Source organism: Hyperoodon ampullatus (assembly GCF_949752795.1).
Source record: "Hyperoodon ampullatus genome assembly, chromosome: 2".
Taxonomy (NCBI): domain Eukaryota; kingdom Metazoa; phylum Chordata; class Mammalia; order Artiodactyla; family Ziphiidae; genus Hyperoodon; species Hyperoodon ampullatus.
This window is the reverse complement of record NC_136915.1, coordinates 20,991,560-21,277,559: the sequence shown is the minus strand read 5'-3', so window position 1 is coordinate 21,277,559 and position 286,000 is coordinate 20,991,560. Positions and strand designations below refer to the sequence as shown.

General features: G+C 49.1%; 7 protein-coding genes across 10 annotated transcripts; 3 read left to right on the top strand and 4 right to left on the bottom strand.

Moving 5' to 3' along the window:
• Nucleotides 1–19,066: 19,066 nt before the first annotated feature.
• Nucleotides 19,067–24,521, top strand: STMN1 (stathmin 1). The gene is made up of 5 exons (XM_079697484.1): nucleotides 19,067–19,087; nucleotides 20,670–20,742; nucleotides 21,247–21,419; nucleotides 23,374–23,565; nucleotides 24,010–24,521. The coding sequence occupies exons 2-5, from the start codon at nucleotides 20,730–20,732 to the stop codon at nucleotides 24,079–24,081; spliced, it is 450 nt and encodes a 149-aa protein (XP_079553610.1). The 5' UTR covers nucleotides 19,067–19,087; nucleotides 20,670–20,729; the 3' UTR covers nucleotides 24,082–24,521.
• A 17,906-nt stretch (nucleotides 24,522–42,427) lies between these two features.
• Nucleotides 42,428–42,673, bottom strand: LOC307047927 (V-type proton ATPase subunit e 1-like; the record flags this gene model as incomplete). Its single annotated transcript, XM_079696678.1, has 1 exon — nucleotides 42,428–42,673. The coding sequence occupies one exon, from the start codon at nucleotides 42,671–42,673 to the stop codon at nucleotides 42,428–42,430; it is 246 nt and encodes an 81-aa protein (XP_079552804.1).
• A 17,848-nt stretch (nucleotides 42,674–60,521) lies between these two features.
• On the top strand, nucleotides 60,522–61,574 carry PAQR7 (progestin and adipoQ receptor family member 7; the record flags this gene model as incomplete). The annotated part of the gene is made up of 1 exon (XM_079698459.1): nucleotides 60,522–61,574. The coding sequence occupies one exon, from the start codon at nucleotides 60,522–60,524 to the stop codon at nucleotides 61,572–61,574; it is 1,053 nt and encodes a 350-aa protein (XP_079554585.1).
• Nucleotides 61,575–63,843: 2,269 nt separating this feature from the next.
• Nucleotides 63,844–95,661, top strand: AUNIP (aurora kinase A and ninein interacting protein; the record flags this gene model as incomplete). The annotated part of the gene is made up of 3 exons (XM_079698013.1): nucleotides 63,844–63,924; nucleotides 93,137–93,278; nucleotides 94,811–95,661. 3 exons carry the CDS (start codon nucleotides 63,844–63,846, stop codon nucleotides 95,659–95,661), a joined length of 1,074 nt encoding a protein of 357 aa, XP_079554139.1.
• Nucleotides 93,070–105,359, bottom strand: MTFR1L (mitochondrial fission regulator 1 like; the record flags this gene model as incomplete). Its single annotated transcript, XM_079698014.1, has 8 exons — nucleotides 93,070–93,302; nucleotides 96,942–97,031; nucleotides 97,516–97,835; nucleotides 99,917–100,238; nucleotides 101,455–101,666; nucleotides 101,882–101,991; nucleotides 104,808–104,912; nucleotides 105,336–105,359. 6 exons carry the CDS (start codon nucleotides 105,357–105,359, stop codon nucleotides 97,730–97,732), a joined length of 879 nt encoding a protein of 292 aa, XP_079554140.1. The 3' UTR covers nucleotides 93,070–93,302; nucleotides 96,942–97,031; nucleotides 97,516–97,729.
• A 7,090-nt stretch (nucleotides 105,360–112,449) lies between these two features.
• On the bottom strand, nucleotides 112,450–126,788 carry SELENON (selenoprotein N; the record flags this gene model as incomplete). Of its 2 annotated transcripts, none has more annotated exons than XM_079697614.1 (12): nucleotides 112,450–112,686; nucleotides 114,162–114,263; nucleotides 114,357–114,469; nucleotides 115,560–115,665; nucleotides 116,044–116,232; nucleotides 116,651–116,732; nucleotides 118,313–118,450; nucleotides 119,014–119,138; nucleotides 119,355–119,567; nucleotides 122,315–122,547; nucleotides 125,809–125,926; nucleotides 126,606–126,788. In XM_079697614.1, 12 exons carry the CDS (start codon nucleotides 126,786–126,788, stop codon nucleotides 112,516–112,518), a joined length of 1,773 nt encoding a protein of 590 aa, XP_079553740.1. In that variant the 3' UTR covers nucleotides 112,450–112,515. The 2 variants fall into 2 exon arrangements, with proteins under 2 accessions (XP_079553740.1, XP_079553741.1); XM_079697615.1 differs by having other exon boundaries at nucleotides 122,315–122,448.
• Nucleotides 126,789–142,204: 15,416 nt separating this feature from the next.
• MAN1C1 (mannosidase alpha class 1C member 1) lies at nucleotides 142,205–275,341 on the bottom strand (the record flags this gene model as incomplete). 3 transcript variants are annotated; one of them, XM_079697258.1, is made up of 12 exons in its annotated part: nucleotides 142,205–142,747; nucleotides 143,723–143,838; nucleotides 144,970–145,142; nucleotides 147,668–147,887; nucleotides 153,450–153,565; nucleotides 158,539–158,697; nucleotides 161,605–161,777; nucleotides 168,094–168,188; nucleotides 173,289–173,369; nucleotides 175,760–175,875; nucleotides 221,610–221,706; nucleotides 274,802–275,341. In XM_079697258.1, 12 exons carry the CDS (start codon nucleotides 275,339–275,341, stop codon nucleotides 142,627–142,629), a joined length of 2,007 nt encoding a protein of 668 aa, XP_079553384.1. In that variant the 3' UTR covers nucleotides 142,205–142,626. The 3 variants fall into 3 exon arrangements, with proteins under 3 accessions (XP_079553384.1, XP_079553385.1, XP_079553386.1); XM_079697259.1 differs by having other exon boundaries at nucleotides 158,539–158,632; nucleotides 161,651–161,777; XM_079697260.1 differs by lacking the exons at nucleotides 158,539–158,697; nucleotides 161,605–161,777; nucleotides 168,094–168,188; nucleotides 173,289–173,369; nucleotides 175,760–175,875.
• Nucleotides 275,342–286,000: the final 10,659 nt, after the last annotated feature.

Below are 286,000 nucleotides of genomic sequence, written 5' to 3'. Positions count from 1 at the left end.
GATGATTGTTCCATATGTAAAATAGAGAACTGCCTTATTTTCTAGAAATACTACATAGAATTTCCTTAAATGGAAATGGTTAATCAATTGGTACATTGGTACATTTTTAGGTTGTTTCCCATCTGTTGCTATTCAAGCAGTGCAGTAATGAATGTCCTTCCATATATACCATGTTCTCCATGTGTTAGTGCATCCATCTGTAGCATAGATTCCTTTAAACGGAATTGCTGGGTCCTAGGGAATATGCATTTTACATATTGAAAGCTATTGCTATCTCTGCAGAGGGTGACCATTTCCTCATTAAAGGGTGTGGACAGTTTTTTAAGCTCTTGATTCAAATGGCCAAACTGCTTTCCAGAAAAGTGTTACCTATTTACACTCTCACCAGCAATACAGTGTCCTGTTCACTCCTCCCACTGAGTTAAAATAGTATGGTGATGTTTGCAGTGTTATTGTTTCAAAAGGATTACCAAAAGTAAGCGAATAGTTACTTTTTAATACTTTTTTAAATAAAATAAATAAAAAGACAGGATCTGGGAGAAATTCCTAATCCCAGATTTGCCACTGTGTGCGTGACCCTGGGAAATTACTCAACCTCTCCGAACCTGTAACGTCTTAGAGTTGTCATGAGGAGGAAATGAGGTAATACACCTAGTACAGTGCTTGGCACATAGCAAGGGCTCAAAACGTGGTAGCTAAGAAGAAAATTTTGTTAAGGAAAATTAATAAAAAATTCCAGCCCTCCCAGTAATCCCGACTGTGAGGGGAAGGGAGCCTCCCAGGCGCTTTAAGTGGCCTGGGCGGGGCCAGCTTTGTTCTTTCCCTCAGATTATCCCACTGATCTTTCCTGCCTTGGGGAGGAAAAAGGAAATCTGGCCACCAGCTCCTGGGGAGAAACACCTCACGCCAGGACTGGCTCTTAAGAGGGGCTGGGGTCCGGGACCTCACCCAGCTTCACCGGATGCCTCTCGGAGGAGCCCAAGCAGAATTTAGTCGTCGCCCTCCCTGGAGGTCCCTTTCGCGGAGCTGACACCCTGATCCGAGGCTGGGGAGAGAGAAGTGCCGGCCCAGCCTTCCATTGCTCCCTCAAAGCGAACGGCAGACGGCCGCTGCCCGTGCTTCGGTGGGCGCGGCTGGGAGGTCCCGGTGAAATCTCCTCTGTGCCGTTCTCTGCGGCTCTCGCCCCCTTCCAGCCCCTCGGCCGCCGGCTGCAGGCCCCGCCAGAGGCAGCCCACCCTCTCCGAGGTGCTGCAAGTGGCAGGGAGGTGTCGCCAGGGCTTGGTGCTGGATGTTGCGGTCCGGCTTGGCGAGGCACTGCCCGGATTCAGGGCGGCCACTGTGGGCTCCACAAGCCCAGCGAGGCTTGGCCGCCCCCTCCTCCCAGAGGAGCTGCTGCCCTGAAAAAACAGGCTGCTGGAGACGCCATTTCTGGTCCCACCCTGTGTCGGCCGAGGAAGAGCCAATCACCATCCTTGTGTGCAGCTCTGAAAACTGCAGGTAGAAACTGCCTCGGGTGGGAGAAAAGATCTGCGGGGCGAAGCCATTTTCTGGGAGGATTTGCAATCATTACTACTCACAGTATAATCACCATGCTGGAGAATTTTAGCCATGCCGTCCCCGCCCACCCCCCTTACACTGGAGTCTTTCCTGGATTTTCCAGGGAGAGCTAACAGGGGCAATACGGCGTGGTGCAAAATTGTGCCTCGGGTACCAGCTGAGGAGGGGTCTAGCTTTGACCCTGAACTTAACCTGTTCTGTGACTGAGAAAGAAGTACAGCCCCAGGCCTCATTCGTCTCATTTAAAAAAATGTAGGGAAGGAATAATATCAGACCATGGCAAGGATTGGTGAGGTTGTGGGGAAATGGATTCTCTCGATTTGTCCTTACCTAGTAAAACCGAAAATATTCATACCCTGTGCCCTGACAATTCTCTTTCTTGGTTTCTACCCTGGAGAAATACTTGCACATGTATTCAAGAAGGCTGTCCATTGCACACCCATATCTAATAACAAACCCTTGAAAACAGCTCACTGGCCATGAATAGGGAAAGTATAAATAAAATAAGGCCCGTATTCATAATGAGTCACTATATTGCTGTTAGAAGGAATAAGTTAGATCTATATGTGCAGAGACGTGCGTAGAGTTCAAAATCTATTAAGTAAAAACAGTTGTAGAATAATGCGTACAACATAATACGGTTTTTGCAACATATCAAACAGAACTGTGGATTTTCTGTATCTTCAAACATATGTAATAAAAGACTTTTTTTTTTTAAATGAAAGGACTGAAAAGTGGCTTTCTCTAGGGAGAGGGGCAGGGAGTTGGGATAGTGAGTGGAGGTGAACAGGAACCTCAGCCTTCTTTGTAAATTCTAATTTTTTTCTTTAAAAAAATGACTGCATTCCTATATTAAGGAATTTTAATTTTTATTTATTTATGGCTGTGTTGGGTCCTCGTTTCTGTGCGAGGGCCTTCTCTAGTTGTGGCAAGCGGGGGCCACTCCTCATCGCGGTGCGCGGGCCTCTCACTATCGCGGCCTCTCTTGTTGCGGAGCACAGGCTCCAGACGCGCAGGCTCAGTAATTGTGGCTCACGGGCCCAGTTGCTCCACGGCACGTGGGATCCTCCCAGACCAGGGCTCGAACCCGTGTCCGCTGCACTGGCAGGCAGACTCTCAACCACTGTGCCACCATGGAAGCCGTATATTAAGGAATTTTAAACTGCATATTCATGAAGAAGACACTGGAAACAAATGTCAAAATGTAAACAATGGTTTATTCCAGGTGATGGGAAATATGTGTTATTTTCTTCTTTGTACTTTTTGGGGTTTGTTTGAGTTTTTAAAAATGCAGGGGTAGGGCTTCCCTGGTGGCACAGTGGTTAAGAATCCGCCTGCCAATGCAGGGGACACGGCTTCGAGCCCTGGTCCGGGAAGATCCCACATGCCGTGGAGCAACGAAGCCCATGCACCACAACTGCTGAGCCTGCGCTCTAGAGCCCGCGAGCCACAACTACTGAAGCCTGCGCGCCTAGAGCCAGTGCTCCGCAACAAGAGAAGCCACCGCAGTGAGAAGCCAGAGCACGTCAAGGAAGCGTAGCCCCCACTCCCAACAACTAGAGAAAGCCAGTGTGTAGCAACAATGACCCAATGCAGCCAAAAATAAGTAAATAAAATAAATTTTTAAAAAAGAGAGAGAGAGATCTAATGCTATTTTATAAGGAAAAAGAATGCAGGGATATTTGTACACCAGTGTTCATAACATCATTATTCACAATAGCCAAAAGGTGGAAACAACCCAAGTGTCCAATCGAAGGACTAATGGATAAACAAAATGTTGTGATAGAATATTAGCCTTAAAAAGGAAATAAACTCTGACATATGCTACAACATGGATGAACTTTGAGGGCATTATGCTAAGTGAAATCATCCAGCCACAAAAAAACAAATACTGTATGATTTTGCTTATATGAGGTACTGAGTAGTCAAAATCATAGAGACAGAAAGTAGAATGGTTGCCAGGGATTGGGGAGAGAGGAGAGGGGGAGTTATTGTTTAATAGGGATAGAGTTTCAGATCTACAAGAGTTATGGGAATGGATGGTGGTGATGGCTGCACAAGAATGTACGTGTATTTATTTATTTATTTATTTATTTATTTATTTATTTATGGCTGTGCCGCGTGGCTTGAGGGATCTTAGTTCCTAGGCTAGGTATCGAACCCATGCTCCCTGCATTGGGAGCGTGGAGTCTTAACCACTGGACCACCAGGGAAATCCCTATGTGTACTTTAACAGAATAAAAAAAAATTTGTAAAAAAAATTCAGTAGAAGACATAGCTATTTAACAAAATCCTGCTATCAGCCATTCCATCAATCTAGTAGAATACATCATCAAATCTAAGATGTTGTCAACTATAGAATGCACCATTATTTCATGTAATACCAAGAAAGAAAAACTAGTACCTGTTAAACTCTGATATCAACCAATTAAAAGACATTCTATTCCAAAGATGGTAATTTTTTTATTTTTTTATTTTTTGCGTACATGGGCCTCTCACTGTTGTGGCCTCTCCCGTTGCGGAGCACAGGCTCCGGACGCTCAGGCTCAGCGGCCATGGCTCGTGGGCCTAGCCACTCCGCAGCATGTGGGATCCTCCCGGACCAGGGCACGAGCCCGTGTCCCCTGCATCGGCAGGCAGACTCTCAACCACTGCGCCACCAGGGAAGCCCAAAGATGGTAATTTTTTAAGTGCATCTTAGATTCAGTAGAATATGGTAAGCAGTTTATACAATAAATGATCACCTTTTAAAATTCACCTGCAAAGTTCAGACTGGTTTTTAACTGTCCTTTGTTTTTTGAACAGATTGTGTTTGCAAACCATCTCTGAAAAATAAATGGTGACTTGTCTACCTAAAAAAAAAAAAGGCAGGGAAGGGGTTCAGGAGTGACTGTGTGACCCATCAAATCCCTCAGCTCAAGAGCCTGCGATCCTGTGATTCTAGTCATCATCCTTAAAGTCCTCGCCCTACCCTGAAGGGCTTTCAAGGGCCCTGGTGCTCCAGCCTCCACCCACTCCGCAGTCTTGGGTGCAGTCTCACCAGTTGAAGCTGGAGGGCTCCAGCCAGGGCAGGCCTCTAGCAGTTCACAACTGTGCTAGGCTCACTCTCTCTTCTGGGCACTTATTTGTGCTCTTTCCTCTTCCTGGCACCCTGTTCCCTTCCTCTCAGCCTGCAGACTTCCTTCAGGTCTCCCTAGCTGAGCTGCCCCTTTCCCTAGCAGGCCTTCCCTGCTGTCCCTCCCCTGCCTAGGTTAGCCGCTGCTCCCTGTACCCTCTCAGTACTCTGAGCTGATTGCCATTTACTGTGAGCTCTTGGGACCAGGGACTTGCCTTCCTCATTACTGTACTCCCAGGGCCTAGTGCAGGGCTGCCACCTGGTAAATGAATGTCCAATTAGGATCAAAAGCAGCAAACTCTTCTCGGGCTGTTTCCTGGTATTCATTCTAGAGACTCTGAAACTCTGGGGGTTCCACTTGCATAAGATAAAGGGCAGAATGGGCTTCCCTGGTGGCACAGTGGTTGAGAGTCCGCCTGCCGATACAGGGGACACGGGTTCGTGCCCTGGTCTGGGAAGATCCCACATGCTGCGGAGCGGCTGGGCCCATGGCCATGGCCGCTGAGCCTGTGTGTCCAGAGCCTGTGCTCTGCAATGGGAGAGGCCACAACAGTGAGAGGCCCGCGTACTGCAAAAAAAAAAAAAAAAGGGCAGAACCAGTATTTGAACCCAGACTATGGCCCCAGAGCCCACACTCTTAACCACTATGCTTTAAGCCCCTGATGCCTCAATTTGTTCATGAACCAAATACGTACTGAGAGCCTACTATGTGTCAGGCACTGTTCTATAGTAATAATGAAAACGTAATAATGTAAAACACAGCCCCGATTCTCATGGATCTTACATTCAAGTTGGTGGTGGGGAAGAGACAGAAATAAATAAGTATATAATTTGCCTATTTGTGATAAGAGGGAGGGAATATACAGGACAATGGGAGGAACAGGTTGGAGGGTGAGGGAAGATCAGGAGTTCAGTTCTGGACACACTTAGTTTGAAATACCTAAGAGACAACCAAGTGAAGATACAGAGTAGGAGTTGGATAAATGTCTAGAGCCCAGGGTGTAAGCTTAGGCTAGATAATACAAATTTGGAAATCAGCAGCATAGGTGGTATTTAAAACCATAGGACTGGGACTTCCCTCGTGGTCCAGTGGCTAAGACTCTGCACTGCCAATGCAGGGGGCCCAGGTTCAATCCCTGGTCGGGGAACTAGATCCCACATGCTGCAACTTATTATCCCATGTGCTGCAACTAAGACCCGCCACAGCCAAATAAGTAAATAAATAAATAATTAAAAAAATAAATAAATGAAAATAAAACCATAGGACTGGCTGAGATTGCTAGGGATGTGATTGCGTGTAGAGAAGAGGTCCAAGTACTCAGTCCTGCTATACTTAGAGGTGAAAGAAATGAAGAGAATTAGCAAAGGAGACTAACAGGGAACAGCCAGGGAGGTAAGAGGAAAACTAAAAGAGTGTAGTACCCTGTAAGCCAGGGAATAAAGTGACTCAAGGTCAACAGCGGCAAGGATGAGGTGAACATGGAGTCGGCCATTGGGTGTGGTAACGTAGATGTCATTGGTGATCTTGACAAGCAGTGTCTGTAGACAAAGGTGCAGCACACATCTGTATGAGGAGGGTTTAAAGAGAAAAGGCAGAGAGGAGTCGGAGACAACAAAAAAGACGGCCCTTTTGGAGAATGTCGTTATAAAGGCTGAGCAGGGAAATGGGGGACTCGGGAAGGAATTGTCGGTAGGTTTAAGGCGGAATGAATAGCAGCCTGGAAACATGCTGATGCAGGGAAGACTGATGCAGGAGAGGGATGTGAGACAAGTATGGGTCCTAGGTCCTCCTTTTCATACTTCTACCCCTCCTCTTTCTCCAGCTTTGTTTCCCTGGGTTTTCTCCTGCTTTCTTCTCCTTGCCCCACTCTCTCTTCTTGTCATGAGCCACCATAGTCAACTTTATCTCTGCGAGCATGCAGTGCAGCAATTCGCTCTTTCTGGAAAGTTAGCCAGGTTTTATCTTGACCTTTCTTCCTAAAAAGCAGTGCTCCATGAGACCACTAAAACAGGATCTTTTCTGTCCCACATGAGGATGACCACCAGAGGCCCCTGGAGCCTCTCCTTCTGCCTGTTGTCATATACCACCAGTATGATTTGCTTTTTCTTTGGTGTGTATCTTGTGAACCCAGCTGAACTGTAAGGACCTTAAGGACAGGGACTCCACATGATGCTTCTTTGGGTCCCTCATGATACCTAATTGGGTGTTGTGCAGAGTATTCATTTACTCAACATTTATTGAGTACCTGCCGTGTGCTGGGATCTGTGCTAGGTGATCCAGATCAACAGTCCCTATCCTCAGAGAGCTTGTGGTCCAGACAGGAGGCAGACGTGTAATCAAATAATAGCAAATAAAATGTTGTGTGCTGTACTAGGGAAATGTAGGGTGCAGTGGAGGCTTAGAGAAGGAAGAGGTTAACTACATGGGGGATGGACAGGGAAGACTTCAGGGGGTCTTCTCTGGGGGTGGCAATGAGAAAGCACTTGAAAGATGGCCAGGAGTTTCCTGATCGACTGGAGGAGAGAGGGCATCAGGCAGAGGGAGAGTGCAAAGTCACAGAGGTGTAGAACAGCACGGCATGTTTGGAAAAGGACAGGTCTTTTGATATGATGGTATGGTGGGGAGGGGCACTGCAGGAACAGTGGTGGGAAAGGATCCTGGAGAGACAGAAAAGAATTGGATTGTGGAGGGCTGTGTGTGCCAGGCTAAGGAACTTGGCCTTCATCCCATAAAAGGGAAGGATGGGATCAGACTTTTAGAGAGAACCCCATGGTGACCGTGGAGTAGAGGTTGACTTGCTTTTGGCAGTCATGGTATTAGAAACAGTTTACTTATTATCTGATTAGATGCCGATATTTAAAAATCAGGCAGTTTCACAAGAAATCCTAAATTCCAGCTTCTCTAGCCACACATTGTTCTACGATAGCCATCAGCCAAAGCTAGGTGGGAGCCTTCTGTTATGGATTGAACTGTGCCCCCCTGAAGATGTTGAAGTCCTACCTGTAACCTTGAAAGTGACCTTGTTTGTAAATTGGGTCTGTGCAGATAGATGATCAAGTGAAGATGAGGTCACCAGGATAGACCTTAATCCAGTATAACTGGTGTCCTTATATAAAGGGGAAATTTGGACACAGACAGATGCACGTAGAGGGAGACAATGTGAGGACGCAGGGAGGATGCCATCTATAAGTCAAGGAACAGCTGGGACTGCTAGAAGCTAGAGGAGAGCACAGCGCATTCTCCCTCCCAGCCCTCAGGAGGAACCTGCTGTCATCTTGATTTTGGACTTCTGGCTCCCAGAACCGTGAGATGATAAATTTCTGTTGTTTAAGCCACCCAGTTTGTGGCACTTTGTTAAGGCAGCCCCAAGAAAGTAATGCTCTCGCTTAGATGGGGCCCGCACTCTCCAGTGATTTGAGTTGGTAAATGCCTATGCTGGGAATGGATTCGAGGAAGGGGACGGACTGAAGACTATTTAGTAGGTGGTTTGTGGTGATCCAGTAAAATGGTGGGGAAGGGGGAGCGGTCTGTGAGAGCTCCGCAGTGCTAGTGCTTACTGATGGATGTAGGGCTTAGCAATAAGCCCAGAAGGTCTGTAAACCAGCTCTGAGTTCCAGAGCCGCATCATCTGCTTTTCTTTCCCTCGTGTGTTTTCTCTTCCACAGTATCCCACCCTTCTCCACCTGACGCCTCAGCCACCTCCACCTTCCGGGCTTGAATTCTACTCAGTGTATAACTTTCACCCTGCCTCGGAATGGGTGTGATTTCAGCAGCCTTGGTTTCAACTTCCTGTGACAGCTGTAACCTCAGTTCTCACTGAATTACTAAGACTGCTGATAAATGCCAACTGCTTGGAAGTTTTTATAAGTAACTAGGAACGTGTTTTGTGCCAGGCCATGGGAAAATGGGCTATGGAATGGCCCAGAAATTTAATGAATTAAAAGTGACAAGTCAGGAATTCCTTGACAGTCCAGTGGTTAGGACTCAGGGCTTCCACTGTGGGAGGCCCGGATTCCAACCCTGGTCAGAGAACTAAGATCCCGCAAGCTGCGCAGAGCGGCCAAAAAAAGTAACTCCCTGCTGTTTTTAGGCCCATATGTGTCCATTCAAGAAAAAGACTAGATCTAAGATGAAAATCATCCTCCCAGCCCCATGTGGGAAGAACGGTTCATTTCCCTGTTCAAAGTCCCAACAGCCCAGCAGAGGGTGAGTGCTTCTACGTCACCATCCCCATGCCATCGCCATCTTTCGTGTCATATTTTGATTATTTGGAAAAGGTTGATTGGAAGGAACAATAGAAAGTGACCTGCCTACCCCTCCACCCCCCACCCCCCGCCAAGCCTCCCCACTAAAAGAAATGTCACTGGCTAAGGAAACAGGATGCTACCTGCGAGGCGGTATCCTGAATAGGATCCTGGAACACAGAAAGGACCCCAATGGAAAAATGGGGAATCCAGTTAAAGCTGGCCATTTGGTTAATAGTGTTGTACCAGTGTTAATGTTTTAGTTTGGATAAATGGACCATGATTATGTAAGATGTTAACATAGCGGGGAGCTGGCTGAAGGGTCTATGGGAACTCTGTTGACTACCTTTGCAACTCTCTGGAAATCTAAAATGATTTCAAAATTAAAAGTTTAAAAACAAGTTAAATATATATATATTTAAATGTCTCTGCGATAATACTGGTCCAGAATATACCCTTAGTTATGCTGTCTGACCCTCAGCCCTAAGTGTTGTTTAATGGCCAAAAAGACATCAGCCAGATGATTTGACATTTGCCAACTGTCTATTCATGGCACTGTAAGGATACCAAGACAAAACCATATAGAACCCTGCTCTGAAGGAGTTTACTCTCTAGTGAGGGTGACAAACATATGTATAAATAGCTACAATACCAGGAGAGTGTGTGGGGATCGGAGAGATTGATCAAGACCTTGAAGGTGGAGAGAATTTCAATAGAGACAAAAGCCAAGGACTCAAGGCTGGGGGTTGGTGTCAGCAAAACGTATAGGTGTGTGATTTTCCAGGGAGATGGGAAGAGTCCAGTAAAGCTGAAACTCGGAGGCGTGGGGGGAAGTGGGGACAGAGGTCTTAGAGACGTAGAAGGACCTAAGCTCAGTGAGGAGGACAAAACTCCTTTCTATTTTTAATATATAATCGTTTTATCATTAATAAAAGGAATATATGTTCACTTCAAGAATGTTGGAAAATCCAGACTAGTACAAAGAAGAAAACTAAACTCAACTGTTGTTTTGCCCTCCCAGAACAAATATTTTGGTGCATTTCCTTCATTATATTTTGCTCCTTGTAGTTGAGCTCATATTGTACACACAGTTCACACAGTACACACAGCCTTTGTTCATTTGTTTCATTTAGCTTAATATCACGAGCCTTTCCCCATCTCATTTAAAAAGAATCTTAAAGCACGAAGGGAGGTCACTTTCCCTTAATGCAAGAATCCTTCTTCACCATCTTGGTGGCTGGCTGACAAATCTTTGTCTGGACACCTCTCCTAGCCAGAATCTCATTCATTCTTTAAGACATCCATTCTATTGTTAGCTAAGTCCAGTGACCACAGAGTTCTTCCATGCATCTTAATTGTGCTTCCCTACAACTAACCCTTTTTGAGATGACAGATCAAGAATCAAAGAATCAAAGAATTTCAGGGTTTAACTGATCTTGACGTAGGTTGCAGTTACCTCAAATGCCATGCCAAGGACCCTTGGACTATAATCTAAGGGAGTCATCAATTTTTTTTTTAGGTTTCAGGAATTTTAATTTTTCTCATATAATGTGCCCCAAAGTTTAATTCATCAAATGTTTTCAAGCAGAAAATTCGTGTGGTCAGAGCTTTGCTTGATGATAGCTGTCACTTATTGAAGGTTTATTAGGCATCAGACATAATGCTAGGTACTTTACACATATTATTTCATTTAGTCCTGACAACAACCCTATGAAGTAGGGGAATCCTCCCCATTTCAGAGATGATGAAACGCAGGCCCCAAAAGAGGACGTTACGCGCCCAAGCTCACACAGTAGTAACTGAACAGTACCTACAGCATCATTTAAAGCACAGATTCAAATTCCTGCTTGTGTGACCTTGGACAAATGTCTAAAGTTCTCTGGGCTTTCCTCCCCCCATTCATAAAATAATAGGGTTAGGCTGGTAAAACAGTTTACAGTGACAGCTAAAAACACAGACTTGGAACCTGACTGCAAAACGTCTGTGCTTCTCTGTGTGTGGACTAGTTGGTTAAGTGACAATCTCTTTGCAGGCCTGCTGCTAACATTTGCCAGACCCAAGTCAGGAGTATAAAAGGGAAGCCCACATACCTTACGTCTAAGCATTTAAGAGTTACAAATCAAGCTAACAAACCATTTTCTAAAAATATATGCTTTACCCTTGTACTTTGACAAGTATACCTCCAAAGTAACTTAGAAAGCCAGGTTTTGAGTTGAGAATTCTTGGGTTCCTTGGAGTTCCAGGTCAGACTGTGGCCGAGCTAGATCCCTTCTCTTCCTATTTCTGGCTCCTGTGTGCACCCCCTATCCCCCAGCCCCCACACCCCTTACGAGCAGCAAGCCTACAGGGGTGTACTCATTGGCAGGGAAGTTTGCCTTTGGGAGGATAGACCCAGGGAAGGGGCTGGTGCAGTTGCTGAAAGTGGACTCTGGCCATTTGGACAGGGGATTCTGGAGTCCCGGTTCCCAGAGTATGGTCTAGAAGGGTGCCCAGGCTCAGGGTGGGCAGGGCTCCTTGGCCCCAGGGGACTCCTCACCTATGAAAATGGGTACAGCTGGAGGAGGGTCAGAGTGAAGCCCTTTAAAGTTCAGAGCCTAGGACAAGGACCCTGTTGACAAGTCTAGGAAGATACTGTCTCTTTGTGCCTCAGTTTCCTTTAGAGTGACCAACTCATCAGGGTTTGCCTCGAGCTTTCACGGTTGTAGCACTGAAAGCCCTGAATCCCAGGAAAAACCCTTAGTCCCAGGCAAACCGGGACAGTTGGCCACCCTCACTTCCTCATCTTTACAATTAGGTTAATAAATCTCATAAGATTGTTCTGGAGATTACCATGAGTTAACAAACATGGAGTGTTTAGACCAGTGCCTGCCCTGTGGTAAGCAGTCTATAAGTATGTTGGCTATTATCATTTTTTTTTCAAATTTCTTTATTGTAGTAAAATATATATAACATAAAATGTACCATCATAACCATTTTAAAGTATACAGTTCAGTGATATTAAGTACATTCATAATGTTATGCAACCATCACCACCATCTATCTCCATAACTCCTTTCATCTTATAAAACTGAAACTCTATCCCCACTAAACAATAGCTCCCTATTCCCCCTCCCCCCACCAGCTCCTGGCAACCACACTTCTACTTTCTAGCTCTAAGATTTTGCCTACTCTAAGTATTTCATAAAAGTGGAATTAGGGACTTCCCTGGCAGTCCAGTGGTTAAGACTCCACACTTCCACTGCAGGGGGCACGGGTTCGATCCCTGGTCGGGGAACTAAGATCTCACCGCCGCAAAATGTGGCCAAAAAAAAAAAAAAAAAAAGAATAAAAAGAAAGTGGAATCAAACAGTATTTATCTTTTTTTGACTGGCTTATTTCACTTAGCATAATATCCTCAAGGTTCATCCATGTTGTAGCATATTTTAAAATTTCCTTCCTTTTAAGGCTGAATTATGTTCCATTGTATGTCTACACCACATTTTGTTTATCTATTCATCTGTCAATGGATATTTGAATTGCTTCCATGTTTTAGCTACTGTGAATAATGCTGCTATGAACATGGATGTACGAATATCTGTTCAAGACCCTGCTTTCAATTATTCGGTGTGTATACCCAGAACTGTACTTGCTGGATCATATGATAGTTCTATTTTCAATATTATGATGAACCTCCATACTGTTTTCCACAGTGACTGTACCATCTTACATTCTCACCAACAGTGCACAGGTTTCCAATTTCTCCACATCCTCATCAACACTTATTATTTTCTGTTTTTTTGATAATAGCCATCCTAATGGGTATGAGGTGATGTCTCATTGTGGTTTTGATTTGCATTTACCTCATGATTAGTGATGTTGCTTATTTGCCATTTGTACAGCTTTTCTGGAGGAATGTCTATTCAAGTACTTTGCCCATTTTCTTTCTTTTTGAAAAAACTTTTCATTGAGGTATAATTGACATATAACATTATGTTAATTTCAGGTATACAACATCATGATTTGATATTTGTAGTAGCAAAATTATTACCATAGTAATATCTAATTAACATCTGTCACCATACATGTTACAAAAAATTTTCTTCTTGTAATGAGGACTTTTTAAGATATACTTTCTTTGCAACTTTCAAATATGCAATGCATATTACTAACTATAGGCACCATGCTGTACATTACATCCCCATGACTTATTTATTTTATAACCGGAAGTTTATACCTTTTGACCTCCTTCACCCATTTCACCCTCCACTCTGGCAATCACCAAGCTTTTCTCTGTATCTGTGAGCTTGTTTTGTTTTGTTTTGTTTTAGATTCTACATATAAGTGAGATCATACAGAATTTGTCTTTCTTTGTCTGACTCATTTCACTTAGCATAATGCCCTCCAGGTCCATCCCTTGGCACATTTCAAATCAGGTTGTTTTGTTTTGAGTTACAGGATATTAATCCCTTGTAAGATATATAATTTGCAAATATTTTCTCACTTTCTGTGGGTTGCCTTTTTACTCTGTTGATATTGTCTTTTGATGCACAAAATTTTTAATTCTCCTGAAGTCTAATTTTTCTTTTGTTGCCTGGTGTCACACTAAGAAATCATTGCCAAATCCAACATCATGAAGCTTTTGCCCTATGTTTTCTTCTAAGAGTTTTATAGTTTTAGGTCTTCTAATTCGATCTTTGATTCATTTTGAGTTAATTTTTGTATATGGTGTGAGGTAAGAGTCCAACTTCATTTCTTTGCATGTGGCTATCCAGTTGTCCCAGCACTACTTATTGAAAAGACTATCCTTTCCCCCATTGAATGGGTCTTAGCACCCTTGTCAAAAATCATTCAACCGTATATGCAAGAGTTTATTTCTAGGCTCTCTATTCTATTCCATTAGTCTATATATCTGTCTTTATGCCAGTACCACACTGTTTTGACTCCTGTAACTTTGTAGCAAGTTTCTAAATCAAGAAGTGTGAGTCCTCCAGCTTTGTTCTTGTAGCTACTATCATTTTAAAGGTTCCATTCTATTAGAAAATGCTAAGTTTCTATAAGTGGAAGCTTGAGTGAGAAAGAGGGAAGAGTTGGGTTTGACTGAAGTTTTAGATCTGGAGGGCAAGAGTCTAGCAAAGCCTCTAGCAGAATGGGGAATTGAGATATGGTTGGTGGGAAGATGTTAGTTCAATGTGGGTCATACAGAATTCGAGGACCTTATGGGGCAGCCATGAGGAGATGTCCTTTAGGCAGCTGGAAATGTTTTTTTGTTTTTTTTTTTTTTTTTTTGCAGTATGCGGGCCTCTCACTGTTGTGGCCTCTCCCGTTGCGGAGCACAGGCTCCGGACGCGCAGGCTCAGCGGCCATGGCTCACGGGCCCAGCCGCTCCGCGGCATATGGGATCCTCCCAGACCGGGGCACGAACCCGTATCCCCTGCATCGGCAGGCGGACTCTCAACCACTGCGCCACCAGGGAGGCCCTGGAAATGTTTTTTAAAGTTCAGGGGAGAGATGGAAGCTCAAGAAGGCAAATAGGGAGTCATCCCCATAAAAGGAATTGTTGGAGGAAGGCATGGAGGTAGATAAGAGGGATGAAGGTTAGAACATAGAGTGAGAAGATGGCAGGGGCAATGACATCTAGGCCCCGTTCCACTCACACATTTAATATATGTGCATTTTACCATATTTTGTTGACTCACATATGCCATTTATTTTTAAGATAGCATTATTTTATATGCCACTAAGAAAATATGCTGTCAGCAATTATGACACGGTACTTATGGACTATGAGCACACTGATTTCAAAGATACACAAATGTGGGGGAAAATACATCTTAGAATGGATTAAATAAAATATATGCCAGCCACTGTGTCAGGCATCATGGAGAGGGGAGTGGGATCCAGCTATGAAGAAGACCCTGCCTTCAATAATCTTCCAATCTCATGGTGACACCTGCAGATACTTCTACCACAAGACTGATTGAGACAGTGATACAGTGCAGGCACCAGAGCCGTTCTGAGATCAGCTGCTACTTTTCAAGTATTGAGAGGAGTTATTAATATAGACAGAACTGACAGCCATGTCTTTCTTGGGATTTCTAGTCCTCCCCCTCCTTTTCCCTAATGCCTGAAATTTCTAGGGACAAAGCCGTTCCATCCATTTTTTAATGAACTGAGATAATGAATTAAAACACCATTGTTTTGTGGTGGGTGTTGAATTGGTACAACTCCTATGAAAGGCAATTTGGAACTATCCAAATTACAAATGTATTTGCCCTTTGACCTAGCAATACCACACTTTCAGATATACTTACCCACATGGAAAATGCCATATATACTAGCTTGTTTATTACAGCATTGTTTGAAATAGCAAATAATTGGGAATAACCTAAGAGCCATGGAAGGGGGCACTGGTTAACTAGATTATGGAACATTCATACATTGGATCCCAGATCCAGGAAATGCTTGATGTATGAACAGGGAAAAGATCACTGATATGTACTGTAAACTGAAAAAATGCTAAGTGCAGAACAGTTACAGCAGACTACCATTTTATTACGAAGTGGGGAATAAGAATACATAGCTAAAAAATTTGCTTATGTACGCATGGAGAAACCCTAGGATACATAGGAAACTGACAACAATGGTTAAGGTGGGGGAGGGTAAGTAGAGAATTTGGCAGATGGGGATAGAGAAGGGAGGAGGACTTTCTATACTTTATTTCTAAACTACGTGAATGTGTTGATCTATTCAAAATGTTAAATTAATTGAATTTTTAAAAATACCCCATAGGAAGAGTTAAGCCAGTGACAATGATTCCCACCAAAAGGAGAAAGTCTACTAGTCATCATTCATTCATTTATTCAGTAACCTATAGTAATCAAGAAACTTCTCTAGCAATAATGGTTAACAAGTCTCAGCACTGAGATGTGCCAGGCATTGTGCTAAGCACTTTCACATACATTACCTCATTTAATCCTCACCACCTCTATCTGGTGGAGGTGTCCAGCACCAGAAGAGGAAGCTGAAGATGAGAGAAGTGGTTGTTGCCTAAAGTCAACTGCAAACATCCAGGCCCCACCATCCGGGGCCAGGCTCAGTTCTGGGCAGTCACTAAGGATACCGAGACAAGGACACAACCCCTGCCCTCTTGGACTTAGTTGTCTGGTGAGGGAGACAGACAAGTAAAATAGCAGATTCACAGACAGGTTTTGAACAGGACAAGGAGTGTTAGAGCACGATGCCTAAGGATTAGGGGACAAAGGGAACAGCGAGGCTGGGGACAAGGAGAAAACCTCTCCCACGACACCCTTTTGCCAAGGACAGGCCCTGTAAGCAGCAGTGGAACCTGGAGGCGCCTCTGTGGCAGACAACCCTGCAGCCTCAAAACCAACAATGAACAAAGGCTGCCGGTTCTCTGTAAGAACAGAGCAGATCTGACAGCAGTCCAGCTTGTTTGATCAGTATAGACATCCCTTCTGCACTTTGAAGCCTGAAGCGCTCTCCTTTAGCTGTCTACACAGATCAAATAAGTTGGATGGCTGCCATATCTCTACTTCACTTTGTGTTAATCCATAGTCCCAGCCAGCTCCACAGCAATTCGACCAAACCATCTGAGCAGAGGCAAAAATAATTCTCATGGGCAAAGACAGACAATTCCAAGATGTGGACATTAACTCCTTGCTGCCACTTCAGGAGGGAGTGGATTTTGAAGTTGGTTTTAGGAAGCTTCCAAGAAGTGAGCTTCTGCCCCTCTCCAAAGTGAAATGGCAAAGCTGTTTCCTCTCCTTACATCTGAAGCCCTTCCTATTCCAAGGCTCATACATGAACACTCATAAGAGTTGACAATTGGGACTTCCCTGGTAGTCCTGTGGTTAAGACTCCGAGCTTCCACAGCAGGGGACATGGGTTTGATCCCTGGTGGGGGAACTAAGATCCCGCCTGCAATGCGATGTGGCCAAAAAAAAAAAAAAAAAAAAAGAGTTGACAATAAATAGCTGTGGTCTAGCTCTTTGAAAAGCAGCCCCATCCTAAAGAATAGGATCATCCCACCGGACACATTTTTATTCACAGGATCATTCTGGGGGAAACATTACTCCAGCCCCCTCAAGTCCTCAAGCAGCAGTGGGGATCTCAGGAAATCCTTGTCATAGAGACTGGCAGGGCGAGGCTTCTATCAACAAACCCAGGAGCCAAGTGGCATCGTTAAAAAAAGATTAAAAATCTACATGAGTTCTAACATCTTCATTCCTAGCTGTGGTTTCCATGGAAATAGACAGCTGCTCCAGGGAGAAAGAAAAGGTGGGGGGAAGCGGTATAAGTGTTTTAAAATAATCAGTGTTTTGAAAGATTTATTTTTTTTTCTGTCAAAACATTAATAGTCAGAAATGTGAGATTTTTGTGGCAATTTCTTGTATTAAAAAAAAGTGTATCAAATGGGTGGGACCTTCCTCTGCAAACCTCCAGATCAAGTACAAAGACTTCAAGATAAAGGCTGGTTCAGGGGATAACAGACCTCTTGGCCTTGGGTTTCTTGCTCATGTGTGTTGCCTGCCAATCTGTCACTTTTCAGCGAGCTCTTATCCCCACTCCTCTTCCTAACGATTTCTGAGATTTTGCTCAGAAAATCTGAAAGATGGAAACACCTGGCTGTTTGGTGGCTAAGTTTGGTCTGAGAGGGAGAAGGCTCTCAGGGCTCAGAATCTGAATTATTCTTGGTCCTGCTCACATGCTAAGGGAAAACCACTTAGATCATGGGCGGGGGAGAGGCCGACCCCACACAAGGACGATTGTTGGAGAAAATGCTGCAACAAGCATATTTCAGGCATCAGTGCATTGCTAATTGTTTGCTTTGTGCGGTGTGTCTGCTGCCTGTATGATCCAGTTTTCCTTGTCTCAGGCACTCTGAATTGTATTTAACTCCAGCATATCCCTAGTGACTAGCTGGACATGGGGAGTCTTTAAATTAGGACTTCTGTTTCAGCAAACTGGGTCATGTTTGTTTTTTGGTTTGGGGAGGCGGAGCAATAAAATGAAGGTGTCCTTTTGCCTAGTCAGGACCTCAAAGCAGGTGCTTTGGTGGAATGACCACCACCGAGGACAGAGCCTTGGTCAGGGGAATGGGAGAAGGGGCTCGGGAACCATGTTCATTTTATTTATTTTTCCTCTGGCTTTTCTGTGGTAAGAATGAGGCTAGTCGTTCTAAGATAGCCAGGGTCAGACCAATTTCCTTTGTGTATCTGCTGTGCTTCTCATCTATCCAGGGCAGGGGGAACCGTGACCTTGTGGCTTCTTTTGATTCTTTAAAAGCGCCCCCACTGATCAGGGAGCACGTGCTTCAAGAACAAAAGCAACACTCAACTGCAGTCTGTGTAGTAGTCTAGAACTGCTATTGCGCTTCCTTCCCTATCATCCGGCAAAAGGCTTGGCAGAGCAGATGGGAGTCTGCATTTAAGCCGAGTGACTTTGTTAGACCAAAGGAGATCAAATTCCAGAGCCTCTTGCTTTGCCCCCACAGGTCTCTGGTCGCCAGCTCAGGGACCCTAATGTGGTAGCGAGAACTCACACAGTGAGTTAAGGGCCACGCCCGTGCCCTGTTAGGGCTGAGTGGGTTAGAGATTATGATGATGTCACAATACAGGTGACAGATGGGGGCGTCGAGTGGCATTGTCCTGTCACAAGGGCTTGGGCGTCTTAGGTGGCGGTACAGGGTGGGGCACCGAAGGGGCAATGCGCTGTCCGAGTGCTGCCCTTGGGGCGACGTGGGGCAAGTGGCTCAACAGACGCGGAGTCCAGGCGGCCACCGTCTGAGAGGTAGAAAGGGACCCTGCCCCGCCCTTTTCCTAAGGATGGGAGAACTGGTTCAGACCCAGGCAGGGTCACCGCATCACCCTCTTCCGCGGCCAGACGACCGTCCTAGCCCCCGGCTCACACCTGGAGACACCGCCAAGAAGCCCTCACCCCTCGCATTGTCCTTCTGTCCCGCCAGCCTGAACTACACTTCCCGAGGTGCTCCGGGGTCCCCAGGGGCGGGGCCCACTTGGGCTGTGGCGGGGTGGGGAGGGGCCGGCACGTGCCGCCTCTCTCAGCCAATGCGGAGCCCTGCGGGGAGGTCACGTGCCGCTGTTTGGCGCTTTTGTGCGCGCCCGGGTCCGTGGGTGCTCAGAGTGTGGCCAGGCGGCTCGGACCGAGCAGGTGGGTGAGGGGTTCCAGGAGGAGGTGGCGGTGGCGGTTGCAGGTTGGGGGCAGCGAGAGGGACGCGGCCGGAGGGAGGGGCAGGGTCTTGGCAGCGACCCCTTGCTGGAGGGCGGCGGGCGGGGCCGCGGGCCCCAGAGGGGCTGGCAGGCGGGGATCGCTCCGCTTTGTGTGTGGCTCGGGCGGAGCCTCGGCTTTGTCCCCGCTCCCCGGGGGCGCGGCTGTGGTGGGGAGGGGGCGCGGCCTGCTGGGCGAGCTCGGTGCGTTAGCCCCGGGAGGTCGTCGAGGAGACAATAGGGGGCGTAGGCCCTCGTTTGGCCCCCACCTTCCTCCTGCAGGCGCGGCCCCGCTGGGGTCCCCATTGTCTGAAGGGGCGGGGCGGCGCCCCCAGGGAGCAGCGCCCGAGAGGCTGACACCCCATGAGAGCGCTCCAGTCCTCGCGGCGTGGGGCGCGGACCGCTTGGGTGGCGGCAGATTGGAAGTGAAGGAAAGAGGTGGCGAGCCGATGGTGGGGTACCCCACGGTTTCTTTCCGGGGACTGCCCCACCCGCCCAGCTGCGGCGAGGGTGGGGGCCGCCGCAAGGTGTTTTTGGCGGCAGTTGGGGGGGGGCGTCTGCACGGGGCGAGCCCGGGAAGGGCGGAGTTACCCGGATAGGACCGTTAGCCCCGCCTATCCCGCCCCTTCCCACGCGCGCGGGCTCCGGGGTGTTGTGAGTTCGGGGAGATTCGAAAAGGCGCGGGGAGGAAGGGGGCGGGGCCAGGGACCGGAGTGTAGGGCGTGCTCTGATTGGCCGGGGGCGGCCTGCCGCTTTTCCTCGCTTGGGCCAGGGCCACGCCCACCCTGAATCTGGTGCTGAGTCTAATGCTCCGCCGGGTTAGACCGTGTTGCTGACTCGGATTTTAAGTTCCAGGTGTTGAGACCCTGTATTCCTACGGTTTTGGTACTAGTCTGGGGTCTACAAGAATCATGACCTTTAAAAAAAATCAAGGGATGTAGAATTTTTCATGAAAAAATTCTACACAAGGCAGCAACTATTGTAACCTAAAACCTAGAGGTTCATAAAACTAATGTTACCAGCTGTTGGACAAGGAGCTTAAACCGCAGGAACAATGGGAGTTCGACATTATTGGTTAATATTAGCTTGGGCGTTTTGTTTTCCACATGGCAGACACAGACAAAGCAGGGGTGGGTATTTCATTTGCACAATGAGTTGTAGGCAGTGTTAAGATGGCTCCGGTATCACTAGGCGTTGAACCTGGAATATCTTCTCACCAGGAGGAAAATATGGGGGAGGAAAAAATCTTGTGACTTAAACTCCGTCTAATTTTAAAAATATAAGTATTTTTTGAACAGGCAAGCTCAGTTAACTTCATCTTCTGCAACCAGCGTTCTATTCAATTCAGATTTTCCAGTGTTTGAGTATTTTATGGATTTTTATAATTTTCTAGTTGATGTCTTATTTAATTCCACAGTAGTGATTTTTCTGACATTGATTTATATGGGTGTGATTTGAGGTCCCTTTGAATCTATGGCATGGAAATGCAAAGAAATTGATCGCATGCTTTTGAAAATCGTTTCCAGGGTTTTCCTTGCTAGTGGATTGTGTAGAATACACTGCCAGTCTCTTGTCTTCTGTTCACCATGGCTTCTTCTGGTAGGTAATCTATTTGGAAAATCCGAAATTGTGATGGGCTTCTAATTTTAGAATAGGAGATGGCTCAATTCTTAAGCTTATAATTTGGCACTTGTGTTTTGGTCTTACCAAAAAAAAATCTATTTTATAAATCAGAATAATTAAAGAAGAAAAAATTATTATTACTTGAATGTATTGAGAGCTCATAATTAATTGTTTCATTATTAGATGATTTGGCTTGGTGTAAAGCAAAATGTGGAGTTTTGCATAAGTCTTTGTTTTGTTCAGGGAAATGATTGTCAAATACTGATATCTTAGAATGGTATTTATTAATCCAAAAATGTTGAGCTTTGTTTTTCTGGGAGGTGGTATTTAGATAATAATTTCTTGCCTGTAAACACAGCTGCTTCATTAGCCCTAATTCTATTCATTAAATTGATTTGGTTTTTAGAAAATGGTAGAACAGTTTATTAGAATAGGAAAACTCCATTTTTCTGAATATATTATAAATATGATCAAATCCAGATATCCAGGTGAAGGAACTGGAGAAGCGTGCCTCAGGCCAGGCTTTTGAGCTGATTCTCAGCCCTCGATCAAAAGAATCTGTCCCAGAATTCCCCCTTTCCCCTCCAAAGAAGAAGGATCTTTCCCTGGAGGAAATTCAGAAGAAACTAGAAGCTGCAGAAGAAAGACGCAAGGTAAACATCAATTCACAGAAAATAGGATATTTATTAATGTAATATGGCAAATCTGTTTTATTTTTATAAGAGGAGGAAAACAGAATTGTAGCCAGATGGTGATTATAACTGTGAAAATTACATATGCCAGTGGTGGGAACAAAATACCAGCCATCATTTATTGAGCTCCTATTGTGTACCATCTCCTTTACTTATATTCTCCTTTTCTACAGTGACCCTAGAGGGTAGGTGTTGTCTGAGATACTAGATTAGAAAATGGTCTCAGGAATGTTGTCATTTTTCTGAGTCATATAGCTAATGAGTATTGGAGCCAGAATTCAAGCCCAGGTCTGCCTGAAACCAGTTCATGCTTCTCATGCTTTCTTTTTGAAAAATAGATTTGTTGGTGGATGATTCTTTTTTTGTCTCTTAAGGTTTTGGGTTTTTTTGTTTTGTTTTGTTTTTTGGGTTTCTGTGTATGTCTGTGTGGTTTTTTTGTTTGTTTTGTTTTTTGAGAGCTGTACAATAAAAACATTTTAAATTGCTAGTTATGTGATTGTGTTGCTCAGCTGGCATACTGGTAGTGTGGCAGCTATTATCTAAGTACTTCTATTATAAAGTAGCTATCTTTAAAAAGAACTAGTCAGAAAAGTCAACAAATATTAATATGCTTGTTATAGAAAAATTGAGAACCGCAGAAGTTTATAAGTAGGAAATTAAAAGTATCCATTATCCTACTTCGCAGAAATAACTATTGTTAACATTTTGGTGTATTTCCCTCTATTCAACGTTTCATTAAGAATTTTACATAAATTCTCATTTAGTCCCCCTTTCCAACAACCTTGTTTGGGGTAAGTGGGTTTAATTTTAAAATTAGAGAAATAAAGGCACAAAAAGGTGAAGTAGTAGCCTGCCTACGACCAACACAGTTAGTGTTTTGAAGTCTGGTACATATAACCACACACAAACACTTTGGGCCCCTTTTTAAGCTGCTGTAGCATGTGCTGTGCACCTTTTGGTGCCGCATGTTTTATGCATGTGTGCTGACCCACTGTCAACATGGAATTATTTCCCCAGGAAGAGTGGCTGTGTTTGCAATGGTGTTTCATCTCCCACCTGCTCTTCTATTTAGCCTGAGTTGATGGAGTTTGATGGAGTTCACGTAGTTTGAGTTCATGGAAGAGATGCAGCCGAAGGCTGGACGGAGACTTTTTTTAGGAATCAGTGCTGGCCCTGTAGTCATTAGTCTGCGCTTTACATAGTAACTGGCTAAATATAGTGAAACTCTTATCACGACTGGGATTTTGAAGAAGAGAATTAACAGAACCAGTGGCAGATGCTCTGAAGTTTTCCTGCAAGTTGATGCTTCCAAACACATTGGAATCTGTTTGGCAATAAGCTATTCTGAGTCTGTTGAAGGAGGCATACCGTGGTAACAGAGCTCCAGTGGTCTGGAATTTAATGCAGCTTCCACAGAAAAAAGCTAATAAGCCTTTCCTTGAAACAAATCCTCTGACTTAAATAGTAATCTGGAGGCTTAGTCTTAAATTTTCTATCATTGCCATGTATTTTCTTTTTATCAATATGGTTACATTTTTCATAATGACCTAATTTTCTTTAGGTAGCCTTTGAAGTTAAAAAACCAAAATTCTTTACAATAAAGTGCCATTCCTAAGTGTATGTCACTCCAGTCATCTTGATACCATTAAGCAGTAAATCTTACGAATATTTCCTTAAGGAATAATTGGGCAAGAATCTCTGAACAAATATGGGCAGTCTTCCAAAGTAAATACAAACACTAGAAAAAGAATATCATTTTCACGGTATTTTGATATGGATAATTCAGGTCCTGACTTCAGTATTATTTAAAGAGATCTAATTTTCTATCTTCAGTCCTCAATTAATATTTCTTTTGTGATTGTTAACTATGCTAAATAACATTTCAGAGAGCCTAGCCTGTTGAATTTTTTTCCAGTCCCATGAAGCTGAGGTCTTGAAGCAGCTTGCTGAGAAACGAGAGCATGAGAAGGAAGTGCTTCAAAAAGCGATAGAGGAGAACAACAACTTCAGTAAAATGGCAGAAGAGAAGCTGACCCACAAAATGGAAGCCAACAAAGAGAACCGAGAGGCGCAAATGGCTGCCAAACTGGAGCGTTTGCGAGAGAAGGTTGGTGTATCTTCCTGGCTTTGAGGGGCTTAAGAGCTTGAGGTTTGATACACCAATGAAGTGGCTTGAACTCTCTGCCTTGATCACATGTGCTTGGTGTCTTTGTCATCAATTTTGGGGTTAACATGTTAAATCAGAGGCATCTTATTTTAAATAAGGAGGAATATTCACCAATTTCCAGCATAATTGCACATTCTTTGGAAGAGCAGTAGAAGGCTGAATCATTAGGTTCCATGAGTGACCCAGGAAGTTCAAAGATGATGTCTTAGAACTCTAATTATGTGATTCCCATAATATATAATTATATAATAATAGTATATTATTATACTATATGGGGTTATATATGTTATATAACATACGTACTGATGCTGATTTGGGCCTCTTGGGGGTGTGACCTGGCAGGCTTTTTTTACTTGACTGATGATATATACTGTTTCTTTACAGGACAAGCACATTGAAGAAGTGCGGAAGAACAAAGAATCCAAAGATCCTGCTGATGAGACTGAAGCTGACTAATTTGTTCTGAGAACTGACTTTCTCCCCCTCCCCTTCCTAAATATCCAAAGACTGTACTGGCCAGTGTCATTTTATTTTTGCCCTCCTGACAAATATTCTAGAAGCTGATGTAGGACTGTATAGGTAGATCCAGACTGTATGATGTTGTTTTAGGGGCTAAAGGGGAGAAACTAAAAGTGTTTTACTCTTTTTCTAAAGCGTTGAAGTCTTTCTAATGTAGCTATTTTTCTTGTTGCATCTTTTCTACTTCAGTACACTTGGTGTGCTGGGTTAATGGCTAGTACTGTATTGGCTCTGTGAAAACATGTTTGTGAAAAGAATATGTAGTGGCTTCTTTCAAACTGTTAGATGCTGAATATCTGTTCACTTTTAAATCCCAATTCTGTCCCGATCTTAACAGATGCTACTGTACTTGAATGGTTAATAAAACTGCACAGTGCTGTTGGTGGCAGTGACTTCTTTCTGTCCAGGTAATAAATTGTCCAGTGATAGAGACCCTCCTAGTTTATATTTGTTCCAGATGGGGCCTTTAGGCTGGCGGAAATACCCAGTACACACATCACTATGAGTTCTCTGCCCTGGAGTTTCTCGCTCCAGAGTTGTATGCATTGTCTTCTTCCACAATCGTCACTTTGTTGTGATGCCTCGGCTCCGATCAGCTGTTATGATAGTGTTTCAGATGTTTATTGGCAAACAAGCATTTTTTGTTTCTGTGCCCCCATTAAAAAGGCAAATGGCGTTTCTAGAGAACAGTTTAGAGAAGTCTTAAGATCCTAGTTAGATATATTTGATGGTTTATTTGCTTTATGTTACAGCTGGGGGTGGCGTGAATCCTAATGCTTTCCTGCCATAGGAGCCATTTCTCAAGAATCAAAAGAGTAGTAAAACCTTGTGTACCACTGTAACAACCCTTATGAACTGATAAAGGGAACCTTATTTTCTGGAGCAGCATTGACTTGGGTGGTGAAGGTTGGCAGTTGCTTCATCTTGTATCCAGAGGCTACAGTGTTCACAGTTGTCAAGGATTGCCTCTCAATTCCGGGAAAGCCTTTGGCAGCTTTCCTAGGCTATTTGGGAAATAGCCTTAATTATGTATGATTATTTGCTTCTCAGACATCTGTGGAAAAGCTCTTGGAAGCCACGCTCCTTGAAAGTTTCCAGGATGACTGCTAATACTGCAGTGGGGTCTGCATATTGCCATGCTTAGGCCTCTGCAGCTCTTGATTTGGGTTTTACCAAACTTATAATAATAGCCCACTAACCTTTCTTCTATGTTGTTAGGATTAAGTGAGTGTGTGTGTGTGTGTGTGTAGAGAGCACACTTAGAACTGTATTTAGTATATATTTAGCACTATATATAAATAACTTTTTAACCAGAGGCTAGTGAGTGAGCTAAGTGTATACTCTTGAGGTAGAAATGACTATGAAGCTTTTGTATGCCTTGAATTGACTTATAAATTTACTAGGTGATCAATTGTAGGGGTTCTGAAAGAAGGCTGAATTTAAAGAGTCATGACCATGTAGGGCAAACAGGAAAAGGATCAAGTGTAGTTCAGTTAATGATGGCAATACCTGAACACGTAGGCAAAGGTGAGGCTTGTGTGCATATAGTAGGTATTAGAGGTTTACATGGGTGAGATGGTGCCTCTGGGAGTCTTTAAAGCACCAGTTCTGAGTAGTTGGGATATAAAGATGGCGTGAAGATAGAAATTTGGAGTAATGATACTAGATGTCCTACAGTTAGCCAGTAAGTTTTTGTTTATATGGGACATGTAGGCTAGGGAACAGAGATCTGGAAAAAGCAAGAAGAGGGTCAAGATGGGCTTGAGAGATCCCCCAGTTAGTTACAGCCAACCCCACAGTGGCCCTGACATAGTATCAAAAAGTGGTCCTGAGCTCCCACCTTGTGACAATTGTCAACAGGGAACTGAAGAGGATGCATCTTACCCACAAAATCAGAAGCCCTGGCTTTTCTATTTTACCTCTGACCTTTGGAGAGGTACTAGTCCTGGGCCTCAGTTTTCTCCAGGATGAAATGAAAGGGTTGAACTAGGTTAAGTAATTTCCACTCAAGTCTTTGCCTATAATTTGGAGAGAAGGAGGAGTGGGTGTCCAGGAGCTTCTGGGGAGCGTCTGTCTGTGCTTTCCTGGGCCCGGGGACTCTCTGTCCTGTCCTTAGAGTGAGTAGGGCCAGCCTCTCCTGGCAGGACTTCTGTCATAGGTTGGGCTTGTAAGGCCAGAGTGGTTTGACTGCAGTCTGGGGGCTGTCATCATGGAGCACACTCTGTTTCCTTTGACTTGAGTGGAAAGTGAGGTGCGTCCCTTCTTCCTGAGGCTTTTGTGCTTGGACGTGGTGATTGAGTGGCCTCAGCAGAAGAGAGAGGTTTGAGGGATGAAGAAAGCCCTTAAATCCACCTTTAACAAGCTGCTAGAGTGTGCCCCACACTGAGCTATGTGCTAGCGATGAAAAGATGAGATGGGGTCCCAGCGCACCTTGTGCTTATGCGTGAAGCGGGCAGGAGGGCTGTGGAACACTTTGCTGAGAATACGGTCTCGACCACATGCTTGTACTTAGCCAAGTGTGTTTTGGTGGTTTGGTGGAGAGTGTAACCACAGGCGTCGGTGGTCTGGAAAGCTTAACAGAGGAGGGAAGACTTGAGCCAGTACTTTGAGAAGTCAGATGTTGACCCAAGCATGCACTGATGAGCACGCACTTTTTGAGAACCTGCCATGATTACTGGCTCGTGGCAGGCTCTCATTCCCTTTATCCTAAGCTGTGGGGCTTTAGAACACAGGAATGGTAGTGTTCAGTGAACAGAGCCATTCTGAGGGAGAGAAAATGGAGGCAGGGGCAGGATGAATTGGAGAGAAGGCAATGGAGACCACAGCAGGAGCCTGTCTCAGCAGCACGGGGATGAAGTGATGAGTGTCTGAGCTGGAGGGGGCCACCCCATATAACTCTGTCCACCCAGGTAATGGTTTGGCCACCTTACTGTTAGTTTGGCTTCTGAATCACTGTTGAAAGTGATTTGTTTGGGGACAACAAGAAGATAAGGCCAGGCTCCTTATAGAGGAGATTCCCCCTTTGGATGGGAGGCTGGACTAGGTGCCCTGGAAATTCCCTTCCACATTCAAGACTAGTTGCAGATCTTCTCTACCTGGTTAGATCGGGGACCAACCACATCTTGGCCATTGAGGATCCCTCCACTGAGCTGAACTTCAAGGCCCCAGAAACATTGCTGGCACTTAAGCCTCTTGCCGTCTGCCTCCCCCCTCTTTGCCCAGGTCAAATAGAAGGTCCACAGTGTCCCCCTGCCAGTGGAAGCTGGTGTTCTGCACGTCAGCGGCACCAGGAAGGTTTTCTGACTTGTTTTACACAGGCACTCAGATTTGTAAAACTTAGTTGCAGGGTTTGATAAGCTCTGAAATGCAGCAACCTCAGTGGAGGGGCTCTGGCCCATAGTGGGAAATGCCCAGCTTTCTCCCAGTGTTGTCAAGAGCAGTACCTTCCCTGTCCTTGGGCACCAATCCTACTAGGGGCCAGTGGGCTGTGAAACTGATCCAAGGGGAGAAGAAACAGGTGGGAGATTGGCCAGATGCCCGTGGCCACTACAGCAGAATGGTGGGTACAAGGAGGGCTGAGCTCTGGGGGTGCAGCAGTCCCTGGGCCTTGCTGGGAACAACAAGAAGATAAGGCCAGGCTCCTTATAGAGGAGATTCCCCCACTGGACGGGAGGCTGGAGGCCTGTGGCCTCCCACTCCCCTCTCTGGGGAGAAGCTCCAGTATCGTTGGGATTGGAGGGCCTTGGTGGGATTCTCTGCGAAGCCTAGGCTCCCTCTTACGTGGTCTCACAGCTCTCTATACTTCATGGCAGCGGCTAATAATTATTTGCATTATCTCAATGGATCCCCAGAACAACCCTATGACATTATCATGCCCATTTCACAGGCAAGAAACGAGGCAACTGAGACAGGTTAAGGTATTTGCCCAAAGTGACATAACTGGCTAGGTGTGGAGTCAGGAATCTAACCCGAACTTTTTTTTTTTTTTTGAGGTACGTGGGCCTCTCACTGCCGCGGCCTCCCCGCTGCGGGGCACAGGCTCCGGACACGCAGGCCCAGCGGCCATGGCTCACGGGCCCAGCCGCTCCGTGGCACGCGGGATCCTCCCGGACTGGGGCACGAACCTGCGCCCCCTGCATCGGCAGGCAGACCCCCAACCACTGCGCCACCAGGGAAGCCCTAACCCGAACTTTTAACCCCCATGCTATGCTGCAGCTCCTCATGTTTCACAAATGAATTCATTATCATGCAATTATTTATTTCAAGTGTGTCTCTCTAGTTAAAAGGAAGCGTCCCCCAGAGCAGGAGCTGTGCCTGTCACATCACTGGATCTCCAGCACTGAGCCTGGCACATGGTGGGAGGTTAATATGTACTGAATTATGAGTGGGTGGTGACTCCTCTCGGCACCTGCTTTGTTCTTGTCCTGTGTGGACCCCGTGGGGAGTCAATCCGATTTTCTAGAAGCAAAGACTGGCTCTGTCCTGGCTTTGCAGACTGGCCTTGGAGGTGCCCAATCCTAAACAGAATCCTCCTAGATCCAAAGGCGCCAACTGGTGGCCTGCAGCCAGAGTCGGTCAGCAGGCATGTTGTCTTCACTCCATGCTGTGCTTTAAATTTTTGAATTAGTTGACAATTAATTACACTTGGAAATATGATTTCAGGCTTATCTTGAAAAACCAGAAGATCTGGCCACCCTGGGCTCACAGTCCCACCGAGCAAGCTCTGGGCAACTGCTGCCCCCTTGAGGTGGGATGTGTGCTCTATAGCTCTCCATTCCTCTGACTCACCCACTTCTGTCCTTAAGGACCGCAGCCCACAGGCCTAGAGTTTGCAGTTCCTCACATAGATGACAGCCACTTCATCAGTCAGTCAGCCACACATTTTTTTAAGGTCAAAGTCCAATCAGTACAAAAGGATATATAAAAGTGCCACTCCTTCCCAACGTCCCCCAGCTCCCGTCCTGGAGGTCCCCGAGTCTCCTTCCACAGACATGCTGCACCACTATGACCACAGTCACCAACCACTCGAGGGCACCTCTTATGGGCCAGACACCAGCTGGGCATCAGAGTCACATGGCAATTTTTCAAAATACAGAGATTCAGGACCCTCAACAGACCTTTGGAGGTAGACTTTCTGAAATTGGAGCCCAGGTGTCTAGATCTTTCAAAAGCCCACAGTATTTTCTGCTGCTCAGCCAAGCAGAGACCACTGTACTCAGATGCAATATCCCAAACATGGGCCCCTCTCTGGAGTACCCCACAGCCTGGTGGAGATGGGCCCGGAACCCCAATCATCAGTGCAGTTGCTCAGAGTTGTGCAGATAATACCCTGCGCAAGAACGCCTAGCCAACGCCTGAAATCTGGCCAGACCCGCAAACCAAGGCCTACCGCACCCCAGAAGAGTAGGCACCACTTTCAAATTTTCCACGTCAGCCATTCAATGAAAATACAGGGAGATGTGAGCAGGGGGAGCTGGGGGCTCCTCAGTTCCACTGTGGGCCCAGGATGACTTCCTGTAGGAGGTGATGCTTGGGCCAAGTTTGCTATAGGGGTTAGATCACAAAGAAGATCACAGTTCTACCCTGTACTTCTCTCTCTCCCAGTTCACCCCACTCCATCCCCTACCTCATAATTCCCTATGCTTATCGGGGCCACAAACGGGGACACGTTATTAATAATGCACATCAAGAAGACCCTGGGAGACAGACTAGGGTGGAAGAAGGGGTCCAGGCATAATTCAGATCAGTGTGCCTGGCCTGGGGCTGCTTGGGGTTGACTGGCTTGGTATCCAGAGGTATCTGCCTGGGGAGCAGAAACCTTGTTCCTTCTGGAAGGTCTCCTGAGAGGCTCTGCAAAGCCAGAGTCCACCTCTCAGCACCCTGAATCAGTACTATCAAAGAGCAGTCCTGGGGCTTCCCTGGTGGTGCAGTGGTTGAGAGTACGCCTGCTGATGCAGGGGACACGGGTTCGTGCCCCAGTCCGGGAGGATCCCACATGCCGCGGAGCGGCTGGGCCCGGAGCCATGGCCGCTGGGCCTGTGCGTCCGGAGCCTGTGCTCCGCAACGGGAGAGGTCACAACAGTGAGAGGCCCGCGTACCGCAAAAAAAAAAAAAAAAAAAAAAAAAGAGCAGTCCTGGGGCCGCTGTCAGTCCACAAAATATTACTGGTCTGCAATGAGATAAGTACAGAAATGTAAAGTAAGCATCTAGAAACCCTCATAACAATCTTACAAGGTCTGTTGAAGACTATTAAAGTTGAGGCTAGCATTTTGCATCTTTTTTTTTCATTTCATCAAAAATTTTTTTATTGTAAAATATACATAGCATAAAATGTACTGTATTAATCACTTCTAAGTGTACAATGCAGTGGCATTAAGAACATTCATAATATGTAACCGTTACCACTATCTAGTGTATTTAATTTTACAAAAGTCTAAGTTCTTAGCAGATTAAAAACCAATTTTTTTTTTTTAGTTTGAGAAGCACTGACCGAAATCTTGACCTGTGGGCTCCCCAAAGCCTTGAAGATTTGGGGGGAAATAGGCTCCTGATTGAAGGGCTTGATTCATTGTTTTAGTTTCATTTCCCCAAACTGCTGAGCTGAGATTTGCCCCAGAAAGTGGGGGATGCTGAGGCCCAGGCTCCCTGGGCTAGAGGCATGGAGGGATGGGTACCACCCTGGAAGGGAGGGGAGCAGGCATCGTGCTGCCCGGGGCTGGGGCAGGACGAGGGGCTCTCCCTGGGCAGGGCTGCCCTGTGCTCCCGGGACAAGAAGGCCGCATGATAGGCTGTGGGGTATCTGGCAGGCCTTTCTCCTGACTCAGCCGGGGGAGGCTTTTGTTTAGAATTCTAAGAATGTCAGCTCCAGCTGGAAGGGCCCTCAGTGACCAGTGTCTACCTTCCTTGTTTAGAGGAAGAGCTTGAGGCCAGAGAGAAAGGATTGCCCAAGGTTACAGCCAGTTAGTGTTGGTCCCAAATCCAGGCCTTTCAATTCCCAGGCAGAAGCGGGGCAGGGCTTTTTGGAGTCACACAGACTGAGGTTGAAGTTCTAGCTCTGTTAGCTCTTCAGGGGCGTTGGGCACCTGTGCCCTCACCTGTGAAATGGGGATAATCCTTCTCAGGCTGGATGAGTACTGAGTCTGTGCTGGGTTTAAGGAAGTGCCTCCTAGCACAGGGCCTAGGCAGGATGAGTCGGTCCCCTGCCCCTCCCTGCCCCTCCCTGTCCCTTCCTGCCCAGTGATCCTCTTCTCAGTCTGCTGTGATCTGAGGGGTCACTGTGGCCGAGGGGACAGGAAGGCAGACCCTCTCCCTCTGCACTGCGGAGAACAGGAAACGTAAGCCAGGGCACCGGCCCGTCTTTGCAGCTCCCTCCCCAGCTGGCCATCATCCCTCCGCACTTGGCTCCTCTGCCAGCCCTCTGGGCATCTCAGAGACATTTTTGTTCTTTCTGGGACTCAGAACCTTTATAAAATGAGGGTGTTGAACCAGAAGAACTCAAGTCCATTTTGGGGAGTGGGTGCTAAAGTTTGGATGCTTTACCTTTCTATATCTTTTGTGGGAGAGTCAAACTTCCAGCGGGTCAGACTGGGCTGCCCCTGGGTTACCAGCCATCTGCCTGTCTCTGTCGTTGCCTCTTTGCACTTTCTGATTCTCTCCTGTCTCCCTTTCCTCCTTATGGCTAAGGTGTTTTGAGCACTTACTATTTGCCGCACACCATATAAGTGTTTTACATATTCTGTCTTAATGAATCCTTAAAACTTTCCTGTGAATTAAATATTATTCTTATTCCAGGAGAGGAAACTGAGGTTCACAGAGGTTACAGTACTGACCCCACAGCTTGTCAGTGGCCAAGCCAGCAGGGGGCGCTCTCAACATTAGTCCCCAGATGTTGGTCGGAATAGAGCAGGCTCATGTGGTGCCTTGCCTGTGCTCACCTCCTCCCTCCTTTTTCCCCAGATGGGCTCTCACTTCCACCCCAGAGGCACTCTGCCTGGTAGGATCACTTGGGCAGTGAGGGAGGAGGGTTTGGATTGTCGGTGGAAAGTTGGTCACTTGTTGGTTTCAGTTTCTGACTTATATCTCAGGTATCATGTTCCCTACCCGCAATCTCCTCCCTCTCCTTTCTCTTTAGATGTCCAAGAGCTGGAAGTTTCCCTAAGGGAACACCCCAAGCAAGCCTCTCCATTCATTCATTTATTCACTGAATAAATACTGAATTCTCCTACATGTCCGGCACAGTTTTAGACCCTGGGGATACGGCTGTGCACAAGGCAGACATGGTCCCTGCCCGCATGAGCTTACATCCTGGTGGAGGAGAAAGACAGTAGAAAAGCTTATGAGGAGTACATGGAGAACATGAAAGGGGTGATGTGGTGCAATAATAGGCAGTGACCATGGCAGGGAGTGAGGGGTCTCCACAGATAGCCGGGCAGGGGGCAGTGTGTTCCCGCCAGAGGAAAGAGCTAGCGCAAAGACCCAAAGGCAGGAGCCAGCGGGTGTGAGGAAGGGGCACATACAAGGCCTGCTTAGCTGGATGAGGTGAGCAAGGAGGTCTGGGGCAAGGGAGGCTGTCAGGGCCCAGCCACGCAGGCCTGTGGGCCGGGCGGGGTTGCATTATATTCTGTGTGATATGAAGCCTCTAGGGGCTCTAGGGAGTGATGTGATGGGGTTACGTTTGTAAAGGATCCTTCGGCCACTGTGAGGAGGATGGATGTAAAGTGAGCAGAAGTGCAGGAGGGAGAGATGAGGGTAGTTTGGACTAAGGTGGGGTCAACAGGATGGAGAGACAGGGTTGGATTCAGGATCTATGTCACAGTGGAGCCAACAGGATGCTGATGGGCTGGATGTGGGCTGTGGGGTGAGGGCTGACCCCTGGGTTCTTCACATGGGCAACTGAGTGGAGGGGTCATCTACTCCTATGACGAAGTCTGGGGACGGAACAGACGTGGCGGCTGCGGGCTGGGGAGAAGCAATGACTCCATTTAGCCATCATGGCAGACGTTGCTGGCTGCCCTCCCCATATCAACTCTCTCCTTCCTTGTAACAGAAGCCTGGCAGGCTTTTCTTTAAGTATTGAGCTTTTGCCCTTTTCCCATCCTCCTCCTTCCTTCCTGGAATGGAGCCATGTTACTAGAGGTACAGCATCCACCTTGTGACCATGAAGATAAAAGCCACATGATAAGATGGCTGGAGCAGGAAGGTAGATGGAGCCTGAGTCCTTGGTTATACCAATGAGCTGACATACCAGTCTTGGACTGCCTGCCCCCAAGTTCTTGTTACGGGGAGCAAGTTTTTCCTTTTACTTCTTTAAGCCACCATTTTGTGGCTTTTCATTGTATGCTGCTGAATGCAATTATAGCTAATGGAATCATGCTGAGTTTGAGATTTGGGGAGGGGGAGCCAGAATTCAGTCATTCATTCAAGAAATGTTTATTGAGGACCTATTATGTACCAGACACCCTTCTAGGCGCTGAGAATTCAGCAGTGAATAAAACAGGCAAAAATACGTGCCCTCAAGGAGTTTACACTCTGGTGTAATCTGGAAGCCAGACCTGAGTTCTGGGCTGTACATTCTCATTTGATCCAAAGGTAGTAAGGTTTGAAGTACAGACAGGTGACGGGGCTAGAGCGTGGCACATCTGTTCTCACAACCTTCCTCACCCACCCACTATGTTCGTAAATCAAAATGGTCAACATATTTCTCTAGTGTTTTCTATGAGCCGAACACGGGGCTGCATTCTCTATGAGGCAGATGTTTTATTATCAACCCCATCTCGCAGGAATTTCAAGAAATCAGCCCCCTGGGACTTCCCTGGTGGCGCAGTGGTTAAGAATCCGCCTGCCAACGCAGGGCACATGGGTTCTATCCCTGGCCCGGGAAGATCCCACATGCCGCGGAGCATCTAAGCCCGTGCGCCACAACTACTGAAGCCCAAGAGCAAGAGAGAAGCCCGTGCAACGAGAAGCCACCACAGTGAGAAGCCCATGTACCGAAACGAAGAGTAGCCCCCGCTCGCGGCAACTCAAGAAAGCCTGCGTGCATCAACGAAGACCCAACGCAGCCAAAAATAAATTTAAAAAAAAGAAATCAACCCCAGTCACACAGCTAATAAGCGGCTGTGCTGGGCTTTGAACCCAGGACTTTCTGACTTCAGAAACTCCGCTGCACTCACTGCCCCCCTGGGCAACCTTGTGACCCCTTTTCCCTACACCCCTTTTGGTCATTGTTTGACAAACCATTTCCTGATTTCCCCTTTCTCCTTGCTTTGGGCGGGGACTGTGTCTCTTGGTCGTCTGTCTAGTCCAGGCACCCTTCATTCATTCGTCCCATTTTTCAAGAGGATTTCTTTGCAGTGAGTGCTAGGAATGCAAGACAAGTCACAGAACAACACACACAGCCCAGGAAGAGGACAGGCAATTAATAGGAGTCAGTGTACTGGGTGTTGGTATCAGAAGAGTCAACAAAAGCACAGAAAAGGGCAACCAAGTCAGATCGAGATAGTGGCAACCAATCAGGGAGGACTTCTTGGAAGAGTTCACACCTGAGCTGAGTCCCAGAGGAGAAGCAGGAGTTGAGCAGGTGAAAAAAAACAGCGGTGGGTGTTTCAGACAAAGGGAGCATCACGTGGAGGGCTGAGAGAGGTGAGGTGGCAACACGTGGGGGTGACAGAGGTGACTGGACTGTGGATGGAGGGGCAGTAGGGAGGCACGAGGCTGGGAGGCCACGCAAGGCGTTGTCAGCTAGGACAAGGAGTTTGGACTTGATTTGGTAGCCACTGGGGAGCCACTGATGGGTGGTGAGCAGGGTGGGTCCAGGTCAGATTGTCTGGACAACCCATAAACACTTGTTGCTGGAATGAACCCATGGAAGAAGGAATGATAACTATGGGGCTCCGTGCAGGGAGGGGACGGTTGAATGAGCTGACAGTGGAAGGACAAGCCAGGCAGCCACCTGGATGCTGGACACCACTTCTCTCACCTCCTCCTCCATGACTCCCATGACTGGACCAGCACCATCACTCTCTGGGATCTTTACGGGAGCCTCCACACTAGCCCCCCCCAAATGCTGCCCCGGCCCCTCTACAGTGTGTTCTCGAAGGCAGCCCCATGACGCTCTGGAGTCAAGTTCTCTACCCCAGCGCTCTGCCCAAGGCCTTTGCTACCTCGGCTACATCAACATGGAAGCAGCAACTGCCATGCTCATCCAGCCCTTCACCCTCAACGACTCTGGCATGTGCAAAGCTGGCTTTAGTGGGAATGACGCCCCCAGAGTGTCATGGGAAACATAGGGCAGGACAGATATGTGAGCGATGAACTCAGAGCAAGAACGGCATCCTGACCCTGAAGGGCCCCCTCCACCTTGACCTGGGCTGACAAGGAGGAAGACCCGGCATCATGCCCTGTCCCACGGCTTCATGTTGCCCCGAGGAATCCCCTGTTCCCTTCACCAAAGCTTCACCAAACTCTAAGACCAAGAGAGAGGATGACCCAGGTGGGGTGTGAGACGTCCAGTCCCCCCTGCCCCCCGCCCCACGTGTGCTGCTGCCCAGGTGGTGCCCTCCCGGGAGCCTCTGTTCATGCTACCAGGATGGTTGTGGACTCAGGAGCAGTGTCACCCACACGGTGCCCAATAGTGAGGGCTAGCCCTGCCCCTCACCAGCATCTGGGCTTGACCAACAGTGATTTGAGAGACGACCTCATAGAGATCCTGACAGAAAGAGGTTATGGCTTCACTACCACAGCTGGGAGGGAAATGGTGCTTGACGTTGGGGGGGACGCAGTGCTACGTCACCCTGGACCTGGAGCAGGAGACGGCCCTGCTGTGTCCTCCTCCTCCTTCCCCTAGAAGGGCCATGAGCTTCTGATGGTCAGGAGGTCGCGCCTGGCAAAGAGAGGTCCTGATGCCTGGCAGGAAACTCTCTGATCCCATCACCTTCTTCTCTTCCCCTGCTGTCCTCAGCAGGCCAGCCAAGGCCCTGCTTCAGGGCTTTTGTACAGCAGTCCCGCCTTATCCGTGGGGGATATGTTTCAAAACCCCGGGTGGATGCCTGAAGCTGCAGATAGTACTGAGCCCTATCTACATATGTGATGTTTTTTCCTTTATCCTATGTATAGATACATACCTATGATAAAGTTTAATTTATAAGTTAGGCACAGTAAGAGATTAACAACTATAATAATAAAATAGAACAATTATAACAATATACTGTAATAAGTTATGTGAATGTGGTCTCTCTGTGGCTCTCTCTCAAAATTTCTTATTGTACGAATTTAATGCCTTTTCCATCTTAACTAAGCATTCACTGTGCACAGTGGCCGTAACTTTTGTAATTTGAAGCGTGACGGCAAAACTAGCTCGAATTTCTTTACCTTCTTCACAATTTCATGGATAGACGATTCAGTCAACCTCAGCATAGAATTTTTTTTCTTTCCTTGTTAAGTCCACAACTCTCACCCTTTCACTTAAAGAAAAACTTTACTCTTCTCTTTGGCATATCCGAATTGCCAGCATCACTGCTCTTGTGCTTTGGGGCCATTATTTAGTAAAATAACGGTTGCTTGAACACAAACCCTGCGACTCCTGACAGGCGTTCTGATAACCCAGCTGGTTACTGAGTGAGTAGCGGGTGGGATGCACTGGACAAAGGGATGATTCTCGGCCTAGGCAGGACAGAGCTGGACCACACGAGATTTCATCACGTGACTCAGAATTGTTTACTTTTGTAAATTTCCAATTAATATTTTCTGGCTGTGGTTGTGGTGGGTAACTGAAACTGAGGTAAGGGAAACCGCAGATAACCGGGAACTATAGTACTTGCTGTTCCCCTGATAATCACACAAATGTCGCCTTATCCACAGCAAGGCCTTCTTTGGTCACCTCCCGACCCTGCCCCCAGCATCACAGCCTTTTCCTTACCCTGCCTCATTGTATTCACAGTATCTATGTATATTCTCTTTCCTTCATGAGGAGACAGGTGTCTGTCCAGTCCTGAGTCTGTCCTGTCCTGAGTTCCTGGCACCTGGAATAGGGCCCAGCACACAGTAGGTGAGGTGCTCCATAACTACTTGTTGAAGGAAGATGCCTGGGCCACTGACAAAGCCTGTGTGGCCTATAACCAGGTGTTTGTCCCCCATCACCGCTGCTGTGACCTCTCTGTGTCTCCAGCTCCAAGGCACTGTGTCTCCCACCAGCTGTCAGAGGGATAGTGGAAACTTCCATTAGAAATTGGAACAATAGCCACGTTCCCTGAGCTTGGCTAGAGGGGCTGAGAGGAAATTTCCACGAACCATGTCTGGCAGCCTGACGGAGTGGCCCAGGAGCCCAGGGAGGGGCCAGGGGAGGACCAGTCTCATGAACCTCTAAACCTGCCTCAGCCCAGACTGGTGTGCAGCATCCTTTACAGATCTGCAGATCTGGAACTCCATCTGGGCGTATCTCACACTAGGCCCAGCCTGCTGGGGCCTTGGGTGTCCTCCAACCCTGGAGCCAGAGGGACCTTTAGCCATCATCAAGTTCAATCCCCTCCTTTTCAAGATGGAGAAACTGAGGCCCAGAGAAGGGAAGCAATTTGTCCCAGGTCACACAGAAAGTTAGTGACAGACAATGGACTCAAACTCACCGCTCTGCCTGGGTTTTTGCTTCTTTTCTCTTCCATCCTTTCCCTCCCTCCCTCCTGCCCTTCCCTCCCAAGGTCCTCCAGCTAATCTTTCCCAAAGGCCACTTCCGGCCAGCCCAGTGCCCTGGGCCCTGCTCCACCCTGGAACCTCAGGCCTTGAGGTTATGTCATTGCCACTTCCTCCTATGAGACCTCCAGTGCTCCCTGCCCCTCCACTCTACACCCTGTCCCTGCCACCAACTTTGCAGCACATTGAAAAATCCTGATGCCCTGGTTGCTCCCCATATCAATTAGATTAGAACGTCTGGGGGTGGGGTCCAGTCTTCAGTATTTTTTTAAAGATCCCTGGGTGATTCCATTGCAGCAAAGTTTGGAAGCCACGGTTTTGGCCTTGATTAATATCACCTCCACCTCCTGTCCCTTGGCCCCTAGGTTGAAGATTAGCTGGATACAGTATGTATATATTTTTTCTTCCAGATCTACTTTCTGTTGTATGGGCCTGGGCCTCAAGCCCGACCTCAGCTGAGCAAACCTCTCTCCCACCTGCTCCTGCCCTTTGCCCAACTCTGGGCTTCCAGTCTGACTAGACTGTGTGGTCTGACCTGCCTCACCAGCACCAGGTGATCATTAAATATTTGCTATTAGTGATAGCGATGACCTCAGTCCGGCCAAGAGGATCTTTGACATGGAAGAAAGAAAATGACTTTGGTGTCAGGCAAACCTGAATTCTAATTCTAGCCAGTTCTATTTGCTGTTTCTGGGTCTTAGTTTACTCAGCTATGAAGGGAGGTTGAGTGAGGGGTGAAAATGCCTACCTTATAGTTTGCTGTAAAGCTCAAATATACTACCTAATGTCGTGGTCCAAGCACGGGTTGGAAAAGGATTTCCAGACACAAGGCAGAATGTAAGGAAGATAGAGTTTATTAAAGTGAAAGGGTCGCTGCAAGAACAGCGGGCCGACTTCCTGGTAGCCAGGGAAAGTCGATAATGAGCCTGGGTTGCTTATCTGTTTTTTTTTTTTTTTTTTTTTTTTTCGGTATGTGGGCCTCGCGCTGTTGTGGCCTCTCCCGTTGCGGAGCACAGGCTCCGGACACGCAGGCTCAACGGCCATGGCTCACGGGTCCAGCCGCTCCGCGGCATGTGGGATCTTCCCGGACCGGGGCACGAACCCGTGTCCCCTGCATCGGCAGGCGGACTCTCAACCACTGCGCCACCAGGGAAGCCCCTGCTTATCTGTTTTTATAGCCAGGGAACCTGTTAAGTCATCTGCTGACTGGGCAGAGTATGTATACTTTCAGTGTGCTGAGCGGGAGAAAAACAGGGCAAATGTCTTTCCTTATATGGATGGGAAAGGGACAGGGCATGCTGCTTGGGAGGGCTCTGGGACATTGCAATGGTCACATTGTGACCAAGTGATAGGAGTCCTGTAGGTCTTTGTCCCGGCAATATTGGCCCTTTGAGTTTACCTTGTTTTTTGTCCTTGGAGCACACCACACCCAATACATGTAGAGGGCCCAGCAGCTCCCCATCCAGTTCCTGTGGGAACAGGCTGCTCTTGCCCAGATGGTGGGCAACTGTGACTGTTTCTGTGGGTGGGAGAAGTGGAGCCTTAGGAAGGAAGGTGGCTGTGACCCTGCCCAAGGGGGCTTCCTCCCAGGGCAAGGTACCTGCAGTGGAGAGGTGCATGGGGAAGGCAGAAGTGGAGGGGTGGGGGTCAGAAGGGGTCAGCTGGAGAGTGCCACCACCCTGCCTGGGATGCAGCATGAAGTCCTCGGTGGGGCTTTCTCTTGGGAACCCACAAAAGCATCCCATGAGGACAGAATCTGCATGTGGGTACCTGCCATGCCCAGAAGCACCAAAGTCCAACATCAACCATTCCAGACAAAGAATACCTCTCCTACTTCTATCTCTTCCTCCGAGGTGTCAGAGAGGGGAAGCTTTAGACCGAATAGAACCTGAAATTTTAATGGAAAACAGGACTGGACTTTTTGTAACCCAGAAAATGAGACTGTGCTTGTACACCCAAGAGGGAAAGGGTACAGGAGCATCTTGAGCAGGAACAAGGGTCTTCAGAGAAATTAAAGGGGCGCTGGCAGGAACGAACCACGGGACTGCCAGTGCCAGGCCGAGTCCAGCTTGATCAGCGACTGGTTGCCCCTGTGTTTGTATTATGAAGCCAGTCTGTGCTGGGCACTGATGGAGCTGTTGCAAATTCCTGTGCTGCCTTGGCAAGGCCCTTTATTTCTCTGAGCCTCAGTTTCTCTAGCTGTGAAATGCCTCTGTTTTTAAATGGCCCTGCCAGACTTTGCCAGTCTGTAAAAACACCTGAGGTCTCGCAGTTTTAAGCAGGAAAATTAAGTGTGTCCTAAGCCCAAAGTCTGAAACAAACTCAGGTGAGCCTCAGGAAGCCAGGCAGCAAGCTGAAAAATGATCTCCTCTGATAGTGAGGAAATAAAACAGTTTTTTAATTTGTTGTTTAGAGATTAATTACAATGTTACTTTAAACAGTTTTATTGAGACAAAATTTACATACCATAAAATTTACCTCTGTGAAGGGTATAATTCAATGACTTTTAGTGAGTTTATAGAGGGGTACAACCATCACCACAATCTAATTTTAGGACATTCGATCATCCTAAAGAGATCTCTCATGCCTATTCCCACCCCCAGCCCTGGAAACCACTAATCTGTTTTCTGTCTTACAGATTTGCCTTTTCTGGACATTTCATATAAATGGAATCGTGCAGTATGTGTTTTTTGCATCTGGCTTCTTTCACTGAGTGCAGTGTTTCTGAGGTTCATCCATGTTGTACCGTGTATCAGTACTTCATTCTTTTTTATGGCCAAGCATTATTCAATTGTATGGATATAGTACATTTTATTTATCTTTTCATCATCGATAGATGTTTGGGTTGTTTCCACTTTTGGAAAATGCTTCCTTGAACATTTTTGTATACGTTTTTTTTTTCTTCTTCTTCTTTTGGCCATGCCATGCAGCTTGCAGGATCTTAGTTCCCCGACCAGGGATTGAACCCGCCCTCTCAGCAGTGAAGGTGTCAAGTCCTAACCACTGGACTGCCAGGGAATTCCCATTTGTCTTTGGAAATTCCCATTTCCACATAAGTCTTTGTGTAGACATATGTTTTCAATTGTCTTGGATAGACTCCTAGGAATGAAATTGCTGGGTCATATGATAGATAACTCTATGTGTAACTCTTTGAGGAACTGCACATTGTTTTCCAAAGTGGCTGTATCATTTTTATATTCCCATCAGCAGTGTATGAACAGTGTTCCAATTTCTTCACATCCTGACACTTGTTGTTTCCTTTCTTTTGAATTATAGCCATTCCAGTAGGCGTGAAGTGGTAACTCCTTGTGGTTTGGATTTGCATTCCTACAGTGACTAAAGATCCTAAGCATCTTCTCATGTGCTTATTCGCCATTCATAAATCCTCTATGGTGAAATATCTATTCAAATTCTTTGCCCATTTAAAAGTTGAATTATTTATCTTTTTTATTTAGTTGTAAGAGTTCTTTGTATATCCTAGATACAAGTTCATTAGCAGATATGTGATGTTTAGGAATATTTTTCTCCCAGTCTGACTTATCTTTTTTTTTAGTTAATTTATCATAAATGTAAAGGTTTATTTCTGGACTCTCAATGTTATTCCATTGATCTCTATATCTATTCTTATGCCAGTGCTACAGTGTTTTGTTTATGTGGTTTGATAGTATAGTTTGAAATCTATTCTTATGCCAGTACCACAGTGTTTTGGTTAAGTGGTTTGATAGTATATTTTGAAATCATGAAGTATAAATCCTCCACTTTATTCTTCTTTTTCAGAATTGTTTTGCTTATTTTGTGTCCAATGCATTTTCATATTTTAGGATCAGCTTTGGAGGCTGGATCAGGACCAGCTTGCCAATTTCTGCAAAAAAAAAATGTCTGCTGTGAGTTTGATAGGGATTGAAGTGAATATATAGATCAATTTGGGGAGAACTGCTGTCTTAACAATACTGAATCTTCCATTCCATGAACATAGTTTGTCTGTCCATATATTTATATATTCTGAAATTTCTTTCAGCAATATTTTGTAGATTTCATTGTACAAGTCTTTTTTTTTTTTTTTTTTTTTTTTTTAGAGAGCAGAAAAATAATTTTTTCCAAAGGAGGGCAGAAATAAGAAACTCATCCCGAAAATATATTTTGGTATAATTCTGGTGGGACAGATTTTCCCTCTGAACATGTTCTCCTACTGACTGCCCCACTGGAGTCTTACTGTTATGTAATAGTTTTTAAACACTTCGCTGATTCTCATGTTGTGAGCAGGCAGGAGCCATCTTCAAATCCACAGTTTCCCAGGAGAGAGTAATGTTATTTCTCAGAAGAACAGCACTTTCTATCTCCGAACAGTACATAAACATTTTATAGAGATAGAATAGTTTAGATTCAATAGGCACATCATTCATCAAAGTGTAAAAAAGGTGACAGGAAAAAATACTGCATTGTAGAATAAGATATTCAAATGTGGTGGGAACGTTTAAGGCAGCTGACAGCCAAAGTGGGCGAGTCAAGGAAGGTGGTCTGGGTATGAAGGTGATTTTGCATCTAGAGGAGTTCTCTTCGTGACCTCAATGACTGAGCACTGGCGAGCAGGTCTTCTTACTCAAGGCCAATGATGCTTGAGGTACCAGATGGTTTCATTTTTCAACTGCGATCCAAAGAGAGGGTTGAGTTGGGCCAGAATTGCAATCAGCCAAAAGAGATAGCAGCAAACGGAACAGGTCACCAACATGGTGATGATAACTCCCCGGTTGGGACCCTTAGGGATGAACCAGGGCACCAGGAAGCCAACGAAGCCCCAGAACACGCTCATCACGATGAGAGGCACGGTGAGACCGGTATACGCCATGGTTGCTGCGGGAGGTGCCAGCCCCTGCCCCGCCGCCTCGCTGTGGTCCCACCCGGAAGTGTCCCATTGTACAAGTCTTGCACTATTTTTATTCCTCAGTGTTTACTTCCTTTTGATGTGATTATGTGCAATGTTATTTTATTTTATTTATATTTATTTATATATTATATTGAGGTATAATTGACATCTAACATTATATTAGTTTCAGGCATACAACATAATGATTCAATATTTGCATATATTTCAAACTGATTACCATAAGTCTACTCAACATCTTTCACCATACGTACCTAGGTACAAAATTTTTTTCTTATGATGAGAACTTTTTAAGATTTATTCTCTTGGCAACTTTCAAATAGGCAATACGTTATTATTAACTATAGTCACCATGCTATACATTACATCCCCCTGACTTATTTATTTTATACCTGAACATTTGTACCTTTTGACCTGCTTCACCCATTTCATCCATCCCCTACCCCCCACCTCTGGCAACCACCAATCTGTCCTCTGTATCAATGAGCTCGGTTTTTTTGGTTGCTGTTGTTGTCTTAGATTACACATAAGTGAGGTCATACAGTATGTGTCTTTCTCTGTCTGACTTATTTTACTTAGCATAACACCCTCGAGGTCCATCCATGTTGTCGCAAATGGCAAGATTTCATTCTTTATTATGGCTAAATAATATTCCATTGTATATGTGTGTGTGTGTGTGTGTGTGTGTGTGTGTGTGTATGCCACATTTTCTTTATCTATTCATCCACTGATAAATGCTTAGGTTGTTTCCATGTGCAATGTTATTTTAATGCTGAAAGAAAAAGAGAAAGCAAGGAAAATAAAAATATCCTGAGTAGGCTTTTGATAAATGATTGAGCAAATGATTGTCTGTTCTACTGATGGGATATTCAGGGATTATTAAAAGTGGTTGTTATGTGTTTCCCCCAGAAGGATCATTCTGACCATGGAGAATGTAGAGGGTAGGGACAACAATGAATTCATCTCCCTTTTCCTGGGACTGAGCAGACAGCCAGACTCAGACTAGACACTCTGTGTGGTAGCCACTCATGCCGGCCACCAAATATTTGTTTCTTCTCCTGTTGCACTTCCCCACTCCTTGAAGTTAATTGTGGCCCTGTGACTTGCTTTAACCAATGAAATGGGAAAGGATGTGCTATATGTCACTCCTGAGCAGAAACTTTAAGAGCCAGTGTGCAACTTACCATTCTTTAACCTCTGCAGAGGTGGCCGAATGCACCTCAAGGCTACTCCATCAGCCTGGCCCTGGAATGAGGATAAGGAGTAGAGACACTGCCAATGGACATGTAGAGTAAACAAGAAATACAACCTGCTTTACGCTGCTGAGATATTGTTGTTGTTACTGTGGCATAACCTAGCTTATCCTGACTAGTATATGGATAAATGTTTGTTGAAAAAGATGAATGAAACTAAAGGGTAGAACATTAAATTCTGTCTTCTCTAAAACTATGAAAAACAATGTCTGAAAATGGGCTGTAAACTTAGGGAAATTAAAGTCAGCTAGAGTGTTAGAGGAGGGGATTTGGGGTGAACCGTTTCTCCTTTAAATGTGTTTTTTGGATTCCTGGACCTGATTCCAATGTCTGAGCTGGGGGCGGGGGGAACTTCCCACACAATTCTCAGACCCAGCAGGGCTTCTGAGAATTCAACTCAATTTTGACACTTTCTACCCAGAGACAATGTGAGATTCCGAAGGTTTAAGAGCTCAGTCCCACAAGACTAACCCCTTCCCCCACTTCAGATGCCAGTTGCAAACTCAGGTTATCACCTGTGCTTCTTTTTTTTTTTTTTTTTTTTTTTTTTCTGTACGTGGGCCTCTCACTGCTGTGGCCTCTTCCGTTGCGGAGCACAGGCTCCGGACACACACAGGCTCCGCGGCCATGGCTCGCGGGCCCAGCCGCTCCGCGGCATGTGGGATCCTCCGGGATCGGGGCACGAACCCGTGTCCCCTGCATCGGCAGGCGGACTCTCAACCACTGCGCCACCAGGGAAGCCCATCACCTGTGCTTCTGACCCCCTCCTTGGATCTGATTAATTTGCTAGGGTGGATCACAGAACTCAGGGAAATACTTACTGACATTTACCAGTTTATTAAAGGATATGATAAAGGATACAGATGAACAGCTAGATGAAGAGATACACAGAGTGAAAACTGAAAATTCTAAGCTTCTAATCATTGTTTGGTTTTTCTGGCTACAAGCCCCCATCCAGGAGCCATCCAGGAGCCCACCCAGAGTCACCTTAATAGAACAAAAGGTGCTCCTAGGGCTCTTATCACTTAGGAATTTATGAGGGTTTTAGGGGCCCTGTGTCAGGAACAGGGTCAAAGACAAATATTACAACAAGAGATGCTATTAGTGTTCTTATAACATAGGAAATTACAAGGGTTTCAGGAGCTCGGTGCCAGAAACGGGGCCAAAGACCAAACATATATTTCTTAAAATAAATCACAACATCACAATGTTTTGTTTTGTTTTGTTTTGTTTTTGTGGTATGCCACCAGGTCTCCTATATTTCAGGCCTAGAACCTGATTCTTTAAACTTACCCCACCACTCACACCTCTGCACCTTTGCACATGCTGTTCCCTCTGCTTGGAAAGTTCTCTCCCCTCCTCATGGCTTGGTGAACTCCTCCTCATCCTCTAAGACTCACCCCAAGTGACAGTGAATCTCTGTAGGAAATCAGTCCCTCCTGCATTGCACTCCCAATGCACCAGGCATGGTTGAGATTGTGGTCTTGAGTCAGATTCCCTGGGTTTGAATTCTGGCTTCACTATGTGTATGAGTCAGGAATTGCTTCAATGATGCTGTGTAACAAACCATCTCAAAATTTGGGGGCTTACCACAAGCCTTTATTTTCCTCACCTATTGGCAAAGGGAGGGAGTAAAGAGTTGAAATTGAGTGATAGTTGGCATTTATCAAGCAGTCATTCTATGCCAGGCTCTGTGAGCATGTCACATGTATTATTTCATTTACTCCTTATACCAACCCTATATGATGGGTATTATTAACCTGTTTTAGAGTGGAGGAGATAGATGTCCAGAGAGGTTACATAACTTGCTGGTAAGTGGTAGAACTAAGATGTGAACCCAGGCAAAATACACTCATGTGTCTCACTGCTTTGCTGCCTCCAGTGAATGGAAGCACTTGTTTTGGGGAAAAGACAAGACTGTGTTCCAGACAGCTCAGGCACCCCCATTCATTCTTTCTCTTACTTTGAGTCTGCTGAAGCCCTTCCTGATGGTCTCCCAGCTCAGAGCCTGACTTCTGAGGCCTTTGGCTCCTTAGGCCTGCCCAGGAATCCAGTCTCCCTGTTCCTTCAAGGGTTGAGCCTGGCACCTGGGAGGGCAGATGGATGATGCACAGTTTACCGGATAGGTTCCCCTTTCCAGGGACTGGACTCAAAGTCTTATAGGGCTCTGGGATCCTGGAACAGTGGAGTCACTGGGCCTCAGCCAGGTGGGCTGAGCTGCGGGAGGGCAGGGAAGGAAAGTGACCGTGGCTGTCCTGGGGCTGCTCTCACCCTCCCTGGGCTGGAAGGAGTTGGAGCGGAGCAGGGCAGGGAATGAAGTGTCCTAGCCCCATAGCTTCGTTCTTTGATACCAGTACTGTGTAGGAGATAAGAACTGGCCTTTGATTAAGGTCTAACACTAGACAGCTGTGTGGCCTTGGACAAGTAGGATCCTCCTGAGCCTGTTTCCTCATCCACAAACAGAGATAATGACAGAACCCTATTATGGCATACAGTGTATGTAATGGACTTTGCACATGGCAAGTGCTCTATGATGGATCACTGTTCTTACTTTTTTTATTTTTATCATTCAGCTCTCAAGTATCCACAACCAAGTTTCATGGTTAAGTGGCTTTTCTCCCCCAAGCACACCTCCAGGTTCATCTCCCAGAGCCTGGATACATTGGGAGCTTCATGACCGGGAATATGTCATTTCCCTTCACTCAGCTTCAGGTTTTCTATCCATAAAATGGGGACCAACACACTCAACATGCAGGAATGCATGAGGCCAAGTGAGATTTTTTTTTTTGCGATTTAAAAAATATATATTTATTTTATTTATTTAGGCTGCGCCGGGTCTTAGTTGCCGCATGCGGGATCTTCCTTGTGGCATGTGGGCTTCTTAGCTGTGGCATGCAGACTCTGTTGTGGCATGCATGCGGGATTTAGCTCCCTGACCAGGGATTGAACCCAGGCTCCCTGCATTGGGAGTGCAGAATCTGACCCATTGGACCACCAGGGAAGTCCCAAATGAGATAATTTAACAGTGCTGTGTCCCCTTGCTGAGCCTCAGTTTCCCAATTTGTAAAGGGTTAATAGGGTTATCTGGATCAAAGGAGGTAGTCATGGCAACTGTTTAGCACATGGCTCTGCAAGAGCTTAATAAACTAGAGCTTTAAAAACAAGTCTAGGACAGAGCATGTGTTTCAAAAATGGAAGCTGAATCCAAGACACCTTTCAAGTTTTTATTCACTATGATAGGATATATTTCATTACGTAGAATATAATCTCCATATTATCCTTACTTGTTTTCATTTCCTAGAGCTTACCTGTTCTAAATGATTGGATTTTCTATGCCACTTTTCCTAAGCATAAGGGTAATGGGGATTTACGTAATTCTTGTATGTTTGTCTGAACATGTTGAAGTAAAGACCTGTTTCATCCTATTACATTATGATTATATACATTTTGTTATAATATAATAAAGAAATGTATGTTCCTCTAGTACATTGCAGTTGACAAACAACCTTCATATCCACTGTTTTATTTACTTCTCCTAACACCTCTGTCAGGTTGGTATTATTATCTCCATCTTACAGGTAAAAAAAACTCAGGCCCAGACAGCAGAAGCAAGAAGAACTACAATTCTGGAACCTGTGGAAGGAAAACCACATTCACAGAAAGATAGACAAAATGAAAAGGCAGAGGACTTTGTACCAGATGAAGGAACAAGATAAAACCCCAGAAAAACAACTAAATGAAGTGGAGATAGGCAACATTCCAGAAAAAGAATTCAGAATAATGATAGTGAAGATGATCCAGGACCTCGGAAAAAGAATAGAGGCAAAGATCAAGAAGATGCAAGACGGCTTCCCTGGTGGCGGAGTGGTTGAGAATCTGCCTGCCAATGCAAGGGACATGGGTTCGAGCCCTGGTCTGGGAGGATCCCACATGCTGTGGAGCAACTGGGCCCGTAAGCCACAACTACTGAGCCTGCGCGTCTGGAGCCTGTGCTCCGCAAAAAGAGAGGCCGCGATAGTGAGAGGCCCGCACACCGCAATGAAGAGTGGCCCCTGCTTGCCGCAACTAGAGAAAGCCCTTGCACAGAAATGAAGACCCAACACAGCAAAAAAAATAAATAAATAAATAACAACAACAACAAAAAGATGCAAGAAATGTTTAAAAAAGACCTAGAAGAATTAAAGAACAAACAAACAGAGATGAACAATACAATAACTGAAATGAAAAATACACTAGAAGAAATCAATAGCAGAATAACTGAGGCAGAAGACGGATAAGTGACCTGGAAGACAGAATGGTGGAATTCACTGCCATGGAAAAGAATAAAGAAAAAAGAATGAAAAGAAATGAAGACAGCCTAAGAGACCTCTGGGACAACATTAAATGCACCAACATTCATATTATAGGGGTCCCAGAAGGAGAAGAGAGAGAGAAGGGACCTGAAAAAATATTTGAAGAGATTATAGTCGAAAACTTCCCTAACATGGGAAAGGAAATAGCCACCCAAGTCCAGGAAGCGCAGAGAGTCCCAGGCAGGATAAACCCAAGGAGAAACATGCCAAGACACATAGTAATCAAATTGACAAAATTAAAGACAAAGAAAAATTATTGAAAGCAACAGGGAAAAATGACAAATAATATACAAGGGAACTCCCATAAGGTTAACAGCTGATTTCTCAGCAGAAACTCTACAAGCCAGAAGGGAGTGACACAATATATTTAAAGTGATGAAAGGGCAGAACCTACAACCAAGATTACTCTACCTGACAAGGATCTCATTCAGATTCAATGGAGAAATCAAAAGATTTACAGACAAGCAAAAGCTAAGAGGGCTTCCCTGGTGGCACAGTGGTTGATAGTCCACCTGCCGATGCAGGGGACATGGGTTTGTGCCCCGGTCTGGGAGGATCCCACATGCTGCGGAGCAGTTGGGCCCGTGAGCCATGGCCGCTGAGCCTGCGTGTCCAGATCCTGTGCTCTGCAACGGGAGAGGCCACAACAATGAGAGGCCTGCGTGCCGCAAAAAACAAACAAACAAACAAACAAAAAAACCCATATGATCCCTCAGTAGATGCAGAAAAAGCTTTTGACAAAATTCAACACCCATTTATGATAAAAACTCTCCAGAAAGTGGGCACAGAGGGAACCTACCTTAACATAATAAAGGCCATATATGACAAACCCACAGCAAACATCCTTCTCAATGTTGAAAAACCTGAAACCATTTCCTCTAAGATCAGGAACAAGACTAGGATGTCCACTCTGACCACTATTATTCAACATAGTTTTGGAAGTCCTAGCCACGGCAATCAGAGAAGAAAAAGAAATAAAAGGAATACAAATTGGAAAACAAGAAGTAAAACTGTCACTGTTTGCAGATGACATGATACTATACATAGTGAAACCTAAAGATGCCACCAGAAAATTGCTAGAGCTAATCAATGAATTTGGTAAAGTTGCAGGATGCAAAATTAATGCACAGAAATCTCTTGCATTCCTATACACTAACAACAAAAGATCAGAAAGAGAAATTAAGGAAACAATCCCATTCACCATTGCAACAAAAAGAATAAAATACCTAGGAATAAACCTACCTAAGGACACAAAAGACCTGTATGCAGAAAACTATAATACACTGATGAAAGAAATCAAAGATGATACAAACAGATGGAGAGATATACCATGTTCTTGGATTGGAAGAATCAATATTGTGAAAATGACTACACTACCCAAAGCAATCTACAGATTCAGTGCAATCCCTATCAAATTACCAGTGGCATTTTTTACAGAACTAGAACAAAATATCTTAAAATTTGTATGGAAACACAAAAGACCCCGAATAGCCAAAGCAGTCTTGAGGGAAAAAATGGAGCTGGAGGAATCAGACTCCCTGACTTCAGACTATACTACAAAGCTACAGTAATCAAGACAATATGGTACTGGCGCAAAACAGAAATATAGATCAATGGAACAGGATAGAAAGCCCAGAGATAAACCCATGCACCTGTGGTCAACTAATCTATGACAAAGGAGGCAAGGATATACAATGGAGAAAAGAGAGTCTCTTCAATAAGTGGTGCTGGGAAAACTGGACAGGTACATGTAAAAGAACACTCCCTAACACCATACACAAAAATAAACTCAAAACGGATTAGAGACCTAAATGTAAGACTGGACACTATAAAACTCTTAGAGGAAAACATAGGAAGAACACTCTTTGATATAAATCACAGCAAGATCTTTTTTGATCCACCTCCTAGAGTAATGGAAATAAAAACAAAAATAAACAAATGGGACCTAACGAAACTTAAAAACTTTTGCAAAGCAAAGGAAACTACAAACAAGACGAAAAGACAACCCTCAGAATGGGAGAAGATATTTGCAAACGAATCAACAGACAAAGGATTAATCTCCAAAATATATAAACAGCTCATGCAGCTCAATATTAAAAAAACAATTCAATCCAAAAATGGGCAGAAGACCTAAATAGACATTTCTCCAAAGAAGACTTACAGATAGCCAAGAAACACATGAAAAGGTGCTCAACATCACTAATTATTAGGGAAATGCAAATCAAAACTACAATGAGGTATCACCTCACACCAGTTAGAATGGGCATCATCAGAAAATCTACAAACAACAAATGCTGGAGAGGGTGTGGAGAAAAGGGAACCCTCTTGCACTGTTGGTGGCAATGTAAATTGATACAGCCACTATGGAGAACAGTATGGAGGTTCCTTAAAAAACTAAAAATAGAATTACCATATGACCCAGCAATCCCACTACTGGGCATATACCCAGAAAAACCATAATTCAAAAAGACTCATGGACCCCAGTGTTCATTGCAGCACTATTTACAATATCCAGGTCATGGAAGCACCCTAAATGCCCATCGACAGACGAATGGATACAGAAGATGTGGTACATATATACAATGGAATATTACTCAGCCATAAAAAGGAACGGAACTGGGTCATTTGTAGAGACGTGGATGGATCTTGAGACTGTCATACAGAGTGAAGTAAGTCAGAAAGAGAAAAACAAATATCGTATATTAACGCATATATGTGGAACCTAGAAAAATGGTACAGAAGAACCGGTTTGCAGGGCAGAAATAGAGACACAGATGTAGAGAACAAACGTACTGACACCAAGGGGGGAAACTGGCGGGGGTGGTGGTGTGATGAATTGGGAGATTGGGATTGACATATATACACTAATATGTATAAAATAGATAGCTAATAAGAACGTGCTGTATAAAAAAATAAATAAAATTAAATTTAAAAATAAAAAATAAAAGAAAAATAAAAAATAAAAAGGAAAAACCCCCCAAAATTGAGGCCCAGAGAGAACAAGGAGGAGCCTTGCCCAAAGTCACATGGTGAGTTGGGGTAACACCACCAGGACTTGGATCCTGTCATCAGGCCTGTGCCCCACAGCTGTCTCTCTGAATGGGCTCAGAGCTCCCTGAGGGCAAAGGGGTGTCCCTCCTAGACTGTCTTCTCTCAGCGGTCCATCCATCAGGCTGATGCTTCCAAGAAGGGTTGGGGTGTCTCCCCACTCTGCCTGGTACAGGTCTTTGCACACCTGAGGAGCTGACAACCCCTACCATTGTTGGTCCAATATTTACTGAGGGCCTACTATGTGCAGGGATTCCTCACCCTTCAGCTGCTCCCATTCCTGCAGGGAGATGTTACACTAGGAGTAGAAAGGTGTTTCAACAGAAGTCCTAACTATGTGCCTTGGGCTGGGCATATCAGGCGAAGCTCCCCGAAGAAAGGGCTTTCGGTGGGAACTTAAATAAGTTAGGGGAGTAGAGGTGGGGTGGAGCTCCCCAGGCAGAGAGATGAAGATGGGGAAGGTCAGGTGTGTCCCGACCAGAAGCATCCTAGAGAGGTGGGCTGTGTGGGTTTAAGTGCCTTCAGGGTTGGGCCGCACGCTCTCGCTGGGAAACTCGGGTGCTCCTGCTACAACTTGCCCTCTCCGTCTCAGGTCAGCCAGTTCCAGACTGCGAAGGTTGTGGCTCAAGGCGGCCGGAAGTGGAAACCGCTCAGCTGGAGCGCCTGCTGAGCAAAGACTTCTGCTCTCTGGGCCTCGGAGTTCCCATCAGCACGGAAACCACAGGAACTCCCAAGACTGTCGTCACCGGTGTGGGTGACCACTCTCGGCTCCGCGTGCAACACGTGGACGCCATTGGGTAGAGGCTGCTGGCGCCCGGCCAGGCGGGCGCGGTGGGCGGGCGGCGGCCTAGTCCTGGGCCCGAAGCCCCGAGCGAAGGCCCGCTGCTGCCCGCTGCTGCCCGCCGCCGCCGCCCCGCCCTCCCTCGGCTCGGGGCGGAGCCTCCGCCTGGCCGTCCCTTTATCTGCCCGCTTGCCGCCGGGATGCAGAGGGCCGCCGAGGGCCGCCGGATCGCAGTCGGGTCTCCTTTTACAACTCGGTTCGGTCGCAGGTACGGCTGGGGGAAGAGTGGGAGGGGCGGGCGGCGGGCAGAGGGGGCGCTCCCCGCGGGGCGGAGAGCGGGGAGCTGTGTGCAGCCGAAACTCGGGGCTAGGTGAGTTGGGGGCACGTGGGGAGGGAGTGGGAGGCTGACAGCGGGGATCAGCTGGAGTGGGGTGCCACTGAGGAGGGACTGGAGCTGGAAGGAGCGGAGCTGGAGGCGGAGAGTCTCAGGGAGGAGTGGGAGGAGACTGGGGGAGAGGGGCCATCAGAGCCGGAGGGAAGCGCATCTGTGAGGGAGCGAGCAGAGGCGCGAGCTGGCCTGGGAGTGCCGTGGTGTCTAGGAAGAGAATAGGCACGGAGCACGCTCCTTCCACTGAAGGAGGAATCTAGTGAGATTCCGGGGGCAAAAAGGGGCGTGAGTACCTGGAACTGGGAGCTGTGAGGGGCTCCCAGTTGGGAAACCGGAAACCGTGGAAAGAGCGCTGCTGGGGCTCAGAGGGGCTCTTGCTCCAAAGCAGCTTAGGTCCCGTGGGAGGGGGAAGTCTCCTTTGGGGTCGGGAGAGCATGAGGTTTCCTCCCACTCAGTGAGGGAAGTACTTGCCTCCAGACTATAGGCTTTGAGGACCTCTAGAGGTTTCCCTGGGGCATGCCACCGCCCCCCCCCCGCCACTCCGCCCCAAGCCTGGCGGGAGTGAGAGGTCAGGTCAGGCCAAGGCTGGGGAGTTTAAGAGTTAGGTGTATTCTCAGGGCCTGGCTGGGTGCTCCTAGGTGGATATCCCATTAGAGACGGACTCAGCCTCCCAGCATGTGGTTTGTGCCACCGCTGAGCCCCTTAGTAGAGGCTGCTTTTCCCCAGCCTCAGTTTCCCTGCCAAGAGGTCAGTGGTGAAACTGGTCAGTGGTAAAACCCAGGCCCCTTTTCTGTCCCCCTGGGCTGGAAACTGTAGCTAGCTCACCCACCCTCTCTGGGCCTGCTTTCCTCCACTAGGTGCTTCCTTTTCCTCAGAGCAGTTCTGAGTCTGAGATCGTAGGAATTCCTTTAAGAGTGATTTATTTCATGCTGATCACACTTTTCAGTACAAATGGAAGCCCAAAGTGCAGTTACAAAAACAAAAGCGTTTTCTGTTCGGTTTTGGAAGACATGGAGGAACTTTTTCTTTAAACACGTTGGGCAGAACTGGGGAATTGGTTTGCATTGAGGGAGGTGACCCAGTTGCTGAGATATCAAGAAGCCAGCCAGGGATGAAAATTTTGCTTGTACAGTCTGTGGCCACCCACTGGGTGCCTGGGAGTTGACCACAGCAGGTGAAGGGCAAGAGCACTGGTTTCGGAGTAAGATGTGCTCTGCCATCCTGCCTCAGTCTGGGGCTGTGACAACAGCTTAGCCACAGGTTCCAAGAGTTGCTCAGAGGGAGAGGTGAAATGCGTGTAAAAGTTCTTTGTAAACAGCAAGCCACTGTAAATTATTAATGTTAGTGCCTAGTCTTTTTTTTTTTTGCGGTACCCGTGCCTCTCACTGTTGTGGCCTCTCCTGCTGCGGAGCACAGGCTCCGGATGCGCAGGCTCAGCGGCCATGGCTCACGGGCCTCGCCGCTCCGCGGCATGTGGGATCCTCCCGGACCGGGACACGAACCCGTGTCCCCTGCATCAGCAGGCGGACCCTCAACCACTGCGCCACCAGGGAAGCCCAGTGCCTAGTCTTATTAATAATATTTCAGGCTCTGCCATATTGTGTCATCCTTGTCAGGACCCCTCAAAAGGGTTTACCTCTGACAGCCCCATTGTTAACACTGGTCTGGCTTTTTTGTTATTTTTATCTAATGAGGCTAAACTTTGCCTTTCATGGCAAGATAAAGTTGTCTTTAAGGGAGTTGCTGAAACATCAGGGCCCAGAGAAGCAACAATGAATATTTTGCATGCCAGGAAGGAGGCAAAAGAGGAAGTAGAATTATAATCATATGATACTTAAAAGAGTTAGGTGCTATTTAGTTAGGTTATTAAGCTTCAAATGAGCAGGGTATTAATACCCTTAGGGGTTACCCTTAGCTGTTAATTAGCTGGACTATTAGTTCTATGAGGGCGGTGTCTTAACTGCTTTGTTCACTGCGGGAAGCTTCAGATCTTGACACACAGTAAGCCTAAAACAAATATTGCTGGAATGTCTCAGGGACTGAAGGGCCCTTTGAAATCACTGGTGAATTTACAATGGCCTTTGACATTTGGAGAAACAGGGCCAAGAGCGGAAGGGACTTGTCCAGGGTCACACTGGGATTGAGTGGCTGAGTCAGGACTAGAATCCAACAAAGATAGTGGAGCCCATGCTGTGCCAGAGCCAACACCTAGCTAGCATCTGTGACTTTGTTTTGCTTGAGGTAGCTATTATTATCCTCCGATTTCAAATGAAGAAACAGGCCCAGAGAGGTAAAGGAACTTTAGCAAAGTCACACAGCTGGTAAGTTCCAGACCTGAAATCCCATCCTCACATAAAAATGGGGACCTGGGTTCTCTTGAAATATCTGCCCGAGGTGAGTGGTAGGTGCCCTCCCTGGGGGGAGCAGCTCTCTCCAGTTCTCCATGGTTACCATCAGGGTGGCGTCTCGCTGGGCTGGATTTTCCTGGGCCCAAGGGCATTTCATTTGTGTGGGTGAGCCCTGTCAGGGCAGGGAGCCTGTCTGCCTCGTTCACCATGTGCCCCAGCCTTGTGCCTGGCATATGGTAAGCACTGAGTAAAATCTGTGGGATGGGTATAACCCAGGGCTCTCCCACTCCAAAGCCTATTCACTACCCCATCCCCACAACTTGGTCTGCTGTTTTGCTCCCAGAGGTATCAGGGAGAGACCAGGAGGAACTAGGGGTGGCAAGCCTTGGTTGAGGAAGGAGGTGAGGAGGTTGACCTTGAGTTTAGAAAAGGGGAATGTGAATTGGGAGGGCTGGGGAGGTAGGAGAGGAGAAGAAGAAGGTGCTGCTCAGATTGACAGAAGAATTCCCACCTGGGCCCTGGAGATCCCAGTTCTGAAGTTCAGCCAACCCAGGAGCTGCCCAAACCTGCAAGACATGCCCCAACCAGGCCACAGTCCTTTTGCATTACCTGCTAGCACGGTCTACCCCCACTACCCTCCTGCTCCAGGATGGGGCTCCTGGGGCTGCTGAACTTGAGGCCCTTTTCTCTGGGGATTTCACTTCCCAGCCACTTCTCTTGGGTCAGTGGGCAAGTGCAAATCTTCAGAGCCCTGTGAATCCAGAGAGGTTACTCTGAATGGTCTTTGTTGAGCACACTTTAATTATTATTATTATTTATTATTTTTTTATTAGTTTCTGCTTTATTACACTTTAATTATTAAACTCCAACCAAATTCCCCTGGTCCCTAAATGCATCCTCAGAGAAAGGTAAAGATTTAAAGAGACAGTTAACTTTCTAAGGCCTCCAAACCCAGTGGAACCAGCTATCAAGGGCTAAAAGAGGACCGAGTTTTTTAGAGAACCCCAAGTAAATTTTTCAAGCTGGGAATATTTTGAATACTAATACTCAGGCTGGGGATATTTCAAATACTACTACTCTTAATAATAATAATTACTACTACTATTAGTAATTAATACTAATAATAGGAATCATTTATTGAATCCCTAAACAGTGCTAAAACTGTTCTCATAAATTTAATCTTTATAGCAGTCTATGAGGTAGGTATAATTCTTATGTGGGAGCTGAGGATCAGAGAAGGTGAGACACTTGTCTTAGGTCACACAGTTAGGCAGGAGTCAAACCTGGTTTGTCCAAATCTGAAGTCCATCTCCTTCACGAGCCTTTATAGTGTCTCTTTTCTCCTTGGTTCCTAACTTCCTTTCATTGTGATTCCCACTGAGTAGAGGACAGAAGCCAGTCAACTTTGCCTCACATCCATGAACCAGGCCCTGGACACCTGGTCTCAGCCCAGCTTTGCCCGCCTTGCTGTGTGATCTTGGGTAAGTCACAACATTTCAGCTAGCCCTCGGTTTCCCCAACTGTTTCATGCCACAAGCTTAACCACAAGCTTCCTTCTGCAGCTGAGGCCTGGCTAGGGATGCAGAGTTTAGCCTGGATTTGACCAATGTGGGAGTGGTGATCGGGGAAGGGGAGAGGGTGGAGGTTGTGTTTAGCCCCATCCTCTGGTGACATCACACCCTCTGGTGACATCACACAAGACCCCTACAGTCCCTGGAAGCCCCATCCCTAGTGACCCTCACCTGTGGAAGTGCCAGCCAGTGCTTGGCATCTGGCAAATTTGCCCTGTTCCACAGCAGAAGTCATCAGCCCCTGGGTTCAAGAGAAATCCTTAGGTAACCAGTGCAATTAGGGAGACTTGGAGGGGGGCCATGGAGGTGTACTGGATTGGGGTGGGATGCCTGGAACAGCCAGATTCTGGCAGCCTGGTAGGTAGACTACTCAAAGGATGCCCTGAGGGTGCCCTCTGAATACTCACCCTCATCCTTCTGGCTCTTGCTAGACTCCTGCCCCTGCTTCTTTCCCCTGGATCCAGTGCCCCTTTCCATGGAGCCAGGAGATGGGAACTAACTCTGAAAACAGAGCTATTCAAATGGAATGGGGCCACTGGTCTAAAGGTCTAAAGGAAATAGGGCAACTTGACCTCTGTCATCCCAGTATGCAGCCTCTGGGTTCTGTGCTTAGGGCCCACTGTGTCTGGAGGAGGGGAAGGGCTGCGAGTGAGCTATTGCCCACCCGAGGAGGTAGCTGTGAGCCAGGGCTTCATTGGTGCAGAGAGAGTGGGTAGCTGGTAACTGGGTGAGTCTGAGGTCCCTGGATGCAAGTCAGTTGCTAGAAGCCTAAGGAAATAATTTATGGGAAAGGACCTGGTTGCCTGCTTTAGACCAGTGTTTTCCAAAGTAGTTCTTTGGGATGCAGTTAGGTGTGACAAGAAGCAGGGCAGCAGGAGTGGCTGAGAGTATCTGTGCTATGCAGTCGGGGAGCTGGGTTCAGATCCTGGCTCCATCTCTCTCTCTCCCTCTCTCTCCCTCTCTCTGTATGGCCTTGGCTAAGGAGCTCCCAACCTCTCTGAATTTCACTCAACAACAAAATGGGCATAGTAATACCTACCTCACAGGCTAGTTATGAGAATTAATTGCAAAAAGGCTATGAAGAGTGAGCATATAGTAAACACTTCCAACATTTCAGCAGCTTTATAATATAATCATTACTGGGAAAGGAATCCTTGGTCATGTAAGCTTGGCAAATGTAGGTTCAACAAAGTGAAGCAGGCTTCTTTGGTGCAGACCTTCTCTGAGCCTTTAATATGCTGTTATTACTTGGGAAGTTCTAAGAGTGGGATGTGGAGCATCGGACTGGACTTAACAGATCACAGGGACTCAGGAACTAAGGCACCATCGAATGTCATCATTCCCTGGTCTTTGCCTTCATGGTGGAATGGAAACGTGGCTGGATTGGGCAACTCTGGGGAAGGTCTTGCTGTCTCTGGGCTCTTGTTTTCTCAATGTAAAACAAAAGAGCTGCGAGATGCTTTCAGAGGCCTTTTCTGGTCCCCTGAGGTTCTTAGTTGGGAAGACAAAGTTGTAGACAAGGGTAGAGGCCAGACTGTTGAGGCTAAAGTCCTGTCTCTTGGGGAGGAGAAGAAATCCAGTGCTGGCTCCTCAACCAGCAAGTGGGCCAAGGGAGTTCTTGTGCTCTGGACAGAAGTGGCCCCACTAATTAGTTTATCAGCAAGGTCTGCTTCCTAAACCTGCCAGGCTGTCTGGGAATAGAAAGTAGTGCTGTAATGACATTTAATTCTTTCCTCCCTACCAGACAAGGAAAGGCCAGAGACCAGAGCTGACTCCAGAATGTAATGCAGGAGGAGCTCAGGGATGCAAATCAGGCTGGGGCGTGGAGGAGTGTGGGCTGGGGGCTTGTCTTGATGTCGCCTTTGCATAGCAAGCACATTGCATTTACTTGGACCATGTGCGAATTATTGGGTGGCTTTGGGGGTGATCACGGTGCTGCTGGTGGCGGGGAACTTGAGTGCAGATCTTCTTACCTCTTAGAATGACTGGTGCAAAGGAAGTTGCAACAAATATCTGATGAATGATGGACAGAGTACATCTGGCTGCTGAGTCCAATAAGCTTCTTGGGGGAGAATCTGAGGGAGGGGAGTTGTCTGTCTAGCTAGTTGTCTGGCTAGTTTTTCAACAGATATTTGATTTAATGAATGAAACAGTGAATAATGATAAGCCTGAATTAAGCAATTGGTACCAGGCAAAAGCAGTATATAATTATGAAATGATTAATAGTACTTGCCACCTTGTTTTGTAAAGGGCAGTTTAAGGAAGTGGTTAAGATTGCAAACTGAGGGCGTCCCTGGTGGCGCAGTGGTTGAGAGTCCGCCTGCCGATGCAGGGGACACGGGTTCGTGCCCCAGTACAGGAAGATCCCACATGCCGCGGAGTGGCTGGGCCCGTGAGCCATGGCCGCTGAGCCTGTGCGTCCTGAGCCTGTGCTCCGCAACAGGAGAGGCCGCAACAGTGAGAGGCCCATGTATCGCAAAAAAAAAAAAAAAAGATTGCAAACTGAGTTTACATCATGCCTCTGCCACTTCCTAGGCAGGGTACTTAACTTCTCTGTGCCTCAGTTTCCTTATCTGAAAAATGGGCATAATGATAATACCTATCTGATAGGGTGCTATGATGCTTAAATGAGTCAAATATGCATAAAGTGCTTAAGACACTGACACATAGCACATGCCGTGTAAGCATTTGCTATGCTTTGTTTTCCTCTCTATAACCTCTACCATATCATGAAGTTCCTGAAGGCAGGGATCCAATTCTTTTCCACTCTCCTGCCCACCACCACCTTTGGGACCCGGCACAGGACATGAGGCAGAGAAGGGGCTCAGTAAGTGTTTGCTAAATGAATGAATGTGTTTTAAATGCTAAATTGTATAACCCATTATAGATCTCCCACAGGGAGGTGGCAGCTTGTACTGGTTTTAAAGGATTTCAATAGAGGGAAAGGAAGTTGGCACAGGGTCTGACATTTGGGTTAGGTGGGAAATGAGGGTGGGAGCAGGTCATGGGGTCTTGAATGCCAGGTGAGGGGTTAGATTGGATTTATTTGCAATTAGCAATGGTGGAAGGGCTGGAGGGGGGATCTTTTGAGTGAGGGTGTGGCTGAGGGAAAGGGTTTTTTTTTAATAGGATCAGTTGTTACTAGGGTCTTTTGGGAAAAAAGTGGCTTTTCGAGTTGGGCCTTGAAGGCTATGAAGTATTATCAGGATGCTATTATGTTGTTTTTTTCATTCAACAAACATTGAGCACCAGCTACCTGCTAAGCACCAGGGGTTCACAAAATAAGACAAACTACCTACCCTGGAGGAGCTTGCATTAACAATTTAATGCCCGTGAGAAGTATTATAATGGTCAAAGGATTGTAGGCACTCAAGTTAGAGGGGTCATCATCGGAGGACCTCCAGGGAAAGTGTCACAAAAGAAATGGGTTTTGAGGGATGAATAGGAGTTTGCCAGATGGGCAAGATGAGGTAAATGGCTCAGATGGAGGGAACAGCTTGTGCAGAGCTATAGACATGTGAAACAGCAGGCCCACGGTTTTGATGAGGCTGTGGCTGGATGTGAAGTGCACTGTGGTTGAGTAATAAGGCTAGGAAAGGTAGTAGGGACCAGATCATGTAGGGTGATGGAGGGTCAATGGCAGACCCTGGCCACTCTGAAGGAGTTAAAGGTAGAGGCAGCAGGTCTGTTAGCAAGGTCATTGTCAGGTAAACACTGATGGCAACATGAACACAGGAGAAAACAGTGAGGGTTGCTGTATGGAGCCTGGACTGGAAAGAAGTAGGATGACATAGTGAGCCTCTTTAACACATGCCTCAAACATTTACTGAACACCAACTATGTGCCAGGCACTGTTCTAGGCACTTGAGATACATCAAGGAGAAGAACAATCACGAGTCAGAGCTGAGCTCTCCCTTAGGACAACTCCCCTCCTCTTAAACTCAGTGTAGGGATAAGGGGGTGGGGAAGAGCACAGCCCCCCAGCTGCTGCTCGTGGGGCAGGAGGGTGAGGACACCAGCCCCCTGACCTTGCTCGGGCCTCTCTCCCAGCTCCTCGCCCCGCCCACAGCCATGGCCACAATGGTGGCCCAGAAGCTCAGCCACCTCCTGCCCAGTTTGCGGCAGGTCCACCAGATGCCTCGGCCGTCTGTGCAGCCAGAGCCTGTGTTCACAGTGGACCGAACCGAGGTGCCGCCCCTCTTCTGGAAGCCATACATCTATGTGGGCTACCGGCCGCTGCATAGGACCTGGCGCTTCTACTTCCGCACACTGTTCCAGCAGCACAACGAGGCGGTGAACGTCTGGACCCACCTGCTGGCGGCCCTGGTGCTGCTGCTGCGGCTGGCCATCTTTGTGGGGACCGTGGACTTCCAGGGAGACCTGCACGCCCTGCCCCTCTTCATCATTGTCCTCGCCTCCGTCACCTACCTCTCCCTCAGTGCCTTGGCTCACCTCCTGCAGGCCAAGTCCGAGTTCTGGCATTACAGCTTCTTCTTCCTGGACTACGTGGGTGTGGCTGTGTACCAGTTTGGCAGTGCCCTGGCACACTTCTACTACGCTATTGAGCCCGCCTGGCATGCGCAGGTGCAGACCTTTTACCTGCCCATGGCTGCCTTTCTCGCCTGGCTTTCCTGCGCTGGCTCCTGCTACAACAAGTACATCCAGAAGCCCGGCCTGCTGGGCCGCACTTGCCAGGAGGTGCCTTCAGCGCTGGCCTACGCACTGGACATCAGCCCCGTGGTGCACCGCATCCTCGTGTCCCCCAACCCTGCCACGGACGACCCGGCTCTTCTCTACCACAAATGCCAGGTGGTCTTCTTTCTGCTGGCTGCCACTTTCTTCTCTGCCTTCATGCCTGAGCGCTGGTTCCCTGGCAGCTGCCACGTCTTTGGGCAGGGCCACCAGCTCTTCCATGTCTTCTTGGTGCTGTGCACGCTGGCTCAGCTGGAGGCCGTGGCGCTGGACTACGAGGCCCGGCGGCCCATCTATGAGCCTCTGCACACCCGCTGGCCCCACAACTTCTCCGGCCTCTTCTTGCTTACTGTAGGCAGCAGCATCCTCACTGCATTCCTTCTGAGCCAGCTGGTACGGCGCAAACTCAATCTCGATCGGAAGACCCAGTGAAGGGGGGTGGCAGATTTTAGGGAGGGAGGTATAGTGGGGGCCCAAGGGTCCGGGCTTGGCTCCAGATGGGAACAAGGCCTGGTAAAATTGCTTGTGTCTGGCCCGTGGTGACTTCTCTGTGCACGCCTCAGCTGCCAAGTGGGGCACTGGCCAGTCCTTGGATTTGAGGATTGGCTGGAGCTTCTGGGGTCCACTTCAGGGCCTGCCCCAGCTCCCTGCCCTGGGAGAGGGAAAAAGAAAGATGTGGGCCACCCTGGTTTGCCTCCTCCCCATTGCCTCTCACTTAGGGGTGAGGATGGAGGATCAGCTGGGGCCAAGGCACTGGCCTGGGCCTTGCAGATTATCTGGGAGGGGGTGAAGTTGGGATTTAGGTCAGAGTCAGATCTGCGCTGAGAGATAGGGGAAGCATCAGCAACTGTCCTCTACCCAGATTTCACTGGTAGATAGGGAAAGGACAGGCCCAAAATGTGTGCAGGATCTTACCATTCTTGAACCCCAGCCTGAAGTTTTGGTGCTGCAGAGAGCCCCCAAAGATAGAAGATTGTGCCAGGTAGAAATAGATCCCATCCAGTGCCCCATACCTCTTCAGTCACTGTCCCAGACAGTGAGCCCTGACCCTCCTAGCTCTGGCCTCTATGTCCCACACATCCTGTTCCCAGTGTCTTTCCTGGTTCCCTTGTTCATGATTCAGTGTTTATCCATTCAGTATTTCTTGGGCCTCTGCTCAGAGGCAGGCCACTGACTGGGCTCCGTGGATCAATGCAGGATGGTAAAGACTTTAATATCGGAATGAACTGTCAGGGGAAGCACTGAGGAGGGAATAATTAGTGTTGCCTGGGACCCTCAGGGTCTTGGGTTGGGAAGGGTGAATAGGAGTTTACAGATGGAGAAGAGGAAGGGCATTCCAGGTAGAGGGAAAAACCTGTCCAAAGGCCAAGAGGTATGGAAGAAGGAGTTCACTGCGGCTGGAGTTAGGAGTGGTCTGGACTCTGATGTCCTGGATGCAATAAAGTGACTGTGATAAGAGCTGCCTCTTTGCTTTTTGTCTCCTATCCTAGAGAGGGAGCCCTGGTCTCCCTTGAATCTGTTCACTGTGTTGGAGGAGGTTTTCAGGGGGAGGCTGGGGGTGGGCATAGGGAGGAGGGGACAGATCCTGTCTTATCTTTGCCTGGGGGTGAGGTTGGGGTCTTATTCACTATATACGTGAACTTTTTTTTTTTGGTAGGAAAGGTGGGGCAGTTTTATTACTAAATAAGTTTTAGAAGTTAAAAGAATGTGTTTAAAAATATATAATTTGACAGATATTTCACTTTTTGGTTTTTCAATCAAGGAGGATCTTATATGTTAACTTTTATGATATTGTTATATGTTAATGTTTACAGTATTGCCTTTTCCACAGTACATAAGCAATGTATGGTAATATATGTACAGTGAAGGAAAATTAGGAAGTACAGGTAAGAAAAGCAAAAAAACCCTGAATGAATAAGAAATATCACTCCACTGCTAAAATATCCTGTTATACATATAGTACATCTATGGAGATTGTGGTTATGGTTGCCAGCATTTTTGCATCTCTGAGGGGCTCTCAGAATTTACAAAGTACTTTCACAAACCTTATTTGATCCTCTTTAAAATCCAAGGCCACACAGCGAGAAAAGCAATACTGAAAGCTAATTCTTGACTGCAAATTTTTAGTTTTCATTCTACTTAACGTTTTCTAAATCCTCTCCCATGAGGTTTCATAGTTATACTTAGCTTTTTGTTTCTTGTTTTGAATTACAAAAGTAATCCATTTAAGGTAGCGTTGAGGACCCCAGCTTTGCAGTTGGCGGACCAGAGCCTCCTCTCCTCTTCCTTTTGAGATGTTCGTGAGGATTCAGCGATAAGACAAGGAAAACCCTGAGCCCTGATAGTTATCAGTACGAAAGTGCAACTCACTCAGCAAAAAGAAAATGTGCATTCCTTGTGCAGTGTCGCGAACGCGTTCACACAACACAGTTCTGGAATACAACTTCTGAATGAAAAAACCAGCAAGAACGTGGCCTTGGTAACATTAAGGGGTCAGGCTGGCAGGGTTTAGGGAAGGGGCGGGGCTTGGGCCGGGGCGGAGCTGACGCTGGGGGCGGTGCCTGAGCGGGGGCGGCCGCGGCGTAGCTCCGCTCCCAGCGTTGGCGCGAGATTCGAACGTCGGCGGAGTCAGTTATGGCGGTTCCCTGAGGCGGCCGGACCCCGACTCCGTTATCACGTTGTCTTAGTCTCCTCAGCGGCCATGAGGCGCAGAGGCCCGGAGGAGGAGGAGGCCTGCGGCGTGTGGCTGGACGCGGCGGCGCTGAAGAGGCGGAAAGCGCAGGTAGGGCGTTGAGGCGAGAGAGGGTGTTGGGGGAGGGGTTAGAGGCCCGGAGGCGTGAGAAGTGAGGAGTTTGGGAGCACCTGGATGTGATGTGGAGATAGAGTCGGGGACCGAGAACGAATAGCTTTGGCTATTCAGGGGAGAGGGGCTGGAGTCTGAAGAAGGTTGAAAAATGGGGTTTGGGAAGGGTGGAGAGAAAATGGGGGCGGAAGGCAGGCAGGCAGGCTGGCGGGGGTGGTGGGGTGGGGTGGGGTGTGTGTGGAGAGACTGGGGCAGCGAGATTTCGAGGTGAGGGAAGAGGGTGGAGAGAAAATTTGCTCCGAGGAGCGTAATGCAGCAGACCCCTTAACTCGGAGTCCCTTCAAGAAGGTAGCAGAGGCTGAAATACGGAGGGGTGGGTGCCTATGCAAACTTCGGAAGTTCTCGCCCCGAGGTCCGCTTCTTCCCTACTTGTCAGGTTGCCGGCCATCTACCTGCCCAGAACATGTAACTTTAGGGGAAAAAGTAGAAGAGACGGGGAGGGGAGCTGGTCTAATATTTATTAAGCATCCGCTGGGTGCCACATACTGTATTAAGTATTTAATATGTGTTATATGTGTCATCACCCTTATGGAAATGAGGAAACTGAGGTGAGGTAATGAACCCGGGTTCACCCAACTAGGAGAAGTGGGAAGCCCACCCAGGTTTGGCACATATGCAAGATTCTCTGTTAGTCATTACAAAGAAAAGTATGGGATAATAATAGTTAATGTTTATTGAGCATTTTAAGCTGGACACTGTGCTGAGAATTTGTTGAGTTATCTTATTTGGTGCAGTTCTGTGTAGTAGTAATATAGTGATACCCATTTTACACATGAAAAACAGGCTCAAAGCAGACAGTAACGGCAGAGTTCTTGCTCTTAAGTTGCTTACAGTCATGTGGGGAAGAAAAGATGTACAGATAATAGTAATATATAATTTATTGATTACTTTCTACGTGTCAGGCACTTTGCTGGGACTTTACATGTCTTATCAGTGGCAGGTACTCAAAATTCAATGAAGTAGGTACTCTCATTATCTCTGTTTTATATTTCTCATATATATTTGGTCTTTGTCTTTGGTTCTTGGCTCACAGCTCCTAAAACCCTTGGAATTTCCTGTGTTATGAGTGATAATGGTGTCTTTTATATTTAATGAGGTGACTTTTGGAAAGCCCTTAGGTAACCTAAGGATGAGTTGGTTTCCAGGAAAGCCGTCCATGTGATTAGAGGGCTGGAACTTTCACTCCCTCCATTCCCCTACCTCTAAGGAGAGAAGGGCTGGAGATTGAATTCAGTTACCAATGGCCATTGCTTAAATCAATCATGTCTATGTAATAAAGCCTCCATTAAAAACCCAAATGGACAGGGTTCAGAGAGTTTCCAGGTTGGTGAACATGTGGAGGTGCAGGGAGAGTGGCGCGCCTGGAGAGGGCATGGAAGCTCCGTACCCCTTCCCACATACCTTGCCCTATGCATCTCTTCTATCTGGCTGTTCCTGAGTTATATCCTTTTATAATAAACGGGTGATCTAGCAAGTAAAATGTTTCTGTGAATTCTGTGAGCCACTCTAGCAGTTGAACCCAAGGAGGGGGTTGTGGGGACCTCTGATCTATAGCCAGCTGGTCTGAAGTATAGTTAATAACCTGGACTTGGGATTGGCATCCTGAGTAGGAGGGGGCTGTTGGAACCCCTAATCTATAGCCAGTTGGTCAGAAGCACAGGTAATAGATAGATAGATAAATAAATATATGGATGTATTTCCCCCACAAATGAGATTATATCAGTTTGTTCTGCTGCTCACCTTTCACTAAATATATGATTTTAGTATGTTTTTTTTTGTTTTTTTTTTTTTTGCGGTACACGGGCCTCTCACTGTTGTGGCCTCTCCCCTTGCGGAGCACAGGCTCTGGACGCGCAGGCTCAGCGGCCATGGCTCACGGGGCCCAGCCGCTCCGCGGCATGTGGGATCTTCCCGGACCGGGGCAGGAACCGGTGTCCCCTGCATCGGCAGGCGGACTCTCAACCACTGCGCCACCAGGGAAGCGCCTAGTATGGGTTTTTTAAAAGACCATTTTGGGACGTCCCTGGTGGTCCAGTGGCTAAGGCTCAGCGCTCCCAGTGCAGAGGGCCTGGGTTCAATCCCTGGTCAAAGAACTAGATCCCATGTGCCGCAGCTAAGAGTTCGCAGGCCTCAACTAAAGATCCCACATGCCACAACGAAGATCCCGTGTGCTGCAACTAAGACTCGGTGCAGCCAAATAGATAAATATTTAAAAAAGAAAGACCATTTTAATTTACGTGATTTTCAAATGTGGTGTTTTAACTTTGTTGCCTCTATATTAAAATATTGGAGAAAAAATTTTTTTTTTTTTTTTGTGGTACGCGGGCCTCTCACTGTTGTGACCTCTCCCGTTGCGGAGCACAGGCTCCGGATGTGCAGGCTCAGCAGCCGTGGCTCACGGGCCTAGCCACTCCGCGGCATGTGGGATCTTCCCGGACCACGAACCCGTGTCCCCTGCATCGGCAGGCGGACTCTCAACCACTGCCACCAGGGAAGCCCTGGAGAAAATTTAACAAAGGTTTTCCTGTACATTAAAGAGGTAAAAAGATTTAGCATCTGATTTGTATATATGCTGTCTCTTAAGTGTATTATATTTAAAATGTCATTATAACTTAGAAAATAATTTCTGTTTCTTCTTCATCTATGATGCAGTTTAGTTCCCTACCCTTGAGATATGTAGCAGAGAAGGGGAAGTGGACATAACTAAGAGGGAGACGGAAATGCAAAGATATCAGAAATCTTGGCTGAGTCATCACTGGTTTCTCCACCAGCCTTGGAGGAACACTGAATGCCACTGACATTCTGCAACTTTATTAACTTTCAGTCCACCAGCAAATGCTATGGACTGTGCCTTCAAATGTATTTAGAATGTCATCATTTCCTACTGTTTCTACTGCTACCACCTGAGCCAGAGTGACTCTTTGCTCACTGTTAAGTTTAAAACCATCTAGTGGTTTCTTACCTTCTAGTAAAAACCAAAATCTTTTTAATGCCCGTAAGACACCATCTGGTCTTGTGTGCCCTCTTATGCCTTTTAGACCTCATCTACTCTTCGCTCTGCCTCTGCTCCAACCATACTGGCCTTCTTGCTGTCTTTCAAGGCAAGTACATCTGTGCTTGGGACTTTTAGATACTTGTGCCTGAAGTGTAAAGGGATTAGAGAGCCACATTGCTCTGCTCCTTCATTTGTTCAAATGTCAACTTAACTGATTTTTTTCTTAACCATCCTTTCCCTTACCCTCTACTCCCCATACTTCTAACTACCTTTAATCTTGCTTTGTTTTTCTCCATAGCACTTTTCACCATCAGACATATTATATGCTGCATATTTACTTTTTCATTTATTGTCTTTCTTCCCCTACTAGAATGAAAGTTCCATTAAGCAGTCCTTCAGAAACTTTCTGGCATGTAATAGGTACTCAGTAAATATTTATTGAATGAGCAAATGAGTGAATGAGTGAATCTATCTGGTGGGCTTGGCTTTCAGAAATGCAAATGGAATGGAGCAGTGGGTGGCAGCTGGAAGGACTTTGAAGGGAATGCTAGTGAAAGCTTGAAGAGCTTTTAAGGAACTGTTTCTAGAAGTCTGATGACCTTTGAGGACGCTGTGGGTGAGGGTTTAAAGGAAAGTGAGAAAAATCTTGGAAACTGGTTACGCGTTGACAAAGTGTAGCAACACTGTTGGCTGTAGTAAAGTGGAAGGTAGAAAATGTACCTAATGAACTGGATGATGTAGCTAAGGAGATTTCCAGGCAGAGTGTTAAAGGTGCTAGCTGGGTTTTTTTTTTGGCTGGTTATAGCAGAAAGCTAGAGGAGAGAGAGAAGCTGAAGGAAGGTCTGTTAAAAAGAAGTATAGCCTAGCTGGTTTTTGAAAATTCCCAGCCTCTCCAGGCAGCACACAGTGGGATTTATTTATTTATTTATTTATTTACTTATATTAAACTAAAAAAATTGAAGTATAGTTGCTGTACAATATTATATAAGTTAAAGGTGTACAATATTATATAAGTTAAAGGTGTACAATATTATATAAGTTAAAGGTGTACAATATAGTGATTCACAGTTTTTAAAGGTTATACTTCATTTATAGTTATAAAATACTGGCTATATTCCCTTTGTTGTACAATATATCCTTGTAGCTTATTTTATTTTATTTATTTTTTTAATAGATCTTTATTGGAGTATAATTGCTTCACAATACCGTGTTAGTTTCTGTTGTACACCAAAGTGAATCAGCCATATGCATACATATGTCCCCATATCCCCTCCCTCTTGAGCCTCCTTCCCATCCTCCCTATCCCACCCATCTAGGTCATTGCAAAGCACAGAGTTGATCTCCCTGTGCTATGCTGCTATTCCCACTAGCTAACTATTTTACATTCAGTAATGTATATATGTCGATGCTACTCTCACTCTGCCCCAGCTTCCCCCTCCCACCCTATGTCCTCAGGTCCATTCTGTACGTCTACATCTTTATTCCTGCCCTGCAACTAGGTTCATCAGTACCATTTTTTTCTTTTTTTTTAGATTCCATATATATGTGTAAGTATACGGTATTTGTTTTTCTCTTTCTGACTTACTTCACTCTGTATGACAGACTCTAGGTCCATCCACCTCACTACAAATAACTCAATTTCATTTCTTTTTATGGCTGAGTAATGTTTCATTATATATATGTGCCACATCTTCTTTATCCATTCATCTGTCGATGGGCACTTAGGTTGGTGCCATGTCCTGGCTGTTGTAAGTAGTGCTGCAGTGAACGTTGTGGTACGTCTCTCTTTTTAAATTTTATTTATTTTTGGCTGCGTTGGGTCTTTGTTGCTGCACGTGAGCTTTCTCTAGTTGCAGTGAGCGGGGGCTACTCTTTATTGCGGTGTATGGGCTTCTCATTGTGGTGGCTTCTCTTTGTTGTGGAGCACGAGCTTTAGGTGTGCAGGCTTCAGTAGCTGTGGCATGTGGACTCAGTAGTTGTGGCTCACGGGCTCTAGAGCACAGGCTAAGTAGTTGTGGCCCACTGGTTTAGTTGCTCCGCGACATGTGGGATCTTTCTGGACCAGGGCTCGAACCCGTGTCCCCTGCATTGGCAGGTGAATTCTTAGCCACTGCGCCAGCAGGGAAGCCCACATGTCTCTTTTTGAGTTATGGTTTTCTCAGGGTATATGCCCAGTAGTGGGATTGCTGGGTCATATGGTAGTTCTATTTTTAGTTTTTTAAGGAACCTCCATACTGTTTTCCATAATGGTTATATCAATTTACATTCCCACCAACAGTGCAGGAGGGTTCCCTTTTCACCACATCCTTTTCAGCATTTATTGTTTCTAGATTTTTTGATAATAGCCATCATGACTGGCGTGAGGTGATACCTCATTGTAGTTTTGATTTGCATCTCTCTAATAATTAGTGATGTTGAGCATCTTTTCATGTGCCTCTCGGCCATCTGTATGTCTTCCTTGGTGAAATGTCTATTTAGGTCTTCGGCCCTTTTTTTTTTTTTTTTTTTTTTTTTTGTGCGGTATGCGGGCCTCTCACTGTTGTGGCGTCTCCCGTTGCGGAGCACAGGCTCCGGACGCGCAGGCTCAGCGGCCATGGCTCACGGGCCTAGCCGCTCCGCGGCATGTGGGATCTTCCCGGACTGGGGCACGAACCCGTGTCCCCTGCATCGGCAGGCGGACTCTCAACCACTGCGCCACCAGGGAAGCCCCCGGCCCATTTTTTAATTGGATTGTTTGTTTTTTTGATACTGAGCTCCATGAGCTGTTTGTATATTTTGGAAATTAATCCTTTGTCCATTGTTTCATTTGCAAATATTTTCTCCCATTCTGAGTTGTCTTTTTGTCGTGTTTATGGTTTCCTTTGCTGTGCAAAAGCTTTTAAGTTTGATTAAGTCCCATTTGTTTATTTTTGTTTTTATTTCCGTTACTGTAGGAGGTGGGTCAAAAAAGACCTTGCTGTGGTTTATGTCAGAGTGTTTTTCCTATGTTTTCCTCTAAGAGTTTTAGAGTGTCTGGTCTTACATTTAAGTCTTTAATCCATTCGGAGTTTATTTTTCTGTATGGTGTTAGATGGTGTTCTAATATCATTTTTTTACATGTAGCTGTCCAGTTTTCCCAGCACCACTTATTGAAGAGGCTGTCCTTTCTCCATTGTATGTTCTTGCCTCCTTTGTCGTAAATTAGGTGACCATATGTGCGTGGGTTTATCTCTGGGCATTCTATCCTGTGCCATTGATCTATATTTCTGTTTTTGTGCCAGTACCATACTGTCTTGATTACTGTAACTTTGTGGTATAGTTTGAAGTCGGGGAGCCTGATTCCTCCAACTCTGTTTTTCTTTCTCAAGATTGCTTTGGCTATTTGGGGTCTTTTATGTTTCCATATGAATTGTAAAATTTTTTGTTCTAATTCTGTGAAGAATGCCATTGGTAGTTTGATAGGGATTGCACTGAATCTGTAGATTGCTTTGGGTAGCATAGTCATTTTCACAATATTGATTCTTCCAATCTAAGAACATGGTATATTTCTCCATCTGTTTACGTCATCTTTGATTTCTTTCATCAGTGTTTTATAGTTTTCTGAGTACAAGTCTTTTGCCTCCTGAGGCAGGTTTATTCCTAGGTATTTTATTCTTTTTGTTGTGATGGTAAATGGGATTGTTTCCTTAATTTCTCTTTCTGATTTTTCGTTGTTGGTGTATAGGCATGCTGGTGATTTCTGTGCATTAATTTTGTATCCTGCAGCCTTACCAAATTCATTGATTAGTTCTAGTAGTTTTCTGGTGGCATCTTTAGGATTTTCTATGTATACAGTGACGCAAACAGTGACAGTTTTACTTCTTCTTTTCCAATTTGTATTCCTTTCATTTCTTTTTCTTCTCTGATTGCCGTGGCTAGGACTTCCAAAACTATGTTGAATAAGAGTGGTGAGAGTGGACATCCTTGTCTTGTTCCTGATCTTAGTGGAGATGCTTTCAGTTTGTCACCATTGAGTATGATGCTAGCTGTGGGTTTGTCGTATATGGCCTTTATTATGTTAAGGTAGGTTCCCTCTGTGCCCATTTTCTGGAGAGCTTTTATCATAAATTGGTGTTGAATTTTGTCAAAAGTTTTTTCTCCATCTATTGAGAGGATCATATGGTTTCTATTCAATTTGTTAATGTGGTATATCACATTGATTGATTTGTGTATATTGAAGAATCCTTGCACACCTGGGATAAAATCCCACTTGATCATGGTGTATGATCCTTTTAATGTGTTGTTGGATTTCTTTTGCTAGTATTTTGTTCAGGATTTTTGCATCTGTGTTCATCAGTGATATTGGTCTATAATTTTATTTTTTTTCTGATACCTTTTTCTGGTTTTGGTATCAGGGTGATGGTGGCTTCGTAGAATGATTTTGGGAGTGTTTCTCCCTCTGCAATTTTTTGGAAGAGTTTGAGAAGGACTGGTGTTTGCTCTTCTCTAAATGTTTGATAGAATTCTGTGAAGCCATCTGGTCCTGGACTTTCGTTTGTTGGAAGATTTTTAATTATGGTTTCAACTTTATTACTTGTGATAGGTCTGTTTGTATTTTCTAATTCTTCCTGGTTCAGTTTTGGAAAATTGTACCTTTCCAAGAATTTGTCCGTTTCTTCGTGGTTGTCCATTTTATTGTCATATAGTTGTTTGTAGTAGTCTCTTACAATCCTTTGTATTTCTGCAGTGTCAGTGTGATTTCTCCTTTTTCATTTCAAATTTTATTGATTTGTGTCCTCTCCCTTTTTTTCTTGATGAGTCTGGCTAAGGGTTTATCATCTCAAGGAGCCAGCTTTTAGTTTTATTGATCTTTGCTATTGTTTTCTTTGTTTCTATTTCATTTATTTCTGCTCTGACTTTTATGATTTCTTTCCTTCTACTGACTTTGGGTTTTCTTTGTTCTTCTTTCTCTAGTTTTTTTTTTTTTGCAGTACGCAGGCCTCTCACTGTTGTGGCCTCTCCCATTGCAGAGCACAGGCTCTGGACGCGCAGGCTCAGCGGCCATGGCTCACGGGCCCAGCTGCTCCACGGCATGTGGTATCTTCCCGGACCGGGCCACAAACCGGTGTCCCCTGAATCAACAGGCGGACTCTCAACCACTGCGCCACCAGGGAAGCCCTCTAGTTGTTTTAAGTGTAGGGTTAGATTGTTTATTTGAGATTTTTCATGTTTCTTGAGGTGAGATTGAATTGCTATAAACTTCCCTCTTAGAACTGCTTTTGCTGTGTCCCATAGGTTTTGGGTCGTTGTGTTTTCGTTGTCACTTGTTTCTATGTATTTTTAAATTTCTTCTTTGATTTCTTCAGTGATCTCTTCGTTATTTAGTAACACATTGTTTAGCCTCCATGTATTTGTGTTTTTTACAGTTTTTTTTCTGTAATTGATTTCCAGTCTCATAATGTTGTGGTCAGAAAAGATGCTTGATATGATTTCAATTTTCTTAAATTTTCCAAGGCTTGATTTGTGACCCAAGATGTGATCTGTCCTGGAGAATGTTCCGTGTGCACTTGAGAAGAAAGTGTATTCTGCCACTTTTGGGTGGAATGTTCTATAAATATCAATTAAATCTATCTGGTCCATTGTGTCATTTAAAGCTTGTGTTTCCTTATTTATTTTCTGTTTGGATGATCTGTCCATTGGTGTAAGTGGCGTGTTAAAATCCCCTACTATTATTGTGTTACTGTCGATTTCTCCTTTCATGGTTGTTAGCATTTACCTTATGTATTGAGGTGCTTCTATGTTGGGTCCATAAACATTTATAATTGTTATATCTTCTTCTTGGATTGAGCCTTTGATCATTATGTAGTGCCCTTTTTTGTCTCTTGTAATAGTCTTTATTTTAGAGTCTATTTTATCGGATATGAGTATTGCTACTCCAGCTTTCTTTTGATTTCCATTTGCATGGAATATCTTTTTCCATCCCTTCACCTTCAGTCTGTATGTGTCCCTAGGTCTGAAGTGGGTCTCTTGTAGACAGCATATATATGGGTCTTGTTTTTGTATCCATTCAGCCAGTCTGTGTCTTTTGGTTGGAGCATTTAATCCATTTACATTCAAGGTTATTATTGATATGTATGTTCCTATTGCTGTTTTCTTAATTGTTTTGGGTTTTTGTGGGTCTTTTCCTTAGCTTCTGTTTCCCACCTAGAGAAGTTTCTTTAGCATTTGTTGTAAAGCTGGTTTGGTGGTGCTGAATTCTCTTAGCTTTTGCTTGTCTGAGAAGCTTTTGACTTCTCCATCGAATCTGAATGAGATCCTTGCTGGGTAGAGTAATCTTGGTTGTAGGTTTTTCTCTTTCATCACTTTCAGTATATCCTGCCACTCCCTTCTGGCCTGCAGAATTCCTGCTGAAAATTCAGCTGATAACCTTATGGGGATTCCTTTGTATGTTATTTTTTTCCCCTTGCTGCTTTTAATATTTTTTCTTTGAATTTAATTTTTGTTAGTTTGGTTAATATGTGTCTTGGTGTGTTTTTCCTCGGGTTTATCCTGTATGGGACTCTCTGTGATTCCTGGACTTGGTTGACTGTTTCCTTTCCCATTAGGGAAGTTTTCGACTATAATCTCTTCAAATATTTTCTCATACCCTTTCTTTTTCTCTTCTTCTTCTGGGACCCCTATAATTCAAATGTTGGTGCTTTTAGTGTTATCCCAGGGGTCTCTGAGATTGTCTTCAATTCTTTTCATTCTTTTTTCTTTATTCTGCTCCTCGGCAGTTATTTCCACCATTTTGTCTTCCAGCTCACTTATTCATTCTTCTGCCTCAGTTATTCTGTTATTGTTTCCTTCTAGTGTATTTTTCATTTCAGTTATTGTGTTGTTCATCTCTGTTTGTTCTTTAGTTCTTCTAGATCTTTGTTAAACATTTCTTGTATTTTCTGCATTCTATTTCCGAGATTCTGGATCATTTCTACTGTCATTACTCTGCATTCTTTTTTTTTTTTTTTTTTTTTTTCCGGTACGCGGGCCTCTCACTGCTGTGGCCTCTCCCGTTGCGGAGCACAGGCTCCGGACGCGCAGGCTCAGCGGCCATGGCTCACCGGCCCAGCCGCTCCGCGGCATGCGGGATCCTCCCCGACTGGGGCACGAACCCGTGTCCCCCGCATCAGCAGGCGGACTCTCAACCACTGCGCCACCAGGGAAGCCCACTCTGCATTCTTTTTCAGGTAGATTGCCTATTTCCTCTTCATTTATTTGGTCTTGTAGGTTTTTACCTTGCTCCTTCATCTGTGACATATATTTTTGCTGTCTCTCTTTTTTTTTAATGAATGGAAATATGTTCCTGACTTACTGGTTGTTTGGCCTGAGGCTTCCAACACTGGAGTTTGTAGGCTGTTGGGTAGAGCTGGGTCTTGGTGCTGAGATGAGGACCTCTGTGAGACCTCACTCTGATGAATAATCCCTGGGGTCTGAGGTTCTCTGTTAGTCCAGTGGTTCCGACATGGAGCTCCCACTGCAGGAGCTTCGACCTGACCCCTGGCTCGTGAACCAAGATCCCACAAACTGCGTGGGGTGGCAAAAAAAAAAAAAAAAAAGGGAGAGCAATAACAAAGTTAAAAATAAAATTACACTCGGAAACTAACAGACATGTTAGAAAGAATATAAAAGTAAAAATATAGATGAATCAACAACCGGAAGGTACAACAGTACCACAATAGTAAAAAAAGAGGAGGAGGGAAAAGAGAAAAATACAAAAAAAAAGAAAGCTGGGGAAAAGGCCTTGGCTGTGGAGGGTGGGGCCTAAGCAAGGGTGAGGTTTGGGTGGTGGGCGGGGCCTATGCTTAGGACCCACAGGGCTGGAAAAGGCCCTGGGGGCTGTTGGGGGTGGGCTTAGGCTCAAGGAACAGAAGGGGCACAGGCGTCCCCCCCACACCTGGTCTCAGAGGGCAGGGGACCTCACCTGGGAGCCTAGCAGGCTTCCTGGGCTTGAGTGGGTGGGACAAACGCTCTCCTCTCCTCTCCTCTCCTGCTCCTCCTGCTCCTCCTGTCCTGGAGGGCTCCTCCTGTCTTGGAGGGCCCCTCCCACCTGCCTCTCCTGTTCTCCCCTTGGACTTCTTCCTATGCCCCCAGGACCCATGTGGCCTGGAGAGGGCTTTGGAGGGCAGGGGACCGGCCTGGGAGCTCAGCGGGCTCCTGGGCCTGAGTGGGCAGGGCAAACGCCCTCTGCTCCTTTGTCACTCCTCCCGGAGGGCCCCTCCTGCCTACCTCTCCTGATCTCCCTGGCCTCAGGGGCGCCAATCCTGTCTGGCCTCCACTTCTCCTCCCCCATCTGTCCCCCCACGTCCTACTGGTTCACTTGGGGGTTCCTCCCATCTCATTGGGTGTCAGGGTTTCCCACCAACGGCCGGCAGCCACCCTAGTTGTGGGGAGACGCTAACTCGGTGTCTTCCCACACCTCCATCTTCACTCCGCCTTCTGTAGTTTATTTTATATCTAATAGTTTGTACCTCTTAAGCCCCTACCCCTGTATTACCCATCCTCCCCCGCCATTGGTAGCCACTAGTTCTCTTAGTCTGCTTCTTTTTTGTTATATTCACTAGTTTGTTGTATTTTTTAGATTCCACATATAAGTGATTTCATACAGTATTTGTCTTTCTCTGTCTGACTTGTTTCACTTAGCATAATGCCCTCCAAGTTGTTGCTGCAAATGGCAAAATTTCATTCTTTTTTATGGCTGAGCAGTATTCCACAGTATTTATGTATGTATGTATACATACATCGTACATACCATGTCTTTATCCATTCATCTGTCAATGGAACGGTGGGCTTTTTTTTTTTTTTTGCAGGAAGTTTTAAAATTACTAGTTCAGTCTCTTTATCCCTTCAGGTAGAGACTTGAAAAGATACTCAACATTTTTAGTCATTAGGGAAATGCAAATAAAAACCAGAATGAGATATCACTTCACACATGCTAGGTTGGCTGTAATCAAAAAGACTGATAATATCAAGTGTTGACAAGCATGTGGACAAATTGGAACTCTCATAAATTGCTGGTGCACATAAAATGGTTTAGGCAGTTTGGAAAATAGTTTGGCAATTCCTCAAAATGTTAAACATAGTTACCATATGACCCAACAGTTTTACTCCTAGGTATATATACCCAGCAGACATGAAAACATATGTCCACACAGAAACTTGTACATGAATGTTCACAGCAGCATTTCTCATAATAGCTAAAGAGTAGAAACAACCCAATTGTCCATTAATTGATGAATGGATAGATAAAATGGTGTATCTATACAATGGAATATTATTTGTCAATAAAAGGGGAATGAAGTACCTATACATGCTAAAACATGGATGAACCTCCAAAACGTGCTCAGTGAAAGAAGCCAGTCACAAAAGACCAATATTGTATGATATATGAAAGGTCCAGAATTGGTAAATCCTTAAGAGACAGAAAGTAAGTCAGTGGTTTCTTGGGGCTGGGGTAGGATGAGAATGGGGAATGACTGCTAATGGATACAGAGTTTCTTTTGAGGGTAATGAAAAATATTCTAAAATTAGATTGCGGTGATGTTTACATAACTCTGTGAATATACTAAAAAACACTTAACTGTATACTTAAATGGGTGAATTTTATGGTAACTGAATTATATCTCAATAAAGCTGTTAAAATAGAAAGGCTTTGTGGAAGGTGGCATTTGAGGCAGACCTTAAAGCAGGGGTTAGATATTGTTGGAAAGCAGTGGAGGTGAAGTAGGTATTCTAGGGACATTATGAATAGTGGCATAGTGGCAGGAAATATAAGAGATGTTTGTGAAACAGCGGGTGAAAGTTAGAGCGTCCCCAGGACCACCCTCACAACTCCATGTTTGTGGGTATAGGTTTTACCAAATCATGTTCGTTTGCCCAGTGCACAGCAAGCCAAACACTGAGACACCAAGGTTTGCAGCAGAGAAAATGTTTATTCAGGAGGCAGCCAAGCTAGGAGACTGGGAGAACAAATCTCATGTCCACCTCCCCGAAGATAGGGTTTAGGGATATTTATGGGATAAAGAGGCAGGGTAGTTCGAGGTGTGGGGAAAGGTGATTGGAGGTAAGAGAAGTAAGGTAATCAGTGGTCTGTGCAGGTGTAGTCAAGCTTCGTGGCTCTTCATAGGATGCATGTTCAGAAAATTGTGGCATGTTCTGAGGGTGGAGTTTTTGGCCCTCTGGCATCAAAAGGTCATCCATTGGACACTCACACAGGCCCAGTTGAATGGTCAGTGGTTTCAACTGGTCTGAACTAGGCAAGAACTAGCTCCAAGTACCTGAAAAACAACTTAAGCAACTGTTAGTGTAGTGATTCATATGTCAGAGGTGTTATCTGTAAGGAAGCTAGTGGGAATTTATGTCTATCTTTTCATCTATTTATCTATCTTGGCTACTGACTGTTAGCTATATGGGTTTTTTTTTTTTTTTGGTGGTACGCGGGCCTCTCACTGTTGTGGCCTCTCCCATTGCGGAGCACAGGCTCCGGACGCGCAGGCCCAGCAGCCATGGCTCACGGGCCCAGCCCCTCCGCGGCATGTGGGATCCTCCTGGACCGGGGCACGAACCCATGTCCCCTGCATCGGCAGGTGGACTCTCAACCACTGCGCCACCAGGGAAACCCAGCTATATGGGTTTTTAAATGAACTAAAAGCAAGGGATTAAAAGCAGGAGAGGCAGGTTAGGTTTGGCAGGCCTAATCAGGTTAGCCCTCTGTTTCATGGGGGAGGAAAAATAATATTCCATCTGCCCTCCTAGGTTCTTGGCTGAGACACCCCTGTAATAAAAGACAAATTAATGGGAGAAAAACAAACAAGTTTAATAACATATGTCTCCTTTATACTGGGAGATACCCAGGAAAACTGAGTAACTACTGTAAATGGCCCAAGCCATCACTTTAAATAACATCTCCAACTAAAGACAAAAGATGTTGGGGGGTTGGGGAAGGCCAGTTATGGGAGGTTATTAGGAAAAGCACAGTAAACAAGGGTAAGGTTGTTATACAGATTTAAGCCTTTGCCTTCTCTGTTGATAAGAGTTTCTAGAGATGTAGAGTCATCCTTCTCTTCCAGGTACAGAGAGGAGGACACCCTTACAAATGGAGATTTCCCTTATAAATGTAAATTTCTTTTATTACAAAAGGGTAACTTCTTGGTTTTCAGAGCTTCTCCTGTGTATGCTGTTTCTTAAAAATAATCAGCCTAGGACTGACCTGGTGGCGCAGTGGTTAAGAATCCGCCTGCCAATGCAGGGGACACGGGTTTGAGCCCTGGTCCAGGAAGACCCCACATGCTGCGGAGCAACTAAGCCTGTGGGCCACAACTGCTGAGCCTGTGTTCTAGAGCCCACGAGCCACAACTACTGAGCCCGTGAGCCACAACTAATGAAGTCTGTGCATCTAGAGCCCGTGTTCTGCAACAAGAGAAGCCACTGCAGTGAGGAGCCTGCGCACCGCAATGAAGAGTGGCCCCCGCTTGCCACAACTAGAGAAAGCCCACGCACAGCAACAAAGACCCAACATAGCCAAAAATAAATAAATTAATTTTAAAAAATAATTAGCCTAAAATAATCCTTATGCCAAACAGAAATACTTCAGGGTGGCAAATTTTGCTCCCCTTCAGGGGTCCCCCAAACCATTGACAGGTTTGATAATTTACTTAGAAGGACTCACAGAACTCACTGAAAGCTGTTATACTCATGGTTACAGTTTTTTAAATTGTTATTTTTAATTGAGGTGTAGTTGATTTACAATATAATATTAGTTTCAGGTGTACAACAGTGATTCAAAATTTTTATAGATTATACTCTATTTATAGTTATTTTAAAATATTTGCTATATTCCCTGTACTGTACAATATACCCTTGTAGCATATTTTATACATAGTAGTTTGTATTTCTTAATCCTTTACCCCATCTTGCCACTCCCTCCTTCCCTCTCCCCACTGGTAACCACTAGTTTCTTCTCTTTATCTGTGAGTCTGTTTTGTTGTTGTTGTTGTTATATTCACTAGTTTGTTTTACTTTTTAGATTCCACATGTAAGTGATAGAAAACAGTATTTGCCTTTCTCTGTCTTTCTTATTTCACTAAGCATAATACCCTCCAGGTCCATTCCTGTTGCAGATGGCAAAATTTCATTCTTTTTTATGGCTGAGTAGTATTCCTCTGTGTGTGTGTGTGTGTGTGTGTGTATTTTGGCTGTGCCACGTGGCTTGCGGGATCTTAGTTCCCCAACCAGGGATTGAACTTGGGGCCATGGCAGTGAAAGCACTGAGTCATAACAACTGGACCGCCAGGGAACTACTCCACTGTATGTATATGTATATGTGTATGTGTATATATATATATACACCCCACATCTTCTTTATCCATTCCTCTGTTGATGGACAGTTAGGTTGCTTCCATATCTTGGCAGTTGTAAATAATGCTACTCTGAACATTTGGGTGCATGTATGTTTTTGAATTAGAGTTTTCATCTTTTCCAGATATATGCCCAGGATTGGGATTGCTGGATCATATGGTAGCTCTAGTTTTAGTTTTCTTAAGGAGCCTCCATACTGTTTTCCATTATGGCTGCATCAATTTATATTTCCTCCAGTAGTGTACAGGGGTTTCCTTTTCTCCACATCCTTGCCAACATTTGTTATTTGTGGTCTTTTTTGTTTGTTTAATCAGTTTATTTATTCTTGGCTGCATTGGGTCTTTGTTGCTGCACGCAGGCTTTCTCTGGTTGTGGTAAGCAGGGGCTACTCTTTGTTGCAGTGCATGGGCTTCTCATTGCTGTGGCTTCTCGTTGCGGAACACGGGCTCTAGGCATGTGGGCTTCAGTAGTTGTGGCTTGTGGGCTCTAGAGCGCAGGCTCAGTAGTTGTGGTGCATGGGCTTAGTTGCTCCGCGGCATGTGGGATCTTCCCGGACCAGGGCTTGAACCCATGTCCCCTGCATTGGCAGGTGGATTCTTAACCACTGCGCCACCAGGGAAGTCCTAGATATTTTATTATTTTTGATGTGATTGTAAGTGTTTCCTTAATTTCTCTTTCTGATAGTTCAGTGTTAGTGTATAGAAATGCAACAGATGTCTGTTTCTTAATTTTGTATCCTACAACTTTACCCAAATTCATTGATGAGCTCTTGTATTTTTATTTTTGGTAGTGATTTTAGGATTTTCTATGTAAAATATCATGATATCTACAAACAGTGACAGTTTTACTTCTTCCTTTCTAATTTGGATCCCTTTTATTTCTTTTTCTTATCTGATTGCTGTGGCTAGGACTTCCAGTACTGTGTTGAATAAAAGTGTCTAGAGTGGGCATCCTTGTCTTGTTCGTGATCTTAGAGAAAATGCTTTCAGCTTTTCACCATTGAGTATGATGTTGGTTATGGACTTATCATATATGGCCTTTATTATGTTGAGGTATGTTTCCTCTATTCACATTTTCTGGAGAGCTTTATCATAAATGGATGTTGAATTTTGTCAGTCTTTTTCTGTTTGCTTTGTGTATCCCTTAACTGCTTATTGTGCATATAGATGATTTTACTACTTTTGTCTTTTAATTTCCCTACTACTGACTTTGTGTGGATGACTTATTACCTTTACTGTATATTTGCCTTTATCAATAAGCTTTTTCCTTTCATAATTTTCATGTTTCTAGTTATGGCCTTTTTTTTTTTTTGCTTAGAGAAGTCTGTTAAACATTTCTTGCAAAGCTGGTTTGGTGGTGCTTAACTCTCAGCTTTTGCTTGCCTTAAAACTTTTGATCTCGCCATCAAATCTGAATGAGAGCCTTGCCAGGTAGAGTATTCTTGTTTGTAGGTTTTTCCCTTTCATCACTTTAAATATATTTTGCCACTCTCTTCTGGCCTGTAGAGTTTCTGCTGAAAAGTCAGCTGATATCCTTATGGGAGTTCCCTTGTATGTAACTTGTTGCTTTCCCCTTGCTGCTTTTAATATTCTCTCTTTATCTTTAATTTTTGCCATTTTAGTTGCAGTATGTCTTGGTATGGTCCTCTTTAGGTTGATCCTGTTTGGGACTCTCTGTGCTTCCTGGATTTAGGTGTACTTTTCCTTTCCCAAGTTAAGGAAGTTTTCAGCTATTATGTCTTCAAATATGTTCTCTGCCCCTTTCTCTCTCTTCTCCTTCTGGTACCCCTGTAATGTGAATATTAGTGTGCTTGATGTTGTTCCAGAGGTCTCTTAACTCATTATTGACCAGGGGATTTTTGCAGAAACTAATGCCTGTGGCTGGCGATTTGTTATGTAAGTGAATATTGAAACATCTCCGGTCAATAACATTCAGGTAGCAAAGACTTATTAATATGTCTCTGGTCAATAATGTGTTAAACTGTCCTCATTTCTTTTTATTCTCTTTTTCTGTTCAGCTTCAGTGATTTCCACTGCTCTGTCTTCCAGCTTGCTCATCCATTCCTCTATATTACTTAGTCTACTGTTGATTCCTTCTAGTGTATTTTTAATTTCAGTTATTGTATTCTTCACCTCTATTTCGCTGTTCTTTTTATTTTCTGTTTGTTAAAAACTTCTAACTTCCCATGCTGTTCATCCATTCTACTCCTGAGTTCTTTGGTCATCTTTTTTTTTTTTTTTTTTTTGCGGTACGCGGGCCTCTCACTGTTGTGGCCTCTCCCGTTGCGGAGCACAGGCTCCGTATGCGCAGGCTCAGCAGCCATGGCTCACGGGCCCAGCCGCTCCGCGGCATGTGGGATCCTCCCAGACCGGGGCACGAACCCGTGTCCCCTGCATCGGCAGGCGGACTCTCAACCACTGCGCCACCAGGGAAGCCCTCTTTGGTCATCTTTATGATCATTGTCTTAAACTCTTTTTCGGGTAGATTGGCTATCGCCACTTCACTTAGTTCTTCTGAGATTTTATCTTGTTTCTTCATTTGGAACATATTCCTCTGTTGCCTCATTTTACCTGACTTGCTGTTTTTATTTCTTTGTATCTGGTAGGTTGGTTATATTTCCTTGCCTTGGAGAAGTGGCCTTTTGTAGGAGACATTCTGTGTGTCCCAGCAGTGCACTCCCTTCTGGTCCGAGTGCCCCTTGTGTGGGCTGTGAGGTTCCTTCTGTTGTGGCAGGCTGATTACTATGAGCTGTCTGGTAGGTGTGGCTGGCCCCCTCTCGATAAATCAAGAGATGAGTTGTTAGGGCAAGGAATAGTGACTTTATTTGGAAAGCCTTGTTAGGGCAAGGAATAGTGACTTTATTTGGAAAGCCAGCAAACTGAGAAGATGGTGGACTAGTGTCCCAAAGAACCATTTTACCCAAGTTAGAATTCAGGCTTTTTTTATACCAAAGGGGGAGGGGGTGTGGTTGGTTGTTGCAAACTTATTGATGCTGGAATCCTTTGTTCTTGAAGCTGTCCACATAGATCAGGTCACAATATTCCCATAAACTTCCAACTGAGACAAAGGTTATTTTCTGTTCTGCAACTTTTTTTCTCCATGTAAATGGAAAAGTGTTGTAACTTTAAAGGTCAGAGCCTTGAGAATGGGCTATCCTATATATTTCGGGCTATAGGCAACATTCTTGTAGCAAAAGCAGTAGAATACAAAGGTTAAAGTAAAAGAAACATCTAATATGGAGTCAGATTTGTTCTTCCCTATTACAGTGCCCTGTTGGTGAAGCCAGATCCTGGGGCTTGTGCCCGGCCACTGGCAGACAGAACAAGGTCCTGATATCTGGCTGCAGGGCCCAGGGTCCCAGGCCTGCTGCTGGCCTGCTGGTGGATGAGTTGGGTCCTGTCATAGCAGGCAGCAGGGCCGTGGTTGTCTTGGGGCTCGTGTCCTCCTGCTGGTGGGTAAGGCTGGTCTGGAGGCTAGAACAGGTTTGCTGGTGAGGGGGCTGGAGCCCAGTGGGTTTTGGGGCTGGTGTCTGCCCACTGATGGGTGGAGTTGGGTCCCAGCTTCTCTGGCTGCAGAACCCTAGGGGTCCTGGGTCAAGTGTCTGTGTACTGGTGTTTGGGGCTGGGTCCTGGCCCCTTTGGTGGGGAGGGCCGGGTTCAGGGGTGATTGTAGGCTTAGCAGGGGGTCTTAAGGCAGCCTGTCTGCTGGTGGGTGGGGCTGTGTCCCCACCCAGTTAGTTACTTGGCCTGAGGCATCCCAGTACTGGTGCCTATAGGCTGGTGGGCAGGGGTGGGGCTGGGTGCTGAAGCTAATAATAAGCTAGAGGGGGGATTCCAAAATAGGCTTGCCAGACCCAGTGTCTGTATCCTCAGAGTGATCTCTAGTTGCCTCCTGCCTCTCCAGGAGACTTTCCAAGATCAGCAGGTACGTCTGACCCAGGCTTCTTTCAAATTACTGCTTCTGCCCTGAGTCCCAGTGTGTGCACCCTTTGAGAGTGGAGTCTCTTCATGGTTACAGTTTATTACAACAAAGAGATACAGATTAAAGATTAAAGGGGCAGATTCTAGGTGAGTTTCAAGCACATAGGACAGAGTCTAGGAGGATTGCAAGCATGACATTTCCACTGTCCTTCCAGTGGCATATTGGACAGCACTCATTACTCCCAGTGTCCTCTACCAGTGACAGTACACACAGAGTATAGCCAGTCATGGAAGCTTACTGAGCCTTGGAGGTTTTACTGGGGCTTAGTCTTATAGATGTGGTTGATACTTGTGCGGCTGACCCTAGTTTCTATTCCCTGTTCAGGTCAAGCTGATACTGTTTGGCCCAGAGCTCTTGCCATAGATCACATTATTAGTACAGACTATCTGGTGTGGCCCAAGGCCTCAGGGTAAACAAAGACACTCCTATCAGGACATTAGAGATTGCTTCCTATTAGCTGAGGGCAAAGGCCAGACCTCTCTTTGGGTAAGATACTTTCCTACATGGGAGTAATTCAGTTTGGCTAATGTGTAGGGTATACGTAGAGGAGTTGAAGGTGAGATTAGGAGAGTAAACTCTTGCCATGTTGTTGGAAATTCATGGAAGGTGTTTGACATAATGGGAGGTGTCTCTAAGAAGATAAGCCCAACAGTGGTTATAAGAAAGTCAACAGTGGTTATAGGAAAGTAAGTGGTACAGTGAAATGTAGGCTGGAGGAATATATTGCAGAAGTTAAGGCAAGAAATAACTGGGCCCAATCCAGGATAGTAGAAGTTGAAGTTTTTTGTTTTGTTTTGTTTTTTTGGATTATTGATCTCTAAAAGTGAGTGTTATTGAATCAGATTTGTTTGCCTGATGTGCAGCAAGCCGAATATTGAGATGCTGAGGTTTGCAGTAGAGAAAGGGTTTATTTACAAGGTAGCCAATCAAGGAGATGAGAGAACAAATCTCATATCTGCCTCCCTGAAGGCGAGGGGCTTGGGATATTTATGAGATAAAGAGGCAGGGTAGGGGCTCCCCTGGTGGTGCAGTGGTTGGGAGTCCGCCTGCTGATGCAGGGGACGTGGGTTCGTGCCCCGGTCCGGGAAGATCCCACATGCCGCGGAGCGGCTGGGCCCGTGAGCCATGGCCGCGGAGCCTGTGCTCCACAGCGGGAGAGGCTACAACAGTGAGAGGCCCGCATACCGCAAAAAAAAAAAAAAAAAAAAAAAGAGGCAGGGTAGTCTGAGGTGTTGGGGATGTTGCAGGAGAATGGGGTGTGAGAGAGTGGTCATGTCCCAGGTCTTGGATGAATTCCTGGGATATGCCACCAAGTGAGTCCTTGGCTTCACGAAGGAAAGAATTCAAGAGCGACCCATTGTAGTGTGAAAGCATTTTATTTAGAGAGGTACACATTGCATAGGCAGAATGCGGTCATTCTCAGAAGGCAAGAAGCGGCCCCAAGGTGTGGTGGGGCTCGTTAGTTTTTATGGGCTGGGTAATTTCATAGGCTAATAAGTGGGAGGATTTTTCCAACTATTTTGGGGAAGGGGCAGGGATTTCCAGGAATTGGGCCACCCCCCACTTCTGGCCTATTATGGTCAGCCTCAGAACTGTCATGGCACCTGTGGGTGTGTCACAGCATGCTCATGTATTACAGTGAGCATATAATGAGGATCAAGGTCTACCAGAAGTCAAATCTTCCGCCATTCTGGGCCTAGTAGGTTCTAACCAGTTTTTGACATATCCTCAACATCTGTGCCATTCTTTTAAAGGTTGTGCCCTGCCCCATTCCCTCCTGTCTCAGGGAAAGATGATTGGAGGCAAGAAAAAGGTGGAGTAATGAGTGTTCTGTGCAGGCATATCTGAGTTACATGCTTCTATCATGGGACGCATGTTCAGAAAATGGCAGTGTTAGCATGATCTGAGGGTGGAATTTTTGGCCCTCTGACATCAAAAAGTCATCTATCTGACACTCGAGCAGGCCTAGTTGAATGGTTGGTGGTCTCGACTGGTTTAAATTGAGCAAGACTAGCTCCATGCTCCTGAAATACAACTTAAGCAACCATTAGTATAGTGACCCATATGTCAGAGGTGTTATCTGTAGGAAGTGGTTAAAGGAGTCTTGTGTTATGTTGTCTAAGCTACTTGAAGCTTGGAGGGTATGCAGTTTGCAAGAATAGTTAAAGCAAGCTTGGTCAGTAAAGGCAGGTTACATGATATTATTTATTAAGCAAGTTATAGTTTAAGAGAGCTAACTGATGACTACCCTTTGTTTCTTAAGTATATATCTAAAATATAGCTATGCTCAAGAAGGACCTAAATGTGGGTTTTGGTGAGGGGAGAGGGGTGTTGCTTAAATGTTTTTTCTTTTAAATTAAACTTATTTATTTTATTTCTATTTATCTTTGGCTGCGTTGGGTCTTTGTTACTGCATGTGGGCTTTCTCTAGTTGTGGTGAGTGGGGGCTACTCTTCATTGCAGTGCGTGGGCTTCTAATTGCATTGGCTTCTCTTGTTGCGGAGCATGGGCTCTAGGCACGTGGGCTTCAGTAGTTGTGGCGCACGGGCTTAGTTGCTCCGTGGCATGTGGGATCTTCCCGGACCAGGGCTCGAACCTGCGTCCCCTGCGTTGGCAGGCGGATTCTTAAACACTGTGCCACCAGGGAAGCCCTTAAATATGTTTTTTAAGCTGTGACTTTGGTCCAGTTATCTGCAGCCCTCAGTGTCTCTCACCTTTTAAAGGACCTTTGCATCTTCCTTTCGGTTCTGTTTACATTTAGGAGCCAGAAATTGGTACCTGAGTACGTAGAGGAGGATTATAGAGAAAAAAGTTAAAAATATAACTTGAAATAGTGATTGGAAATTGGGAGAAACAGTATAGGCTGATTTGTGTGTGTGTGTATTGTAGAGGCGGAAAAAATTTCCCTTGTTCCCTTCTGGGTTCTTTGGCTTGTCTAATAATTAAATTGATATAAGACAGATTAACAAAAGAAAAATCAAACAAAAGTTTAATAATGTATATCTCCTGCATAGATGAGAGAGATGCAGGAAAACCTAACTCTCAGAAATGGCTAAAGCTATCACCTTAAATACCATTTTCAGCTAAAGATGTTGGGGGTGGAGAGTCAGTTATGAGAGGTTACCAGGAAAAGCACAGTAAACAAGGGTAAGGTTGTTATGCAGATGTAAGTTGTTGCCTTCTCCATTGATGAGAATTTCAAGAGATTTAGAGTCATCCTCTTCCTGGTACAGAGAGGAAGACAGCCTTACAAATGGAGATTTCCCTTAATTAATATAAATGTCTCTTACAAAAGGGTAACTTATACTCAGAGCTTTTCCTATGTCTGCTTTTTCTTAAAAATAATCAGCCTAAAATAATCCTTATGCCAAGGAGGCATATTTTGGGGTGACAAATTCTGCTCTCCTTCAGTATGTCTATATATATATCTATATCTGTATCTATATCTATATCATCTGTGTTACACACACACACACACACACAATGCTTCTATTCACAAAGTTGACATCGAGGTGGATTTGCAGAGTTGTCCCAGAATGCGGATTCCCCCTCCATTGTGTTTCAGTTGAGGCACCTACTTTCCCATTTAAGTGAGCACAGTGCTCTTCTTTCTTTCATGGGACTGTCATCTCTACTACTGAGAGGGTCACATGTGGCCATTCCTATTTTGGAGGTAGTTAAAGCAGGATGTTTAAACAGATCTTCAATAAATAGTCTTTATTAGGGCAAAACTGATGATAAATGTACTAAACATTGTACTACAGTGAACTCTGACATGCATGACATCCTTTAAGTGAGAAAAATCTCATTAGCGAGAAGCACCTTTGTATGAGACTTAGTGTTGCTCATGGGTGTAGACATATCAGGTCTCTAGTTTAGGAGTTGTGAAACTTAGAAGAAATTGCTTTTCTCTTATCATTGCTGAATTTTCATTAGGTTTAGGTGAAAAACCAGTGCCAGGTCGTTCTAGAGAAGATTCTTGCAATAATTTTCTAGTGTTAGATTACTTTGGGAGGAAAATCTTCACAGTTTTCAATGGGTGTATGCTGCTGTGTTCTAGACCTTATGTGTGTGAAAGGAAAATCAAAATGGAGTTGGTATTGCTAAGAGAACTCTCTAAAATGGAGCTGGGAGGCCATTAAGGAAGTGTGACTTATGCACATCTCAGCCTGGATGCAATCTGACCTTTTGACCACTTATTGTCGTAATGAAGACATCCAGAACATCTGCCAGAAACTCAAGATACTTAGCGGATCCTTACCCTAAAATAATTTGTGATTCCTTAAGGACAAATATTTCCTGACTCACGTCAGAGTCAACCACAGTTCTCGCCAGGCAACTTTGAACAACCTCATGGCTTTTTGTCTTTATAAGCCCCTCTTTCTCTTCTCTGGAACACTCTAGGTTTTACCAGAATCTATGTCTCCCAAATTGCAATTCTTAAGATCCCCCCCCCAAAAAAACTCTTTTCTTACTTGCAGCCTTCTGCATTGTTTTTTGGTCTATATGTGTGACATCAACTACAGTGACAGGAGCTCATCTTAACCTTGATCACAGTATTAGAAATGCTTTAGTTTTTTTCTGACAGCTTTGTTGATGTTGAAAATGTAATGAGTAGGTGTATAATAAACAGAAACTGGAATGTATCCTTCCGGTATGTCCACTTTCTTCCTAAAATATTTGTTGAATTGAGTACCTAGTGTGTATTAAGCTGGTTGTGTGGAGGATAGGAAAAAAGTATGTGAATCAAATGTTGATCCCAGGATTTTGTGGTGTAAGTCTTGAAATACCAAGTGATAAATGTCAAGTTCAGAAGAGGAAGAGGTCACATGTAGCTATGAGAATTAGGAATACTTGGCTCTTAAGTTGAAGAATAGGTAACATTTCAGAGTTGGGTGTGAAAAAGGCCCTTCTATGTGAGGCACAGAAGTGAGGAAGGTGAAGTCCATAACAGGCACTGGTATCTAGTTGAGTATTATGTTAGAGTGTGCATAAAGGGTTTTTGGTAATGGAGAAAAAGGAAGCTGAAATTGTATCAGTGTGTGCAGTCTAAGAGTCTACATTTTATGCTATAGGTTCTTGCCAGAACAAGATGGTATGATCACAGTTGTGCTTTAAGGTTTATCTAGATGTTGGGTATGGGACTGATTGAAACAGGTAGTAAATGGGGGCCTGATCAGTCAAGAGACCGTTATTCTTAATAGTCTAGGACTATGCAGAGTTTATGAAATTCTGAACTAGGGTAGTGTATTATTTGTTTTGAGGGTTTGGAAAGTTTGAAGCAAGTTTTGAATTAATACTTTGTTACTAATTCAACAGAGGTGATTTTTATTGTTGGCGATGATGAGAATTCAGACAGCTTTCCTTGGTCAGACTCCTTAAACAATCCTTCTTAGGGCATTCTTATTAGGTGGCATCATCCTTTCAGCCTGACTTGAATGAGGCATGATAGTGACTAATGGGAAAAGGTTTTCATTCAGAATGTCATCAAATTAGTGCTGTGAGAGACTAAAGAGGAAGGGGGGGCTTGATGATGTTGCTTTCTGTGATTCTAGAAGTGGGAAAGATGAGTATGGGCCCTGGGAAGCATAAAGGAAGAGGTAGCATGGCAAAAAGAACTAATTACACACATTCGTGTATTTCAAAGCTGTCACTTTGTATGGAAAGTGATACTTCATACACAGATTCAAGACCAGAGTAACCATTATGAAAAAAAGGAAGTTGGATCAAATTATATACCAGGCTTGAAGACCATATGAATCAAAAAAAAATGGAATTGGTTTAAAAGTAGAGCTTTAAGACAAACTTGCAGATAAATTATCAGAAGAGATAAGGATAGAATGAGGGCTAAACAGAATTTAAATGCTATGGGGGCATGAAAACATTTTCTAATAGAGAGGTGATGTATATGATCCCAGATTTGCTTTGCTACTAGAGTTGTGAGTATAAGAAAGGATCACTTTTGGGGTAATCCTTGCCCCCCACCCTCCAAAGCCTCATTCTCTGTAGGAACACGTCATAGGGGATCCTTGAAATATAGCAAGAGTAGCAGGAGCTCCATAGTTGTAGGAAGTCAGTTTTTCCTTCTACCACTATGAAAGAAGAAAACGATTGGGCCAGGAATGTCATATACCAAAGGATTAGAGATTCTTTAGTTTTGGAGGGAATGTGTCTCTTGAAGTTAGGTTCTTCAGGGCATTCTTGTAGGGTAAAAATTGTCAATACGTAGGCTGTGGCTTACCATGGGGTTTGGTCCTGTAGGAACCCGATGCCTATTAGATAGGCCTTCTTATACTATGTACATACAGGGGCTGCCTTTATTTTGAGGTAGGGATAATCAGCTGAAGGACTTTGTACCTGGGCCCTCCTCAGTTCCAGATTACCTCCTCTCACTCAGAGTCTTAACATTCTACTGAGATAAATGTAAATACTTGAAGCCATGGATTTTCTAAGAGGTCTATATCTGGGGCAGTATTACTCCTGACATCGCTCTGACCCAAGGATGGAGTCTAATCCTGCTAAGTATGGCCAATTTGGTAAAAAGCTTATTCCCAGATGTTTTGCTAATTGAGGTCTTAACTGTTTTCTGATAATCTGTAGTTTTCTATAAGTTGTCATTATAGGATTTAGCATACATGTAGTAATTTAAATAACTATTACTAGTTTGTCTGTTTTCCCCCTTAAGCTGTAAGCTTTATCAGGGCAGAAACACTTGTTTTGTTCATCACTGTTTCCTAGTACCTAGCCTATAGGTGCTCAGACGCTTGTTGGCATACTAACTCACATTATTTCACATATCTAGGATGTGTCTCCCATACAATTTCGAGAGCCGTGTGCCTGCTTGGGTTTCCTCATAGCATGGGGGCCTGGTTCCAAGAGTGAGCATCTCAAGAAAGCAAGGCAGAGAAGTGCATGGCATTTTTATGACCCAGTCTTGGAAATCATGTAGTGTTGCTTCTATCATACTTTATTGGTCAGGCAGTCACAAAGTTCTTCACCAGTTCAAGGTAAGGGAATATGACTCTCACCACTTGATGGGAAGAGTAGCAAGGTCAAATTATAAGAAAAGCATGTGACATGGGAGATCTTGTATTGGTCTTTGAATTGCCTTTGGTCTTTGATTGTCTTTGAAAAAGACAATCCCTTTGGTCTTTGATTGTCTTTGAAAAAGACAATCACAGTTGTTTGTAGTTTTCATCAAATTTGGAAAAGTTTGGGCCATTATTTCTTTAAGTATATTTTCTGTCCACTTTCACCTTGTTTTTTGCAATTCTCATTATATGTATGCTTGATACCCCACAGACCATTAAGAATTTGTTTATTTTCAGTTTGTTTCTCTCTCTGCTTCATTTTGGATAGTTTGTATTTCTGTGACTTCAGGTCCACTGTTACTTTTTTCCTGTAGTCTCTAATCTGTTGTTAAGCCCATCTAGTGAATTTTTTGTATGTTCTTTTTCTCAGTATTTTCACGTTTTCCTTTAAATCCTTGAGCACATTTATTGTAAAGTTTGTCTGCTAATTCTGTCATCCCTGATATTTCTGACTCTGTTTCCATTTAACCGATCCCCCACGCCACCCCCCACCCCCCATTATGGATTGTTTTCCTGCTGTTTCACATATCTAGCAATTTTTTGTTGTGTGCTACATTGCTGGGTATCTGGATTTTACTGTCTTTAAAGAATGCTGAAATTTGTTTTGGCAGGTAGTTACTTGCTAATCAAGCTTGCTTTTAAGCTTTGTTAGGACAGGTTTGGAAGTTTTTGCTCTGCAGCTAGTTTAGCTCTACTGCTAAGGGGTGATCCTTCTGCTAATTCTGTTGAATGCCACTGGTATTAAAAAGGTCTTTCCACTTTGGCTAGTGGGAACTCTCCCAGCCCTGTGTGAGCTCTGGGAATTGTTCATCTTGCAGTTCCTAGTTCCTTTGTCTGGCCTCACGGGGTTTCGCCTAACACACTTGTAGGTTAGTATTCAGTAATGGACTGAAGGGATCTCTATGTAGATTTCTGGATGTATTTCTCTGCACTGCAAATCCCAGCCACCTCATCTTCCCCAAATTCCAATCTCAGTCTACTCAATTTATCAAGACTGCAGTGCTTTGCCTGAGTACTCTCTCTATACATTGCATTCTGACAAGTGCTTCCAAGCAGTAAAGCTAGGGTGTCCCAGGGTTCACCTCATTTGTTTTCCTGCTCTTGGGATCACAGTTCTGCACTGCCTGTTATCCATTGTCTAAAATCAGTTGTTTCATGTATCTTATCCAGTTTTCTAGTTTTTTTTTTTTTTTTTTTTTTGCGGTATGTGGGCCTCTCACTGTTGTGGCCTCTCCCCTTGTGGAGCACAGGCTCCGGACGCGCAGGCTCAGCAGCCATGGCTCACGGGCCCAGCCGCTCCGCGGCACGTGGGATCCTCCCAGACCGGGGCATGAACCCATGTCCCCTGCATCGGCAGGCGGACTCTCAACCACTGCGCCACCAGGGAAGCCCCAGTTTTCTAGTTTTGTATGGTGGATGTTCCATACCAGTACTACAAGTCAAAGTATGAATTTTACGTCCAGAATTTCTTCCATCTTTTAACCACTTAAAGTACATTTTAGTTTCCAAATGTAAAAATGAAATGAAGTCAACTTTGGGCTAGAATTAATAATTGGCGTTCAAGTTTCAGGCCTACTTCCAACTTGGTACATGGATATTGGCAAATCTCATTTCTTCTGTGGCTTTCACAGCCAAATTGAATTGAATATAATCCTATTCTCCCTACTTCTCAAGCATTCCATAACAAGCAAATGGAAACAAAACCAAATTACATTAAATAAGGATGAGGTATAAAAGTTGACACATCCCAAACCTCTCTGGCTCATCTTCCAGTTCATACTCAAAGTATAAAGGGCGGGGAGATGAAAATGTAGTAAGACTGTTGCTGTTTCATTGCTCCTCCTCTGAATAATAGCCAACTATTATTAAATGCCGTATATGTGCTAAAACTTTGTAAGCCTTTTATGTGAATTAACTCACCAAATCCTCGTAACTGCCCTATGGGCTTCGTACTATTATTGTCCCCATTTCACACATGAGAATGAGACAGAGATCAGACAACTTCTAGAGGGTCATGTAGCTGGTAATTGGCAGTGGCAGAATTGGTACTGGTTTGAACAGAAGGTGTGTGACTCAGGAGCCATGCTGTTAACCACTGTGTGACTATTTGAAAATTATTAAAAATGTATCAACTGCTACTCATGTAGAATCATTAATTATCTATTATTTTAAAAAATAGTTACTTACTTATTTATGTATTTGGCTGTACCGGGTCTTAGTTGCACACGGGATCTTCGTTGCCGTGTGCACAATCTTCAGTTGCGGCACGCAGGATCTTTTTTTTAGTTGTGGCATGCAGGATCTAGTTCCCTGACTAGGGATCGAACCCGGGCTCCCTGCATTGGGTGCACAGAGTCTTAACTACTGGACTGCCAGAGAGGTCCCTAGTTGCATTAATTACCTTTAAATATAAAGGAGAGAATATCACCTGTGGAATCCCTTCCTGTTTGTTAGTCAGCCTGCCTGATTTCCATGGGGAAGCGGAAAGAATGGGCTATGGTTGGAATATGTGATTCTTGAGGAAAAACAAACACCATCAGTTGGTAGAAAATGGTGGAAGGTGATGTACAGCAAGACTAGAGAGTAGAGGATATGAGTCGAGTCCAAGAGGTCTAGTGTGTTTCCAAGAGGGTAACTGGTGTTTATTGAATCCTGTCTGGCAGCTGTTTTGATATTAATAGGTTTCTCTTATTCTTTTTCTCCCCTTTCTCAGACACATTTAATCAAGTCAAGTACCAAAATGCTAACACTCTTTCCTGGAGAGAGAAAGGCTAACATTTCTTTTGCTCAAAGAAGTCGTCCACCTGCAGGCACTCGGCAGACCAGCATTGCTTCCTTCTTCACCCTGCAGCCAGGTATGGTGACTGGACTGGAAGCAACTAGGGAACAAAAGGGAGTGCATTCATTTTTCCATGCCGGAATATCTATGAGAAGTGGTGCCATAAGTGCATTGTGTTGAACTTAGCTGACCTATTAGATGTTTTAAAACACAAGAAAGCATCGTCTTTTGGAAAGCAATATATACATACTTTTACAAACATACTTTTCTGTTTATCTCAGTCTAAACAGAACCAGAAAAATATTGGTATTCCCTGACAGAGCAGTGAGGAAAGGTATACTTGGGAGTTGGGGGTGCAGAGGGGAGCTGATGTGCCATTAGTAAGATATATGTCTTGGATTGGCCACAATTAGCAGTCTGTATAAGATTAATTGATAATTGATATGTCTGTATGAAGCTTCTCAAATTAAAGTTCAAAAGCGCTTTTTTCTTAGAAAGCTTGGCATAAAGTTGGCTTGTGTTTCATCATCCTTTGGCAATTCTTTGTTTGCATGTTCCTCTTCATGGGACCAGCTGCCTTAGACCAGGCTGGGGCTTACAGAGCGGGGTTCTTGCCAGTTGAAGGGTGCTGGGAAGAAAGCTCTAACTCTTGGTGCTGTTCCCAGGATTGCTTTGCATAAACCTTCAAAATACCTTCTCCCTACCACAAACAAAAACTTAAACTCTTTTGCTTTAAGTAACAAGGCCAGATTTTCTCAAAACCACTTTCCATTTCAAAATTCTGATATTTTCTACATAGTCTGTATTGAAGTCTTAGGCCAGTTGAGAACGCTTTTACAAAACAACTTCTGTAGTATATTTCTTGGAAAGGAAAGAAGGAATCAGTCATTCAGCCTTGTCTGTAATTAGATCTTGGCATAATTTGGTGTTGGGGACTAGGAATTCCATGTCATCTATCTTTAAGGCAGACAGGATCCATTCCACACCTGATAAAGTGGACAGGCTGGACACTAATAGTTTTTTTAATTGTCCTTTCTACTGATGGACTTAGCATCTAATTGTGTCTTTACTCCCTTTCCCATGAAATGTTTGGGGAGCAGGAGACCCGACCCACATTCTTTCTGTCACCAGAAGGTTTTTCAGCATTGGCTGGTCAATGTGATCTTTGAGACTTTACAAAAATGGTGTATATTGAACATGTTTCTCAAAGGATAATATCCAGGGGTGATATTTGGCCAGGATCACTATTTAGCAGAAACTATGTTAAATAAAATACAAAAGCAAAACTGATGTGGCCTGTGTTAAACAAACCCCACTCAACTGGAAAAGTAGGCTGTGGTCTGACTGTATAACATGATTGACTTTATTAGGTAGGTCATGGGAAGCATCCATATATTTGAGTAGGGGACTATAAGAGTTGTGTTTTAGATCACTCAGGAAAGAAAAGAGATTGAAAGCAGGAAGATCAGCTACAAAGATCTGTGAAGAGTCCTAAGACCCCTGCACTAGTAGTTACGGTAGCTGATACTGATTTCAGAAAAAACCACCTAAATCCTACTCAGGTGGAGTCTTCCTGCAGAATAATATTTGTTCATCTTGTTTTACTAGGAAAGACAAATGGTGGTGACCAGAGGAGTGTTTCATCTCATATAGAAAGTCAGACCGACAAAGAGTCTAAGGAAGATGCAACCCAGCTAGACCATCTGATCCAGGGCTTGGGGGATGATTGCATGGCACCCCCTTTAGCCACTTCAACCCCTGCAGACATTCAGGAAGCTAGACTCTCTCCTCAGTCCTTCCAGGCTTCTTACCACCATGGAATAGGAAGCCCATGCGTGACTGTGCTGTCTTTTTTCCAGCCTGATACCTTTGTCTGTGCTGGAGAGAGTAAAGCCTCACTGGCCTGTTCCTTCACCCAAGACCTGGAGAGTTCTTGCTTACTGGACCAAAAGGAGGAAGAGGATTCTTCCTGGAAAAGGGAATGGCCTCATGGATCTAAGAAAAAGAACTCTCAGAATGTGGAGAGACACAGTAAAACACCTGGGCACAAGGGCCATCAGCTCTTGGGTAAGACTAACTTGGAAAAGGTGTCTGCCAAAAGAAACAGGCAGGCCCCCATCCTCCTTCAAACATACGAGGATTCCTGGAGTGGAGCAAACAAAGAAGCAGTGAAACAAAGCCCTTGTCCTATTCCTGTGTTTTCCTGGGACAGTGAAAAGAATGACAAGGACTCCTGGAGTCAGCTTTTCACCGAGGATTCTCAGGGCCAGAGGGTCATTGCCCACAACTCTAGAGCTCCTTTCCGAGATGTAACCAATGACCGGAATCAGGGCTTAGGACAGCTTCCTAACAGCCCTTGGGCTCAGTGCCAGGATAGGACCACCCAGTTAAATCTGCAGACTGATTTGCTCTTTACCCAGGACTCTGAAGGTAATCAAGTTATCAGGCACCAAGTCTAAATGTCTTTGTGAGGGTTTGGTTCTAAAAGTACCTTGAAATGACATATAAGAAAGTATCTTCAGCGGGTGAGTATATTGCAGTAGGGGAATGTAAGATCTTTGTTTTAGAAAGGTCATTCAGGAGAATGATCTTGGGTGGGAGGGAGGCATGGGATGATGCTGTTGTTACTGAGCATTTTCTTTGTGTAAATAAAGCAGGTGGTGCCGCTTGTTGAGACAGTATGATTGGCATCATGCCCCTCCCTGAGGAGGAGGTGGCTGGTATATTCCCTGTATGAGTCTATGGTGAACACTAAGGAGGCAGGGCAGGTGCTCATCTCTCCACTGAAGAGCCTGCTACTCAGCCTGCACAGAGCCACCTCTTTGCCCTTTCAGATGCCTGACTGGGATACTGCTTCTTATGGATGTGTGGTCTTTTCATCTCTGGCTGTAATCTTACCCATGCGACCTAAGCTGTGACCATTATTCTTGACACTTTTTTGAGTGATCAGGCAAATCTCCCAGACCCAGGTGTACAGGGGCAGGGAGGATAGAGAGAGAGGTAGAATGATTAGGTAGTTTTGTTATTTTATTCTTGTGGTAACTTTACAGCATTTTAAAGTTATATACTATATGTTTAAACATCTCCCTAAAAAAGGCTGACCTATATAACAATCTAAATGGGACTATAGCATTCTTCTACTACAAGGTGGGAGAGAACTCCCTTTGTAAAACTATGAATCCAAATAAATGACTGTTTACAAAGCTGGCTCTGCTGGTAATTAAAACATTACCAATTTTATTTTTGGAAATGCAACTCTACTGTCATTGCCATGGGTCTGATCTGAACACAAGTCTAATTTGACTTGGGTTCTACTCAAGACATCCACTAGGTGGCAGTTTCCCATGTTGCAGGTGTGGTACCTAAGAGGCTTAAAAATAAGCCTCTGGGGGGCAAGCTTGCAAGTTATAAGACGGGATCGGCTTTGAAAGGTTAGGGCAAAATCTCTCTGTAAAGAAAGAGATAAGAAGCTCCCTAGGGAAGCTTTCTCTTCTAAAGGCAAGGGGAAGCCAGGAACCTGTTTACAGAAGTTGATATACCTTAAAATTAATAGAAATTCTATACCTGTGGGAGATACTGGGTGATCACGACTCAGAGATGGACACAGCAAATGCAATATCTCTCCAAATCCTTCCTTTAATGTCAGGTAGTGCTTCAACCCAAACACACACAGGATACATACCATAGAGAAAAGGGACCTGAGGGCATCTGAGTCATGCATGGTGTGGTAGATACAAACCTTGGCCCAATGCAAAGGAGCAGTCAAGGGCCTGGAAGAAGGATGGTACTCTCTTTCCCTTCTCCATTTCTCTTTCCTACTGGGCTTAAACTAAAGTCCATGGAAGAGAAAGAGCTTTCAATTAGTGGAACCAATGAGGGCCCAGGGCTTTGGAGGGTAGATTTGGTTGTACAGTATTACAAAATATATTTAAGAAAAAACAGCCCAGGCCTCCCAGCAGCCCAAGTGTCAGCTGGTCCAGTGGCTCGATCTCTACATGTAGGTGTTGGACAGGGAAGGGGGAGAGAGTGATTGCTGGGCACTGGTGTCAGTTCATGATGGAGCAGCATAAGATTTTCCCTGCCCTGTGAACATGTACATAAACATAGCCCCCTCCCCTCAGCCCTGCTCTGCTGCAAGGAACTGGCTGAGAGTAAGTGACAGCTGGGCACAAAGTGTTCAGTGAGACCAGTTATGGGGTCTAGTGCAGTGAAGTCAGTCATTCATTTAGGACCTATTTTCACACAGGGGCAAGGAAAAACCAGAAACTTCTATCTCACCCTTTAAACTGGGACATTCCAACCTACACAATTACCTGTAACGTGTCTCAGCTCAAAACAGGCAGCTTCTGCTAAGGTTTGAAGTATGGAAAAACATATAATGCAGCTCTTCTTTTAGTCCAAGCTCTAGCTTTCAGCCAGACTGTTGCAGAAGATTTCTTACTGAGAGGCAGAAACATCTGCAGTGAGGAAGGCAGCTATTGAAAGAATTCCAGGAGCATGAGACTGAGTTTGCAGAGCTGAGTGCCATCAGTTTCCTTTTCTACTGGTATCTTCTTCCTTCAGTGCAAACTTCCTCCTTAGGACCTCAGAGATAAGGACAGCCGGGTCTTCCTCCTTCAATAAACTCCGGTTCCTAGAGACACAATAATAGCTTATATTTATTGAGTACTTACTCTGCCCTGGGCAGTGTTTTGTGTGTTGGAATACAATCTCCTTTAATCCTCACAACACTCTTATGAGGTAGGAGCTACTACAATCCTTTTACAGATGAGGAAACTGAAGCCCACTGAGGTTATGAATTTACCCAAAGTCATTAGTCACTCAGTAAGTGGTGAATCCACAGTTCAAAACCAAGCTTGCTGGTTACAAATCTCATCTCTTAACTAGACATGGCTTTACTATTTCCTGAAATGGCTACAAAATGTGGGCAAACCTGTTGGTATTGGCCTGTGGTGGCTAAGCTTCTGCTCCCACCTTCTGGCCCTATCTTTTCTTAGTAGCATTTCCCCAGGTCAGCAGGGGAAGTGACTGATGACTCTTGCCTTTTCTGACATTTATTCATTTTAGGGAAAAGGTGTGCTGAGGATTTACTATTACCTCGTCTCCCTGTCAGGGAAACTGAGAGGTTTTTTATAAGCAATCCAGAATTTACAGTAAAATGTTCACATCGTAAGGGACCTGTGGGAACAAAACCAGTTTCAGATTAGGGTAGGTTCAAATTACCTGATAACATCAGGTATTTTCCTGGAAAACAGTTGCTTGAAATTCTAGTGAACTCTTACAATACATACATCCTCATGAAAGCATTTTATTGGTCATTATGCTAGATGTAAAGGCCAAGATTGATTATTAAACCTTGAAAACAAAAACAAGAGGAACTGCCTTCAGTCTGTCACATTTCTGAACCCTGATGATGGGGCTACTTTCCTGTTCTTAGTCATCAACCCAGCTCCTTAGTCATCAACCCCCAGCTCCTTCTATCAACAAAGGAGGAAAGGGCCCAGGACACAAGTGAGAGGAAGGGCTTGGCAGTAGGGGGTCACAGATCTAATATGGTACAAGAGGCAGGTATAAGAAAGTTGGAGAGTCCAATCTATAAAACATTGACCAGAAGAAAAAGGCTCAGTGTGGCCCCAAAGCAGCAGCAGCAGCAGCAGCTGAATTTGGGAATGCAGGAGACCAAAAAACTGCAGGTCTGTATGGCCAGAAAAGGAAGGTAAAAGTAACTTTCCTACAGAATCGACTACCAGGACCCTTGTCTAGTTTTCAGAAGAAAATGGGGCCAGAAAACACAAAGGGATCCTTGTGCGAGGTGAGTCACTATTCCTTTAAGAGGAACTTCATCATCTCAGGAGACAGCCCTCACCTCCCCACCCCCCAAAACAGCTTTTTAACTGCATTAACAAAACAGCTGCACATCTGCCCTCTGGATTTTGAGGTCTGGATGTCAAATATTTCAATGCCCAGGAAACTGCATTTGAATAAGCTCTTCTGGTATGTCCTGTGCGGTAGGGAAACACCGCAAGGTGGTGACTCCCTCAGGCTGGAGCTCTAGGGCTTCTCTGCTAGATGAGTTTCTCATGGTAGGTATTTCCCACATCCCCTTACACTGACATCAGAAACACCTAGAGCTCTGCTCCTTGGGGGTTCTGCTTTGGTAAGTTTAAGGTATATATATATATTTTTTAACAAATCTGAGCGAGCAATTCTGATAGGCAGCCAGGTTTAGGAACTACCTAGGAGTCTCAAAAGCCTTGTTCGTAAATCTCTGAATTTGCAGGGCTGGTTTGAATAATGGACCACTGTGTTTAAAGGAAATGTTCCTTTCACCAAGTCAGTCTACTTTTTTGAGATACTAAAATAACTATTACGCAATTATGTTTTGAAGGGTGGGGCATGGGGACACTTGTCACTAGCAGTATGAAAACTGAAGTGGTGAAGCCCCTCTGGGGGACAGAAGCTGGATTAGATGAGCCTTCTTGTAAAATCCCTATTAGTCTAACAACATTTGGTTGGGTTAGATCACCCCAACCAAGTGTTGCTCTTTCCTCAAACTGGGGACCCAGGCACTAGCAAGCAGGCAGCAAGCTTTGTGAATGAAATAACACATGGCTACTACTGAGGACTTACTATGTAAGTACTTTCTATTAGATAACTGGCCCCAGGCAACTTAAACAATAAACAGATCAGCACAGCTCCGCATAATATACTTACAGATCTTGGCTCTGCTTCACCCGGTGAAAGTCCTTTAGGATACCCATCATATCTGCAAAGCTGCTGGCCTTGGACAGAGAGACGCAGTCATCTTCTTCAGACGAGCTGCAGGTAGCCTTGTGTTCTGGTTTGCAACATTCAGGGCTGGCAGAACAAAGCAGGGGGACTGATGGAAGCTCAGGGACCTCTACCTCGGTCTCCTCGGTGATGTCACTAATGACAAAGGAAGTTGTAGAGTGGAATGAGGATCCAAAACAAGGTAAGGGAGAAGAGACATTTGAACTTCCTGGAGATAAGAAATCTGGCGTTAATGAAGCCGAAGCTGAAAGAGAAAACAATAGGCATGGATGGACATTGGGGCTAAAATACAGCAGTTACATCTCCCTGCAAGCACTGCCTACCAAACATTCATTTCCTAGGCTGACACCGTGACATCCTGGGTTCCTCCACTACCTTCCCCTCTCAGGATCTCAAGAAGATGTAGCAGCACTGGGCTCTTCCAGTGTTCCAGGAGTGCAGGAAAAAACCACCCCATAAGGGCCTTGCCTCCTAAAAGCTCCCATTCTGCAGTGGGCTGTGGAGTGACAGCACTCTTTAGACTGAAGCAACAGTGCAGAACCAAGGCCTGAATTTGTCCTTTTCTCTAACTAGGCCAGTGCTTCTGACTGTGCTCCTTTGAATCCAGCTATCTGTGACTGAAAGAATTGTCCTGAAGCAAAAAACCAGAATGGTGATGGTCCTCCTAGTGCCCAGATTTTAATGGATAGAATTTCCTCAATTTCTAAGTTTCTAGGGAACATTCTAGGGACAAAAAAGTAGCCAACAAATATAAATGGAAAATTCAGGTCCATTTCCTCTATAAAACTGCCATATGAGGGAATTAAATACATGAAGATTTCAAAGAGAACACTGTGATTTTTATGTGTTCTACCAACTGACAAGGTTTGGGAGCTATGACTCTGAGTCAGTGAGGACCAAAACAGTGAGAATGGGAGGAATATGAGGGCTAAACACTGAACACCTTGGGAGAGATCCACCTGTTAGTATTTCCTGCATCTGGTCATCCCATTCATTTCCAGTGGTTCTGCCTTAACTGCAGACAGAAAGGTGGAGGAATGGGTGGAGGGTCTCTGCTGGAAAAGGCAAGGAAAGGGGAGATAGGTGCTTACAAAGGGGGATGTCTCTTAGTGGTGGGGAATGCTTATTTTTCATATTGAAAAGGAAAGCCATGAGCGCTCATGGAAGACATGATCTTAAAGACACTTGGATGAGAGTGTTGGTTTCTGTGGCCAAGGCGGGGAATCTGCCTGGGGCCCCAGGTTAAGTGAAGATTTTGTTCCTAACCCAACCAGTCAGCCCCAAAATGGCTGACGGGAACCATCCAAAGATTATAACAGGCTAGCCAGGCCTCATGGCAACCTCAGAGCCCTAGGCCCGAGCACCCCCGAAGCAAGGACCATCCTTATCCCTATCCTGTCCAAAAGCTAAGCTAAAAGGAACAGCCTGCTATATCCTGGTCCTAGCTCAGGGGCTCTTACCTGCATCAGCTGCCACTATTTTAGCAATCTGGCTGCGCAGGTGGCTCAGCTCCTCCTGCAGCTCTGTGGTGCGGCTGAGGGCCGGCAGGGCTGGCTTCTTCAAGGCCAGGAGCCTCTCCTCCGACCCACGGAGGTTGGGCACTGAGGCATTGCGCTGAATGACGATCAGAGGGCTGGGCTTCCACGTGTGCCTCAGGGGGCGTGTATCGCTCCTGGACCAGGGAAAGACTGTGTTAGAGAGCGGGCCACTGCACTGCTTCCAAAATTCCTTCGTCCACTCCTACAAGGGTAATACAGCCAGGTTCTGCTCCCACCCTGAGCCCACAGCTCTCATTCCTGCTGCCCTCCACCTCTCTTCCTGCTGCCTACCACCTCATCTGGGAAGAAGCTTTTCATTCCCCAGCCGGCAGGCTATTGCCTCCGCTACCTGACCCGGGCATAAGTCTCCTCTTCATCTGCAGCAATCCAGGCGATGTCAGCCAGAGTAGGGACTGGGGGCACATCCCTCAGACAGAGGTCAGAGATGTTGGGCAGGGTCTGTAGGGAAGCAAAATTCATCAACATTTACTGCCTTCATGATTAAACAACTGGAGACTGGGCAAAATACAAAGGAGGAACACCTAATGTGTAGGGAAGTCTTCGTAGAGGAGGTCCCAGTTGGAAATAGCTTGAATAAGAGGCCAGAAGCAAGAGTCTGTGAAATTACAAGTAATTCAGCATGGCTGCAACAGGATTGGTGGGGTGGGGAGTTGGGAGAGACTGGAAAGTGAATTAGGAGCTTTGATTCTAAGATCAATAATGAGCCACTGGAAGATTCTGAGTAAGGAAGGATCAGATTTGAGGTTTTAAAAGATTACTCTGGCTACTGGATGGGAAGGTGCAAACACCAGTCATGAGCCTGTTGTATCCTCTAAGCAAAACATGGTGGCAGAGGGCAGGGATGGGATCTGTTTTTATGTACAATATTTTACTGGAAAAATGGTCATACCCATTTGTTTCAGTATCATCTGTGGTGGCTTTTAAGCTATAACTGCAGAAGTAAGTAGTTGTAATGGAGAGCAGTATGGCTCAGAGCCTAAAATACTGGGTTGGCCAAAAAGTTAGTTCGGTTAAAAAAAATTATTTATTTTTTGGCTGTGTTGGGTCTTTGTTGCTTTGCCTGGGCTTTCTCTTGTTGTGGTGAGTGGGGGCTACTCTTCATTGTGGCGCGCGGGTTTCTCATTGTCTTGGGTTCTCTTGTTGCAGAGCATGGGCTCTAGGCGTGCGGGCTTCAGTAGTTGTGGCACATGGGCTCAGCAGCTGTGGCTCACAGGCTCTACAGTGCAGGCTCAGTAGTTGTGGCGCACGGGCTTAGTTGCTCCGCGGCATGTGGGATCTTCCAGGGCCAGGGATCGAACCTGTGTCCCCTGTATTAGCAGGCAGGTTCTTAACCGCTGCGCCACCAGGGAAGCCCTAGTTCGGTTTTAAGTAAAAAATAAATGACATTTTTCATTTTCACCAAGAACGTTATTGAATGTATTCACTAACCCAACGAACTTTTTGGCCAAACTAATATTTATTCTCTGGCCCTCTGCTGACCCCTGGCTAGAGCAAAGGGGTCTTCAGTGGTACTGGCCAGAGTTACTTTTTAACAGAGATGCCCACAGCCTAAGAGTGTCTTGCCTTCTGGTTGTGAGAATACAGGTGCAAGGACATGGACAATCTGTTATAGCAACAGGAAATTTCTCCTGGCAAGCTCTTTACAACACCTTTGTAGCTAACTGGGATCTACATGCTACAGCAACAAACACTGTTAGAAGCAAACTTGATAATCTGACTATTTAGATTTAAATAAAAAAATAATTATACAAAAGGAATCATAATGTAACTCCTTAAAATAGCTCCTTCACCCAAATGAACAACTAGGGAAGAGAGACTGAGTGACACCATGTTAAATGAAAAATTAGGAAGGTTCAATTATGTACTTACTGATTACAACAAAGAAAGAACCATGCGTTTAGAAAAAGATGGAAAAGAACTACACTAAAACATTAACAGTTATTGTGTCATGACTGTGTGATTATAGGTAATTTGTTTCCCTTTCTCCTTTTTTACTTTTCATAATTTAATATTTTTATATGGGTAAATTAAAGAATAATAAATCAGCAAGATTCCCTTCAAATATTTAAAGTAATCAATTTACAACAAATCTAGAGATAATTTCTCAAAAATCCATCTATACATGAGTTAAATTCAGATGTTTCTGTTACAGACTGTTTGGTAGGTAGATCAGGAGTTGATAGCTCTGGCTTTTTGATAGGGAACCTGGGTCTCACAGGAGTGAAGTGATACTCCAGGGTTACAGAGGAAGACTTCCACTGAGCCAGGAGCTAATGCTAAGATGGGCCATTTAGGGGAAGCCTCCATTTGCTTTCCTTGATTAGCCAGAGTGCTCCTCTGCTATTGGCAATTAAATGAGTTAACATATATAAAGTACTTAGCACAGAGCCTGGCACATTGTATGGGCTCAGTAAATGTTAAGCTAGTATTACTAATACTACTCCTGCTCCGTGGGAGCCCGTGCCCTTGACCATCTCTGCCCAGCAGCGGGCAAAGGACTGGAGGGGCTACAGCCGAGCGTGGGGGCAACCCTGACAGACTCACACTCCCTAGCTGTCCTTCCCTTTGCTCCTGATGCTTGAGGCAGCTAGGGCCACTTCCTGCCCTACACAGTGACTGGCAATCTGGGTCAAGGGACAACACCCCCGCAACCCATTCCTCACTAATACCAACCCTGACACCAATTCAGACTCCAGATCAAGCTCCTACACAGACTTTGCAGCTCAGCCATGTGACATACAAACTCAGCTCCTTCATTTTTGTTTCGCCCTGGGCCCACATCTTTTCAGGCATGTATTTCTGTCTCCTTTGTGTAGGCAGAAAGCTGAAGTATCTCTTTTGTGTCCCAGCTCCCCAAATGCACACACCTTAACCATCTAGCCTGGAGCTGATGCTTAACCATTAGCTCTCAGAGGGAGGCAGCTGGGACTAATAAACGTTACTTAGCTTTCCACTGCACAAGGGGGTCTTACTCACTTGGGCCAGACAAGAATCTGTGCTGCAGAGTGGGTACTAAAGGCCCCCTAGGCACAGAGGTGAGACTGAAATAGCCCAGTAAAGGAATGGCTAGACTTGGCCAGAAGGAAGAGGATGGGGCGTAATGGCCTCAGGGAAACACTGAAAATAGGTAGCTAGAAGAAGTGACCAGGAAAGCAACCTGCCTTGGCACCGCCAAGGAGTCTGGGGCACAGAAGCAGCACCAGCCTCCCATACACTCTGAGCCTCTACTCTGCCTGCCCTTCCAGCTCACTTACCTCAAAGGATGCCCGGGGACATGGCTTCAGGGGCAGGTTGGTCCCGATTCTTCTCACTACACTTCGAGCAGCCCCATGCGGCTTGTTTTGCCAGATCGGGATGGTCTAGAGCAGAAAGAGACAGGGACGGCCACAACCTCAGAGAACATCCAACTACTGTCCCCATCCTCTCTCCCTGTCCCCTTTAGCAGGGGCCAACCTTCACCTTGGCCAGCCACCTAAGGGGACACCTGCTGCTGTCGAGGCACAGTCAATGCTGGGAGGGTCCAGTGAAAGGGTGAGGAATTAGCCGGGTGTAGGGATCAGCCAGGCTGCCCTCCCTTCCCTCTGCACAGAATGATGGAAACACATTGACTCCTTAACTGCCCCAAGATCATAGCTGGTTCTGCCTTGGGGGAGGGGATGGAAGGGAGGACCCTTCAATTCCAGGCCTGGGTGGGGGAAGAATTAACTTGAGAATCTCAGAACTGCAGCAGGTCCAGTGCTTAACCTTCCCCACCACACCCTTGCCCTGGGAATGCCCCTTACCACATTGGCTTCCATTCCCGACATTTCGACTGGCTCCTGCACTTGAAGGACAAGGCAGCCACAGGGTAGCTCTGGAGGCTTGGGGACGCAGGAGGCGTGACGCCTTCATATCAGGCCATCTTAAGGAACCAGACTCCTCTTCCTGTGAAAGAGCCCCCACAGGAGACTCAGTGGCCACCACACAAGCCCCACAAAACCAGGCCCTGCAGAGCCATGACTAACGCTGAGGCTTCTCTGACATTTCACTGGGGGAGAAAACCAGCCGAAGAGGCTGCCCTCACCCAACAACGGCTTCAATAAATCCAGACCCTTAAAGGTTCTATTTCAGATTCGCTATATGAGCTTGGCCAACCCTGGGAGCCTTCCTGAGCCCTTAGGTTTCCTGAGGCAAAACTTCTAAAGAATATGTATGTATAACTGAATCACTGTGCTGTACACCAGAAACATGACATTGTAAATCAACTATACTTCAATTAAAAAAAAATTTTTTTTAAGTTGATAAGAAAGATAAAACAACAAGCAAACTTCTTAAGATGTAAACAGAACCCTTTGGTAGTTAAAAAAGCTCATGGGAAAGCCAGAGTGTAGGTACCATCCAAGCCCAACATTCATTCCTGGGGATAAGATGTAAAAAGGCCAGCATGTGCCACCCAGCCTAGCGCTGCTGGGCCCCCATAAGGGGAAGAGGTAAAACAGACAACAGTACAAAGAACAGCCAGCGACCGGTAGCCAAACTCAGTCTACTGGGCTACAGGGGGAAAGAGCCAAAGTGTTCATCCTGGCCCAGCCATCTACTGGCTTAGTAGCCATAGGCAAGTCACTTGACCTTTCTGAATGTTGGTTTCTCCATCTGTAAAAAGATGACAGGAAGAGCTGCCACTCTAAGTTACCTTAAGAGTCAATTAGTGAAACGGGATTTTAAAGTACTTAATGAACTGTTAAAGCAAGACACAGATGGGTGGAGTTGCCGCTGACTGGATTCCTCACAGCTGCCCTTGCATGGTGAGCAGTTGCAGTCAATGAGCTCATTCAGTCCCTTGTTCATCAAACACTAACAATACTCACTCTGTGCCAGGCCCTGTGCTGGGCACTGTAGGGGCTATGGAAGGAGTAAGACACAGCCATGCTCTCAAGGAACTCATAATCTAGACGAGAGATAGGACTTGATTACATAATTCTAGCAGAGGCTGAATATCACTGCTTAAGAAAGGCACACCAGGCAGGTGGCCAGGTGAGTTCAGTCCCCGGCCCCAAGGCCCCAAGGTGAGTTCAGAGGGGGTAAGAAGGGAAGGAAAACAGCAACACCACCACAGGTCTAGGAAAGGAATGTGAAGAGATATGTAAAGAGCAGAGTATGGTAAGGCCGCAAAGGTAGATAGCGGGGCGGGGAGGCGGTGGTTCAAGTCACAAGGGCTGGGAATGCCCTGGGTAAGAAGTCACTGGGGAGCCAAGGGCAGCCTCTGAAGAGGGGCTGGGCTGCGCTGACCGAAGCAGCTCTTTCTGGAAACCTCCCCTGGAGGGTCTCTCTTCTACCGCTAGGAGAGGAGGTATCACTCACTTTACGATACATGAGGAAAAGAAGCGAGAGAGAGGAAGGGACTGGTTTAAGGTCACTCAGTGGTCACGGCAGTAGAAAGTCTGCAGACCCTGCTGCCTCCTGCACGGGCTTCATCTTCTCAGCAAATTCAAGCCTTTTATCAAAGTCCTTTTGTGTGCCAGGCTCTTTGCTGAATTTCAGTGGCTGCCACAAGCTCCACACAACACTGTTTCCCTGTGTTTCTCACTTTAGTCACTGCAGCCACTTCCTCTCCAAACTTACCTCCAAACTCAGTTGGGCCTAACCCTCACACGACAGCCAGGGGAATCTTTCTAGAACACAGTGCTAATCATATCCCTGCCATGCTTCAAACCCCCTATGCTTGCTAGAGCCAAGAGGATAACGTCTAGACTCCTCAGCATGGCCAGCAGGCCGTCCCCAATCAGGCCCAACCTCATCTTTCTCTGCCCTGTGTACCCAACTCCCCGCAGCCTACAAGGCCTGTCCACTCTGGTCCCTGCACACTTCACAGCCACACCTGCTTTCCCCTTGCCCTCCAGCCACGCTGGCCTTTCAGCCCCTCGATGGCCTTGTCCACAGTATTGCCTCTGCTCGAAACACCAGCACCCCCTTCTCCAAGCTCATCCTTAATCATTCCTGGAGCGCAACTCAAGCATCGCCTCCCCTTCCCCGACTGGCACCCCGCGTTTCCTTCGAGCAGCAGGAACTAGGTAACGGTGTGCTGTGCAGTTTGTCCGAAGGGCGGGGACTTCCCAGGCACAGCCCAGCGCTCGCTCAGTACACAGCAGGCACTCGAGCATTTGTTCAATTAAGACACGGACCAACGAGAACGCCGACTTAGCCTTGAACCCTCCACAAGCGTCTGGCTAGAAGACGCCCCCAGCTCGCTGGCCGCGCCGGCTGGTTCCTACCACCTCTGCGCGCGCACTGCCCCTTCCGAGGCTGCTGCCCCAGTGCTTACACGCGGTCCCCCGCCGGAGACGCAGCGCCTCCCGAGCGGGGCCTGGACGCATCACCCCGGTCCCCGCCGAGGTCGCCGCGCTCAGCGCAGTTCTGCGCCGGGGGAGCCGCCGCGGGGACCTTGCCCGGGACACGCCTCCCCTCCCCCGCAACAGCCCGACCCGACAGGGCCAAGGTCGGCCAAGTTTTCGCCGCGGCTCGGGCGGCCCTTGGACCCACAGGCCCGGGGCCGGGTCCCGGAAGGAGCGAGGAGGCGGCCGAAACGAGAAGCCTCTGGTGCAGCTGGGTGACTCGGGCGAGCAACTGCCCCTGGGGACTCAGTTTCCCCCCTGACATAGTGAGGCGGACGACACAGGCTCCCGCGAGAACCGGCGCGGGCACAGCAGCCGCGGGCACCGCACAGCGCCCGGCACTAGGCCGGGCGACTGCCGGGCCGGGAGGCCACGCTCCCGCTCCGGGGCGGCGCTCGGACCTAGTCTCACCTCACACTGCAGCTCCGGACTCACTCACCTCACGGCCCCTCCTACCACAGCGGGCCGCCCAGCCTCAACCGCCCTCACTTCCGCTGACTCGCCCCCCGGAAGCGATCCCTAGCAGCTGCGCACCGAGCCGCGGCGGCGCGCGCCCTCGGAAGGCGGGCCCTGCTGGGGGCGGGGCGAGCGAGGGATCTGCGGGAGAGGGGCGGCGCACTTGCCGATCCCGAGGGGGGAGGCACGCCCACCCGAGGCCACGGCCCCGCCTGTCAAAGCCCTGGGGAAAAGCTGATTGCGCTTGGAGATCCCTGAGGAATGCCCGGTCTCATCCGCCGCTGGTCTCGGCGTCCTTGCCCCTCTCCGCGCTTAGTCCCGAAACGACTTCTGGAAGGGGTCTGTGTTGCTATTCGGCCCCCCAATTGATCGGTGACTGCTGTCCCCACCCCTAGTGCAAACTTCAGAATCCTCCCTCTGGCGTTCAAGGCCCCAGACTTAGTGCTTGGTTGCCTCATCTCTCCCTGGTGCCTTCACAGTTCATGCTTCCCAGCCAAGACCCTCTACGGTCTTCTCTGCAGCGAGAATGGGCCTCTTTCTCCTCTGCCTCCTGCCCTCCAGTGCTTTGTAGCTTTCTTTTATTTTAGCCTTTATGTATCCCTCTCTCTCTCTCTCTCTCTCTCTCACACACACACACTCACACACACACACACGGTACATTATACTCACTCACACACACACACACACACACACACGGTACATTCAGTGAGTTGGTTGATCAGATGGGTAGATTGATGGGGAAAGACACCAGAGGCATTGCGAAAGAGACCCACATTCCTTCCAGTCTCACTCACCCACTCCCTCTTCGTGCTCAAACCTCCAGGGTCCTGTCTCCACGGCATCCAGGCCTGGGTCACATGCCCTCCTCTGACTTCAGCACATGGCTGTGCCTGGCTCCCAGGCTGCAGTTTTTCGGGCTCAAAGCTTGCAAGTCCTAGCTGCCAGGGAGAGATGGGCTTCATGGCGGGGAGAACCTGTGCAGTCACACAGGCCTCATGCTCAGACTGACTCGTTCTTGCTTTAATGCCCTGTTGTTGACCTCTTGAAATTAACAAAATAGTTTTCTTCAACAGGGCCCTGCATTTTCATTTTGCACTGGATCCTGCAAACTATGTAGCTGGTCCTAGTCAGAGACTGTGTCCACCCTGATCCTCACCATATTTCAAATGATGAAATTTGACTTTCAGGTCCAGCCCTCTTTCCAGGATGACAAATTGTTGCTTTAATCACTGCTTTCCCATCCTGGGCAATGGCAGATCTTGCAAATCCACTCTAGTTGCCTTTCCTTGGTTCTCCCCAAAGATCCCTTTTACCCAACCTGTGAATCCATCCCCCAGCAGCTGCCCCATTCTCAGAATGGAAGCCCTAACCTGGTAAGTTACCCTACCCACTAAACCACTGACTGACTGATACAGGGTACAAGAGGCCAGTTCAACTCGGCAGTGTGGTTTGTGCTCTAGAGCCCTGCTCCTGCAATCTGGCCAAGGCTTGGCTTTGAGACTCTATCCCTGCTCAAGGTTCTTCCATTCCCCCTTCTGCTTCAATCCTTCTTTTACAGGTTTTTCCTGAAGTTCACACCCTCAAAGAAATTTACCTAATGCCTGTCTCAGGCCCTGCTTCTAAGATGATGGGTTAAAATTCAGAATCTTTTTCAACACAGAGCACCAGATTCTAAAAATAGTGAGTTCTTCCTCTAGGTCTATCACAAATTTAAGCAAATCACTCAAGCCTTCTGGTGACAAATAAGATAGTCCCCAAAGGCATTCCAGCCATGCTCCCTTGTCCACCTGCCAAGCCAATCCCAGCAGAGGAATGAGACCGAGGACAGAACTGAACAACATCCAGCTCAAAGGAAAGGCACTTAGAAGCACCCTAATCTCCAATTTTATTAGAGGACACATTGGGGACAGGGGAGGGAAGTGGCAGAGGGGTGACAAAAGAGGGCAGCTGGGGCCCTCCCCCACCACGAGCCTCAGGGCTCATGGTGGGGGGTCAGGCAGAGGCATCAGGTGAGGATGCAGAAAGCCCAAGCAAGCTTTACCTTTCACAGGGTACGCGTCGCTCATCACGGCGCCGGCCTTCCCAGACCAGAGTGAGGGGAAGAGCCTGCTAGGTGGGAGGGCTGAGCCTCTGCTGACGCTGGGTGGCTCATGGGACAGGCTACTGCCACCCATGCCTGGAAGCACTGAGACAGGCTTGGTGCCCTCCCTCCCTGTAAGCGGCATGGAAGCACCGCCTTCCAGAAGGGACACAAAGAACTGGGCTGAGCTTGTTGGCTCACGCCTCATTTGCTCTGGAGAACAGAGGGGAATAAGACATTTTGGTTTGAAAGGCTTTGTTTCTCACCTCAGTGAAAACAGACAGGGGAGAGAGGAGGAGGGGTGGGGGGTGGCATGTGTAGTGCAAAAGGCAAAACACTCCAACATCAAGACACAGGCTGCATCCCAACCCTACCACTGAGTGACCTCGGGCAAGTCACTTCACTTTCCTGAGACCCGATTCCTTCGTCTGCAAAATGGGAATGATTAATATCCGCCTCACATCTGTTGTGAGGATTAAATGAGGAAATGCATGTGATCTTAACCAAGTGCCTTAGGTAGAGAAAGCTCTTGGCAACTGGCCATTATTACGATACTTGATACAACACTGAGAACACGACAGTCTGAGAGGAAGACTCAGTGCGGAAGTTCCAGTGGCAGGTGGGAGGCCTGGGAGTGCATCTGAGGAAATGTTTGCCTTCCTTCCTCTTCCAGGTTCAGGAGGGAGCCCCCCTGTGGGGTGGTGGAGGGGGCGAAAGCGAGGGCAGGGGTGGGCGGCAGAGGGGGCTGTAGGAAAGCCCAAGGGCCCCTCATGGGCCTGAGCAGAGGACAAGGATAGAGCAGGGGGTATACTGACCCTCTGAGGACTGTTTTTAAACAGTTGGAAGAGGAGAAGGAAGAGAGGGGTGTTTCTTCCCACAGCAGCAACTGCAAAGACATCAAGCCGGGTCCACCTAGGCTTTCAGATCCAGCCATCATGGGGCGGCTGCTGGGGGGTACCACTGCCCCCTCCTTTCTCCTCAGTGCTGGGGCTATCAAAAATACATATAAACTGTGAGAAAGTTCACATAAAAACACTTTTCCTGCCTGTATAAAAAAGAGACTGGCCGTGGTCAGTGGCTCAGGATGTGGACCAAGGCCCTAAGAGTGGCCAAGGAGAATCAGTGGCCACCCAGTGGTGGACAGGCTGGTCTGGGCTGCCTGATGGCTGGGACAGTGCCAGCTCTGGGGGACGCTGTGTTCTCTGACTGGGCTACACTTCCGTGGAGCGGAGGTCTGAGGGGCAGGAGGTGTTACAGGGACGCTGACTCCAGCAGTCCCGCTGTGGCCTGTGCTGGGGTAGGCGGTAGGGGTGCCATGGTCCTGGGCCTCAGCGGACTCCCTGCCAAGGGCAGAAGCTTACTTCATGGTAAACCTCCCTAGAGAGCTGGCTTCCAGTAAGTCCTGAAATAGGTTGCAGGGTCCTATCGTGAGGTTGGATTGAGTGGTCTGGGGAGCGGCAGGGGTACAGTACGATTTCCGCTTCTGAAAGAGGGTCCTACCCAGAGCTTCCAGAAGGCCGTCTCCAGCTGAGACTGACTCCACTGGGGACACCAAGCACAGGAGGGCAGGCAGGGCTACGCGAGGAAGAAGGCTCCAGACAAACAGGAGGGCTTCCCTGGCAGCCTGCCCACACCCTCAGGCCAGGGCTTCTTGATGTTTCCTTTGGGAGGGGGTGAAGGTAAGGAGAGAGGGGTGGCCCTGTCTTCCTAGCACCCACTCTTCCCTACTACTCGCCCTGCAAGGGCCGGGACTATGTGCCTGAGTGAGTGAGGTCCAGGGAGATGACCCCGGGCCCTCTTCTGGGGTCCCAAGCGGTTTCCGGAGCCAGGTAGGTAGTAAAAGGCTGATGGTGGCAGCTGGAGCTCGAGGTTCATCCACCTGGTCAGCCAAGGACCCCCTGTCCCCGCTTCACTGAGGCAAAGCTCGGATGGCCGCAGACCCCACGGGCAGCCTGAGAGGTGGAAGGTGAAATGTGCGAGGGCTGCTCTGGCTCCGGGGCAGAGGGGCCTGTCCAGCTCCCCGTCCAGGGGGCTTCTCACTGCCCAGCAGGCGCACTAGGCCTGGAGGAGGGGCCGGCCGCGCCGGAGGCCCTCCTTCAGGAACTGCATGTAGGTGGCTGTGGACGGGTCTTCAAAGGTGGATGAGAAGCCGAAGACATTGTTCTCGATGTCCTCAGGCTTCACAGAGGTGATGTCCAAGAAGTAGTTGGCGTTGATGTGGTGGACCTGGGAGAAGGGTGGGGTGAGGAGAGCGGGGGCCCAGCCGGGCTCAGGGCCCCCGCGGCCTCAACTGTTCTCACTGAGGCAGATGGCCGACAGCAGGGGCAACCCGTTCCCCCTCCTCCTCTGCTCACAGGGCCCTCTGACTCCAGGGCTCCACACCTCGTCCACCAGGTGAAACCTAACGCCTGCGGCATCACCTTTCCCTCCCCTGCCTCCGCGCCCCATGACCTCTCTCCTCTGTTCCCAGAAGCCCTGAACTCCACACTCACTTCTGTCGAGACGCCCACACGCCTGTGTCCCCATCTGCCTCCCGTTCCAGGTAGGCGCACCTTAAGGGCAGGTGCCGGGTAAACGAACAAACAAATCGAGCGAGCGGGAGAGCACAGGCCACCCGCAGCCCAGGCAGAGTCCTGTCCGCCCAGCTTCACCACCCCGGGCCCTGGCTGGGCCGAGTCCACCACAATGGGCGCCCGTGGACGGGCGCGAGCTGGCCGGCTCCCCTGGGCCTTTCCTCTTCCGAACTTCAGATAGAAGGCCCTTGGCTGGCACCCTCCTCCTCGCCACCAAGCCCTCACTGGATGCCCCCATTCCAGGCCAGCCCCAGCTCTTGCTCCTGCACTGTTCCCCAACCGCTTCCATCCCTCAGTCCCACACTAACCATCCCTTGGGACTTAAAGGATAAGGGGCAGCTCTGCTCAGAAGAGCGGGTGATGCTGAGGCTCACAGGCGGGCGCCTGTTTTGAAAGTCAGCTCTATTTCTTTTTTTTCTCTTTCTTTCTTTTTTTTTTTTTTTGGCTGCGCTGCACAGCTTGTGGAATCTTAATTCCCCCACCAGGGACTGAACCCAGGCCCACAGCAGTGAAGGCGCCAAGTCTTAACCACTGGACCGCAGGGAGTTCCCGGCAGCTGTACTTCTTAATTATGCAGCTTTTGCCAAGTCTCTGAAGCTTTCTGAGCCTCAGTTTCCTTGTTTGTGAGATCGGCATTTGTGCTCATCTATCTCCCAAAGCTCCCGTGAGAACCCAACGTGACGATGTGAGTGCCATGTAAGGGGCTCTTAGGGAGAGATACGGTCTTGAAGCCTGGCTCAGCCTGGGGCGTCCCCAGGTCCTCTCTGCCTGTCACGAGGCCTGTCCCTCCCTCCCTTCCATCCCAGGACTGGCCGCAATGGTCTGAGGTGAGCCTTCCCTTCCAGGTCACGTTCCTGTCCACTCTGCTGCTAGACCATACCCACTGCTGCCAGGTCCCCAAAGTGCTGTTGAGGTTCCCTTTCTGAGGGAGTGTCCCGACACCTGCACGAGGCAGGCCGAGGGGACATCAGGGGATAACTGAGGCTCGGACTGGCTAAGACACCAGCCAGGAAGTGGTAGAACCAGACCTGGAGCCTGATGAGGTCTGTAAGCCGTGCCCCTTGTTTGCCACTTCCTCTGCCCCATGGTGCCTGGCCCGGGGCCGGGGATGAGTGGTGGGGGACCTACCACGGTGCCATTGGGCAGGCAGATCATCATCTCCACGGGGAAGCTGTACTTCTCCAGGTGCAGGCTGGCCAGCTTCTGGTGGGATGGGTTCTCCTGGTTGTTCTATGGGGACAGTTGGGCACGCTCCTGACACCTCGGCTCCCAGCACTGTCCCAGGGGCTGTCATGGGGCTCTTCCCGCCCACCTACCACTCACCTGCAGGTCCTCCAGTTCCTTCACTAGGGACCAGGTGCTGATGAAGCTCTCGTTGAGGAGGGCGAGGATGGGCGAACTTTCCAGGACAGTTTCCCGGAGAGTCCGCCCTGAACCTGTTCCGGGAGAGGCAAGGCCAGGTGGGTGAGGCACCCTGCCTGTCTCACTGGGTTTTCTATCAGCAGTAAACCTCATAAACTGTAGAACGGTCAGTGCACCCAGGTGAAATAACAGATTCAAAGAATCTACCACAGAGGAGGTGCGGAATAAAGGGCAGCTGTAACTAACATCAGTAACGTACTGGCATCCTGGGCTGAGACTTGGCTGGGGGCCTACCTGGCCCAGGGGCTTCTAGACAGTGACAGCTTCTTAAATCCACTACACTGTGTCCCAGGGCCTTTGCACAGACAATTCTTCTACCTAAAACACTTCCCCTGTCACTTGGAAAACTCATCCTCCTCACCCTTCAAAGTCTCAGGTTCTATGTCACTTTCTCTAAAGAAGCCTTCCCTGACCCCGCCACCCCCCGTTACACACTCTTGTGCTGCTCTGGACCATGCCTCGTGTAAATTCACCACGCTTGTACTTGTTCATTCACTGTCTGCCTTCTGCACACACTGCGTGCTCCCTGAGGACTGGGGCTGATTCTGACTTGCTCAGTGCAAGGTGCCCAACGCCTAGCCTATGGCTTGGCACAGGAGGGGCCCAGGAGGTTCGTCGATTGGCTGGATGGGGGCAGGGCCACTGTTTGCTCATCTTGTACCCAATGTCAGGCACCCAAAGAACTTTGCACCAGCGGGTCTTCACTGAATTTTCTGAATAAGTGAATGCAGCCCAGGCTCTGGCACTACCTTCTCTCATTCGTGTGCAACACTGCACAGAGTACAGGCACGTCTGTTTTCACAACTCTGGGAGGTAAGTACATTACCCTCTTACTGCTGAGAAAACTGAGGCTCAGGGAAGGAGTCACTTGGCCAAGGTCTCCAGGCTGAAAATGGCTGAGCTGGGCTCTTTCTATTGTGTCCAGCAGCTTCCTCTGGGCTTAGCACAGAACCCTGCGAGCCCTCACCCCACACCCCGCCCCATGTCGTCCCTGAGTCCCTTATACTGCGACAGGAGAGGCCCATTGGTCTCAGGGCCTCCTGCACCCACAAGGTACGAAGTCTGCCCCCCTTTCTCCCCTCAGACTGGAAGGGTCTCCCTCACCTCAGCAGGACTGGTCGTCCAGGGCCCCCCACAGCAGGACTGAGTGCACCAGCTTGTTCTCGGCCTTGGCTTGCTCAAAGGCCTTGGTGAACGGCAGGTAGGTGACCTGGGGCCAAGTCGAGACAGAGAGAAGCTACTGTGTGCTGCCAGGGTCCCATTCAGGGGCTGAGTGTGTGATGTGCATGTAGTGTGTGTCTGTAGTGTATATACGTGTGTGTGTACATATGCATGTATGTTTGCAGTGTGAGTGTTTGTGTGTGTCTGTGTATCTGTGTGAAGGGGTGATGCTGAGCCAGGGGATGCCTCCTCCAAGTTCTAAAGGGCAAAGGGGAGGCTCCCCGGCCCAGGCTGGGCCCCACAGGGAGGCAGCCTCAGCAGCAAGCCCTGCACGGCATCCCACGCCCAGTGCCCACCTGCTGCTCCCACAGCTCCGGACCCAGCCCCAGGGATCCCAACCCCCCGCCTTACCCCCGTCTGGCCTCACCTTCTTGAAGGGGTACATGGCCACCTCCAGGCGCCGGGCGGCCTCCTCCCAGCTCAGCTCCTGCTGCCACGTGATCTCCTCAAACACAAACTGGAGGGGCTCCCCCGAGGGCAGGCGGCTGTCGATCATGTTGCCATCCTCGTCCAGGATCACAGAGGGCACTGAGGGGCCCGTGGCCTCCAGCTCCATCTGGGCCGGAGGTCAGTGAGGGATGATGTCACTGAGGGACGTCTCAGCGAGGGGCCTGAGTCCTCCAGGGGCCCCGAGAGACCCTCAAAGATACGCCACTCATTGCAGGGGTGGGGAGACAGGCCCAGGGAAGGGCAGGGCCTGGTCAAGGCTGTGCAGTGAGTCCAGGACAGAGCCAGTGTCCAGCCAGTGTGAAGCCATCTGAGGGCCCATGGCAGACGCTGGCTAGGAAGAACAGGTGGCTTCCTAGGATCCTGCTTTGGGGACAGTGGCTTCAGCCTGCAGGAGCTCTGTCCTTCACTGCCCCAAGGCGCCTAGCCAGCTGGGCCTCCCTGCAGCCAGGCTGAGAGGCCCTGTGGCAGGGCCCTGCGGCCGAGTCCCGCCTTCCTACCTGGGTAGGGACCACCTGTGAGCTCACCTGGGGTATGTAGCCAATGTCCACCTCCATGTTGCTGCTCTCGCTGGCCCCGTACAGCCACTCCATGTCCACATTCAGAGACCTGGGGACAGGTGAGAGGGCGGCCAGGGCAGAACACCACCGTCGTCAAGGCCCATTAGCCAGACGTCGGACTTTATCTCACTGAAAGCATGCAGCTGACCCTATTTTATAGGTGAGGATGCTGAGACTTGGCAGGGTGAACCCAAGGTCTCAGAGCCACTGGAGTTCTGACGGCAGAGCCTGGGCCCTTTCCTCTCCCCAGGCCGCCTCTTCGGAAGGCACTGCCACCATACCACCCTCCACTGGCCCAGCCCTTTACAGTTCATGAAGGGCTTCCATACCCATGGCTCATGCACTGTCCACGATCCATGACTCTTTGAGGCAGCGCTCATCAGCGCCTCCCCCAGCGGGAAGTCGGGCCTGAGCATGTGCAACCTGCAGATCCGCCACACGGGGGCGCCCCAGGACAGACAACCAACCACCTTGGGCAGGTGAAGCTGTCAGGGTGAGCTGGGTGCCCTCAGAGCCGGTCAGTGGTCCCGTGGTCTAGGCCTGAGACACAGGCTGAGGAGCAGTTGCCCCCTCCTTCTGTTTCATTCAGTCCAGGACCCCACCTCCAACCCTGGGCTGAGCCCCTGCAGCACAGGGGCTTGCCTGATGAGCGAGGAAGGAGGAGGAGAACGCGTCCTTCCTCCTCATTTTCCCCGTGGCCCGGGATGCTCCCTCCCTCGGGGGACTGAGAGGAAACCGCTCCTGGTCCTGGGGGCAACTTTCTCTTCCCAGGCTGTCCCAATGACCCCCTCACTCCTGCCCAGGAGCCAGCCTCCCATCTAGCAGATGAGGAAACTGAGGCCTGGAGGGGTCCAGGGCCTTGCCCACAGCCACGGAGCCCACGGGTGCCACGGCTGAGACTTCGCTCTGGGTCCCTCATCTCTCAGCCCAGGTCTTGTCTCTGCACAGAGTCACTAAGCGGCTGCGTGCTATCAGGGAGGAATCTGGAAAGACTCTCTGCGTCCCCTGCTTCCCTGACAAGAGGCTGCCCCTGAGCAGGTCAGGCGGGCAAGCAGGCAGGTGACTGGCATTGAGTCCTCCCAGGAGCTGCCCCCTGGCCCCCCAGGGTTTGTGGTAGCAACTGCAGGCATGGAGGGCCTGCTTCTTAGGCCTTTGTACGTGCCCTTCCCTCTGCCTGGCTAAACTCTCCTCAGCCCCCAGGTCGCTGCACAGACGTCCCTTCCTTTGGGAGGCCTTCCTGGACCCTGACCAGCCGGGTCCCTCCCCACCTGCTGGCCTTCGCCTAGGGTGGCGTGAGCAGGCTGTGGTTACGGGTCTGTTGGAGGTCTGTCAGCAGTATGGGGCGGCGGGGAGCAGTTCCATCTTTAGGGAGGGGCTGTTGGCCGCTGCGTTGGGTCCCAGCACTGAGCTGGCAGGCCAGGCCCACAAAGCGCCTGGGACGCACCTATCAGATGATGGAATGACCCCCCTCAGCCCACCTCAAGCTACCTCCTCCTGGGTCAGCTCTAGGCCCCTCCCAAGAGAAGTAGCTCTGGGGAGAGACTGAGGGGGCCTCTGGGCCCCTGCATCTGAGCTCCTGGAGCTGGTGGGGGGCAAACGGGAGCAGGGTGCTGGGGCCAAGGCTCTCACCTGTGGTTGGGCACGAACAGCCGGAAGTCACGGACGTGGGTGGCGTCTTTGGAGAGGATGATGTGGCCCGTGAACTGGCCGGGTGAGAACCAGAAGGGGAAGTCGGGCGGCTCGCTGAGCTGGAACTCCGCGTGGATGCTGGAGGGAAAGGGCCCGGCTGGGAGCAGGTTCCCTGCTGAGCAGAGCCTGCCCACCTGCTCTCTCACTTCTGCCCCAAAGCCTGGAACCCTTGGCCAGACTCTGTGCGGGGCAGAGGGCTGGGCGGGGGAGGAAGAAGTGTGTGGGGCAGGCAGAAGGGACGCCCTCCAAGCGCTGCCCGTCCTCCAGGGCCCAGTTCATGTGCTGCCTTCCCCGGAAGCCTTGCCCGAGTCTCCTCTGAGCCCTCCAGGGTGTGTGTGACCTGGTGTCAGAGCTCTTACGCACCCCCTTCTGTGTGGATGACAATCACAGCCAACAGCCCCATGCTAAGCACATTCAACACCTTTTCTCTTCCTCCTGGAGGAAGTCACCACCGCCCTGATGCACAATGAGGAAAGGGAGGCTCAGAGAGCCAAAGCTGCTTGCCCGGGGCCACAGGGTGGTAAGCGGTGGGGCTGGGGGCTTTGAGTCAGGCCCTGCCCGCTGGTGCTCAGCCCATCTGTGCTTCCCTGGTGTCCCAGGCCCAGGTGGGAGGCAAGGATGGGGCTGCCAGGACCCCTCACCGGAACATCACGGTGTAGTAGAAGTCGCTGGTGGCGGTCAGGCAGGCGACGGCCCCCTGAGGGGCAAAGCGGGTCTTCACGAAGGGCCGAGGGTGGAACATGCTCAGGAGCCGGTGGATGATAACCTGGGGGGAGGGCAGTGGGACCTGGGCTGGCTTGCTGGGCCCAGCTCCCCTGGGTGAGGGTCAGCTCTGGACCTGGGGCCCAGGTGGGGGTGGGGCCAGAGGCAGGCCAGAGAGCAGGTGGGGTAGGCGTGGCCCTGGGGGTCCAGTTGCCGATGGGGAGGGGCCGTGCTGGGGCTGGGGGGCAGGGCCCCAGGGCTTGCCACGGGCTACCCTCACCTCCTTGCCCTTGGGGGGTGGTGGGTAGAAGCGGTTGTTGGATAGATAGCCGGTGAAGACGCTCAGCTCACTGGGGATGATCCACCAGGGCTCGCCTAGCTCCGCGTGGCCCCGAGGGGGAAGAAAGGGCCGGAAGTGGCGGGCGGCAAATACCGCGCTTGGCGAGGCTGCGGTCGTCCAGTTGCGGAGGCCGGACAGGGCCAGGCGGGAGACCTGGGGCAGAGGAAAGTCGAAGCTCTGGGGCACTGAGAACGTCCCAGGCATGTGCGGAGGTCTCCTCGAGCCCTGAGCCAACCCACAAGCCCAGGAAGCAGAGGGACCCGGGAGGCTCCTGCCTGCTCACGGCCACGAGCCTGGCACTCTCCTGCCAGAGCTGAGGCTCATCTCATCTTCCCCGGCCCCTTGCCCAGAGAAGTGGTGCCCCTGTGGCCCCTCAGGTCCAGCCCAGGCCGGAACAGCTCGCTCGAGGGCAGGGGAGCAGAGGCAGCTGGAGGGGCCCCCCAGGACTGGAACGGGGGGCTCTGTGAGGGGGCTTCTCACGGCCTCTTCCCTCCCTCTCCAAGCCCAGGTCCCGGGCCTCACACAGTCCTGCCTGCCTCTTGTACATAAGCCAGCAGACCAACCCCGGGTGCCCCGCCCTGCCCTGGGCTTCCTCTCCCCGTCTGCCGGCCTTGCTTTCTGCTCTCTAATCCCCCCCCACACCCTGCCAAGTTTCCTCCCTGCAGCTAATGTCCCGCTGACGAGTCAGAATTTAGGTTTGGAGTTAAGTCTGTGGAGGGAGGCGGCAGCCACCTTTGGGGGAAACCTCTAGGGCCAAGAGCAGGATGAGGCCACAGAGAAGGGGAAGGAAGGGCACCCCCAGAGAGCACCCTGGACCACGCTGGCTGGGCACCCCTGGCAAAGGGCCCTCCCTGAGCCATTTCCTCATCAGTAATCCACCCCACTGCTGTCTGATGAGCTGAAGGGCGGGAGAGAATGAGGGTCAGACGCTCTGCAGGCCTCTCTGCACATCTGCCTGGAGGAGAGGCGGGACCTCAGAACACGCAGGTCCCCAGGTCAAAGCTGCACCTTCAGTAGCTCCTCCCTGCCCTTCTGGGCCACCATCAGTGGCCACCAGGACAGTGAGTGCCTGGCCCCCCTCAGGGTGCTCAGCCACCAGGGAGCTGGCCCACCTTTGACCTCCCTGGTGATGGGACCCGGGCTCAGTGGGAAGCTGAGGTGGGAGGAGAGGGGTTTCACAGGCAAGTTCTCAAAGCGGGGCTGGCTTGCAGGGCCAGGCAGAGCCTTCCCGCCTGCTGGGTCCTGCTCACAGGCTGGCGAGCTCTTAGCGGAGCGGCCCGCAAAAGGGGGCTGAGCTAGGGACACAGGGCTGGGGTGCTGCTCCGGACCCATCTCCCCTGTAAGTGCAGGTGGGCCCCCTGCACCCGCCCCACCCTGTGTCTCTGCCCTGTAGGAGGGACTCATCTGCTCAGACATCACTTCAGCCCATCAGTGCCAGACCTTTCTCCACCCAGATCTTACTGGACTCCCCCCTCCGGACATCTCTCAGGGAACTCACCTTCAACAGTCCACACTGACCTCACACCCTCCCTACCAGACCCGCTCCCCTCCTCCAACCCCCATCGGGCAATGGGCCCCCATGCACCTGGCCACCAGCCAGAAGCCTGAGTCACCTCAACTCCCCCTCCCTCCCTTTCCATTAGTAGCCACACCCTGCCTTTCTTCCTTTCCCAGCATCCCCCGGGCTGCCTTTCCTCTCCATCACCATGGCCTCCCCCCACCTGTCTCTCCCTCCCTCCTGGGAACTGGTCTTCTTGCCTCCCTTTTCTCCCCAGCTGCCAGTTTGGAGAGCCTAGATCTGATGAGAGAATTCTCCTCTTTCAAAATCTGCTATGGTATTTTGCTGCTGCAGAACGAAGGCCAAAGTTAGGCAGCTGAGGCCCTTTGCCATCTGGCAACTTCTCTTCCAGTCCCACTGACCAGGATGCCCCCGCACGTGTCCCCCATGCCCTGGGTCCAGCCACCCCTTCTCTCTGCCCTCAGTGGCCTGCCTGGCATCTCCTGCTGAAATGACAGTGCAGCTGAGCTGTAAAAGCTGAGTAGCTGTGAGTGAGGCAAAGAGAAAAGGTTGTTCCTGGCTGAGGGACCAGCATATGAGAAGGCTCTCAGCTAGAAGAAAGCCTGGACAACTGGAGTAGTGGAAAGCTGAGAGGAGAGTGCAGGGGAGAGAGCGGGAAAGGCGGGCAGGGCCTGGGGATGCCTAGGTCCTGGGAGGGATTGAGACCTTGTCCACAGGGCCTTGGGTCCTAACCACAGGGCTGGTTAGGATGGCACTTGTCAGGGTCATCCCCACCCTACAGCCGTTGCCAGGGGCTGAACCTCAGGTCCGGGTTTATCGGAGCTCAATGGAGCACCTGTCAGGCTCCAGGCACTGTGCTAGGGACCTGGGGAGGCACAAATGTGTGAGTCACCGGCCTTGCCCTGAGGAAACTCACAGCCTGGGGGGAAAGACTGATTTGCAGAAAGTAATGATTACAAGGGAGGCGGCTGCATCAGCACAGTCTCCAGTGCACTTGCTGTTTCCTCCAGCCGGATCCTTTTCCTACCCCTGCTGACAATAGGCTGAGGCCTCGTCCCTTGCAGTCACTGTCAAATGTCATTCCGTCCAGGAAGCCATCCAGATCCCCACCCTGGGTCAGAGGCTCGTGCTTATCCCTCCTACCTCCCCTACCAGACTGTGTGCCTGGACAGCAGGGACAGCATCGCACCCACTTCTGGACCCCCAGGGCCTGGCGCACTGGGTGCACAGAGGGTGCTGATAAAAGATGGGAGGAAAGACAGAAAGAAGGAAAGATGAGCAGAGCACAGACCCATTCTCAGGAGGTGAGTGCACACAGATGGTCCCTCTTGTCTCTGGTCCCACCTGTGGGGGACCCCCTGCCACTCCTGCCCCAACTTACCCCTAGGAACCCATCTTTGCTCTTGGTCATGGACTCTGGCAGCAGAGGCTGGAATCGGGCTTCTATGGTGAGTGTCTCCTCGCTGGGGTCAGGGGGCAGATCCTCCTCCTCATAGCTGGCCGAAGGAGTTGACCCTGTGAGACACAGGTCGCTGGAGAGGGGTCCTGCCTTAGGTGGCAGGGCCTCACTTCTCTCAGGATGTCCACACTGGCCAGTGATTAAGGGAGCCAGGCCTGGCAGGGATGGGGGTGGGGTGGGGCTGGAACAGGTAACAATCAACAAAGTAACAATATAGATCACATCGTTTATCAAACATACACAAATTGTATATGTATGATATATAATGTGTACATATGTATACCACATGGTATTATCACACATACACATTTTCTCCAATGTATATCACATTTTAGTTTCACAGTAACCCTGTGAAGGCAGTATTATCAATTCCATTTTACAAATGAGAAACTGGGGGCTCAGAGAGGTGAACTCACTTCCCCAAGGACACACAGCAAGGTAGTGTGTGAATCAGGATTCAAATCCAGGCCTGTTTTACTCTAAACCTAGGATCGACCACAACCTTCTTCCGGGGGCATTAAGATCTCAAAAATTTCCTCAAAGGCTTAGGAACCAGACGACCCGGGTTCAAATCCTAGCCCCACTCCTCACCAGCTTGTGTGATGGTTGGCCCAGTGGCTCGTTATGAGGATTAAATGAGATAATCCAGGCCTGGTACACAGTAAACCCGTAATAAATGTCAGCTGTATTGCTATTACCGGTGGTTTCATGGTGGGGGAGCCACAGGGCTAGGGCTCAAACCTAATTCTGACTCTAACGTGTGCTCTCTCCACCAGGCCAGGCTGGCTGCAGAAAGGCCATTCTCACTGTCTCCCTTCCCTCAGCCCAGCTCTGGGTGAGGTTGGCTCCACTTCCTGGACAATTTGGGGCAAATCACTCCTCCTCTCCGGTTTTCCCACATTAGAGATGGAGCCCATGCTACCGTGCCTGTCCCATCATGAGGGTCTCATGGAGAGCAAAGGCTGCTCAGAGAGGTCAGGGGACGTGGAATCAGGTCATCTTTGGTGTCACAGAAAGAGCACTGTTCCAGAAGTGAGGATACCTGCTTCTCCCTGTTTCCTGGGTGGCCCATTTCCCCATCAGTACGAGGGGCTGGACTGGCAGTGGCTGAACTTGATTTGTCAGATCTCTTCCTGCTCAGAGACCTGCCAAGTCTGTAGTCTTTCGAGGGTGGAGGGAGTCACGATGAAGGCTTAAGGGAGGCATGACGCCTACTGCAGAAGGGGCGACTAACAGCAGGGTGGGGTCCCATGACACAGATAATGGAATGAAGCACGGGTGGGTCCTGTTACGACTGCTCTCTTGCTGGTAGAGACCACGCCTGGCATTTGTTGACAGACTGGACTGACAGACTGAATGGGTGCATTAAAATGGGTGCATTCTTGGGGCTTCCCTGGTGGCGCAGTGGTTGAGAGTCCGCCTGCCGATGCAGGGGACACGGGTTTGTGCCCCGCTCCGGGAGGATCCCACATGCCGCGGAGCGGCTGGGCCCGTGAGCCATGGCCGCTGAGCCTGCGCGTCCGGAGCCTGTGCTCCGCAACGGGAGAGGCCACAACAGTGAGAGGCCCGTGTAACGCAAAAAAAAAAAAAAAAAAAAAAAAATGAGTGCATTCTTAATCAGGAATCATCAGAATCACCAGGATGCCCTTTTAAACTACCGATGCCCAGAACCCCCCTCAGACCTACTGAGTCAGAGTCTTCAGGGGCTAGAATCTGGAAAACGTGCTCCCGATTAATGCTCCCCAGTGGCTCCTGATGCAAATCCCTTTTCTAAAGAATCATGGGTACTTCTGCATTTGTAAGTCAAGGCAACAAAATTTCAGAACAGCAATCTGGAAACCTCAGAGCAAGGGAACAATGGGAATGTGCAGCGTTACTGGTTGGCTTGCTTATCCAATTACTTAACTGTTATCATAGATAATTATGAGTAATAATGCCCAGCATTTTATGGCTCTTTGGTTTTTTAATAAAAAGTTTTATTACCTGACTTACAAGTAAATTTTGCTCACTATTGACAACTTGTAAAACTTTTAAGGTATAAAGCAGAAAATTGAACACACATAACTGTACCAACTAGAGAGGACTGTTTGCCTCTATTTCCTGCTTAGATTTGGTGTTTTTCTGGTTTTGTTTTTGTTTTTTGTACTCACAGTGGCCTAGGAGGTAATTGAGGGAGAGACTCTTTTCCCCTGATGGAGAAAAAGATTTGTGTGAAAAAATTAAAAGCACCCCCAAGCCCAGCAAGCTTGGCCAACATGTCATTATGAGGGAACTCTTGCTCTTTGGCCATAAAAAAGGACAAGGAGGTGGCTGTGTGGCTGCTCGGAGAAGTGTGTGCGAAATAAGAAGTCAAAGCAAATCCACACAGGGCTGAGCTGTGTATCTGCCCATCTGCTTTCATGACAGTACTGACTGCCCCTGGGAGGCACTGACACATCCGCTCCAGCAAATTAGCATTTTTCATCTGACCCTCCTCCTCTGGCAGTGACCAAAGGCCAGCGGGTCAGCACGTGACTGACCTACCTGACCCATCCTGAGACACAGAAAGCCCATCACGGTCCTTTAGCGCTTACCTGCCTGAGAGCAGCCGGTGTCGGTTTCTAGCCTTTCCCATCTATTGACCTACTTACACCAGGCAATTTGGGTAACAAGTAGATGCCCAAGATCACAAGTTCAAGAAACGTCCCAAGATATGGACACAGAGGCTAGGGTGGTGATGGAGCAGTGAGAGAGGCATCTTATAATTCATTAGAATGCTGCAGCCCCTCATCTTTACAATAAAAATCACTGATTACAACCAGGCAAAAATGGGTAACAAGGTGGGATAGGAATCTGACAGCTCCCGAGCAGAGGTTAATATTTAGCAGTAATGGTAATAGCTCCTGTCTATTGACTATCTACTGCATGGTGGGCACTTTGCAGACATTTTTCTCTAAGTTTCAAACGAGCCGGTGCAGGACCTGAAGACAGAAGGCCCCTAACCCTGGCTCTGCACCTGTCCAGCCTGCGCAAGCTGGAGAGCCTTCCTGCGCCTCCGTCTCCTAAACCATACACATGAGGATCAGGACAATGTCCATCTCACAGGCACTGTGAAGATTAAAGGGATGACTCACAGGAGGCGCTTAGAGCGATGTCTGGTCCTGAGAAGGTGGTCAGGGAACGTTAACTAGTTTTAGTCACACGTGAGAACAGGCTTGGGTGTGCGAGTATGTGTGGGTGCCCATGTTGAAGCAGCTTGTCCAAACCACCAGCCGGAAAGTGTCAGAGCTGGGAGGACCCCAGGGCTGCCAGGAAGCACCGTCCTCCCCCTACTCCAGGCAGCCCTTCTGTTCAGAGCAGACACAGAAGACACAGACCAAGAAGTCGAGGGTGGTGCCCCGGCTCCCTCCTGCCTAGTCCCCAGCCTCTCCCGGTACCTGTCAGCTTCTCAGCAATGGGCTTGAACTCCTCGGGGCTGAGGTACATGTCCCCGTCAGTGTCCAGAGAGGAAAAGAGGAAGAGGCCTTCTGTCCCCAGGGCTTTCAGCGCCGAGTCCTGCTCGGGAGGAGGTGGCTGGGCTGAGCAGTTGTACACCCAACTGGCATCCCAAATGGGCGGAGGGAGCTGCTCCCGCCACACCTTCCTGGGTTCTCTCAGCCCATCTCCCAGCCCATCTGTCCAAACGCCACCTCTGCACGCCCCAGAGCCCCAGGCCCCCTTCCCATCCCTCCTGGTCCCTGCTTCACTCTGAGCCTTCATCCACTGTCCACTCTCTAAGTGCCCCCTTTCTATCTGGGCCCATCCCGCCCATCTCGTGTCACCCTCTTGGTCCACCCATTGTCCTCTCCGGTCTCCCCTCCCCACCGTCCCAGCACTGCCAGCCCGTCCAGATGCTCGGGTCCCACCCAGCACTGCCAGCCCGTCCAGATGCTCGGGTCCCACCTTTGCTCTACGCTTTGTCTGCACTGTCCTAGTCACCCATCTGCACTGTCCCCCTGCAGCCAGTCCCAGCTCCTGCCTCACACTGGGCCAGTCCTCTCACCTCCCCCCATCAGTCCTTCCAAGTCTGCCCGACTCCTGGAGCCCCGTTTTCCTATCCCTTCCCTGCCGCCCTCCCGGCCCTCCGGCCCCCACCCGCCCCCCGCCCCTCGGAGCCCAGTCCCTCTGCGAGCCCCACCGCTGCCCCGGCCCACCCGAGTCTCCCGGCCGCCGCGCCCTCCCCGCCAGCTCGGACCTGCCGCGCGGCCGCCTGGGCCTCGGCGTGGCGAGCGAAGGCCCGGGCGGCGGCGGCCGCGGCGGCGGCGGCGAGGAGCGCTCCGAGCAGCGCCAGGGCGCGGGCGCGGCGCGGCGGAGCCGCGGGCGGCGCGGCGGGGCCGGGGCTGGACGGCTCGCGCTCGCCCGGCCGGGCCCGGCCCATGGCGGCGGCTCGCGGCGGCTCCGGACGGGCGGCCGGGGACGCTGACCCGCGGCGGCGCGGGCGCGGGCGGGGCCGAGGGCGGGCCTGGGCGCCGGGGCGGGGCGGGCTGGGGCGCGGGGTCCGACTCATAGCGGGTTCAGTGGGCGCGCGAGTCCGTAAGGGGGCGCCGGGACCCCTGCTCCACAGGCCCCTTCCTGCCAGTCGGTGCCTCCTTCTTGTACTTGGTCTCCCAAAACGAAACCGGGCCTCCGCGTCTCATCTTGCCTGGCGGAGCCGGGAGCCCTTCCAGGCGGAGGGCTGGGAGAAGGAGGGGCTGGGCGGGGGTGGGGAGGACCCGCACAGCCGAAGCTTTCCCTGGGAGGGGGCTCAGGGGCCGCCAGGCCTGTGTCCACCTTTCTTGGCAGATGTGAGGGAGGCCAGAGAAGGGCACTGCCGTCCTCCAGCGGCCGCCCGGCACCCCACTCTCCACCCTTATCCCACCTGCTTGCTAAAAGGTCTTCAGTCATCTAGAAACAGAAAAGCTCCGAAGTTCAACCCTCCCTATTCCCGTCATGGTCCAGCTGGAGGGCCACCGCTGCCAGTTCATCAGGGATGGCAACTACCTGATTAAGGCCAACACAGGTGGTGCAGCCCTGAACCCTCACCCGCGGGGCCAAAGTTTCCTCGCCTATAAGGAGGATTCAAAGAGACCCTTCTGTGGGTTGTGGTGAAGACGAAATACCCAGGTTGGCAGGGGTGGTAATTCCCAGGCGCAAGGCAAGACCGGCTGTGAGTTACCCGCTCTCCCCTGCTGGACCTGCCCTGGCCACAGGAGTGGTTTTTCCGGAGAACAACACTTGGAGGAGGGCCTTGGGAATAGAGGCGAGTGGAGTCTGAGGAAGTTCTTTCAAGTCCCCAGAAACCTTGGTTCCACTGGGCCTCTCTTCCGTTATATCAAGGCCCCAGGAGGCCAGGGATGGCTTTGCCTGCATTTCCCACGAGAGGGCAGCAGCTGCCAAAGTCTCTAGACAAGAACCCCGAGCCCAGGGGAGCCCCAGGTCTGGGATGTCAAGGGGGATTTAAAAGGTACTGAGCACCCACTATGTGCTGGACTTGGTGCTGGGAGATTCATGCCATCTCATTTTGTCCTCAAGCCACACAGTGACGTGAGGTTTGTTTGTCTCATTTTAAAATTGAGGAGCCTGGGAATTCTCGGGCGGTCCAGTGGTTAGGACTCTGCATTTTCACTGCTGGGGCCCAGGTTCGATCCCTGATCGGGGAACTAAGATCCTGCAAGCTGTGAGGCAAGGACATCATCATCATCATCACCATCATCATCATCATCATCAAAATAAAATTGAGGAGCCTTAGCCCTGGCACTCAGGTTTATCTGAGTCCAAATCTCTTGCCATGCTGTCTCCCAGGGGATGGTCCAAACGACTGAGTGCGGGGAGGGGCTGGTCTCTACCACCACTTCTGTCTTTCATGGGTAACCAGCCATGACAGTGCCATGTGGGCAGAGCCCTGCCTTCCCAGTGCCCATGTGTGACCCAGCACATCATGGGCACTCCCATGTCTTTTGGGTGATTTGTCTCCCAGGGACCAAGAGTTGTGGGCCCTGGGCCCAGCTCTGGCCCCATATCCTCGAAGGGGCCCATTGAGGGCCTGACATCTAGTGTTGGCTTCCGAAGGCGTCCAAATGTGCCACTTCCAACTCATTACCGCTAATGTTTGGGGACACCTTGCATACGACAGATGCTATTAGAAAACCAAATTCCATTCTATCAGGAAGCAAAGCTAACAGAGCACAGAGCAGGTTAGGCGGGAAGATTGATGAGCCAAGGCCCCTGGAAAATAAATGAGGGAAGTTTTCTTTGCCAGGCTACTTTTACTTGTTACACTTGCTTTTTGTTAAAGACACAGACACCCCACTGGTCTCAGTGGCCCAGGGCTGGAGAGATGCAGCTGAGATTGGGAGGGGCGTGTGTCTCAAAGCTCAAGGGGTTTCTGGAGGGGAGGGGTGGGCTTGCAGGATTTGAATCAGGTCAGTGAGCCTCTGGGAAAAGGGTCAATCTTGGGACTCAGCTCTGGGGAGACGTCAGCTTTGGGCCTTGGCACTGGAGCAGGGTTGGGTGTCCTTCTGTTCCCAGGAGGGTTTGCCTCCAAACCAAGGGCCAGGGCACAGCAGGGCAGAGCTTTGAAAGATTGGGCCAGCGGGGCAGTTGTGGCCAGCGCCCTACAGGAGCTCTTTGGCACCTTGTCTCTGGCCCCCGAGAGGGCAAGGGTGGTATTTGGTAGTATCAGCAATTGGAAACTGCACCAAGGTAAGTGGCACGTTGGCCATGTCCTTGAGGAGCTCACCGGTTAGCAGGGGCATCACTCATTCACCCATTCAACACATAGTTATTGAGGGTCTTCTGTGCTCTGTTCTGGCACTGGGGATCCATCGGAGGAGAAAGTGGAGTCTGGTCTTCTAGACAAGTATCCTCCAGGGATACGCTGACTCCCTGGAGGTGAGTGCTCGGCAAGAGGGATGTACGCAGGGGAAGGTCCCCCTGACTGTCGGGAGGGGTCAGGTGAGGCTTCACGGAGCAGAAATCCAGGCGGGCCTGAGTTCAGGAGGTCACCAGCCGGAGCCCTGGGAAGAGCATTCCAGGGACTGGAAGAACAGAGGCAAAGGCCTGGGGGCACGTCCATGGGATTGTGAGGACGTAGTCCAGTGGTTCTGGGCAGAGGGACTGAGGGTGGTATGAAGGGAGAGGATGCAGGAAAGACAGGCTGGGCTCCACCCAGCGTGTGGCAATCTTGGACTTCATCCTGGAGACAATGCAGTCACCAGAAGGGAGGAACGTTGCACCACCAGGCACCTTCAGACTGCTGAGGGCGGCTCCCTGCCCACGGTGTCCCTGCTTCAGCCTCGAGGCACAGGAGTTCCGCTTCCACGAGCGGGGGGGTCGGTGTAAATACTCCCCAAACTCCACCCGCCCACTGGAAGAGGAGGGAGGGCCGGGCCTTGCTGTAGCCTTGGTGGCAGGGTCACTGCCTCAAACCCTGGCCGTGGTTCTTTGTCTCTCACACACACAACCACACCTGCCTGCCTTCTGGAAGCATCCTCTTTTTTTCTGCTTCCTGTCTCCCGGGGTTAGCTCGCCAGGAACGGGTCTCTCTCCAGCAGGGGCTCTGCCACTCTCCAGGCAGTAAGACGAAATTAGGATTTTCTACACTAGCTCTACTGAGATAATAAACCGGTGGGGGTGGGAGTGAGGTTGGGGGTAGCGAGAGCCTTGTGGCTCCGTGTTTCTCCCCTATCGTCGGAGTCCTTGGAGAGTCAGAGGGGTGATTCGCCTCAGACCCAACACTAACATCTTGGCAGTCAGTAGTAGGACCGGCATTCCAAATGGGAGCAAAGTGTCACTTGGGAAAACTGAGGCTTCTGGTGCCATTGCAGGAGTGGCTTTACCTGTCTGGACCCCATGGGCCTCTCAACAAACTCAGTATCTACTCTGTGCCGGCAGCTATGCAAGCACATCCCAGGAGCACAGTAGCGAAGAAGACAGACAGGGTACTTCCTCCCTTGGAGCTAAATATTCTAGTAGGAGGAGAGAGGTGATGAACATACAGAGAAGATAATTTCAGATACTGGTGTGCACGAAGGGGTAAAACAAGGTGCTACAGAGTGACACAGGTGGGGGTAGGTGACTTCAGCTAGGAGGTAACACTTACATTGCAACCTGAGTGAAAAGAAGAGGCCAGCACGGTGGAGAACGGAGGAAAGGGCAACCCAGGCAGAGGGAAGAGGAAACAAGTTCCCTCCTCCTGCCTGGGATGCCCCCTTCCTCTTCTGGGCAAAAGCCCAGGGGTAGAAACAAGCTTGGTGTGTTCAAGAAACATGAAGAAGGCAGAGTGAGTTATTGGGAGAGTGACAGGAGGAAAGCTTGGTGACAGAGGCTGGGGCCATGTCATCAAGGAGCTTGCAGGCCGTGGCAACAAGTTTCACTTAGATTTGATGGGAGACCATCATAAGGTTTTAAGCAGGGGAGTGACATGTGACTTGTTTTTAAAAAGACCTTTCTAGTAGCCAAAAAAGAGAAACAACCCAGATTTCGATTCATGAGTGGATAAACACAATGTGGTATAGCCATACAATGGGTATTATTCAATGAAAAGAACTGAAGCGCTGATGTGTGTTACAGTGTGAACAAACCTCAAAAACATTACACTGAACGAAAGAACTGAGTGAAAGAAGCCAGAAGTATGTGGCCAGGGACCACATACTGTACGATTCCATTTATGTGAAACGTCCAGAATGGGTAGATCTACAGAGACAGAAAGTACATTAGTGGTTGCCTGGGGCTGGAGTGGGGAGGGGGAGGAGAGGACGGGGAGTGTCAGCTGAGGGCTGCAAGGCTTCTTTGGGGGTATGAAATGTTCTAAAATTAGATCATGGTGATGGTTGTACAACTCTGTGAATATACTAAAACACATGAATTGTCTGCTCTAAATGGGTGAAGTTTATGGCATATAAATTATAAACCAATATAGAGCATTTTTTAAAAATTTATTTATTTAATTTATTTATTTTTGGCTGCGTTGGGTCTTCGCTGCTGCGCGCGGGCTTTCTCTAGTTGCGGCGAGCGGGGGCTACTCTTCGTTGCGGTGCCCGTGCTTCTCACTGCGGTGGCTTCTCTTGTTTTGGAGCACGGGCTCTAGGCACATGGGCTTCAGTTGTTGTGGTGTGCAGGCTCAGTAGTTGTGGCACACAGGCTTAGTTGCTCTACGGCATGTGAGATCTTCCCGGACCAGGCCTCAGAACCTGTGTTCGCTGCATTGGCAGGCGGATTCTTAGCCACTGCGCCACCAGGGAAGTCCCCGGTAAAGCATTTTTAAAAAGACCTTTCTGGTTTCTGGGTAAAGGATAGACTGAGGGGAGCAAGAGTGGAAAGAGGGAGACAGGAGGCTCATTCAGCTCCCAGCCCTTAGATGTCAGGGCCTGGGCTCCTGGAGCGAGGTGGGAGGATGCAGCCAACGATGTGGCGGCTGATGAGAGACAGGGCTTGCTGATGGGTCAGAGGAGGGCGGTGAGAGCAAAGACAAGCAACGGTTTGGGCTTGAGCTCGGGTAGATGGTGGTGCCATTCCCAAGGCGGGCAAGCCTGAGAGGCCCGGGCTGGGGGGAGCTGGGTCGGGGCTGCAGTGTGGAGATGCCTGAGCTGCCCGTGTGGAGCAAAGCATGAAGCTGTCAGGGAGTCTGGAGCTGCAGGGGGGCAATGCCTGGGCTAGAGACTTGGGAGTCCCCAGCCTCTGGATGACATCTAAAGCCACCAGATTCAATGAGATCTCAAAGGAGAGAGAAGAGGCCTTTGGCCTGTGTGGCCACAGCAGCTGTATGTGGCCACAAATGTGGCTGAGTCTTGGAATGCTGAGTGGCTTTGGCTGGACTCACAGGCGCGGGGCTGAGGCTGTGATTAGCCAGAAAATAGATTGATTGTAGGGGTCACGACAGCTTTGGCTAGACTCTCATGCTGTCCAGGCAGAGAGAGATTTGTTTCCTGGGGTCAGAACGGCCCCTGGGACTCTGCCCACATGCACTGCTTTATTCTCAGCATCACTAGCCTGGCTGCCACCAGCGTCGCCTGGGGCCTTTGAATAGAGACCAGAGCCCAGCCCGACCCCCACCCCAGTGGGTTTGGAGCGTTTTCCCAAGTGCACCAGCGATTCTGATGCACAGTCAGGGTTGAGAATCACTGGGCTGCAGCGAGCACTAGCTGAGTTTTCCTCTGTGGGATTTTCGGAGTGCTAAGCATTGAATGCCAAATCCAGAAGAATTTTTCCTTTTTATAAAACCACCCTCCCGGCGATCCTTTTGCTCATTCAGGACTGGAAGCTGAGAGTTTCAAATGCAAAGACATGCAAAGACAGCCAAGTTCCACACAAGCTAGGAACAATGAATCTGACATTTGGGGGCCTTTAAACAGCGTCAGGCACAGGAAGATGGTGCAGAATTAACAGCCCCACACTCTGCTCCTCGTGTCTGTTTTGAACTGTGGCCACAGAGAGAGCTAGGGGTTGGGGTCAACCTCCCGGTTTGCCCAGGACTGAGGGTCACTCACTATGAACAGCTGCAAAGTCCCAGGCCAGCTGGGATGAGCCGGCCGCCCTACAAGGGACGGACATATCTTAGGTGCCTCCAGGATGCTTTATTTCATAAGCTCTGATCTTAGTTGTGTACTTCAGAGGTTTTAACCACAAAGGATAGAAAAGGGCTTTATGATGGCCAGACAAGAAGTGTGAGGGCCCTTATTATATAGGAGATAGATCGTTATGCATTGTCTCTTACAAATTGAGACAGAGGAAAACTCAGTGGAATTTTTATAATTCAAAGACCAAGAAGGGAATTAAAAGATTTTGTGCTGAAATTAGAGGTGGACGAGGTCAGCATAGGATTCACTCTGGGGATGGCAGGTATTGACAGGAAGCAGCAGGAGGGAGTTTTCCGGGGGCTGGGAACGTTCTGTCTTGATGGGGGAGGTGGTCATAAGGGCTGTACACGGGTCAACATTTCCTGAGCTGTGAATTTAAAATTACTGTCCTTTACACGTGTTACTGGATTACATTAAACCTCAATCGAAAAGGTTTTATTATTTTTATTTTAGTAAACATTCCTATGACATTAGGCGATTTTCAATTTTCAACTGTTTTTCACTCTATTTTCAGTTTGGGGGTGCTAAATAAAAAATAAGAAATTACCACCCCCCAAAAAAAAAGTTTTTTTAAAAAAAGTTTCATTTAAAAACTCAAGGAGAAACAGGACTGGTTTAAAGCAGAAAAATGAAAGTAAAATGAAGGAAGACATGGTGACTGAGATGGAGCAAGGGAGGGATTTCCTTAAGGGCAGGGTGAGCGCAGAGACAAAGATGAAAAGGGAAGAGGCGGCTGCCAGTCTCTCAAGATGGGAGCAAGGGGTTGGAGGCACTGGAAGTGCTCCCCAATGGGAGGGATCCTGGAGAGATTTAACAGAGACAGAGGCAGGACCTCAGAGAGCGCTGTCAGGTGTTCCCCGGAGAGCGGGGGGCAAGGCACCCCTCCGCGGGCCCTTAAAGCCACGGTGGGCGGCAGCAGTCAGGGTGGACCCCTTGGCCAGCAGGTGAGCACTGGGCAGAGAAGGTGTGGAGGCCACACGGTGACTGCAGGTGGGGAGCCACGTGGCAGAGGGAAAGCCCTGGAAATGTGCGGAGTCAGGACCCTCCGGGAAGTGCTGGGAGGACTCCAAGGCAGAGTGGGGTCGGGGGATGGTGTGGGCAGGTGGGTGGAATCCAGGCCTGTGGGGGACACCCATGGCAGGCCGTCTCCTGGCCGGCATTCCCCACGGGGAGGGGGTGAAGGCAGACAGAGTATTATGTTTGAGACCCAGAACCCAGCTTGACTTGGTACCTGCCACAAACGCAGAAGGTTCCAAAGAGAAAAGAGAGGAAGGCCCTGGACCCCACAGACAGCCTTGGTTCCGCATGTACAAGGGAAGGAGAAGAGCCATCTTAGGAAGAGGCTTCTATTTTTAAAAAACTGGGCTTCCTTGAAAGGAGCGGGGCGGGGGAAGAGAGTGGAGTGGAAGCCGCAGGAACGAAGGTCAAAGGACGGCTCTGGTGGCTTGAAGTCTCCCAGGCCCGAGATCGGAAGAGTCCAGAGGCTGAGGACGGGCCGCAGGAACACAGGGCAGAGGGCACTGGCCTCTCTCTGCGCTCCTGGGGGCACTGGTTCCAGAAGCTTCTGCTTAGGAACCCAAGAATGGTTTTCCACTGAGACAGATGTAAGGGGAAAAAAAGAATTCTTAGGCCTCTCTACTCAGAAGTGAGAGGAAACTTTCAAAACGGAAAGTAGGTCATCTCACGCCCCAGCTTCAAACCCTTCCTAGCTTCTTGCTGCTCTCAGGTTAAAATCAAACTCCGCCCAGTTCTAGAGGCCTGCAGGGTGGAGCCCCATCTGTCCGACCTCTTCCAGCCGGTAGCACAGCGCCTCCCGCTGGCTTGCTGGCTTCCCGCTCCTCAGACACACTAGAACTTCCCACCCCTGAGCCTTTGCACTCGCTGTTCCCTCTGCCTGGGATGCTCTGTCACACGTGTCAGCTCCCCGGGGCGTCCTTGACCTCCCCATCTGTGTCCCCCCGACCCTATTACTCTCACATGTCCGCTGTCTGTGGCCTCCACCTGCACTCACCTTACAGATATGTTTACATCTCAGTCACTAGCCTAGAAGCCCCATGGGAAGAGCCACCTTGTCTGTCTTGTTCTCAGCTGCAGTTTTAGCACCTTGCTCATTTCGCAGCAGAGATGGTTAACGGTTACTTATTGAATTACAAAGCCTGGAGCATTCCAGAACAGTGCTCAGCACAGCAGCGATGAGCCCCATAACCCAACCTTAAGAACTTACTGGATAGAGAAATGCAGAGAGAAAAGCACAGATGGCCTGGTAGGGAATGGACCTGTTACAAACGTGGGGTCTCCTGTGCATAGGAAGGGTGGAGAATGTGACCCGGGCAGAGCCCACACTCCAATCAGCACTGGGCGCCAGCAACCAGGAACAAAGGTACCTAGTCATTAAAAATATGCAGAATCGTGCCTGGAGAGGGTCCCAGGCAGGTCCTAACGCCTAGGACTGCCACAGTTGAAATTCTCTAAAGAATTTCAGAAGATGGAAGCATCCCTAATGCCTCCGTCCTTGGGAGGAGGCCAAGCATGTACAGGGTTTCTCCTCCAGGTTAGAGGAAGTGGCCCCCGATGCTACACCACCTGGCCCCTGGAAGGGCTGAGGCTTTTCTCCACCTGGGACTCTCTGTCACTGTTCCAGCCCCTGCATGATGAGGGCATCATGGGTCTGGATTAGCAGGGCTCTGGAGCATCATCTTGCAGGGATGACAGTCAGAGAAAGAGGAGTTTGCTTGTAGATTCTGACCTCTGGCTGTTGCTGGGATTCTTCACGTCTTACTGAGTCTGACCCCAGAAAAGCAAGATGCTCCAGAAACTCAGGGTCAGGTTAATTCACATTGGAGGAGGTGACGGGGCCACCCCCAGTGATGTAGGAGATGGTTCCTCAGCTGCAGCTGTAGGAACCCCAACATCTGAGAGGGCCTGACATCTAAGGAAGAAAACTGAGAGCAGAATTTTTATTCTGGTCAAGACTGTGCAGAATAAAAATTGGAGAAGGAGGTGTTTGGACTTCAATTTCCTTGGATTTCAGTTTCCGTGACAAAGAGATTTCATTGTGAATTTTATTTATTTTTTTGAGGAGAGAATTAAGTGATCGGAGGGTGTTCCTATTGTTCAAAGGGGAGGCAGGCTTCTTCTTCTTTGGTTTATGGCAGAACCTCTGATAAGCCACACATGCAGAATTGAGGCAGGAGTGATATGGGATGGAGACTGACCAGGCATAGGTTTTGCTCTGGGGTGTCGGGTGGCCTTGGAGTTCAGCCAGCATCGGTTCTCCCACCTCTGCCTGAGTGAGAGTCACCAGAGGGCTTGTTACAAACAGGGTGCTGGGCGCCCCCAGAGCTGATTCAGTGGGTCTGGGGCGGGGCCTGAGAATGTGCATATCTAACAAGCTGCCAGGTGCTGCTGGTGCTGCGACCCAGTTCCACACTCTGGGAGCCACGGATCTAATGACTGTCCAGTTCTGAGTCGTTCTGTGGGCCAGCGCAGAATCCGCACCCCCCTCCCCCACCCCACCTTCCAGGTCTCAGGGTACTGGCGGTGAGGGGCTCCTGATGGAGCTGGGACAATCTGGGTCATCTCCCCACACCCACCCCCAACCGGGAGACAGCCAACCCCTGATGACTGCCAGGTTGGCCAGTAAATCCTAAGGCTTAGGAGAGGGAAGTCAAGGGGTGTGTTTGTGTGTGTGTGTGCACGTGAGTGGGTGTGATTGTGTGTTTATGCAAGTGTATATGTGTGAATGTGTGTGTGTGCGCATGTGAGGGTGTACGTGTGTGAGTGTGTATGTGTGTGCATGCGAATGCATGCGTACGTATGTGTGTATGTGAGCATGTGTGTGTGAAACCTTTCCCTCTACTCGGCATGCTCTCATCTCAGCCCCCAGATTGGGGACATCCTCACGTGGAGAGTGATAAGCAGCTCTGGCCTGTCTCCCCACTCTCTCCATGGGACGAGAGGTGGACTAATCAAATCAGTTTCCTCCTCCGTAAATAGCTGCAGGCCTCACCTCCCTTCCAAAGCTGTAGGAAGGATTCAGGGTCTCCATGAAGAGGAAAGACGAAAAGGGCCTCAAACACCCTCCAAAGCAGAGACACCACTCTGCCAGCATCCTGGGCAAGCTCTCAGCATCTTCCTCCAGCCCTCCACCCCTGCCTGAGCATCCTTCACAAGCAGGCTGGTCCCTGGAAGCCCTTGGACAGCCTACAAATCTTCATCCCAATTTCCCAATTTCCCAGATTCAGGGCTAACGGCAATGTGCTTGTTCTATGCGAAAAACAGAAAATGTTCAGATTTATTGCTTTGAGAGTTTGGTCTGTCTCTTGGGCCTGGTTGATGTGGTTTCCTCCAAGTTTCATAGCATTTTGTTAAAAAAAATAATAATTTTTGACAGCAGTGTTTTGCCTCACATTTACACAAGGTTTATAGTTTAAGAAGAGTGTTCACATAATAACAATAACAATCATCACTATATGTATTGAGTTCCTACACTAAGGAGCTCAATTCACCCTTGAAACCACCCTCCCTTTCCACGGATGGAAAAGCAGAGGCTCAGGGAGGTTAAGGGGCTTGCCCAAGGTCACACAGCCCAGAGAAAGGGCAGGGTGGAGCTGAACCCAGGTCCATTAGGTTTTTTTTTTTTTTTTGCCGTATCCGGGCCTCTCACTGTTGTGGCCTCTCCCGTTGCGGAGCACGGGCTCCGGACGCGCAGGCTCACCGGCCATGGCTCACGGGCCCAGCCGCTCCGCAGCATGTGGGATCCTCCTGGACCGGGGCACGAACCCTCGTCCCCTGCATCGGCAGGCGGACTCTCAACCACTGCGCCACCCGGGAAGCCCTGGTCCATTAGGTTTTGGCCTGTGTTCCTCCTCTCCTGGCCTGCCATTCTGCCTTTCTTATCTTCAACCAGACCGAATGCACGCCAATCTGCAGATAAACAGTGAGTGAGAAAAAAACACAAAACAAAGCAAAAACCAGGGGCTTTTTCAGAAAACAGAGGCTGGAATGCATATAAAAATAGCCACGTATGTTCAAGGGAATCGTCCGGTCCCCGAACAATATGTTTTGTGCTAAGATTCTTTCTGTAACGATGCAGGTGGTGGAGGCTCCAGTGGGGCAGGGAGTCAGCGAGCAGAGGACTGGCTCTCTCAGCTCCGAGGCTGCACTGTCCAAATGGCGGCCGGTAACCACACGTGGCGATTTAAATTTAATCAAAATGAAATAAAATTAAAAACTTAGTTCTTCAGTTGCATTTGCCACATTTTAAGTGCTCAGTATCCACATGTGGCCACCCTTTTGGACAGCAGTTCAAATGTTCACCCTTTTGAACATTTCCATCATCACAGAATGTTCTACTGGGCGGCATTGTTCTAAGCCCTCCGTGAGCCTGCTCCTATCTTATCTTGACTGTCCTGGAGGAGCAGGAACCACTGGCGTAGCTGATAGACTCTTGTTCTGAGGTAGGTCCCTCTGTAGCCAAGGTACTGACAGATGCCATCCCAGCACCCAAGCCCTTCTACTTTTTTCTGGAGAAGCTACAACTCCAGGGATGCACATAAAGGGCAGAAACTAAAGGAGTGGCCATTCGTTGAGGCCGTGCTACTCAAAGTGTGGTTCAAGGACCGGCAGCAGCAGCATCTCCTGGGAGCTCGTTAGAAACACTCCGTGCCAGACCCACTGAATAAGAACCTGCATTTTAATAAGACCCCCAGGTGATTCAGGTGCACATTCAAATTTGAGAAGCTCTGACTTAAGAGACAGGCTGAGCGGGATCAAAATATTGTCCCAAATATAGGAAACCAATCAGATATTTTTAGATACAAAATATAGCATCTGCAAACTGTCCCCCCAGTAGTGTGTGATTAAGCATGAGTCACAGAGGGCTGAGCATCTCTGTGCCACGTGATCAATCAGCATACTTCCAAGGTTAGCTCCCTATGGAGGAGCTGGCCCATTCCCCACAGCTAGCACCTTCTTAAACCATGATGGGGTCACCGCTCCAAAGTAAAGAGAACAGAACTAAGACTCACATCCTGGATCTCAGGGATGCTGCCTTTAAAACAGACTTTCTATTTTTGCCTTTCTTACCAACGGGTTTGGCTTTTGAACTTTGCAAATTGCCAAAGACACAATGCAGTGTATAAAGCCAGTCTGAACAAACACACAGTCCTTTAAAGGGAGGCATCTTGCAAAGGGCTGTGTCCCCCCTTCCCAGGGACGTGATGTCCCGCAGGCCCCAGTGCCTAAAACCAGGTGCTAGTGAAGCTTTCTGGGAAGGAACCAGCATCAAGCCCATCCATGAAGAAAACAGGTGAAAAAGGTTGTTCCATCTGCAGCAAGGGCAAAGACGAGGCTTAAAATGAGACTGGCAGCACGCTGGCCTCCCCACCCCACCCCGGCTGGGGATGGAGGGGTCTGCTTTGGGAATGGTTCCTGAGCTTCGATTCCTCCTTCAGTGAGGATGACTCATCCCTTAATTCCTCTCTCAGTCTACCTTGGGTCTTACTTTTTTTTATCCCCGGAATGGAGTTAAGTTGCCCAAAGGATGATATTTCTCCACCTGCAAGGGCTTTCCTGGAGGATGAATTTTAAAATATTCATTTTTACAGCTTGCTCCCAGCGATAATGCAGAAGACAAGAATGCTGTGGGGAGGGACGGGGACAGCGACACAGGCCCAGCGGGGAAGCCTGGGGTCTTGGGGAACTGCTAAGTGGCTCTGCCCTGGAGAGACATTCCAGGGACTGACTCCAAGGACTTGGACCAGGGAAAATGGGACGGGTCCAGTATGCCTTCATAACTCTCTTATAATGCTGAAAAAAATTAAAGTCACGCCTGAGAACAGTCCTGCTGTTTTTGCTCTGCCAGCAGGCAGGTCTGTTATTTTGGTAGCAAGCCTCATTTTTTTCTCCAGGGAACAGGCTTTTGCCCATTACATGGGGTCTCCGTGCGCCTGTCAGTCAAGATGCCTCACCCTCCCTTTGGCTGGAGGCACGTGACCCAGGCCAGACCACTTGGAAGCTCACGTCCTTGAAAAGAGACACAGTAGCATCTGGAGCAAACATCTGGATTCACCCATCCTGGTGGTGGTACCTGGGGAGGCTGCCTCCTGGTTCTTGCAGACTGGATCCGTGGCCAAATCAAATCCTCTTCCTCGTCCTTCTTTGTTTTTTTTGTTTTTTTTTCGGTATGCGAGCCTCTCACTGTTGTGGCCTCTCCCGTTGCGGAGTACAGGCTCCGGACGCGCAGGCTCAGTGGCCATGGCTCACGGGCCCAGCCGTTCCGCGGCATGTGGGATCTTCCCGGACCGGGGCACGAACCTGTGTCCCCTGCATTGGCAGGCGGACTCTCAACCACTGCGCCACCACGGAAGCCCTGCCTAGTCCTCCTTGATGTCTGACTGTTCACTCTCCTGAGATTCCATGAGCCACTCCAAGGCATTTTAATTCTATTTTTTTTTTTTTTTGTGCTTAAGTTAGAGTTGGTTTCTGTTATTTGTAGCTAAGAATCCAAACTGACACAAACCCAAATGCCCAACAATTGGGGCTCAGATCCAGAAAGTGTGATACAGCCCATGATGGAATACTACACAATCAGGTACAGCAATGAGATAAATGTATGTTGACGTGGAAAGATGTTCATAATATAGCATTTGGTGCAGAGCAGGTTATAACAACACAGGATGCCGCAGTGTGACACCATGTTTGCAAAATAGACTCTGTACCTTCATAGAAAAAGATCTAGAAGAAACTGTAACAGTATTTATTCTGGAGGGTAGGAAGGTGAATGATTTTTCTTTCAGCTTATCATAAAGATAAGCTTTCTAACCTTTCTATAATATCTGTGTAATCAATTTTTTGTTTTGCTTTTTAAAAAATGGGCACTGGAGCCATACTATCTTGGTGCCTGTCAAGAGTGAAGTGATTTTCTGGGTTCAGGCAGCAACTTATTTACCAAATGCCCAGGCTCCTGCTATAGCCACAGCTTCCCTGTAGCTCTAACTACTGCTTAAGAACATGCCGGAAGCATCTGAGTCTCCAGAACAAGGAAGCAGCACTTCCCACAGCTCCAGGGCACCAGCGGCATCCCACTTATGAGAACCTTGTGAGGTGGAGGGTCTGCTCTCTGCCTGGTGGAAAAGAGCAGCTCAGAGAGACAGGTGACCTGCCCAGGTTCCCACAGTGAGGGTTTAAAGCCAGGTCACCTGGCCCAGGGCCCCAACACCCCAGGAGCTACTCAAGTTCACTAACAGCCAAAATGAAGTGGCTGAGCCTGGGGAAGGACTCGGGATTGTCCTGTGAAGTCAGCTGTGTGGACACGCTGCTAACGGGTGAGGGTGAGGGAGGGGAAGCTCTCTGCTCAGTGTTGGGGCCTGACCTCCTTGCCCTGCAGAACGGCCTCCTCCCAGGGGTGACGGTCAGGAGGAGAGTGGACCTGTGGGATAGTCTTACCTTCCAGGTCTCAGCTTGAAGGTCATCTGCTCAGAGAGGCTCTCCTTGACCCTCTAAGGCAGGTCCAGACATTAGTGCCTCAGCCGCTTGTCTCCTTTGGAGCACTTCACGTAACTTGCAGTCATTCTCCTTCATGGTCTGTGTGTCCCTGCTTGGCTGTATGCTCCCTGAGGGCGGGGCTTATGACTGTCCCGCTCACAGCTGTGTCCCCATGTCTGGTCCCCTGAAGGCACTCACCAAGTATCTGCTGAATGATGGAATAGGTGAACCCTGGACTGGGGTGGTGAGCAAACCCTAGGGGTTTCACCTCTGCCTTTACAGGCTGTGGGACCTCAGGCAAGTTGCTGCTCCTCTCTGGGCCTCTTCCAAGCCTTGATGTAAGTATAAATATCCAACTTCATTTAAAGGGTTGCCCTCACCCTTCCTGAATATATTAGGACCAATTCAAGGGGAGGTAATAGAAGTTGGCATCTTTATACCTTAAATCAACTGCTGGTTGGTTATTCTTTCTGATGATAGCGTTACAATGGTCTCCCCAGGAGTCACTGATGTGCGATGAACCCAACTGTACTTCTTATCCAATAAACTCCTTTATTGTAACTTTACAGATTTTTCCATTACAATACTGAAAACAGCACTAGTGATTCGTAACACTTAGGCCCAAATCAAAGGGGAACCCCTCCTCAAATTATAAGGTAAATGACACGTAATTGAACATATAGTAAACGTTGGGCAAAAGGAATTCAAAATATAGAAAATGGGGTCGAGATTTTGTGTGTGTGTGTGCAAACACTTTAAGGTTTAGTTTATTGGGAGGACACCATTTTTGAAAGCACATGATTTTGAAAACTATTTTTAAAATCTGTGAGAAAACACAACTGTAGAGAAAAGGCAAAATCAAGCAAAAACCAAAAAACCTCCAAAACGAAAGGAAGTGAATCAAATACACGAGGCTGCAATGCAAACCTCTGGTGCTTTGGCCCTGGAATGGCAAGTGAGCAGGTTTCACAGACATTCTCCGTGGAAAGGAACGTCTGGGCCTGGTGTGACATCGCTGTGTCTCCGAGTCCTGTCTCCTCACAGAGGAAAAGAAGTTGCTCGTCCAACACATCTGCCGGGTCCGCCAGGCAGGGGCCCACATCTCCAATCCGTTTGAGAACAGCCCCAGATCCCGTAGAGGTGGTCCCGGAGCCGCAGGGCGACGGGTGGGAGTCAGGCCCCGCCCCTGCCAGAGCTGTCCGAGTGGTTCACGGGGAGCGGGTGGGCCTCCGTGTTGAACACCCAGTCTTCCAGGGAGAGCATGTCATCTTCAGAGAACAGAAGATAGAGATACCTGTGCCCCGGCAGGGAGGGGAACAAGACACAGCCTGTCAGCGCTCTGGGGAAGGGGGCACCCACTGGGAAGGAATCTCAGGGGCCTCTGAGACAGGCCTGTGCCCAAGGGCGCAGGGAGGTCGGAGACCCCAAATCTGCCCGGAGGGCTCGTCCCCGGGAAGGAGCTGTGGACGCGGAGGGGAGCCCTGAGCTTTAGGTCAGGCAGAGCCGGTTAATCCTGGCTCTTCTCCAGCCCCCACTCTGTACCTCCCCGCAACCAGCTTCCCGCAGGTGCTTTCCCCACCTGGCCCTCTTAGGACCCCGTGTGGCCTAGATTCTCTTTTTTTTTTTGCAAGGAGGCCTGAGGGCTACCCCAGGACTCGGCCTGCTTCCTTATGTACCAGGAGACTCGACACTCAAGTAGATGTCCGGGCGCTAAAACGCACAGGGAGTCGTGACTCCAGAACTGCAGGTTTCCAAGCCAGGGGGGTTTTTAATGGAAGGAACAGACCATCCAATCCATCCTAAAGAGCTAAAGCACAAGGGGACTGCTTTAGGGAACAGCGAGGAAACGAGGAGGCCAACTTTCGCCCCAAGAAAGGAGGGGAACAGCGCAGCAGCAGGACTGCAGCAGTGACCGGGATTGACACCATCATGGTTATTATTCTGCCCATTTTACAGAAGGGCACAGTTTCAGAGAACTTACGTCACTTGAGGAGACAGGTTAAAGAAGTTAACTTCTCACATAGCTAATGCTTAGGGGGGTGGAGTCCAGCCCAGCCTCACTCTGCGTGGAGAAACTGGCCTGGCCCAAGGCCCGCCCCTGGATCCCAAGCCTCCATCCCTCTTGGGCCCCCCTCCTGGGACGGCAGAACTTGACTGATGGTGAAGGAAGGGACTGCTGCCCCCGCCCCTCCTCTCTGCCCCCTCCCCCTTCCCTAAGAAAAGCCCGAGTTGCCCTCTGGGAAGAACACTGGCCGAGCCCCCAACTCACTTTAGTGTCTCCGCTAGAAAGAAAGTCTGCTGCTTGTTGTCGTGGTTGGGAACCCTACTGTATACGTCTTGGATCCCAGAGAACCCGGCTTCCGTCCGACAGTATTTCTCCAAGGCCTGAAGGAAAGGAAGGCAGCCTTGGTGTGGGGAGAGGAGAGGCCCCCCCAAGATTCACGCCTGCCCAGCTCTCGAACAGGCAGGCCCTCCCACCCCTTGGCTGGGGACCCCAGCATTGGTGGGGGCAGCAGGCCGAATTCCTGCCGTCACCACGCTGCCTGGGCCCACGCGGAGAACTTCGTCCCTGCCCGGCCTGAGCGCTTCACCTGGTGTGAATTTAGAGGAAGCTTCTCTGCCTCTTGGGGAACTAGACTGACCTGACAGACTCACCCACAGTGGTGGACAGGGGCCAGGGAAGGGGCTGGTGGTGTTTGCGGGCTGGGATTTGGGGACTGGACTTGGCACGCCCCAGGGATTCCCTGTAGAGATGTAGTCCCTGGGCCAGAGGCTGTGCCTGCCTTTTGTACAGAAATGCAAGTTTTACCCACTGAGGGTCTGTGGGTGGGGCCCAGGAGCACAAAACACTTGGCTTTCAAAGGTCAAGAACCAGGGTCTTCAGGAAAGCAGGGGCACTCTGGCCAATGAAGCATGTCAGGGAGCCTGACCAGGGCCCACACCCCAGCTGAGCATGTGCTCTGGGAGTGTGGCTCTCCCCACCAAGTCTGTGCCTCCGAGAGCAGTGGGCCTGGGGGAGAACAGCAGAGAAAGTTTGGCATCCATCCAAGAACCTTCTGGAATCCCCACCCCTGCCTTTGATACTGCCCCAAAGAAGGAAGGGGATTGGGGAAGCAGAGCCCAGAGAGGGGGCTGCCCAGGGCTGGGCTAGCTTCGGGCAGAGGAGGGAGGTGAGCTGGCAGCCCGCTCCTGTTTGAGAGTAGAAATCTAAAGTCACCTGTCCAGGCTTCAGCATCAGAGGGCAGTGACCACGTGTGTGCTGGGCCACCTCTGACTGCTGCCCTGCGTTCGCCCCTCTCCGTTTGCTGACATTATTGGGCACTCAGAACACTCTTCACAAGTTCCTGCCCAGCTGGGGACTCTGGGCTCTGCAACCAAACCCTGACCCTTTGCACTCTCAACTTTAGCCAGATGCCAGCCTGGCTTGCCCTTCCTCTTGGGTTTGGACCCTGACTGTGAATTCTCAAGGGCACCTGCCACCAGTTCTCCACCCTCCCCCTGCGCCCCGCCACTCACCATCACCACCTCCCAGCCCCACTCCCTGTAGATGGGGTCGTGGGTCTGCCGCCACAGGTACATGTAACTCTCCACCACCTCGGGCCGCAGGATGTAGTAGCTCTCACTCGTCTGCGTGGCCACGGCCTCTCTGCCTGAGTTAAACCAGAAGGCTTCGGGCCCCAGTTTGGTATCTGCAGGAATGACAAACCAGAGGGCCTGGGTCAGACCTCCCACCTCCTGCTCTTCAGGATCCCAGTGCCCCAGGAGAGACGGAAGCGGCGTGGTAGCCCTGGCCGGGGCCGGCTGGTGATGGGCTGGCATGGGCTGGCCAAAGCAACGCCCTTAGGCCTCGAAACTTTTGCAGTTTAGACCCTGAGAATCCAAATGAACTTCCCAGCAGTCCGGGGAGACAAAAGGTTGGGTGGTGCTCCCCAACTGTGTATTTTGAGACATTAGCCCTGCAGGATGTTAACCAGTGCTCGGCCAAGAAAGGGTTGTAGGTTTAAGCACATTTGGGGAACAGTGGGTTAAACAAAGTGATAGCCTCCTGTCTACTGGACTTACCAGACCCTTTAATTTGCTAATATGCAATGATGCTTCTCCACAGACCCCCTTTCTCTGGGAACTGCTTTTGACACTTCCCAGAACCAGCCTCCCAGAGCTGACAGTTTGGGAGACTGCTGAGGTGGAGATGAGGGAAGATTCGCCCAGAAGGCACATATTCAGGCAGAGGGAGCTGAATAAAGAAGGCCTGATGAGGTCTGGGTTTTGTTGTCATTGTTTGGTTTTGGTCAGTTTGTTGCTGTTCCTGTTTTCTGGATGACCACCATTATAACCACCACTGCAGCCACCATTTATGAGTTCAAGGGCAGTGCTGGGTGCTTTACATACACTTATTTCAATCCTTAAAAAACGTTGTTTTGGTAAGGCAGGTACTATTATCTGCCACTCGCGCATGTGGAAACTGAGGATCAGAGAGGCTATGTAATTTGTCCAAGGTAACACAGCAAGTTGTGGCCGAGCTGGGATGTGACCCTGGATCTGTCTGATGCCCTTTTCCCAGGCTGTCCTCTCTCTCTTTCTCCCCTGGGTCTGACTCTCTAGGTCCAAAATTTACGGTATGTGGGTCAGATCATCCTCCCTTTAATGCCTGCATATCCTGTCAGTCAGCAGAGGGCCCAGCTCTGGCCCTAATGTGGGCCCCCACCTCCCATTAGGGCTCAGGACCCCAAGAGGCCCTGGGCTGCTTTTTCTCAGAGACATATTGGAGCTTTGCAGGACATCCTGCTCATTCACGGAGGGCTTCATGGAAGAGGAATTAGGCAGATCCTGGCTCCTCTGATCCTCTCAGATGGCACAGCTGCTCTTGGCCATCAGAACACAGCCGTTCCGCCACGCTGCTAATGGGGTGAGGGCAAGAGCGACTTCTGCAGCCAGCCATGGACCAGCCGGGCTGGTTGTAACCACATGCTCTACTAAGCGGACTGTCTTTTATGGTCTGGGCTGATTGTCCCCGACAAATAGCAAGCTTTTTATTATTCCTGAGATTTCCTATTTGTTTATGGTGCTGGCAGAGATAGCTCTTTGAAGGGAATAGAAGACCAGTTTTAAGGACCCACTGCGAATGGCTGGCTTCCTGAAAACAGCTCCAGGAGCTCTGGATTCCACTGGCACGCTCACAGACACGTTTTCGGTGGACTGCTAACAAACGCCTCCCATGCTGCTGGCTGAAGGCGCGGGCCAAGTACTTCCTGTGGGGCCCAGGAGACCTGTGTTATTGTTCCCATTGAACAGATGAGAAAACAGAGGCCACCAGCCGCTGAGCGGCAGAGTGGCATTTGAGCCAGGATCTTTTACTGCAGATCCTAGGTCCTCTCCTCCAACCAAGGCTGGGCTTACAACTCAGAGCAGTGGGCCCCTTCTGGGGTCACGGGGGGCTTGGGGCTTTTTCTGAGGGGTGTTGTTTAGAAAGGTAGCACACAAGATGGGGCTGGGCATCAGGAGACCTGGGTTCTAGCCCCGGCTTAGCTACTCATACATGGTGTGGCTTTGGCTAAGCCAGGTCCCCGCTCTGGGCTGACTCAGTTTCCCTGCGTGTAAAATGAGGAGTTGGGTTCACATTCTCTCATGTGGCTTCTGAGTCTAGTATTTGACAGTTCTGCGGTGAGTGCTGGCGGGGATGGTGCAGAAGCTCTCAAGCTTTCCGGGGGTCTTGGATCAGAGGGTGATTATGGGATGGTGCCAGGAGGTGGTGAGACCCTCTGAATGGGAGCACTCCAGGGAGGAAAGGCAGAGATACGTTTAGGGGTAGGGGCTCAGGGAGAAGGAATTTGCTAAAGGCTCAGGAAGCCAATGTTTCTGCCTCAGGGGCTGGAGGACCCTCTGCTCTGAGCCCCTCACAGGGGAACTTGGCCGGGTCATCTCTGAGCCTCAGTTTCCTCATCTGTGTTGTGAGGGTCAGCGATGATGTATGTCAAGTGCTGAAGGACACCCGGCACACACAAAGTGCTAACACAGCACCGTGTTCCCTTTAACTTAGGGCACAATCTCTGTGTGTGGATAGCACACCCCTCATTCAAATTCCGGGTAACCTCCAAGGTGAGGCTTCCCTAAGTCCACGTGTTCCCTTCACTCACTGCCCCTCTCCTGGTCTTTCCAGTTCTTCCTGGTGTCTAGCCTCAGTCTTTCCTGCTGCCCCTTCCCCTTGCAGGGTTACCTGAGCGGGCGTACGATTCGTGGCACGTCTTGGTGATCTGGGCTGCGAGCTCTCGGTAGTGGGCCCTCTTTTCTTCCTTGGCATCCTCAGCGCCGAGGGCGATCATGCCCCCGGAGAAACAGGCCAGGTGCCCCATCTTGTGGTCCAGAATCCCCCCTCGCCACTCAGCAATGTAGGTCAGCCCCCCGGGAGAGACATTCAGCAAGTGGGTCTCTATTGCCTGGGAGCAAGGTGGGAATTGGGCAGGGAGGAAGGGCATGGGAGGGTACAGAGAAGGGGAGGGAGAGGACGGAAAATGAACATTTTGGAGACGGCAGCAAGTGCAGCTCTGTCGAGCCCTGCATCCCAGACAAAGGAGGCCTGCTGACCTTGGCTGGGGGCGGTTCCTGATGGGGCTGGTGGGAGGTTCTGCCACTCACCCAGCTGAGGTCTGGTGCTTGCTGGGGGGCTTGGTCACAAGGCAGCTCCCCAGGGCCAGTCTCTTACACAGACTTTTTAAAAACTTCTACATTCAAAAATTTTTGGAAAAAATACCTTTAAAAATTATTATCAATCTCCATTATATCCTCTGTTAGGGAATCTTAACCTGAAGCCCAGTTGGCCTGTGGACGGGCTGGAAGGGGTCCAGAATGCCCCTAAACTTGTATGTGACACTTTAGGGCATTTTCATGGGAAGAGGGTCAGTAATATTTGATCAGATTCTCAAAAAGGACCACAGAAAATAACAGCTGCCCTCTACAGGCCCTTATCACAGGCTTCCACATTTAATGCTCACAAAAAGCCAGGCACATGGGCTGTAGTGCCCTCTCTAGACACAGGGGTTGAGTGGTGTGTCCCAGGTCACCCACCACACCATGATCAGGACAAGGACCCCCAGATGCCCAAGCCTGGCTCCTTCCTTTACCCAATGGCTGCTCCTTTTGGTGGCAAGGGGCTTTCAGAGTCCTCCCCTGGTCCCCCAATAGGTGGTGCTGTTGGGAAAGACTCCCAGGATGTTGGGGGTGTAGGTGTCAGGCCATCGTGCCCCTGACTGCCTGCCGTTAGTCCCTTGGGAGCCCTGGAGACTGAGACGATGGTGGCAGCCACCCGCACAGCTGCAAGGCTGGACTCGATGGGTCCTAATCCAGGGCGGAGCCTCTGGGGCCCTGGCCAGGCCTGTGCCTCCACTCTTGCCCTCCCGTCTATTCTCTGGGGTGGGTGGGCGGTGGGGTGCACTCTGTACGTAGTGGACCTGACTGTGTCTTGGGCCTGTTTAATGCCCTCCCGTGGTCCAAGTGCCCTCAGACGAAAGTCCAGCAGGGCCTCCGAGACTCCCTGATGTACACCCTGAGGTTTAACCTGACGCCACGGACATGGCTCCCGGGTGTAGACTCTGGTTCAAACCCCACCTCCACCAGTTCCGAGCTGTGTGACATTGCGCAGGTTCTATGTTCTCTCTGTGCCTCAATTTCCTCATGTATAATATGGGGATGAGAGCATGAACCACTTCACAGGGTTGTGAGGATTCAACGGGCTGCGTCTGCAGAGCTTAGCATATATTTCTTCGCACAGAGAGGCCTCAGTAAGTGCTGGCTATTCTGATTCCTCTCCAGCCTGCCCCCGCCCCGTCCCCGCTCCAGCCATGCCGCAGGCCTCATTTCATTCCTGTGCCCCCTCCCCCAGGGAACATTTCCTGAGCGCCTCTCGGTGCCAGCACTGTGCTCCGTGCAGGGAATACAGCCCTGGAGATGGGTCTGGACCCGGACTCAGGGAGCTCACCCATGGGCACAGAGACATCCCAACAAAAGCAAATACAGCCGAGAATCCCCATTTGTGATCAACATTCTGAATGAAACAAATTAAAGGGACGAGGCAGAAAAAAGCTCGGGGAGGAGGTCCTACTTTGCGGAGTGAGGCCAGAGAAGGTCTCTGCGCTGGTGACCTCCACGAAGACCTTTTCTTCCTGCCTCAGGTGCTTTGCGGCAACCACTGCTTCTCCCCCAAGCTCCCATTCCAGCTCTACTACCTCTAGCTCTGCGTTTGGGCCCCTCCAGGATGCCTCTTCCTTGGTGAAAATACCCCAGAGTCTAAACCACTGTGGCCCCATTACACTACTACCCTGTTATCTTTCTATGAGGTGCTATTCCCACGTGTGTGCGCCTATTTGTATACATTTCTGTGGAACGTCTGCCTTTCTCCCAGGACTCTGAGTGCCAGGTGACGGCAGAAGCCACCACTACCATCCTCTAGCCGGTGCCTGGCAGGTGGGAGGTGCTCAAACAACATTCGTCCCTCGATCTGTCTTGTCCTTTGCCCTCTGCTGTAAGGCCCAGGCCGGTGGGCTGCCTGCAGGACCCTCACTGAGCAGCAGATGGGGAAGCTCTGATGAAGCGACTGGCGCGCCAGGGCACCTGCTCCCTGTGGGGAGAAGCACCGAGGCAGCCTGGAGGGCTGCCGCGTCCGGGCCGGGCCCTGGCTCCTGGGCAGAGCTGGGTCCACAGCAGCTGCTCTGCGTCGCTAAGGGTGCTGGTGCGGGAGGGGTGGCAGGGCTAGTCCCGGGCACAGAAACCTGGTTCAGTTATCACTGCCAGCGCTGGGGAGAGGACACAGACATCCGGGGAGATCCCAGGAAGCTTCACACTGTAGCTGGAAATCTGTACGTTCAAGACTGTCTCCCCCTGGTTATTTCTATTTGGGGTTAACCCCAAGCTAAGTAGTTGTGGTAAAGAGGAAATGATAGGCCAGTCTCTCTTTGAGGATATAATTTAGACAAGCAAATGCAAAGGTAAAAAATAAAAACCCCAAGGCTTTCTAAAACCCTCAGCAAAACACAAGATAGCACAGTTGGGCCACCGACTGTTAAAAAGGCTAAAATCATAGCAAGAGACATAGTAGAGAGCTGAGTTTGAATCCCAGTTCTGCAGTTTGAGAGTTGGGTGACTTTGGGCAAGTTACTTCCCTTTGCTGAAGACTCCCTTTCCTCAACTGTAAAATGGGAATGATAATTCCTGGGATGGTTATGAAGCTACTCAAAGACGCTGGCTTAGCGCCTGGCACTGACGGTTCCTTCCTCTGCCTCCTGGAGGGCACCCCATCTGCGCACTTCTGAGAGGGCCTTCAGGCCAGCCAGGCTCCCCTGCAATTCGGCAGCTGGTGAGTAGAGGCAGGGGCCCTGGATCCCGAGTCAGCGAGACCCGTGTTTGCGTCCTGGCTCTGCCATGTTGCTGGGTGACCTTGGGCCTTTCTGAGCCTCAGTTTCATCATCTGCAAGAAGGGGCTAAATAAGGCCAGGCACCCAGCGCACCTGCCTGGAGGAGGCCACAGGGACAGAAGCTCCCTGTTCTCCTTGCTGCTCCTCCTCTGTGACCCCGGGGTGTGTCCAGCTGATCTGGCTGAAGCCCTCACACCCACCCTAGCTGGACACTGGTCTAACCCACATACTGGAGCCCCCAGGGCAGCTTTCAAGGCTATTGCCTGGGCCCCAGCCCAGAGGTTCTGATGTCACCTTGTTGGGGGGCAGCCTGGGCATTGGGGTTTTACAGCTCCCCAGGTGATGTTTAACATGCCAACAAGGCGGACAACCGCCAGAACATTCTTCAAAGCCCCAAACTCGCCAGAGGCCCAGCCTTTACCCAGGGTCAGAGACACTTCAGGCTCTTCACTGGGGAGATCAAACGTGGGAGCAAAGCTGAGTTCTAGCCTGTTCAATCGAGTACTTCTTCTACAAAACTCCCCGTTTGCTTAAATAATTTATGGCCATTTCTTCCCTTGAACCCTCAACTACAGTGTTCCCTGAGGGCTGGGAACTGGGCTGCTTGTGAACTTTATGTTTACTCTGCAAGGAAGGCAGAAAGGGCAGAAAGGGCCTCTCCAGGCAGCACACATGGCCACCGCTGAACCTGACCGCTAATCCCTGACAGGAGCCGCAGGCTGCAGCGGAAGCTCAGCTCAGAAGCTGGAGTGGACGGGGCTGAGCCAGACTGAGCTGGGACTGGAATCCTGGGACCTGCTTCATGACTCAGGTCTTGGTGCCAGGGAGCTGGGCAGGGAAAACTCATCACTGAGCCCACAGTTTAAAGGATCCATGGCTCTGGAGGCCTGTTCCAATGTGCTTCCTTTAAGGACTACCATTCCTGGCCGGATTCATGTGATCAGAGTGTAGCTAGATATCATTCCTCCAACCAGTCTGCTGCCCACACCCATCGATCTACCCATATCTACCCACCTATCCACCCACATCCACCTACCCATCCATCCTTCCACCCACCCACCCATCCATCCAATCATCCATCTGTTCACCCACCCACTCATCTTTCCTTCCCTTCTCCCTCCCTCCCTCCCTCCCTCCCTTCCTTCCTGCCTTCCCCTCATCCATTTATTTGTTCACAAAATAGTGACTGTATGCCTCCCAGGTACCAAGCACTGTTTTGGGAGTGAAGTATACAGTGAATAAGTAGACAAGATCCTTGCTCTAGACAGCTCAGGAAGATAGACAATAAACAAGTAAACAAATACACACATGTGATCATTTTAGATGCTGATAAAGGTGAAGATGACTAATAATAATAAGCCTCAGGTATGTGAGAGAAAGAGAAGCTGGGGAAGGCTAATTCAGGGGCATCTGAGTTGACCAATAAGCAGGACCCAGCCACCTGGATGATATTCCAGGTAGAAGGAACAGCAGGTACAAAAGCCCTGAGGTGGGAACGAGTCTGGTGTATCTGAGGAAGGTTGGGAACGAGAGCTCAGAGGGCAAAGGGGAGAGAGCTCAGAGTGACCGGCAGTCCCAGATCAGGGACTGTGGGCAAAGGTGAGGAGTCTGGTTTATTCCGAGCGCTAAGGGAGTCCTGAGCGGAGGCGCATGCGTTTACAGCTATTCTGGCTGCTGCGGAAGAACTGACTTAGAGTGGGGAGGGGTGGAGCAAGGAATCCAATTAGCTTAGACCACGGTGGCAGCAGAATAGATCCAGCCTGCTCAACGTACTTGATGAGGAAACTGAGGCCCGGAGCCTGCCCAGTGCCTTTTCTTTAGTTGGGCTCAAAGGTATCTATCGATGGGGCTGCTGGGATTCCTTAACCCCCTTCCCAAGAGCCCAGGCTAACCGACTCCCCCTCTGTCCTACAGTCTCCGCCTCTTTGGAGGGACCCATCTGAGCTTAGCATCCCTGTTCACTCCATGCCTTGTGGACAGACCGGCAGAGCTGAGGGACAGTGGGGAGAACCTGGTGGCTGGCTTTGGAGACCTGGCTCTAGCTCCAGCTCTGCCAGTTCTGCGCTGTGTGGCTTTGAGCAAGTGCCTTCTCCTCTCTGGGCCTTGGTTTCCACCCACATAAAGAGAAGGAAGAGAAGTGGATGCTCCACTGAGGGAGGCCCCTCCCAGCCGGGATGTGCTAAGTATGTCACCTCTGGCTCCACAGGAAGATGGCCGAGGGTCTTGCTCTGGTAGCCTCACTTGGGGGCTCCTAGTCTGGCTGTGTTCTGGGCTCTGACACATCAACAGAAACACAGACACTGTGGTTTCTGAATCAGACTGCCTGCTGCTTCCTGTGAGACCTCGGACAAATGACTTCACCTCCTTGAGCTTGGGTTTTGCATTTGTGAAATGAGGATGCTCACATGGCCCTAATTTCAAGGTGTTTGAGAAGCGTCAAGCAACAGGCTGGGGAGGGGACTGTCTTGTCCTCCCTCTGGCCAGTTCACTGTAGGGGTGGGGTGGGGAGCAAGCCCCCCGGCTCTCAGGGACCCGCGTGGGAACTGGTGGCGAGTGACTGACCACCCATGAAGAATCAGGCGCCTGTCTTACCTCCAAGGCTTCGTAGTACATATCTTTAGCCTCCATATCTGTCTTGGCCGACATCAGCCAGGATTTGATCAAATACTCGTAAAAACTGTCCCCGAGTCCTCCAACCGAGACATGGTCTGTGAGGGGAGAGAGGACAGGAACATTATCTCCACCTGCCGAGGCCACCACGACTCGGTGGGGAGAGAGCATTTAATCCGCAGCCTCGGAGCCCCCAACAGAACGGGGGCTGGGAGGAAGGCATGGCCTGCGACCGGGGGAACCAGGGCCAGCTTGAGCACCATCGTCCCTCATGGAAATGCAGGGGCTCCTTCGGCTGCTATAAATCATGTCATCGTGTTGCTTTTGCAGGCGGAGGATGGGGCAGGGCCTCTGGTTATTAACCGTAAATGAGTTGCATTTCTTGAAAAAGATAATCTGGTGGCAGGGAGTTCAGAGTTTTTTATTACCTGGTGACAAACATGGTAATTAATGCTGGGCAGGCTCATAAAAGGCCGCGGAAAGGAGCAATGAGAGGCTTAATTTAGTTGGTCAGAGCACAAAGCTGTTCTGGGAAAGCCAAGTTTAAATTTAGCAAATTGGGATAAATGGGGTTCAAAGGAGCAGAGGGAAGGAAAACCGGGTTTGAGGACCCCTCCGTCCGCCCTGGTGGAGCAGGAACTCCAGGTGTGGCTGAGCGGGCAGGTGTCTCCACCCAGGGCTACCCCAGGAGAGGGATGGCTGACAGAGGAGCACTTAATTACAGAAGCAAGACACGGCAATGCTTCACTCACAATTAACAACAGGGAAACATAAAGGCGTTTAATAGATAAAACAAGGAGGAAACTGCGGTTTCCTGTTAAGCAGCAAGACAGTGAAGAAGGGAAGGGGGTGGATGAAGGCGGGGTGGGGGGGAATGGGAAGAGGATTTTCAGCTCCTCTGGGGAAAGAGGGGTTAGAAAAAGAGAGGGGAGGGGAAGTGGGTGGGGGGAGAGAGAAAGAAATAGAGAATACAGCAACAGCCACCCTTTATCGAGGGTCTACCGTGGGCCGGGAGCTTTACTGTATCATTTATAACAATCTTCCCAAGAACCCTGTAAGGTAAGCACTACGAACCCCATTTCCCAGATGGGAAAACTGAGAGTGAGCCTAAATAGCTCGGCCAAAGCCGCCGAGCTGGAAGAGCTCTCACTTTCTGCAGCTTTACACAGTCAACCAGAGAATGAAAATAAAGACACGGAGAGAAAGAAAGGGCAAGTGGGAAGAGGGAGGGTCAGATAAAACATCGGAGGGTCAGACAGCTGGGAACCAGGAAAGGGGGCTGACAGGAGGCTCCCACAGTAAACAGGGGCCCCCTCCAGCCCCCTCCGTAAACAAACCCTGGCCCTGCAAGGTTTCAGGAACGGAAGGAGCACTTGTGAAAATGCGAACGGACCAGGTAAAGCCTGAGGCTTAGGGAGGCGTTGGGGAGGGCCAGCGTGAGCTGGACTTTGTTACCTGAAAAGACGGAACCAGCACAGCGTCACCCTTGCCCCTGTTCCCAGGGGGAGGACACAGCTGGGCAAGCCCAGAGGGAGGGCGGGGCTGTGCCAGGCCCGGCATGTGGATGGCGTGTCCACGGCCGGGGCGCGAGGTCTGTGCAAGGCAGGGGTGGGGAGGCCGGAAGTCAGACCGGGTCAGCCTGTACAGAAGGGGCCCCCGCTCACGGCAGTCAGCTGGGGGCACGGGCACCTCCACGCTCGTCTCCTGGGCTTACCTCCTCTCACGGTTCCTCTGCCACCCCAAACACTGCTGGCCCCCTGCCCACTCTGTGTCACTTGTGATGACCCCTCTGCCAGGAATACCCTTCCCCACCTCATGCGGCTGACACCCCCTCACTGCTTCACCTCAGCTCAGAAGGGCTTTCCTCCGTGTCCCCATAACACTGAGGTCCCCGCAGGGTGATGTGAGGAGTGAGGGAAATAAGGCACCTGCACCCTCTGGCCCGGCGCCCTCCTGCGGGAAGTGCTTGGTGTAGCCGTCCCACCGTCGCTAGGTGCGAGCCTTGCCCTCGGCTGCTCCCAGCGCTGTGTCATCGGTACCTGTCCGTGGGTCTACCTGCCCCGCTAGGCTGTGGGCTGTGTGGGGAGGAGCCCTGTATGACTCGCATCTACGCCCAACACCTGTGTGGCACACTGCAGATGCCCAGTAAGTCCTGAATGAGAGAAGGACAGGCATGTGGGGGCTGTGCTCAGAAGAGCCTTGAACGTCAAAGCCAAAGAGACTGGACTTCACCATGTGATCGCAGAGTGTGTGGGGGGGACAAGGTCAAGGGCTTCACCTGGCAGGTGTGCGCGGGAGAGGGGAGCCAGGCCAGCAGGAGTCCCACAGGTGTTTGAGGTAGGACACCCTCTTGGGGACATGTGTGTAGTCTCCCGGGGCCTCAGCTGCAGTGCACAGGTGGGGGATGTCTTCCCCGCACCGAGGGGCACGTGGGGAGAAGTGCAGGAGTGGGAATTAGAGACGTGGATCCACCATTAGCTCAGGGCAAGCCAGACGCCCCTGGGCCTGTCTCCTGATCTGTAAAATGTAGAAGGGAGAGTTGGTGTGCGTGAGCAGAGGTGGGCTCTGCTGCTTCCTGATCGTGTCAGCAACGCTCCCATCACACTTGGCAGCAGGAGGCAGCCACCCTATACGCCTAGGAATCGCCGGCGGGAAAGTGGCACGAAGCTGGGGGAGGTGGCCGGGCTGGAGCTGGCGGGCAGCTCACACTCCCACAGCCACGGGAGAGAACCTGGACTTGCCACTTCCCTCCCACTGAGGAAACTGTGGGATTCGGGCAGTGGACAAGGAGGACAAGCCACCCCAGGGGCCAAGCCAAAGGGCTGGCAGCTCTTTGAGCTCTCAGCGGCTCTGCTAGGACTGGTCTCTTCTGTGCTTGGTGCCAGCAGGAGCCTGCTGGACCTATCCTGGCTGTGAAGTCCTAGCGGCAGGAGGGTCTCAGCCTCCCTTGCTACCCTGAAGCTCAGCTTCAGGCAGGAGTGGGGAGCAGGCAAGAGCAGAGGTCTGGGACTGGGATGCGGCCCTAATTAGCCCTTTGTCTCTTTAAGCTGCAATTTCTCTGGTTGCAATGGGTTACGCAGAGGATTCAAGGAGAGAAAAGAATGTGAACTTCGCTTATGCAAGTTGGGAATGTTATCATTTGCTGGAAAATTACACAATCATCAAAAAACAAGAACAAAACCAGAAAAACCTAAAAAGACAAAGACGGACCAAAACACCCAAGAAAACCACAGAAAACCTGGGATGACCCCAGGTGCCAAAGCCAGGGGAGGAGGAAAGCAGGCACCCCATGATCAGGGCTTTCTTTCTAACCTTCCCTCTGAAATTTGGCAGGCCTTGGATTCCTATTTTATTAATATGAGACAATTTTCCATATGTGACTGACTCTGCCCGGCCTTGCGACCCCAGGTGCAGCCTGAAAGGAAAATTATGCTTCTCAGCGGGGCAGGGGAAGAGGGGGCGGCTCCCCTGTAATTTGCCAAAAGGTAGCTGTTCAGGCTGGGAAGCCACGCCCCTCTCCTCTTTATGGGTTTTGCTGCATTGTCCTGGAGCAGCTAAGGCGGGCAGCTGCTTAGTTTCTCTCTTTACCCAGTCAGGCCTTGCAATTAAAGGCAGTAACGGTTATTGAACTGTCTCTTCCCATGGCCATAATCTGTAATTCAAACCTTCATTTTCTCCCGGCACTTTTGAACTTGGCAGTGTGTTTTGGTTAAAAATACTTTGCATTTCTATAAGTGGTTTTTGCAGGAGGCTCCTTGGGAGTGAGGTCATCCCCAAGGAAAATTCCCGGGTCAAATTTTCTGGGTCTCCTGGATGTGGATCATGGAGGCTCTGGGATGGAAGGACAGGCCTCTGCAGTTTCCTCCCAGTATCCCTGCCGGCTGGCCAGCTGGCCCTCCAGGCCCTGCTTGCATACTTTTGGTGATGGGCGCTTATGACCATTTGGGACAACCCATGTCATCTTTGGAAGATGAACTGAAGTCTGTTTCCTGCAGCTTCTGACCATTGCTCCCACGCCCCTCCACGGTGCGCAAAGAACACACCTCCAGCTCTTCTCCCATTTTGCAGGAGAGGAAACCAAAGCTCAAAGGGATGGAGTGAATTCCCCGCAGGCATGCAGTAATTAGACTCAGGTCTACTTTGTCGCTGAGCCCTTGCTAATGCCATAACAGTTGGGGCTGGAGGCAGGGAAAGGGAGAGGGGTCCTTGTTAGGGTAGAGGCCGTGGAGGTAGGGGCTCTGGGCAAGTCTTGGGAAGCCCCTAGGGGCAGGGCCCATGGAACCTGTTGCCCCCAATTTGTGCTGACTGTGATAACACGACCAGGGCCTTGGACAGAAGGGCAAGGCAGAGCGGTGCTTCTCGATAGGGGTGCAAGCCCGGGAGCTGGAAGACTTTAACACTCTCCTGCCTGAGAGACCTTCAAATCCCATTGTTTCAGTGGGTGGAGCTGGGGGCTGTGAATGAGGCTCCACAGGTGACCCACAACTGCCTGGCTGAAAAAAAAAAACCTCTGAACATAAACAGCAGGAAATCCTAGGGCCAATTCTAACAGGTGTAAGATACCAGTGATGAACTCATGATTTTTATATTGCTGTACAGTTAGGATCTGCTTACACATTTTTTAAGAAATTAAACTTGGAGGTAGGGAACCAGACGAAAGGGGCTGGGAGAGGATGCATGGCCTTTCTTAGAGCCGCTTTTGGAGTAAACTTCTAACGGGAGCACCCCTGCAAGTTTGGGGGAGGATGAAGGAGGCTTCAGTGGGCACTGTAAGAGACGGAGGCTGGGGACAGCTAGCATGCGGGGGATGCACAGGGCAGGGCCTCACTAGCCAGCAGCCATCACATCCGTCACAACGGCAATGGCAACAGAAATGAACACTCCCCACGATGCCCCGAGGGTGGAGGAGGGTGGCAGGAGGGTGGTATCCAGGAGCTCCGAGCCAGTGCCTTGCTGGTACGTGGCTCCAATAAGTGCATCGCTCCTCACTCGGCCGGGGGCCTCGCCCAGCCAGGCCGGGAAGCTGGGCAGGAATCCGCTGGAGGAGGGGCAGCGGCGCCCCTGTACTCACGTTGCATCCAGTTCCCGCTCACCGGGCTGAGGAAGTTGGGGTAGAGGCCGAAGGGCTTGTCAATATCCCTAAGGACCTTTCGGATGTTCCTGACCTGCCAAGAGATGGACACCAGGCACGTCTTCATTTTCTCCAAGAAGCCAGCCGAGTCCCAGCCCACTGAGGACGGAGGCAGCTGGTTCGGGTCCAGAGAGGAAACCATTCCGACGAGGCAGGAAGGCAGAGCTGCGTAACTAGCAGCCGGCTCCAACCCGGAGGTGTGAGTCGGTCCTGCCCCTGTGTTCCAGAGCGGGGTGCGGCCACAGTGGGGCCTGACCCTCCACCTCTGCGCTGACTGCTCTGCCCGGGGCCCTGCCAGTTTCCCCTCCCCCACCTCCCCCCTTCCTCATTGCGTGTGATTTTGGGGACGGGTCTTTCTAGGAGGGCGTTCGTGTAAGTGACAGTAGCTCATTTGTAAGTGCTAGACAGAACTGTCTTTTTAACGGGTCAGAAACGGTTATATTGGCAATTTCACACGGTTCAGCTTGGTAACATGTTATGTTATCAGATACTGTGGGAACCGTTCCAGAGGGGAGGCCTGCGCCCCTCAACATCCCTGTGCCCTAATAGGCATCTCGGGGTTTTAGTAACAACAGCTACAACGCTACAACGCTGTCAACGTTTCTCAGTTGCTGTGAGCCAGACCCATTAGATACATTACCTCCAACCCTCATAACAACCTATACGGTATTATTATCTCAGTCTAACAGACGAGAAAGCCGGATCTCAGAGAGAGCGTCAGTCACTTGCCCATGGTCATGGGATTTGTAAGTGGCAGAGCCAGGACGTGAGTCAGGCCTCTCTGACCACTGGGAGCAGCCCCGGCTCCAACATGGATCAGGGCAGGGACCACGCAGCAAACGAGTAGCAGAGGCCACACCCGCTGGATCAGGAGGCTGGATCTGCAACCATTTGGGCTACAAAGGGCACCATGCGGGATTCAGGAAGGCTTGATCCATCAGGGTCTGCTGTCTGGCGGTACACGAAATCCTCCCAGTACAGACTCTGCAGGACAGAAGGGCCCTCGGGGATGGAGCTGTAGCATGCTCGCAGATTTATCTACAAGGTAAGGAGCAGGGAAAGCAGCCTTTTTAGCTGTCAGACCTTTCTTTCCGGGGGAAGGCACTTTGCTCTGCCACATCAGATCTCATATCCATTTATGTTAACGGAGCCCATTATGGGGGACAGGAATGTGCTTGTACCTGAGTTATTCTCGACTGTCCTGGTGGTGAGCAGTGAAACGGGCTAAATTAGCTCCCCCGGAGGGTGCGGGCGCTTCTAGAATTTGGGCCAATTTGTTGACTGCCAATAATCGCCTCTGTGGGAGGCATGACTGGTGGATGAAAGTAGCTGGAGAATGTAAATGTAAAGAGACACAGAGAGACAATGAGGTGGATGGACACTTGAGAAAAATCCGGAAGCCTGCTGAACTGATCTGGTCTCGAAGAGCATGGGTTTCAGAGCCGGAAAGTCCTGGGTTTGAGTCTCGGCTTTATCACTTACCAGCTGGATGACCCAGGACAAGTGATTTAACCTCTCTGAGTCTCAGTTTCCTCCTCTGTAGAATGGGGATGACAGAAGACACACCTCATAGGGTTGGTGGGAAAACCAGAGCTACTATACGGTACCCAGCACATCGTAGGTGCTCAGGCAGTGGTATCTCCAGACTAGCAGGAACTATAGAGCAAGCTGCTCGTCTCACTCCGCTCTGAGCCGGCCGTGGTGTTCCTAGAGGGGTCTGGCTCAAGAGCAGTGGAAATAGGGAGGCTGGGGGCAGGGAGGGCCTGGAGGCAGGAAAAAAGACCAGAGGAGAAGACCCATCGGAAGTGGGATTGAATTTATTCCATGAGCTCTTGAGGTGGGGTATCCCAGGGAGGCAGAGTCCTCTCAATATAAGGAAAAGCTTCTGAAGGGAGGTCTGACAACACGAGGGGCTGTTTGAGGCTGGTAGTGAGCCCCAGTGCAGAGGAAGCAATCAAGGGGTTGAAAGCTCTTCTTTGAGCTTCTCTAGAAAGCTCAGGTGGATTCCCACACTGAGCAAGCAGTGGTCCTAAACCTGGCATCAAAAAGCACATGGGTGCTTATTTAAAATGCAGACTCCTGGGCCTGGGGTGACACTCAGAAATCCGCTTCTTCACCAGCATGCTAGATGATTCTTTGGGGCTGGTTGGCTGACAAAAGACTGAGAGCCACTGGGTAGAGGTGTGACTCTGTGACCTCCCAGCTCCCTTGGCATTCCAAGAGACTAACATTTTGGGGGGAAGAGAAGGCTTTGGGAGTGGGGGTCTCCTTCTTCCTGGAGGGCAGGGCTTCATCTCCCTATAGGGGCAGGACTCAGGAAGGGACAAGCACCATCTGAGGGTGGTATGTGTCCACTTCTCTTCCTTGGGTTGAGGGTTAGACCTACGGAGACACTTCCAGACAGTAGGACTGCCAAGGGCTGTGACACTGAGGAACTGTTCCTTCTGGAGGGCTTCACAGGGGGGCAGGGATGGGCAGGTGTCAGGATGGACGAAGGCCTGGGTGCTAGCGCTCTGAACCCCCTGTGGCCTTTGCCAGCCTGGTAACGATGAGAAGGAACAGACGTGAGCCTCTGCTGTGGAGTGAAATTGCTTTGCCAGCCTGCTGACAGCATGAGCTAGATGGGCATCTGGAAGGGGAAAGGCAGGCAGATCTCACACGAAGTTAAATGTCTCTGGAAAGGGGACTTTTGTGCCGGGTGGCCAATTCCTGCCAACGCAAACTGGTGCCTGGATTTCCGTTGTTGCACTTTCTCCAGATTTCACACGTGTGTGGTTGCCAGCGAGCGCACATGTACCAGGGAAAACCTTCTCGCTGCCAGCTATGTCTCTGCCGTGCCCTCTGTAGAATGCTGCTGACTCCCTGCACTCACCTTCCCTGGCGCCTGGCATCGGTTACGATTAGGCAACTATCTGCTATGCTGGCAGTGGCTGGAGGCCTTCGGGCTCCCCACACACCCTCCAGCTGGCCCGTGGTCCATTTCCCTGTCACGGGCCGAGTGCCCACCCTTCGCTCTCCGTGTGGAGAAGAGGGAGCACGGGAGAAGACTTGCCTTTTCTGCGAAGACCTGGTTGCCAGAGAGCTGGGTAAGGTGTAAGAACTCCAAGTGCAGGGATCCAAACTCCGCCAGGATGCTGCTGCTCCCTGCCACGGCCCAGCCCCAGCTCCTGTTGGAGCCGCTGAAAGACAGAAGCGGCCTCGGTCACCCTCTGCCAGCAGGGCTGGCTCCTCTGTCCATTGGGGAGCACCTACTATGTGCCAGGCACTGGACTAGGAGCTTCGCCATGCAATCCCAGTTAACCCTCCCTGGGGGTCGGTACTATTCATAGCCCCATTTAGCTGATGAGGACACTGAGGCTGGTGAGAAACTTGCCAAAGATCACCCAGGCCTGTCTGACAGGTAATATGCTTTGTTTCTATGGTCAAGCAGCTTCTGCAAGACCTGTAGGCTCCAGAAGAATATTAGCAGAGCTGCCTTGGTGGCCAAGACCTGGCACACACATGATGCTAAATTTACAGGTGATACCGATAATGCTGTCAGGGGCCACAAAGAACCACCCCCCCACAGAACACTCTATTTCTATCCACTTGTCAGTGGCTCATAATCATGGTTGCTGCTTGTGGAGGGTAAATGGTGCATGGCTGGGGTCCGAAGGGGGCAGATGAAGAGAGCAGGGATCCCATCTGGTCCCCTCCCTCCCCTCTCAGCCAGTGCTGCTCATGGACACACAATGGCCCCCGCCTGGAACTTCGTGGAACCCACACCTGAAGGCTGGGTGGCCCTGCTAAGACCACACACCTGGGGCTGCTGGACCCTGGGAACTCTGAGGTTAGGGATGAAAGCAGCAGGGGCTCTCGGAGCAAAGGTCTCCTCACTCGCTGAGCATGTACATGTCTCACGGACACCTTAGATGGATCACAAGCATGACCCTGCGACCCCGCCGGAGAAGGCTGTCAACTAACCGCTTCCTCCCTTTCCTTGAAAGTACTGGGTACTTTCAAGGAGGAAGAGTGCAGGGGCAGGGCCTCGAGTAATCCTCCCATCTGCCCCTTTCACAGATGAGGAAAACAAGGCACAGGACAGTGAAATCACTGCCCGAGATCACACAGTAAATGGAACAGTGGGGACCCAAGGCTGCTCTGACGCCAGAGCTTGTCCCAGTCACTGTGCAGCTGCTGGCCTGTCGTCTCATTACATGATAAGAGACCAGGACGCTGCCTTTCCAGGAGCTGTCACTTAAAATCTCCCTGGGACCTGCAGCCAGGAGGCACAGGTTCAAGTCTGTTAGCAGCGAGGTCTTTGGCAAACCATTTCTTCCCGTGTACCTTAGTTTCTGCATCCGTCAGACTGAGTAAGGATAATGCGTCCCCATCTCTGCTCCTAGGGCTTTGCGGGGATTGAGAGAGAAGAGGAAGGTGCAGAATGGGGGTGGCCTTGGGTAAGCTGCTTCCTCTCCCTGATCTGAGTCCTCATGTGTATCGTGATGCTCTTTCCTGTGGGACATTTAGGACAACCAGGGAGACAAGGGTCAACCTCCCTCTGCAGGGAGGTTGTGGGGGACAGTGGGTGGGCACAGAGCGGGGTGGAGTGAGTGCCCCCTCTCTGTAGGGCCTCCAAGGTGCGGTCAGTGTGTGGCAGGCTGGGGGGCTGGCTCTGCCGGGGCCTCTGGAAGCCCCTCTGCTTCCTTGCTGTGGTAGCTCTGGCTCCCTGGGAACTGGCCTCTGTCATCCCTCTGTCTCCCAGGGACAGGACCTAGGAAGGCAGGCGTGGGTCTGGGAGGTCACAGTTTGCCAGCTGAGGGGCACCGCTTTATCTGGGGTGGGCTGGGGCTCCCCTAAGGCTGCTCTTCTCCTCGCTGATGTGGTTTCAGGAAAGTCAGGAAACTCTTCCAGCTTCCAGAAACAGATGGAATTGAGTTTTAGGATCTTCTGGAGCAGGTGATCTCAGTAAACATCCCGCTTCCTTGGGTATGTTCCTGACTTGGGGGCAGGTGGGGAGGGATGGGTTGCACAGAGAGGGGAAACTTGGCTCCTAGATGGTAAATAAAACAGCTTCCAGATGCAGGCACTGGGGGCAGGCGTTTGCATCATGACCTCATTTAAAGCCCACAAGGCAAAGCATCATTAAACCCTGAGGAAATAGGCTCAGAAAGGGAAGTGAGTTGCCTTCAGAAGCTCAGAGCTGGTAGGTGGTGGAGGCAGGATTCAAACCTCAGAGGGCACTTCCCTAAGGGGTCCCCCAGACGGCCCCATATCCACCTCGAGGGAAGGGGAAGCTGACCCTTCTCTGTCCCTCTTCCCCCCACGCCAAGAGACCTCTCTCTCCAGCCTGTGATCTCAGTGGGAGCTGCAGGTACCCACAGAGGGCTTCCTGAATAATGGATGCTTCCCGCCCTCGCAAAGAAATTCAAGGTAAAACCCCCCCCAGCCACCAGCCATCTTTTGCTCTCATTTTCCCCCACAGGAGCCTCTCCCTCCTCTCCCCTCCCTCTCAATGCTCACCCTCCCAAGTGGGCCTCCTGTGGTTGAGCCGCCCTGGGCAGAGGCGGGCGGTAGGCCAGGTACCTTCTTCTCTCCTGCCTGGCTTCAAATGCTGGCTCCCCCAGTTCCCAGCTTAGGAGACCTCAGGCGGGTCAGTGAAGGGTCAGTGAATTCTCTAGACCCCAGTCTCCTCATCTGTTAAATGACAGTACCCACACCTCATAGAGCCATTGTGAGGTATAAATTATGCACGAGATGACTGTCATTGTTAACATCATGTAATTACGCAATCTAAATTATGTGTTGTTTGTTAGAGTTAAGTTCCTAATATGTGCCAGGCAGCAGCGGTATCTTATTTTACCTTCACATCCAACTTCAGAGGTAGATACCAAGATTCTTATTTCATAGGTTAGGATACTCAGACTCAGAGAGGGGAAGACACTTTTCCAAGGTCACACAGTAAGTGACAGTGCTGGTAGAGCTGATCTCAAATCCAAATCCTAGGTACTTTGTGCCCCAAATGCATCTGTTCTGGGCAGCATCCAGAGACCAGGAGGTCTTCTGATCAGCCTCATGAGGCAATGGGCTGATGGAAGCTCTGCCCTCTGCTCCCATCTTTGCCTTTTAAGTCTCCAAGTGGACTCTCCCCTGGTGGGAGGGGCTGCTCCACAATGCCCCTCCCTAGCCTGGTGGAAGCTTCTACATGTGTGTGCCTGTGTGTGCACACATGTGTATGGTGAAATCGTTAACTCTGGAGCCAGACAGACCACGATTCTAATTCTGACTTTGCTTTGCTGCTGTGTCACCTGGGTAAGTTACCTCACCTCTCTGAGTCTGTTTCTTCACTGTTAAAATGGGGTCCACGTGGTTGTTGTGTGCTGAAAAGAGAGAACCCACGTCATTGTGCCTGGGACACGGTGAACATTCAAAAACATGCACAATTAGTACGATGTGTATGTAAGTGTGTAGCAGAAACGTGCACATGTAAACGCATCTTTGTGTGTGAATCTGTGCACATATATAGAGGTGGGAGAGTGCGTGTGACAAAGGTGAGCCTCCATATCTGAGTCCTCATGATTTGGGTGAGTGGCAGTTGGGTGCATAGGTGTGTGTGAGAGAGCCAGTGAGGTTGATTCAGCTGCAGAGGCCCTTGGACTGGCCACCTCCCCTCTCCCAGAGTTCAGTGGTCCTGCGGGTCACAGGTCATGGTTGCCCCTGCCTCTGCCTCCCAGGCCTGCCACCAGGGAGGGGGAGTGGTCCCACTCACTTGGAGACCACCTCCCTTCAGGGTCCTCCTCACCGGGCAGTTTGGGGACAGGGCCTAGTTACTGCCCCTCCTACTAGGGCCCAGGTCCGAGCTGCTCACAGCCAGCCCTGCTCTGAGCAGGGGCAGCAGCGTGGACCCAGCTCCCACCAGCAGGCCCTCTCCAAAGGGAACACTCAGCGCCACGCGGGCTGTATACATCCCTGACGTTTTCCCTGGTGGAATGGGGAGGCATTTTTAGCAATAGACTCTCTTACCCAGAAAATGAGAGGGAGGTGTTGCCAGGAAATATGCATACACATACATATGTATACAGCACTGGCAGCATGCACACAGCCTAAAAATAAATGCGTTTTCTTAATCAGAAATGTCAGGATCTGCGGGGGATCAGGTCTGGGCTCTACAGGACACGGGTAAGGCAGGCAACCAGGGCTGCAGCTTGTGGGGCTTGCTTGGAATCAGGGGGTGCCACGCATGGAGGAGGGAGGGGTGCCTGAGCTAAGGTTTTATCCCAGACCCCGGGCAGTGAGGCCTGAGAAGCTGGACCCGGGACAGGGATCCAGAAAGAGGGGGTGTTTGTGTCTTGGCTCCAAGACGTCTGGCTGTGTTTCTCCAAGATCAGTGTTGGTGGGAAAGGAATCTGAGCAGGGATCAAAGTGTCAGGGTCTGAGGAGTCAACCCTGGCACCGAGATGGGGGTTGGATGGGCCCTGAGGGCCCCTCCCTGGCCTGCAGTGAGATTTAAGTGACATCACACCCCAGGAATCCTTTCTGACCACGGAGGTGAAGATGAAGAAGGTGAAGATGCTGAGCAGGCCGAGTCCTCCCTTCTTTGCAAGGCCCTAGAGGGTGTGACCTCCCCAGGAAGAAAGGGGGCCTTGGGCACTCCACCCGAGCCCAGGGCCCCTGCCTCCCCTCCCCTGTTGGACTGAGATCCCTGAGATAAGAAGTCGCTTCAGGAGATGGAACAGAAAGTCCAGTGTGATGGACGTATTACAGCCCTCTCCCCAGGCTCAGGTTGTAGGATGGTCTCAAGAATGGCCCCAGAGGGCTCCCTGGGTGCCTGGGGACCGGCACGTGTCTTCTACCAGGTCTCCAGGTCTGCTCCATGCATCGCGAGGGTGGCAGGGTTCCTGCCTGAGGGAGGGCCAGGTGGGTGTTGGGAGCAGAGCTTTTGATCTCTAACAAAATGGGTTAAAACTTGGCCCCACTGCCTGTGAGCTAGAAGACCTTGGGCAATGGGCATCATATAAGTACCCACCCTAAAGGCTTGCTGTGAGGAGTGTGTTCTGAGGCGTTGAGCGAAACCCTTAGCATAATGCCAGGCGCAGAGGGATCGCTCAGTAAATGGTAAGGTCAGCAGTCATCAGAGCCGGTCTCTCATGCTGCACACACGGCCTCACGTGAACATTTGTTGAAGGAATGAACAAAGAAAGACGGGGACATGGGTCCTGCCCTCAGGAAGCTCCGGGGCCAGTGGGGGAACATGAAGACTGAGTGTGACAAGGGCCACAGGGGCAGAAAAAGTGCCTGGAGGCCAGGAGAGGCAAGGACGCCTTTGGCTTCTGGAGAAGGTGGCATCTGAGCTGAGCTCTGATAGCTAGGGAAATGGTGAGAAATGGCAGCCCAGGGGAGGAAGAGAGCGAGGGGAGGCAAGACAGTGGGGTGCACTGGGGTCTCCAGGAGCAAGATTCATGCTCCTCAGTGGATCCTACAGCTGGCTGGCCACTATTCCCCTGACTTTGAGCCCGTCCGTTCCCCTCTGGGTCTCAGTGCCACATCTGGCTCCCACCTTCACAGCGGGAAGCAGCGGGGCAGGTAAGTCCCCGGGGGCTTTGGAGTGGGACGGAGCTGTGGCCCTGGCCCCACCTGCTCTAGCTGTGTCACCCCGGGTCCCTTCTGCTCTGGCTCTGTGACTTGGTGAATGTCCAGAAAGACTTTAGTTCACACGCCGAATTACGCAACCTATCAGGAGGGGAAACGATGCAAGTGGCCAATAAAAACCAATGTTTTAAAACAGTCGGTAGAAAGAAACATACCAGTGGTTTCTTGATTAGTGGAGGCACAGGTGATTTTCTGGGTCTTATCCAACACTTCTGGTATAATCCACATTTTTTTTGCAATGAGGATTTATTTTTATAGGAAGGAATCATAATAAATATTATTGAAAATGGAGTTGGAAGTCCTGGGCTCATGTCCTGGATGGTCCGTTACTGGCTTATGTGACCTCGGCCAGGGTCTTTCCTCCTCGGAGTCTGAGCCTCCATGGGCCTGATGCTCCCAGAAGCCCCTCTGGGTTCTGACAGCCCCTCTGGGCTCCTGAGACCCAGCCCTGACGGGGGCTGAGGGGTCAGCAAACCAGGGTCCCTCTGCCCAGGGTCCTGACTCCCCAGCAGCTTTGGGTTCCTGCTCGTGGTGGGAGGTGTGATGTGCTTCCCAGCCCGGGATCCCAGCTGGGAAGGGAGGGCAGTTGGGGCACAGCAGCGGGGCTGTGAGTCATGGCAGTGTTACGAGATGATCACAGAGGAACGGCGGCCCCATCTCCATGCCAGAAAGATCAGGTCTTGCGTGGCCTAAACCCGAGAACCAGGTTTAGTGACCAAAGCCAGCTCAGGAGAGCCCCTGGCTGAGGCTAGGTGTCACTGTGCCACTGACCCCCATGATTCCTGCGGCAGCATCATCCCACCCTGTGTCTCAATTTCCACGCAGATGCAGCCGAAGCCACAAGTGGGAAACCAGATGGCATCCTACCTTTTGAAGTTCACCACGCCTTTTGGGATTCCCGTGGGGGTATCGAAGGCCGGCAGGAGTTTCTCTCCCAGCTTGATGGCCTTTATTCGGAACACCTGCAAGGAAGGGTCAAAGGGCACTGTGAATCTTGGCGGATAAACCTGCCAAGGCTGCTGGGCCCAGAGTGGGAGGTGCATTAGGCTCTGGGGTCAGACAGGCCTGGACGTGAACCTGAGTCCATGAATTCCTGGCTCAATTTCCTCCCTTGTTTATAAATCCAGGGCAATATTGCCTTCCTCAGAGGGTTGCTGGAGGAATGAAAATTAGATAATAGTTGTAAAGCCCTTACTGCAGGGTCAGGACTAGGATGAAGGCTCAGTGATTATGCTGTGCTGGGAAGACGGAGCGGTCAGGGCAGCGGGTCACCAATGGTCAGTGCCTGCCTGCAAGGCGGGACCAGTGCACCCCAAGCTGAGTGCATGAGAAACACATTCAGATAGAGTGTAACGAGCACGGGATGGGGAGCTCCCAGCCTTGCTTCCCAACCTGGCTTCCGTTTGCTTCTCAGCAAACCTCTGCCTTCCCACCTGTAAACCCAGGGGAAGGGCCTTTCCCCTCTGACATTCTGATTCTGCCCATTGTTCCTATTTTACAGCGGCAAAGGTGAATGGCTAAACCGGTGATGTGATGGTCGGGGAGCCACAGGGAGGTCCCAGGTGTCAGGGCCCTTGCACGAGGCTCTCAGCCCCTCAAACTGTTCTTCTGGGTAATTCAAAAGCACCTGTGACCTTCTGGCTCCTAGGAGTTTATTCTAAGGGAATAAATCATCAAGGATGTTGCAAAGACTTAACTTTATGGCTATTTATTCCAGTGTTGTTTAGAATAGTATAGAAAAACTGGAAATACTCTAAATATCAAGCCACAGGGAAGTGGTGAAATTATGGCTTATCACTTCCCTGGTGGCGCAGTGGTTAAGAATCTGCCTGCCAATGCAGGGGACACGGGTTAGAGCCCTGGTCCGGGAGGATCCCACAGGCTGCGGAGCAACTAAGCCCGTGTGCCACAACTACTGAATCCCTTGCACCTAGAGCCCATGCTCCGCCACAGGAGAGGCCACCACAATGAGAGGCCCGCAGAGAAAGCCCACGCACAGCAACGAAGACCCAACGCAGCCAAAAATAAATAAACAAACTTAAAAAAACAAAAAAAACAAAAAAACATACATTAGGGCTTCCCTGTTGGCGCAGTGATTGAGAGTCCGCCTGCTGATGCAGGGGACACGGGTTCGTGCCCCGGTCCGGGAAGATCCCACATGCCGCGGAGCGGCTGGGCCCGTGAGCCATGGCCACTGAGCCTGCGCGTCCGGAGCCTGTGCTCCGCAACGGGAGAGGCCACAACAGTGAGAGGCCAGCGTAACGCAAAAAAAAATTAAATAAATAAAAATTTAAAAATTATGGCTTATCCATGCAATGGAATACCATGCAGCCACTGAAGTGATGTTGGAGAAGTTTATTCCATAGCAAAAAACGGTTTATAATCTATTAAGAGAAAATATTTCACAATGGTGTAATTCAACTTTTGTAAAAATTATATACAAGTGGATGCCTGAGGAAAGGTTGGGAATACACTGAACTATTAACCATGGTCTTCTCAGAGGACTAGGCTCATGGAAGATTTTTATTTCCTTCTTTTGGCTTAACTCTATTTTCTGTGCTATTTTTACAATAAAAGCAAACCCACAATAACCTTATTTATTTTTGAAAAGCTGAGAAGCAAGTCCCCAAGCAACCACTCCTGGTGGGACAACAAGCGTTTCCTTTCACTTCTGGGGCTCCAGGGAGACTCAGTGTGCTGACCGCCCGTGTGTTGTTGCAAAATGAAGTCTTCTTGAGGTCTCTCCTTCTAACATGTGCAATTTAAAGGCTCTGAGGCAGCTGTCTGGGGACTGCAGTGGAGAGGAGTTCGTGAACACTACCTGGGCTGTGGATTGGAGGCCTCTGTGGGGCGGGTGCAGTTCTTGTTTAGGAAGGAGGGAGGGTGGGAGGGAGAGGGAAGAATTGCACCTGGGGCCTGGTAGTGATGGGTGACAGAAGATGATAACGACCAGTGCCAGACAGTGGGTCCTAGAAGTGGGCACTGGGGCAGCCACAGCAGAATCCTGAGGGAGCTTGTCTAGAATTCAAATACCAAAGCCTCGAGTCACCCCAGAAGCTACTGGTTTAGCAACAACAAGGGGCTGTCGTTTGAAGGTCCTGATCTCTTCATTTGCCCCCCGGGGAGGCTGAGCACAGAGGCACGAAGGAACGCAGGAACCCAAGGGAACCTGACCCAGGGCTGGGGCTCCAGCCTGCCCTCTGCCTGAGGACGCCAAGCTAACTCCTCTGAAATGCTCCTCTCTGCCAGCAAACCACGTCTCCTCCTTTGGAAGGCCCTGATGCAGGCTGGCATGGCAGAGCCTCAACCATCCCAGGGAGGACACTGCAGGTGTGACTGGACAGGAGTGGTACCATGCAGAACAGAACACCTGTCCTCCTTATCATTTGGAAATGATGTGTCTTATCTACGTCACCTTTGATCCTTGCAACAGGCTTGTGGGGAAGGTGTTGACCCACTTTGAGGAAAACAAAACTGAGTCTCAGAGAAGCAAGTTGTCCAAGGTTATGGAGCTATTAAGTGGCTCTTTTCCAGGACACCAAGCCGCCTCACCAACACAGAGAGATATGGCCTCACACAGCCATGGCATGCAATGGGCGGTGGCCTAGTGGTTCCAGAACAGAGGTGAGAGACACCAGCAAAAATTACATCCTGTAGAGTGGAAAGGGCTCTTGACTGGGAGTCAGAGCCCAGGTTCAGATCTCCCCACTCAGCAGCTGTGCGACCCTGTGTGAGCCAGGTACTGTCTCTGAGCCTCATGTGCACAAAGGAACAGTGACGTGTGCCCTGGCTTCTTCAAAGGGGTCTTCTAGAAATCAGATGAGAGGATGTACATAAATGAATATGCTATAAAAACTGTAAAGTGGGCTTCCCTGGTGGCGCAGTGGTTGAGAGTCCGCCTGCCGATGCAGGGGACACGGGTTCGTGCCCCAGTCCGGGAGGATCCCACATGCTGTGGAGCGGCTGGGCCCGTGAGCCATGGCCGCTGAGCCTGCGCGTCCGGAGCCTGTGCTCCACAACGGGAGAGGCCACAGCAGTGAGAGGCCCGCGTACCACACACACACACACAAAACTGTAAAGTGCTTTGCAAATGTCACCTGGTGCAGCTGTGGTTGTTCCTGTTATTCTCGTGGAATATTCTCATGGAAGCGGAGTCTCTGTGGGGCCCCCCACCTCCCGCCCTACCCAGCAGGGGATCCACCTCCTGCAGGTTCTCTCTGAAGCAAGAAAGGCCTCAGCCCAGGAAGGCGTGTGGGATCTCCTTCACCGTTCATTCCACAAACACCGTGGGAAAGACCCACTCCACAGGCACCCCCTGTATGCGAGACGGAGGATGGAGAGAGGAGGGAGGCCTCAGTCTGGTGTGGCAGAGTCCTGGTGACAAGCAGTGATGCTGGGCCAGGTTGAACAAGGGCTAGAACCCAGGCCCACGGTGGAAAGACACAGGAGCCTGTGTGACCCGCACCGGCTCCCTTTCCTAAAGCTGTCTCCGCGGCTGCATGTACGCCGGTCTCCGCGCGGGGAGGTGCTGGGCACGGAGGGGTCAGGGAGGCGTGGCTGGAGGACGGGGCTGCGCCCATAACCCCGAAGCCTGCCTGCCCAGGGGTTCTGAACCACTCGGGCTCCCCTTGGGCCTTCTGGACACAGGTACTCCTACTACACCCCACTGCCTGGTCTGCCCCCCAGAAATCGCTGGCCCCACACCCACCCCTGTGAGCCCTGAGCTGCATGGCTCCACCCCCATCCTGGACGGGAGGCTGGCCGGTGCCCGTGCAGAGCATGGCGCCTTTTTCTGCTCCACATCATTTTCCTGTCCTGGGGTTTTCAAATGAAATTCAGGCCTTGGGTGGCTCGCAGGGCTCGCAGGGTTCCCATGGACAATCATTTGGGGACAAATTGGTACAAGCGGTAATCTCTGCTGAGGAGATTAGGCTTGATGGAGAGGGGCCCCAGAGTGGCCGGAGAGATCAAGTGCTCGCCGCCCACTGCCTCCGCCCACGTGGCCTCCGCCCGTCCGCGCCACTTACTGGAAGGGAAGCGGCAGGGCTTTCTCTGACAGCAGCGGCAGAGGCTCCCCACCAGCAGGGGGCAGGATAATTATGTCTCCAAGCGGACAGAGCAGCGGCTGTGCCGAGCAGTGCAGCCGCTCTAAGTAGGGGCCACACAACTGACGGGTGCTCCATGCACTGGGGATTCTGCCAGCCTCCCCCCAGATCCTCAGGCTGTGCTTTCCCAGGCGCTCACGAGGGATGAAGTCTCCCATTTCTGTGGTTCTCAGGATTCCTTGCAGTGCAGAGAACATGGGCTTTGGAGCCCTTCAGCCCTGGGGCCAAACCCTTTCACACTCGTCCCATTTCACAAGAGCTCTCTGACCCCCGGGGGTTAGGACCACCCCACTGTGGGGAAGGCATGAGGTCTAGGGGCGGGAGAAGGGACTTGCTCAAGACCACAGGCAGGTGCCGCGTAGGGATGAGACGCAGGTTTTCTGACTCTGTGTCCAGGGCTCTGCATTCTCGCCGCCCTTCACGGCCCTCCTTCTGGAAGCCAGCGCAGTTCGCCTGGGCCGAGTGGCCGGCAGAGGCTGCCCACCTCCCCGGTCGCCCCCTTGAGACCTGGAGCTGGGGTTTGGCTGGTGTCTGGCCCGGGAGCAGAGGGCAAGGGGATGGCTGTGGGGCAGGCCAAGGCCAAGGGGCCCAGGAGGAAAGGGTGAAACAACGGTCTTGGCTTTATCAGTCCTGAGAACCAACACGTGCGAAAACCAGTCCAGCAGCAGCACAAGCCTGGACGGAGCACAGATATCGCAGGTGTCCTATGGGGAGCTGTGAGGATGGTGGGCAGCCCCAACTGCTGCCCTTGGAGAATTTACTAGCAACTGTGGGAGCCACCTGGGCTCCCCTGGGCAGCAAAATCGAAGGAAGAATCTGTGGGTGGCACCATGGAGATGGGATTCAGATCCCCTCGAACCCCTGTTTCCTCATTGGTAAAATGAGGGGGTGGGATTGGATGTTCTCCTGAGCCCTTTCCAGCCTGGATGGTCCAGGGGCTTTGAAAGGCCAGCTTACCTCCTCTCCCGTCAGGTAGAAGGCCGAGAGAAGTCCTCCGATGTACCGGATGTTCACTTCGAACAAGGATGCTTCTCCACTCTGCGGGGCGGAAAGACAGGGAGGGCAGTGGGGACATTCGTGAGATGGCCACAGGGCTTCCTGAGGCAGCCAAGCCCTTGAGACAGGTCACACCTGCCACTGCCCCTGCGCCACTGACCTGGCCACACCTGCACCGGGCTCCAAGCCCTTGCCCAGCGGGCCAGGCTACCTTTGGTGGTGGTTTTCAGAGCAAAAGGTGAGAGGGATCAGCACCTGCCTGGCGGGCAGCTACTGAACATTTACAGAGTTCCAAATAAACACTGGGTTTGGCTTCCTTCCCCAGCCTTTGCTGGAGGCCATCGGAGCAAAGTTATGCCTGGCTGCTCTCCAAGGAGCTCAGGAACTTGTGTGGGGAGCTGCTGGCTGAAGCTTAGCCTGAGGAGAGGCAAATCCTCCTCCTGTCTGGCCCCCTCCTCCCCGAGAGAGCCCCCTGGCTTAGCAGGAGGATGGTGTGGTCCTTCTTTGGGGTGACAGGGCAAGTGGAAGGTTCTCGCAGGAGGTTCTGAGGCGGAAAGGAGGGGTGCCAGGCAGATCCTAGTAGGAAACCAGCAGTTTCTCAGCCTCAGCTCTGTAGCCCTCAGGGCACACCCACACTTGCCTTAATCATGGTTGTTTTCTTTCTGAAGTGTGGACTGCAAAGCAGGGGTATTGAGGCATCATGCCAAGGACCAGATCTGGGTTAAAATCCCACCTGAGTCACTCAACGGGCTTTCGAACTTTGGGCAAGATATTTCGCTTTTCCCTGCCTGAGTTTCTTCATCCCGAGCAGGGTGGATATGAGATCCTGAGTGGGGCAGGTGAGATGCCTGCCCGGTGCCTTCCCAGTGCTGGGCATGGCTTCATAAAGGTGCCTGTTATAACCCCCCTGCCCCCCAAGGGCTCCCCTTGGCATACTTCCCACATCACGGTCTTTTGTTACTGATGACAACAGTGGTCATCTTTTTATCTGGGAGAGCTTTTCCATTAACAGAGCACTTGCAAAGCTACTCTCTTTTGCCTTACAGTCCTTGGTGAAGTCATCATTCCCACTTTTCAGATGAGAAAGCCCAGGCTCAGAGAGGTGGAGAGACCCCATCTTGCTTTCTTCCAGGGACACTCCCAATGTGTCCCAGCCTGTGTGAATGTCCCTAGGCTTGCCCAGCCCTGCCACCACCTGGCTCCTCAGGCAGCTGCCTGAGGCCCGCTGTCTACCCACCATCTGCAGAGGGGTCAAGGTGGGCTATGGAGACACTCCTTCCTTCTCCTGCCTCTGATACTGTAGGAAATGGGAGGATTCTGAACTTCCTCGCCTCACACGGACTAGCAGAAGTCATAACAAGCCTCAAAATCATCACAGTGATGATGGCACCACTTTATCTGTATTGGACTTTATAGTGTCATAAAATGCTTTTTACAACCCTCCGTGGTGGTTAATCCTCACAAGCCTGTGAATTAGGCACTATCATTGTACCATCTATTGGTTGGGAAAGTACAGCCCAGGAAGGTTAAATGACTTTTCCCAGGCTGCGAGCTGAGCCAGAGGCTCTCCTGTAGCGTTGCCTTCCCGGACTTTCCCCACTTTGTCTCTCTGCCCTGCTCTGCTCTGACATGGGCCTCTCCAGAAGCAGAGGCCTTCATTCTGCCAGGAGCTGTCCCGGTTCATAGCAGGATCTGTCACTTGTGGAGCCCCAGATGGAGCCCGACAGTGTGTTTTGATGTGACCCTTCCCCCTACCCATCTGTCTCCATGTCTTGCTCCCCCAAACCACCTAAACAGCCTCCCTGTGGGGAGCTGAGACCTCCAGGATGGATCTGTTACTTTAGTCTGGGCTGAGAGATCAGAGGGAGAGGCATCTGGTATTTAAGGCTTTTGTACCATCCATATACATGAGCATCCCCGCCCCAAGGCCCTGGTCTCTGACCAGGGATGCCTGCAAGACTGGAAACCAAGAGGGTCCCAAACCTGGTCATGGCCTCAAACCAGACAGCTCCCCCTGCCCCTCTCACTCTCAAGAGGGCAGCACGGGGGTGGATGGGGACCTCTAGGTGAGGGCAGCTCCGAGCAGATAACCACTTCTCCCTTCCCAGAGTCGCTTCCCCTGTTGCTGCTGTTCTGTCTGACAGATTCAGTCCCAGGAGGGGCTTCCTGGGTGGAAGCAATGTGCCTGGCACCCTAGGGAGGGCAAGAATGGCTGTCTTCCACCCTAGGGAGTTCCGGCTGGTAAATACTCATGGGCCGGCCAGGGATGGGGGGATATCCCCCACCTCAAGGCTGGTCTGAGGAGAGGGGCCTTGGCACAGGGTGCATGGAACCCTGCTTCCAAGAATGCTCTGCTGGGCAGCCTGGGAGGAGCGGGTCACTGACCTCTCGGGCCCCTTCTGGCTCTAATACCCCGGAGGTCTTTGACTCACCACGTTCAGGTGGAAGCTCTCTTCCACCCAGGCCTTGGCCTCCTGGAACTCCTCCTTCAGCTCCATGAGGTAGAGGGTGTCGAGGGAATCAATGACCGTTGCCCCGCTGAGGCCTCCTGCAGGCACAGAGGATGGGTCAGTCTCGTCCTTTCCACCCCAATCACACGAGCCACCATTCCTCGGGCCTCCTCTAAATGCCTGGGCAGGCTCCCAGGCATGATCCAGGGAGGCTCCAGGGCGACCAGCCTTTGAAGCCACATCCAGGACCCAGAGTCCCCCCATGGGCTGCTTCTTCCTCAGGGCAGCAGAGAGTGGGTGGGGGGTTGGAAAGACTGAGTTCAAGGGATGAGCTGCTTCCCAGACCTTGGTCCACTCTTACATCTGCCAGCAAGTCAACCATCAGGGCCAGTTGAGCGCCCACCACTTCTCTGTCATGCTGGGGGTGGCGGGTGGGTGGGTGAACTGGCATTTGGTCCACAAAATCTTAACAAATGTGCCAGTCCGATGACTCTTCAATGCCATTCTTTATTTTATTCTAAGAACAAAACGATGTTCATAAATATTTATCCAGGAAGGTATTTATTGCCGTATAATATATAATGGGTAAAAGTTGGGAAAAAACCCTCCAAGTCCAATAATAGGAGGGTAGTTATACAAATTGTGGCTCATGTATAAAATAGGACACTATGCAGACATTCACACAACTGAGAAAGACCTATGATAGTTGGGGAGATACGCATGGGATCTGTTAAGCTAAAAAATAGTAGATTGCGAAAAAAAAAAGCACAATATAATTTCTTTGCTGTTTGCCAATGTGGATGAGCCTGAACAGAATTAAGTCTGGCAGGAAGTGATTCAGTGCTTATTGCTGAGTGCTGGGATTACAGGTGCTTTTTGATTTCTTCAGCTCGTGGATTATTTTTATAACCAGAAATTTATTTCTGTTTAAAAAAAAAAAACGGAAAGACAGTTTGGACAAAGAAACTAAACAAGTGCACAAACCAAAGATTCCGTGGCCACTTTTGCTCTAGGCCAGTGGGTACACAAAGCGTGAGCTTTGAGGCCTGGCCCCTGCCACTGGGCCTTAGACTCTTGTCCTGGGAGTAAAGGCTGAGAAAATTGTGCAGTTTTCCACATCACAGACTGGACAGCAGAGCGATGAGGAAGAACTTCCCACATGGGACAACCAGAGCCTGCCTTCTAGAGGACGGTAAAGGCGGAAAGGAGGGAGAAAGAGATGTGCCTGGGGCCGTCTGGAGGGCTTCCTGGAAGAGATGGTGGCCTCCCATCAGCTCCTTACAACTTTAGTCATCGCAGGCAGCAGCAATTTCCTTTAGGGACTAGAGGGTAACTTCAGAGGAGTAATTGTTCCTTCAATGTCCTCCTTGCAGAGGCTCAAAGCACTGAGACTCACAGACTCCACCTTCCCCCAGCGGACACTAGAGCTCGCTGACAGGTGCTGAGCCCCACTTGAGTCTGAAGCACGGCTTTGCGGGCACTCCTGCATTCAGAGCTAGCGTCTAATCTCCTTAATTAGTGCTTCCTTAACTGCTCACTTGTGTTGACTTCGCAGGCAGAGAATCCTTGTGAAACTCAAACACTTAACCACCTCTCTAGGCTGGGCAAGGTCAGATAAAGGGCACGGCTTGGAAAAGGATGGGAGGGAGATCTGGGAGAAGTTGGGAGAAAGTTAAGTCTGGAGGTTAAAGACACATTTCCAGAAGGGAGGGTTTGCAAGGAAGAGTGGAGGGAGGGGAGGGCTGGGGGATGCAGGCGTTTCCCAATTCAGAGACACGTGTCCTGGGACGGCATTTGAGTTGAAGGGAATTTCCAGAATGTCAACCCCTCCTACACTTAAGGATTAGTAGGAAAACATACTCAAAGCCAAACAAAGTTGATCTTTTTCTGGTTTATCCTGGCTGCTTCCCCTGTAGGTGTCCAAGGCTGAGCACGATTCGTTCGTGGGAACTCTTTACCCTCCTGAGGTGCTCAGGCCTTGGGACACAGATGGGCCACACATGGACAGAGAGGGACTGAGACATGCCCAGGCCAAAGGGCACAGGCCTGGGGTCCACACTCCTGGCTCTGATGCCTGGGTCCCTTCCTGTTAACCACAGGGCCTCAAACCTGACTTCTTAAGGGCCTGGAGGGATTTTTGAGATGCGGCTGCCTCACCCCTAGATTTCATAGATGAGGACCCCAGAGAGGTCTCGCCCAAGATTAGCCCAAGGGAGGAGTGGAGCCCCAGGCCGGGCCACGTGTAGTGTGTTTTCCATGAGAGGGCCTCTCAATTCCCTGGGAAAACAATTTCGGATCTGCTTGCTAAGTCCCCCTCCCCTGCGGGGGCAGGAGGCTGCTCTGACGTGTGAAGAGAAGAGAAGCCCAAGCTGTGTGTCCTTCAAGGTCAAGGGAGAGGCGTCCCAGGGTACCCGATTTCTGGATCCTGCCCCGGGCTGCCTGGTGTTTTCACCCCAGAGGGCCTCCGTCTCCTGGGCCAACCCTGAGTCCCAAGGCCCCGGGGCCTTGGCTGGGCCGGGAGGGCAGCCAGGGCTCCTCGTGACCAGCTGTCCTTCCCGAACACTCCCGAGGCAGCCGGCTGAAGAGGCGACTCACTAAGAGATTTGTTGGCAAGGTTCCACCCCTGCTCTCGGGTGTCCCAGTCCTCCTCCCCCTCCGCTCCCACCTACCACACAGCTGGGCTGCAGGCCAGCAAGGCACTTATTGGAAAGCTTTCCGTTTCAGGCCAGAGGTTACCTGGCGGCTAGGCCGGGCAGGAGAGAAGGCCCTATCCCGAATTCAACTCTATCTGCACCTGCAGCCGACCTGGGGCAGCTCTCCAGGGAAAAAGACAGCCGCCTATTCAGTCAGCAGGCCCACAACTTGTATGTAAAGAGCCAGAGGGGCACAAAGAGTCAGGTGGCCAGCTTGGAAGCTTCCCTGGGCCTGGGCGGCCCACTCTCCTGGGTGGCCCACCCTCCCGGCTCTAGCTCTGAACTGTTGCTGTTCACAAGGCCCCTGCTGTCTCCCCTTCCTGTGTTCTTCTGTTAAAAGAACACAGCTCTGGGTTCACATCCCAGCCTGGGCCAGCAACACATCTGCTCTAAGTGTCAAAGTTCTCATCTGTAAAATGAGGTGAAGACCACTGGGCTGGGGTACCGAGGAGCCACTGAAGGTTCCTGAGCTGGGACAAAGGTATCATATACTGCTCAGCCTAGATACACCTGATAAAGACATCTGTACATGCCTGGCACGGTGTAAGGGCTTGACAAATCAGTTCATTGTTCTTATTTCTGGGGTCCCTTAGCTCACCTTGAAACATTGGCCTGGCCAGGGAGATGTGGGTTCAAATCCTGGCTCCACTATGTACTAGCTGTGTGCAGGGCAAGTCACCGTACCTCACTGAGCCTCATTTTTCTCATCTGAAAAAATGGAGATTACAGTAGGACCAACCTCGTAAGGCTGCTGGGAGGGTTAAGTGGGGGGGTGGATGGAAAGGAGTTGGCATGATGTTGGGTACACATGTGCTTGTCCCCACAAACAGAAGTGTGGCCCTCCTTGTCCCCAGCTGGCCCTGCGCAGCCCCGCCACAAAGTCTTCTGGGGTCACTGAGGCCTTGTGACCCTCCTGCATTACTGGCCTCTCACCACCCTGTTGGGCAGTGTAGGCACAAGATGTGGCTTGCAAAAGCCTTGACCCAACTTAAAGGAAAAGTGTCATATGGGTCCCACCTGTGTCTGCTGCTTCCCACCCCTGACCTGGGTGTGCACTTGCCTCCAAAAGGGTCTACCTACCTCCCGGACCCCTTCCTTCCCCTCTGATTCACCCTGTATCTTGTCGCCTGATCTGTCTCCCGAAAACCAGATCCATTGTGTCCATCCCCAGCTCAGGAACCTGCAGTGGCTTCACAGTACAACCATACAATAAAGAGTTGTGCGTGTGTGTGTGTGCGTAAAGTCTTTTGGGTCTGAATCTAAAGGATCTGGCTAATATCTCGCATCAAGCTCTGCTTCCTGGACACAGGCTGCATCCTCTGGCTTTCCTATCTTTGCATGTGTGGTCTCCTCTGACAAGAAAGCTTTTCTGTGCCTCTGGGCAAAGCCTGCACTTTCTTCAAGGTCACTTCCCACTGGCAGCCTTCCCTGATTGCACCCAGACAACCTCCTCCCGCCCAGAGACCTCCCGTAGCACTTTCTTGGGCTTCCCACTCAGGTACCCTCCATTCCTGCCCTGCACTGTGGGGCTCTGTCTCGCCCCTTAACTAGACCATGAGATCCTTGAGGCTCATGCTTCTCTCACACCCCTTCCCTGCCTTGTCTCCAAGCAGCCCCAAAGGCCAGAGCTCCCAACCCTAATGGGCCCCTCCCTATTCCCTGCAGCTTCAGCACATTCCCCAACTTCTGTGACTCTTCTACAAACTTTGCTAGGAGTTGCCTTCCCCATTCCACCTGCTCCTGAGGGGTCCAGAGCCTGCCCAGTGCCTCCTCACCCAGGAAGCCACTGTGATCCTCAGCCCACAGTCTGCATGAAGTCTCACCCTCCCTGAGAAGTCTCCCCCAGCCCTTCAGGGCCCACCCTCCATGCCCCTACTCCGTGTACCCCCATCGCCACGACAAGTGCTCCTTTCTCATCACTCTAAAGGGTTCGTCAATTTACTGCCCTGTCCTCCGAAATAGTAGGGGCACAGTCTGCAGCAGAGTTGTCTCCACACTCAAGAGACGGCTGCCAGTGGGGGTGGGCAGGCTGGAGGGCAGGAGACCAGGCTGGCCCGTCTCCGGCACCTGTACCGACACCTTGGCACCACGCTCACTCTGTGCTGGATCTTGGCCTTCAGGATGCCGCTCTTCCTCTTGCTTCTCCTTTTCACCCTGTGGTTGCTTCTTCCCAGTCTCCTTTGCTGGTTCTTCCTCATTACCAGGCCTCTAAAGACCGGGGCGCCTGGGGCTCCACCCTTGGGCCTCTTCTCTGTCTACCTTCCTTCCTTTAGTGATTCAATCTGCTCTCACAGCTTAAATACCATCCACATGCTGATGGTTCCCAGATTTAAATTTCCAGCCAGGACCTTGACCTCGGAGCCCAGACTCACTATCCAATAACTCCTTACTCACATTTCGGAGGTCCACACACATCTCACCTTTAACTCATCTGAAAGCAAATCCTGCGCCTCCCTCCAAAGCTGTCCCTCCCGCAGTCTTCCCACCTCGGCGAATGCCAGCCCACTCCTCCCAAGAGCTGTGGCCCCAAGCCCTTGACTTTGTGTCTCTTGCCCCCACATCTGGTCCCACAGCAAATCCTGGCGGCTCTGTCTTCACAAGGGTTCCAGCCTCTGCTCACTCCTCACCTCCTCTGGGCTACCGCCTTCAGAAATGCAAGTCCTATCATGCCGTTCCTCTGCTCAGAACCCTCTCAGGGCTCCCCCCTGTCTCGGAGGCTGTGATTTGGCCCTGGCCTCCTCTCCCTGCCTGGCTTCTCTCCCTCCACTCCAGTTCCTTGCTGCTCCTGGCGCCCTCCAAGCCTTAGAGTCTTGGCCTTGGCACTTGCGATCGCTCTGCTGAAATAGCACCCCCATCGCTCTTCCTCTTCCCTCTTTATTTTTTCCCAGTGCCTTTATCCCTAGCAACGTTCCACATGGGTCTGCTTCCCTATTTACTGTCTTCCCTGATGGAGCGTGAAACTCCGGGCGGGGAGAGCTCTGTTTTGTGCACTGCTGCCCTCCACTGCCTAGAACACTTTCCTGCCCATCACAGGTGCCCGACAAGTATTTGGGAATAAAGGGCCCCCTCCTCCTGGGCAGGGAAGGCTTCGAGGGGACCGTGGCTCATTCATATCTCTCAGTGCCTGGCTATAGTCTGGCACCCAGAGGCATTAAAGGTCAACGTGTCAGTTGAACAGACTGAACCTACTGCCCGGGCATCTTCTGTGACCACCCAGGTCACCAGGGCAGCTCAACTGTCTGCTCTAGGGGCTGGTGCCAGTAGACAGAGGAGACCCTCCCAGCAGGCTGCGGCCACATCGGCCAGGGTGGCTGAGTGTGTCCACACCGGTGCCCTGCACAGAGCTAGCTGTCACGCGTGTCGGGCTCTACAAGGGAATGGACCCCAGGCTCCTATAACCTCCTCTCCTGGGGGCTGCCTGGCCAGGAACCACCCTGCCCTGCTGGACTGTGGCTTGTATCCCCTCTCCTGACTCTGCCATATTAATGATGATGAGGTTTTTATGTGACATTATATTAGCAAAGAGAAATGGGTCAGGCTGGAAAACATAAGCTCCAGGAAGAACATTTAGATAGAAACAAAAATCACCCAAGGCGTAGCCTAGTACCACAGTATCTCCAGAGCCAAGTACTAATGGTTGCATTTAATTTGATGATGTAATCCACACAGACTTTTCTTAATCTGTAAAGAAAACAACACAAATGTTTTTCTCAGCTTCCAAAGAAACCAATATGGCTGTGGGGCAGGTCACAGTTCCCAAAGACGGATGCCGCAGGATATCCCATCCCACAAGAGGACCTCTTCCCACTCTCCTCTCCTTGAACCTGGGTGGAAATTTGTGACTACCTGGAATAACAAAATAAAGCAAAATGGATGATTTGCTAGTTCCCAGGCCCAGACCTTAAGAAACAGGCAGTTTCTACTTCCTGTCTCTTGGAATGCTGGCTCTTGGGACCAGCCATGATACTGTGAGGAAGCCCAAGGTAGCCCACAAGGAGAGAGTAGATGGAGAAGCCATACATGTTTTCTGACTGACAGCCCATCTGAGGTTCCAGCCAACAGTCTGCAACAATTCCAGACATGTGAATGAAAAAGCTTCCAGAAGTTTCCAGCTGTCAAGTCACCCTCAGCCTTCAAGCCTTCCCAGGTCAGGGCCCATATATCCTGGCAGAGAGGGAAGCTGTCCCCATTGTGACCTTTGTGAACTCCTAGCCCACTGGATCTGTGAGCATAATAAAATAATTGTTTTAAGCCAATAAATTTTGGAGTAATTTGTTATGCAGCAGTAGCAGCTGGAATGTTCTGCCACATGGGTTTCTATGAAAATGAATTAAAGCGATATCCCCACTACCCCAAAGTACATTGTTTAAAACCACATCAGGTCTTCCGGCTGCATAAAATCTTTTTAGGGATTAGGACCTCTCCATTTTTATCAGGTCTGGGTTATCTCTTTGTTTGTTTTCCTCCAATAGGAATATTTTCCTTGAATCTTTCCAAGGTGGTTATTTCCTGGATCACATAAAGTTGTGTTCAGGGGCTGAGTGTTTCCAGAAAAAGGTTTCTTGGTGCCTCCAGAAGGACTAAAGATATTTTTTACAAACTATTCTTGGAACCCAACAGAATGCTCTTACTAGAGGCTGATTAATAAAAGGTGATCAGGTCTGACCATGTCACTGCCCTTAAAAAAAGCCCTCAAAGCCTCCTGTTCTCCAAGTTCAAAGTCCTGGGCACAGTATGCAGGGTGCCTGTGCTCCAGGCCTTGGCAACCTCTCTAGTCTCACCTCCCTCCTGCTCTCTTTGCATGCAATGCTCTACGCAGAGCAGACCACTAGCAGGTCCCTAAACACCCTGCAGTGTCTGCTGATGCAACAGCATTGTGTCTTCTCTCAAATGTTCCAGAGCCACAGGCAGAGCTGACCACTCCCTCCTCTGCAAGCCTGCCCTGTTCTGCTGCAGGTGCTCCGTTCATAGCACTGTTCGCACTACACCGTACATCTTTGCCTGTGAATCCCAAAGGGCAGTGGCTGGCTCGGACTCTTCCCAGGAGCCGTAGCATCCATCCCCAGGCCAGGCACTGAGAAGGCAAGGACAAATGGCTGTTGAATGAATAAACGGCTGGTGGAAATGCCCACAGCGCTTTCTTAGGGATTTCCAAACACTTTACAAGGCCGCTTGGCCTCGGAGAAAACATACCACGCAGAGCAGTGGCCAGCTATCCAAGGAAAACACTGTCAGAGGAATAAGATGGACAGCGGCAGACGTCAGGGCCCTGGTGGAACTAATGGCTTCCTCCACTCTTCCCAAACAGATGCCACGCTTTGCTGCCACAGCCGGATGGAGAATGTTTGTTGTAGCCGACCACTGGATGAGGTCCATTGTGACGAATGGCCAGATACGGTTCACTGAAGCAGTCTACTGGACAGGGTTCCTTGATGGAAAACCAGGTATGTTTTAAAATGTTAACGTTTTGTTTGTTTTTAAGTAAGAGCTGAGGGTGCAGTCGGACCTGGAAACTGGTATTCAAAAAAATTCCCTGCGACAGCGCTGTGTAGCAAGCTCTGAAGTGCTTTTATCTCAGAGCATCTCTGAGAGAAGAAAAGGCAGATGGAGGAATTAGTACCCAGGATCCTCCCAAGTCGCACAGCAGCTCAGGGCAGAGCTGTAACCAGACACCACCTTCCAGACCATTTGACCTTATGGGTTTTGGTTATCCCAGCTTCGTCCCTTCCCAGCTGTGTGATCTTGGGCAACTGACTTGACATCTCTGGGCCTCAGAAAAATTGGACAATGGGGTCTCCTTTTCAGAACGGCGTGGCCAGTTCAGATGAATGTATACAAAGAGCACTCAGCAGGCACTCAGTACAAGAGAATTTGATACACCCAGCACAGAGTAGGTGCTCAATGCACGGGGCTGTTAACATAAGGCTCAGTTCCAGCAGAGGAAGGCAAAGCTAGGATCCCTTGCAGATTAGGCGGGCAGGAGGTATGGGCTCTCAGCAAGTCGGGACCAAGCTGGGCAGGCACTGTGATATTTTTAACACACTTCTTGCCTCAGTGGGAAGAAGAGCAAAAGCCGAAGCCCTGGCTGCTCGCCCCAAGAGACACTAAATCCAACTGCTGCTATGGGAAGCTCCTGAGGGCAGACCCAGAGTCCGTCCATACTCTGGCTTCTACCTGCAAATTAGATAATTGCCCAGTACTATCCCTCTACTTCCATGGGGAGGGTAAACATCCCTGTTCCATCAACCTTGGTCTTGTCCATGTAACCTGCTTTGGCCTCATGGTGGGTAGGGAATTAAAACTGGCTCTGACTTTAGGCTTAGCCATGAGACTTGCCAATGGGATTAGTGGATGTGACTTGAACAGAGGTTTGAAATAAGCTTGCATGGGGGGGTTTGCCCTCCTGTGTGTCCACCTTTCACCTGGAGAAGAGCAAGTCTAAGATAGCCATGAAGGTCCATGAAGGATGAGAGATAGGTGGAGCAGACCTGGACCAGCTGAGCACAGCCTAGCTAAACCAAACCCCAGCCTATCTGCAGCTACATGAATGAGAAATAAATGCTCACTGTTGCCTGCCACTCACTGTGGAATAATTTGTTACATGGCATTATTTTTGGAAATAGCTGACTGATATAATGCCCTTCCAGCCCTATTTCTTTTTTCATCCAAAAGCACTTATTTATTCATTTATTTATTTATTTATTCACTCACTCACTCACTGGCTGTGTGGCATGTGGGATCTTAGTTCCCCGACCAGGGATTGAACCTGTGCCCCCTGTAGTGGAAGCATGGAGTCTTAACCACTGGACTGCCAGGGAAGCCCCCCAGCCCTATTTCTTAATGGTCTTGTCACGTTTTCCATACTCTAGCTGGACTACAGATTCTATGAGGTCCACTCTTTCTCACCTTCCAGCCCTTTATTCAAGCTGTTCCTTCTGCTTGGAAGGCCTTCCTCTAACCCAAAATGTCTCCACAAATGTCCAAATCCAATGTCTACTTTAAGTCTTGGAGAAAATGCTGCTTCCTCCATGAAGACATCCCTGATCGCCCCACCTGGACCTGAGGTTGCCCTCCTCTGAACATTTATTAAAAGAATTGCTGGGCTTCCCTGGTGGCGCAGTGGTTGAGAGTCCGCCTGCCGATGCAGGGGACGCGGGTTCGTGCCCCGGTCCGGGAAGATCCCGCATGCCGCGGAGTGACTAGGTCCGTGAGCCATGGCCGCTGAGCCTGTGCGTCCGGAGACTGTGCTCCGCAATGGGAGAGGCCATAACAGTGAGAGGCCCGCGTAACGCAAAAAAAAAAAAAACCGAATTGCTTTCAACTTTCATTATAGTAATCTGTGTCATCTGTGTCCTTTTCTCAAGTCCATCCCAGGCAGTGAGTGTCTTCAGGGCTGAATCTAAGCCTGTTTAATCGAAGCCTGAAGAGCAAAGGCATCGTTGAGATCTACTGAACGATGCCCTCCGCCCACTGCCTCACACCTACATGAGGAAGCCTCCAAGGAGCCAGTGACCTCACCAGAGGCTGTTCCTAATGTGGTGTGAGGTGTGGGTGGGGTGTAGGGGGGCAGAGGCCAACTCCATGGTGCTCTGAAATCCTGGCCCAGGGCAGACACCCAACCGAAGTTCACTTGTGGAATGTGAGATTCTCCTAGATGCAAACCACAGAGGTTAATAAGAACAGCTGCAGATAGCGCTTTGTGCCAGGCACAGTCTTATACACATCTTTTTTTTTTTTTTTTTTTTTTTTTTTGCGTTACGTGGGCCTCTCACTGTTGTGGCCTCTCCCGTTGCGGAGCACAGGCTCCGGACGCGCAGGCTCAGCGGCCATGGCTCACGGGCCCAGCCGCTCCGCGGCATGTGGGATCTTCCCGGACCGGGGCACGAACCCGTGTCCCCTGCATCGGCAGGCGAACTCTCAACCACTGCGCCACCAGGGAAGCCCATACACACCTTTTTTAAACCTCGTGAAAACGCTATCATTGTCCCTCGTTTACAGATGAAGATTGAAATTTCAAGGAATTAAGTCACTTGCTCAATATTTATTCATTTACCCAAAAAAATATTTTGGAGTGCTCAGGATGTGCCTGATGCTGGAGAATGGACAGTCCTGGTCCCCACCCTCAAGGAGCGGAAGGTCTGGTGGGGGAGAAAGACACCAACCAGGTGTCACACGGATGACACCGAGTTACAAAGGACCAAATGTGATAAAGGGAAAGAGAGCGGGTGTACGGTCAGGAGAGGGCGGCATTTGAGCTGAGGCCTGAAGGAAGCACAGGAGGAAAGAGGGGGTCGGGCCAGGCAGATGCACAGCAAATGGAATGGAGTGGGGAAGTCTTGGCCTGTTTGTGGAGCAGAGAGGTGGTGTGGGGTGGTGAGAAAGAGGGAACATGGTGGGTGGTGACGGGGTGTGGAGGCAGACCACACAGGGCCTTGGCGGCTCGGGGAGGCTTGTGTGGAGGGCTTAGGGAGATCCCCATCTGCCTGGTGTTTTTTTTTTTTTTTTTTTTGCGGTACGCAGGCCTCTCACTGTTGTGGCCTCTCCCATTGTGGAGCACAGGCTCCGGACACGCAGGCTCAGCGGCCATGGCTCACAGGCCCAGCCGCTCCACGGCACGTGGGATCTTCCCGAACCGGGGCATGAACCCATGTCCCCTGCATCGGCAGGCGGACTCTCAACCACTGCGCCACCAGGGAAGCCCTGCCTGGTGTTTTAAAGTGATACTCAAGCTGCTGTGTGAACTGTCCTGGAGGGAGACCCCATGTAGAATAATTCAGGGAGCTACACATCTGGGTTGGTGAGCGCCCACTAGTCACTTAGGATGGGTAGGAGGGAGGCAGGGAGCACCTGGGCCTGTGCTTTGGGGTCCCCTGAAGGTGGCTGGAGGCGCCCCTAGCTGGTGGGGAGCTGGTTACCAGTCCAGGGGCAAGAAGAATTAACCAAGAGCACAGGGCACCATCAGCCAGTCACCTCACTTCAGCCCCGTTGGGGGAGCCTCCAGCTGCCCTCTGGAAGCACCAGGGCCTCCCAGGCCCACGGATGCAAGGTCACAATGTCATCTTGGATATACGTGGTGGCCACACAGAGCTATGCATTGATCATGGCAAACAGAGCCTGTGGACCAGAGCCAAGAGGCACAGATGCGTGGCTGTGATAACAAGATGACTGATGATTACTGGAAAGGGGAAAAGCAAGGAAATCAAAGAGGCCCTATTCACCCCAAGAAACATAAAGAGATGGCAGAGGCAGGGCCGGGAGAGCCTGGTACAGAGCTGCGCCCCGGCGGAAGATCCTTCTAGTCGCTGGGATGGCTGAGCTGCAGGGAATGGGCCAGCAGAAAGGGTGGAGCCCTGGAGCCACACTTACTAGCTACCTCAGTTTCCTTATCTGTACAATGGGGACAACCATACCCCATCCTGAGGGTTAGGGATCACACAGTGGATGCAGCAGCCGTTCCAAGGCCAGCCTCAATTGAGCCTGTGTGGAGGCAGATGGAGGCACCTCTTTAAAAAGCTTCCCAACAACCCTATAAGGAGGGTGCGATTTGTGTTGCTTTTTTCCAGATGGGGAAACTGAGGCTGAGGGAGGTCATGCAAATTTCCCAAGGTGATGAATGGGGGAGCCAGGATTCAACTCAGGCCGGCTGCCTCGGAGGCTCCGCATTTCACTGCTGTGCCATCCTGCTCCTGTGCAATTTCTGGGAACTTGGCCAGGTTCAGAGGGTCTGAGAGGGCCCCAGGGAGGTGGCCACATCCACAAGACCCCCAGGCCATCTCCTCAGGGCCTGGCAGCACCTCCCACCTGTGGGCTGGAGCAGTGCCCCTCTATAGCAGGTACCACCTATGTGAGAGGAGCTGGTGCCTCTCCCCACAGGAGCCCCGCCCGTGATGCTCAGCCTCCAGGAAGCCTTCCCAGATCCCCTTAAAGGAGTGACGCTTCCTCCCTGCACCATTCTGGGTCCCACTGCTGATCACTTGGCCAGGCCAACTCACAGGAGGGTCTGTGTTGCTCCGTCTCTCTCACAGGCAGGAGCCTGGAAGGTAGAGATCCTGTCATATTCATCTTGGAATCATCTACGATGCTGGGCGCTCAGTAGGGTCTGAGTAAACGTATGTGGAATTAATCTGGAGAGAGAACTGAGAAGGAGCCTGAGCAAGCATGAGCAGAGGCCAGACCAGCTCTGGCCCTCTCCCCATCAGGCCCACGATGGCCCCACCTGATTCACCCTAGGAATGCAGGGAAGAGCAGGAGGGTGACTTGTCCTCCTCTACAGACCAGGGACCTCCCCTTTCCTTAATGCATAGGCCTCTTCCAGAAACTGATAGAAGTCACCCCGACCCTCCCCTTAACTGAAAGGACACGTGCATGCATTTTACACAGAAACTAACACAGGCTTCCCACTGGCAGACCTACCTGTGTTGACAACCTAACTTAGATGGGGGATCTCTGGGCAGATTTTTATTTCCTACAAAGGATGAGGTGAGGAATTTATTTTGGAGCCAGGGAGATGTAGAACAAAATCCTACCTTACTGTTCCTAGCTGTGTGATCTCTGGTTAGCTACTTTACCCACATAAGCCTCAACATCCTCATCTGTGAAATGGGGATAATGTCAGGTAATGCATATTACTAGAGAGATGCAATAATAGGTGAATAGGGAAGGTGTTTTTTTTTTCTTTAAATGTAAATGGGTCGCAGGAGGTGCCTCTGAGTCACCTTTCATTTAATTTTTTATTTGATTTTTTTTATAGGCAGACATGATAGTGGAAAAAGCACAGGCTTCTAGTCAAAATGTTTGACTGTTGGCTCTACACATTACCAGTTGTGTGGTCACAACCACGTTGCTTAAGCTCTCTGAGCCATGAGTCTGCATCTCTCAAAAGGGACTAATAACACCCCGCCTGAAGGTGTGGGTGGCTTGGAAGTGGCACAGAGTCTGGCAGAAAGAGGGAGCAGGAAGGGAAGGGTCTGTGCATGGGCTGAACAGGGAGAGGCCCCTCACCCACCTTCCCACGTCCACCCACTCCTCATCCCTAGCATGACAGCTCTGAGCACGTTTCCTGGGTGAGAACTGCCTCTGTTTTAGATCTGGGGGCCTATGCAATTCACAAATGTAGCAAACGTGCTGCGGCCCAGAAGACAGCTCCCTCTGCTTCAGAGAAAACACACATTTCAATTTCCTAAAGATCGACCCCCAGGAAGCCTTTCACTTCTTTCCTAGCGAGAGCAGTTCTCAGAACTTGGGAGGTGCCACCCTTATGCGACTAAACAATTAAAGCCCAAGTATTTGTCATTCTCAGCAAAGGTTTGTGAGGATGACTGAGAAAATGAAAAAAAATCTGATTTCAGCAGCAGTTTTCAGAAATATATGGTAATCCACTTTTGTCAATCCACGGAAGGCACAGCTCAAATCATTAAAAAGCCATCGCACTTAGTCATGCATGGAGAAGGCTGGGCTATGCCTCTCAGATCATTTTCAAAGGGTTTCAGGTTAACTTTCAAAAACTGACAGGCAAGCAGGGAGGGGATTATGATAGATGATAATCTGAGGAATTTCTGGTTCTGGTTCTCGGAGGATAAGGAGTTTATTTGAGAGAAAACTGCCACCCAGACCTCCGCATGGTGGCAATGGTGAGGGAAATTCCAGGATGGATCAGCTGTGACTTCTGCCCTCAGGGAGTCTGCAGCTGCTTTCTCAGAATGACAGCAAATTCAGAGCACACTATTAAGTAAGCAAATAATTGTGATGTATTGTGACAGGTGCTAATAAAAGGTGGAAGTTTACCCCGTGATTAAGTCTCAGCTGTGAACATACAGACCTGGGTTTGGAATTTGTCTTTGCCACCCACTGTGTGACCTCACGCAGGTTTCTGAACCTCTCAGAGGCTTGGGTTCCTCATCTATAAAGTGGGATGGCCAGCTCATAGGCTTGGGGGGTTATGTATGAGTTCATTCCTATAAAGCCTTTCACGTAGTGCCTGGTACACATTGAGCTCTCAGTCAATGCTGGCTAAGCAGCTAATTCTGCTGAAGGAAGCCTCACAGATGACCTCTGATTGGGATCAAGAAGGACAAGCAGGAGTCTGCAGGGTGGAGAGTTGGAGGAAGGACATTCCAGGCAGAGGGCATAGCACCTGCAAAGGCCCTGAGGTGAGGGGTTGGTCAGGGAGGAGCACAGGGTACGTGGGGAGGGGGACGAGGGAGGGAATGCTGCAAGCTAAGCTGGAGTCCTCCTGTGAAGGTCAGTGAATGCCAGGCTGAGGAGTTTGGACTTTATTGAAGGCTGGGGCAGTGTTTCTGACCTCAAAGGGTCAGGAACATCCTGTGTCTTCTTCCAGGTCTTAGTCCATGTTGGTCACTTGTTGACTTCTAAGTGACCACCTCCCATCAAACTCTGATCCAGGGTCCCCAGCCTTTGTTTAAGGAAAACACCCTCTATTAGGTCCAGCAAAGATCATGTTCCCCTTCTAAGGAAGGCAGAGCCGTTGTGGGGAAACTTCTATACCTAGTCAGGAACTGCATTTCCCACCCTCCTTGCATTTAGGTGGGGCCCTATGACCAAGTTCTGGCCAATGGAATATGGGTATAATTTACATACATATTGAGGCCTGGTCCATGAAACCCCCTGTGGGACCCTTCAAGGCTGAGGTGACCTTGGGAGTCACAAACTGAAGATGATGGAAGCTCCATCACCCTGGGTCCCTGAGTGACTGTGATGAGCAGAGGTCCCTCCTCCTCCCATCAATTTGACTTTACATGAGCAAGAAGTAAATGTCTGTTCTCAATCCATAAAAAGGTCTCTGGGTTTATCTGTCATAGCATCTAGCATTACCTTAAATAAATACACCCATTATACAGAATGACCTTGGGCATGTTATTTCGCCTCTCTGGGTCTCAGTTTCTCTAATGCAGATTTTTGTGAAGGGCTAATAAGATGACAAATGTGAGTGGTGCTTTGCAAGCAGGGAAGGCTACAGAGATGCCATTCACTGCTGGTGTTGTGGCTTTGGTCTCTCCGAGAGCCAGAAGGGGAGGGGACTTTGTACAGCCCCTGATGAGGCAGGGGGAGTGCAGCCAAGGTCTTGGAGAAGCTCCATGCAAGGGGTCCAGATCTATCATCAGATCCTGACCCAGATTGGAGACCCTCAATCCAGACTTTAGTTCTGCCCCTTGGCAGAGATGCTCCCCAAAGGGCTGAGCCCCCCGAGGGAGGGACTGGGGCCTGGCTTCTGTCTCCTGGTGGCTCCCCTGGGAAGGAGTTGGCCCTGCCTCCCTGATACCTTGTTCCAGCCTCTCACAACTCATTAACAGGGAATTGCATGCCCTGCCAGGAAGATGCACGTCTGATTTTTCAGACATGTCAGGTAGACACTATTATCAAAACCTTATCATTTCTCTGCATAGCCCCACATCCTCCTGCTTTGGGGTTCTCCTGCCAGGTTCTGTGCTCGGGGCACATGCTTGCTCTCTCTGGAGATTTGAGAACCTCGTGCGGTTTAGCATTCCGCCAGCCAGTCTGGCAGGGAGCAGGGGTTCAGGATGGAAGCCCGCATTGGTAGCTGAGGCTCACCCTGCACCCCACCCCTAAGCAGTCCTGCACTCCCAGCCCAGGACTGGTGCTGAGACCCCGTAAGAAGACAGGAGGAAGGCCTGAGTGGTATGTGAAGTGCTGAGCTGGATCTGAGCAATGACAACTTTAACAGGATCCTGGTCATTACATGTCCTTCTGCTGAGAGGGTTTCCTCACCCATAGCTTAGAGGTAGGGATGGAGAATGCCCCACCCTCAGCCTCTGGAGCCTGGATTCAGGGGCAGGGCCACCTCATCCTGTACACATGGTCCTGCCGCCCCGTCCTCAGGCAGGTGGTTGCAGACACCGACCTCCTCTGTCTCCTGTGCTCTAACCTTTGCCCAATGTCCACTTGCCAGCGCTAGCTGGGGACATGAGAGGGGCTCTCAAATCACCTGACAGTAAAAACCATCAACGCCCTGGGCCAGGCTCTATGGAGAGACAGAGAAGAATCAAAAACAACAAGGACAAAAAGCATCAATTTCCACAGCCTTTCTCACAATAATTAACTTGTCTGAGCCTTACACCCACCCTGAGGGGTGCCATTACCCTTATTCCACTGAGGAGGAAACTGAAGCTCATGGAGATTAAACCACTGGTGCTCAAGGTAACCCAGCTAGTGCACTAGGCAGTAATCTGAGCTGCACCCTATAAACGTCCCATAATAATCACGGTCACTTGTTTAGTAGGTCCTACATACCAAGCACCAAACTGAGCATTTTGTCAACTCTCCAGCAGAGGTTATAGTATTTCCATTTTCAGATGACGTCTGGAGGCTCAGAGAGGTTAAGCAACTTGCCCAAGGTCACACAGCAAGTAAGCAGTAACCATAGCCTTAATGCCTACAGTGTTGGTGCTCTCTCCCTATACCAGTTGCCTCACCAGCAACAAGGGTCCCACTTAGGGAGGGCAGGGAAAGAGGCTACCAGATCCTATCAAGTGAAAAAGAAGCAGATAAAATTGCACACATACTGGTCACCACTCCATTAAAAACTCAAGTGTGCATGAATCAGATGGGATGGGATCTGGTAGACAGCTGGGTGGCGTCTCAGAGTGAGGCGGGGCCTGGCAACTTCTGTTAGCTCATGGTCTTCCTTGACTGTATTTTTCCTTGTAACGATGGCTGAGGGTAAAGGTGTATAGGAGCCAAGTGGGCACAGGTGTGGTGGCTCATCGTTTCCTTGGCCCTGGCAGCACGGGGTCCTCCCTCCCTCTTCCAGGTGCAGGAGCCACCTGGCCAGGTAACCTCTCCACCCCACCGCATTCCAGACAGCCTTCAGTCTCAGGCAGAGATCCAAGCAAACCAGCGACCACTGCCCTGAGCACGTACAGCTTTTGAAATAGTGAGGACTTGCAGGAGAGGGACTGCAGCAGCAGCTATAGCCCAGGCAGTGTTAGAGAGGCCCCCATGCCTGCAGTCCTCCCACCACAGAGGCCAAGGCCAAGGAGCTGGTTTCCAACTATCCTCTAAAAGGCCCTTTGTGACGTAGCCCCTGCCCTCCTGGGCAGCTCAGTAGCCACTTCTCCTTTCATGCTATCATCACACTCAGTTCAGCATACTCCACCGCCATACCTCTGCCCAGGCTGTCGGCCCTCCCGTTCCGCCTGCCTATTCTTCGGCTCTAGAACCCAAGTCTGTTGTTCTTAGTTGTCCTGAATCCACCCCCCAGCTTTCAGACTGTTCATAGTCTCCCACCAAAGTCATGTATCTTAAACTTCTGTTAAAACAAACACTTCAGGGCTTCCCTGGTGGCGCAGTGGTTGGGAGTCCGCCTGCCGATGCAGGGGACACGGGTTCATGCCCCGGTCCGGGAGGATCCCACATGCCACGGAGCGGCTGGGCCCGTGAGCCATGGCCGCTGAGCCTGCGCGTCCGGAGCCTGTGCTCCGCAACGGGAGAGGCCACAACAGTGAGAGGCCCGCGTACCGCAAAAAACCCCAAAAAACAAAAAACAAACACTTCAGGAGAATTCTAGAACTCCTTCTGAAAGGCAGAGTGGGGTGGAGAAGGAGGATCAGCGGGGGAGAGGGGCACTGGAAGGTGAGATGGGATGGCCTGAGGACACACTGCACACCTGTGCTCTGGGGGGAGCTGCAGGAGGGCCTAGGAGGCCCCGGGCGGCCTAATCTGCCTCTACAACAGTTCCCGGGCTCTCACTCCACCGTGCCCTTGCACATGCTGTGCCCTCCACCTAGAAGGCAGTTCTACTCTTCTCTGCCTGGGCAGCTCCAGCTCATCCTTCAAGGCCCAGCTGGATACCACCTGCTCTGTGAAGCTCCAGAGTCGAGTCAGCTGCTCCGTCCCTTGTATTTCCAGCACCGCGTGTCTCACAATTACACGTGGATACTTTCCTCTAGGAGGAGAACTCTTTGGGCCAAGGGACATGGCCAATTCACCTTTGCATCTCTGGCATCAGCCCAGAACTGGCCTAGTAATGCCTCCTGAATGAATGAATGAGCCTCCGTCTCTAAGATGCCAAGACGCCTAATTCCCCACTTCCTGCTGGGCGTTCCTCTCCAGTCCTGAGAGATGCAAACTGCACCCTTTGTCTTCCACCACGTTGGTACGGACCAGAGTTGGATTTTAATGGTGCTTTGACAAAGGGCGGCACCCACATTCATCTTCCTTGGCTAATTACATTTCCCAATTGAAATGCTTATCTCTGGGCTGGTGTTAAAGACATAATCAGTTTCCAGAATGGATTCAAAAGAGGTGAGAAGCAAGAAAATAATTAAGCTAACTCCTGATTGAATCAAATAATTAAGCAGATTAAATCAGTTGCCTGTGATCTACAGCCCAGTCCAAGCCTGGGGAGTGCATTTCTCTATCGGAGAGATCATTTCTGATTGTTTTAAAGATGGAGAGCCATTTCCTCTGAGTAGTAAGTAAAGGACTGACTCTTTCAACTGAATAGAAATCAGGGTAGCAGGACCCCAGCTTCCTGGTTTAGGCAAAGTATTGTGGGTTTCGTAGAAGAAAGCTTGAAGGTGGGGCGTGCTCTGTTCCAGAGCCACACCTGCACACCCACGGCACAGAGGTTGCATCGACGGCCCTGGTTTCTCACTTCTCCCTGTGTCCATGCCCTCTGCCCCTCTGAGCAGGGTTTCCTGCCCTGTCCGCTTACTCTGGGCTCAGCCATGTGGCTAACTTTAGCCAGTGACAGCAAATGTGATGTAAGCAGAGGCTGGCTGTCTTACCCCTTTGCCATCAACATGAGAACATCCTGGGACGAGACCACTGAAAACGAGAGACATGTGGAGCACAGCTGAACTGACCAGTTGTCCAAGGGTCTCCTAGGTCAGCTCACAGTCAGCCACCCCCAGTCAAGATCAGCAAAGCCACTTAGCCGACCCAGCCTGGAGCTGCTAAACCCTGAAGACTCCCAGGCTAAATAAAAACTTAGTGTTACATGCCAGTGAGGTGTGTGGGTATGTGTTATGCTGTATCATTGTGGCAATAGATAACTGATAAAGTATCCCTCAGCCTGGGTTGGCCTATTCTCCAGCCCCAGCCTCTAGAAGGTACCCTCTACCCTCAGCCAAGCATCACTTAGAACCCTGGTATTTGAACAGTAAATATTAGATGAGTAAAAAAATTCATCTAATCCTCACAAAGGCTCCTGGGCAGCTGTCAGGAAAGGGATCACTTGCCCCATTTTATAGATGATGATGCTAAGGCTCAGGGAACCAAGCAATTAGAAGAGCAAGAGATTATGATTAAGGAGAGTGAGTTAGATGAATGCAGTAGCCTCTATTTCTACCCCCACCCCGAAACTCCACTGAAACAACAGTATGAGATTTTTTTTAAGCATCAATTCAGAAGGACAAAACAAACAGAGGAGAGGCAAGAGCAACAGTCTTGGCCTCTATTAAGGAGAGAGACATGTAGCACTGACTTAACAAAGCCAGGAAAGCAGAATCTAAGCCAAGATGCTGAAAGCACATGCATTCAGGTCTACACCAGAGAACCTCACAGGGTCTGGAATGGGTGGCAACAACAGGCATCTCTAGAAGGATTTATTGAAAGTCAGCCTTAAAGGCAGTAAGACCCCTTTTCTTTTACGTCTACCCAGCCACGAAAATGTCTCCCTCTCGTCCCAGCAGAAAACTAGGGGTTGAGACTTGGAAGGGAGTAAGACAGAAGGCCTCTGGACTGTGGGAGACCTGGCAGAGGCAGGGGCACCATCCCGAGAGCGTGGGGGTTAGGGGAAGGTTTCTGGACTGCCCCACATTGTCCTCCAGCCCTCTGCCCACCTGGCTCTCAGCAAGCAGAGGCCAGGAATTCACTTTCAGATAGGAGAATGGAAACATCTTCAACGCAGACTCTGACCAGCTGTAGAAAGCAAAAACCAGCATATATCCAGAGTTCCCTGTTGCATCACCCTGCAGTGAGGCATCAGCCAACAAAATCCACTCACCACGTTGGGGGGTGGGGTGAGTGGGTGTGGGGCACACCGGAGCCCCAACCATCTTCTTTTCTGGCCCCCATTTAACATGCACACAGCCATTTGAGGGAAAACTCACATGTGCAATAGGCATACATATACCCAAACAATCAGGAAAAGTATATTTAGAGGACACAGAGGCTCTGAAGGAAGAAGTAAACTACAAAAAAATATCCTCAGAGACAAAAGAAAATGTGTTGCACCCATGAGATAAGATCAGGATGCTCAAAAAAGAACATTCACAAAGTAAAACAGAACTCTTGTTAATTAATACACAGTCTGACAGAAAAAAAAAAACCCAAAAAACCCTACAGAAGAGCTGGATGATAAATTTGAGGAAATTTCCCAGAGTAGAACCAAAGAGAGAGAGATGAGGATGTGGAGCAACTGGAACTCTCAAACACTGCTGCTGGGGATGGAGAATGATGTATCCACTTTGAAAAAGACAGTTTGGCAGTTTCTTACAAAGTTAACCATACACTTAACACATGACCCAACAGTTTCACTCCTGGGTGTACACACAAGAGAAATGAAAACATACATCCACACAAAAACTTGTACATGATATACAAAACAGCATTATTTGTAATAGCCCCAAACTGGAAACAACCCAAATGTCCATCAACTGGTAACTGGAAAAAAAATAACTGTGGAATGGCTATACAATGGAATACTACTCAGCAATAAAAAGGCACAAACTATTATACATATGACAATGTGGATGAACTTTAAAAACATTATGTTAAGTGAAAGAACCTGACACAAGAGTACACACTGTGTGATTCTATTTATAAGAGACTCTAGAAGGTTCAAACTAATCTAGAGTGATAGGAGGCAGCTCAGTGATGGTCTGGGCCAGCAGTTGAAGAAGGATGAACTGTCAAGGGGCGTGAGGGAACTTTCAGAGGTAAAAATATTCTGTATCTTGATTTTGGTGGTGGTTAATTTCTCAAAATGCATTGAAAGGTACACTTAAAACTGGGTGCCTTTTATTGTAAGAAATTATACATCAATACAGTTGATTTGAAAGTGAAAAAAAAAAGATAGTGCTATTGATTCAACTGGGGTTAAAATCAAGGTTTCATGGATGAGGCAGCGTGTAAGCTTGGTTTTTAAAAATGAACTTGAGAGACATATGGAAGAAAAGGCAGGGACCTGTCAAGCAGAGCAAACAGTATAAGTATGGTTGAGACTGCTAGTTGCCCCCTAATATCCATTCTCTCTTGATATCTATAGAAACAGAAGCCATAATTCTATCTGAGCACATGGCCATGAGAATAAAGACTACATTTCCCAGCCTCTCTTGCAGCTAGGAGTAGGCATGTGCACAAGTACTGGCCAAGGGGATGTAAGTGGAAGTGGGGTGTGCAACTTCTGGAGAGTATGTTTAAAGTGAAGGGACATTCCTTCTCTTCCCCCTTTTCCCTTTCTGCTGGCTGAAATGTGGACATGATGACCAGAGCCAGAGCAGCCACCTTGGACCACAAGGTAGAAGCCACTGCTGAGAATGAAGGGTGGACCCTGAGTCCCTAATGAAGTGGAGTCACCACACCAGTCCTAGACTAACTACCTGGACTTGTAAGTGAGAAAGGAATTACCTTCTCTTTTGTTTAAGTTTTGCTATTTTGGATTTTCTATTAGCTCCAATAGAATCCAATCCTAAGTAATAAATTGGGCAAAGGCAAAGAGAGGTGACATGAACATGTCCCCAGTGTCACAGACTCCTGGACACGGCCATCATGATTTGACTGTACTGCTTGAGGGCAGGGCCCTGGTGTTCCTCATTTTTCTGTTTCCAGGGCTTGGAACTCAGCAGGTGCTCAGGAAAAACACTGAGTTGGCTGGAAGACCATGGCATGGCTGAAGGCCCAGAATGATGTTACGGAATGAATGTTTGTGTGTCCCCAAAATTCATATGTTGAAACCCTAACCCCCCAATGCAATAGTATTTGGAGATGGGGCTTTTAGGAAATAATTAGAGTTAGATGAGGTCATGAGGGTGGGGCCCTCTGATGGGATTAGTGCCCTTATACGAAGAGACACCAGAGAGCTGGTGCATTCTCTCTCTCTCTCCTCCTCCTCCACTCCCTCGCTCTTGCTCCACAAGTACACAAAGAAGTCGCTCAAGATGTGAGCACACAGCAAGATGGTGACTGCCTACAAACCAAGAGAAGAGGCCTTAGGATGAAACCCACCTTGCCAGCACCTTGATGTAGGACTTCCCAGCTTCCAGAGCTGTGAGAAATAAATTTCCGTTGTTTAAGCCACCTGGACTGTGGCATTTTATTATGGCCCTTGAGCAGACTAATACACACAAGATAGACTATGTGTTTGCTCTCTGAGGGCAATGCCTGAGCCCTCCTGTTCACCCCCATAATCCTTGCACCTAGCTCCAGAAGGCTTGTTGTGGGGTCTCAGGTATTTGCTGAAGGAAAGAATGAAAGACTGATGTAACAGAAGTCCGAGGTTTCACAGGCCAGCATTTGCCTATCCTTTTGGTTAACAGGTCCCCAAACTGCTTTCTGGGGCACCTCCCCTCCTCCCTCACTTCTAGTCTATGTTCTTCTTGGGGTGGGACTGTCTAGATGCCCCGCAGTGGGGATGAGTGATCTAGACCTCAGCCAATCCATACCTTTCATCCCTCTGGACATAAGGATATGTTAGGGACAGACAGAGCCACAGGCCCAATTAAAGCTTGTCAGAGCTAATCTTGGGACTTCAAGTGAACAATCTAGAAACAATCAAGAAAGTGGCACTAGCTCTTTTATACCACACACAAATTGAGTGGATGGAAGATAAAGTAGCTGTAGCCAAATTGCTATCATCAAGGAACAGCCGATCTGAGAATGAAGCCCACTGAGAGAGAGTACAGCACAGAGACAGAGAAGGAGGAACTGAGTCTTGGTGACTTCAACTTGATGCCTGGATCAAGCTGTGCCTGAAGTCCAATCCTAGTGATTTCAACTAAGTGATCTAATTAATGTTTTGGGGGGCTAAACCAAATGGGCTTGAGTCTTTGTCTCTTGCAACCCAGAGAGTACACGCTAACACAATTGACCTTAAGGTCAATGTCACCCTTAAAATATGTCATCTTGGGAGCAGTGCTGCCATCTAATACAGGGACCAGGGCACTATCAAGTTACTGCATTAACTCCATTTCCTTTCAACTGTAGCTGACTCTGAGAACTTAAACAAGGTCTTGTTGATTCTTCCTGGTATGTGACATTGTAAACCAATCTCACATTATCAGCATTGCAAAAATTCCCCTATAAAAACACAGGAGTCTAAAATGTTAATCTGGGAATTAGTGGACATTTATCTTCTTTTGGATCGGTATAATTTCCTCCCAGGTTTTTTATCTGCTTTCTGAGCCACCTCATTTATCTAAGCTTTCACAAGCTCATGCAAAACACATAATGCACTTCAGCTACAAAAATCAGTGCTTGAGGGTATGTTTTTACCAGGACTGCTACAGAAATTTTTCCCATTGCTTTTCAGAGGCCTCGCTACCAAAATTTTTATTCATGAATAAGAGCCAGAACAGTCTCACTTATAAACAAAGCTTTTCCCTAATTATCAAATCAAGGAAAATATGTAATTAAAAAATATATATATATAGTTTTTTATTTTTCAAGGGGAGGAGATTTATATTAGTTTGGGCTTCAAACAACCCTCATCTTCCCTCCACCACCGAGACTGACTTTAATTAAAGACCATTTACCCTGGGAATGGATTGCTTGCTGCAATTTGTACCGAAGACACACATTTGCAGACAAATGGATTGCAGTCCTTAGATTTTGCTCAGATGACAAAAGAAGTGATTATGTTCCCTCGTCACTTCCTCACTCTGAAGAACTCTATTAAGAGAATAATTTGAACGGTCTCTCTGCTACTCTGCATTTTAAAGTGTGATCTATTTCAATGCCACCAACATTTTTCCCCTTTAAAAAATGAGTGATGTTTAAGAAAAAATGCCAGCTGGGTGTCTATTTGAGGAGGGGCTGCGGGAAAGAGAAGGTTTATATAACTCCCTCTGAAGCCCCAGTTGCTTGCAAGTGCGTGGGTAACCTGTAGCTTTGTTTTGTGGCTACAAATAGCAGACAGAGATAATCCTAGAGCACAGGAGGAGACTAATCAAATTCACACGCCGGCTGTGGACACCTAGTTCTATTTTTCCACTTCCTGGCTGCCCAGTGCCGGAGGGGTTTGGACGGGGCTGTCTAACTCTGGAGCCACGGAGTTTAAATGGAACTGTCAGGCCCTAAGGCTTCCTGATTCATATGTGGTTTGAAAAGAGGCCCATGGATCTGCTGAAGGAAGCCCAAACCATAGGGAGGTCACTGGTGATAAAACAAGCCCAGGGGTGCCTTCTCCATGACCCCACGAACACCGGTGTGCTGTGTTATAATGCCTCATGAGTCTGTTATCCTGGACTGAGGGTGCTTTGAGAGCACGGGCTAGTCTACCTCCTCAGAGCTTAGCTCAGTATCTGGCACACAGTGGTGCTCAATAAATGCAGAGTGAGTAAAAACATGTCCTTTAGTTCGTCCGTTTGGAGCTGAGCTCAGTACCAACACTGACTGGGTACTTGGGCAATTTATCCCAAATCCAGGAAAGGCATATCTAGCCTTGGCCTGAGACGATGGGAATTCAACTTCCTTCTTTCACTCTGATCCATGAACTATTTGATTTTAGAGATTTTAGAGCAGGGAGGAATCTGAGCGTGGTGGACTGCAAAAACATCTTGATTCTCCACCCTTCCCTGAATCCATGCCTTTGGCAATGTGACTCAGCAGCTGCTTTCATCAAGAGATGGAGTCCTTCTCCTCACCCCTTGTATCCTGGCTGGCCTTTTAACTTGCTTGGCCAACAGAATGTGAAGGAAGTAACGATGTGCCTTCTGAGCCTTGGTCTTAAGAGGATACGCATGCTTCCACTTGTTCTTTTAGACCCTTGTCTCTGCCATGAGAAGTCCAGGTCCACACGTAGCAAAGCTAGGTCATCCAACCAAGGCCATCCTAGACCTAAGGGCTCCCAGGTGACTTATCAGCTGACTACAGATGCATGAGTTAGCCTAGTCAAAACCCACAGACTCATGAGAAATAATACATGGTTTTGTTTTAAGTCACTAAGTTTCAGGATGGTTTGTTACACAGCAATAGCTAACTGATACATAGAGCTCAGCATTCTAAACAAGTGGGTACCCTGAAGCCCAGAGGGGGAGAGAACTTTCCTAAAACCACATCTGCCAGTGACAAGAATCCACATATGGGAACCACTCACTCAGGGCCCTTCCAACTATACCAAACACTGATCTTTCTTTAAGTACCCATTTCTTTTCATCTTTCTAAGTCATCAGCGCTCAGGTTCTGAACAAAGGGCAGGGGCAGGTATGTGATGGTCACCGAGCAACCATAAAGAGGCAAGGTACATATCATTAGTTTCCAGCTCACTACCTCTGAGGTTCTAGAATCATGCTCCTAGGAAGTCATTGGGTTCCCACACATTGTAACCATCTGTTCTGCCATGAGAATCAAGCCACAGTGGTCTTTTCCAAATTTGTAAAAAATTATGGAAATCAATAGGACTTTTAATATTAATAGTAATTTATAAAAGGCACTTAGAACAGCACTTGGCACACAGTAAGTGTTCAATAAATGTAAGTTACTATTATTGTTAAATTCTCCTCTCACACTTTTTTCTTAAACCTTTGGCGCCTCATACCATGTGTCAGTCATCAGGCAAAACATATGGATAACAAGTCACAGCTAACATTCATTGAGCACCTGTGCAGGCCAGGCCTTCTACATAAGTCATTGAAGTTAACCGTCACATTTCTTTGAGGTACCAACCCCATCTTACAGATGAGGAAACCAAGGCTCAGTGAGATGAATTTGTCCAAGGTTAGTAAAGCTGGGAAGTGGCTAGACTCATACCCTAGCTGTCTGATGCAAGCCTGGGGCAGCACACACTATGATTATTCATCTCTGTTCTCTCTCATGCTTAGCCTAGAGTGAGGACTGAACAAAAGTACAGAGTGAATAAATACATTTCAAGAATTCAAAGAAGATAGTGTCTCCCTGCCCCACCCCAAGTAGGGCTGAAATTAAAAAGACTGACAATCTGACAATATTAAGCACCAGTGAGATTGTGGAACAACTGGAACTCTCATGCACTGTCCCCCCCCACCCCCAATCTCAGGCTCTCGTACTTGAAAGGACATTTACTGTAACCAAGAGGGCAGGGCAGCAACCATGCCTGATTGACTGACACAACTAAAGAGACTTACAGAGCCCTGCAGAAGTGCATGGGCTTCAGATTCCCATGTTCCTGGGCTCAGGAACATGCAAGTGTCTAAGCCCCAGGTGATGCTAAATGAGTAAGAAATTCACCAGGGACTTTCTTAGATACTTTCCAAGACAGTGGCTCTTTGGTACTGTCGGGGGATTGAACTCCCCACCACCCCAGTTCTAAGATCACATATGCAGTTGTCCAACATTTTACATTTAAAAAATACTGTCATATGATTCTTCTTGTTTAATCCTTCTAACCCTAACCCTTTGAGGCTGGCCAGAGTTAGGAAATAGTATCCCCATTTTACAGATGAGGACACTGAGGTCTGAGAGGTAAATTTCTGTCCTAGGATCACACAGTCCTCCTGCCTGACTCAATCCAGTGCTCTTTCTGCTATATATCTCATAAATAAGGTGGGGTGGGGAACAGAGAGATGGGGAGAGAGGGGGTTATTACTACAGTGCTCCTGGCACTAAGTTAGGTGCTTTTGTGTGCTATCACCACAACCAGGTGAGATGGTATTATGCCCATGTTACACATGAGGAAACAAATTCAGGGAAGCTGAATGATTTGCCCAATGTGATGATAATAACAAATGGCAAAGCAAAATTCAAACCCAGGTTTTGAATCTCCACAGCAGTAGGCAGAGACCTACTTTCTAGAAACAGAGTTTATTGGGATCCCAGTCTGGTGAGTGACAACAAATTAGCAGGATATGACAATGCATGGTTCAGGCTCCGACTCCTGAAAGCAGCTTTCAGATGGGAGGCTAGAGCTGCTGGAGGCTGGGCAGCATCGGGGAATGTGAGCTAGTCTCTCAAAGGAACCACCTGGAAAGAAATGAACCACTTATGCTATTCCAGTAGGTTTGTTTTTTAAAAAACATATGCGTTTTCAGGTCAAATAAAATGAGACTGTCAGTCTGGAGGGATGAAAGGCTGCCCAGAATTACGGTTCCAGCATGTCTTGTTATCTCAGGCCATGGTCTTTGGGTTCTGCCCCAAAATACTTATTTCGACTGGAGACCTTCACCTCTTCTGTGCTCTGGGGAAAATTCGTGTTACTGGTTTTGGGAAACAGGAAGATTCTGAGGTCTGCAGCACAGCTGTCACCAACCCCCGGGACACCTTTTCCATCAACCAAGCTCTGGCCCACCTGTTTACAGCATCTAATGCTTCACAGAGAAATGAACAAAAACAGCTTCTTCTCAATACTTGGTCTGAGACTTCTGACGTGGTCCATCCCAGTCACCCGCAGATAGGAAGCAGAAGCTGAGAGCGTGCACCGGGGCAGGGGCTGGAGGTCTCTCCCTTTCTGCTCCCAGCGCTTGTTTCCCAACATCTGCCTCTTAACAGTTTGTTGCTATCTTCCCTGTGAGATACGAGCCATGTCAGACCAGGACCCAGGGCTGGTTTTTCTCTGAAATCTCCAGCTCCAATACTTGGAGCTCTGTAGGAGTTCCACAATGGCTCGTTGAATAAACCAATGAATGAATGAATGATAAGTCCTGTCCTGTGACTGCTTCCCTGTACCAGGGGCCTGGCTGGTGCTGATGACTGTGATGATAATGATAAGGAGGAAGAGGCGAAGTTGTCGTTCAGGGTTATAGCCAAGTTCTGGGCAGGGAGAACAGACGCTGACCTTCCCAACCTCAAAGACTGCAGTAGCTTTTCCCAGTCGGCCTACACCCTTTTGAAGCCCCCAAATGCATTTTCTTCCCCAGATCAAGTTACTGCAGAGGTAAAACAATTCTCTGGTCAAGTAAAATGAATGTGAGCAGATTATCTATTGACTGTCATCCTCCCAGGTTTTACGGATAAAGACCCCCTACCTGGACTCTGCATGGAGCACTGATAGGCCAACTGGCTATGTGATGGGAGGTCCAGAGGCCAGAGCTTTGAATGGGCTGATTTTAGCGCTTCAGAAATCTCTGCTGCGTGTGATGGCTTTCTACGTTGGCATTTCCGCTCCCTGGGTTTTAAAGAATGAGAAATCTGTGGCTGATCACATATTCAGCAACCAAATGCACTTATTCGGAGACCTAAATTGCAGAAATAACTCGCGTGATTAGTTGAATGAATATGAGTCAGATCATCAAGCTCAATCTATGGATAAATCAGGAAGAGATAACTGGGCCCAGTGGAGGGCAAGCCCTCCCCATCAGTCTCTTCTGCTGGGCCAAGACACACTTTCCCTGCGAGGTGGCCAAGGTGGGAATCCTTGAGCCTCTGCTCCTCAGAGACGCTCTGCCTTGTTCTGCTTATGTACCAGGCCCAGCCACACCCCAAGCCCCAGCTCCAAGGCAGAGCTTCAAGTTCCGAGGCAGCTGGACCTCTGATTATTCCCAAAGGGCAGATCCACTGACGATGAGCCAGCCCCAGTGAGGGACATGAGAAGAGGGCCCTGGCCTCACCCCGGGCCCAGAAGCCTGTCCTCCTAATGCTCACTGGTGAGTTCCTGCAAAACAGGCCTTACCTTCTAGGCTCTGGCCTTGGATTTGCCTAGTCCAGCAGCATTCTCATCAAGCAAATCTCCATAACCCTTGAGCATGCCTGACTCTCCCAGAGTGGCCTCCAAGGATTCCCCCAGCCAGAGCCTGGGTCCCACATGGAACCTGCTCCAGGAGGAGCACAGAGCCTCTAAGCACAGCGCATGCTCAGTCCCATACCTCAGCCCAGCCTGCAGGCCGACCAACCCTGCTGAGTTGTGCAGAGATCTCACAGCTTCCTTAAAGTGGGCCACCAGTCACCTCATCTTCCTTGCTCTGGATGGCTCCCAAGAAGGTACCTCCCAGGGACTGAGGACCACATCTACGTCACAGTGGCATGACACAGACACCATCAATTCTTCCTTTCCTGTTCCTATTATGCAATTGTGGGTGTGACAGGACTCTGAGAGGCCAGGCCTCAAGTATGGCAGTCACAGAGTAAAGAGCTGGAGGAGACAAAGTAGGGAACAGGTATGTTTAAACCATTCAGTGGAAGGCTATACAGACTTCAACTTTTCCATCAAAAGGAAAAGGATCAAAGAGCTTGGGTTCCAATCCTGGCTCTGCAGTTTGCCAGCTGTGTGACCCTGGCCAAAGTACATAACCACTCTGGGCCTCAGTATCCTCATCTGTAAAATGTAGATATTTCTGTATAGAATTATTGGTAGGACTCAATAAATAACATATTTAAAGCACTCAGTAGAGTGGCATGTGATAAATACTTGAACATGTTAGCTAGTCCTGTTCTAAAAACTTATCCTAAGAAAACATTAGGACAAGTATGCAAAGATTAGGGAACTGAATTAGAAAGATTCTAGAATTGCAAAAAATAAAAATCAGAAATAACCTAAATGTAAAGTAATAGGATAAGAAAAAAATATACAAAATGTATGTGTATATATATAATGTGTGTGAACATACAGATTATATATATATATATACATATACATGTGTATATGTATATATATACACATATAGTCTGTCCATACAATAGACTACAACGTAGCCATTAAATACGACAATATAGTTGTTTAGTGTTTAACAGCTTGAAAAGGTGATCACAAAATGCTGTTAAGTGAACAAGCGGGTCACAAGACAGTATTTATCATATGATTCCATTTATTTAAAAATACATATTTATCTCTATTCATTTATATGGGGACACAACTGGAGAGACACACAAAACTATGGGTCACCTCTGAGTAATGGAACTTCGGGAGCCTTTCTTTCCGGTTCTTATTTGGAATTTCTAATTTCCCTACAATGGGCATATACTACATGTATCTTTTTTTTTTTTAAAGGAAAAAAGAGATGGAGTAATTTTAAGGGTAGAAAAGGATTTTCATACTCAGATAATTCCAACACAGATAAAAGGATTTGTTCAAACTTCATCACTCTCCAACTGAGAAGAGGCATGAAGAATGGCAGCCTTAAGAGAGAAAATCCCATGTTTCAAGGTTTAGTGTCTGAGAAGAGTAGCTTAAAAATGAGAGTGTCTCCAGCCATCCTTATACCTCCTTCCCCATCGCTCTGTCCCTTGGGACACCAACCTTGGAAGTCAGCAACAAACCAGACACAGAATATGTCTCTCTCGCCAGGAACACAAAATCAGAGTATCCGAATGACAACGAATTTCTATTTTACCTTGCAAAGAGACGCTTCCCGCTGAGATGGGAAAATCTGGGGCACAAATCAGCTCTCTGGAAGGAGGAGACATTTTCACAGGATCAGCTGGAGGTCGGGGAAAACTGCAAAGTCTAAACATTCGTGTCATAACTTTGTCAGCTGTGTTGAAGTTGACAAGATGCTTACCCAGCACCTCAAGTCATACGCCAAATTGAAGTGGTTAAATGCGTAAGCTATAATAACCACAGAGATTCTTTAGCAAGCCCGTGCCCAGCAGCCTGCCGGCCTCTGCTCTCCACACTGGGGGGCTGCACAGTGTCACTGCCCATGATTGGGTCTCAGGACAGGAGCAACTGGTTTGCTCACCTGCCCATTTCCAGCATCTGGATTGCGACCCGGTGCTGGCACTGGATGTAAGGGTCAGTCAGAAGCTGTGCCTACCTTGAGGAAGCAGGTTATACTACAGAGCATGTTCTTCAAAGAGAAAAACACAAATCCAATTTATTTCACAAAGGGAACATCCCGGGTTGGAGGCAAGAAGGAAGATAAAGGGGATGGATGGAGAGAGGCTGTCCTGCTACTCAGCCCTGGGAGAGAGACAGGGGCCAAGGTCTCCTAGTGTCCTGGCTGGTTCCGACCATCAGAGAAGGGAGTGCAGATGTGCTGAAGGGGCAAGGAGCCGGGTCAGTGTGCCAGGCAGGGGTCTGCGGGGGGCTGGGCAGTGGGATGAACTCCAGTGGGGGAAGATGGGGCCCCACCAGTGCCCAAGGAGATGGACTCTTTGTGATGATAAAGCTCCTTTGAGGTTTTTCTTATCAAAAGCAGCCAAAATCCTCTCCCTGGCTCCACAGGAATGTGGGGCTGACATACATCCACACCCGCAGCCCCTTCTCAACCACACTTCAGAAACAGTTCAGAGTTACACTGAGAATATCCTGTTACCTGGGGGTAGGATTAGTTCCCAAGTACCATGTGGCCAGAAGCCACCCCCTTTTCACAACTGCTTTGCCTACCATTTGCAAATGCCATGCTCACCAAACATCTGCTGCATGAAACCCCTAGACGTGCTGGACCCGCTCACACCATATGGCTGCTCTCCAGGCCACCACAGCCTTCCTGCTGAACGGGGGGCTGGCCTGCCACACCCAATAAAGCGAGACCCCCCACCCAGGTGACAGACTCAGCATTCACAGTGGCACAGGGGGCTCGCCCTTGCCAATGGCGCCACCTGGGCTAATGGGTCCGCAGGAGGGGGACTGATCACTTCAGGAACAATGTCCTTTAGGCCCAGGAAGGTCCTGTGGTTCCTAACCTGGCTCGTGTATCAGGATCACCAGTGGAGATTCTACTCTTAACACAGGTCCCTGGGCCAGCTCCAGACCCACTGAATCAGAATTTCTGGGGATAGAGCCCAGAAGTCTATGTTTGCAAAAGCCTACGGGTAATTCTGATGCTTCTCCCTGGTTAAGAGCTACAAATTGGCCCCACTACTCATTTCATAGCTAGCAAGACTGCCAGGGAGAGGGGAGAAAGTGTGTTGTCCAAGGTCGCACAGACAATCACTGGCAGAGCAGGGAGAGGACCCAACTCTCCTGCTTCCCTGGGCATCTCTGACCATATTAATGGTAAAGAGGATGATGATGATGATAACAGCAGCTACTGTTTATTTGTGCTGCTCTGAGCCCTTCATGCGTATTAACTAACAGAATTCTCACAACCACCACTCTGTGAGGTACACGCTATTATTCTTGTTTTTTCTAGGAGAGAAAACTGTGGCACAGAGAGGTTCATTTAATCACCCAAGGTCACACAGCCAGAAAATGGTGACCAGGCAGCCTGGTGCCAAACCTGTGCTCCCAACCAGTTGCTGCAACTGCCTTAAATCACCAGGATCCTTTCTCAGGTGTTGCTTCCTCCCCAGCCATTATGTTGAGCTTCAGGCTCTGGGATGTTTTGGGGGCTGGTCTCTGTGGAGCTGCCCAGCTTTGCACCCTGAAGGGGGAGGCAGAGTCACAGCCCCCACCCTGGGAATGTGGGGGAGCCCAGAGAGGCTGTCTTGCTCGCCAAGGGACTTGCTCCTGCACTTACATCTGGGGCTGGGTGTGCCTCATGTCCCAGGAATTCGAGGCCCTTCAGATGAAGCCACATCCCCCGTGGAAAGAAGGACCCCGCTGTGGATTTGGGCAAGAGCGGGAGAGGCGCTTTCCCCAGTGCAGCCCCTGTGTGACATCTTCTCAGACGGTGGCGAGTGTCGTGCAATAGCCTCCTCCGAGGTGTTTGGGATTTTGTCCTCCTTGGTTTGGGGAAGACAAGTAACTATTTTGGCTGCACTTTTACAGCCTAATGCAGGGAAAAGGGATGCAGTGGACCAGGGCCGAGCCGTGTCAACAGAACGTCACAACCTCCTTTTAATCAATAAACACACACAGACCCTTCTTTGTCCTTCACTGTTACCTCTGGACACCCCCAAAGGGCCATCTGGGCCTGATGACATACTGGTGTCATACAAGGCAGGTGACGCAGGGACTCCTGCCCTGTGGGGCGTTCACAGTCCCTGGGGCAGAGGAAACAGGACATGGGGTCTTCGGACGCAGACAAGCCTGCGTTGGGACCGCCGCTCTGCCTCCTTGCAGGCTTGGGTTAGTTATTCCTCTCAGAGCCTCAGTTTCCTCATCACACCAACACCACTTCAAAGAGGCACCGTAAGGAAAAACGAAACTCCCAAGAAGGTACCTGTGCTGCCGGTGGGCACCTGCAGCAAGGCCCTGCCGGCCCAGCTGTAACAAGAGACAGAAAACCCAAGTTGTTGGTAGGGTTACTGCCAGCTTTCCTGACAACAATGAGAAGGAAGGGGATCCTTCCCGTCGAGTCAGCAGTTGCAGGCTTTCGGAACCCTCACCTGGTGAGGAAGACAAGGATGCAGGGCTGCTTATGACTTTCATGGGCCCTACCTTTGTAAAAAATATTAAAAACGCTCCTTTACAATTGCATTGGTATAAAGAAGCTGGATTCATTATTTATTTATTTATTTATTTAGATGTTGGGGGGTAGGAGTTTATTAACTTATTTATTTATTTTTGCTGTGTTGGGTCTTCGTTTCTGTGCGAGGGTTTTCTCCAGTTGTGGCAAGTGGGGGCCACTCTTCATCGCGGTGCGCGGGCCTCTCACTATCGCGGCCTCTCTTATTGCAGAGCACAGGCTCCAGACGCGCAGGCTCAGTAGTTGTGGCTCATGGGCCTAGTTGCTCCGCGGCATGTGGGATCCTCCCAGACCAGGGCTCGAACCCGTGTCCCCTGCATTAGCAGGCAGATTCTCAACCACTGCGCCACCAGGGAAGCCCTGGATTCATTATTTTATATTTGTTATTATATTCATATTTTTCTTCTGAGTTTAAAAGAAATCAAAATTAAAATACTTTTGTGAGGGAATTCCCTGGCCATCCAGTGGTTAGGACTCGGCGCTTTCACTGCCGGGGGCGTCAGGGTTCAATCCCTGGTTGGGGAATTAAGATCCTGCATGCCGCGTGGTACGGCCAAAAATAGATAAATAAAATAAAATACTTTTGTGAGCCCTAGGCACTGTGTGTAAGGGAGAGGTTCAGCCCTGTGTGGGAATGCCTGGCTGGCTGCTGGCTGCTCAGACTAGGTTTCTTCCCTTCCAGGCTGCAGCCCTCACCTCCCCTCCCCCACCACCTGCCACCAACCACCCTCCTCTCTCTGAGCACCAGCACTCCACCCAGCAGGACCACCTAAGCTTGGTCTGAGCTGTTCCCCTGTCTGTAACAGAGATTTCATGGGTGTCTGTCAAAACCTACCCCTGAGCATCTCTGGGGTAGGATCCAGCCCCTCCCATAGGACTCCTTTCCAATGCCACCGTCTTTGTGATTCCCCAGCAATGAAACGTGGGGAACTTTACGTAGATGCTGACGCTCTCTCTTGCAGCCCTGCCGCTCAGGCACACGTTCTGTCCGACCCACAGGCGGACTTCACTCGTCTTTTCTCCAATGAGCTCACCGCGTCTTGTTCTTTTCTGCACCCTCTTTCCCTGCTCCAGATCCAGCTCAGAACCTGCCACATAGTAAGTACTCAAGGCGAAGTTGCAGGATTGAATGAAAACTCTCCATGTCCCCATGTGCTATCAGTTACTTGTTGCAAAACAACATGTAGATGCATTTCTGGGCAACTGCTATTTCGGGAACAGGGTCATCTGGGGAGTCGAGCCCTGGCTGCTGGAAGTAAGAAGCCGGCGGAGGGCCTCCGGCACGGCAGCTCCCTCCCTCCCTGTCCTAATCATTGGCTTGGCCTTCGGTGGGATTAGACAACAGCAATTATCCCCACATGGTCTATTCCCAGAATTCAAAGTTATTGGGGGAGAAAATGCAATTGTGCTTCATCCAGCCATTAAAACAAAACAAAACAAAACAAAACAAAACAAGAGCAGTGGATTTTAAACCGCCTTTCAGACTTGATGAAAAAACAGACTTGAGTATTAGCCCCAAATTGTGCTGACAACACACTTCCGGGTCTCTTTGTCTTCCTCCAGGCTCTCTTCAGAATTTTTCAACAATTCCTATTGATCGCTGCATGGTTCTCATGCCGACCATTTATGCTTGGGAGAGCAGCCGTCTGTGGAGCAGAGAACCGAGCTGCCTGCCTCAGAAGCCCCTGGCAGGGGGGATGTGAAGTCCTGGCCCCCACCTTCCAGAGGAGTGGCCACCACAGCCAGTGCAGCACCTCTGCCTCCATCGCTGAGCCAGTGGCCCACTCGGCTGCACCAGGCTTTCATCAGTCAGGGTGAAACACACCCCAAAGTGGCCCAATCACCTACTCTTTAGGGCCTAGAAGTAACATGAGAGCCCATATGCCAGACGCCCACGCTGTATGGTGGGGAAATGAGCTCACAGACGGAACGGTCCTTGCCTGGGTCACAGAGCAGAAGCCCTTAGAAGCCAGGTCTCCTGGCTCTTGGGGTATGGGGTGGGGAGAAAACACTGGGGAGCACTCATAGATCCCCTTAATATGCCAGCTGCTCACAGATGGTCTCTCACTATGCCCTCAATCTCTCTAGTCACACTGAACACCTTTTAGACCCCAAGGAGCCACAGTTGTGCTCAATCTCCCCTTCGAGGCCTTTGCACATGTGCTTCTGTGCCCGTGATCCCTCTCTTATGCTTCTTCATTCATGCTTCAGGCCTCAGTTGAGGCCATCTCCCCCAGGAAATCTTTCTGAAGCCCATCCCTCCAAGGATGAGTTAAGGAGCCCTTGGTGTGAGCTTGTACCTCATGGCATTCATACTGCCTTAATTGAAACTACAAGTTCATGCCTACGTCTCCTCACTAGCCTGGGACATCCACGTGGGTGTCCATCTTGGTCCCCGCTGTTTCCCCTGTGTCTCGAGCAGGGTCTAGTGGCACACAGTAGGCACTGAATGATCACTAGCAGATAAAGAAATGGTCTCCTGTGATCCCAGTGACAACCTGTGAGAAAGTGTCATCATCCCCATTCCACAGGAGAGAAAATTGAGGCTCAGAAAAGGAAACGGGACACCTACCCAGCGGGTTAGTGGTGGAGCCAGGGCTTGGACAACTCAAGTCTTCTGACTCCAAGGTCAACATTTTCTCTATTAAGACCCCTTTCCTAGCCTAGTAGCTGAACTAAAGAAGCTCCAGTTCACGCCATCTGTGTCCGTGTGTCACAGCTGGGTGGGCTGGTGAGACAGTGTGGGGAGGGGGTAGTGAAGGAAGCCTCGGCCGACTGTTCCTTCTGCTGCAAGGGGCACTTGAGGCAGCTGGCCTGAGAGCCCCGATTCACCTGTAAGTCAAGGCAGGAAGAGGAGGGGCCCTCTCCAGAGCAGGGCTGAAGCAGTCACTAAATGTTAAACAAAGAGACAAAGAAAAACTGTTTATAGCAGCTTTACTCATAATTACCAAATGCTGGGAACGAAAATGTCCAGGAACAGTAGAATGGATACACTTGAAAAAGAATGAACCCTTCATGACATAATTATGAGTGAAAGAAAAGTAAACCATAAAAGTACATACAGTATGATATGAAATTTTAAGGCAGACAACACGAATCTAAGGTGACAGAAGTCAGAACAGCAATGGCCCTTGGGGACCAGGAAGGGTCTGGGGGAACCTTCTGGAGGGTAACAGAAGTGCTCTCTATCTTGATCTGTGGGTGCAGATCAAGGGGTGCATCCACATGTAAAACTCATTGAGCTGTGCACTTAAGATCTGTGCATTTTACTGTATGTAAGTTATAAGTTACACCTCAGTTTTTAAAAAGTAATTAAAAAGAAAAAAAAGAGGCTCAAGTCAAAGTACTAGAGTTCAAGTCCTGGTTATTAGGCCTTCCTGAGTCCCTGTCCCCCTTGTGCCTCTTTCCCCAGCCTTAGACACTGGACCAGATGGTTTCAAAGAATCCAACTGGCACAGACAGTCTGAGATTTTGCAAATTCACATACCTATTTGTCACTGAGTTTGCTGGGAAATTTGGCAAGTGCTTGCCATCAGTGCGGTGCGAAGAAAAGAGAGCTGGCTGTCTGCTGTGGGCTCTGCCTTGTTTCCAAGGAAGGAAAGGTCTTTGTAAATTGGGCTGGAACATGTCACCCCCAGGAGGGAATGTCAGTTTCAATATGAATCATCTTATGCATCCCTAGCAACTTGCTCTGGGAATAGATACCCTGACTCACTCCCCAACAGAAGCAAAACTTGCTACTAAAACTTCAGATTTCAAGAGAATCGGCATAGCCCAAATAGCCACTCAGAGGCGGAAAAAAAAAAAGAGAAAGAAAGAAATCAGCCTAGTAACCAACTGAGAATCACAGAGAGGACAGCGAGGGGCCAGGGTGCAAACCTCTTTGTACTGAAGCCGAGACGGGGCCCAGTGGAGGTCGCCGGCTCCCATGGCTGCTGGCGCCAGGGCTGGGATGGGGACCCAAGGCTCCGAGCCTCGAGTTTTCTTTTTACAACAACCTGCTGCTATATTTTCTAGAGAAATAAATTATGCTCTGTGCTGGTGGGAAGCCTTTTAAACAAAAAGAAAAAGAAAACAGCTAAGATGCATCTTAATTAGAAACTGCTTGGGAAAAAAACAAATCTTTTCGGGAGGAGAGTGCAGAGCAGCGCACCCTGAATGGTCAGCAGCCTGAGAGCGTGAAAGTCCAGCGGGCTACGTTAGAGGTGAGCGCTCGGCTTTGCTAACCACCCAGTGTGACCCGAGGGACATCCTGGTCTTCAGAAGGTGGCTGAGGAACCCTGGATGTGTCATTCAAGGCCACAGGGAGGCCCCCATGGAGCTGCAGCATCTGACCAGCAACGGCCAGTCCTATCTGTCCTTCACATGCGTGGGGTCAATATTTTTATGCTATTTCCCTCCTTGTGCTAAAGGCCATTTGCCAGTGACTGGTGCTTCTAATCCACTTCCCCTGTGCTTTGACAGCCTCTGGCCTGCAGATGGAGCAGCCTGGGCTCCCAAGACATGTGACTGCCGGGAAGGTCTGCTCGTCGCCCTTAAGCCTGACCCATTCTACCCAAGGAATTGCAACATCGCCACCTCCGAGGAGGCTGATGACAGCTCTTTCTCAAATCAAACTCAGAGCCTGGGTCAAGGATGTGCACCACGGCCTGCCAAAATCAGGGAGCGACACAGCCTGATATCGATTTTCTAAGAACTATGGATACTTGGTGTTTTGTTTTTCAGAAAAGAAAAGAAAAAAAAAAACCTCCGAAAAACAAAACTTATAAGAGCAGATATAGTATTTTCAGCCGGATAAGTCCAAGTGCCCTGTTACCCGATAAGAGAGGAGATAGGAAAGGGACTGGGAAGGGTGTATCTGCACTTGGGGAAGAAACAACCTAATGTTTTATGAGGACTTACTGGGTGCCAGGCACTGTACTGGGGCTACCTAGCTCTGCCTGCCTCCTGTTACAGGTGAGTAAACTGAGGTTCAGAGAACTCTGTGACTTGTCCAATTTAATTCAGCTGGTAAACGCCAGGGATTTGAACCCAGGCGTAACTCCAAAGTCAAAACCGCTGCCACCCAGAAACAAACACAGAGAACCGTGGAAACAGCATGGAGACCTGTGGAAACTGGGAAGCAAGTGGTTTTCACAAACTGTCTATCTGCAAAGTATGCAGTTCTCCCGGCAGCCACACTGCAGTGCAGCTCTCCGCCCACATAAAGACCCTGTAAGATTGGTGTGTGTGTGTCTGTGTAGGAGACTGTGAACGTTTTGCAGAAGGCACTAAGTCACATGCCAAAATGCAATTGTAAAAATGACATCTTGGGGCCTGGATTTATTCCCTCTTCAACATCATATTTGCTCTGTTTACAAGGCAAAGATGATTTTTTTCTCTTCCAAGGCCGAACATTCCCAGCCTGTGATCTGAAAATCGTGCTGTGTTCATTTTCCCTCTTAACTCACCCAAGGCCATAATCATCCCTTGAAATGCGGATTTGGTTGGGCAGTTCTATCAGGGATTCACCAGGCAGAGGCAGAATCCAATTTGGGGCTCTCACGGTCACCCTGGGCCAGCTTGGAGCAGAGGGACGTCGCTTCTGGCTATACAAGCACCTCTATCCTCCACAGAGAAGATGCCCAAGATCAGAGCTGCTGACTAAGCAGGACTGCTGCTCTTTCAGGGTCAGTTTGCTGATTCCTAATGCACTTTGTGACGGAGGAGGTCAAAGCAGCTGCAGAGGATGAGAGGAACTGAGCACAGCAGGACCAGGAGGAAGGGCTTAAGGGAAAACAGGGCAGGCAGAGACTGCAGGGGGCAATTCATTCATCTGACAATATTTATCCAGAGCCTACTGTGTGCCACACACTGTTTTGTTTTTTTTTTTTTGTCTCAGGATATAATTATTCTCACAATTATTTTATAACTGATATAATAATAACAGCGGTAGCTTATAGTTAATGAGTGCATATGGGCAAGTATATTTAAGCATATGGGCAGGTTTTACAAACATCAACTTTATCTACTCCTCACCACTGTCCTCATTGTACAGATGGAGAAACTGAGGTGCAGAGAGTTTAAGAAACTCGCCCAAGGTCACATGACTAGTAAGTGGCAGAGCCGGAATTCAGACTCAGGCTGGTCTGATTCTCAAATCCATGCTCTTCTCAGCTCATTATGCTGACAGCCAAAGGCATGTCTTGTAAGTAGCTGTTTTTAGGTTAATGGCAGAGATTAAATATTTTCCTATGGTGGGAGAAAAGAGGGAAATCTGAATCTTTTTCCCAGGCCCTGAATAGTCAGCTGATGTCCAATAACTCATGATGCCTTCAGATGGGTGGCCGCAGACCCTGACCTGAAATACGTCTTTCTGGGTTTCTGTGAGGGCGCTGGAGTAGAAGATGCAGTACCACCAACTCTGAGACCATCTCTCTGCCCCTGCTCCCTTCTCTACAGCCACAAATGTGGTCACTGGAGGACAGGGCAGCATGGTGGTTTGTGGATTGGGCTTTGGAGTCCAGCAGACCTGTGATTAAGTCTCTGCTTGATAACTGTGTGACTAAGCAAGTCCTAAGCCTTGCCAAGTCTCAGTTTCCTCATCTGTGAAATGGGGATAAGGGGGTAATTTATACCTTAGCAGGGCTGTGAGGAGGACACGAGAGAATACAGCTATGGTGCCTGGTATGATGCATGTACAGGAAGCAGGTGGGCTCTTGACTCCCAAATCATACACCTCCTGAAAGACAATTTGCTCTTGCTAGAGTTCTGAGAATGTCTAGTTCCTGGTGGTGATCTGGCCAGGACCAGAGGCCTGTGCTTTGACAATCTGGCCTTGGACAATTTGGCTAATCTCAGAGTGGGTGGTGCAAGAGCACTGGGCTGGGACTAGGCCACCAGGATTCAAATTCCAGACCTACAATTAACATGCTGTGTCACCCCGGTTGAGTCCCTTCCCCTCTCTGAGCTTGATTTCCCCAACTCTAAGATGAGGGAGTTGGACTTGCCACCAAAGGACCTCTCTGCTGGGGAGCTCTCAAGACTCTGTGCCCAGTACCGATTTCCCCAATGCCAAGGGAGAATGGAGTTCTTATGATCGCTCTGAGTTCTTGGGAGGATTAATGCTCATTAAGTGCTTTAAGGCTGGCAGTTGGCATTGAGTATGAGGTCCCACTATTCTCCTGGAAACCCTCCTGCTGTCAGGAGGCCGATTTATTCCACAGCCTTGAACCCTAACTTTCCCCTGACTCTTCCCTCTTAAAAATGCCATTGTAAGCTGCTTAAATGAAAGGGTGAGAGGTACACTGACTACCAGTGAGCTGCCCATCTGTGATCTCTGCCACAGGCGCTTGAGGGCTGAGGGGAATAGGGCAGGAGGGATCAGGGCTGGGAAAGCCCTGGAGTCCTCACGTGGGTCCCTGGGTCCAGGAGACTCGGTCATAGCCCAGTCAAAATGGGAGAAGCACACACTGTCCTAAGGGCCTTATGTCAACCTCATAGCAGCTGAACTTGAAGAATGCTTCCTATGTGCCAGGCATGAATATAAGCACTTCTCACATATTAACTCATTTAGTTCTCAAAACAATCCTGTGAGTAGGTATTACTGTTGTCCCCAATTTAAGGCTGGAAACTGAGGCCTAGAAAGGTTAAGAAACTTGCCTAAGGTCACACAGATGGGAAGTGGCAGAGCAGCATGCAAATCCAAGCCATCTGGCCTCAGAGTCCATGCTCTTCAGCTGGCTTCCCCCAGGTCCTAGGAGCAGCCCCTTTTACAGGTAAGGAAGCTGGAACTCTGAGGGCTGAGCCACTGTGCTTTACGGCATCACCAGCTGCTGCTTTACGGCTGGTTCCTCTACACTCCCCTCCTCGAATGTGTTCTTCAAGTGGCAGACTCACCTCTGTGACTTCACAGTGATGAGAGCATCACCATGAGTGCCGGCCCTGTGCCCGTGAGGAACAGGCCATGTCCACTTTGCTGGCAGCCGCTAGGGGCTTGGGGGCATTTCTGGCAGGACCTGCTGAGCCAGATTGTGGTAAATAGGAAGGGACTTTAACACTGAATTGCTCAGGACACAAAAACTGGCTTGGGTGCCTCACCCAGAGGTCTTACTTTCAAAGTGAGAACAGATTCAGGGAGGGGCGCACGGGTGGTGGGGAGGGTAAATTCAATTTGGTGAACTGCCACACGGGGAGACCAGGCTCTGCAGCCGATGTCTTCGCTGCATCCCATGTAAATCCTGCAAAGCCAGGCACCAGTGTGAGCTCTTTACTCTACCCCGTATGCAGCTCTCTTGGCCCCACAGGCCCAGGGAGGAGCCTGCAAGAGCCCGTGGCAGACTGATATGCACCAGGATGCAGGAGGCTGCTCAGGGACCCTGAACATCCGCTCAGCCAGGCAGGGCAGGGTGGGGACAGCTGCCATCTGAACATGCCCTGCAGGGCCCAGCCTACAGTGAGGTGACTGATGACAGCGGCTGCCAGAGCCCAGGAACGAGGCCACCCACAAGCCCATATGAGTCCAGCAAAAGAAGCCAGTGGCATGAGAAGCAGCTTCATTCAGGCCAGATCATCTCCTATCATCCAGAATAGTCTGGCCTCCAAGCCCCTCATGGGTCCAACCCAAACTAGAACCTCCTCCAGGTTCCTCGAATGCCTCTTAACTCTCCTCCTCTGGGGGTGTTCCCATAAGCCTCTGTATCATCAGACCCATTTGTGGCAACAATAAGCATAACTACCAGCTAGTAAGATGGTTCTGTGTGTCAGGCAGGCCTTGGGCTGGGGGTATGATGTTTTCATTAGTTCCACTTTACAGAAACTCAGGCTCAGAGAACATTCAAGGTCACTCAACCAGGAAGTAGTGAAGTCATTTTGAACTTGTTGGGCTCCAGGGACCTAGAACCACAAGCCAGTGAAGGACTGGTCACAGCATTGATCATGATCCCTTCTACGTGTCCCTCATTCTGAGAGCACCTAGACAGACCCCAGAGAGGCTCCGAGGAAGGGTTGCCAGTGTACATCTCTGCAGAGCTGGTGGAGTTTTCATTGTGTCATTTATCCCTGCATCCCCAGCCGTCAGCACCGGGCATGGCACTAAACAAGCAGCTGCTGAATGAAAGTGTAAGAAAATCAAGACTAGCTTCTCCCTGCCCAGTGCCTGGGGCCCCCTACATGTCCTCTTCTCCCAGGAGCCAGCCTCCCACTGCAGCTCAGTGGCTGGCTGCAGAAGGAAGGCCCTGTCTCACTGCCAGGACTGCTGCAGGCACAGGATGATCGGGTACCCAGGGCCTTAGCCAAGGCCGCTCTTGGGAGACAGGGGACTTCAGAACCCTCCATGGGCTCACCTGGGCAACTGCCAACCACACTTATTACTGTGGAAATCCTATATCACTCATATATACTTGGCCCTTTCCACGTTCCTGCACGCTCTCATAGCAACCTGAGTGTGCAAGATGAACGAACAGGGGCCCAGAGAGATCAAGTGACTTGGCCACACAGATAGTTCAGGGCAGAGTGAGGACTCGCTCCCAGGTCTTCTGGTTCTGTGTCTCCCAGAGACACACACCCAAGACCCTAAAGGCAGCGCATGTGCCCAGCTTATCAGGTTTCTTTGCATCATTCCAAGCTGCCCACTCTTCCTAAGGCTCAGTGACGGGAAAGGGGCCAAAGGGTTGAGATTTAAATCACAGGCCCTGAGGAATTTCAGAAAATGGGACTTGGTTTAGCCCAGTTCCTCCCAGCGGTGCTCCCCATGGTGCTCCCTCTATCCCCGTGGATGGTCGCAGCAATAGCTAAGCCCATGCTCTGCAGTTTCAGAGATCAACAGCCTCCCCCCAACCTCCACCAATTCCCTGAATATCTGCACACTGTGTAGAGAGGAGAGGATTATGTCCCTCATTTATACTAGTAGCCAAAGCTCCAACAACCTTGATGAGAGCCACACCAGCCATCTTTCCCCAGGGCTGATGTGGGTGTTGGGGAAGTCTATGATCTGGACAGGTCAGGCAGCGAGCCTCTGAAACTAGAATCCACACATTTCATATTTGAGGTTAAGGAAACACCTGTCTTCCTCCCCACGACTCAGGAGTCCTCTCTCAGAACCTATCCTAAGACAACGTTTTATGCACAAAGATGATAACTGCCGTGTTATTTTATTTTATTTTTTTTTTCTTTTGCGGTACGCGGGCCTCTCACCATTGCGGCCTCTCCCGTTGTGGAGCACAGGCTCCGGACGCGCAGGCCCAACGGCCATGGCTCAAGGGCACAACCACTCCGCGGCATGTGGGATCCTCCCGGACCAGGGCACAAACCCGTGTCCCCTACATCGGCAGGCGGACTCTCAACTATTGCGCCACCAGGGAAGCCCCCGTGTTATTTTAAGAGCGAAAAATTGGAAAGTACCTTTAGCGGGATGGTTAAATGAATTATGGCACATCCATGCAATAACTGCAACCATTAAAAATACTCTTTATGAAAAAATTTACACGAGTTAGGGAAACACATATGATGTAACATTCAGTTAAAAAAAAAAGAAAAGGAAGAACATAATATTGTATATGGGTGGGAGAAGTGTACTGAAGAAAAGACTGAAAGGAAATAAGACAAGATGTCCACAGAGGCTGCGTCTACATGGTAGAACGAGTTATTTTTGGCCTGATTTACACTTTTTGATACTTTCTCTTTTCCCCTACAGCCTATGATAATCAGAGGGAAAAAGCAGCAGCAGCAGCTACCCCAAATCACACCCCCCTACCCAAGGGGAGTGAACTGTCTGAACAGCCAGAAGGGTTGGGATGCTGCCTGGTGACATGGAGGAAGGTAGGTCCTGTGTCCCTTTTCCCGTAACACAAATACTCTGCCATATGCATGGGGGGCCTTGTAAACCTGCTTTTGAAATTTTTCTGGGGATTTTCATCTGACTTAGCTCTTTGGTTCTTGATGTCAGGAGCCTGTGTCTCTAAGGGGTGGGGAATACAGGTGATGAATTTCTGTTTCCAGCTCCCCAGATAGCTGCTGTCTCGCAGGGAAGAAGGAAGCCAGGTGCCTCCAGCATCTTTTCACGTGAAAGGCCTGCAGAGAGGGGTGCTGGTGACTTGTCCAGGAATTACATTTGATATCTAAAGCCATGCCCACAGTGAGGCACTTTGCAGTCTCTCCAGGTGAGAAGGGGTTTCGAGGCTCTGGGTGAGGAGGATCTCACGGCTGCAAAGGACAGAGATGTTGGCAAGTGTGGCTGCAGGTCAAACTCAAGCTGCCAACACACAGCAGCACCCACGCTGCTCCCTAACTGTGACTATTTGTCCACCAAGCCACCCGGCGAGAGACACACACCCAAGACCCTAAAGGCAGCGCGTGTGCCCAGCTTATCAGATACATGTTTGGTTTCTCTAGGAAAACACCCAAGATCATTTTACAGCCACCTGGAGGAGCCAATTTAAACCCAATCCTCTGTGTCCTTCAGATCTGCCCACCTTCTCCATGGCAACTAGTGTCCGTCACTCACTGCCCCCACTCACATTTCCAAGTTTGTCTGCTCTGAAAATTAACAACAGGTGCATATAAAGAAGTGTGTGAGGTGAGGGAGAAGCATGTGGGTTTCCCCCAAACCTAGAAGGCTCACAAGCCTAGACAACCCTGCAGGAAGTCAGACTTGGGAGCCCCCAGCTCTGGAGAAACAGGGACATAGCTCAGGAGGCAAAAAGTCAAAAATGAAATTCTGCTCGGCCCCCAGGGGCAGGGGGTCTTTCGACGTCAGCTCACCGAACATGTTGCCCTCGTAGCCGTCTCTTGTGAGGGGCCGGAGCTCGTTTTTCCCCATTGCATAGCGCTTGTAGCTCTGCCAGGCGAACTGCATCATCTGTTAAGAAAGACCAGAAACAGACCCTGAGCGTGGAGATTCCCAACAGCGTGGGCTGGCCACCTGGCCTTGCCCTTTGCAACAGGATTTGAAACCACATTATAAAAACAATCTTCCACATTGAGAAAGACGACTTCCTCTCACCACTGTTTTATTCATAGCTATGCCTGGAAGGCTGTTCTCCTCCGACAGCCCCACACGTCCTGCGTCTACCCATAGATGCCTCAGAGAAGGCACAAAAGGCACTAAATACACTCTAGCCATCCGTCAGTGCCAAAGTGAAAAGCCACCTCTTCCATGAAGCCTTCCTGGACATAAAGTGACCCTCTGAAGGGAAGGAAACAAAACTCACCGAGGGATGCCTGTTAGAATCTAATAGAACCGTTCCTTGAGCTAGGGGTTGTTAACTCCATTTTGTAGATAAGGAGACAGGTCAAGACATGAGGTAACTCGCCCAGGATTACCCAGTGAGTGAGTGAGTGAGTGAGTGAGCATGCTGGGAATTGAACCCATGCCCTCTGGCTCCGAAGCCTTAGGTCTGTCCCCTAAAGTCACTGCCTGAGTCTCTTTGAACTCCTCCTGCACTTGGCTTGACCCAGGCTGGCTCTCCCAGGCCTCCTAGCACCCCAGCTGGTCACTGTTAGTTTTTGTTTTACTGGTTCTGGACCACAAACTCTTTGAAGCCAGAAACTACATTTTCTTTGCCTCAGTTCCCCCAAAGTACCCTGCACAGGGCTTGGCAATGAGTATCTGTCAGCTTTGTCACCCAGTGCATGCATGAGTTCTTACTACATTAAGGCAACTTAGTTAGCCCCTTGGCAGCATCACAAGCACACAAGCACCTTTGTCCCCTAACTGCACTTAGCACTGGAGGCTGGAGGAACGCAAGGCGACAATCTGTCCCCAGCCCTGCTCCCCCGCCCCTCCCCAGGGTCTCCCTTTTGCCTTCGATGGCAGGCTGCAGAAGAAGGACAGCAGAGCAGGCCTCTGCGGTGACCATGGGGCTGAGAAGGGAGCCAGCCCAGGCAGCGGAGGCACAGCTGAAGGACAGGCAGGTGGGAGGCAGCCTGGTGTCGTGGAAAGAACTCAGGCTTCGGGGCCGGGAGGCCCCGGGTTCTAATCCTACCTCTGCCACTATCTCTTTGACTTTGGCAAGCAACTAAATGTCTCCAAGCCTCAGCTGCCTCATCTTTGAGATGGGAATAACAAGGGCTGCTTTGCCACAATCCTGAAAGGTTTAAATGAAAGCAAGTAGCTGGAAATGCCCAGTTTTCGACTTCATACAGCAAGTGATCAACAAACACGAGTCCTCTTTCCTGCTCAGCCTTTAAAATACCCATCTGGTTCTCCAAGCCTCATCCATCCACCCCTCCTTTCATCCACCTTATTAGTTCTCAGACTTTGGCGTGCATCAGAATCACCTGGAGAGCTTGTTAAAACAGGCTGTTGGGTCCCATCCTTGAGTGTCTGATCCAGCAGGTCTGGGGTGGGGCCTGAGACTCTGTCTTTCTAACACATTCCCACGTGGTCCATGGGCCACATCTGAGAACCAGCAGTCTACTATATGTGTTTATTTATATTTCTCAGCTCACTTCCAGACACTGTCTGGCACCCTTCTGCTTTTCTCCTTCCATCTCCCAGCCCACCTTCCTGCCTCAGCACTGTCTTTCTGGACGTCGCCACCTGCATTCTCCATGCTCTGCCACTCCTGGTGCCAAGGTCTAGCAGCCATCTCTTCCAGGCACACCTGGACAGTAACCATTGCCATGCTCACCACTGGGGCCAAAACACACAGACCAGGAGGGCAGACCTGACAGGTCTGTGGCCTGGGCTCTCTGTGAAATGGCAGAATAATCTAGTACCATCTCTCCACAGATGATAAAACTGAGGCTCAGAGATGGAAGGTGGTCAGGGTGGCACAGCCAGCAGGGCTGGAATACAACTCTTTCAACTCCCAGGCCAGCAGACCCCACCCCCATGCTTGGCCTGATGTGTGGCTTCCCAGGAGACACACATGCAAATGTCACGGTACTGCATGCCAAGCACTCGACACAGGCTTTGAGCCCTGGTTCCATTCCTTGGTTATTTTCTACTTATCTTGAATTGGCAATAAGGGAAACTAATTGCTGGGTATGAGCGCTTAAGGGAGACTGGCCTCCTCCCTCAGTCTCTCTTATTCTGGCCGGGGGGCCTCGATTAAGTCAGTGTGAGGGGAGGGAGGGATGGGGGATGGGTAGAGGAGCAGCAGGAGGCTGTTAAAACAGAAATGACAGCAGGAAAGCAGGAGCAGAGGTCTGGAGGGGGACGACTGCACCCTACCCCCAAACCCCACCTGCTTGAGAGAGAGAGAAGTGGGTGTGCAGGAGTAATTAAGAGAACCATGGGTATCTACATGTTCTCAAAGGAGCTGTCACTGCAGGGACGTGGGGATGTTGGAACGTGGCCCGTTCTCGCAGTCATCCACATCAACGGAGAGGAAGGAAGGCACAAATAATCCCTGTGTCACTTGGGACAGGATTCAGAGGCAATTAGAGCAGCTCTCACACACACACGTGCACAAGGCCACACAGACCCTCGAACGCTAATCCTTGTGTCTCCCACCTCGGGTCGCAAGCCCAGGCACTGGATAAGCAGGGATGACGGAGAAAGTCCCCAGCCAGGTGGTCCTTACTTCTCTTCCTAATGCGCCCCAACCTACCAGGTGTCCTAGCCTGTGCTCCCCCAGACCCCTCCCTCCACTTTCCTGCCAACTGCTTATCTTCCTTCAACTCTCAGCTGAAAGGGCACTTCTGCAGGGAGTCCTCCTCCCCAGCCAGGCCCCCACAACCTCCTCACATTCCTGATGTCAGGTCCCACAGCAGCCTGCAGTTAAGCTTTTATACTCGCAACTATTTGGTCAGTGCCCCCATCCCCTAGTCACTGCTGCGTGCCTGGCAACTCACCAAGGGACTGACACATAATAGGTGCTCATTAAATATTTGCTCAATGAAAGTAAGAACAAACAAGAAAATTGGCTCTGGAGCTTAACACATGGCTGGGAGACGACGTGTGGACCACACACATCACAGGTAAAATAGGTAATGGGTCGGGGGGATGGGGTGGGGGGGCTTCTGAGTAACAGAGGTGCTCAGAAGAAGGCAAGCGTGTGTCTCAAGGGGAGCTTCACAGGCACCCAAGTGTCCGATGGACAAGTAGGATTGTGAGGGGCACAAGAAGAGGATGACCTACAGAAAGAAAGGCTAATCTCACTCTGGAACTGGTGATATGTGCCTTGGGCAACCCCTGGACTTGGCTTTAGAGACGGACAGTCCCTGGCTTCATGTTTAGGCAGTTCTAAGGCTTCAAAGAACTCAGGCCACCTCCTGCCCCATGCAAGTTCCTTAAAAAGACTAAGTAATCTCTCTTTGAACACCCCCAGTGAAAGGGTGCTTACCTCTTTACCAGGCAGCTCATTCAATTGCAGAGTTTCACAAAGTTCTTTCTTAATCGATCTGAATCTGCTTTTCCCTGCGAGCCTTGGGGAAGACAGCTCATATGCTCCCAGCACAGATCTTCATCCAGGGGGAGCCAACTCTCAAGTCACCTTAGGCTGCCTGTTGGCCGGCTGAACGGCCCCGCTCCTTCAACAGATCGCCTGATGGCAGAGCTCTAAATCCCCTGAAACTGCAGATACACATCACAACATTTTTCCAGGGTGCCCCGACTTCGTCACCCATTTGTTATGGTTGGCTTTTGGTAACAAGCAGAAACCGAAGTGTAAACTCTCTCTGGTTATATCTGGACCAGACCCTGTGGGTGTGGACTTGCCATTTGTCCCTAACAACTGCATCTCACTGGACTCTCTGTACTCATTCCATGCTGTCAGGATCTTTCCAGACCCAGATCTTATCATTCATCGTGTGTGTGTGTCTGCGTGTTTTGGGTATTCTGCCTGCTTTCATGGGACCGCCATCTGTGTCTCCCCCAGGTTTTAGAGAGAAACATTAAATGGCTGGGCTGAGGACAGAGTTGGGGAAACAGCAGCAGGGGCCCCTCACCTGGCTCCAGCACTGCTCTTTGAGTGTCATCTGTCAACAAGTGAGGAATCTTCCAGATAATCAGTCCAAGCCCTGTGTCTCCATTTTTGTATACGAAGATATTACGAAGGACAGGACTGAAATACAAAAGCACTCTGCCCCAGTACAGCTAGTACAGAGAAAACAGATGGCTTTTTTTTTCTTTTAAGAAAAATCAGGGGTTAGACTGGTATGATTTGTTCTTAGAGAACGCATTTTGGCTCCTATGGATCCTCATTTTTGGTTCTAAATGCCTGCAAATCACTAACTTAAAAACCTATCAGTCACACTAGGATGGCTATAATCGACAAGATGGACAATAACAAGTGTGGGCCAGGCTGTGAAGAAGTGGAAAGCTCATCAATTGCTGGTGGAAATGAAAATGGTGCAGTTGCTTTGGAAAACAGTTTGGCATAAAAAGTTAAATATGGAGTTACAATGTGACCCAGCAATTCCACTCCTGGGTGCAGACCTGTGCAGAACAGAGTTAACACAGTAGGCCTGAGACTTCTATCCCTAGAAAGGCTCTGCTTGCAAATTTGGCCCTTGGCTGGTGCCTGGGAACTTGGATTTAGTGAGTGTTCTCACCATTCTCTGATGGGTAAGGGTGGTTTACTGCACCGAGACTGTACAAACAATGTGGTGTATGCTGAACACCTGCCTTCCTTCTGGGAGTCTGGAATTTTGGAACATGTTAGGCCGAGGGTACTTACATGACCAGCCCCCAGTAAAAACCTTGGGCACTGAGTCTCTAATGAACTTCCTGGTGGATGGCGTCTCACACGTGTCATCACAACTCAGTGCTGAAGGACTGAAGTGTGTTCTGGGGCACTCCACCCAGAGAGGACTTTTGCATGCTGGGTCTCGTTTCCCCAAGGCTTCCCTGTATGCACATTTCCCCTTTGATGATTTTTCTTTGTGTCCTTTCACTGTAGTAAATCAGCCAGGAGTAGGACTATGTGCCCTCCTGGTGAATCACTGAACCTAGCGGTGGTATTGGGTACCCTGACATACACCCTAGAAGATTAAAAACATATGTCCATACAGAAAGTTGTACACAGATGTGCATAGCAGCACTATTTGTAACAGCCCAAAAGTGGAAGCAACCCAAATGTCCATTGACTGATGAATGAACCAACAAAATGTGTATATAGATACAATGGAATATTATTTGGCCATAGCAAGGAATGCAGTGCTGATACATGCTCCAATGTGGATGAACCCTGAAAACACTGTGCTTAGTGAAAGAATCCAGACACAAAAGGCCATACAGCATATGATTCCATGTATATGAAATGTCCAGAATAGGCACGCCTATAGACAGAAAGTAGGTTAGTAGTCACCAGGGGTGAGGGAAAAAGACACGGAGAATGACGGCTAATAGGTATGGGGCCTTTTGGGATGATGAAAATGTTCTAAATTGATTGTGATAATGACTGCACAACTCTAGGAATATACTAAAATCCACTGGATTTTACACTTTTTTTTTTTTTTTTTTTTGCGGTACGCGGGCCTCTCACCGCCGTGGCCTCTCCTGTTGCGGAGCACAGGCTCTGGAGGTGCAGGCTCAGCAGCCACAGCTCACGGGCCCAGCCGCCCCGCAGCATGTGGGATCCTCCCGGACCGGGGCACGAACCCGCGTCCCCTGCATCGGCAGGCGGACCCTCAACCACCGTGCCACCAGGGAAGCCCTGGATTTTACACTTTAAAATGGTGAATTTTATCATATGTGAATTATAACTCAGTAAAGCTGTTATTAATTTATATTTTTAAAAACTATTAATGGGGACAAATAGATAGCACATGCCATTTGATATGACACACTAAGAAGACCACACGTCGTTTCAGTGGTAATCCTGCCAAAAATGCAAACCTGAACCGAATCATGAGGAAAGATCAGACAAACCCAAATTGAGAGACAACCTACAACATGAATGGCCTTTACTTTTCAAAAACATCAAGGTCGTGAAAGAAAAGACTGAGGAACTGTTCAGCCTGAAGGAGACTAAAGAGACATGAATTAAATGTAATACATGATCTTGGATGCGATCCTGGAGCAGAAATAATAACAACTACTATTATTATTATTACTATAAAGGACAATCATCAAGATAATTGACAAAATGTGAATGGGGTATAGGGATCAGGCAGTATTGTGTCAATGTTAATTTTCTGGTTTTACTATGGTAACGCAGAAAAGTAGAACCAACCTTTTGGAAACACACAATGAAGTATTTAGGGGTAAGAGGCATCATGCTTGCAACTTACTCCCAAATAGTTTAGAAACCTCGTGTGTGTGTGTGTGTGTGTGTGTGTGTGTAGAAAGAGAGAGAGAAGAGTGTACACAAAGCAAACAGGGTAAAACACTAACATTTGAGGAATCTGGGTGAAGGGTAAATGTGAATCTTTGTAGTATTTTTTGCAACTTTTCTAAAAGTCTGAATTCTTTTTTAAAAAATATTAGGGAACATTACAGGATGTTGATGTCATTTTCACCCAGATTTATACATGATGGAATTCTGTTTTCCCCACTTGTATAAATTATGATAGAATGTGCTTGTTGCCAGTCTCCTTGTGGCTCCTCTTACCCCTCGGTTCCTCAAAAGCCCTATTGGGCTTTCACATTCCCCTCACCAAGCCTGTCCCACCCACGCTGGTCAGAAGATGGAGCAAATGAGGAACCAGCAATTTTGGTTTCTCCTTTTATAATTATATTACCATGTTCAAATGAGGTGCCCATCCTTACTCTGTTCTTCCTGCTCCAAAAATAAACTAAAAGGCACCTTTTGTGGTTCTAAGCATTTTCCAGAAGTTCCAGCCCAGTCTGGGCTCAGCCCCCCGTGCCCTTTTCTCCCACCTCTGGGTCACTGCTTTCACTTGAACTCAGTTCTGTGCCCTGTACTTGCCTCTTCTGCTTGCATCCTTTCCGATAGTTTAAAAAATAAGGTTGATCTGTCTATCTATCTATCCATCCATCTACCTACCTACCTACCTACCTATCGTTTAATGCATCCAAGGTATACAAGCTCATTGCAGAAAAACAGAGAGAAAGAAAATAATCATCTATCATTTAAGTATTATAACCACTGTTGCCACTTTGGTGTCTTTCTTTCCACTCTTTTTCATTTATCTTTGCTTCTTCCAGTGATGATGACATAAACATCTTCCATTTTATTACAAAGGCTTTGTAAACATCATTTTAGATAGCTATATAATAACTTCGCAAGTAGGTTCAGCATCATTTACTTAACCTTCCTCCCATATAACTGTACATGTCAGTGGTTTCTATTTTGGGGCTATTGTAAATAATGCCATAATGGACATCTTTGTGCACACTCCCTTTTCTATATTTCAGGTAAGTTCCTTAGGCCAGAGCCTCTAAGAAATTGCTAGGAAAAAAATTAAAAGTTATTAATAAGTACGTTCCCTTTTAAGGATTAAACCCAGACAGCTAGTTTTGCCCACTGCTGTGCAAAACTTGAATAGGAAAGCATATAACAATTTCGTGACAACACATAAAGTAGTTCACTTGGGAAGATAAAACTAACATCATGAATGATCATTGTGCATATTTGTGCAGCTCTCTGCACACTTTCTCTCATTTGATCAGGCAGTTCAGTGGGCTTGACAGGATAGGTATTGTTCCCAATTAAAAATAATCATGCAAGGGCTAAAGTATGAAATGTAAAGTATGAAACGGGTATTAAAAATTGTGTTTCCGAACATTTAGTGATATAAACTAAATATCACTATACAGGGAGAGACACACAAAGATGTTCATTATATGATATTAGTTGGAAAAGCAGGATACCAAGTTATACGGTATGAAGATCACTGGACTATGTATGAGTGTTTTAAAGGAAAAAAAAAACTGGAAGGAAATGCACAAAAATGCTGACAGTGGTTATGTCAGATACTGAGAGGTTTAGTGGTTATTTTTTTCTTATTATTGACTTATATTTTCTGGATTTTCTATAATGAATATCTAGAAATGTTTGTAAGGTGAAAATGAAAGATTGTTAAAATGAAAAACATAAGGAAGAAATGTTATAGTGCTACTTCTAAAGCCTAAAGGGATTGTGTAAGTGGTCGGCCTTGGGGTGGATGGGAGGGAGTGAGTTTTGATAGAGGAGAAGGCCTTTTCAGCCAGGAGTCAGAAAGGGGGCCAACCAGCAAGAGAAGTGAAGCAGCTGATGGGGGTAGGGGCAGCCTGAGCTACAGAAAGAGAAATCAAGAACGTGGCTCTAAGAATCAAGAGACACGAGAACTAAACACCTCTGCCCTCACTGGGTTCTAGAAATACACACCAGGCAGTCATCATTTTTGTGTGTGTGCACGTGTGTGTGTGCATGCATGCGTGTCCATGCTAGAGACAGGAGCTCTGGATGGGCTGGAAGCCCCTCCCTTCCAGCAGTCTATGCTTTATAGATTCAAAGAATACCTAACAATAGATCACAAAGCCTTCCCTTCACCGAGCTCTGCAGAGGCAGGAAACAAAGCTTCAGTGAGAGGGAGAGCAATCAGAGCAGAAGCCTAAGACACCTCTTCAGTTCTTCCTCAAACAAAAGCTGTTCTTGTCCACCTGAACAAATTGCAATGACATGAACTCTTAAAATGAAAAATATTTACTAATTTGAGTCAGACATTATTTTGTTTAAGATGTTCTTTCTACCTGTCTCAGAGCTCTAGAATCCTCTCCTGCAGAAAAGTGACTAGAATCCACTGCATTGCCCACCCCAGGGGGACAAAGACACCCACCCCAGCCTGAGGGGCCCCAGAATGATGGAGCCAAGAAATGATGCGTTTGAGAAGAGGAAGAAATAGGAATACTGGCGGACCGCCTTGAGAGTGGGAAACTGAATAGAAAGTTTGCATTGGAAAGTTCTTTGGCAGCAGCTAGGAGAAAGGAGCGATCATTGAAAGAGTGAGACCTTCTCCCCTTTTAAAAATAAAACACGCGGACTTCCCTGGTGGCGCAGTGGCTAAGAATTCGCCTGCCAATGCAGGGGACACAGGTTTGAGCCCTGGTCTGGGAAGATCCCACATACCGTGGAGCACCTAAGCCCGTGTGCCACAACTACTGAGCCTATGCTCTAGAGCCGGCGAGCCACAACTACTGAGCCCACGTGCCACAACTACTGAAGCCCGCGCACCTAGAGCCCATGCTCCGCAACAAGAGAAGCCACCACAATGAAAAGCCTGCCTGCCGCAACGAAGAGTAGCCCCCGCTCACCGCTGCAACTAGAGAAAGCCCGCGCGCAGCAATGAAGACCCAACGCAGCCAAAAATAAATAAATAAATAAGTAAATAAACCAAAAAAAAAAAAAAATAAAACACGCACACAGACAGGATCAGGTCCGGCAATGACCCAGAAACACAGTTGCAACATCTCAAAGCTGCCAGGAAGGGAAATGGATTTTCCCAGTCATTAAAGACAAGTGCTCACACAGTGACTTGCAGCCTTATTGGTGTCTCCCAGCGGTGACACCTGGCCCATCTGCAGGGGCTGAGTGGGAAAGGGCTTGGTCTCTAATGATCCCAGGATCTAATGACCACACAGATAAAGAGATTAGAATGTTATAGGTGATTTTTTTCTCCTTCACTTTCAGCACAGCCCAGGGAAACAGCTGACAGTTTGGTACCTAAAACCATCCACATTAGATTTCTCAGTCCACCCCCTTCTATGGGTGCCCTACAAAATGATCTGACTGACAACTGCTGATGAGACATCTGTGAATACACATAACCCCTGGCCTATAGTTCAGAAGCGGATGCAGGATGGGGTTTGGTTGTGCTGAGGGGTGGAGGGGTGGGTGGGGAGTAGACAGGGAGGTGCTGCCTCTAACCCTTTCACTTCTGGGTTTGCTTGAGCTACTGAAGGACAAATGTAGGAAGTGCAAATGTGATATGACTTCTGACCTATCTGAGGTCCAGAGAGCACGCCCACATCCTGCCCAGGATGGGATTCAGATTTGAGCAGTCTCAGAAATCTCACCCCATCTGCAGCTGTTCTAAGGCACCATGGCTGAGAGTGTGGGACCTGGAGGCAGACAGACCCTTGCTATTCAGTGTGGTCCAGGGACCAGCAGCTGGGCATACCCAGGGAACATGTTAGGAATGCAGCATCCTGGGCCCCACCCCAGACCTGCTGAATCAAAGCCAGCATTTTAACAAGATCCTCAAGTTATCCGAATGCACATTAAAGTCTGAGAAGCTGCTCTAGGGCTCTGCTACCTACTGGCTGTGCAGCCTTGAGTGAGTGACTTAACCTCTCTGAGTCTCAGTTTCCTCATCTGTAAAAGGACAGGAATATTTAATCCTTATAATAACCCTGAGATTAAATAAGATAACACTTGCCGAGTGCTTAGCACAGCAGCTGGAACATAATATGTGCTCAGTAAAAAGCAGCCATAGGATGACTGCTACACTATTCATTTATCTACTGAGTATCTCTTCATCCATTTCTCTCTGCACCACTACTCTAATCCATACCACTCCCATCTCTTCATGGGACTCCTGCAGCAGCCTCCTAACTGGCCTAGAGGAGTCCTCTCTGGCCTCCTACATGGTTCAACCACACTGCAGCCATGGTGATTATTCGAAGGACAAATTTATTCATATCTTTACCCCACACCCAACACACACTTAAACAGTTCCATCAGATATAAAGATCAAACTCAGTAAGGCCCATCAAGCCTTGTAGAGTCCACCCATTCATGCCTCCAGTGTCAGCTTCTCCTCCCCATCTCTGCCCAGCCGTACTAGCTTTCTTTCTCAGTTCCTCAAAGAGCAATGCCTCCTCCTGCCACGGGGCCTTTGCACACGATAGTCCCTCTCCTTGGACCACTCCTCGCTCTAGTTTTTTCCTGGTAAATTCCACTCATCTTTCAGATCTCGGCTTAGTTTCCATGTCCTAGAGAAGCCTGACCTCCTGGACTGCGTTGAATCTTCCTATTATAGAGGATTATTAAAGTCAGAATTTTACATTCATTGCGTGATTGGTTAATTAGTATCTATTCCTCCCACACCCAGAACACAGGCTCCATTTGCTCACGATTGCTCCCCAGCACCTAACAGATTACCCAGCACATAGAGGTCCTCCATAAAAGTATGTTGAATAAATATCTAAGGATGGTGACAACAGAGGGGGAGCTTCCTGGGGCTGCTAGTGCTGTGAGACCCAAGAGGAAAGGGGGATGCCTGGGACAGAAACACCTACTGCCTGGTGGAGTTGCCTCAACAAGGGTCTTAGAAGGCCCAGTAAGGGAACAGCTCCAACTGTGAGGCCACAGGGGTAGCAAGAACGGGTGAGACACATTCCCATGGGACACCTTTATGACCTTGGTGCAGAGTCTGCAGATGAACAAAGGGAGCTGATGGAGAAGGTCACAAGCAAATTGAGCTCTGCCACTGCACTGAGATTGGTTCCCTGACTGCAAAGTGAAGGGTCCTCCCCACTCTCTTCTGTCAAAGCCTGGGCATCGGGGTGGAGGCGGGGAGATGGGGAGTTGTGGACAAAGATGAACGACAGTAGGAAAGACCTCAGCACATCTGTGAGTGAAATTCCAAGGGGAAATGGTTCAACAAGGCCATTTTGAAGAAACTGAGTATAAAAATGGCCTATGTGTAGGTAGCTCTACTATTTCCAAAGTGCTTTGCCTTCCTGATTTGAGCCTTATGGTCCTGTGAGTGAGGCAGGGTGGGTGTCATCATCACTCCCATTTTACAGAAAAAGAAACTGCACTTCCACATACATACACTTATGGAATATATAGCATGTGACAAACACCATGAAGAGGGCTTTTATATGTATTAGCACATGCAGTTTTCACCACAGCTCTGAGAGGTCCTCTCAAGGAGGAGGTAAGGCATGGTAGTTAAGAGCCTGGCTTTGGATCCCAGCTTTCCGAAGCTGTGTGTCCTTAGACAAGATACTTGACCTCTCTGTGCCTCGATTATCTCATTTGTTTAAAGATAAGGATACTGTTATATTATGCTTAACCAGTGTTTTCCATGAGTCATCAGTGTGTTCCATATATGTTAACTCTTTAATTATCACATTAATTTTATAAGATTAGTCTATCATTGCTCCCATTCTCATATGAGGAAACTGAGGCACGTGCCCAAGTGTCACAGCAAGCAGGTGGCAGAGCCAGGATTTGAACCCGGGCAGTCTATGCTCTTGTCAGAATACTCTATGCTTCTCATAGAATGGAGCAATTACCATGCCTGCCTCCAATGGGGCTGCAAGGATTGCAGTCATCCCTTGGTATCCAGGACCCCCCACTGATATCAAAAACCATGGATGCTCAAGTCCCTTATGTAAAATGGCTTGGTACAGTTGGTCCTCCTTATCCTTGGGTTCTGCATCTGTGGATCCACCAACCTCAGATTGAATTTCGGTTGGTTGAATCCGTGGATGCAGAACGCATGGATACGGAGGGCTGTTTGTAATTACAATGCAAGGCATTCGGCACAGCTCCCGGCACATAGAAAACTCTGTCGTAAGTATTAGCACTTGTGGTCTGTGGCCCTGGGATCCACATCATCTTCCCATGTCCAGAAACATCAGCACCATCCACCTGAAACCTCAGAGCCCTCTGGAGTCTCCTTCTACTCCACACCTCACGTTCACTCTCCAGCAATCCTGTCGACAACATCTCTGATTCACCCCTTTCCCATCCCCCTCCCAGTCCACCACTGTCCCTGGACCTCAGTATGGGCTCGCCGCTTCCTCTCAGGCACCCCTCGCCACATCCTTTCTCTATACAACCAACAGACTAAGCCCTTTAAAAATGCAAGCCATCAAATGTCATTCCTCTGTGTAAGAGCGTCCAAGAACTCCCCAAGGCACCATGCCTGAAAGGCCTGCCTCTGACCTCTCCCCAGGCCCCTTCCCACTCTCCACGCTTCAGCCACAGGGGCCTCTGGACAATACCTCAAACTCACACGGCACCTTCCCACCTGGGGTCGGCAGAATAACAGCCCCCGAAGGTGCCCATGTCCTAATCCCTGGAACTTGTGAGTATGTGTGGTAAAATGGAATTACGGTTTCAGATGGAATTAAGATTACTAATCAGCTGATCTTGCGGTGGGGAGATTAGCCTGGATTATCCAGGTGGGCCCAATGTAATCACAAGGGTCCTTAGAAGTGAGAGAGGGAAGAGGCGGGAGAGTCAAAGTGGTGAGATGTGAAAAAGACTCCACTGGCCATTGTTGGCTTTGAAGATGGAGGAAGGGGCCATAAACTGAGGAATCCAGGGGGACTCAAGAAGCTGGAAAAGGCAAGGGAATGGATTTTCCCCTAGAGCCTCCAGAAAGGAAGGCAGCCTAGCTAACATCTTGATTTTAGCCCAGGAAGACTCGTTTTAGACTTCTGATCTCCAGACCTGTAAAAGAATAAATTTGTGTTGTTTTAAGTCACTAAGTTTGTGTGATTTGTGACTACAGCAATAGCAAACTAATATACTACTTCAGGGCCTTAGCATTTCCCAGTGAAAAACTGAATGAACAAAACCCACCAAACTTCCAATGCACTTTCACTCCACCATAGCCCTTTTTCTACATAAGGAATTCTGATACTCTGGAGCAGAGGTACCAGCATTCTGGAATTCACTGTTCCACAGCCCCTTGCCATCCATCAATGACAGTACTTAAGACTTCTGCAGGATAATAATTTCTTTCATGTCTCTTCTCCTGCCCTTGAGCTCTGTGACCCAATGCATCCCCAACCCCTGGCATGAGGCTGGCCCAACAGAGGAAGTCAACATAGCACATTAGTAATAATAATGGCTACATGTGTTACCTCTATTATCCAGTAGTGGACATGTACTGCACACCCAGCATGTGCTGAGCACTGGGCCAAGCCTTTCAGAAGCATTTCATCCTGTACCACAACACTGTTAGGATGGGTTACCGTTGTTAACCCTATTTTACAGGATGAAGCAGTTGAGTCCTGGAGGGTTAAGTAACTTTTCCAAAGATGCAGAACAAATAGTGGCAGAGCCACGCAATGGATGCAAGAGGGCAACTTGGGGGTCTGAATGCTTAGCCATGACAGCACACTGTTTCCCACTCCACAACCCTCCGAGGTAAGATTAGTGTCTCCTTTTCCCAACATTTGGGGCCAGGCAGCTGGCAAGTGGCAGAGCCAGTGTTTGAAGCTGGGGTCTGACTGATTCAAAAGGCTGTGTCCCTTCCATCTCACTAGGCCGCTCCACTGTCCACTGAATGAATGAATAAAACATCAACCCAGCACCTCTGGACGGCACGTGGCACACAGAATCAAAATGAGGACTGGCTGCTGCCAACTGCCATGTGGCCCATCCTGAGGCCTGCTTCTTTTTGAAAACGAGAACCGTCCAAATTTCCAGTTCCCGAAGGCTCAGTTTGCTAGAAGGGAGGGATGACCTGCTTTAAAGCTGCCCCAGCAGAGGCTGGGGTCTCTGGAAACGCAAAAGAGGCAGAACCAGTTCTTTCGCCTGAATGTTAAGAACTTTTTTAAAAGAAAGGAAAAAAAAAACATGTTTACGTGAAAAAAAGGAAAATACCAAAGTGAGTGGCAGGGAGACATTAACTGGGCCATGGAGAGAAGTAATCTCTGTTGCCAGGTTGCCTAGAGAGGTAACACCATTGGAAATCTGGAAGATCAGCCTTGATAAACACTTTCTAAAGGCTGTTAGTGGCATCTGTGAGAGCAAGGGGCCTAGGTGACCTGTCTCAAGGCCTTTGGGGTTCTCATGGAGGCCCTCAGCTGAGGATGAGAACAAAAGGCTTCAGGAGGGCAGGAGTCTTGTCTTCTAGGCAGTGTTGCCATCTCTTTTTTTTTTTTGCGGTACGCGGGCCTCTCACTGTTGTGGCCTCTCCCGTTGCGGAGCACAGGCTCCAGACGCGCAGGCTCAGTGGCCATGGCTCACGGGCCCAGCCGCTCCGCGGCATGTGGGATCTTCCCGGACGGGGGCACGAACCCGTGTCCCCTGCATTGGCAGGTGGACTCCCAACCACTGCGCCACCAGGGAAGCCCAGTGTTGCCATCTCTTGAAAAGCCAGCTCTGGGTACAGAATCCTTGGGACCCTATATTTAACTCATGCATGTAGAACTACGTGAAACTGTCTATATTCTCCTTGGAGCCGAAAAAGGGTTAGTACTACTTTCCTCAGAGATACCATTCCTGGACCCAAGAAGGAGGCCTGAAAACCTCTGGACACGTGTGGGCAGTGAAGGGCCCTGTTTCTCGCCCTGTACAATTGTTACTGTTAAGGATTGGAGAATGAGCTAGTATTTATTGAGCATCTCCATGTACCAGCCCCTGTGCCAGATGTTACCGTTACTTTGTCTCATTTAATCCTCCATTGCTCCTCTGGGAAGTAGCCCATTTTATAGATAAGAAAGCTGAGACTCAGAGAGGTTCAATAATTATTCCAAGGGCACACAGCCAATAAGTGAAGGATTTGGATTCAAACCTAGGTCTGATTCCAACCTTTGCCTCTTCCTGTTCTTTTCTCAACTTCCCCTCACCTGACATCCATTTTAAAAAAGTGTGTTGAGCATCTACTAGGTACCCCATGTTCTGGTACATGCAGCAGTAAACAAGACAGGCAAGGTTCCTGCCTTCATGGCTCGTATAGTGTGGGGAGATGGACAATAAGAAATAAGCAGGGTAATTTTGAATAGTGATAAGCACTTTGAAGAAAAATCAAGCAAGAGGGGGAGAGGATGACTGAGTGGGTGGAGGTGGCCAAGGAAGGCCTCCAAGTTGATAACTGAGCTGAGATCTTAATGAGTATCTGAAAAAAAAAACTCCTCCTGTTTCCCACGTGTAGCCTGAGACATGCATTTGACTTTTCTCTTTATTCCCCCTGGGGCCCCATCAGCGGAGATTCCAAAGTACATATTTTCTTTTTTGGCTAGAAAGCCTTGTACAACCCACTGATAAGGTTACCCGTTCACACCAGGAGAAAGAATTTCAAAGCAGTAAACAGACCTGCTCAGCCTTACAAACACCATATAAAAGACTCCTCAGGTCCTGGAGCTCATTCATCCTACGAAGCCAAAGAGCTGCCACCCCATAAGCACTCCTTCAGTTTGCATTAATCAGACAGCTCAACATAGGTTTTCTTTTCATTTTTCTAGGTCTGTGATGATGGATGATGTGCAGTGGCACTTCTGGATTCATAATAACGGGAACCGGTGGTGTTTTCTCACTCCTACAAGACTAAACTTCATGGGACATTTAGGACATCTTCCTTGAGAGTGCCGAGCTAAAGTGCTGTGTTCTTGAAAGGATTATTGCAGTCTTATTATAAAAGATAACCTAATCACACGGGAGAGGGTAAAACACAAGCAACTTTTTTTTTTTTTTTCGGTACACGGGCCTCTCACTGTTGTGGCCTCTCCCGTTGCAGAGCACAGGCTCCGGACGCGGAGGCTCAGCGGCCATGGCTCACGGGCCTAGCCGCTCCGCGGCATGTGGGATCCTCCCGGACCGGGGCACGAACCCACGTCCCCTGCATTGACAGGCGGACTCTCAACCACTGCGCCACCAGGGAAGCCCAACATAAGCAATTTGATTTCAAAACCCTGAAATAGAATACCAAAGAATAATTAACTATGAAAACCAAAAGGCTCTAATCTTGATGAGCTAATGGGACAGACTAGGAAAGAGAGAGAGAAAACTCAGATCTTCAAGTTTCACAGAGTTTTGAACCGTTTGAATGATCAAAATCAAAGCTCACACAGGGCTTCGGCTGGCTTGATTCTGAGGTGCTCCTACCTCAGAACCTTCCTCGAATCCCCACTCCCCACTCCCGAGTAACCGAATGCACCTGCCCCAGCTCCGAAGCTCTGGCTTCTGATAAGACAGAGCAGAGTTTTCTCTTTCTCAGCTGCCTCTAGATCTGGCTTCCCGCTGGGGCCTGTAAACCTGCTGCAGGAAGGTGGCCGCTCCTGCCAAGCCCGCAAAACAGACCCTTTCACAGAAGGGAGACAAATGGACTGACGGCCAGTGACAGTGATTTGAGAAAAACCTTCACAAAATTCCTCTTCCTTTTATTTGCTTTTGAGGTACAACTACGGGTGAGAGTGGCTCACAGGGTCTTGAAAGACATAAATCTCAAAGACAGGCCGTTTTAGCCACTGCCTACAAAAGAAAGGCCTTGGTGAGATTTCTGTCACCGACAGCCGTATATGCTGTATAAAGGAGAAAACCGTCGTGTTTTCCCAATTTTGAGCACAGTGGCTGGAAAAAAAACATTGCATAAAAGGATCTCAGTTCAGCTGGCAGGGGTGGGGGCAGGGTGAGGGTCTTCTCCAGCTGCTGCTAAGAAAATAGCACCCAGTCTTGGGTGCCTTTTCTAAGGAGGGTGGCTTCTACTCAACCTGCTGACCCAAGAAGCTGCTCTTTTTGTCTTTCTTTTTCTGAGCAAGAAGAGGAAGAAATTCTTCTTACTTTCACCATGGACTTGGTATTCCATTTATGGACCTGAGAAACATGTGATAACCATTCACTCTCAGATCTGACTCCAGGCCTGGTTGGTACCACTTAAAATGAATAAAAGAGATGAGCCTCATTAGCTGGAATTCAATGGCCCCCCCTCATGGATGAGAAGTCACCAAGTGAGAAAGCTTCATTCAAGGTGATGGAAGGGGGTCAAGGATGGAAATGACGCAAAAGAGAAAATGTAAATGCACAAAGTTTCCTGAGTGATTAGCTGTGGCTATTTAAGCCATTAAAAGTTTAAACCCTCTTCCGGGCAGGGAAAGAACCAGTGGAAAATCAGAGGCACATTTCCTCTCTAGGATAAACCCAGAGCAATTTTAAAATGCAAAGCATCTCCAAACAGCTATTTGATTAGCTTTTTCTCCAACTAGGCTATGATAATTAGCAAATGCCTGGGAGATGAGATTTAAATATGCCAATCAGTCCATCTCAAGAGTTTAGCATGAACAATGTGGAAGGTAATTATCTTTAAGTGATCACCACCTTGGTGGGGTTACAGCCTTAACCAGAGATCTGAAACCCAAAAGATGTCCTCTCCCGATGCCCAGAGCAGCCGCTTTCCCACTTAAAAAAAAGCAATGCCAAGTGTTATCTGAAAATTCTACCAGTGTGACCTTTAAATAGAATGATTTTGAGTACTTCTGATGATAATTCTGCCACCATTTCTTCCACTAATGGGGCATTTTCTTTTTAAATTATTTATTTATTTATGGCTGCGTTGGCTTTCTTTAGTTGCCGCGAGCGGGGGCTACTCTTTGTTGCGGTGCACAGGCTTCTCATTGCGGTGGCTTCTCTTGTTGCGGAGCACGGGCTCTAGGAGCGCACAGGCCTCAGTAGTTGTGCCTTGTGGGCTCTAGAGCGCAGGCTCAGTAGTTGTGGCTCATGGGCTTAGTTGCTCCGTGGTATGTGGGATCTTCCCAGACCAGGGCTTGAACCCCTGTCCCCTGCATTGGCAGGTGGATTCTTAACCACTGTGCCACCAGGGAAGCCCTGGGGCATTTTCAAAAGCAGCAGGGTGATGGAGATAACCTGACTTCACGGAGGTGCAAACAGAGTCTACCTGCAATACCTAATGCACCATCTTCTCCATTAGTGATCACTCCTTAGGATGGAAATTGTCAAAAACCTAAAGATTCACAACTTCTGGCTTCTCATGCAGTCCGTAGGGACGTGCGAAATGGGTCCTGCACTAGAGATTGCCCTGTAATGGGACAGATTGTTACCTGAAAGAGGAGAGGAGAATGCAGTTAGCTGTTTAGGAGCGTTTTTCTGTCTTGCTACTGGGGAACGCTACATCGTGAACTACTCTGGTTAAAATGAAGTCTTTTCAAAGACTCAGGCTCTTGTCACAATGGCTCCATTTTTCACCCCACAGACTGGGCTCGACCACCTCTCAAAATAGCCTTTTAGAATATTGTGATGACAAAATGGCTAAGAGCAAGGAAGGTTTCACTTCTTTACCCTGTAACTATAGAAACATGCATGTCTTGGGCACAAATGGACATTACCAGGCAACATAACAAAAAATGATAACATTGATAACCATCCCATAGTATTAGTTTTTATAATTAAAGATTACTGCAAGTACAACAGATCCCCACACAAATGAGAATAATGGAGACACGATCATTTCTTTGCTTCTTTGTCACCAACTCTCCTCCTGTCTACACATGGACCTGCACTTCCATGGACTGGAGAAGTCTGTAATTAACCACCTGCCAGTGTCACTGGCCACAACTCTAACCGGGCCAGCACTTTCTTGACTAAGTTCTCGCAAGTGATAATTAAATCCACCAGCCTCGCTTATGAGGTCTGCTCACAACTGAGCAGTTCATACATGCGTTGGCATGTCTAACAGTGACAGATTTTCCAAGTACCACTGGCTGGTGTCTGGGCCGCCAGCACTCTAATCATGAGATAAGTATCTCCTTATGTGAATGCCTTGAGTCACAGCCTCTGCCCCATGAGCCTTCACCTTTTCTTTTAATCGAACAACGTTCTGCAATTTCAGCTCCATCTATATCAGGCACTTCCACTGTCTGCTAATAGAGTTTACAGAATTCTATTCCCCGGTCTATAGCCAGGGCCAAAAAATCTTCCTGTAAGTCCAAGAACATTTCAGATGCACTATAAACTGAACTGGAACTTGGTCCACCATCGGCTGCCGACCTGAGAATGTGCCAGCAAGGGCTTTAATTCATAATCAGATGTTGGCTAGACAAATTACTTGCCAATGGTACCTTTGCCTACCACATCGCACAGGAGAATAATGCTCAGTGTGGAGATACATGGAAAGAGAGAGCTCTCCTGGGAGGAAATGTTTTGCAAAATCTATTTCCTTGACAACTGTTTTCCAAGCAAAAGCTAGTACTGTAGGGTTTTTTTCCCCCATGGTTTTGAACTATTCTGGTGTCTAAAAATCAACACTGTCAAACGCCCCAATGTAAAAAATAGGGATTTAAATAGAAGCAAAAAAAAATTTTTTTTTTAAGATTCTAGAGTTGAACAGTTTAAAAGGTAGGGATTCATATACACCACCCTTTTGTGGGGGAAGGGGTGGTAATGAGCAGAAGATGGGCAGCATTTAGCGGTACCACACTAGGAATTAGCGACACAGCTGACCATAGAGAAGAATGTGGAGGACAAATGGGCTACTGTGCTGGGTCCCACTACCTAAGATGGGAGGACTAACCTAGTCACCATGGGGAGCGCAGCCTAGACCCGGATCATCCCCTTCTGGGATTTACAGAAACTCTAAGAGCAACCCGATCAGCCTCAGGACTAAGTTATGTTCCCTTGAAATCACACAACCCCTAATTTTCTGAGACGCGCCCAATTTCAAATATTCTACGCCATTATCGGACAACGTGTCAGACACCATGTTCTAAGTTTTTATTTGGAAAATGGTCTTATGGAGTTGGTGGGCTTCCCAGGTATGGGCAGAGCCACACTCCTAGGGCCAGGACAGGTTGGTGGTATAAGGAATGCTACCATTCTCTGCTCAAGCTGACCCTCTCCCCGATGATGTCAATGGAATTTTTAGCTTGACTCTACACAGGTCGTGGCAAATCAGGACACTTTTTAACATGCCCACCTACCCATTCAATCCTTCTATTTATCCACCCAATATTCCACATTAAGGTCTATATGCCAAGAACTGTGCTAGATATGGGGGCTACAGAGGGACAGGATGTGCCTGCTGTGGGGAATCACATTTTTTAAAGCAGGGTTCTTAATGTGGGGTTTATGGATGGAATGGGAGCCTGTGAACCCCTGGAAACGGAACTTAAAACTGCGTGTTTGTGAGTGTGCATTTGCATGCCATAAGCATTATTCTGGAGAGGAAGGTTTATAGTTTTTATCAGATTAGCATAGATTCTGTGACCTAAGAAAGGTTAAGAATCACATAAAAGCTATAATGCAAAGTGCTGTGTTCTGTCATAAATACCTCTCCAGAGAGAAGGGGTAAGAAAAAGCTATGTAATGGAGGTAAGATTTGGGTGGGACCTTGACAAATGCAAGAGTTTGGCTTCACCTGCCGTGTAAGTGGAAGAATGAAGGCTTCATTCGTCCAGCTCAAAAGCCTCTCCCTCCAGATACCCTCTGGGCTTCTCACCCGCATCAATCTCCCTCCTCCAAACTTGCTCTGTCCTTCATTCACTCATTTAACAAGTTTTTCCTGATTGCCTACTGATGCCGGGCCCTGTGAGCAAGACAGACATGGATCCCTGCCTGCCCTCCTGGAGCTGACATTCTTGTAAGAGAGACAGACATCCATCAAACACACACTCAGGTATATAATTACTACAAACTGAGATCGATGCTAAGTAGAGGGAGAACAGAGAAAGAGGAGACTGGATGCCCGTGGGGGCCTGATTCCACAGAGAGGAGGAAGGCTTCCGGGGGTGCTGGGGGTATGCTGACCGCTGTGCTCACTAGCCAGCAATCTGGATTATCAACTGCCCCACAAGTTTGAAAATCCCTCAAGGAGAGACCGCGGATCATCAGGCTTGGCAGTTCACAGAGCTTGCAAGCACCTGGCTGGGTAGGCACTTGTATTTGCTGAACAAACAGATGAGTGAATCAGCAGGCTATCCTGTGATATTTCTTATATTAAATATTGTGAAGCCCTTTCAAGTGCAAAGGTCTCATTTTAGATCTCCTTCCGCCCCGCAGTACAGAGAACAGCTAAGCATTCTTTAGGTTGGAAGGATGCATCCCATCTTCACAAACTCTAAAGAAACTGATTTCTCTTACTGGCTTTGTCCCAAAAGCTGCTTCAATATGCAATCCTGGGCCTTCATTCAAGTTCCAAGCCCTTCACGCATGACTCTGCTCAGACTCTATCCTCCTCGAGCTGAGGCTCATCCCCAGCAGTGAAAAGCTGAAAGACGGGACCAGGATGGAGGCAGAGCTCACCCTGGGTTGGGGAGATCAAGATGCAGAGAGGGAGCACTTGTGCCTTTAAGGAGGGAAGGGTCTGAAAATGGAGTCGACGTGTTTATTCTGTTATTGTCTGTTTTGTTCGTTCCTGTGTCTCTGGTGCCTGGCACATAGTATACACTCAATATGTATTTGTTAAGTAAATGTCAGTGAATGAAAGGGGACTTGGGCACGCCAGTCAAAGGCATGGAAGTGGTCAAATACGTGGGACCTGCAGCAAACCCTGTGATGTGCTGACAGATGTGTAGTTCCCACACAAGCACTGGTCAATATTTTTGTTGACCTTAAATAGTAAGACAAAAATGAAATAATGAAAACACACCAGATTTCATTTGTTTGTCAGTGATGTGAGTGGAACCTTTGCTGAATTGGATGGTAGTTTTTGAAAACCAGAAAAATGTTATTTTCAATTTTTTGCGCTTTTTATTTACAATGATACATTTTAAAGTTTACACTGCACTATTAATTAAGATTTTCTCCACCACTTTCCTAAGTCTAGATAATTATCAAAACAATAAATAAAATCCTGATTTATAGTGTTGGCCAATTTCTTGTGGTGTAAATATTCCCATACCAAAATGATGTTGGGTAGAGACACACAGTAGCATACCATTAAGTACAGATACAGTAGACGTAGGTAACCTCAAGAGCATAGGTATGGAATTCCCTGGTGGTTCTGTGGTTAGGACTCTGTGCTTTTACTGCTGAAGGCCCAGGTTCGATCCCTGTTCAGGGAACTAAGATCCCACAAGCCACACAGCATGCCCCACACCGCCCCCCCCGCAAAAAGGAGCATAGATAAATAATAAAGTGTAGTAAATTACTTAGGAAGTAATGAGATTTGAGTATTTTCTACCATTGCTTTTAGTATAATTTATTTAATTGTAAATTTATATAATTAATTTTAAAATATGGCTGTTTTTAACAATCAGCTCACCAAATTTCTGAAAATTTAACAATGGCTCTCACAACTCAGCTCTAGCACATCACTGGGCTCATTCCACAGGCAGACCCAACCCTGCTTTGGGATCACAGGAGATGCAGCGTCAATGGATTCACCCAGGACCGTGCAATTAGAAAAGCTAGAAAGCTGCTATATCAGTGTTTGTACAACATGTAACTTTTGTGATTAAAGAAAAGGATTTCTTATGAACTACATTTTGGGATTTAGGGTTTCTAAAAGCCGTGCCCCAGTACCCCCCGCCCCCAGGCCTGCTCAGTTCACTGGAGGAAGGGTAGGCCAGGCTATTCCCCGGAGGGACTGGCACTGCCTCTTGGAGGGCTTGAGAAGGACACAGCCAGCACTGTGCTTTCTAGGTCATGAAGCACATGTTGTAGAAAACTGTGGCCTGAGGGCCATATCAGAAGCTTCCGCAAGTCAGCCAGGTAAGAGGTCGGAGGCAGAGGTGGGAGGACAGAGTCAGGGGAACTACAGAGGTAGAACCACAAGCCGGGTTGACTCCATGGGGCGTGGGGAGTGGGAAAATGGCCCAGGAGACAGTGATCTAGAACAAAGAGGCCCTGACTCTGCAGGCTGCCCAGGTGCCATCTCAGCAACAAGACAAACCCCCAAACCCTGCAGATTCAGAGGCTCATCAAGTCACTCCCGAGACCCAGCTGGGTGCAGTTGTGCGACACCAGGAACATCCAGGCAAGCGGTGACTCTACACCTAAGTCTTCTGTCAGGTGCTGGGAATGAATGAGCGCCCTCAGCCCTGTGACGACTCTCGCCCTTCCTAATGCCTCTCCCCTGAGCCACGGGCTCAGGAACGAGGGAGGTCACCTGGGGCAGAGGCAGGCAGGGCCAGCGTTGCTGCTGCTGCCGCCGCTGCCAGGACTGAACGTGCAGGTAACACCAGGAAGAGGCCCACCTCTCTTGGCATCTTCACGGTGTGTGCAGATTCAGTTTGATGGATCGGGGAGACCCAGGGAAATGAGAGGTGCTTCGGGTAGGGCCTCAGAGGGCCTGTGGGTGGGAGGGGGGAGGGAATGGGCTGAGTGAGTCTTGGTTATCCCAGGACCCAGCCCAGGGTCCCTCTCAAACAACAGTCAAGCTGAGATTTAGGAGACACAGGAAAACACCAGCAATGGTGGGGGTGGAGCTGGGGGACTGGGGTGGGGGTGGGGTGGGGAACAGAAAATGGAGAAAACACAACTCAGAACCCCAAAGTCCTGCTAACACTACGGTTCGCTACACCATCTTGGACAAGGCCCTCCCCATGAGCCTCAGTTTCCTCATCTGGAAAGAAAAGGTCACTTTTGAGGACTATTTTAAAGACCACAAGAGAGAAGGAAGAAAGGCGATGTAAGAGGTAATGGGCTACGCAAATGGGAGGGACCTCAGAGAAGATAAAGGACATCAGGAGGCAGGTTGGGGGAGGAGCAGGCTGACTCCTTCCCAGGCTCATCCCGATATCTGGGCCACTGCCCTTTGTTCCCAGAAAGCCTCCAGCCCCCTCTGCACTCATGCCAGCTCTTCGAGTCTACAGTTTGTGCATCTTATGATCATGGGCGGAATGGGATAACCAAGGCTCCCACTCTGGCTCTGCCACTTTCTAGCTGTGTGACTCTGTGCAGGTTGCTTAACATCTCTGAGCCTCAGCTGCCTCAACTGAAACTCAAGGAGAGCCACCTCTAGAACCATGGTGAAGATTAATAACCTATGGGAAAGGCCTACCCCCTGGTAGTGGTTACTGAGTTTTGGCTTTGAATGACTGACATCTGCTAGGTCATCCAGAGCGAGACCAGGTGTTCTTGTAGAACAGGAGATGTGGTCTTGTTTAGACCATTCAAGGCCTGGGGGGCAGGGAAGTGGGCATGGGGAACGGGGAGGAGCACAACAGGGGCCTGGCTGTAAATGCTTCTTAAGTGGGTGAGCCCTCAAAGCGGGCAGGTGTCCAGGTGGCGGGCCAGGCCCTTCCATCCAGAGGCAGGCCGCAGCCTAGAGTTCAAGTCCCCCAACCACACTACAGGACGGGTAACTCGCAGTGCAAGTTACATGAGTGTTTTTATTCTATAGTAAGGATGACATATGAAAGGAAGGCAGTGGTAGCCGCTGATTACTTACTGAGGCCAAGGCCCCCGTGGGTAACAGGGCTTAACACAAGGTTACCAAGCTCCCCAGTCCTGCCTTCTCATTCCTCTATGGCTCTTGCTCTATCAATTTCTTTTTTGTGTGTTTGTCAAAGGGCAGCCCTCAGAACTCCCAAACGGGACATAAATAGAACTGATGTACAACAAGCTACTATATGCTCAGCAGAGGGAGTGGAAGGCCCTTAGTCTTAAAGTGACAGATGACCAGGAAATTACTTCTTGCTAAAGAATAATGAAGACCGTAATTGCTGTGTATAAGGATGCTTCACTAGAAGGTAAGCATCTCCCACTGAAAAAGAAAGGCGCCACCACTTCAAGCCTCAGGGCCCTGCTTCACGGCTTTGTTCCTCCACTTCAAGCACCCGACTCACCTCCACCCCTGCCTCATAACCCTTGCCCCTCCTTCTCCCCAGCCTCTGGAAAAAGGCACAGGTTGAGAGCGGCTTTCTCGGTCTGAAGGTTCCTTCACTCCTAGGAAACGGTTTCAGGACACAGAACTGTCCACTGGGTAATGGTGAGCGTGGCCATGACAGACTCGTGTTTTGAGGGTTGAAGCCCCTGGGACCCATTTACTGACTGGATCCCACACACGAGACCTTTTCTCTACCTGGTTATGACCCAGGTTGGTCTATCCATCCCTGTCTCTCTCCTCTTTGACTTCTCCCTGATCAATGAACCTAAACAGCAAATGCCAGTGTGGTCATGACCAAACAAGTGTCTTCTTTCATTTTCCACTTCTAACAGCACTTTTCAAATGAACCACTGCAATTAAGCAAACATAAGCACAGCCTGACATACAGCAGAGAAACACACATGGAATTACCTGCATGAGGCAGAGACCCAGAAGGAATTTAACACACGGCTTATTTATTCCAAATATGAAGTTGACCTATAGAACTGAGGAAAGTGTTCCAGCTAACACTTTGGCAAAGCACTACTAAAACCTGCAAATAGCTTGTCCTGGAGGAGGTGCCAGATGTACCTGTAGCTGTAGCATGAAATCATGTCTTTTAAAAGGACATGATTGGCACTTCCCTGGTGGCGCGGTGGATAAGGATCCGCCCGCCAATGCAGGGAACACGGGTTCGAGCCCTGGTCCGGGAAGATCCCACATGCCGCGGAGCAACTAAGCCTGTGCACCACAACTACTGAGCCTGTGCTCTAGAGCCCGCAAGCCACAGTTACTGAGCCCGCGTACCACAACTACTGAAGCCCGCGAGCTTAGAGTCCATGTTCCGCAACAAGAGAAGCCACCTGGATGAGAAGCCTGTGCACCGCAATGAAGAGTAGCCCCCGTTCGCCGCAACTAGAGAACGCCTGCGCACAGGAACAAAGACCTGGCACAGCCAAAAATAAATAAAATTAAATCTTTAAAAAATAAGGGGGGCTTCCCTGGTGGCGCAGTGGTTGAGAGTCCGCCTGCTAATGCAGGGGACACTGGTTCGTGCCCCAGTCTGGGAGGATCCCACGTGCCGTGGAGTGGCTAGGCCCGTGAGCCATGGCCGCTGAGCCTGCGTGTCCGGAGCCTGTGCTCCGCAACAGGAGAGGCCACAACAGTGAGAGGCCCGCGTACCGCAAAAAACAAACAAACAAACAAAAACAAATAAAATAAAAGGACACGATCATTCCAACCTACGACCCACATAGGCTTTGTAGCCTACTGGAGACACCCCACCCCACCCCACCTCCCGACCCCAGAAGAGGAAGAGGAAGAGGAAGAGGTTCAAGGATAAGACGTTTTTCTTTAGGTCAAACTGCAACAGGAGAACTGAGGTTTTGGCAAGAGTGAATTTCTTTATGTTGTCCTAGTAACTCCTGGCACAAGTCCCTGAGGGACAACTGGCATTTTCCAGAGGGTTTTAAAAAGGAAGAGATTTCAACCAAGAGACATGGAAGTCAGTACCCCTGATCTGAGGCTGACAACAGAGACGAGGCGAGAAACCAGGAGTTGCAGAGCAATGCTGGGGGGAACACTGTCCGCTGCCTCTAATCAGGCTCCACACATCCATCATCTCCTGCCCAAGGGCCGGGGACAGACCAGAGAAGAGTTTCCCACTCGTTATTCACCAAACTCCGCTCACTCCCTTGGAGCCAAGAAGAGAGATTTAAACTACGAGTATCGGCCAGTTCTGTGTAACTAAACCTGTCATCTGGTTTTTTTTATTTTTTGCGGTACGCAGGCCTCTCACTGCTGTGGCCTCTCCCGTTGTGGAGCACAGGCTCCGGACGCGCAGGCTCGGCGACCATGGCTCACGGGCCCAGCCACTCCGTGGCATGTGGGATCTTCCCGGACCGGGGCACGAACCCGTGTCCCCTGAATTGACAGGTGGACTCTCAACCACTGCGCCACCTGGGAAGCCCTGTCATCTGGTATTTTGAGAGTGTCTGAGAATCGTAACTATGAGGCGAGGAGAGAGGGTCATTTCTACAGCCTGGCGTCACCTTTCAGAAGGGGCAATTTTAGCCCTGGAGGAGGAGTAATCAACCACACGTTCCCGCCCTAAGTGCCAGGAAATCCAGGACCTGAGAGAGAGGCTGCGGCAGGAAGGAGACTCAGAGACCTAGTTTGGGCCCCACCTTTCAGAGATGAAACTCGGACCTGGAGAAGTTAAAAGGCTTGCTCAAGATCACAGAGTAAATCAATTCCTTAATCCATGACCTTTGGGGATGAAACAGGTTGGAGCCCTCAATCAGAGATATGCTCTAAGTTTTCTTTTCGCTTTAAAATAGCTTAGCTCACAAGATGGTTTATTTCAAACCAATAGGCCTTCCTTTGTTTTAAGCCACTTCAATTATCAGAGGACAGCACATGTTCGGGTGAACTCCACAGCACTCTGGAACCACGGAAAATTTACAGCCTAAACGTGAGAAGATTACATCCCACGGCATCTGCCGTCAAGTCAGGCTTCCCAATGCAGCCACACACAGATTAAAGTAGAAGCTCGCTAAGCATAAAAAAGGGACAATTATTTGGAGGAGAGAAAAACTGCTTTGGCAACGGCACAGTCCTGGGACCTGGGAGAGCTCGGGGGTGAGCACCCGCCCACCCCCTGGGACGGTGCTTCCTTAACTCAGAGCCTGGATCCGGCTCAGCAGTCCCCTCAAAATGTAAGTCAGAACAGCTTTCCTTTTACAAAGGCTTGCCCTCTGGAAGGAGTCAGGTGCCTCATGAATCAGTATAGCAGCCTGGGGTCCCCTAAGACAACAATCTCTACTCCAGATCTGAAGTCTTTGACAGATCTTCATCTGGAAAGGCAACCCCCAGTATCCCTGCGTTCAGGAATAAAAACTAAGGCTCACAGGGTTCAGCTTGTCCACAGTTGCACAGCACATGAGTAAGGGAAAAGTGATTCTAGGTTCTTGGACTAGGGGATAGGAAGGGATGAAGGACTCAGGCTGATCTATCTGGATGCTGCTGCTCTACAATCCTCAGAGTTGCCGAAGTCCTCTCTCTGTCCAGCCGGAAATAGATCAGAGTTTTTCCACCTTGGCACTACTGACATTTTGGGCTGGATAATTCTTTGTCGTGGGAGGCTGTCTTGTACAATGTCAATGTTTATCAGCATCCCTGGCCTCTACCCACTGGATGCTAACAGCATCCCCAGTTGTGACATCTAAAAATGTCTCCAGACATCGCCAAATGTTACCCCAGTTGAAAAGCACTGGAATAGATACACAGCAAGTTTCAGAGACAGAGCAGTCCCCCAGTACTGTCCTCCCAAACATGCCTCACCCCCTGTCCCCTAGAAAAGAGCTGGGCCACTCAGCAAATTTCCCCCAGGAGCCAGACTAGAGGGAAGCTGAGGGCAGCCACAACAGCCCAGTTCTGGGGAAAGCAGCTGAAGACCAATACCCACTCTGACATGGCCCCTCAGCTCAGGACATTGACACCTACTGGATCCAAGAGGGTTCAGGAAAATCAGGGAGTCTGTGGAGCTCCTCACCTGAGAAGCCAGAGGCCCTCATCCAGGGCAGGGTGACAGTACATCTAATAAGAAGGCATCTGAATGAGCCACGCAGAGTAGCCACATCACAGCACAAAAAGATGGTTTCCTATAAGCCCCTTGCAGAGCTGGGGCTTATGACCAGCAGTGATGGGGAATTTTCAGGGGTCTCAGCAGAGACAGTACAATGGAAGCTAATATTGATTAAACACCTATTTTGTGCCAGGAACTCGGCCAAGCACTTGATGCAGACTCCAACCCTGAGGATGGTCCCATTGTCCAGGAAAGGAAACTGGGGCAGTGGTTAAGTTTAAGGCCCCCTGTTCATCTTGCATGTTGGTAGGAGGACACCCAAGCTCTCTTCGGGACGAAGCACCCTCACGATAGTGCCTTGTGAGGCTCTGGTCCCAGCTCGCAAGACCCATCGAGCCAGAGGAAAAGATGGCCTGACTTGAGGCCGGCAGCAGGCTTTGGTGTTTGCTAAACAGCCTCGTGCCAAGTGCTGCCAGCGGCTCAGCCCCATGCCTGAGCGGGGTGCTGGGGGCCTTCCAGCCCATGGAGCGGGAATGGCGGATGCCAGCTGGAACAGAACTTGAGAACACATTAGCAGAGTCTCACTTTCCAGGAGAACGCCACTCTGCTGCACTGAGCAAACTTCTTTGGCAGCAAGGAGGACTCGCAAGAGTCCCAGGGCCACTCAGAGAAGCCCTTTGTTTCCCAACAGCAACCCGGAAGGCGGCAGCGGTCGTGAGGCAGGAGTCGGGGGGCCTCGATGGGAACCACACAGGCCTTCCAGCCCCCACACGGGGCGCAGGCTCCTCAGCGCTGAGCCGGGAGCAGAGCGTCTCCCGTGTCCTCGGGAAGGGACTGGAGGCCTCAGGGTCAGCCGGGCAGACTCTTAGGGGTCAGGAGCTGCTATGAAGGGGCTCATCGGAAGAATAAAGCACTTGGCTTTGGGTGGTCATTGCTGGGAAGTAGGACAGGCCCTCTGGGTCCCCAGAGCATTCAGCAATCCCTGCCCAGGCCAGCCTCTGCCACCGCCGGCAGGTAGCAGGGTCGCCCTGCCCCTTGGGACCCACTGCAGCCCTGACGTGGGTCCTGGTGCTAACATGCCTCAGATGGAACAAGACTTAATCGCTTTTCTAAATCCCACAACCCAGGAGCGGGAGGACACCTGAGATAAGCCTCCTCTTCCTCCCAAAGTACAGATTTTCCCCAGGGGGAATATCCTTCCTTCTTTCTGACAGCTGACCTCAGCCCCGGCCAGGGTAGCAATTAGAATGCCCTCTAACAGGCCAGAAGGACCTGTCTGTGGTTAAAGAATGAGCAGGTTAATTCTGTGTGACCTGCTCAGTGACAAGAGTCAGAGGAACACACATTAGCCTCTCCCTGCAGAGAGCATCTTCCTTGAAGAAATGGTGTTTCTCTCAACTTGGGTCACGGCCCCGCAGACATAGAAAAGATGGACACTGCCCGATGCTGAGGGGTCCTGGCCACAGGGCTGGGCATGGGGTACTCTTGCTACCTGCTGGGAAGCTGCCCACAGATGACAAGGGCAGAGAGGGGACAGGAATCTGTCCCACTCCAACTACTTGCAGGGCAACAAGCAGCCAGGAGCAACACTCCCAGCCCCAGAACAAGACTGTGAGCTGGGACAGAGGCTTAAAGTACAGCTGAAGAGCCAAGCAAGCTCAGGGTCCCGGGCCAGAACAACCAAGAACCCACTCACCTCTCAAGCTGGACAGTTTGTCTTTCTGCCCAGCTGGGCCTGGTTACAACAGGAGTCTCGGCAAGGGTGGGTCTGCACATCCCCTCTGGGACAGAAGAAAGGGTGGGAGAGGGTTTCCAGTTGGCACTCCAGAACTCAGCGGTGGCTGCCCCTGAGTCTCGGCATCCACTGATTTCTAGAATGTTTGCTTGTTAGTCGGTGGACCCCATTCCAAGTGTCCAGCAGGTGGAAATCTCTCCAGAACCAAGCTTCCCTTCCTGACTCTTACTGTGGTCATATACTCCCTTTCTCCCAAGCCAATCCCCTCCAGTTGTCCTTGGAGGGGTGCTTATTTACTAAATGGACAAATGAAAAAATAAGCTCACATAAGAGCAATAAAGCCTTCCTTTAGCCTTTGTCCTAAAACTGATTTGAAATAGGAGAGCCAGGTTTTCCAGGTGAGAATTACAGGGTTTGTGGATTACGGAGACAACCAAGCCTCCTTTATTTTTATTCTGTAAGGACTAAATTGATATTTACTTGCACAAGCCAAAGGCAAAAAAGGGCAGCCAGCTCTCCTAACAGCCATTTATACTTCCAAATGTGGTAGATTTATCAGAGTCTAAAATGGCAGGAAGAGAACTCAGGATGTGATATGTCAGAGATAAGTTCTGTGTTGTCCCAAAGAGAGTGTCCTATGGTTAGAAGCCCCTGTCCCTTGCTGGAAGGGAGATTTAGTTAAGTCATAGAGAGGCCACAGAGTCAAGGGGACAATGGCTGACCCGGTCTCTCTCAGGAACTCCCAATACAGGTCCCCAAACAAGCTCAGAAGCAACTACACGGAAGCAGCCTGGAGCCGTGGTTGCCGCAGAGGTTGACCAGTCTCTCAGAGCCCTTGGCATGGTAAGCACCAGGCACTGATTTGTCAACAAAAGGCTCCAAACTCCTACAGAGTTTCTCATTAGATTCTTCAGCTCTTGGTCAAACTTACACATGTTTACCAAGGTCACAGCCCAGCAATGAACCAGATACCTCCTCATCCATCCCTTGAGGGTAGGAGAAATAAATGTTGGGTAAGAAACAACGCTGAGGACCTAATTTATAAAAGCAAAAAGGACAATCTGTCTTGTGGCAGGAAAGACCTGCCTCATGCCCAGGGTAATTGGAGACCCACAGGACCCCGACTGCATTGGGGATTGCAGATCTGTGTACATGGGGGCTGCCAGCATCTATACCTTCTGCTTTTTGAGTCAGAAGCTGGTTCTGTCCCATCACTTTGGCAACTCAGCATGGCCAGTGGCTAAAGGTCTTCTTAGGAGCCAGTACAGCTATGGGCAAGATGGAGCACCCTGGCATTTCCAACATGAAAAGCAACAAGGCTGGAATATGCTCAACCTCTTGGTTCACCCTGTGACGTTGGACAGGAGCCAGATCCTGCCATCAGAGGCAGGGAAGCTGGAGAAGAGCATCAGGCAGGCTCTCAGAACCCCAGGAACCCTGAGGTCCCCTTGGAGGCAGGGAGTCCAGCACTCTTGGTCCCTCCAGCCCAGAAGCCACATGTGTACTTGATGCCAGGAACAGAAACACGTGTATGGGCAGATGGCCTCTGAAGCCCTGAAAGCATCTCCTGCTTGGGAAATGATAGCAGAGCCTCACAGGACAAGGGGTCCCGCAGAGAAATACAGAGCAGCTGAGAATGGAAAGAACAGCTAGGTTCCTAGGCAGGTATTCAGGGCAAGAGGCAGAGGTTCCCATCTCAGAGCTCACCACTGGCAAACCATAACAGCAAAAAGGCCAACAGCTTGAACTTCAAAACCATTAAGAACAGCTACCCAGCCCCAAGACTGGGAAAGCAGGTGCAATCAAAGGCTCAGCCAATATGGACCAAGGATCCCCTCAGAAGTTGCTGGTCAAGTCCAGAAATATGAGGACTTCTTTGGCCGCAGAGAGGCTCGGTCAAGATAAAGTCTACAGGACAGAGGTGAAAACAGGGTCAGGGTGAGCCAGAGAGACAGGAAGGCATCAGCCAGACTTAGGTCTCTCTTAGGTCTCCTTCTCCATTTCTCCCCACACTCTGTGGATTCACACCGCTGCTAGGAAAATATTTGGGATTTCTGACATTCAAAAGGCACCTTAGTATTAGCGTGCTCTATATGTCATTGTATGGTGCATTGGTCACAACGACAAAAACTGAAGCTCAGAGTCTCTGGTGGAAAACACAAAGCATCTTCAGAAGACCTGCTCAGCCTGCACGTTCTGCAAAGAAACTGGTGCCAAGAGTCCTTCTGAGACTCAAGTGCTTACGAGTGGCGAGTGCTAGGTGGTGCAGGAAGGTACCATTTCTAAGCTAGGTGAAAACTCAAATCAAGAGTCCTGGGGTCCTTCCTGGTGCATGCTTGGCATAAAGGTTAAGAACAGTGCTCGTGAAATTCCTAACGAAACGCAGCAGGCTGATTTGGTTTCCACCATTATGTCGTTGACAGGAAGCAGGAGACTGGTAGTCAGGGAAGAATGACAGTTTGGGGATTCGTATGATGACAATTAGCCAAGTTCTGCGCTGCTTCTCTTTACAAAGAAAACTTCCCTTCTCTTTGCTCTTGGAATGCCATGTTAGAAGAGAGATATTTCCATGGCAACCACATACACATTTAGTGATGTGTCACTAAATTTGTGAGTGCACAAAGGCACATCAGGAGACTTTTTGAGTGTGGCAAGAGAAATAGATTTTCATAATTGAATGTTGCCCTCAAGTAGAATTTACCATTTGCTGAAAGCTGAGGCTGCAGCCAGAGATGCTAACTCTGCCTTGTCAGAATGGAGGCTCGACCCCAAAATCTCAGCTTTAGATGAGGGCTGTCTGAGAGGCTGCTGCCCAGAAAGGGGCCTAGACAGATGGGGCACAGAGCTGGGGGGCCAGGATGGCCTTGGCAGAGGCAGGGAAAACAGATCCATCTCACTTTTTTTTGTGTGTGTGTGTGGTACGCGGGCCTCTCACTGTTGTGGCCTCCCCCGTTGCGGAGCACAGGCTCCGGACGCGCAGGCTCAGCGGCCATGGCTCACGGGCCCAGTCGCTCCGCGGCATGTGGGATCTTCCCGGACCGGGGCATGAACCCGTGTCCCCTGCATCGGCAGGCGGACTCTCAACCACTGCGCCACCAGAGAAGCCCCCATCTCACTTTTGACGAGAGCCTGAAGAGAGGGAGAGCTACCTGCATGAGAATCAGACACCACCCTGATCCTTCCCCAGCACCTCATGACCCCTAGACTATCATCTGTTCTACCAAAGAGAGTACAGGAAAAGATTAGCACCAGTATCAGACAGCTTCCCTAAGAAGAACAAAATAAAAAGAATGCTGAATCTAGAGCCAGAAGTCCCAGGTGGGTGTCCTAGTTCTGTGTCTTCCTAATCATGGAAATTCGAAAACCATTCTTTTTCTAAACCTCAATTTGTAAATGGGGAATATGCTTCCTGATTACCAGATGCTTCAAGGAGGCAGCGGATGTAGAAGCATCACTATAAAACTGTAATGCTGATAAACTATAACACTGTTTATAAGGTGGCACTGGCTTGGCCCATGTACCCCTAAGGGGACCTCTGCCAGATGCAGCCTGGGCTCCCAGAGCGTGGTTATGTAGAAGGGACCACCCCAACTCTGTTTGTGCCCATTGGGGCTGCTGTGGGTTTATGGTGGCCTGACTCCAAGTCTCTCCAGGAGCTGGTACAGCAAGGGTGAGAGTACAGCCCTGCAACACCTCCCCAGCCCCAGAGGCTCTGATGTTGGCCTTTCTGGTCCTCCCTGGCCGCACACCTACCCTAGGTCCTAAGACAGTCAGTACAGCAGTCAGAAGGCCTCAAATATTCGATTCTACCTACCTGCCACCCCTCCCCCAACCTCCTTATTCTCCCCATTACTCCTTCCCACTCAAACTAGACCTTGGCCTCCATGTTTCAAGGAAAGAGAAGCCACCACTGGAAAGCAAACAAGAGAAGCTAAATTTTGCCTTTTGAGTTTCCAAGGGCATGGGTCCTGGCAATGAGAAGTTTTCAAGAATCATTTTGACCACATGTGATTCACTTCACATGCTTGATTCAGAACTCAACCCCAGATGCCTCTGCCTTAGGAGAGCAGCATTGCTTCAGGGTAAGAGATAGCACCTCCATACTGGAGCCCCATGAAGTGCCCCTTTCCCCCATCACAGCACTCCTTTCCTGCCACCCTCACCTCCCTCCCATCAGCCTAATCTATGAGCTGGGCTTGGGCCTGCCTCCTTGTTCTACTTGTAACCTGTCCTCCCTGAGGTGAGGACACACTCTGCCACCATCCCAGGCTCAGGGTCTAACACTTTCCACTCACAGACACCACCCGGATCAGCCCTCCTGAGCCCACCACGTGGTCCTCCCACTGCCCATGGCACTGCCCCGTACACTTCCCATCACATACGTCCACCACACTGGAGAGGCGCAACCACCCGTAAGGGCCAGGCCCTGGCCTGCCCAGCTGCACTTGTGAACTCTGTCCGAGTTCCCAGGCCTTGTGGCCCCTCCCTGCTCACTTCTGACGCCCCTGGTCCCAGCTCCCCTACACTGAGGCTCACCCCAGATAACTACTTTGGTTTATGCCAGAGGGGCTGGCACACTTGGCTCCAAAAGTCACCACCTCCCCTCATACTGCTGATGAGAACATAAACATTTCCACAGTTTTCTGCTGTGGAAAACTGGCGACTCCTCAATAAGTTAAACATAGAATTATCATATACCCAGTATTCCACTCTTAAAAGGATTGAAAACACATGTCCACCCAAAAAAGAGTACATGAATGTTCATAGCAGCGTTATTCATAATAGCCAGGAGGTAGAAGTATCCCAAATGGCCACCAACAGGTGAATGGATAAACAAAATGCAGTATATCCATTCAATGGAATATTATTTGGACAGAAAAAGAAATAAAATTGACACATGCTACAACATGGATGAGCCTTGAAAACATCATAAAGGCCACATATTGTATGATTCCATTTATGTAAAAGGTCCAGAATAGAAAAATGCATAGAAACAGAAAGCAGATTGGTGGCTGCCAGGGGCTGAGGTGGGGGTGGGAGATGGGAAGTGGCTGCTCAGTGGGTATAGGGTTTCCACTTGGAGGGATGAAAAAGTTCCAGAATGAGATAGTGGTGATGATCACACAACACTGTGAATGTACGTAATGCTTCGGAATTGTAAGCTTTAAAACAGTTAAAATGATAAATGTTATGTGTATTCTACCTGTAATTAAAAAAAAATGTCACCACCTCACAGAGCAGTGCATGCAGTTCCTTGGTGCCCCCAGCAGCCTCTGCAGCCTTGCTAAGACTTTGGGGTCTCCGGAGCTCCAGGACTGGAGAGGGGGTGCTGGATTGGGCCGCCCAGGGGGCAGCACTGCAAATGTGCACTGAGTCAGGGAGTTGGACACTTTCACCTTAGCTGGTGGGGCTGCTACAACCAACATAAACACTCTATGAGGACAGGCACAGACGAAGGAACAGGAACTCACTTCAGCTTTCAGAGCCTCTCTGAGGAGGCTGAACAACCCAACCCAGGCTGCTGTTGAAAACACGGTGACCATGAGGGAGAAAGACATCACACACCTTTCAGTCCTGCGACGATAACTATAAACCTGCATTAGCCAGCACTGGCCGCGTCGCACCTGTTATCCTAGGAGGATGAGCAGACCTAAATATTCAGACTGTAAGATGCTCAAACCACCACAGGAAAAGTCAGAATGATTTGGCCAAGGCGGAAAAAGCCAGGACTACCAGGTTGCAACCAGACAGGGACTGCTTTGAACCAGAGCTTTCAGGATTTCTTCTAGATGTACGGTCCAGCCTATTTTCAATCCCAGGCTGAGGCCAGGACACAGGGCATCTTATGCAGCACTGGTGGGGCTCAGCTCTCAGGAGAAAGTCTGGAAGGGTGGCCTGGGTGAGAATGCCACTTAGACATGCCTTAGATGGCAGTTTCAGCAGGGACTTTGCCAAATGACCCTCCCTTTAGTGGTCAGGGGCTTCGTTTCAAGAGAACACTCCCATTGGAGCAGAGATGCTGGCCACAGGCTGAGAAGAACGTGGTGGGATCTGGTCACCACTTATGGTCACAGGGAAAAGACAAAATGCATTGTCACCACTCCACAATGTCTTCCTTTCCTCCACAGCAGTGAAGATTAAATCGTGCCTCCTCCCCCAACACGTGGCCTCCTCCTTCACTGAGGAAGGAGCTGGCCTGTGAATCTTTAGTGTGTGGTCAGGCCAGAGGATGCAAACACCCTATTTCTAGAAAGGAGATGAAGGAACGGCTCCCCATGTCCTGCTATAAGGCTGAGCTCACTCGGCATCAGGCCGGGAAAGAGTCACACACCATCCTCACCTTGGCTCTTGGGCTCTCAATTGGAAATCAAAGAGCAGATAGCTCAGAACACCGGCTCTTCTTAGCAGAGGCCCTGATATACAATCAGAAAACAAAGAGGAGAGACAGACTCTCTAATCTTCGATGCCAGCAAGGAAGGAAAGCCGAGGGGTCTGTGACCAGTGAAGGCAGTGCTCTGAAGCCAGGAGGTGGTTGAGGAAGAGAGGAAACTAAAGGCAGGCCTCTCAGGAAAGGGCACGGGGCTGCTAGCCCACATCAGCCCAGGAGCTGTGTACAGGGCTCAGCGGGCAGCCAGGCGTGGCAGAACCATTGGTGAAAGGAAAAAGGAAGCTCTCTTGGTCCCTCGGCCACCTGCCTCTATCTGCTCCCCAAATCTCTGTTCCTTCTCTAAAACACTTATGCTCCTGGAGGCTCTGGCCCTTGTGCCTCTCTGTCCAGACTTTCCTCGAATGGCTTTGTGCTCAAGTCTTCACCCCCCAGCACTCCATCCTTCTAAATCCGCATCTCCTGTGCCATCACCCCAACCAGTCCCAAACCAGTATTTCCAACCACCTGGATTTCACAGGCGTATCATTTTTATTTTGTCTGGAATTCAACTCATCTCCCCCTCCCAGGATTTCTCACTGTCCCCACTTCCTGATGTCCCCATTGACCCCAGGTAGAAACCCTGGCCATTCCAAACTTCGCCTTCCACATCCACACCTGGAACACCCCCCCAGATCCAGCACATGGAGCCTCTTGCTCTCCGAGGAGCCCACTACACCTGGTATTCTCCACATTTGCCTGAAACACCAACCTTTCCCCCAAGCTCACCTCAAGTTGATGTGACTCCCAGCCCTTTGTTCACCCCTTGATTTGGGCACCTCCATGGTGTTACGATTGTGTACACACACACACCTGTCGCACCCTGCCTAGATGTGGTACTCAGGAGACAGAAGCCTCATCTTTGCATCCTCAGCATCTAGGGCATTGCCTGGCAGGCGGTAAGAACAAGGTGAGTTCTCTGGAAAAGTTGAGCTGGAATAAAACACACAAGCAGCAAGTAGTTAATATTCCTCTCGCTGTGTATCAGCTCAACTACATTCTTTCATAAGGTCTGGTTTGGACCTGTTTGACAACTAGATTTCCAACACAAATCTGCTCTGCAAATTCCAGCAATCACATGAAGGCGGTTTCTAGAACAAAAATGACAGGGGAAAAAAACAGCAGCTAAAAGGAGGAGGACTGAGGATTGCATCAAGAGAAAATGAAGGGAGAGGACGTTGGGCCCAGGAAAGCCCCAGACCCTCTCCAAACTAAGGAATGGCATCCACCTGGGAGGGCCGGAAGAGAGGGACCCATGCAGAAATGCCTCAGCATCTAATTAAACATTTTAGACTCTACTGCACACGAGAAAGAAAACTACGCCCCCCACGGAACCCTGATAAATGAGTCGTTTCCAACCAATCTATCACCATGGCATCTGGGCACCTCAGGAAGATGAAAATAAGACCAATACATAAATGAAAACCAATATACAAACAATCGTCTCCCCGCACAGGCCTCCAGGAAGCCACAGCTACAGCCATCTGCCAAGTTCCACCCTCGTCACTGCTTCCTGCAGCCAGAGGCCTCTGAGTAAGCATGGTTTAACATAAGATTTAGCAACAGAAGGAAATTTCTTCTCTGAAGTCTGCCTCTCCATTAATGCTCCTACACTAAATGCCCACTGCTTGAAGCTGGAATGAAATAAGTTTGGCAGGAATAGGACTTGTTCTATATGCCATGTCAGCCACACAATTTGCTAGAAATAGTTGGGGCAACTTGACACAGGTTGAGAATTCAGAGGTTTCTTGCATGGAAACAGAGCTCTCGGGGGCGACCGTCACTAAGCCGTGGGAAGGATGCTCACACTCATCTATGGCATAGTCTCACCTCCTGCAGCTTCCACGCGGAGGTGGCCTGGGTAGATTTGATCTGATCCACCCAGAACAGCACTTCTCAGGTTCAGTAACATCCAGCACCTGCCAAGGCAGTGATGCTATGAAACTGCAGCATTGCTGCCCTGCATCTGAACACCTGGGACTGGGTTCAGTTCTTTCACTTCTTCAATATCTGTTGCCTGAGCATCTGTTACTTGATTTTAGGGCCCAAGCAGCCATGTGAAAGGCTACTCTGTTAACTGGAAAGGGGCAGAGGCAGCCATAGGAGGGAGGTTGATGGCCTTTTGGGAAATCAACTTCTGGACAAGCAAATATTTTCATTCCAGATGTTTATGCTCTGCCTGCTTCCCCCCCAAAAATCTAGGTGGGACAGGCAAATATTTATGCAGCTAACCAATGCTTCCCTTCCTCTATGCATCCATATGTAGTGGGAAGTGATTCTGACGCATGACACTATCAAGCTATAAACTTTCTTAAAGCCAGAGACTCATCTCTACTTTTCCTTTAGCTCACATAGCTTTCAGTGAATAACTGAGGCTCAATAGATAGTGTTTCCAAGATTTTTTTCTTAAAATTTTAATAAACGTATGACTTCTCTTGATGTTAACGTTATATGTTCTTTTTTTTTTTTTTTTGCGGTACGCGGGCCTCTCACTGTTGTGGCCTCTCCCGTTGCGGAGCACAGGCTCCGGACGCACAGGCTCAGCGGCCATGGCTCACGGGCCCAGCCGCTCCGCGGCATATGGGATCCTCCCGGATCGGGGCACGAACCCGTATCCCCTGCATCGGCAGGCGGACTCTCAACCACTGCGCCACCAGGGAGGCCCAACGTTATATGTTCTTAACACTGGAAAACTGTTTTAACTGAGTCTTTTCTCTAGCTCATTTTTTTTTTCTTACCTGATCCTGGTTTAGGTCTTAATAAATATAGAAAATTTCCAACCTCTTCCGTAAGTGGGTAAAAGGGAAATATAGCCAGAAAGGAGATAGAGCTTCGCTGAAGACAAAACTACAATAGGCGAGTTCTAAAGCATAGCTGTACATTAGAATCATCTGGGAAGTGTTTAAAAATCCCAACGCTCGGGCTTCCCTGGTGGCGCAGTGGTTGAGAGTCCGCCTGCCGATGCAGGGGACATGGGTTCGTGCCCCGGTCTGGGAAGATCCCACATGCCGCGGAGCGGCTGGGCCCGTGAGCCATGGCCGCTGAGCCTGCGCGTCTGGAGCCTGTGCTCCGCAACGGGAGAGGCCACAGCAGTGAGAGGCCCACGTACCTCAAAAAAAAAAAAAAATCCCAACGCTCAGGCTGTACTCTGGACCAATTAAATCAGAACCTCTGGGATAGGAACTCAGGCATCAGTATTTACTAAGTTCCCCCAGGTGATTCCAGACTGCAATCAAGGTCGGAATCCCTGTTCTAAAGATTCATGAGACCAGTTCTTTTGAATGTCTACCAAGACTATGACAATTTCTACATTATTTCATCCCAAAGTGAAAACTCTTCTTCTAAATTGTCACCCTTGAGCCCTCAGATAACATAATAGAAAGAACGTCAACCAAAGAGTCAGGAGAGGAGGTCTGAGTCAGTGCATCACAATTTAAATTGGCGGGGCCTGGAGCTGGTCACTGCCTTTGCAGGGTGTGCATTCTCTGAGCTATAAAATGGGATTATGGTCCATGCCGTGTATGCCACAAGGCTGTTGTGGGGATCAGCGAAACTCTTAACGGGATGCTAGGGCTCTACTAAGAATACACACAAGGAATCTCTGATCTGATCTGTCCACGAGCGGGTAGGTATTAGCCCAGTCCAGGCCCCACTCCCCTCCAAGCAGGCCCCCTGGAAATTCTCCCTGGGAGAATTTAAAAGACAATGGATGGTACAGGGGCCAGAGAGTCAGAAACCTCTTTTCTAACATGCAAGAACACTTTAATTCCAGGGCTGACAAACCAGAATTTTGCTCCCACTGGTGCCAAGTTGAAGAGCCCTTTACTCAGAGCACAGAGAATCTAATTATGCCTTAATCTAACCCAGTGCCTAATCACAGAAAATGTCTAATGTTGTTTGTCTCCCTCAGTCCCATCTGGATGGACACCACTCTGCTACCATTCTTAGTTACTCAAGGATCAGTAATCAGACACAGAGCTCCTACCATGATTATAGGGTGGCTATTATACAAGACCACCTCTGAGACTACATCAGTGTGAAGTCTCTGCCCTTTACGTAGTTATACATCCCAAAAGGCCTGTATCTGAAACTGCTCGAGAAGTCTCTAAACTGAGCTGCTATTTTTCTGTCAAAACATGAAACTTTCTCTATAAAGGGTTTCCTTATACTCTAAAGTAGCAAAATTGATTATATTTATCGGTTGTTCTCTAAAAGGTCCAGTTCTGAAAGCAAGAAACTTAGTCTTCTTTTCCCACTGATCCTAAGAATTAAAAACCAAGGCTACTCCAGAGCTGTGTAAGGTATGTGACAGGCATGGAGAATGGCTTCTGGGAGAGTTGGAAAGGAGGAAGATTTGCTGATTTTCGTCAAGAACACAAGTACAGAAAAACAAAAAAGGTGCCAAAATGTCTTCCCAGGAGATCAGCATTTACTTGGCAAAGTTTAGGTTTAACCTCTTAAAAGCTCATTCCAGGAATGAAAATGGGGGAGAGGGATCTTAAATAAGAGATTTGTAACTTTAATTCAACACTCCCACCCACCCCAAGTGAGACAAGTGAAATTAAAGGTAGCCTTTGCAATGAAACACTACATTTACTTCATATTGAACTTTCCTGAGTGAGGGAAGATAGGCGATCAGATCCCACAGAACAGTCCTTGGAAACCCTTCAGCCATATATATTTAGCTTCTGTCTGACCAGTAATCAGCAATTTGGACTATACAAATAGTTGGGTTTTTTTTAATGTGGGGATTTACAAACAAAGTTTTAAAAAGTAATCATTACCCTTAAGGTATGGAGACCAGAGAAAATATTTGACAGGTTAAAAAATCCTGAGAGGAAAGCTGCACTAATGGAGACTGCTGGAACATCACAGGTATCAGCAACTATTTCTTCTAACACCTAAAAGCAGATGAGCAAAAAATGCACAAATAGTTTAAGATGACATCAACCAGAAATTAGATACCCTTTGAGAATTACTGTATCTATTCAGGATATAATTTCAACAAAAAATTATATTTCATGCATCCAATACCAATTACCAAAAATAAATAGGAATCTTTAAATATCGAATCTATACCAAAATATACACATTAAAGTTTGTGCACTTGATTCAGGAGTCTTCAGAGACTTACTCAAGTTCTACTTATTTGTACTTTACATATGATGCTAACAAGCTAGATTGAATGGTTTCCTAGCCATCTGCAGGTTAGAAAATAGCAAAATAGGAAGAGTAGCGAATAAAGCAGCCAGAGGCAGGTATCCTGACAGCCAAAAGAAGTGACAGCTGACAGCCTAACAGAAAGAGGGGAGAAAAACTGCTTAAAAGCAGATGGGGGCTTCCCTGGTGGCGCAGTGGTTGAGAGTCCGCCTGCCGATGCAGGGGACACGGGTTCGTGCCCTGATCCGGGAAGATCCCACATGCCGCGGAGCGGCTGGGCCCGTGAGCCATGGCTGCTGAGCCTGCGCGTCCAGAGCCTGTGCTCCGCAACGGGAGAGGCCACAACAGTGAGAGGCCCGCATACCGCAAAAAAGAAAAAAAAGCAGATGAATCTAGAATCTCAAAAAAGGAGCATTCACAATGTTTGGCATAACATTTTTTAAAATGACTAGTGTTACATGAAGATGTAGGAAAATATGACCCATAACCACGAGAGAAAACAGTCAACAGGGGCAGACCCAATGATGACAAAGATGTTGGCAAAAAAAGACTTTTTGAAAAGCTACTACAAATATGCCTTAGGACTTAAAAGAAAATCTGGAAACAATGAGTGAACAGATGTGAAACATTGGAGAGCCCAAAACAATGAAAAAGGTCCAAATGGAAATTCTAGAAGTAAAAAAATAACTGAAAATTAAAAATTCACTGGGTGGGCTTAACAACAGATTAGATACTACAGAGGAAAAGTTCAGTGAAATTGAAGATGGGTTAATATAAATTATCCACACCAAAGCACAGAGATAAAGACTGAAAAGAAAATGAACACAGACTCAGTGACTTCTAGGAAAATATTAAGCAAATTAACTTTTATGCAACTTGAGTTCTAAAAGAAAGACAGATTAGGGTAGGAAAAATATTGAAAAAATATGGGCCAAAATTTTTCCAAACTTGAAGAAAAATATCAACCTATAGACACAAGAAGCTCAACAAGCCCCAAGAAGGACAAACAATCACATCCACATTTAGGCACAGCATAGTCAAATGACTTAAAAATAAAGAGAAAATCTTAATAGCATCCAACGGGAAGGGAAAGACATTACATGCAGGGGAATATACTCTAATCTCTTATCAGAAACAACGCAAGTTACAAGACAACGGGTCTTTCATGTAAAAAAAGGGAGGAAATGTCAACTTAAAATTCTATATCAAGCAAAAATATCCTTTTAAAAGGAGGGCAAAATAGAGAGACTTTCAGAAAACTAAAGCTGCAAGCATTTGTCACCAGTAGACCTACACTAAAAGAAATGTTCAGAGGAATTCAATTTATAGATTCAAGGCAAATCCAATCAGAATCCCAGCAGGAGTTTTCATAGAAACTGACATGCTTGTTCTCAAATGTAGGCAGAAATGCAAAGGACTTATAATAACTAAAGCCATTTTGAAAAAGAAGTTCAAAGATGGAGAAATCATGCTATCTGTTTTTAAGACTTACTATAAAGCCCCAGCATCAAGACAGTATGAATTGAAACAAGGACCTACTGTATAGCACAGGGAACTATATTCAATATCTTATAATAACCTATAATGGAAAAGAATCTGAAAAAGGTTATATATATATCTGAATCACTTTGCTGTACACCTGAAACTAACACAACATTGTAAATCAACTATACTTCAATAAAAAACTTAAAAAAAAAACAAAACCCAAAAAACCCCAGGAAACAAATAGCAAGATGGTTGGCTTATTACTCAGCCATAAAAAAGAACAAAATAATGCCAATTTCAGCAACATGGATGGACCTAGAGATTGTCATACTGAGTGAAGTAAGTCAGACACAGAAAGACAAATATCATATGATATCACTTATATGTGGAATCTGAAAAAAGGGTACAAATGAACTTATTTACAAAACAGGAGTAGAGTCACAGATCTAGAAAACAAACTTATGCTTATCAGGGGATTAGGCGGGGGTGGGGAGGATAAACTGGGAGCTTGGGATTGGCATATACACACTACTATATACAACATAGATAACTAATAAGAACCTACTGTATAGCACAGGGAACTCTACTCAATACTCTATAATGGCCTATATGGGAAAGAATCTAAAAAAAGAGTGGAAATATGTATATGTATAACTGATTCACTTTGCTGTACACCTGAAAGTAACACAACATTGTAAATCAACTATACTCCAATAAAAAATTTTTTAATTAAAAATACAAAAATAAAAAATTAATGATAGAAAAAAATGAACAAGAACTCTAAAAAAAAAGACGGTTAGCTTAAACACACTCATACTAATAATTACACTAAAAAAAAGATAGTATGAATTGGCATAAAGACAAATCAATACAACAGAAGTGTCCAGAAATACAGCTACATACATATAGCAAATTAAGCTAACATGGCATCAAAGCAATTCAATGGGGAAAAGAAAGCTTTTTCAACAAATGGTGCTAAACAACTGGACATTTAAATGAAAATAAAGAATCTCAACCCCTACCTCACACCATATACAAAAATAATTTGAAGCAGATGAGAGAACTAAATGTAAAAACTAAAATGATCAAGCTTCTGGAATTAAAAGGAGACTATCTCATGACCTTGGGGTAGACAAAGAATTTTTTTTTTTAAGTACACACAAAAGCACTAACCATAAAAGAAAACATTGATACACCGGACTTCATCAAAATTTAAAACTTCTGCTCTTTGACTGACACTATTAAGAAAATGAAAAGACAAACCATAGAGTATGAGTATATACATCTGACAAAGGACATATCCAAAATGAGCAAAGGATTTCTAAAGTTCAATAAGATAATAAACACTCAATTTTTTTTAATTTAAAAAAGGGGGGCAAAAGATCTGAATACAGACTTAAAAGGAAGATAAAGAAATGGCAGATAAACATATGAAAAGATGTTCAATATCAATAGTTAAAAGTGAAACAAAAATTAAAACCACAATTAAGGGGACTTTTCTGGTGGCACAGTGGTTAAGAAGCTCCCTGCCAATGCAGGGGACATGGGTTCAAGCCCTGGTCCAGGAAGATCCCACATGCCGCAGAGCAACTAAGCCTGTGCACCACAACTACTGAGCCTGCACGCCACAACTACTGAGCCCGTGTGCCACAACTACTGAAGCCCACGCGCCTAGAGCCCATGCTCCGCAACAAGAGAAGCCCACGCACCACAACGAAGAGTAGCCCCTGCTTGCCACAACTAGAGAAAGCCTGCATGCAGCAATGGAGACCCAACACAGCCAAATATAAAAATTAATTAATTAATTTAAAAAAAACCCCACACAATTAAGGGACTTCCATGGTGGTCCAGTGGGTAAGACTCTGCATTCCCAATGCAGGGGTTCTGGGTTTGATCCCTGGTCAGGGAACTAGATCCCGCATGCATGTCGCAACTAAGAGTCTGCATGCCGCACCTAAGAAGTCCTCATGCCACAACTAAAGATCCTGCACGCCACAACGAAGATCCGGCATGCCTCAACTAAGACCTAGCCCAGCCAAAATAAATGAATGAATGTATAAATAAATAAATATTTTTTAAAAAACACCACAATTAAATATCACTACACATCAAATATCATGGCTAAACCTAAAAAGGTGGACAATACCAAGTGTTGGTGGAAATGCAGAACTCTCAACACTTTGCTGGTGGGTCTAACTACTTAGGAAAAGTGTTTCCAGTTTCTCATAAAGTTAAACATACATTTACTCTATGAACCAGCAATTATACTCCTAGATATTGCCACAAAAGAAATGAAAATATACCTAAAGAATTGTACCTAAAATGTTCATAACAGCTTGATAGCCAAACACTGGAAACAACCAAAAAGTCCAACCACAGGTGAATGGATAAACAAATTGTGGGATATTCATACAACAGAATACATCTCAACAATGAAAAGGAATGAAACACTGATACACACAACATGAATGAATTTCAAAAACATTAGCCTCAGTGAAAGAAGCCTTGCGCAGAATGGCATATATTGTTCTACTCCATTTAGCTGAAGTTCTAGAACAGGTGAAACTAATCTCTGGCAACAAATCAAAACAGTGGTTTGGGGTGGATGATGGGAGACTGCTTGGGAAGAAGCAGAGGGAACTTTCTCAGATGATGGGAATGTTCTGTATCTTCATAGGGGTGTGGTTTATATGGTTTTCTGCAATTGTTAAAATTGAGCAAACTTTGTATTTAAGATCTGTGCATTTCCCCATATGTAAGTTATCCTGAGATAAATAGGTAGCACCTGCATCACAGGGTTGTTGTAAAAAAATAAGATGAGAACACAAAACACAGGCATTGAGAGGCCGGCAGTCTTACCTAAATGACTCATCAGGCCCTATGCGGTATTGCACAGTGGATTTTATGGTGACCCCAAGTCATGGCAGAGGTGGAACGAGGGGAGAAGAATCTACTATTATTCAGCCACTGAAAATGGTTGTTATTTAGTGAAAGGTATTTGCCTAGAAGTTTCGCCTGTAGAGCAGCTGACTCCCAGAGCATGCCAGGTGAAAGCATAATTATTGCTTATCTATTTAGGACACTAATCAGTACGCCCAAGTTTCTTCTGTAAAAGTTACCACTCTGGTACTGCACTAAAACAGATGGACAACCGCCCTAGTCTTAGCCTTTAATTAATGAAAATTCAGAGTTAAGAGACATACTCAGACCCCCTTGTGAGTAAGAGCTGTTCTGACCACCTGCCTATTGAGTTTGGAGAGCCCTCAACCCAAATCTTAGAAAACAGCATTCTCAAGGGAAGAAATACCTACAACTGGACCACCACACTGAGGCCACAGACTGCAGCTATGGTCTCCATGGCTTCAGTTCTCTTTGGGGATGGAGACACCAAAAAACAGGTCTGACGGCGATCTCAGCCACACCCTGCCTTTAAGAGAAATAAAACCACACTGCCTTGGCTATTAACTAGCCCCCAGAGCCTAGTGGGGGTGAAAGAGGGAAGGGGAGTGGGATTGAGGTCCCTGAGTCCTCAGAAGTCCTTAAGGAATTTCCAGTTTTTTTCTTACCATCATCTGCCATGAGAATACAGAGCTTAAGAAGTCTGTTGTTTTACCCAAATTATGCAAATACTTGTGCATAAGGCCTTGGCCCCAGGTTAGTGGGAAATCAAGAAACAGAGCTTATTTGAACGAGCCTGGTCTTTTTGGACTGCAGATGCACAGAACTGGAATAGTAATAATCCTTGGTTCATGACACTCATCCCTGCTCCAAGTATGACCCCTCTTTTAAAGTTAATGTAATAAATGCCCATTATGCTCTCCTGAATCCTGTCCATAATACCCTTGTTAAGTCTTTCCTGACCTGGCTAAAGAAAGCAAGGCTGCGAGAGAATTTCCTGAAGTCCCCACCACCTCCCTTAGTGCAGACTTGATTTAGGATGCAGATTCAGGCACCTTCCCCATGCCAGAGACAGTACCCACAGGCTGGTTGCCCACCTAGATTACCAAATAGCTTCCCTGCATGGGGCTTTCCAATCTGCGAGCCTGATTTATTTTCTTCAGTAAGAGAAAAGATGTAAGTCCCTTTGAGCAAAGTATGCCTGATATATATCACAATATTTATTTTTTGGTGGAGTAATGGATCAGTCTTCGGGAAAAGCTAGAGAAAAGGCATTTCTTGAGCTCAGATGTAAATCAGTCACTCTGAAAACTGCAGGGGAATCTATGTTCTTACCCCCTTGCTAAGTGTGAAATAAGCAGCTGACTTTTAAAAGTCATTGTACTATTTGTTTCTAAAGCTAACACTAAAGACAGAGCTAAGGAGGTGAGGCCTGAGAAGCAATTGCTCTTGGAATGCCTGCACCAAGTCCCTAAAATAATGGTGCAGCTCACAATGAAAGCAGAGATCCACCCAACCTGTGGGTGTTAAGTCATACACCTGGTGGGGACAAGGTCTAAGCTTTGGTCTACTTGCAGTGCTCAGTTCTAAGGAAGAAGAATGAAGTGAATAGCTGGGCTTATGATGTAAGGGTCTCCCAAGGGACCTGTCCGGTTAATATAGGGCAATCTTCCTGTCTATATTAAATGTATCATAGAGCAGGACAAGAAAGAAACTGAAGGACAAGGAGGAAAAATCTTCAGAGAATTTTCAACTGAAACAGAGCTCTTCGAAGGAAAGCTATTTAAATCTGAGGTGCTCCTAATATTAAGTATCCTGAACATCTCACAGCCTCAGATTCACATGCTACAAAGAACACAAAGCCTTTTAATTTTTCTACCTGTCCCTGGGACTAGCAGTGATAAATCAGATATACAGAGAAACCACACATGACTAACGAACCAGCCCATTAATGGGGAGCAAAGATCATTTGCCAAGATGACTTATTCAGACATAGTCACATATCACAACGAGCAATATCCTGGAGGCTTAACACAGCAGACATGGAAGGCAAGAGCTGGGGCACTCCCTGCCAAGTCTCAGAGACTCCGGGGTGACTCGGGCATCCTCCAGATGCCTGCTGTCCAGGCATGAAAGATTTTACTCACGGCTGCCACCTCTCCAGTCCCTTTAAGTTAGACTTGCACTTGGAAAATGACTGCAACTTCTAAAAGGCTTCTCGGGTCACAGAGCCAAGCCCCCAAACCTTGCTGTGGCCCCTACTCTACGACTCTTAGAATTCCCTGTACCCTCAGGAAGAAGACCCAGCTTCTGCCACCAGTAACCTTAACTGTTAGTTTATAGATCTTTCCTGTAGCCACTCTGGGCTCCAACTAAGTGTCATATCCTATTCTAGGTGCTTGGGCAGATCCATAAACAAAACAGTAAACAGGTGGGAGCGAGGGAGAGAAAAGGCTCCCCTAAATGCCAGTCTCTTCATTTTACCACGAAAACTGAGGCCCAGTGATAAACAGGAATTTTCCCCTGAGGCCAAGGTTGATGGCATGGCTAGGACTTGAACCCAGGTTGGACACTCAGGGCGACTGCCACATACAGTGGTGCATAAGGGCACTGGGCAGAGGGGATGGGGATGGGGGTAAAATTCAATCCACATTCTTCCTATGGGCTAGGGGCAGCCCCACTTCAGTGCTATGTTCTCACAGCCCTACTCTGCCCAATTCCCTTTAACAAAAGCTCCCTTCATTGAAGGGACAACTGAGGTGCTCCAGATCAGCAACCAACCATCATTAGTAGGACACAACATGGTTTGAAACCTTTCACTGGGATGTAACCCTGACAAGCTATTCACTCCCAACTTTTTTTTTTTTTTTTTTTTTTTTTGCTGTATGCGGGCCCCTCACTGTTGTGGCCTCTCCCGTTGCGAAGCACAGGCTCCGGACGCGCAGCCCCAGCGGCCATGGCTCACGGGCCCAGCCGCTCCGCGGCATGTGGGATCCTCCTGGACCGGGGCATGAACCCGCGTCCCCTGCATTGGCAGGCGGACTCTCAACCACTGCGCCACCAGGGAAGCCCTCACTCCCAACTTTTGTCATGTGTGAGAAAAGTCTATTGAACTTGAAAAGAAACCCACCTATGACCAAGGTCCCCTAAAATAATTGTAACAATAATTTCCTATATTATCATCAGATCTGAAAGGAAAGGCTGCTAGCAAGCCGTTTCTCATTCTCACCAACCCCTTTACTCTCCATAATCCCAAGATGAGGATCTGTCGCTGTTCAATCCCATCTCTAAAGTTCAATATGGGTGAGAGGAATACTTAACTTAATCAACTATGTGAATATCTACTCTTGACTAGGTGCTAGGGATACAACAGTGAACACCATCACCAACAACAACATTTTCCCTGACTTCATGGAACTAAGACATGCCGAAAACAGAGCTGGGAAAAGCCCAGCTGCTAAGGAGTCCCTGGCCAGACTGGCAGTCTACTTAGGGGCCAGGTCTGGAAGCAAGAGTTTTGTGACCAACCTCTTCCCCCCTCTCTCATCCCATTTTACAGAAGGAAAAATAAGGTCCAGGACGGAGAGGAGGTGGCTTGTCCAAAGTCAGACAGTTGAGCTGAGACTCGAATCAATGTCCTCTGGGTTCCCCTTTCCACCACACTGCCTCCTCCAAGGTTCCAAAATTGCGAACTGAGGAGAAAATGTTGGTTCTAGTGACAGATTGTTTCCTGATGTGTCTACACCCAGAACATGCAGCTTCAACCCATCTTATCAGCAGAGACCTTGAGCCCATGACCATCTCTCAAACTAGGAGGTTCATAAGTACACTTCATTGATCTAGAGCCCAAGTGTCCAGTCTTTATTCACTCTCATTTATCACCCTCTCTGAATCTCTCCTGAAGTTTACTTTTGCTTTAAAAACCTCATCTTATAAGAACAGAGCCCTTTTTATCTGATGCTAGCTGTCCCTCTGCTCCTGGGGTCTAATCAATCCATGTCTGGAAAAAAACAAGCCAGAGAGGAAAGCAACAGCCCCTTTTATGAAAACAGGCACCTTTTTAAAATGATCTACCCGTGGGCATGGCACAGATAGAAATTTAAATGAGAAGGAAATAAAGACATCCTCCAGCAACTGTCAAATGCATTCCTCATCAGGTGGGACACCAGGGAAGTTAACTCTGTGTTAACATCTAAAACAAACACTCTGCTCCACATTTTTTCAGGTTGTTTGGGGACCGGGGGAGGTCCAAACTCAAGAAGCCTGAAGAGAAAATGGGCTTCAAAATATAATAGTGTATATAGTCCCGTCCCCTCCATTCTGAGGAGCTTAAGGTCTTCAAGATAGTAAGAGGGGGTTCATTGAACAACTGCAGGTATAGACAAGCGGGCTTCCAGCTACTACCAGGGGTGTACAGCGATGCCAGATAGAAAGATCCAGACATCTGGCAACCAACACAGACCTCCACTCATTGTGTTACTTTACATCCATCTGCAAAGCAGAGTCTCCACACCTCCCACCACCCCCAGCCTCTGCCCACAAGGGAGGTTCTCTTTGTATAGAGGGGCAGAACCTGGTCCCCCACTAGCCAGCCCACCCTCCTTCCCATCATGGCTCCCAACCGCAGGCTCTCAGAAATGGGTCCCATATCTAGATGCAAATGCAGAAAGCACCTTTTGAAGAGGGCAGTAGGTAACTCTTAATCCTTTGGGGCATCCTTTTAAATATCTGATGGCAGCTCTACACCCCGTGAAAAACTGCATGCATATAGTTTATACGTAATTTCACTGCGGGTTACTGCCCTCCAAGGAAGTCTGAAAGGGTTAATGTTTTCAGAGGCAGCTTTAGGAAAGGGAGCTGGGGTGGTTCAGGTGAGTATTCAACAACACAGCTCCTTAACCAGTGGGGGAGAAATGATGCCCCTTTCTTAGCCACTGCAAGTTCCAGGCTTCAATTAACCTTTGGGATTTCAATAAGAATTTGGAAACTGAGAGTGTGCGCTTACACACAGGAAACAAGGACTCGTCTTTGTGGTTTCCTATACAGATATCACAAAATGTCCAGTGATTGCTAGTTAAGATAGAGTCTCCACAGGGCTTAGCATAAAAGGCTGAGTAACAACAGCAGAGATAAGTAGAGAGAGGTGGGCGTTGGGAGACAGGATACACTGGACAAGGAGAGGAGGACAGCTAAGCTCTCCACTGGCTCTGAGCAGGTCTTGACAGGGCAAGTCCTGACTCTTGCTGCCTGCTCTCCCTGGAAATCAGGGCAGACTTGCTGACTGCTCTGCAGCAAACCAAGAAGTCCAGACAGAAGCAGTCCTTTCATTCTGGGTCCACGGGGATGGGGGGAGCATCCTTTCCTTTCTAGGGAGGAGACCCTGGCCCACTGCTTGCCCACAGCCCCCTCGTGGCCCGGGGGTGTCACTGCAGCCCCCTCTGCAGTGCTGGGCAAAAACCTCGCGCAGGCGGCTCCAACAGTAGGCAGCTCTAACAGGGGTTGAGCAGAACATTTAGTTATCAGTGGTGGCTTGGCAACTGTCTTCAAGCCACGGTGAGGCTGCGTTTGCTTTTGGTTTCTTAAATTAAGACTAAGATTCAGACTCAAAGTGATCCTTCTAACCCCTCTCTGGTACAATCCCTACAGGGAACAAATCCAAGACCTGCTATGCTAAGCCAATAACCTCAGAGCTCCTGTAACATTACCACCGCCTTAGTGATCATTGCTCCTTGCATCACATGCAATTACGTACAGTTGTTCCAAAGCTCAACAGAAACAGTTAGCAAGAATGCACAACATCCTCTGGTTTGTAGGTTGCTGGCTAGACTACAAAATACTTGCAGGTCACCAAATACCCCCCAAATCCTGGCTTTCTAGGTAGCAGATCCTAAAGGGGGTTGGGAGATGTCACGATTTAAAGACACACAGTGAGAAAGAACATGGCTCTTGGCCCCTTCAAACAGAAAGGGTGTCCATTAATGAGCCTAACTAGCAACTCCACAAAAATCTTATTAACATCTCCACAGAGGGAGGGAGCAGGGCCCACCTGGGCTGAGGACTGGCCTGGAAAGACCAGAGTCTGGGGGTGGGGGAAAGTTGGTCCAGTGGTTCAGCTACCATCAGGGCTGGGGATGATTAACTGAACCCGGTAGTGGAAAATTGTGCACGCAGGAGTGAAGGTGGGAAGTTTGGGTGGAGGGAGGAGGGTATAGAGTGTGCCTGGAGGATCTAGAGTAGACCAGGGAGCCCGGGAGTGACTGGGCCCAGGGGAAGTGGATGGAAGCACAAGAGGGTCTTTTCTTTTGTGCGGGGAGAAGAGTCCTTACCTCCTTGATTTTCTCCCGCTGGCTTTGAACTAGGCTCTGGGGCTCCTTACTCTTGTCGGCCCTAGTGCCCAGGACCGGGTGGCGGAGGCGGCTCCGGAAGGCGTTGAAGTCAAAGCTAGAGGAGATGCTCCCCTCCTGCGGTCTGAGGGCCGTGGCACCGCTGCCCCGGGCCGCTGTGGCCTCCTCCCGCGGCCCGGTGGGGCGGGTGCGCCGCAGCCACCCTTTCCTGCGGCGGGGACTGGCTTGGCTCCTGGGGTCGTCCTCACCTGGGGCTGGAGCCGCTGGGGCCGGGTTCGGAGGCGACTCCTGCTCGCGGGTCAGGGGGTGGCCGGCGACTTGGGCCACTGCCTCCAGGCCGGGCTGCTGGGTCCGGGGGGCCAGGAAGAGGCGCTTGAGGCGAGAGGAGTTTGGCAGCAGGAACAGGGCCCCGAAGCACAGGGTGACGAGGCCGGAGAGGAAGAGAAGGAAGAGGAACTTCTGCGGCAGCCGCAGCCCCCACGGGGAAGCCGGGACGAAGCCGGGCACTTTCCTCATGAGCATCGTTGCAGGGCACGGGGCTGGGAACAGTCAGATCCGGCCGGGCCCCTGAGGCCCTGGGAGTCCAGGCACTTGTCAGCAGGGGGCTCGGCGAAGAGAGGTCGTCGAGGGGCGCCGCCCGGGGTGGGGGTCCCTGAGGGTTTCGCCCTGCGGGGGCTGCTCCTGAAGTTCAGGGAGTTTGGAGCGAGTCCTCCCGCGCCGGGACGGGGGAGCAGCAGCCTCGGCGGGGCCCGGGCGAGCGAGGCGGCACGGCTCGGGGCCCGGGCCCGCAAGGGTCGACCGCGCGCCGCAGCTTTCCCTCCGGCCGCCGCGCGGCCCCTCCTCGCAGCGGCCGGGGCCCGCGCTTTCCCGCGCTGCGGCGGCCGCCGGGGCCGTCACATGCCGTCCGCGGCGCCCAGGCTGTCGGCGGGGAGGGGCGCACGCAGGCCTCGTCCCCGCGCCGAGCCGCCCTCAGCCCCTCGACCCAAAGTTTTAGCCTCAGAAGTAGTTTCCAGAGGCGGGTCGGCTCCGGGGGAGAGGTGGAGGCGGGGCCGGCGTGTCAGCTGCGCTCCGAGAGCGCGCCGGCCCGGCCGGGTCGCGACAGTGCCGGGGCTTGGCTATAGGGACACGTCTACAACTTTGCTCCGTCGCACAGCGGGCGCCGGGGAGAGAGGGCAGGCACTTCTGAGCTTGCGGAGCAGGGTCTTCCCGGGCCCCAGGGAGCGGAGGGATGACGGGCCCCCTGTCTGGAGCCCGGCGCCTTTCGCGACCCGCAACAGCGGGGCGGTTGCAGCTGCGCCCGGGAGTGCGGGCTCCCGCCCAGCCAACTCGGTAGGGCTCCGGGTTCCTGCTGGGATCACCTGTTCCCGGTCCCCGCCGGCTCCGCGGAGCGCGCAGTCCCGATTGCGCCTCCCCCGCCGCAGCTGGCGTCCTCACCGCGGCCGCTCCAGACGGGCCGCTGCTGCCGTAGACTGAGCCGCCGCGCCGCCGCCGCTGCCGAGCCTGCGCCCCACAGGCGCGCACACCACCCGGACGCCCCCGCCGCTGCCGCGGCAGCTCGGGTTTTCACTGAGACAGCACCCGCGGCCCCGCCTCCCGCCGGGCCACGCCCTCGGGCCACGCCCACTGCGCGCCCCGCGGTCCACCTCCGCCGCGGCGCCGTAGCCAGGCCAATGGCCTCGCGGCTGGGGTAGGGAGTGCGGGGGCCTAAGCCGGGGTTGGGAGAGGAGCTGGGACTCCAAGCCACGCCCCCTCTTTCGAAGGGCCAGCGCCGCGCACACTCCCCTCCATCCCACCAGCACCAATGGTCCAGCTGCGCGGGGTTGGCGGGGGTGGAGAGAGGAGCGAGGTCATTGGCTGCCTCGGAGGGATCCCCGTTGGGCCGCAGTCGCCCATTGGTTAGTGCCCAGCATTCGCTGGACTGGGAGCGCCCGAGACGCTCCCTGTACCCCTAACCCTCGCCGCTCCGGTTGTTGGTCCCCTGGAGGGGGCAGGAGATCCAGCTGGTCAGGAGGGCTCTGGCGGTCGTTCGGTAACCTCACTCACCCCTCAGTAACAGGCCAGGATTGGCAGGGGGCGGGGGCCTGCCCAGGGGTCCCGAGAGCTTCCGCGGGAGCCGCGGTGGTGCTGCTGTGGCACGCTGTGAGGACGGGCTGGGCCTGGCTAAGGCAGTGTTTCCACTGCACCCCCCGCAGACCACAGCTCTGCCTTCCTTTGCCTACGGGCCCCAAACCAGGCCGGGGCCCCTGGGTGGGGCAGGGAGGGATGCTAAGCACAGCGGTGCGAGTGCAAGGAAGGAGAAGACCACACACAGCATGTGACATGCGTACCCAGATGCCTGTGTGTTTATGTGCACATGTGTGCTTCTATGCGTAGCTCCAGGTGCACTCAGAGACTGCATGTGGGTGTGTACCTGCACACAAACATACACTTAATTTAGGTATGTGATTATACCAAAGCACTTAATTTAGGTATAAGTGATTATACCAAAGCACATGTAATACATATTAGTACAAATATTGACATGTACACACATACCCACAGACACTCACACAACAGATAGGTCCAAACACACACGTACACACTGCCAGGCGTATATTCCCAGACACAGATGTGTCTCGACCTCAAGGCCCTCACACTTTCCTCCTCAGACTCAAGTCTCTCTGTGCCTTCCCCTCCTATTAAACCCAAGGCAAAGAAACATTGTGCTATGTGGGTCTTTCACGCAAAACACTTTATAGAGACAAATAACAGCAGAGGGGGAGACAAATTAAGAGGTGTAATAGGCAAGAGGGAAAATATCTGCTTTCAGCTGCAATTTAAAATGAAATGCAGCGTTGATGAGACAGAAAATACTGCAGGGAGGCCTTTCCGACAGAAGAAGCGGCCCAGGCGAACTCTCATAAATCTTGCTTATTCCCTGAGGCCTGTTATCCTTGGCCGTTGGGACTCAGACATCCTTCTGCCTCTGGCCAGGCCACTGACAGCAGACCCTCCCCTGATGTTTAAATACCCTTGGCAAGTAAATTTCTTTCAGTTGAGAATAAATATAGCTCTGGGTAACAGGTGCAAATATTTTGGTCACTGGAGATGACTAGTCCCTCCCAACCCCACAAGCACACCTGGCTTAAATGTAAAATTCTAATTTACATGTTTCAGTCTCTCCCGAGTTTGACTGGCAGCACTCAGTTCCCTGAAACCAGCTGTGAACATCAGAGGCAAGCATGTGGTCCACTTGGGTGCAGGAGCCTAGAGACCTGGTCTGGCTTCTTCCAATCTCCAATGCCCAAGAATCTCCCTGCTGGAACCCACCTTGGGAAGGGGGAGGCTTGTCTTTGGAGAACTAGGCAGGAACCCAGCAGGCAGTGGAGGCACCGCACATCATTCCACATGGAGAGTGTAGGGGAATCACTGTTCAGTCTCCTGAGAAGGGAGGACCCAGGAGAAAGGGAGGAAGGCAAGGCAGAGTCCCAGAAGGCTGTATCTGTTTGAACTGGATCCTCACTGTGATTGTGACACCTAGACCAGTCTCTGGATTGCTGGTGAGCCAGGGTAGAAAGTGAGACTGCATCAGGATTCCACAGATTCAGCCTACAAAAACCAGAGCCCAGAGGGGACAACTCCATTTCAAACTGATGTCATGTTGGTGATTACACCAAGCTGGTGATACCATAACCTTTTATAATCTCCCTAGCAAGCTCACTGAAACTCTGGAGCTCCCATCCCACCCCCATACCCCTAACCCCCATAGACTTCACACACATTATGGCTCTTCTCTCATTGGATTTTTTTTTTTTTTTGCGGTACGCGGGCCTCTCACTGTTGTGGCCTCTCCCGTTGCAGAGTGCAGGCTCAGCGGCCATGGCTCACGGGCCCAGCCGCTCTGCAGCATGTGGGATCCTCCCGGACCAGGGCATGAACCCGTGTCCCCTGCATCAGCAGGCGGACTCTCAACCACTGCGCCACCAGGGAAGCCCTCTCACTGAATTTTTATTATTCATATACTGTCCCACAGCAAACTCAGATCCTCACGGCAGGGACCATGGCTCGTTCACTTCTCTAACTGCCCTAGGTCTTAACTACAATGCCTCACATATGGGCGCTGTGTTTGTTGAGTAATGAATGAATAAATGTGGGAGTGGATGCCCATTTCACAGATGAGGAAACCAAGGCTCAGGGAAGGGAATAATAATGAATCAACATTTTCAATGTGCTGAACACATATTGCTTCATTTACTTTTCAGAACACTCTTATGAGGTAGATATTATTAATAGCCTCATTTTACAAATAAAAATACTAAGGCTAGAGAGATTCAGGATAAGTTAACAAGTATCTTTCTCAGTTCAGTTCAGACACTTAAGTGGGACTGGGAACAGAAATGAATAGCATTTAAAAAATCTATTCTGTCAACAAACATTTATTGAAATTAGATACTAGGTATTGCACTAGTCTCGGGTTGGTCAAAGATGAGCAAAGCATGGTCCCTGTCATTATTGATTCATTCACTCAGTAAAGAACTACTTGTTGAACACCTACTATGTGCCAGGTACAGAGGGGCTGGGGAAAACAGCCCTGAATAAGGCAGATTTGAAGCCTAACTTCAGGGAGCTTCTTGTCTAAGAGGCAACGGGGACCAATTCAAAGCATCAGGAAGGGAACTACCATGCACTGGGCACTGTGCTGAGTGCTTTGTTCTCATCCTATCTACTCTCACAGTGGCCTTCTCTGAAGTAGGCTTTGAGATCCCAACTTAACAGATGGGGAAACTCAGGCTCAGGGGTGTGACGTGACTTGTCCACCCAGGGAATAATTTGCAAATATGAGAGAAAACCAGACTCATCTAATCCCAGAATCAATGCTTTTTCTGTTAATAATACAAATAGTAACTAAGATTAATGGGGCACACACTATGTGCCAAACCCTTGTAACAGAATTTTGTAGAAGCTCACTTATTTAATCCTTACAACCATCCCATGAGACAGGTACTATTATTACTGGCATTTTATAGAAGAGGACACTAAAGCACAGAGATGTTAAGGATCTTACCCAATGTCACACAGCTGGGAAGTGGCAGAGGGGGGATTTGAATGCAGTTGGTCAGGCTCCAGAGCCCTTCATGTCTTCCAGAGTCTATTGCTCCCCATCATATAATGCCAAGAGAGCAGGTGCTGTAGGAAGTCAGAGCAGGGAAAGAGCACTGGACTCAGGCAGAATTTTCACAGGCTTGTTGGGAGGATTATATGAGCTCATTCAGCCATTCAATAAGTATGTAAAGAGCACCTGCTATATTCCAGGCAACATACTATGCTTTGGTGATACAATGATGAGCAAAAATAGACACATTGTTCCCATTGTGGAGCTTACAGTCTTATGGGGAAGAAGAGTCTAAACAAATAAACAACCCCCAAATAACCCTGCAAGCTGAGATAAAAGTGAGGAAAGAGAGAGGTGCTGCTCTAGGAACATGTAACGACGGATATGGACCTAGACTCGGGTTGAGTGAGAAGTGGTCAGGGAAGACGTCCTCTAAGGATGAGTGCAGTTACCTAAGCAAAGAGGAATTGTGAGAACACCCAGGCTGAGGGGACAGCATATGCAAAAACCCTGCAGTGGAGAGAATATGATACTTTTGAGAACAGACAAACCAGTATGTGTGGAGTAGAGAGAGTGAAGGGGAAAGACAGGAAGCATCACTGAATGATTTAGGACAGGAGTAGGAATGTGTGTGAAGGGGTAGGTGGGTGGGTGGATTCAGATTAACATTTTTAAAAGGCTACTCTAGCTACAGTGTGAAAACAGAATGGAAGGCAGGAGTGAATGATGTGGGTGTCTTTCAGAGGATATTGCAGTAGCCTATGGTGGCTTGGATTGGGGAAATGGGAGATGCACAAGACCACAGGATCCAAATCATACTTAGAATCCCAAACTGAGAGGACTTGGTGATGGCTTGAGATTTGACGCTGATAGAGAGGGAGATGCCTGCAAGGATTCCAGGTGTCTAACTTGCCAGAGGCAGGGGTATTTGTTGAGGTGGGAGCAGTGAATTAGGCTGTACGGGGCTTCCAGTCTGCTCATTGAGAAGGTTCTGGGCAGCTGGTGCGGAATCTGAATCTCAAATGGTCATTAGTCCCATCTAAAATAAAAAACTAGAGATAAAGCTAAACTGAGCCAAGAGACAATCATCAGGCAGCTTCCTTAATGGCCTCCAGACAAATTCAACGTGGGCAAGAGAGGCACTGATGACGGGGCCTGCTGGGTGACAGCACACCAGGTTGGTCTTGAGACAAAAGTTCCCGCAGGTGTCCCTGACTCTCTCCAGCAGGCTGCAGGTCCCGGTCGGTACCTTGCTGTGCAGGGGGTGGCCAATTTCAGGGTCACAGAGCCAGAACACCTGCTCTCAGTCTCTTAAAAGAAGATCATGAAAGTTTCTTTTCAACACTTTGCCTGAATCCCCAGTCCTGAGGTGGCCCAGTCAGCCAGCCAGAAGCAAGAGTTCTCATCAGGGAGCAATTCTGCACCCAGGGAACATTTGACAATGTCTGGAGATAATTGTGGTTGTCACAATTGGGGGAGGAGTGTTCTACTGGCATCTAGTGGATAGAAGTCAAGGATGCTATCAGACATTTTCCAATGAACAGGATAGCCCCCCCTTCCCAACTGTCCAGCCCAAATGTCAGCTGTGCCAAGGGTGAGAAACCCTGGCTTAAAGCCAAGGCTTTGAAGTCAGAGAGGCCTGGGTTTGAATCTTGGCTTTGCCACACATTGGCTACTTCATCTTGGGCAACTTGTCTGAATTCTCTGAGCCTCAAGTTCTCCATCTGTCAAATGGGGTCAATAGTAATGCATACCTCAGAAAGATGACGTGAGGAATACATGAGATAACTGGCTACAAAGAGCCCAAAGCAAATGTTCTGCTCACCTTCCATGTGAGCAGGGCCTGGGTTGGACTTGTTTTTGATCTACCTCCCAAAGCTAAGTCCTCAGTATGCTGGAGAAGGGAAAGCAGGGTGGTAAGAATGAGGACCCTGGAGTCAGAGCGCCAGTCTGGACTCCATCTCCTACCAGTAGCGAGACCCTGGGAAAATTGCTCATCTCTTGAAGCCCTAGCTTCCTCATCTGTGAAATGGAGATGATCACATAGGGTGGTTGTGACAAAAGGAGCTAACCGTTGTAAATGTCTTAGCACAGAGTCTGGTGCATCGTGAGCGGTGGATAAGTGTGAACCAATGTTATAAAAGATAAGAATTAGTGCTGCTTCATTTCCCAGTGGCAAACAAGCTAGCAACCAAACTGAAACTTTGTAACTCAGGGTTTCCAGGGAAGTTCCAATTTCAAATACTCTGTTCATGGTCCCTGTGAGGGCTTTCATTTGCCAGACTGTACACACAGATTTTCATTTCAGAAAATATGGTCTCTATCTGGATTATAATAATTGTGCTGTTTATGCAGTCCTCTTGTGCAAAGCACTGTTCTAAGCACTGCTCAGATAAGCCCTTCCTCTCCAGGAGTTTCTAGATCATCCAGCTCAAAGGTAGAATGTTGCAGATGTGAAATCTAAGGATCAAAGTGCCCGTAAGTAATTTGCAGTTAGAGGCAGAGCAGAGGCTGGATCTCATCAGTACTTGAGAATCCCAGCTAAGGCCACTTCCACACGTATCATAAGGGTTCTTCTCACTTTCACAGTCCTGGGTTACATTTACCTCACTGATGTCATTGAGGGTCAAATGAAATCATCCACGTTAATGTCTTAGCACAGTGCCTGGCATATAGCAGGAACTAAATGTTAGTTATTATTATTTATGGTATGGGCACTTTTAAAGGACATGTAAAATAAATATCTTTGAATCTCATAAAAGTACATTTCCAAAAGCTTACATCAAGCCCCATAAAGCTAGAAATGAAACAGGATCTTTAAAATGTAACCCTGGCATAATATCAGGGAGTCTTTATCTTTTGTTTAGTGTGCGCGTGTGTGTGTGTTTCTTAATGTCCATGGGTTATTGAGGCTCCAAATTCTATGCAGGATCTCAAACTATCTGCCTCTCTGGGATTAGGAATGTAAGAAGGGCCCAAGGTAATAGGCAGGAGTTGCTGGGAACACATGAACCAAACAATCATGGGAAGTTCCCTCAAAACTTATCCATTATGCCATTCAAGTGATTTCCAGAACCAGCTCAAAAAGCCAGAGTGGCAAAAGAGCATTACAACCACAGCCTTGACTCTCATAGACCTGCATATGAACCCAAGTCCTGCCGAGCTTACCAGGGGCTATGGAACCTTGGGTGGTCATCTCATCTGTTTGAGCCTCAGTTTCCTGGGCTATAAAATAGCAATGATAATAGTATTAAACTCAGTATATGTTAAATGTTAGTATTATTAAAAGAAGTAAAGAATAGCAAGTTATCGGGGTTGATAAATGAAAGAGAAAAAAGATTGGGGTTTGATGAGGGAGTGTTCCATTAGTTATCTTACTAGTCCCAAGTCCCAGCTCTGCCATTTGACTGCGTGACCTGGGCAGATCACTCACCTCTCTGAGCCAGTTTCGTCATCCATAAAGGGGGCCCATAATACCCCACATGAGGTAACCAGTGGGCAAACACTTTGTTAGCGATAAAGCAAAAAAGACATGTTCGTTGTGGCTATGAGCCCTTTTCAGAAAGCATTTTCCCCGTCTCACAAATATTTATTGAGCCTCAATCATAACTTTAAAATTTTGTGATGCCCTCGGATATTTCCTATTTTATTCCATTCTACTTTTTACTATTATTCAATTCTATATATTCTAAAGAAATAAAAAAAAGCCGATAGAAACCAAGCTACACATGTCCACCAAGTATTTCTGGATCTCTGCCTTTGGGGCACAGGGTAGGATCGCCCTGCCCCCTTGTGGTTAAGTAGAGCCATGTGACTAGTTCCAGCCAATGAGCTGTGAGCAGAAACAACGGGTGTCACTTCTAGGCCAGAACATTTAATTGCCAGTGCCATATCCTCCAGAGCTCTGGCTTTCCCTCTAGCAAGGTGACTGACAGTGATCTAGATGGCAGCTGCTCCATCAGCCAGAGTCCTTGTGTGACTATGACGGGCAGGACCTTCTGCACATCTGCTTTGGCTGCACTGGCACGGAGCTTAAATGAGAAATTAATAGGTGTTGTGTTGAGGCACTGAGACCACGGGGCTTTAAAAAAGTTTTTAACTTAAGGAAATGTTTAAGGTTAAATTAAATTTAATAATATATTTTATTTAATCCAATATATCCAAAATACTATCATTTCGATTATTATTTTAAAAATCAGTAATGAGATCGGCTACATTTTTTTTTTTACATGCCAGGTCTTCATGATCCAGTGTGTATTTTACATTTATAGCACATCTCAATCCAGACTAGCCACATTTCAAGTGTGCCATAAGCCCCGTGTGGCTAGTAGCTACTGGACTGGACAGCACAGCTATAATGGCTAATGACCCTCATTTTGAAGCACACTATTCTAAGGTGGCTGAATACATAAATCTTTATCCCATTTCAGAGGATCTTTAGAAAAGGAAGTCCAGTGTCTTGTAACATAGGTTGTGGCTAGATTTTAGTTCTATTTTTCCTCATTTCGTCTGCAGTGGGGGGACTCCTTCTTCCAGGATAACAAATGGCCGCCATTTCCCACCCTTTAGCTAATTCACTCACCCCTACTCTTCCTCCAAGAAAAAAAAGGGGGAGGGGCTTTCTAGTGGCCCAGGTTAAAAGTAAAGAAAAAAGCTATGATTATTTAGAATGTTCTCAATACCCACAGTATTCCAGGAGTAGATTCACAAAACCCCAGGTGGAGGTGAGGGTAGGGGAACAGCCGATGCACTTTCCCTCCAAGGATATGAACTGTAGACTTCAAGGTCATGAGGAATTATGGGGTGCTGGGGGCAGAGTAGGGGGTAAGGGTGGGAGGAGGGTGAATTTGATTTCATACCCTGGGGTAGACAGGATCCCTTTTGACTTTGGATGTTGGCTTGGGACCTATACTCAAGGATCAAGGGTTTCAGGTAAATGTTAGTTCCTCTTTTATTAATTTGTTATTATGTATGTGTTATTGTTGCTATACAGCACCCACTGCTTAGAAAGTGTCCTTCTTCAATTTCCCAATACGTCCGGAGCATTTTTCCATGAAGTTAAATATTCTTCTGCCTCATCATTCTGACAGCCAGATAGAATATTTTAAACGGGTAGACCAAAATTTGTTTACCCAGTCCACTGCTGTTGGACATTAAGGTCATTCCCATTCTTTGTTGTTTTTTTTTTTCGGTACGCGGGCCTCCCACTGTTTTGGCCTCTCCCGTTGCGGAGCACAGGCTCCGGACCCGCAGGCTTAGCGGCCATGGCTCACGGGCCTAGCCGCTCCACGGCATGTGGGATCTTCCCGGACCGGGGCACGAACCCGTGTCCCCTGCATCGGCAGGTGGACTCTCAACCACTGCGCCACCAGGGAAGCCCTGGGTCATTCCCATTCTTAATTGCATTTACCACTCTTACAATGCCTCGGCTCCTACAGAAGGCATGGTCAGAGGACACATTTAGATGGAGGAAGGTATGATCACCCCACGGTGTCCTTCAGGCAAACTGAGATTTTACCACATACGGTGCCAACTTCTGTAGAAGTGAGGAGGACACAGCCTTCTCTGGGCACTGCCAGGAGAGCTGTGTGAGGTGAAAAGAGTGTTGGAGACCAAGGGCTGTGGGTGGCACCAGGTTCCACCACTTATCAGTTCTGTGGACCTCTTCTCCGAGCCTCTGAGAATGAGAATAATAATATGGCCCCTTGGTATTGTTGTGAAGATTAAATTAGACTGACTATGAACTCTGGCTAAATAAGACAGATCGAGCACACACACATAACTCCGCTCCCTCCTGACCCTCCAGTAACATGAAGGCAAAAGGGATTTTTTTTTTTTTAAGGCGTAAAACCACAAGGATAATTAGCCCAGAAGAGGAGATAACATTAACAAAACTTGGAAGGCAGAAAAGCAGATCAGTGGGTTGTAACTTAGGGCAACCAAGAACCCTGAACCCTAAACTGCCAGCAGAGAAAGCTAGAGGTAACCCAACTTATACTACAGAACCCCCAAAAGGCTCAGTGATTACCTACAGGGGCCAAGGGCGGGAGGGGATCAAAACAGGAGAGTGGGCCCCTTCTCTGCCTTGT

What these genes read in the sequence shown, in the direction of transcription:
- STMN1 (XM_079697484.1), top strand. An exon ending in CTGCAGAAGAAAGACGCAAG is followed by an intron (nt 21,420 to 23,373) that starts GTAAACATCAAT and finishes ATTTTTTTCCAG; the next exon opens with TCCCATGAAGCTGAGGTCTT. An exon ending in TGGAGCGTTTGCGAGAGAAG is followed by an intron (nt 23,566 to 24,009) that starts GTTGGTGTATCT and finishes GTTTCTTTACAG; the next exon opens with GACAAGCACATTGAAGAAGT.